This window comes from Elgaria multicarinata, chromosome 15, assembly GCF_023053635.1.
Source record: "Elgaria multicarinata webbii isolate HBS135686 ecotype San Diego chromosome 15, rElgMul1.1.pri, whole genome shotgun sequence".
NCBI lineage: Eukaryota > Metazoa > Chordata > Lepidosauria > Squamata > Anguidae > Elgaria > Elgaria multicarinata.
Window position 1 is genome coordinate 5,524,394 of NC_086185.1, and position 288,358 is coordinate 5,812,751.

At 45.0% G+C, this 288,358-nt stretch overlaps 1 protein-coding gene across 3 annotated transcripts; it reads left to right on the forward strand.

The window, feature by feature from the left end:
- Window positions 1-3,156: 3,156 nt before the first annotated feature.
- On the forward strand, window positions 3,157-218,965 carry FGF13 (fibroblast growth factor 13). Of its 3 annotated transcripts, XM_063141912.1 has the most exons (6): window positions 3,157-3,273; window positions 120,014-120,181; window positions 184,358-184,468; window positions 188,417-188,520; window positions 214,972-215,170; window positions 217,705-218,965. In XM_063141912.1, the coding sequence occupies exons 1-6, from the start codon at window positions 3,225-3,227 to the stop codon at window positions 217,839-217,841; spliced, it is 768 nt and encodes a 255-aa protein (XP_062997982.1). In that variant the 5' UTR covers window positions 3,157-3,224; the 3' UTR covers window positions 217,842-218,965. The 3 variants fall into 3 exon arrangements, with proteins under 3 accessions (XP_062997982.1, XP_062997983.1, XP_062997985.1); XM_063141913.1 differs by lacking the exon at window positions 120,014-120,181; XM_063141915.1 differs by lacking the exons at window positions 3,157-3,273; window positions 120,014-120,181 and adding an exon at window positions 178,223-178,465.
- Window positions 218,966-288,358: the final 69,393 nt, after the last annotated feature.

The window sequence follows — 288,358 nt, forward strand, 5'->3', positions numbered from 1 at the left end:
CCAATTTGGATGGCTTTAAAAGGGGGTTGGATAAATTCCTGGAGGAGAAGGCTACCAAGGGCTACTAGCCCTGATGGTTATTTGCTACCTCCAGTATCCAAGGCAGTAAGGCTGTGTGCACCAGTTGCTGGGGAACATGGGTGGGAAGGTGCTATTGCACCATGTCCCGTTTTGTTGGTCCCTGGTTGAGAGCTGCTTGGCCACTGTGTGAACAGAGTGCTGGACTAGATGGACCCTTGGCCTGATCCACCGTGGCATTTCTTATGTTCTTATATTGACCAGATGTGGAATGGCAGCAAAAAGAAATTTGTCCCGATATTCGAATTCAGTCATTGCTGACGTTTTGGATATTAAGATCCAAAATGAGAGACTTTAGAGACAGAATTTTCTGAAATGCTTATCTGGTAACAATAGCATTCATCAGCTTTTTGTGAACTGTCCAGAGAGCTGTTGAGAAGTATTGGGCAGTAGAGAAATGTAATAAATAAATAAAATAATAAATTAAAACAACAATAGCAGCAACCACCACCATCTCTTATATTACTCTTTAGGAAAAATGCCTCAATGTACTTCTTGGGAACTTGTTTGACATTTAAGGTTTGGAAACCATTAATTTTGGCTGAATGTCAAGCTCCATGTCCAGGATTAGAGAATTTACTCAGCTCTCAAAGATTAAAAAAGAAAGAAAAGGCAATGTAAAAAGCAAATACAGAATGTTTAAAGCAAATACTAGAGCTTTCAAAACAAATTAAGAATGAAGGCTCAGGCAATGGATAAGCACTAGTCTGTACCCTCCTCCACCTCCCAACAGATAGATGTAAAGTTCCAGCATTCGAGGGTGGGGTTCAGATGTAACTCTAACTTACCATGGGTTGTGTTTGAGAGCTACCCATGGTGGGTTAGAGTGTTATGTGTGGGTGTTTCTCTCTCTCTCTCCACCCCCATTGCCTATCCAGTGCAATGGGGAGTGAAGTACCCTGTGGTGGATTCCCATGTCATCTGTCAGGTGCATCATAGGTAAATCAGTGAAAAATGTGGCAACCATGGAGATGGCTGCCTAGAGTGCCTGGAACTTCTGGCAATGCTCTAGGCACTGTGGCTGGACTTTATGGTCGACGTCAGTTGACGGTTGCTGAGGCTGCTGCAACTTCTTTCCCGCTGCGGATAAGCAGTGGCAGGAGCTGGGAGGCTGGGGATTTACCCATGGGTTGGTCAACCATGTCATGGGATTCCTAGTCATAGAATAGCAGAGTTGGAAGGGGCCTACAAGGCCATCAAGTCCAACCCCCTGCTCAATGCAGTAATCTACCCTAAAGCATCCCTGACAGATGGTTGTCCAGCTGCCTCTTGAAGGACTCTGGTGTGGGAGAGCCCACCACCTCCCTAGGTAACTGATTCCATTGTTGTACTGCTCTAACAGTCAGGAAGTTTTTTCTGATGTCCAGCTGGAATCTGGCTTCCTTTAACTTGAGCCCTATTCCGTGTCCTGCACTCTGGGAGGATCGAGAAGAGATCCTGGCCCTCCTCTGTGTGACAACCTTTTAAGTGCATCATGGCTTTCCTATTCCTCCCCACCCCATGGTTCCTCTACCCCTCCACCCCAAACCCACTCTACCCCTGGTAATCATCTGAATAGAGCCTATTTTGGGGAAACTCACCTGTGGGCCAGTTTTTCTGGGGGAAGGAGTGGGGAAAAACGGTTATTTGAGGGGATGAATCCACCCTCTCAGTCTCCCAATCCCTAGGAAAGCAATGATAGTAATGGTTATCAAGGTGTCAGAGAACTTGTCCTGGTGGATTCTTCCAGTTGCCCCTGAATCCTTTGGAGGCACCTGCCCAACACGGCTTACATTTTCTCTGCACCTGTAAAATAAAGTTAAATCAACTAGAACGTAAATTCTCTTTTAAAACGGTTCTCTTCCACTTTCTATCCACCACCACCCCAACACACACACCTGGAATTCCAACCTCCAGATTTCTTAACACTAAAATTTTGGTGGCTGGGTAATAACCAAAGCCATCCATCTTTTTCAAGCTCTTTAGCTGATATTTTGGCTTTTTCTTTCCCCCTCCGATTGATTTGTGCATTGGGAGGCGGTCTACTTGGGGAGCAAAAGCGTGGCACCTCCTCGCTCTACCACCGGCCGCTGCTTGGATGCCACAGTAGCCCATCCTTCACCCTCCTCTTTCCTCCAGTCTCCCAACAGGTAGCTCTTCTCACCTCACCTCACCTGGGGAACCGTGGCTTTGCGCAACGCCTGGCCCCCACCCACCTGGCCCCAATGCTGGGCGCTCCTCCTACAATTTAAAAGCTAAGAACCCTCTACGCCCCCCTTCTCTGCAGTGTAAAAAATTACCCCTCCCTTTCTTGTGGTATTCAACACCTCCCTAGACTTTGCCAGGAGGTGGGGGCCAAGCAGGGAGAGAGAAAGAGAGACGAGCCAGCACCCTTCATCCCCCCCCCCTACACATCCACACACACCTTGTCTTGCCTGAGTGGAGGGGGGGGGAGGGAGAGGGGCGTGCGCCGTGCCTGTATGGAACTGTGCCCTCCATTAGCATTGGGGAGTGGGTGGGCTAAAGCGCTCTGGAGTGGTGGTCTTCTTCTCCCCGCTCCTGCTTCTTCGGAAAGGTGGACGGAGAGGAGCGGGGCTTCCTGGCAGGAGCGAAGAGCCGCCTTGATTTTGTCTCTCGCCAGCCGCCCAGGAAGGGAAGGGAGAATCCTGCGGATGTCCAGGGAAGCCCCCCCTCTCCCTACAGCCCCCTATCTCATGTCCTAGGCAGAGTTGGGGGGGGGATAGAGAGAGAAAGGAGAAAGCACCCCAGGAGAAGCAGTTCACTACAGCCTCCATGCGGCTGTGGAAGGGGGCATAGGACACCCTTCTGCACCAGGAGGAGCCAGAAGGAGCCAGCCTTCGAAATCCCCCTTTGATTGTTTATTTCTTCCCTCTCCCCTTCTTTTCTTCCTTCCCTTCCCCCTAGGGTTTCTTCCTCCCCTCCATCCCCCCTCCCCGTTACCCACAAAAGAAGGAAAGAAAGAACGAAAGAAAGAAAGGAAGAAAGAAAGGAAGAAAGAAAGAGGAAGCCCGCCAGCCAGCCCGTCTCTCTCACTGCCTGGGTTTTGTGGTGTGTGCGTGGTTTTTGTTTTTTCCCCCCTCCCTGGAAGTCCAGCCGGATTGTCCGCGAGATCTGTTGGGGGGATTTTTACAACCAAACTGGGATCTATGAGTGGGAAGGTGATCAAGTCAAAGGAAGAAAAAGATGCTTCTAAAGGTAAGAAGCCAGCCGCCAGCTCGGTTACTCTCAGCGCCCCCCTCCTCCTCCTCCTCCTGCAACCCTCCCTCCGCAACGGTCCTTTTGTCTGTACACCCACCAGAATCGCCTTTGTCTGTCTTTCTGCCCTTCCTTCGCTTGCTGACCAATTTTTTATTTTTTTTATTTTTTGTGGGTGGGTGGGGGACGTTGGAAGAAGGGGAAGAATATATGGAGGCAATTGAAGCAGCCCTCTTTATTCCCCCCTCCTTCCACCTGCTTTAAATTTAAAATAACAACGGGGGTGTCTTTTGAAGGCTTGCGAGAGATCCCACCTTGCAGGAATGCCAGCCCCCGACTTGTGCCTCGATACATCTATATAGCTCGAGACCTTCTAGCCTGCTGCAGTGTCTTCCCTGGCACCGACAGTCCGGGGTTCTTTTCCTTTGTGTGCACCGAGCGAGTGTGTGCACGCTTGCTGTCCTGTGCTGTCACCGATTCGGGTATCTCAAGCCAGCGTGGAGGTGTGGGGGATGCATCAACCATGTTGGTACATCTCCTTTTCCCAGTTTCTCGGGAGTCATTGGAGCTGGGTTTGCAGCCTGGTATACCTGTGTGCCTGTGTGTGTGTGTGTATGTGTGTGTGCTGTGTGTGTGTGTGTTTCTGTGTTTCTTCTGGGTGGAGGTAGCAGCCAAGCATCGCTGGAACTGCTCACCATGTGTTGTTTGGCCAAAGTCCGAAGCACCCCTGCTTCGGTCTCACCCTGGTCCTTCCACCGGCCAGATGCCCAAGAGATCAGAGGTGCTACAGATGGAGGGTGGGGTCAAGGGACCCCCACACACCTCTACCCATTTCCTTTTGGGGATACCTGGCCTCCATGGCAACCCTACACAAACGTGCCCCTTACCTGCCTGGCTTCGGAGTCGCTTCCATGTCGCATCTACCTGCCCCTGGGTTGCACCAGTCACTTTGGGGAGAGACAGTGGCTAAGGAGTGCTTTTAAGTTGGATGGGCCTGGGTCTTGCCCTTTTGCCCCACCTGCCAAGGAGAAGGAACAGGTGTGGGAGGGTGGTGGTGATGCACGCGAAGGAGGGGGCAGGCCTCTTGGAAGTTGCACCCCCGAGGCTGCGTGGGGAAGAGAGGGCTTCACTCCGCAGTGACCCCCCTCCCACCCTCACACGCATCGAGCTCTTCCCATGCAGCAGCCCGGCTTGCTTCTGAATGTATAAACTGGGTAACAATTGCCATGGAGACGAAATAGGGCGGGGGGGAGGAGGAGGAGGAGGGAAGGGGAGGGCCCGTTGAGGGAATTGCCAGTGGATGACTTCCATAGACAGCCCCGTAGCCCCATGGAAGAGGCAACATCCAGACAATAAGGAATTATGTTTGGGATGGCTGGGTGTGGGTGGTGGGTGTGTGGGGAGGAGGAGGCAGATGAAGGCAAGCGCTGAAGGATAGATGCTTCCCAAATGATCCTCCCATGTTTGCAAGGTTGGCGCAAGGTTTCCGTTGTCATCACCTTCCTAAATTTCACAGGTGCACATGTTTTTTGAACCAGCCCCCCAACATCTCCTGTGATACTGCAGAGGATTTCATGTACACACACACACACACACACACACACACACATACACTCACTCACTGAGCACTGTTTCATTTTTTTATTTTGAAAGTAAAAGCCACTACGCCTCTGAGGATGGTTTTAGCTGGGGCTACTACCAAGCGTGATTACGTAGCTGCCAGTAGATGCAGGACCCTGCCCCATGAACCCATAGTACACCCACCCACCACCTCCCACCATTGCCCCACAAAACCAAAACAAGTCAAGGCCTAACAGAATCACTTTCATCTCGATTCACAACACGCCCAGGCCAAAAACCTGTATTTGAAGCTACGCTATTCCCACTAGACTTTGACTGGCCTCCAAAATCCACGTCTGTCCCTCTACATACCAGTTGTTAAAGCAACTGTGAGCAAGTCTATTGAGCACCATAACATTTATTACTATCATTATAATAAAGTTACTACTCAGACACGTGCCATTTTTAATCAAAGACAACCACAGAACTGCACGTTTAGCCTACATCCTTGGGGTCACAATGAACTGAGAGTCTCTCCCCTGCCCGTGTCCAAACAGTTTGGACAAGTTGTATGGGTGGGTGAGAACCAGTCTTAGATGCATCTTGCCTTGTGACCTTATTTGGGATGGAACATTATGTTCCAATAGTACAATTTGATTAGTCTTTGTTAATTCAGTTTCAGCGGATGTCAGCCTTTGATGGCCACTTCTTGCTCTAACTTCTTTCGCTCCTGAGATGACTAGCCTGTATTTTAAAACCCTTGTTTGTGGAGATGGGTCGTTGGTATCCTTGTGTCTTGGCAATGTTCTCTAACCAACCCTTTCCCCCATACCTGGTTGTCTGGTATTTCCCTTTCTTGTATCAATCTCAAAAAGAAAAGAAAAAAAATGTTTCAGTTGAATGAATTTTTCCAATAGTTTTCCTGGGTCAAACAAACCCCTTTTTGTCCAATCATCTTTTTTGGACTTGAATTATTTCGACTTGCCATTTGATATAACATTCACTGCGTAAAAACTGCAGTGGCTGTTTTTGGTGATCTGCATTTAAATAATGTAACAAGTAATGCAGGGAGCTGGGAGCCTGCTGAGGGGTTGGGTTATTATTGGGTTTGTTTGTTTATTTGTTTGTTTTTGCCTTTTGCAAGAATTTGGGTTGCTCTGTGGTCTCAGATAAGTAGAATCTCTCTATCGCTCTCACTAGTACTTGGCTTTTTGTGTTATATGTTTGCAACTTAACCATTGCTTGTATGAAATCTAGGAAACATTATTTGGGGGACAATCCTATGCATATTTAGACAGCAAAAATGTCTGACAATTCCCAGCATGCCTCAGCCAGCCATATTAGCTGGTGCATGCTGGGAGTTAAGAACCTAAGAAGTGCCCTGATGTTGGATCAGACCAAGGGTCCATCTAGTCCAGCACTCTGTTCACACATGGGCCAACCAGCCCTCGGCCAGGGATGAACAAGCAGGACATGGTGCAACAGCGCCCTATGGCCCAAAAGTTGAAAGACTTTTTGCTGTCTAAACCTGCACAGGATTGCAGCCTTAGTGACTTTCAGCACTCCTATATAGACAGCTCCTTGCATGACCAGTTAAAAGACATTGTGCAACTATTCTATCTTTTCCTTCTTAATGGGTTTAATTGCAAAATGGGGAAAAAAAGATGGCTAAAGCAGTGGGAAAATGTGGCAGGCAGGGTTAGTATCTCAGTTAGGCATGGTTGGGCCCTTGCCAGGGGCCCACTGATAAGACCCCGCTGGAGTTCTGCCACCTCGTCACTGTTGCAACCTGCGTGTTCACCTGCTTCTCGCTCTGGCCCAGAGCATGGAGACCGTGAGAAGGAGGAGCAGGAGAGGTTGCTGTATCCTTGCTCCCTGGCTCCGTGCCAGCCAAGCAAGAAAGTGGTAGAAATGAGAAGAAAGAGGATGAGGAGCAATGGAGGGGTGGGTGGGTTAGAAGGTATCCTCACTATGGGAGGGGCCCCATGGAGGATGTCTTGCCCATGGACCCTCCAAAACCTGGAGCTGGCACTGGTGCAAGGCATGCAAGTGGAGTATATCATTATCTGGGAGCACTTTAAATGTAAGCTGCACCATCATATTCATTGGAATAACCCTTTTAACTTGAAAGGTCTGGTGGCACATGACACGATTTCCAGATGGGCAACACCCAGAGACCTCTCTATTTCTCTTTTAGTCTTTTATTATCTGGTGTTGTTGTTGTTTTTCTCCTCAAAGCTCGTATGGGTTTAAATGGGTCTCCTGGGGGCTCCACCATGCAAATATTGATCAGGTCTCTCTGTGACAGCATCTGGTACTTTTGTACTGTTCACTGAACTTTCAGTCTTTCCAATGTGAAAATTACACTTAAAAGTGAGAGTTGAAGCTGAGAGATGAACTTCTATGCCCCTTACTCAGACAGGGATTCAATGATCTGAGCTTTGAGCAAGCCACTCTGGGCTGATATATAATCCTCCTCCTCAGTAGCACCATTGTTTAATTGTACCTGGCTTTCCTTTCCCAAAGGAATCCCAAAGCACCTAGGGACATCGTACAAAAACGAATGCAATTATACTGAATCATAGCCACACTCTGAAAAGTTGCTATAATAAATGCATGTATGTGTGCATCATGTACTGCACTTGGTTCTACTAGACTTGAGTGCTAGACACTTCCGGATGGGCAGCAGTTTGTATGAACTGCTTTTCCACTGAAAACACACACACACACACACACACACACACACACACACACACACACATCTTGCAGTGCGATATCTCCAGTGATCCATTAACACAAGCCATTCATTCATTGACATTCGTGTTAGGGATCTACAGTTTTTGTTAAAACCATTCATTCTGCATTTCAGTGATTGTTAGGGGTCTTTCATTCTGTCGTTTTTTCATTGAAGGAATAGGATTTCTCCCCCCAGAATTTTGTTGTACTTACACTAATTCGCATTAGCTATAATTCACATTAGCACTAATGCAAATGAGCACAAATCTCCCACCTCTCATACATGCGCACAAAAGTGAAAACTGATCCACAAGACCAAAGGAGCCACATCATTGACCTGGGAGTAATCCCCATTGAACTCAGTGGGATTTATTTATTTATTTATTTATTTATTTATTTATTACCCTTTCTATACCTTTCTATACTTCCAAATCAGCATGTAAAGAATGGTATTGCTAGTTTCTCATCTTCACTATTCATGTTTGTCAAATGGAAACCATTGGAACTGACCCTCGTGTCTTCATGCCCAACATATGACCCTCAGTCACTAGCAACTTCTCAGGTGGGGAAGGACGGCCGATGGCTGGTTGGCCACTGTGTGAACAGAGTGCTGGACTAGATGAACCCTTGGTCTGATCCAGCATCAGGGTTCTTCTGATGTTCTTATGAAGGAGTGTTGAATGTGAGATGGTGGGAAACGGCCACAGAATGGTCCCATGCTCACTGTTCAACAGGCAATAAAGTAAGTAGACTTCTAGTAACTTCACCATGCTCTGAACAAGGTGGAAATGAGTGCTCTCTCATTTGTCAAATGCTAATGGTTGATGGCTGAAAATCATTCTGATCATGTAAATCAGCCCATTTTTGTGCCCCCTTGGGGGATATGAGGTCATTATTCAACATCCTACATCTGGACATGACATCCTGCCTCTTGTAAATTGGGAGAGTAAGAAGCACATGGTTATGGTGTATATGAGGGATATGGAACCTACAGCCCAGATTCTCAATCTAGCCCTGTTGGTTTCTCCACATGGCTATACACTCTTCCTAATTGTTGTAGATTGCAAGCTGAATACAAGCCAACAGTGTGATATGGCTGCAAGAAAGGCAAATGATATTTTGGGCTGCATTAATAGAAGTATAGCTTCCAAATCACGTGAGGTACTGGTTCCTCTCTATTCGGCCCTGGTTAGGCCTCATCTAGAGTATTGCGTCCAGTTCTGGGCTCCACAATTCAAGAAGGACGCAGACAAGCTCGAGCATGTTCAGAGGAGGGCAACCAGGATGATCAGGGGTCTGGAAACAAAGCCCTATGAAGAGAGACTGAAAGAACTGGGCATGTTTAGCCTGGAGAAGAGAAGATTGAGGGGAGACATGATAGCACTATTCAAATACCTAAAAGGTCACACAGAGGAGGGCCAAGATCTCTTCTCGATCATTCTACAGTGCAGGACACGGAATAATGGACTCAAGTTAAAGGAAACCAGATTTCAGCTGGACATCAGGAAAAACTTCCTGACTGTTAGAGCAGTGCGACAATGGAATCAGTTACTTAGGGAGGTTGTGGGCTCTCCCACACTAGAGGCCTTCAAGAGGCAGCTGGACAACCACCTGTCAGGGATGCTTTAGGGTGGATTCCTGCATTGAGCAGGGGGTTGGACTCGATGGCCTTGCAGGCCCCTTCCAACTCTGCTATTCTATGATTCTATGAATAAAAATAGCTCTGTACCTCTAAACCAGTGATATTCACTGCTTTCCTTTTAACACCCCCATCACACATACATGTGTGCGCGCACACACACGCATGTGCATCCATCCATCCATTCATGTGCACACACACACAACTTGAAAACAAAATTAGTGCAATCCACTTTACCCAAACTTCTGCCTCAACGTAAGGCTTTGGGAGGTTCTGTAGACTATTTAGGATGTCTTAATGCCTGCTGGTTGCATCACTGCTCCTGACATAATCAGCATTTGTACAACTTCATTATACAGCCTCATTTGGTAAAACAAAGAGACAGAAGTGTGTGTGTGTGTGTGTGCGTGTGTGTGTGCGTGCGGGTGCCTAGCCTGCATGGCTAAGGCGATCCAGCAGCGTATCACCTTCAGCACAGGGAGTTGAAGAAGAGATGGCGGATATTTTAAAGAGCATCACAACTGAGGCTGTGTTCTTTGAACTTCAGACATCACAGGCAGGCTCGGACTGTGTTGATAAGCCCACATTATCAATTTATGGGATGGACATAACCTTCAAAGGAGCAGGCAACCTGGTCTCCATTTTGATCAGGTTCTCTCTCTCCCTCTTCTCCCCCCACCATAAAAGTATTACAAGTTTTTCAATGCTGATAGAAAGATAGGGTGGCCACATCTCATACTTTACAGAGGACAATCCTCTATTTGGATGGCTGTCAGAGGACAGTCCTCTGCTTGAAAGACTCTCCAACTCCAGTTTAAAAACACAGAGGCGTAGGAAGATGCAGGAGGTGGAGGCTGTCCCATCAATGGTTGGCTCCCAGACCGAGTGGGCACACAGCCGTTCCACAACGATGCATCTATATCTATAAATTAGCATATGCAAATTATATGCAAAGCTCTGACCTCTTTTGTCCTCTATTTTTGGTGATGAATTGCCACTTTGGGGCCAATGGGCCAATGGACACCCTATAGAAAAGTTATTCAAAGTGGCTGGCAAAATCCATTTTGCCTCCTACATATTAGGAGACAAAAGTGGGTGTGCAGATTTCTGTGCTGGGTGTGTGCATGTGGGTTCTGTGACGGGTGTAAATTATTGTGGCAACTGGACATAGTCTGTCAGTGTGATTTATTGATGGAGGTGTACAACATTATGCATGGTGTAGAGGAAGTGGATAGGGAGACCTTTTTCTCTCGTAATACTAGAACATGGGGTCATCCTATGAAGGTGGTTGGTGGGAGGTTCAGGACAGATCAAAAGAAGGACTTCTTCACAAACGGCATAATTAAACTGCGGCATTCACAAGATGGCCACCAATTTGGATGGCTCTAAAAGAGGATTGGACACACTCATGGAGGAGAAGGCCGCCAATGGCTACTAGTCCTGGTGGCAATATGCTGTCAGTATCAGAGACAGAATGTCTGTGTACATCAGTTGTTGGGGAACATAGGCAGGAGGGTGCTGTTGCACTCAGGACCTGCTTGTTGGCTTCCCGTCAGCAGCTAGTTGGTGATTGTGTGAACAGAATGCTGGACTAGATGGACCTTAGTCTGATCCAGCATCAGGGCTCTTCTTATTTTTTTAATGTTCTTGTTTAGCACACCCATGTTGACTTCTAAGGTGTTCAGTGTCGTTCCCTGTCCTGTCTTTTTTTCTCTCCAGCAAGCACCTTTCTCAAGTACCTTTAACCCATATTATCCCTCTATCTGTCCTCTGAGACTAGAATCAATCCCAACTGATGGAGAATTCGACCAAATGGAGGAAGGGGACATTGATAGGGAAGAATCGCCAGATGGGAAGAGATGAGCCAATTAACTTTCCCCTATAAATGCATTTATAGTTACCTGGACAAATACATCTTCCCCAAGGCAATACATTCTGCTCTGGGAGGGTCACATTCCCCCACTACTTCTGGTTTCAACTATCATGTGGTGCCAGAGAGGCAATCTCATGCTATTCATAGAATCATAGAGTTGGAAGGGACCTATAAGGCATCAAGTCCAACCCCCTGTTCAATGCAGGAATCCACCCTAAAGCATCCCTGACAGAGTTGGAAGGGGCCTATAAGGCCATTAAGTTTAACCCTCTGCTCAATGCTTGGCTGATTATATGTAGTTCCAAGGTCTGTTGTGTTCCATAAGTTTGAGGAGGAAGGCATTGTTCCTTCCTGCCTCTTTAGCTCTCAGACAGTGCTTGGACCTGAGCCCTTGACAGTTCTGGAACCTTCTCCTTTTGCATTTTCTTTGCACAGAGATATTTTGCAATAAGGACGCACCCTTTGTCCATGAAGAAGAATGCATATTTTCTGACTCCTAAAATATTGTCCATCAGCAAGCACATTAGCGTAGACTTCTGAAATAGGGCAGCATCACCTGACCATTACTTAACAGTTAATGAAATGGACAGGAACAGGGGTGTGACCCTACACATCTTTAGACAACAATAAGTCCTACTCCTAGGATTTTCAGCCAGCTTGCCTTGGCTGGCTGGAGAACATTGGGAGTTTTAGGACTTAATTCTGCCTAAACGTCAGTGAGTTACCAGAATAATCACTGGACTGGAATTTACCACACAATTCATGGAAGATGAGAGCATGCCCTGTTTTTTGGCTTGGTGTTTAGCATCAGTGCCAGATTGACAGTATGAGGAGAGAACACACCTTAGGCAGCTTTGAGTCCTCTATATTTATATGTGTCCAAGCTGCATCATCAGTACCACTCTAGGTCATGAATCTGTCAGAAACTAAATGTTTTATACATTCTAAATTAAACTCTAGGCTTTGAATGCCATTCCCCCCCTCCAAACTGTCTCCCATAATACACCTGAACTTTGCTCACAGATTATATTCCCTGTTCCCCCTGCAATACAATGAAAAACTTAACATTTGGCCTCAGAAGTATTTTATTTATTTATTTATTTATTTTTATTGTATTTCTATACCGCCCAATAGCTGGAGCTCTCTGGGCAGTTCACAAAAATTAAAACCATTCAAAGTATAAAACAACAGTGTAAAACCATAATATAAAATACAATATAAAAGCTCAACCAGATAAAAACTGCAGTAATGCAACAGTACAAATTTAAAACACCAAGTTAAAATTTATTTATAAACTGTTAAAATGCTGGGAGAATAAAAGGGTCTTCACCTGGCATCTAAAAGCATATAATGTAGGTGCCAAGCGAACCTCCTTAGGGAGCTCATTCCACATTGGTAAATCAACGACATGCAGTGACTGATATGTGCGTATTCATAATGATTATCTATATGCAATGCCTTTCTCTTGATCAAGGAGTTCTGCATAAATCTGTCCAAAAGGACTGGGTTTGTCAGCTCTGAACATCCTGTTCAGCGAAGATTACTTGTACTGAATGTCCAAGAAGAGGGGAAATGCAATGTTTTCAATAAACTCAACATTAAAGCTACACACTTAATTGTTCACAGTGATTAGTTGTAGAGAACAGAAATCCAACAGCAAAGTTCCCGTTAACTTTAATCATGCAGTACTATAGATGATTACTCAGAAATGGAGATCTGGTTAGCCACTGTGAGAACAACAGGCCGGATATTTATTTATTTATTTAGTGGAGTCGTCCTCGTCCTCGTCCTCCTCCTCCTCCTCCTCCTCCTCCTCCTCCTCCTCCTCCTCCTCCTTCTTCTTCTTCTTCTTCTTCTTCTTCTTCTTCTTCTTCTATCCTTTGCTCCATATTCCCCTTTCCTGCTCCTGTCTCCCTCACTTTTTCTTTCCCATGCATTAGTTCATGTCCCTTAGCCTCAACTGGAGTACGAACTGATGACACAGAAGCCTTTGGTCTGATCCAGCATGGGTCTTACACCGTTAAGGAAATCCCAATGGCGTTCACTCCCAATTCAGTGCACCTAAGATTGCAGCCTTAGGAATGCAGAGAAGTTAACATACAGAAAGTTAATGTAGGAATTAATTGTTGGGTATAAGAAGTAATTATAAAGTTTTAACTATCATGGGACAAACATGGAATATGCGACTAGAAGTATGGCATATGCAGGGATGGCTCCAACAATTGTTGTCTGGCAAATTTTGTTTTTCTTTAATTATACGACATCAGTTAAAATACCACTGGAACTGGATTTTGAAATATTTTGAATACATATTAGTTCTTTAGGTTAATTAACTCACAGTGGCTTGTCATGACATGCAAAGAGGCCCAATATGTTCAAATGGACTTACTCTGAAGTAAGTGTGCCAAGGATTTCAGCCCTATTGACTAGGGCTGTGCACGGACCCCCCAATCTGCTTCTCTTCCAGATTCACAACTTCTGGATTGGGTCCGCTCCGCCTATGGTCTGCTTCGCTGCGCTGCGGAGCTCCGGATCCGAATCGGAGCTCCGTTTCCCCCCACCCCCATAGACTTGCATTGAAATCCAAATGCCTATAACTTTTTTTCTGTTAGTGTTAGAAACCTCAAAATTGGCACCATGAGACCTTATCCATGTATCCAAGCATCCCCTGATTTGGGGGGAATTTTTGAAAATCTGGCACCCCATTTTCAGAAATAGGATTTAGTCTGACATTTTTACAGATACAAACTTGAAAGTGGGCACCCTCACAGACGCCATCTAGATCCACATTCATGGCAAGCTTCAAGCAAATCCTATCATCCCCTGAATTTTGGCCATTTTTTAACCTTTAAAGCATCACCCCTAACCCCAATTCACACCCCTTTTGATATCTCCGTCACTTTAAACGTTAGAAACCTCAAAATTGGCACCATGACAGCTTATCGATGTATCCACATTTCTGCCAAGTTGGAAGCAAATCCAAGCATCCTCTGATTTGGGGGGGATTTTTGAAAATCCGACACCCCATTTTCAGACATAGGATTTACTCTGACATTTTTACAGATACAAACTTGCAAGTGAGCACCCTCACAGATGCCATCTAGATCCACATTCATGGCAAGCTTCAAGCAAATCCCTTCATCCCCTGATTTTTGGCAATTTTTTCCCCTTTTAACTCACCCCAATTCAAATCCCATGCTAGAACTCCATCAGTTTTCATGTTAGAAACCTCAAATTAGGCACCATGACAGCTTATGCATGTATACACATGCATGCCAAGCCTCAAGCAAATCCAAGCATCCCCTGATTTTGGGGGGATTTTTGAAAATCTGTCGCCCCAGTATCTCAGGGATTTAAAGCTGCAGACAGCTCAATGGGGCCATTTCAAAGGAAATCCCAACATGCTATGAATTGGGGAGTAGATAAACCTAAATATGAATCTTCTTCCACACTTGAAAAAATTGATTTGGAACTTCAAGAAGTCTTAGTGAGTGCAGGAAGGACTTATCCCCTGAGTCAAAGCAAGACATGCACAAACCATCCCTGTGAGGCGGGCACAGAGGAGGCGAGTCAGCAGGCAGCTGTGCACCTGTAGCACTGGGAGCAAGCATGCCAGAGGCTGGTGGGGTTGATCCACACAAAAAGCCCATCATCTGGTACATCTCCTAGGCACCAGGAGGGCAGAGAGGCACGCACACAATGTACGACTAACCCGTAGATCTATGGAGAAGCGGGCACAGGTGGGCATTGGCAGGCAGGCAGAGAGGCAGGCATTGGCAGGCATTCATAGGCACAGAGGAGTTGGTACCTTGCACAGGTAAGCCATAGTTCTCTGGGGAAGTCAATTACAGAAGATCCAGCTACCTCTCAAGGACGGCTCCCAGGCAGGCAGGCAGAGAGGCAGGCGGTCACAGACAGGCATTGGAAGGCAGGCAGAGAGGCAGGCACAGAAGGGTGCCTGCTGCCTTCTTTCATGAATAAATAATAATAATAATAATAATAATAATAATAATAATAAATGTATTTATTATTTGGGGAAGTGGGACAAGTGTGTATGCTTTGCCCAAACTTGATTTGAATGGTCAAACTTCGTTTGCTTTTTTGCACTTAACAAGCAGTGCATGCCCGGCAAACACACTCACACAATAACACACAGTCCAAAGAAACACACACAGAGAGTAAGAGACAGAAGAAAGAGAGGATGAATAATTTTTTTTTGGTATTTTTTGTAAAGTTTTTTTATATGGAAGAAAGAAGGAAGATGAAACACAGTCACAGAACAGGGGTTTCAAAGAGGGGGAAGGGGGTGGGGGTGGGGTGGGAAACCAAACAAACAAACACTCCAAAAATGAAAAATTTAAAGTTTATATAAATCAAAGTAAGGGAAAAACACAGAGCAAACTAAGCAAACAGTCAGAAATAACAAACACACAAGACACAACCCAAGCTAAATCCTAATATCTCCTCCAAAACACAGCTGCGGCACACAGAACTACATCCTCTCTCCACTAAGACCAACCCCACAAAGAGACAGAAAGGAAAAGGGTCTCAGGGTGGCTCTGCCTTAGTCTCCCCCCTCCAACATTGGGATTGGAGGATGCTTCACATGTGGTGATCACTTCTCATCATAACTGGGAGTTGAATCTGCCTGTCATCACTTAAAAAACCCTTACCCCCTCCCGCTTTTAATTAATAGCAAGCAAACTGCACAATGAAAGAGTCTGAACATCTCCACAAATGACCTCCAACCACAACAGCAAGTTTCAGGGATGTAGGTTTCAAAACAAAAAATGTTATTCGCTAATCTTTTCCACAATGCAATCCTATGAGAAAAATATCCAAAATGGCGTGCGGAGCGCTTCGCAAAAAGAGGATCGATTTGCTTGTGGCTGCTTCTCTTCGCCATGCTTCTCTAGCCACCTGATCCACTTCTCCTCCGCTTGTAATGGAGGCGAAGCACCCTGATCTGCTTCTGCTTCTCCGAACCGAAGAGAAGCGGATCACAGCCCTACTATTGACTTTGAATATGTACTAGTTCTTTAGAAAATTAATGAATGGTTATGCTGGTTGAGTGCTCAGCTTTCTCATGGGGCAGGGAACCAGACACGAAAACTCAGGCTGCAATGTTTGATTAATCAATTGGTTAGTCTATTCCACCCGCAATGATTCATTAAAAAAGTGCTCAAAAATGTCTAATGGTGCAAGCCTATATGTGGTCATGAGAAGTAAGCCCCATTGAATTCAATGGAACATAGTCCCTGGTAGGTGTGTACGGGATTATAGCCAGGGAGAACAATCCTTTGGCTCCTAGACCACATCATTTCCTAAAATGATGCTTGCTGAGACAAATCATACATCATTTACCAACAAAGTGTGATCTTTCCTCTTCAGAACGATTGCTTTTGTTTTTCTCATATACAAACATGCCAGATCTTACCAACTGGGTGAACTGATTAATCAACCCTAACTCATATGATTAATTGGCTTAAGATTTCATTAACTAGATGACAGGTAGCTCTAGAAATTAAACACACGATGGGCAGAAATACAATAGACAAATTAGAGCTGAGTTAGACAGGGAAAAAAAAGAAGAGCTTCAAGGATGAAGTCAGAGGATTAAACCCTTCTGTTGATCCTGGGGACTGGTGTTTTGTTCTGACACAGATGCAAGAGTTTTCTTGACTTTCCCTCTATTGATGGGTTTGCTGCTTGTTCGTTTTGAAACCTGTGGAGGGACAGGAGAATCAAAAAGCAAAGAGTAGGCAGATTTCATCAACCACAACAATTTGACATCTAAACTAACTCTTGAGTTGTGATGGATCACCGCCGATGTTGACGTAGGACACGTGGCTCTGAGGAATCATCGCCCATGTCGGCAACTGTTTAATATTAAACACTGAAAACAATGAGAACAGATGTTCACCTCCACGACTGAAATTTGGAGCCATCGAAAATTCCCTTTGAAGTTGGTGGGAGTTCTGGGTGTCAGTCCTACTAAGATCCCCCCTTAATTAGTGATATATTGTCGACAGACTGATGCTTGCAGTATTTACAGGGACGGCTTGTTATGATTCATCATCCATAATTACATTTGATGCTGCTGCCAATATTGTATCACTTACAGCTTTGGAAGAGGGAGCTGCGTTGGCAACTTGAAGTCTCAAGTGGGGAGTTTGCTACATTGGCACACCCATGTAGAAGTTGGGTGGCCAACTTTTGATTTCCAAGGCTGAGATACATCAGTGGAGCTTGGCAGGTGTCCAGCCTCATCAAGGGTCAGGCTCTAGGAAGTCAGGTGCTAGAACCCTATCAGTCCAATTGGGACAGAAGATCGTGCATGTAGTCAAAAGCAGATCTAGATCTAAGGCAGCAATTCAGGATTGGGAACTGATGTATATCAAAAGCCAGGGAGATCCAGGGGAGCAGGGGCTCCTCACAAAACAGAAGAGTTGTTCAGACTGAGGAGCAAACTCTGAAGCTAAAGCTTTATAGGGCTTGGTGGACAGGGATTGGCCCTTGTGGGAGTCAGCTGACGGAATGCTCAGGCAGGCTGGTAGTGCAGCCTAGGTGGCCCCCTAGAGGCATTGAGGTCCACCTGCCAGGCTTCCAGTAAAGCCAGCGTGCTGATGGCACAGGCCATAAGCTAAGGTGTCGAGTCCTAACTAATGGGAGCACTGGTATGAGAGGCTCCCCAGCGCACTTCCAACCAGGGAAGGAGTACAGCCAGAGATGGTACCAGAGGGAAGCAAGAGGGGATGGGTGAAGATGCTCCCTGACAGGTAACTTATGCTGGATTCCTCTGGTTACTTGTAAAGAAAACAAAAACAAACAAAAAACTAGGGGTGTGCACGGACCCCCCGCTCCGCTTCACTTGCAGATCCACCATTTTCCGGATCGGGCCACTCCGCCCCGCCCCCACTCCGCCCACTTCCGCTCCGCTCCGCTCGGAGCTCCGGATCCGGATCGGAGCTCCGTTTCCCCCCCATAGGCTTGCATTGAAAGCTAAAAAATTATACAACTTTTTTTCTGTTCAAGTTAGAAACCTCACGTTTGGCACCATGACACCTCATGGGGGTATACACACGCACGCCAAGTTTCAAAGCAATCCCATCATCCCCTGATTTTTGGGGAATTTTTGGAAATCGGGCACCCCATTCACACCCCTTTCCATAGCTCCGTCAATTTGCACGTTAGAAACCTCAAACACGCCACCATGAAAGCTTATCCAGGGATACATACGCATGCCAAGACTCAAGGCAGTCCCATCATCCCCTGATTTTTGGGGAATTTATGAAAATTCAACACCCCTTTCCATAGCTCCGTCAATTTTGCACGCCGAGACTCAAGGCAGTCCCATCATCCCCTGTTTTTTGGTGGGGCTTAAACCTGCAAAATTTGGAACTTCCAAAACTCCAAGTGAGCGCAGGAAGGACTTCTCCCCTGAGTCAAAGCCACACACACACAACATCCCTGCAAGGTGGGCAGGGGAGGAGGGAGGGAAGGCAGGCAGGCATGCAGCTGGCATTTCTGGGGGCATAAGGAAGTGAGCCAAGGATAAGCCAGTAATGCATATAAAATGGAATAAATAAATAAATAAACGAAGGAGGGGTGGAATTAAAAGCAGCAGTGTTGCTCAATAAACAGCAAGAAGATTTTTTTTAAAAAGGCTATATCTGTCTTTTACCAGCAATAGGGGGACGTGCCCGGGGGAGGGGGAAGCAGCTGCCAGTTCAACTCAAGACAGCCACCAACAGCTCTGAGATTAAGAAGTAAACGCTCACTTCAACTCATAACAGGCATCGCTCCACCACTAAGAAGTAAACGCTCACTTCGACTCATAATAGGCATTGCTCCACCGTTTTACTCTCTTTGGAAGGCTCTAATGGCCTTCCAGTGCAGGAGAGAGTGGGGGCACGTCCACGATGAGATGCCCTAGGGGAGCTCATCCCCTTGCACCACATCTTTTCAGTTGTTCCCCAAAGTTAGGGTGGGTAGCAGTGCTGTGTTTCTATCTCTTATTCTTGGCTTAGTATATGATTTCAGGTTGTGTTTGTGCATTTGGTGGGGCTACTGTTTTAAAAAACACTGGGAAAAGCCCGTTCAGATGAAGAAAGAGAAGTTTCCCAGAATCCCAAGTTACCCGTTTTGCCTATGCCCTCCTCTAACTTTGGGATCATGTGATCATGACCGGGAGATGACTCTGCCCCTCAGCCCTTTGAAAAAGGTATTTTTCCCGCCGATTTTTAAAAAACTTCTAGCGCGCGACCCGCACGACACAGAAAGTTGAGAGTAGTCTCAAAATGACCCCCATCCACGACTCTCTGTGCACAAGAATTTTCAGAACGATAGCTTAAAAACCAACCCAGTTATGCCCGAGTCTTTCCCTCAATGCAATCCTATGGGTGAAAAGCCGAAAACGCCGTTTGAGCCGCGCAGTTGACCCGATTTTCAAAAAAATATAGCACGTGACCCGCATGATGCAGAGAGGTGAGAGTAGTCTCAAAATGACCCCCATTCATGACTCTCTGAGCACAAGAATTTCCAGAACGATAGCTTCAAAAAGAATGTAGTTATCCGCGATTATTTGCCGCAATGCAATCCTATGGCGAAATGTTTTCAAGATGGCGACCGGAGCGCTCCGCCTGAACTAGGAGCTCCAAAAAATGGTCGCTTCTCTTCGCCTTGCTTCTAGGGGTCCGCGGTCCGCTCCTACTCCGCCTCTGGGTAAGGCGGAGCAGGCCAATCCGCTACTGCTTCTATGCTCCTAATCGGAGCGGATCACACCCCTACAAAAAACCACTCCCTACATACACATCACAACGGATTCAAATATGTGAAATATGCCGTCGTGGTGTAGTGTTTAGAGTGTTGAACCAGGACTAGGGGATCTGGGTTCTAGTCCCCATTTGGCCATGAAGCTCAGAGGATGACTTTGGGTGGTTTGTGGCCACACTGACTCTTAGCCTAACCTAACTCACACTTTTTTTAGGGCGGGGGGGAGGAGGAGGATGACGACCATGGGAGCCACGCTGGGTTCCTTACAAGAGGGAAAAGGTGGGATATAAATGTAATAATAAATAAATAAATAAATAAATAAATAAATAAGGCTGCAAGGCAATCCTAAGCATGTTTATTTGGAAGTTAACTTTCAGACCTTTATGAACTATATCTTGGGACTGGGGCCGGGAAAGTCAATTTGTTCTGCCAAAGTCACAAATGCAGAACCATTTTCATGCAGGAGGCTACATTCTCTCTCTCTCTCTCTCTCTCTCTAGCTGCCAGTCACTTTTCTCTCTCTTTCTGCCACCTCCTTTCTCTCTCTTTTTCTCTTTCTGCCACTCTTCCTCTCTCTCTCTGTTCCTGTCACCCCTTCCTCTCTTTCTGCCACCCCCCTCTCTCGACACCCTAACTCTTTCTCTCTTTCTGGCATCTCAGTCCTCTCTTTCCGCTGAGTTCCTTTTCTCCCTCTTTCTGCCATCCCCTTCTCTCTCTCTCTTCCTGCCATCCCCCTTTTCTCTCTGCTGGCCCCCTTTTCTCCCTCTTCCTCTGCACCCAGCAGGCCACCGAGGGAAGGACAGACAGCTTTTGCAGAGTCCTGTTGAAATTAGCCAGGGACAACATGTGGCTTGGGAAATTATTTAGTTAAAGACTGTTACATGCACTCCAATCCTGCCCGGCTTTTCTCAGAATCAATGGGGCTTGCTCCCAATGGATATAAAAGTTCAGTCTTGGAATATTTTCCTTTGACTATCCCCCATTATTATTATTATTATTATTATTGTTGTTGTTGTTGTTATTATTATTATTATTATTATTATTATTTTAAAAAACCCAATAATTCCCATTCTCTCTTTTTAATAGTTTAATAGGGATGGGGACAAAAGACCTTAACATGAATATTTGGCTTTAGAAAATGTGTCACCTGGTGAAGGGATAGTTTTTTAAGGCAGTTTGAAAGAGGAATAACTGATTGGATCGCAAACACTCATCCCAGTATTGTCCCAGGTTAAGTAGGATTTGTAGGCTTTATATGGTTTCAAAAACCTGCCAGACCTCTTTGTCCTTGGTTAGCTGTAGGGCGAAACATATGCCTGCTGTACACCACGGGAATTGTTGTTTGCCCCAAACCAATTTCAGTTTTCTCTCTCTCTCTTTAAAAAGAAAAGAAAAGAAAAGAAAAGAAAAGACCTGTCTGCAGACAGTTTGTAACAATTTGTGGTTACTTTTGTCCTTTGCCATGTGTAGACTTGAAGCTGGCATCGTTAATTGTACTGTTAATTAAGGACTTTAAGCAATAAGCTTGTTAAAACTGCTCTGCCATTTATTTCTCTTAGATGCATTTGATGCTGTCAAGTTATGTATGCTAATTGGATTTCTGAGTCATTGTGTGTGTGTGTAAAAGGGATAACTCTATTCTCACATGAAAACTCTTGCAGTTCCTTCCTAGGAGAATATTATTCATCTATGAATCACCTGCCTTCCCCCCACCCCTTTTCCATTATTTACCCAGGATCATGTAGTGCACTTTCCACCCAACCTGGTGCCCTTCAGCTATGTTTGAATGCAACTGGCCATGTGGGCTGGGGATAATGGGATTTGCAGTCCAATCCATCCAGAGCACACCAGGTTGGGGGGTAGGCTTCTGTATCTTTAGATCAGGGGTCTTGAACCTCAGGCCTGCATGCCAAAACTGGCCCACTTAGGGACCCAATCCACCCCAATTCTAAGTTCTGCAAAAGGCCACCCTCACTTTTCCCAGACTGCCAATCATTTGCGGTTTCTTGGCTTTTGCATGATCCTTTCTCCATTCTAAAAAAAACAAAACAAAACTTAGAATGCCTCTTCTAAGGCTTACAGATTCAACGGAACAAATATAGACTTAAATGTTCTATTGTTCTGATAGTTTCCTAGAATCATAGAATAGTAGAGTTGGAAGGGGCCTACAAGGCCATCGAGTCCAACCCCCTGCTCAATGCAGGAATCCACCCTAAAGCATCCCTGACAGATGGTTGTCCAGTTGCCTCTTGAAGGCCTCTAGTGTGGGAGAGCCCACCACCTCCCTAGGTCATTGGTTCCATTGTCATACTGCTCTAACAGTCAGGAAGTTTTTTCCTGATGTCTAGCTGGAATCTGGTTTCTTGTAACTTCAGCCCATTATTCCGTGTCCTGCACTCTGGGATGATCGAGAAGAGATCCTGGCCCTCCTCTGTGTGACAACATTTTAAGTATTTGAAGAGTGCTTACACTCTTATTATTTACTCAGATTATTACAATGTCTGTGCACCAAGGACAAGCAAGTCCTAGTTTGCAAACTGAAACTACAACTCTCAAATGCAAGAGCAAGATGCATTTCTGCCTCTAGGGAGCACTTCCATGGAAGCAGAGACTGAAACTAATACTGATAGCTATAGGTCAGAAAATGACTCTGATTAAATTTCATGCATATTCATTGAATCTTGGTCCCCGCCCCCATTTTCTCAGTTCTTTTTATGGGAATGGGGGCTTTATGTCTTGACACTGGAGGACTAGCGGAGACATAATTTTCTTTGTTACTAATGTTGGTGGCTTCTTCAGTTGTTGTTTTTTAAAATTGTTTTTTACCTGCTCCTCATAAACTGGCAGAACCAAAGAGGTTCCTTACAGTCCAGGTATTCCTAACAGTTCAGGAGCTTGTAGCTCCATTTGTTACCAAAATAAGTTTAAAAAAATAAATTAAATTGGTAATAATTGTTTGAATACACTACAATGTAATAATTTTATGCCAAACCAACTTGGACATAATTACATTTTATGTTCCTAAAGTAGCAAAGTGACTTTCAATCTGTAAAATGTGCTAATATTGCATTATTTCAATTTTTCTGAAAATTTCCATTTCCCCCCCCCCCCCAAAAAAAACGAGGAAAAACCGGGTTTTTTCCACGGTTTCAAAATTTCTGGAAATTTTACATCTCTAGCAGGAGGTCAAATATGCAACATCTGATGATGATTTGATTGTTAATGGTTCCACTGATGTCTATTAAGCCACAATATGCTAATGTTTGGGGGTATTTCCCCTCCCCTCCACCCACACCTTTTGCCTTCAGACCCATCCATCCCCTGGAATGCAGCCCCCGAGGTCTCCTCTGAAATTAAATCCACTCCTTCACACCTTAGATAGCACCTTTAGCGTTCTGACTGTTTTGATTCAAATCTAGAGCAGATTTACTTCCCAACTGACATTGCAGCTACCAGACTGCACTGCTCAGTACGCGTTGGCTTCATGAGTAACTTCTGGAGCTATTCCTGGCCCCACTGGCTCTGCTGTTTTGAGAGACCCTGTGAGGTTGCCATGACCAGGTTTTGATCGTCTGTGGCGGGAGAGATCTCCACAGCAAAGTGCAGCCAGAAAGTTGGAAGCGGAAGCCAGTGTTTTTCTAGACTACTCAAAACACTGTTGCCATCTCAGAAAGCAGTAATTCTATCTGGGTATGATTCGTGGAAGGTGGAATAAACATGCCTTGGACAAAGTAGAAAATGTTAATATTTCATGCATCTGGGGAGGCATTCTCCACTCAATGCTTCAGGATGGAATGTTCTGTGCTAGGAACACATTCTCTCCCCCCCTCCCCCACCCCCGGTAAGGTTTTCTCTGATTATTTTGAGCATGGAGCAATACAATCACTGATTATTATCTGTAAAGATGGTCAATAAAGATGTCTAAGCCTCTGTCTGGAATAAGTTAGACACAGTGGAGGCTGATGACTCCAATGTCACAGAGAAGTGAATCCACCTGGGTTTCAGTCAGGAGCTCTCCAAGGTGCTGAACCTGATTTCCAAAATAGATTCAGCACAATGGATCGTTCCTTTAGAGTTCTTACTGCTTCTGACTAAATCCCAGAGTGGATTCATTGCTCCACTGACATCGGACCTTCCACTGGTCAGACACACTGAAAACTGTCCAGGCTGGATTTTTGTGGGGTGGGAGGGCTGGTTGGACCAGAATGTGGTGGCTGTATTTAGGTGCCTGCACGATTACATCTAAACAATATAATCAAAGAATAGTAGAGTTGGAAGGGTCCTATAAGGCCATCAAGCCCAACCCCTGCTCAATGCAGGAATCCAGGAATGATCATAACTCTTCTGCAGGGTGGGTGATCCGTATGTTGGCAGAGGTTTGTGATTCCCAATTGTTTAATATCCATGAGAAAAAGAAAGCTTCTCTTGCCTCAATTATCCTGTATGTGTGCATGCATAGGTGTGTATATATGCAATGATGAGAGACAGTGTGGTGTAGCGGCTAAAGTGTTGGACTGGGAGTCAGGAGATCCAGGTTCTAGTCCCCACTCAGCCATGGGTGCTCACTGGGTGACTTTGAGCCAGTCACAGACTTTCAGCTCGACCTACATCACAGGATTGTCGTTGTGAGGATAAAATAGAGAGGAGGAGGATTATATACACCACCTTGGGTTCCTTGAGGAGGAAAACAGGTGGATAGAATTGCAATAAATACAGAAATGAATAAAATGATGTACGCTAGAGTATCACTCTATTCCATCGTGGGTTGTGTCTTGAGGCACGCTTTGCACATAAGAGCAGCCACTATTGCATTGCTATGCAGGAGATGTCTTGAATCCCCCTTAAAACTCAGTCGTGTTATTTCTAGTCAATGCAAACTGCTAGGGTGATGCACGATTCTCAGATTCCATGGCCCCGCAACAAAGGGAAATTGCATTGGTTGATTTAATGTGTTTCCTTCTTTGCTTTTATCCACCCCATGTAACACTTGACTTCTTGTCATCAGCCTCTTGATGCTCCCTGCAATGGATTCTTGGAGAGGAAGACATAGCCATTTTCTTCGTTGAGAGTTTTTGGAAATGACCGTGCTCCGAAGGCAGGCTGCTTGCTGCCCTGCAGTTTAGGTTTCATGGGTGAAAGGCTTTTAAGTTGGGCTGAAGGACCTCTTTTGGGCTGAAGGCTGGTTTCAATTTGGGAGGCACTTTCCAGTGGTGGTTGGGGCCAAAAACACAAAAAGGACCAGCACTGCTACCTCCAGTATCAGAGTCATTAAGCCCAGGTACACCAGGAGGGTGCTGTTGCACTCAGGTCCTGCTTGCAGGTTCCTGATCGACAGGTGGTCAGCCACTGTTTTTGATCCATCTTCCCTTATTCCCTCTCCTTCCCTAGACCTGCCAGTTTGCCACGCCTTCCCTCTAAGATCTGCGCATATCAGCCAATGAGGCCCTCTGCCCATCCTCCCGCTCTGTGACATCAGGGCAGCTTAGCCAATTATTGCAGGGATCCCACTGCCACCCCCAAATCTCTTCACACATCACAATATGACGTGGTCCTGTAATTAATAGCCCAGACACTGGAAATCATCTTCTAAGGATGCATCTAGCAACAAAATGAGCTTGTTTTAAAGACAAAGAATGGATGCAGGTAAATTGGACTGCAGGCAGGAGCCTGCTCATTACCTTTTGGGTGCTTTGCTCATTACCCTACTGTGAGGGCAACCACTGATTTCCCTGTTGGGATGTAGCCCTTATCAACCTCAGCTTGAAATGGCAAAGTCACGGATGTGCTCATCAAGTTCCCTGATGAAGAATCCTTTGCTGGGTTCCTCTTACAATGGGAGCAATTAATGAAGGCGGCATGGCAGGGCTGGATCAGGTCGCTGTTCCTGGTATAAATGCAGCATTAAGGACTAAGGGGGGAAGTCATGGTTTACTACCTGTAACAACAATACAGTTCATTGGTTCTTAAATATCTTAATTACAGGGACCCATTAGGGGAGATAATTAGGGATTACTCTTTCCAGGTAAGAACAATTACATACATTCACCTCCCTAATGGAAGTGGGCACATGGTTCTGCAATATTACACACATTTACATGGGGGTAAGTCCCAATGAATTCTATAGGGCTGATGCCTGAGTAGATATGTATCGGACAGTACTATAAGTGATGATACAGGTTGCAGGGATCATAAGCCCCGGTATATTCAGTGGTGCTAACTGTAAACTTCATTGTTTCCTTGTTTATTTGTTTCATGCATTTACGATCCGCCTTCCCAAAGTTGTTTCAGCTGTGAGGCAGATCTGATAGTGAAAAAAAAATGGGGGAATGTAGCTCTTCAGAATGTAGGTGTGTCAGTGGTTACCCTGCCAATGGAAAGCTAGCCTCTCAAGGGAAGGGTTTTAGTGCCTCTCTCTGATCTTCACCCTGAGGTGCTAGTTTTCTACCTTGTGGAATTCTCTTTTTCTTTCTTTTATTGTTTTCATTTCTTAGTCACCCAGCAATAAGCAGAATTCCCAGGTTGTTGAACTGATTAAAACAGATTAAAATCCCGATTCTAATAAAACATTGATAACAGCACAGAAATTACTCTAAAACCAACAACCATTTCAAAGGAGAGTAAATTAACTCATTTTCAGTAACCATCACATAATACACAGAGCCATTAAAAAAAATCCTCAAAGAGCTAAATATCCCCCCCATCCTAAAATCACAGTGGAATGCAGGAATTAAAACATTAACACAAATCATTCTAACAGTTATTTTAAAAAGGTCTTTAAAGGTCTTTGCCTGGTGCCAAAAAGACGTGAATGTAGATGCAGCTTGGAAAAATAGTCTGTGCTGCAGCCAGTTGGGGCAGGTGGCTCCGATGTTGGTGGGGTGGTGAATCCATTCTGGGTTTCAGTAAGAACCAGTCAGAACTCTAACAGAGTGATCCAGCCTACCTCCACTGGTTGCAGCCCATCTCCATATCGAACATTGCATGGACACCTGGGGAAGGACTTCAATCGCTGATCACAGCTTTGTATGTGAAGGGCATTTAAGTAGGTGGTGTTTTTTTTAAAAGTGGTACAGTCCTAGTGGAACTATATCATATTCTTTCTCTGACCATTAATTTCCAAAGAGGGATGCTAGAGAAATTTGAGATGGACTGAAATGAATGTGGATTTCTAAGAAGCCCACCTGCGGAATTCGGAGTTTTTTTGTTTGTTTTGTTTTTAACTTTCCCGAAATTTGCACAAATCCATCCGTAGGAAAATAGCCAGGTTTCTGCAAAGACATATGCCATACTGGAAAATATACATGTGGAAAAGTCAAAGGGAATAGGGGACAATGCACTAAATGTTATGCACTAACATAAATGATGTAAATTGTCTTGAACTTCGTTACAGAATTATTTGCATATTTTTTTCCGCATACCGGGAAACAAAAATTTGAATCCGTCTGTGCACGGATGCCGGAATGAACGAGACTGCACAATACAGTAAATACATGCAGGACGGGTTTCAGGAAATCCAGACATCCGTAGTTCCAAGTGAGCATTCTCTAGGTGGAAATAAAATATGCAAAGGAGGCTTAAAAGAATCTCCGGGCCCATGTCTGATATACCAGAACATGGGAAATAGCTACTGTCACTGGGGCTTTGCTCTCTCAGGATCCCCCCTTCTTTCTTCATTAAAAACACGAAGGCATCAGAAATACGTGCAATTGTCTGCAGTCGTTATTGTCAAACAATGAGTGAGCAATGGGGATTTGAGGCTTGGTATGTTTGCATGTCTTTCCTTACCCAGAATTTTACTGATTTCCCATTGCACAGCATGATAATTTTCCAGCTCAGCAAACACTGCTTTTCAGTGCTGTTTTGACAAGATTCTGGACTTTAGTCTTTGGGGGATGATTTGTGTGGCAGACAGTGTGTAAATGAAAATATGTTTGCCCCTGCTGTGGCGTTGAGCCATTTGAAGTATGGATTTGGAGCTCATTTGGCTTTGAAAACAGAGTTTTTATGGATAGCTAAAAACAATCCAACACAGCTCTTGGCTACCTTTGCAGTCTCTAAGGCTATCAAGATCTGCGTACTTGCTTGAGAATGAGCCCCATTGAACATAGTGGAACTTACTTCTGAGTAAACCTGTCCAAAGTTGTGTTATAAATGCGAGACTGCATATGTAAACAGGTGATGGACTGTGCTGGCTCTGTGGTTGTGGCAAGCTATGTTTTACAGCCTTTTTAGTATCTTGATGCAGCTTTTCATGGGCAGGATCCAAGCAAGGTCTTCCAAATTTCCACCATTCATTGATCAATATAACCAATTGAAAGATGAGAAAAAGTAGGACAATTGACCAGTGGATTTCTTTGGGATTTGTTTCTAAGTAGGTATGTTCAGTTCAGTCTTATCTTCTGGCAAACTGACCAGTTCTTTATTTTTTTTAGCAAGATAGTTTTGCAAGATATTTAAATAAGTATGTGTAGATTGTTGCTAATTGTTAGTGTTTCCTTCTTTGTCACAATGCCCTTTCCTTGGTCTCTGGTGTTCCCACAAAACCTTCACAAACTACCCAAAGAGTATCCAGAATCTTGTCAAAACAATATTCAAAAGCAGGGTTTGCTGAACTTGAAAACTATCGTGCTGTACAACAGGAAATCAGTAAAATTCTAGGAAAGGGAAAGTATGCAAACACACCAAGCCTCAAATCCCCATTGCTCACTCATTGTTTGACAATAACGACTGCAGACAATTGCACGTATATCTGATACTCTAGTGTTGAAATAATTCTTGGCTCTCGCAGTCTCTTTTACAATCAGTTTCTAGCTGTCGCTCCAAGTAAGGAGAGGAGACTTGGTCTCTGTTGGATTTTCTTTTTAAAGAGAGAGTCTCTTGGTGATTAATTTTATTTCTGGAAAGCCCCTGAGGGGGTAGCAATGGCATGCCATTTCTTTGGGCAAAACTCCAGGTTTTGATCGAGCAGCCAATGGAAATATCATGAGGAGAAGAAGAAAAATACATTTCCAAATAACTGAGTTGGATAGCCAGTGATTATTACTAAATAGCGTCTACATTTTGTAGAATACTACATAGGAATGGACTTCTAGAAGGGGGCGTATTGCACCCCAGGTGACTTCTTCTTTCTAAGAGCTACATCAAAGGACACGTTATCTGCTTAGCCAAGAATCCAGTATCAAACGGGCCTTTCACAAGCCTATGGCAGGGCTATATTTGGGATTGAGCTTCGGCTATTATGCGGTATGGAAATGCAATAAATAAATAAATAAATTGTGTACAGTTGGGGGGAAAGGGGACCTAGCAGAGATGTAAAGGGCACAGGAAAGGCCAAACTGAAAAGGCTGGATCTGTTGGGTATTTTGCCTCCATCCCATTTGGCCCCTTTCCACCATAGGAATGCGGCTTCCAAGAGCTTCCCTCAGATTGAATTTGGCCCTCAGGCTGAGAAAGGCTCGATGCCTCTGGTTTAGACCCTGTTTTTCTGTCATGTCTGAACACAGCCAATAGTTATCATGCCGCGATCTCTATATTTAGAGGCAGCCGCTTAGCAGACCTCTGAAAGCTGATGGGGAGAAACAGCAGTTGCCTTCCCAACCTGGTTGCGGAACATCCCATGGGGATTTGTTTTGGCACTGTGGGAAACGGGAGGCTGCACCGGGTGGACCTCGGTCTGATCCAACAGGGCAATTCTTGTGTTTTGAATTGGCTCACTGCAAATGGTCAGGACAGCTGTTGAAACGAAATAGAATTCACCACTACGGGGAGAGTGTGAGTTTTTAGTTCCAAGGGTTGCATGAGAACTTAATGGCAGTTTGGTTGCAGCTGAAAGAAGCAATGTTCATTGCACAAACACGGTGGGCTCAAGAGTGAAAGGTATCGGTGTGCCCTAGGTACTGAACTTCTGCCATCCAGTGCAGTACAGCGGGGAAATCATCTCAGTTCATTCTAGAGACATTGGAGAAATTTGCAACGGATTCAAATGTGTTCATACTAGGGGTGTGCACGGACCCCCCGCTCCGCTTCACTTCCAGATCCGCAATTTGCGGATCGGGCCACTTCACCCCGCCCCCACTCCGCCTATGTCCGCTCCGCTCCGCTCGGAGCTCCGGATCCGGATCGGAGCTCCGTTTCCCCCCCCCCCATAGGGTTGCATTGAAAGCTAATAAACGAAGGAGGGGTGGAATTAAAAGCAGCAGTGTTGTTCAATAAACAGCAAGAAGAATTTTTTAAAAAAGGCTATATCTGTCTTTTACCAGCAATAGGGGGACGTGCCCGGGGGAGGGGGAAGTAGCTGCCAGTTCAACTCAAGACAGCCATTGCTTCACCAACAGCTCTGAGATTGAGAAGTAAACGCTCACTTCAACTCATAATAGGCATCGCTCCACCACTAAGAAGTAAACGCTCACTTCGACTCATAATAGGCATTGCTCCACCGTTTTACTCTCTTTGGAAGGCTCTAATGGCCTTCCAGTGCAGGAGAGAGTGGGGGCACGTCCACAATGAGATGCCCTAGGGGAGCTCATCCCCTTGCACCACATCTTTTCAGTTGTTCCCCAAAGTTAGGGTGGGTAGCAGTGCTGTGTTTCTATCTCTTATTCTTGGCTTAGTATATGATTTCAGGTTGTGCATTTGGTGGGGCTACTGTTTTAAAAAACACTGGGAAAAGCCCGTTCAGATGAAGAAAGAGAAGTTTCCCAGAATCCCAAGTTACCCATTTTGCCTATGCCCTCCTCTAACTTTGGGATCATGTGATCATGACCGGGAGCTGACTCTGCCCCTCAGCCCTTTGAAAAAGGTATTTTTCCCGCCGATTTTTAAAAAACTTCTAGCGCGCGACCCGCACGACACAGAGAGGTGAGAGTAGTCTCAAAATGACCCCCATCCACGACTCTCTGTGCACAAGAATTTTCAGAACGATAGCTTAAAAATCAACCCAGTTATCCCCGAATCTTTCCCACAATGCAATCCTATGGGCGAAAACCTCCGTTTGACCCGCGCTGTCCCTGTTTGTAATGTTTGTTTACCCGATTTTTTAAAAAATATAGCACGCGAACCACATGACACAGAGAGGTGAGAGTAGTCTCAAAATGACCCCCATCCATGACTGTCTAAGCACAAGAATTTTCAGAACGATAGCTTAAACCCCCCCAGTTATCCCCGATTCTTTCCCGCAATGCAATCCTATGGGCGAAAAGCCGAAAATCACCGTTTGAGCCGCGCTGTTGACCCGATTTTTAAAAAATTCTAGCGCGCGACCCACACGACGCAGAGAGGTGAGAGTAGTCTCAAAATGACCCCCATCCACGACTCTCTGTGCACAAGAATTTCCAGAATGATAGCTTCAAAAACAACGTAGTTATCCATGATTATTTGCCGCAATGCAATCCTATGGGCGAAATGTTTTCAAGATGGCGACCGGAGCGCTCCGCCTGAACTAGGAGCTCCGAAAAATGGTCGCTTCTCTTCGCCTTGCTTCTAGGGGTCCACGGTCTGCTCCTACTCCACCTCTGGGTAAGGCGGAGCAGGCCAATCCGCTACTGCTTCTACGCTCCTAATCGGAGCGGAGCACATGCCTAGTAAGCACCAAATGCCACACTCACACCAGAATGCAGAGTGCAATGCAAACATGCTGTCGGTGGTACCAGAGCCTTTCAAATTCTCTTTGTGAGAAGCGAAGGACACACAGCACAAAACAGCTACATTCCCACTTCTGTAGTAGTCTCACCTGCTTATTTAATCAGAAATGTGTGGCTCCTAAGAGAGTATTGATTTCTTCCAGCTTCACTCCCTGAAAAAAAAAAATGAAATTAGACCTTCAAGGCATATTGGGATGAAATATTGTATGAAGAAATTAAGATGTGCAATAAAAGTCAGCATCCATTATGCTGCAACAATAGGTGTCCTGGCTTTCTTTTTGGTAGATTCACATGGCGGCTTACCCTTCCCTTTTGTGCATGCTGGGATTTGTAGGACTTCTTTTCTCTCTGCGCACACATGGGGTTCCACCCTACATGAGTTTTGAGATTTGAAGGAAGGAATATTCACTTGCTGCACAAAACAAAAGGGTTGATCTTTGTATTTCAGTTGTTGACTTTTGCTCTCTGTGTGCGTTTGTGTGTGTGTGTGTTTGCACACCGAACAAACTGTTTCTATTGCAGCTGTTCTTGTTTTGTCGTCTTTATCTTTCTCGCCCCTCCCCCCCCCCCCCGGGCCAATCTTCACGGAGAAGAGTCCCCGGGATTATGGCACTTTGTATCTTGCCATACAAGACAGTGCGAGCATGAATTATGCAGCTTCAGTGGGTGTTAAGAGACTTCGCCATCAGCTGTGTTCTGAATATAGAAATTGAGAGGCTTATTCAGCACAGAGGAAAGAAAGAAAGAAAACCAGATTTCAAACAACTTTTGGCAAGTATGAAAGAAAAGGCGCTGTCTTTTTTTAATAGCTGAAAGATGACTAGACAAAAATAGAACGGCTTGAGCATCTGTAACTGGTTATTATTAAGAACTAGTTAACAGCCTGTCATGGTGACGTGTGTGGGGTGTATTGAAAGAGTTTGCATCGTGGACTGATGCTGTTCGCAACACCCGTTGCACCCCTGCAGGATTCACTGAACAGCCAGACCACCCAGTGCCAGTAATAAAGGGGAGGGATTTGACCCCACCTGCCATGTGATCCCCCCCCAAGTATGCTGCTCTACATTTTTTCTATTGGAGTCATCGATCCAATGCCAGCATCAAAGGTAGGCGTTGTTGGGCACCTGCCCAGGGAACACATCCCAGCATGGGCCCACTGACAAGAGCCTTCTGGACTTGCTTCCTCTCTTTTCCGTTTCAACATGAAGGACATAAGACCATAAGAAGTGCCCTGAGGCTGGATCAGACCGCGGGTCCATCTAGCCCAGCACTCTGTTCACACAGTGGCCAACCAGCTGTCGGCCAGGGACCAACAAAACAGGACATGGTGCAACAGCACCCTCCCACCCATGTTTCACAGCAACTGTTGCACACAAGCTTACTGCCTCAGATACTGGAGGTGGCACACAACCATCAGGGCTAGTAGCCATGGATAGCCTTCTCCTCCAGGAATTTCTCCAACCCCCTTTTAAAGCCGTCCAAACTGGTGGCCATCACTACATCTTGTGGTAGTAAGTTCCAGAGTTTAACTATGTGCTGTGTGAAGAAGTCCTTCCTTTTATTTGTCCTGGATCTCCCACCAATCAGCTTCATGGGATGCCTATTTATTTATTTATTTATTTACTTATTTATTTATTTATTTCATTTTTATACCACCCAATAGCTGAAGCTCTCTGGGCGGTTCACAAGCTGTTTTGCTCAGCTCCCTGGCTTCTATTTCTTGTCCATCTTTCGAGAGCTAAGAGTCAGGTTTAACATGCAAGCGAGTGGTAGCAATGATGAGAAAGAGTTTTTACTGCCTTTCTAAAATGCAGTAGAGATGGAGCCAGTCTTCCCTCTTCTGAGAGGGAGACCCAGATTTGTGGTGCTACTGCAAAGAACGGCCCGTTTCTTGTACCTGCTTGCTTATCCACCCTTGGTGGAGATACATGCCACCCACATGCCCTCCAGTGAAGGCTCCCTTGTCCCGTGACTCCAGCCACTGAGAACCAAACTTTCTCCTGTCTGCGTAGTCTCATCCAATCCCTTCTCTGCTTTGCTCCCCTCCCTGGCTTCTATTTCTGTCTTTCAAGAGCTAAGAGAGCTAAGAGTCAGGTTTATCTTCCCAGCTCCTCAAAGCTTACAAAACCCTCAATTATTATGCATCTAGGAAGGATCATTAGAAAACCTGAGATTAAGAAGCAAGATTGCACTTCCCTGGGAATTGGAGCTTGAAGTGGCCACTGTGACTTAGAACACTTTCAGGTCTTTTAAGTCTCTCGCTTAATTCTACGAGACTTGAACAGGCTTACGGGATTGTGGCTGCCATTTGCACTTTCTGAAGTGCAGCAGGATCTTAAGGTGTGCTACTAAAGTTAGGAGGGGGGGAGTAGCACTTTGACACACGCCATGCCAGCCGCAGGAGGCGGCAGATGCTTAATTTCGCAACGTGATAGAAATGACAGCCCGGGGCATCCTTCCCTTCCGTTCCCAATAAATGGTGTCTGAAGAATTCCAATATCCATATTGGTGTGAAGCAATCAGCTGTGGCAGGGCCTAGCACAAGAGGACCCTTCACGAGGTCAACTCTTTAGGTCAATTCCCCTAAGACTAAAGATTCAGCTCCCAGCCAGACAAGAGTTGATGTGAACAGGGTCCTGACTTCTCCTCTTCTGGTTTAGAAACAGCTGAAGGGCTGATCTGGATTGGGGCCATGGTGCTGGAGAAGGCAGGATTAACTCTTTCTTCCTTGCAGGATGTTTAGGGTTTAAACAGTTCCCTGAATTTGATCTCATCTGTCCGGTGAGGTGATGTTTGCCCTGTCCTGGATGGGGTTGCACTCTCCCTAAAGGATCGGGTGCGTAGTTTGGGGGCGCTCTTGGATCCAGAACTGTCACTTGAGGCACAGGTGAACTCAGTGGCAAAGAGCACCTTTTATCAGCTTAGGTTGATGTACCAACTACGCCCTTATCTGGACAGAGATAGCCTTGCTACAGTTATCCATGCTCTGATAACCTCTCGTTTGGATTACTGCAATGCGTTATACGTGGGGCTGCCTTTGAAAATGGTCTGGAAGCTTCAGCTGGTACAAAACAGGGCAGCCCGTTTACTAACAGGGACTGGCCGGCGAGATCACATTACGCCAGTCCTTTTCCAGCTTCATTGGCTGCCAGTCCAGGTCCGGGCCCGATTCAAAGTGCTGGTATTAACATTTAAAGCCCTAAACGGTTTGGGGCCAGGTTATTTGAAGGAACGCCTCCTCCCATATATACCTGCCCGGACATTAAGATCATCTACAGGGGCCCTTCTCCGTGAGCCCCTGCCAAAGGAAGTGAGGCAGGTGGCTACTAGGAGGAGGGCTTTCTCCGCTGTGGCACCCCAGTTGTGGAATGAGCTCCCCAGAGAGGTCCGCCTGGCGCCTACACTGTACTGCTTTCGTCGCCAGCTGAAGTCCTTTTTATTCACTCAGTATTTTAACTAGGGGTGTGCACGGACCCCCCGCTCCGCTTCACTTGCAGATCCGCCATTTTCCGGATCGGGCTGCTCCGCCCCGCCCCCGCTCCACCCACTTCCGCTCCGCTCCGCCCGGAGCTCCGGATCCGGATCCGGAGCTCCGTTTCCCCCCCCCATAGGCTTGCATTGAAAGCTAAAAAATTATACAACTTTTTTTCTGTTCAAGTTAGAAACCTCATGTTTGGCACCATGACACCTCATGGGGATATACACACGCACGCCAAGTTTCAAAGCAATCCCATCATCCCCTGATTTTTGGCAAATTTTTGAAAATCGGGCACTCCACACACAACATCCCTGCGAGGTGGGCAGGGGAGGAGGGAGGAAAGGCAGGCAGGCATGCAGCTGGCATTTCTGGGGGCATAAGGAAGTGAGCCAAGGATAAGCCAGTAATGCATATAAAATGGAATAAATCAATAAATAAACAAAGGAGGGGTGGAATTAAAAGCAGCAGTGTTGCTCTATAAACAGCAAGAAGAATTTTTTTAAAAAGGCTGTATCTGTCTTTTACCAGCAATAGGGGGACGTGCCCGGGGGAGGGGGAAGTAGCTGCCAGTTCAAGACAGCCACCAACAGCTCTGAGAAGAAGTAAAACGCTCACTTCAACTCATAACAGGCATTGCTCCACCACTGAAAAGTGACCTTTCACTTCAACTCATGATAGGCATTGTTCCACCGTTTTACTCTCTTTGGAAGGCTCTAATGGCCTTCCAGTGCAGGAGAGAGTGGGGGCACGTCCACGATGAGATGCCCTAGGGGAGCTCATCCCCTTGCACCACATCTATTCAGTTGTTCACCAAGGTTAGGGTGGGGAGCAGTGCTGTGTTTCTATCTCTTATTCTTGGCTTAGTATATGATTTCAGGTTGTGTTTGTGCATTTGGTGGGGCTACTGTGTTAAAAAACATGGGGAAAAGCCCGTTCAGATGAAGAAAGAGAAGTTTCCCAGAATCCCAAGTTACCTGTTTTGCCTATGCCCTCCTCCAACTTTGGGATCATCATGACCGGGAGCTGACTCTGCTCCTCAGCCCTTTGAAAAAGGTATTTTTCCCGCCGATTTTTTAAAAACTTCTAGCGCGCGACCCGTACGATGCAGAAAGTTGAGAGTAGTCTCAAAATGACCCCCATCCACAACTCTCTGTGCACAAGAATTTTCAGAATGATAGCTTAAACCCCCCCCCAGTTATCCCCGATTCTTTCCCTCAATGCAATCCTATGGGCGAAAAGCCGAAAACGCCGTTTGAGCCGCGCGGTTGACCCGATTTTCACAAAAATATAGCACGCGACCCAGACAACGCAGAGAGGTGAGAGTGGTCTCAAAATGACCCCCATCCACGACTCTCTGAGCACAAGAATTTCTAGAACGATAGCTTCAAAAACAACCTAGTTATGCGCGATTATTTGCCGCAATGCAATCCTATGGCGAAATGTTTTCAAGATGGCGACCGGAGCGCTCCGCCTGAACTAGGAGCTCCGAAAAATGGCCGCTTCTCTTCGCCTTGCTTCTAGGGGGTCCGCGGTCCGCTCCTACTCCGCCTCTGGGTAAGGCGGAGCAGGCCAATCCGCTACTGCTTCTACGCTCCTAATCGGAGCGGATCACACCCCTAATTTTAACACTTAATTTTAACTTAAATTTAAATTTTACTGTTTTAACTCTGTATTTTAATCTTATATCAATTTTGCTGCATGGTTTTATCCTGGTTGTGCTTTTTATACTGTATTTTGTAATTGTGCTTTTAACCTGTTGGTTGTTTTATTGTGGTTTTAATTTTGGGGAACCGCCCAGAGAGCTTCGGCTATTGGGCGGTATAAAAATGTAATAAATAAATAAATAAATGAATAAATGTTAGACATGAAGGGTGGAAGAATGCAGGTCCCTGTTCCCCCGCCCCCACCACACACACCACACAGATTCCAAAGCTTTCTGGACAGATTTGGGGTGTGTGAGCAGGGGGAAAGGTTTCCCCCCCTCTCTCTCCCAGCACCATGGTCCAAATCTAATTCTGTGGCTTCTCTTAGCCAAAAAAGAGAGAGATATGTCAATACATCCAATCACAGATATTCCATGTTACCTCTGAAATGCCTTCAAAAATGTATTGCTTTCTGCAAGCAATAGCTCAGACCTCCTAGGGTTATATAAATGGGAGTTAGTGCAACTTCATCAGGAGGGCTTTAAACTGAATCTTACGGGGGTGGGAGACGTAAATTTTGAGGCAACAATGGATGAAGGCCAATGCACCACAGTACAGAGAACAGCTCCAACAGTGTCCCAAAATAGTGTCTGCAACAAGGTAGGAACAAAGCCAGACTATAAAACACATGGTCTTCGATGTCTATATACTAATGCCCAGAGCATGGGAAACAAACAGAATGAACTTGAACTCTTATTACATGAAGGCAAATACGACTTGATAGGTATAACTGAAACTTGGTGGGATGACTCCCATGACTGGAATATAGCAATTGAAGGATATAACTTGTTCAAAAAGAACAGAAGAAATAGAAAGGGAGGTGGAGTTGCACTATATGTTAAAAATACCTATCCCTGCACAGAAATACAGGCGGATGAGATTGGGAGCTCCGTCGAGAGCGTCTGGATTAAAATAAATGGGGCTAGGAATAAAAAGAATATGATAATCGGAGTCTACTACCGACCACCCAATCAAGGAGAAGACGAGGACGAAACTTTTGAGAAACAAATTACCAGTGTTTCAAGGAAGTGTGATGTAGTAGTGATGGGGGACTTCAATTACCCTGATATCTGTTGGGAGACCATTACTGCCAAAAGCGGCCCTTCCAAGAAATCCCTGACATGTATGGGTGATAACTTTCTCCTACAGAAAGTGGTGGAAGGAACTAGAGGATCGGCAATCCTTGACTTGTTATTGACCAATAGGGATGACTTAGTGGATAAAGTGGCAGTTACAGGAACTCTGGGGGAAAGTGACCACGTCATACTTGAATTCTTGATTATGAAGGAGACAAAAGTCGAGCGTAGCCATACACGTACTCTGGATTTTAGGAAAGCTGATTTTAATAAACTCAGAACTATAATAAGTAAGGTCCCGTGGCAAGGGAGCCTAAAGAGAAAAGGAGTGCAGGATGGGTGGGAGTATCTAAAAAATGAAATTTTAAAGGCACAGTTACAAACAATTCCAACAAGGAGAAAAGATAGAAGACAACAGAGGAAACCAATGTGGCTCCACAAAAAGCTTATTTTTTTTTTTTTTTTTTTAAATAATTTTTATTCATTTTCAACACTATATAAACATAAATGAACATTTCCAAAATATAATTGAAACAAACACAATAAGAAAAAGAAATACATCAAATATCTGCTTCATACATATTGAATAATTGTTGAGTACAAATATCAAAAACTATTACATATGCCTTATCACACTACAACATTTTCATTCTTAACATAAAAGTGCACCCCCCACCTCGGGATCATTCTTGAGTCCAAAATCTAATCGTTTCTTCTGATGGTGGTTTCCCATTTCCCTTAGTAAACACGAACACTAGGAACTGTTTCCAAATTCCTTCGAACTCATTTATTTTAGTTACGCCTTTTCTCCACTTAATATTACATGTCAGTTTATCATTAATGGCTATATCCCATACTACTTTATACCACTCCTCAATAGAATATTCCCCTTGGATCTTCCAGTTCCTAGCTATCATCAATCGTGCTGCAACCAACAAACTCGATATCAGCTCTATAGTTCCTTTTCCACACTTTATATCTTCAAATAGTGACAGCAATGCTATTTTTGGTGTTTGTTCTATTTTCATTCCCACTATTTCTTCAATTTCTGAGAACACCATCTTCCATAATCTTTGTACATATTTGCATTGCCACCACATATGTAAATACGTTCCTTTTTCCCCACATCCTCTCCAACAATTTGCTGAATGTTGATCACTTATCTTGTTCAATCTAACCGGGGTTAGGTACCACCTCCATAAAATTTTAAAATAATTCTCCTTTATTCTTACTGATAAACTTCTCAACACTCTTTGTTTCCATAGTCCCTCCCAGCTCTGTCGCCCTATTTGTATCTTCAAATCTGATTCCCAAATCACTTTCTCTGTATTCTCTCTAAACTCCTTCTCTAACAATATTTTATATATTTCACTCATTAATCCTTTTGAAACTATACTACCTCCTTTTCCTTTCTCCTTACTTACTACTAATTCTTCAAACCTCGTCATCTTTCTGCACATTCTATTATCTTTAATCCACTTTTTATTCCATTGTTCTAATTGACCATATTCTAGCCAAGATAGCTTCTTCTCCTTTAACAAATTTTCCATATCTTCTCTTGTTTTAATATCTCTTACCCAATCCTTTAATTTTATTTTATTTTTCTCTTTTAATATTTTACATAATCTACCCTTTAGATCCTCTGGGAAATTCTTTAACATTATTATCGGTGCTAAGGGAGAGTTGCTCGGAAGCAGCTTCCCTTTAAATTTGCTCCAAATTTCCCATTGAGTCCTCAGGAGTGGATTATCTATACTTCCAACCCATTTTCTTCCTCCATCTTTAAAAAAAACATTCTCCAGATTCATCTCTACCTTACTTATGATTTTTTCTTCCATCCAGTATAAATCTCCTACTCCCATAATTGCTTCTACTACATGTCTTAATCTATTTGCTACGTAGTATAATTTTATGTTTGGGAGACCCATTCCCCCTTTTTTTGGGCTTAGGTACCAATTATTTTTATTCACTCTTGCTCTCTTTTCTCCATTACAATATTTATTAATAATATTTTGCCAACTTTTTATCTCGGTTTCTGATATTTTTATAGGTAGCATCCTAAATACGAAATTAATTTTAGCTAGTATCTTCATTTTTATCAAAGCTATTCTCCCAAACCAAGATAAATTTAATCTTTTATATTTCTCCAATTTCTCTAATACCTCCTTCTTTAACCTCGTTAAATTTTCCCTTTCTAAATTCTCTAGATTTTTTGTAATTTTAATTCCCAAGTATTTAATCTCATTCTTAACTTTCAATTCCATCCCCTTAAATTCCCAATCCTTTTCTTCCTTCTTAGTATAGTTAAACAACATCATCTCTGATTTAGACCAATTTATTTTTAACCCTGTAATTTCCTCAAATTCCCTCAACTGATATTTAATTCTTTCTAATTTTCTTAATGGATTCTTAATGGTCAATAAAGTATCATCCGCAAACATGTTTAGCTTTATCTCCCTTACCTCTCCAATTCCTTCTAATTCTTTATCCTCCCTTAGTGCCTTCGCCAAAACTTCCATAACCATTACAAAAAGGACCGGCGAGAGCGGACATCCTTGTCTTGTTCCTCTGGCTAGTCGTATCTTTTCAGTAAGTCCGTCATTTACCACCACTACCGCCGTATTTTGGGAATATAACTGTTCTATTACATTTTTAAATTTATTTCCAAATCCCAATTTATCTATAATACTCTTTAGTGCCTGCCAGCTCACACAATCAAAAGCTTTAAAAATATCTAATGCCATAATACCTGCCTTAATATTTGCTTTTTTTATTACATTTATTACATTTAAAACTCTACCCACTAAATTATGCATATGTCTTCCTACCACAAACCCACATTGATCTGCTCCTATATATTCTGCCAAAAATTTATTTAATCGTTTGGCCATAATAGATGTAAAAATTTTAGCATCCTGATTTATTAAAGAAATAGGTCTATGAGAATCAGGATTAGTCAAATCTTTATCTGGTTTTGGGATCAGAATTATCACTGAATGTTCCCATGATTCAGGTATCTTCTCTCCTGATAATATCCTATTATAAAGTTCCATTAATTTTGGAACTAAACAATCTTTGAAGACCTTATAATATTCTGGACCCAAACCATCTGCTCCTGGTGATTTACCCACTTTTAACTTATCAATAACTTCTTCAACTTCTCTTTGAGTTATTACTGACTCCATTAACTCCTTATATTCTGATTTTATTTCCTTCTTTATAAACCTTCCAATATACTCCTCCACCTTTTCTTGTTGAATTTCTTTACCCTTGTACAATTCCTGATAAAATTCCTGAAAAATTTTTATTTTAGCTTTCATTGCATGACAATAATTCCCTCGACTATCTTTCAACGTTTCTATCCCATTCCTCCCTTTTTCTTTTTGTGTGAGCTTGGCAAGCAACCTCGAGTTCTTATCACTGTTTTCAAAATATTCCCTTTTCATATACATTAAATTCTTTTGAATCTCTTCTATATTTAAGTTTTCTAATTGTTTCTTCTTAGCTTGTATTTCCACTAATTTATATTTATCTTTACTTCGCCAATATCTTTCCTCCAAGTTTTTAATTTCTATCTCTAACTTTTCCTGTTCTGCACGTTGTTGTCTTTTTAAACTACATGTTTCTCTAATACAGATTCCTCTTGCTACAGCCTTCATGGTGTCCCAAATGACTGACCCAGCTGTTCCTCCTTTTTCATTAATTTCCCATGCCTCCGACAGTTCCTTCCGAATTTTATCTACTATTTTATTGTATTTCAATATCTTTGTGTTCAACTTCCATCTATATGCCTCTTTATAATCTTTCTTAACTGTAAATTCTAAACTTAACAAGGCATGATCGGTTACTTTTATTACCCCCATTTCCATTTTACAAATCCTCGTTGCAAAGTCTTTTGAAACAAATATATAATCTATCCTGGAGTATGTATGATGAACTGGGGAAAAGTATGAAAATCCAGGCCTATTCCCGTAAAGTAAGCGCCACGAATCTAAATAATCATTTTCTTTTACTAATTTATTCAATATAGTCATATTGTTCCTCTTTTCAGCATTAGTGGGATTTGACCTGTCCCTTTTATTATCCATAACCATATTAAAATCCCCAGCTAATAATGCATACCCCTCCTTAAATTCTTCTATTTCTTTGAACAGCTTTATAAAAAATTCTCTATGCCTCTCATTTGGGGCATAAACATTAATCAAAGTATAAACCTTTCCCTCAATTTTACCTTTTAACATAAGATATCTACCCTTATCATCCTTTTTTACCTCTTCTAATATAAACCCACTTTTTTTTGAAATCAAAGTGGCCACTCCATTTTTTTTTGATGTCCCTAATGATTTTTCATAATAGGCTAACCACTTTAATTTTATCATATTCGAATTCTCGGAGCCTTGGTGTGTCTCTTGGATCATTATAATATCTGATCCCTCTTTATTTAGCATTTGTTCTATTCTCTTCCTTTTCACGACTGCCCCTAAACCTTTAACATTGAGTGTTGATACCTTTATCTTTTTATCCATAATCACCCTTTTGGAATCTCTTCCGATCCCTTGTGCTCAGCAATTCAAACTTGCTTACATAAAAACACAAACTCCATACATAAAACCCACACCCTCCTACCCCGATCCCTCCTCCCCTACCTTCCCCCCCTCCCCACCCCCCCACTCTAATCCCCCCCCCATATCCCCGTGAGTCTAATACTCCAGCCATCTACTTTAAAGGGGGAGGGGGGAGGCAGTGCTGTGCCTGGCCGGCAGGTCTCTATATTAGCATTTTTATTTGCAATTATCTCCAACATAATTAACAATTCTCTTACTCTCCAGATGTCCCAGCCTCATTCCCTCCCCCACCCACTCCAGCCCCATCTGCTTCCCCATCCAGACCCAGCCTCTTCAGCAAATCTTTACCTTGATCCAATGAGGTTACTCTGTATTCCCTCCTCCCATATGTAAATCTTAAGAAAACCGGGTAACCCCATGCATAAGGAATTTTATTCTTCATTAATGTTTCCGTTATTGGTTTAAGACTACGTCTCCAATTTAATGTGCGTTGAGAGAGATCATTGTAAATTTGCACTGGTTTGCCTTTACACTGTATCTGAACCTTAGATCTCAATTCTTTCATAATTTGCTCTTTTTTGTAATAGTTGCCAAATTTCACCAATATGTCTCTAGTCCCTTTGTAGTTTTTCCCCCCCACACGGTGGACTCGGTCCAGATCCGATCCATCTATTGGAATGTCAGGCGTCAGCTCCTTGAACCAGTTCACGATAATTTCTCTAAGATCTTCTCCTTGCGTCTCCTTCAACTGCTTTATTCGAAGCGAAGATCTACGAGATTGATCTTCCAAGGCGATCAAACGCAATTCCCATTCTTTAAATTGTATATTAGTTGATTTTTCGAAAGCCTCTTGTTTCTTCTGGTCCAGATCCACTTTAGCCTCTATCTTTTTGATCTTATCCGAATTTTCCATCGTTTTATCCATAATAGTACGCATTTGTTTTCTGAATTCACTCATTTGCTGATCCATTTTTTTAAAAATAATCATGTTATTTTCTGCTATAATAGCCTTGATTTCCATTAAAGAGGGAGGGTTACTACCACTTTCTTTCCCCCCTTCTGCCATGTTTCCTTCTTTATTTGGTATTGTATCCAAAGAGACTGGGTCTATATCTTCCTCTTCCTGTTCAACTCCAGGGGCTGTACTTCCCAGGAAGGAGAGGTAAGCCAAATTATGATTTGAAGGTTTCTTTTTTTGTTTATTAAGCTTTTCCCAACTTTTGATCTTTTTTTTAACGTTGGGCATGGGTCCCTTCTGGGTAGGGCATAAATCTTAGAGTCCAACTCTCTTCCTTAGCAACTTATGCTGGCTTCTCTATTATATAGCACTCACAGCTCCTTCTTCACGAGGAGGGGGGAAAAATCCAGTTCACAACAGCATTCACTAGAGGGGATCAGATTTAATCCCTCAAAGTCTCTCACATCCCACATCTCCCTCACCGAATGCCAAATGCAGCTTTTTTCACCCCTTCACCCCCCTTCTCGCCACGCCAATAAATCCAGTCAACCACTTTAACCTTAGAAAGCCAGCATTCCAATCGTTCCCATGTGAGATAAAGATGAGAGGTTATATCACAGATCAATGTCCAGCAAACATAAATTCCTTCTTTTTAAACTGCGTCAGTCAATCAGTCAGCGTTTACTTTCACTTTTCATAGAGTTGCCGTTTAGACAGACATTGCATTAATCATAGTTCATCTCACCTCCCTTCTCCAAATCTCTCCACTTTCCCGGCTCCTGTTGGTTTTATAATCATTTTCTGTCAGTTGCTCAAAGATTCATGCCCATTAAAAGAGAGATAATTGCCTTTTCCGGCAAGCGCCGTTCAGAGCCTCAGAAGAAACCCGCCATCGCTCAGGCTGCCAAGCTCCGCCCCCCCCACAAAAAGCTTATTGATGAACTGAAAACAAAAAGGGATACATATAGGAAGTGGAAGGAAGGCCAGGCTACAAAAGAAGAGTACAGACAAGTGGCGCAGAAGTGCCGAAATGGCGTCAGGAAGGCTAAAGCTGTGAATGAGCTGAGATTAGCGAGGGATGCTAAAAGCAATAAAAAGGCTTTCTTCAGATACGTGAGTAGTAAAAGACAGAGGAAAGAAATGGTGGTTCAGCTGCTTAATGAGGATGGCAAATTGATAACAGATGACAAAGAAAAGGCTGAAGTGCTCAATTCCTACTTTGCCTCGGTCTTCTCCCAAAAGCGGGTCTATGACCCCCCTGGAAAAAGTGAAGCAGAAGTTGAGGGGGCAGGATTGCAGTTTGAGATTGATAAACAAATGGTCAAAGAACACCTAATTTCCTTGAATGAGTTCAAATCTCCAGGGCCCGATGAACTGCATCCAAGAGTAATGAAGGAGCTAGCGGAAGAACTCTCAGAACCTTTGTCTATTATCTTTGCAAAATCATGGAAGACGGGTGAGGTGCCGGACGACTGGAGGAGGGCTAACGTTGTCCCTATCTTCAAAAAGGGCAAAAAGGAGGAACCTGGGAACTACAGACCAGTCAGTCTGACATCCATCCCTGGGAAAATTCTGGAGCAGATTATAAAGAAGTCAATCTGTAAACACCTTGAAACCAATGCAGTGATTACTAGAAGCCAACATGGATTTGTCAGGAACAAATCCTGTCAGACTAATTTGATCTCATTTTTTGATAGGATAACCTCCCTTGTGGACTGTGGGAATGCTGTGGACATCATATATCTTGACTTCAGCAAAGCTTTTGACAAAGTACCACATGACATTCTGATTAACAAACTAGCTAAAAGTGGGCTAGATGGAACAACTATCAGGTGGATCCACAGTTGGCTACAGAATCGGACTCAAAGAGTACTTATCAATGGAACCTTCTCAAACTGGGGAGAGGCAACGAGTGGGGTGCCGCAGGGCTCAGTCCTGGGCCCAGTGCTCTTCAACATTTTTATTAATGATTTGGACGAGGAGGTGCAGGGAACGCTGATCAAATTTGCAGATGACACAAAATTGGGTGGGATAGCTAATACCCTGGAAGACAGAAACAAACTTCAAAGTGATCTTGATAGGCTGGAGTGCTGGGCTGAAAACAACAGAATGAAATTTAATAGGGATAAATGCCAAGTTCTACATTTAGGGAATAGAAACCAATTGCACAGTTACAAGATGGGGGACACTTGGCTCAGCAATACTACAAACGAGAAAGATCTTGGAATTGTTGTAGATCACAAGCTGAATATGAGCCAACAGTGCGATATGGCTGCAAGAAAGGCAAATGCTATTTTGGGCTGCATTAATAGAAGTATAGCTTCCAAATCACGTGAGGTACTGGTTCCTCTCTATTCGGCCCTGGTTAGGCCTCATCTAGAGTATTGCGTCCAGTTCTGGGCTCCACAATTCAAGAAGGATACAGACAAGCTGGAGCGTGTTCAGAAGAGGGCAACCAGGATGATCAGAGGTCTAGAAACAAAGCCCTATGAAGAGAGACTGAAAGAACTGGGCATGTTTAGCCTGGAGAAGAGAAGATTGAGGGGAGACATGATAGCACTCTTCAAATACTTAAAAGGTTGTCCCACAGAGGAGGGCCAGGATCTCTTCTCGATCCTCCCAGAGTGCAGGACACGGAATAACGGGCTCAAGTTAAAGGAAGCCAGATTCCGGCTGGACATCAGGAAAAACTTCCTGACTGTTAGAGCAGTGCGACAATGGAATCAGCTACCTAGGGAGGTTGTGGGCTCTCCCACACTAGAGGCATTCAAGAGGCAGCTGGACAACCATCTGTCAGGGATGCTTTAGGGTGGATTCCTGCATTGAGCAGGGGGTTGGACTCGATGGCCTTGTAGGCCCCTTCCAACTCTGCTATTCTATGATTCTATGATTCAAGATCCTACCCTTTTTAGCCAGGGTGAAACAAGAATGCTGTTGGTCTCTTCTCTGTGTCACCCCTTCGGCCCTCTGTGCCCTGTGCCTCAGTCTTCTCCTCTGTAGGTGAAAAATACCCATTCCATTCTACTTTTGCTCATAGGACTTGTTTTCCATACTGATAAACCTTCAGAGCAAGGCCCAGTGACCCCTGTGCTGGGCATCTTTTTGACTGCCAGGACTGGGCATCTTTTTGACTGCCAGGACTATGTGCGATGATGGATATTGGATCGGCAGCTATGTGCCAGATTCTGGCCCATGATGGTGTCCCTTCCCTGGTCCCAGTTCACCCGATTGTCCATCCCTTCTCAAAGCACTTGTGCAGATGGCTCTCCTCGCTTTTTGCAAGAGGCCCAGTGCCACCTTTCGCTGCTGAGATATAAATACGGAGGGGTCGTCATCTCTCCCTCCCCTCCCCATGACTTAAGCCTTTCTTGTAGCCAACGTCATGCAAGATGGCTATATTTATATGCCAGCACTGCTTTTTGCCTGTTGAGCTGTTTATAATGAGAAAGTTCAGCTCTGCAGGCGTCTGCTCGGCTGGTTCACAATGAATATCTGCTTACAAGCAAGAGGGATGTTGATTTGGTTGAGTGGCAGTTTTGAAACGTAGAGAAACCACATGTCCAAATCAAGTACACATTTAAATATATGTTTGTTTTTAAAAGTAGAGGGAGAACATCAGGATCTCACTCTCCTTTGATGCTCCTTGGGGTTAGTTTTTTTGGGGGGCTTGTCCTTCCTTCATTTGTCTTTTCAAATCTGTCCTCAAAATCTCTGTTTTCTTGGTCTTCATTATTGGTTGCCGCTGTTTTCAATTTGCTGCCTTATTTATTGGGGCCACCTTTTCAATCGATTAAAAGTTTTTAATCGAGCATTCTCTTGCAGTTCTTAATTAACTAATCTGGCTATTATTAAAGCTGAGGAAAGCAAGGTCCCAAAGAGGAATAGATCTCAAGGGCATTCTAATTTAAGAAATAATTAACAGCAGAAAGCTATTCAAGCAGATTTCCTCAATTTTCACCTTCTGCAAATGACATCTGGTCAAAATGTGCCACATAGCTGCAAATCAAACTGAGCGGTGCGTGTCTGGGGGCTCAGCCGGTACTTCTGTTGCATCTCATGAGCGGAATAAACGTCCCTCATGCCAGTTATGCCTTCCAAAGCATATGCAAAAGTATGCTTTAAAAAAGGAAGAAACTCAGAAATACTGTTTTACTCTTAGGTAAATATAATCCAACTATTCAATTAAAACTCATATGATCAATAACTTGAATCTTTTTAGAGGGATGTTATCGATAGAAGTTGAAATAATGTGTAGTATAGGGAAAGTGGATAAAGATAAGGCCTTAGCTAGACCTAAGGTTTATCCCGGGATCATCCCAGGGTCATCCCTGTTCATATAAATGACACACAGGATATCCCGGGAGCAGGCAGGGACGACCCCAGGACGATTCCGAGATAAACCATAGGTCTAGCTAAGACCCAAGTCTCTCTTTCCTTCTCTCTCTCTTTCAACACTTGATCTTGAGTCCATCCAAGCAACGTGATGGGTAGATTCATGACAAAAAAAGAACTTCACACAAGCCATGGTTAATTTATGGAATTCACTGCCACAAGATTGGATGAGTATATCTTTAGAAGGGACTTAGATACATTCTTGAAATAAGAGCAATCTATAGCAATAACTTTCAAGTTAAGAAGATGCCTGCTTCTAAAACCAGTTGTGAGGGCAGCAGAAAGAGAGGATTATTGCTTTTAAGGCAGTTGTAGGCAACATGGTGCCTGTAGGCACCAATGCATTCCCAGACACATTTCTTTGCACCTGCCAAGGTGTCCTGGCCCTCTCTCACTATTTTTTTTTAATTAACACATTTTCTCAATGGCAGCTGGGATTGCTGTTCAATAGGGAATCTGTTGTTGCTGAAAACTGGGTTCAAAGGAATGTGTGTTGGCTCAGAACCCAACTCTGCCTTGTACTCAGTCTTTGAGGCAGGTCACTTGTCCTTTGCCATCCCTCCCATGGCAGCCATTTTGTGCTGGTGCCCATGACAGTTTCTCAAATTGCCAACTATGCCCATGGCCCCCAAAGGTTGCCTGCCTTTAGGCAAGAAGGGGAAAACTGTTGCCCTCCAGATGTTGTTGGACTCCAGTTACCCCTGGCCATTGGTCATGTTGGTTGGGGCTGATAGGATTTGTAGTCTGACAGTTTCTCCGATGCTTCTGGTCAGCTGTTGTTTGGACAGCATTATCGTGCTTGCGAGCAGTGGCTGTTTAGAATACCGTCTATGGGCTTTCTTTGAATATTTGGAATTATACCGTATATTGTGGGAAGTGACATCTGATTATTTATATTGTTTGGAACTTTTAAGTCAGACCCGAGAAAAATTAGCCCACGGTACTAATCATCTTGGCACACTGGCCATTGAGGAAGACCAAGAGTCGAAACGCGTCTGGCCAAATTGATTTAATCTACTGAGCATTATTTGTCTAGCAGTTTGATTGTTTTCTTGTATTATTGTACATGTGAAATGCTCTGTGTATGTTACTTTTAACTAGGGGTGTGATCCGCTCCGATTAGGAGCGTAGAAGCAGTAGCGGATTGGCCTGCTCCGCCTTACCCAGAGGCGGAGTAGGAGCGGACCGCGGACCCCTAGAAGCAAGGCGAAGAGAAGCGACCATTTTTCGGAGCTCCTAGTTCAGGCGGAGCACTCCGGTCGCCATCTTGAAAACATTTCGCCATAGGATTGCATTGCGGCAAATAATCGCGGATAACTACGTTCTTTTTGAAGCTATCATTCTGGAAATTCTTGTGCTCAGAGAGTCGTGGATGGGGGTCATTTTGAGACCACTCTCACCTCTCTGCATCGTGCGGGTCGTGTGCTATATTTTTGTGAAAATCGGGTCAACCGCGCAGCTCAAACTGCGTTTTCGGCTTTTCGCCCATAGGATTGCATTGAGGGAAAGACTCGGGCATAACTGGGTTGGTTTTTAAGCTATCATTCTGAAAATTCTTGTGCACAGAGAGTCGTGGATGGGGGTCATTTTGAGACTACTCTCAACTTTCTGCGTGGTGTGGGTCGCGCGCTAGAAGTTTTTAAAAAATCGGCGGGAAAAATACCTTTTTCAAAGGGCTGAGGGGCAGAGTCAGCTCCCGGTCATGATCACATGATCCCAAAGTTAGAGGAGGGCATAGGCAAAACGGGTAACTTGGGATTCTGGGAAACTTCTCTTTCTTCATCTGAACGGGCTTTTCCCAGTGTTTTTTAAAACAGTAGCCCCACCAAATGCACAAACACAACCTGAAATCATATACTAAGCCAAGAATAAGAGATAGAAACACAGCACTGCTACCCACCCTAACTTTGGGGAACAACTGAAAAGATGTGGTGCAAGGGGATGAGCTCCCCTAGGGCATCTCATCGTGGACGTGCCCCCACTCTCTCCTGCACTGGAAGGCCATTAGAGCCTTCCAAAGAGAGTAAAACGGTGGAGCAATGCCTATTATGTCGAAGTGAGCGTTTACTTCTTAGTGGTGGAGCGATGCCTGTTATGAGTTGAAGTGAGCATTTACTTCTTAATCTCAGAGCTGTTGGTGGCTGTCTTGAGTTGAACTGGCAGCTGCTTCCCCCTCCCCCGGGCACGTCCCCCTATTGCTGGTAAAAGACAGATATAGCCTTTTTTAAAAAAATCTTCTTGCTGTTTATTGAGCAACACTGTTGCTTTTAATTCCACCCCTCCTTCGTTTATTTATTGATTTATTCCATTTTATATGCATTACTGGCTTATCCTTGGCTCACTTCCTTATGCCCCCAGAAATGCCAGCTGCATGCCTGCCTGCCTTCCCTCCCTCCTCCCCTGCCCACCTCGCAGGGATGTTGTGTGTGTGTGGCTTTGACTCAGGGGAGAAGTCCTTCCTGCGCTCACTTGGAGTTTTGGAAGTTCCAAATTTTGCAGGTTTAAGCCCCGCCAAAAAGCAGGGGATGATGGGACTGCCTTGAGTCTCGGCGTGCATATGTATCCCTGGATAAGCTGTCATGGTGGTGAGTTGAGGTTTTTTTTTAACGTGCAAAATTGACGGAGCTATGGAAAGGGGTGTTGAATTTTCATAAATTCCCCAAAAATCAGGGGATGATGGGACTGCCTTGAATCTTGGCGTGCGTATGTATCCCTGGATAAGCTTTCATGGTGGCATGTTTGAGGTTTCTAACGTGCAAATTGACGGAGCTATGGAAAGGGGTGTGAATGGGGTGCCCGATTTTCAAAAATTCCCCCAAAATCAGGGGATGATGGGATTGCTTTGAAACTTGGCGTGCGTGTGTATACCCCCATGAGGTGTCATGGTGCCAAACGTAAGGTTTCTAACTTGAACAGAAAAAAGTTGTATAATTTTTTAGCTTTCAATGCAAGCCTATGGGGGGGAAAAAACGGAGCTCTGGATCCGGATCCGGAGCTCCGAGCGGAGCGGAGTGGAAGTGGGCGGAGCGGGGGTGGGGCGGAGCGGCCCGATCCGGAAAATGGCGGATCTGCAAGTGAAGCGGAGCGGGGGGTCCGTGCACACCCCTACTTTTAACATTATATTTTAGTTGATAAAATTGCATTTTTAACTTGTTTCCTTAACTTCCTTGCTTTCATTTATATTGTGTTAGGTGAAGGTTATCACCTTTTTGTTGCGTTTGTACAGATGGACCTTTGGTCTGATCCAGAAGGGATCCTATGATGTTTTTCTCATCTCCCCAACTGTTGTTGAACAGACCCAGGCCTCTTTAGCTTCAGCTAAGATTGCTGCATCATGTGTCTATGCTCTGGGTCTCTATAAATAGCAACTCTATAAAAGCCCATAGTAAACAAATAGACATAAGGGGGAACTATCGCTTCGGATAGGTTGGTCTCAAACGGATGTGGAGTTGTTTCAAAGGTCAAAAAGTAGACAGGTGAATTGCACCTGAAGGACACTGGGGAGTGATTATGGATCCGAGAGCACCCAGAGGAGAGTCTTACTAACACCATTCTCACCTTGCTCTGATTTGCCAAGTACCATCCACATTTACCAAGTACCATTGATTCTCTCTGATAGGCTAACCTGTTGACCTCCCAGCTCTCACCTTGCCTTTCTGATATCTTCACATTTCTTTTATTTCCGCCCTTACTGCTGCAGCTTTGACAGATTTCAAACTAACTTGTCTCCACAGCTTGGCAGTCCTGGAATCGGGGTTTCATACCTTTCAAGAACAATTCTTTTCCTCTCTCCAAGGCCCTCTTTCCGCCCCCACCCCTGAATCATCTTCAAACCCTTGACATCCCTCTCTCCTTTCATTTCAAAGCCCAGGAAACACATTTCTGGCTTCCTGAAATCTCTCTTTGTGAAGAATTGTGTCTTAGAATCATAGAATCATAGAATAGCAGAGTTGGAAGGGGCCTACAAGGCCATCGAGTCCAACCCCCTGCTCAATGCAGGAATCCACCCTAAAGCATCCCTGACAGATGGTTGTCCAGCTGCCTCTTGAAGGCCTCTAGTGTGAGAGAGCCCACAACCTCCCTAGCGATCTCTTGTCAATCCTCCCAGAGTGCAGGACACGGAATAACGGGATCAAGTTAAAGGAAGCCAGAGCCGGAATCTGGCTTCCTTTAACTTGATCCCGTTATTCCGTGTCCTGCACTCTGGGAGGATTGAGAAGAGATCCTGGCCCTCCTCTGTGGGACAACCTGTCAAGTATTTGAAGAGTGCTATCATGTCTCCCCTCAATCTTCTCTTCTCCAGGCTAAACAGGCCCAGTTCTTTCAGTCTCTCTTCACAGGACTGTTTAGCATAATTAGCTATGCCTCAGTGTTATGTTCTGATTGGTTAATACTGCTACTGGGCCCTGCCCCTTGAAGGCTCAAATACTGTACCGTATTCCCTATGTCTTTTGTCTGATTGCTCCCTTTGAAGAGACCAGGCCTTGATTACTAATCAATAAAGCGCTTTTGAACCCTCTGTTGCTGGAATGGTGGAGTCGTGCTTAAGGGCTGTTTGGATCTTGTCCTTGGGTGAAAAGAACATTGATCTAACAATAGGGCTTTGTTTCCAGACCTCTGATCATCCTGGTTGCCCTCCTCTAAACACACTCCAGCTTGTCTGCGCCCTTCTTGAATTGTGGAGCCCAGAACTGGACGCAATACTCTAGATGAGGCCTAACCAGGGCCGAGTAGAGAGGAACCAGTACCTCATGTGATTTGGAAGCTATACTTCTATTAATGCAGCCCCAAATAGCATTTGCCTTTCTTGCAGCCATATCGCACTGTTGGCTCATATTCAGCTTGTGATCTACAACAATTCCAAGATCCTTCTCGTTTGTAGTATTGCTGAGCAAAGTATCTCCCATCTTGTAACTGTGCATTTGGTTTCTATTTCCTAGATGTAGAACTTGGCATTTATCCCCATTGAATTTCATTCTGCTGTTTTCAGCCCAGCACTCCAGCCTATCAAGATCATCTTGCATATCTCCTAACAGGTCTTCATTTCTGAATGGTGTCAGACCAACCTGTACAGCTCCCTGACTTTGCTTAGCCAGCAACCTTGCTTAATCAGGGATGACCTCCACCTATCCCTGTCCCCAGGTGTCTTCTGATAAGGAGCTGCGAACGAGGGCTTCCTGAAAATTTCTTCCATGTCTTTTCCAACCATTCTCATTCCATTTCATAGAGAAGAAATGGCGTTTGAAAAGCAATGCAGAGGAGAAGACATTTGGGGGAAATTCTTATGGGTGGTGTTCAGAGTCCTTGTGCTTACCTGACTTATGAGATGGCTGAGGAGTGCAAACAAGTGTCCTGCCTTTCATTGTACAGTTATCTCTCTGCAGCTGCAAGTAGAGCTGTCATTTTGCTCAGGAATGTCCTGAGATTTTTCTTTTCTTACCCCTCTAGAAATAAAAGGGCACTTTGCAGAATTTCCTCAGATGTTAAAAATAACTGTTTATTTTTAGCAAAATCAGCTGCTTTAATGGTATTTCTGATTACTAGAGTTCTGTCATCTGGCAGGTGATAAGATAGCTTTTTAGGTATTAAACTCAGCTGAGATCTGGATTAACTTTGAAGTTCAAACAGCTAACGTTCCACGTCTGCGGAGTGGTGCATAATTTTTAGCTTGATGCAGAAGCTGCAGAGGCAAAGCGTAGAACTCTTCAGGGCGCAGAAACGATTCCGCCCATGAATTTGAAATGTACATGTCACCCTAGAACAGATGAATAGATAGGCTCATCCCAACCTAAAATATACCTAAGGCTGTTTATGGTTTAGAAGTGGCTATAGGCAGGTACATTTCAAGATAGTTTAAAAACACACACAATGTTATTGGCCTTTATTTCTTACAAAAATATTATACAGTCCATAAGGCTTAGCTCACTGAAATGGCATAAAATTTGGGAGACTATGATTATGTATGAAATTACTCAGGCAATGCAGCAGTTTATTTCTTCAGTGGTCTTGTTGTATTATTCTGTATGTTGTTGTTGTTTTGTTAATGTTGCCCAATTAACTATTTCAAGAGAAAAAAGAAAAGAAGGAAAACCGATAAATAAACTGCAGATGAGTTAGTCAGCTTGTTTCTGGACTGGTAGGACAGCTGCTTTGCATGCAGAGGGTCCAGGGTTCGATTCCTGCCATCTCTAAGTAGGACTGGGAAAGATTTCTGGCTGATGCCCTGGACAGCTGCAGCCTCCCAGTGTAGTGAATCCTAGAGGTTGTGTGAACTGCCAAAACTGGAGCTCGTTGAAGTCCCCCAAATTCCATCTCAAATTTCGTTCCGACTCACGTCTGTATCAGATTGCAAACTGGGTTTTTTGTTTTCTTTTTTGCACAAAAATCCATGCATATTTCCCCAAATCTATGCACTGATGGTGCACATCTTTGAAATGCATGCGAGTAGGCAAAGTGTGCAGGCAAACCATCCTGGTGGCCCATTCAGTTTGTCTGACCTGGCTAGGCTCTATCCATGCCAGATTGAAATTGAGCCCCCCCACACACACACTGTCCAGTTTAACCAACCAACTCCACACACCCCCCCCCCCAAGGTAAGATTTCTGCATTGAGTGGGGGGTTGGACTCGATGGCCTTGTAGGCTCCTTTCAACTCTGCTATTCTATTAAGGTGACCATATGAAAAGGAGGACAGGGCTCCTGTATCTTTAACAGTTTAATTTTTGTGAACCGCCCAGAGAGCTCCGGCTATTGGGCGGTATAGAAATGTAATAAATAAATAAATAAATAAATAAATAGTTGTATTGAAAAGGGAATTTCAGCAGGTGTCATTTGTATATATGGAGAACCTGGTGAAATTCCCTCTTCATCACAACAGTTAAAGCTGCAGGAGCCCTGCCCTCTTTTAAATCTGGTCACTCTAGTATAGCTCCTGCAGCTTTAACTGTGGTGATGAAGAGGGAATTTCACCAGGTGCGACATGCATACAAATGACACCTGCTGAAATTCCCTTTTCTATGCAACTGTTAAAGATACAGGAGCCCTGTCCTCCTTTTCATATGGTCACGCTAATTCTATGATTCTATGATTCTATGACCCTGGAGAGCTAATTAGAATAGACAATACTGGACTAAGTTTTCAAATAATCTGTTCTGTTGTAAGGCAGCATAAACCGTTTCCCACACTCTTCACATGCCCCATTGCCAAGTTTCCATTTGGGCCCACGCGGTTATGATGTCAACTTTATTCTATTTCCCTCCCATTACTTCTTAGATGACGCCATTAATTGCCTTGCTTGAGATCAGATTGCCACTGGCCTATTTAGATTGACTTAATGATCAGGATGTCATCTTCAGCCTGCCTTTTATCTGAAGATCACTCAGATACAACTGCCACCGGATTGAAATTTGAAATCCTGTCTGGTGGCAAACTGCACTGTCAATGTCGAAACGGTGGACTTCCTCTGAAGCAGTGCACACACTTTATTAGTGTGGTTTATTTAATTTGTTGCTGCTAATAATAACGTGGAGCATTTATAGAGCATAGTTCAAGTGGTCATCGTGCTTTGCATGTGTGATCTCAGAAATCCTTAGAGCAGTGCTGTAGCTCAGTGGTAGAGAGGCAGTGTGGTGTAGTGGCTAAAGTGTTGGACTGGGAGTTGGGAGATCTGGGTTCAAGTCCCCATTCGGTCATGGAAGCCCACTGGGTGACTTTGGGCCAGTCACAGATTCTCAGCCCAACCTACCTCACAGGGTTGTTGTTGTGAGGATAACATGGAGAGGAGGATTATTACATACACCATCTTGGGTTCCTTGGATGGGGGGAAGGCAGGATATAAATGCAATAAATAAATAAACTCCAACCTCCATGGTTGGCTGGGAGCTTCTGGCTTGGCCCTAAGAAGCAGCATAATATTATGGCCATTTTGCAGAAGGAGGACTGAGAATGTCAAGGTAATGACTTGCCTTAAGCCGTGCCTAGCAGCTTATGCCCATGGGGAGGTCTGAACCCAGTTGTCCTCAGCTCATGCTCTTACGCACTGCGCTAAAGCACTTCCGAAACGCCCGGGTTTTTGACACTGTATTTCGTAAAAAGGAGAACAGTGATCAAGGGACATGTGATTTGCTGACGTCGCTGCGAGGAAGTCGATTTGCGGAAGAGATTTGGCTTTGGAGTGTCACCGTGGTTCATTTCGCATCCTTTCCAGCAAACGGAGGACATGTGAATTAGAGTCGAGGGTAGAAAGGGCTATAAAAAGAATCCATTGTTAATGAGCCAATAAAATCATGTTAAAAGACAGATTGGCCAAACCGTTCTGGCCTCAGCATTTGCTGTCTATAGAAAGAAAATATTTAATGCAGAGAGCGCCAAATATGGAATGGCCCTTTCCAAGTGCTCCCTGCGATGTGAACAATAACAGCTTGAATAATAAAACCGGGTATTCCCTCCTCATTTCTTAACCAATCATTAAAACCTACTTTTCTCTATTTTATGTGCCAAAAGAAAAGAGACGGTAACTCTCCGCTGCTGACCTGGCCCAGTCTAACTTATATTTGCCCACTTGTTTTAAGGCCTTTCTGCATCAGGACTTTATCTGACTCTGTCTCAAATTGCAGTGTGTGTGTGTGTGTGTGTGTAGGTTTGCTGGCATACCTGGAATCCATGCAGTTGGGCCTAGCACCTGCTATTCCACCATAACCATTCTGAATTTACTCCCTGCTATGGTGCATTTGCCGGCACTTACAGTGCTTCCTGCTGACAGGATTTGGCCTTAAAGTCATTGTTTCTTCTTTTTGCTAAGGCTACTGAAAAAGAGAGGACCATTTCCAAAGCAATCCTTTACTCCAGAGAGAGAGAGTGAGAGAGAGAGAGAGAGAGAGAGAGAGAGAGGGTGGGGGAGGCAGGTCATTTTTACACCTGCCTTTCCCCCCGGGATCATCCTGGGATCATCCCTGTTCATCCAAATGACACACAGGGGATCCCAGGAGCAGGCAGGGACAATCCCTCCATTTTCCTGGGATAATAGAAAGGGAGAGAGAGAGAGAGAGAGAGAGAGAGAGAGAGAGAGAGAGAGAGAGAGAGAGATGCACAGGGACCAAGATGCGTAGAAAATGCACGGGGCAATCCTATGCACTCAGAAGGAACTCACATAGTAAGGAAGGGCTGGAGCAATATATCAGAGCACATGCTTTGCACGATTAGTTTGCTGTGCCACCAGCAGGGGCAGTGCCAAGGATCGATATGGGCGAGCACCTGCCAAGGTCCCACACCACTGCAGGGGCCCATTGACAAGAGCCCTGTGGAGATCCTCCTCTTCACCGAACTGTTTGTTCACCAATCCGCTTGTTCTCTGGCCCAGATAATGCTGGTGGTGAAAAGGAGGAGCAGGAGATGCCACGGCCTTCTTGCTCGCTGGCTCTTTGCCTGTCAACCAAGCAAGGATGGCATTGATGAGAAAGAGGAGGTGGAGCAAGAGCAGCTGGTGGTCATGGGGGTGAGAAGGTGGACTCATTAAGGGAGGGGGCATGAAGGACATCTCACCTAAGAGGGCCCTCAAGAAACCTGGAGTTGGCCATCAGTAGATGGCCCTGGCCCTTAGCATGGTGATGATAATGTCAGCGATGGGGAGGGTCTCTCATCCTTGCCCATCTGCTCCCTGGTGTATTGCTGGCTGTTGCACTGACTGTGTTCCAGGTGCCAGAAGCACTAGTGCATGTGGGTTTCCAGGCGCCTGACATTCACAGTAAGATGCCCTGCAGTTCTACATTTCACAGAGGGTTTGCCTTTGGGACAATGATAAATATGAATGTGTGTAAAACCAGCTTTCTTTGGGCTGCAGCACTGATATGCATTAGCTAGATGTAAGGTTTATCCCAGGGTCATCCCAGGGTCATCCCTGTTCATGTAAATGACATATAGGGGATCCTGGGAGCAGGCAGGGACGACCTTGGGACGATCCCGGGATAAACCTTAGGTCTAGCTAGGGCCTCAGATGGATGCATTTGACATGTTTTATTTTCAGCCCATGAAGACTTGAAACTTCCACCAAGATCCGTCTCCCCAACAGAATTCTCTCTCTCCACCCCCCCACCCCCCCATAAGTTTGGAAAGTTGTTGTGCAAGAAGCCAGTTTCAATTGCATGAAAGAAAGGCCTTCAGAAGCTTATTCTAAACAGCAAAAAAATCTCAGGCTTTGAGCATCGTTTTCATTATTTATGGGGATGGAAGTTTCTTCTTTGCTGGCTCTGCATGAAAGAGAGACTGAGGTTTTGTTCTCAAGAGGAACTTTTTAAAAATTGTGTTGTCGAGGATCAGGTACAGATACAAGGCCCATCGCTACAGGGAAGGGTCAAACTTTTGTGGAAGGATGTACTTCCAGCTGTTTTGGAGGAGAATGGTTTTGATGGAACTTTGATGTTGGCTTCAGGAAAAATATAATTCTTTTGTAAGTCTCTAAGAAGTCAGGGCATTGCAGTACTTGCTTTACTGAGCCTCTAAGAACACAGAAATTAATATAACCATAAAGCAGCTGGTGCTGAAATGCAAAATAAAAATCATCCTGAATATTCTAGGGATAAATGAAAAGAGTAGAATTTATATTAATTTGAAGAGAGGTGTTTGTGCGGGTGCACATGTATGTGCATACAATTAATGCACATCCATTTATGCATGCCAAATTGTAGAGGAAATCAATAATTCCATTGCATTTCATGATGTGAGCCATATCAGTCAATTATGAAAGAAGTCAATTATTCCAATATAATGCATGTCAGTCATCCCAGTCAAGGGAATCCATTTCACCTAGAAATAGTCTTCCTTAGGAACTACTGTATATAGATCAATGAAATACATCCACTTTGTGGATGTTGTAAATTTTCAAACAGGTACTGTTCAATTAAAGAATGCCAAATAACCAGCCATATTTTAAATTGTGAGCTGTTTAAGTCTCAACATAGAATCGTAGAATCATAGAATAGCAGAGTTGGAAGGGGCCTACAAGGCCATCAAGTCCAACCCCCTGCTCAATGCAGGAATCCACCCTAAAGCATCCCTGACGGATGGTTGTCCAGCTGCCTCTTGAGGGCCTCTAGTGTGGGAGAGCCCACAACTTCCCTAGGTAACTGATTCCACTGTCGCACTGCTCTAACAGCCAGGAAGTTTTTCCTGATGTCCAGCCGGAATCTGGCTTCCTGTAACTTGAGCCCATTATTCCGTGTCCTGCACTCTGGGAGGCTCGAGAAGAGATCCTGGCCCTCCTCTGTGTGACAACCTTTTAAGTATTTGAAGAGTGCTATCATGCCTCCCCTCAATCTTCTCTTCTCCAGGCTAAACAGGCCCAGTTCTTTTAGTCTCTCTTCATAGGGCTTTGTTTCCAGACCCCGATCATCCTGGTTGCCCTCCTCTGAACCCGCTCCAGCTTGTCTGCGTCCTTCTTGAATTGTGGGGCCCAAAACTGGATGCAATACTCTAGATGAGGCCTAACCAGGGTCGAATAGAGAGGAACCAGTACCTCACAAGATTTGGAAGCTATACTTCTATTAATGCAGCCCAAAATAGCATTCGTCTTTCTTGCAGCCATATCACACTGTTGGCTCATATTCAACTTGTGATCTACAACAATCTACAACATACACCCAGTATCTGCCATCTGAGGTGGTCACCTCATCCTGGAAGAGCTCTTCCACATGGAAGAGCTGGCTTTACCTCCACAGTCCCCAGCTAACTGACTTGGCTCAGTCCCAGGCTCAGGCAATATGATGTTTTGTTCAAACTCTGGTGTCCCTGAAAACAGCAATAAACCGGGTTGGCTTTTGAAATCACATAACATTTAGCTTAGCAGACACTGTGCCATTCATTACTGCTGTTTTGTGCACAGCTTTGTGCAGGATGAATCCAGCCATGTTAGAAAACCGCATGAGGTCCATGCCCTCCCAAACATGAATTCATCTTCTCCTGTCTGGTTTACCAAGGACCCTTTGCTGCCTCCCTGTTCAGTTTCGTCCAGTGAGCCCCATCACAGAGAGAGGGTCTGGCATGGTTGGTGTTGTGTTTCCCAGAAAACTCCTGCTTTCGCTGGGAGGCAAATGACGAGGCTTGCTAAGCAATACACAAAGCTTTTATTAAGCAACAAACGTCTCTTCTACCTGAAGAGAGTCTAACCTCTTGGAAACGTCCCCCTAGGCAAAACTACGCAAACCAAGCAAGACAATTTTTCGCTCAAGAAGAATAGGAAGCCACTTCCCAAACTCCTGTAACTTCAGAGAGCCTGGTGCGGAGGCTGGTTCTGGTGTAATCGAACTGACTTTCTCACACTTTCCTTCTGCCCCATGCATTTGAGCTTCCAGCAGACCCTAGCATCAGCTAGCTTGTCAGGACGCTGTCCTTTGGAAGAAACCTCACTTCCCACTGAGTGTGTAGGATTTGGCTTTGAGGAGGTAAGCTCTGGAGAGGGCTGACTCCCAGCTGGGGAATCACCCATGAGAGCTTCCTCCGCCACTGGTACAGGCTGGCTGGTGTCTGGCACCGCCTCCCCTATTTCCGAATCTGAGTTTGATTGATTACCTGAAACACCTTCTCCCAAAACAGGAGCAGTAGGGTTAGCCATGACACCTGGTCATTGTGAATTCCAGTTCACAATTAGAACACCTCAGCTTCAGTGGATTCCAACCAAGCAGGGACGGGGTTTCCCAGAGAGACAGGAACTAAAGCAGGACCATGGAGCACTCCGAGGGATTCTGGGGCTGGATGTTGCTCCAACAAGCAGCAGATTGGGACTGAACTTAAAGCCAATATACCACATGGACAGGTAAAATACTTGATGGTTCCTTCCTATATGGTTCCTTCCTAAGCAGAGATTTGTTCTATGATGCTTTTTCCTATGGTGACAATGAGAAGAGTCTGTGGTGAAACTTTTTCCCATGGCCACCAAATCCTGAGGCAACTACTTAAGGAATTCCTTGGTGGGACTTCCTGTGATCTGTCTTGGCATTGTTAAAGCAGAGATTTGTTCTTTGCCTCTAAAGATAAAGGTTTCTTCTTGTCTCTTTCAGCAGAGAGGAACGTTTTATCATTTCATTTTTCTGTGTGTGTGCGTGTAGTAAGCCCATGATAGGTGATTGATTTCATTAACAGTGCAATTCCTCTCTGCTGAGTTATGTGTAATTGTGTATTCATGGTCCTTTTTTTAAAAAAAATGTATGGGCTTGTACAATGTTTCACGGGATGTGGCATGTACAGTCACCAAAAAGTATTACTTTACACTATAATTGTCTTTCAGCAACTCAATAATTCATTTTAACAGAATGATGAACACCAGCCTGAGAGTTTAACATTCGCCACTTTGGAGAGTGAGACTGTTTTCTGCAAAAAAAACGTGAAAGTGAAGAGATCTTCGGAATACATGCCTGTCTACTACCAGTTATAGTCCTTTTTTAGTAAATATAACTTGCATTCTGCAAGCATCAACACCTTCCTGACTGCTGTTGCAAATCCTCGTGTCCCAATCCTTGGGTAATCTTATTCAATCTCATGGCCTCCAATATCATCTGTATGCCGATGATACACAATTATATCTTTCATCTCCGGATCTTTCTCCAGATGTTCACGATCGTATCTTGGCATGTCTTTCAGATATCTCAGCTTGGTTGCTTCATCGTCGTTTGAAACTTAATATGGCAAAGACTGAATTGCTTGTTTTTCCTCCTAAACCTTCTCCTCATCTCTCATTCTCTCCTACTGTCAATGGGCTCCTAGGCCAGTTCCAAGATGTGGGATGAGCAGAAGAGGCCTTGGATTGATAGGAACCAAAGTCCTCTTGTTCCCTGACCACACCTCAACATAGGAGGAACATTTAGGCCAGCCCTGGTGCTGGACTGATAGTAAAACACACAAACACAACCCAGGAGCCTGTAGGACTTTGGATATGCCAGAGCACTCTGATTTCAGTGTGCTCTGTAACAGCAGAAGTGCCTTGCCCATAACTATACAAGAGAACAATATAAGGATCTTAGAGAAATCTTTTTTGGGGTGGAATTGCTCAGACCCCCACTTCACTTTGGTTCCCACTCTGACACCTGACTCATTCTGCAGCAAGTTGGGACAGTTCACAGATTTTCTGGGAATTTTGCATATTTTGGGGGGAAAGTTCTGCAATTTGCACAAATTGCTCAGAGGTTTGTGGAAATGGCAGAACCTTCCTGGAAAAAAATGGGCAAAAAAGTTACCGGGCTTTGAGGAGCAGCCCACAGCTGGCTTTCCAACACAGAGCTAGTCATACATGCTACAGAACTCCATCAAGCCAAAACCAGAACTGAATTTCCCAGAGATGGACATCCCTCCAACCATATAATTTAAAACTTGAACCAAGAAGGATTAAAAGGAATCTGTTAAAAGAGCTTCAAAAAGCATCTCCAATTGCTTAAGCAAAGAAAAGGGACTCCACCTGGTGCTTAAAAAAATATTCCAAGATTAACACCAGGCAAGTCTCTCCAGGAAGGATATTTGAAAGAAGGGGGCACTACCACTGAAAAGGCCCTGTTTTGGGTCATCACCCACCTCACCTCCAATGGTAGGGGGACCTATAGAAGGGCATCAGAGGAAGAGCTACATCTGTGCAGGTGTTTGCAGGAGCAAGTAGTCGATGAGGTCCCCTGATCCACCATTAAACATCGTTTCCCCCAAAGTACCCTGGGAACTGTAATTTGAGGGTGTTAAAGATCCCTGTAAGAGAACTACAGTTACTAGGGTGCCATGAGGAAAATCCATTATTGTTAAACCAAGCTCAGTAGGGGATTTGACTCTGCCCTTCATGTGTAACGAGATGGAAAGATGTGTTGCTGCTTCCCTGTCAATAACAGAAGCCACATTGGGAGAATTTGTGTTTATTGATGATTAAAGGTCTTCAGAAGGATCTTAGGGAGCACATGAGTTGCAAGTGCACCCATCATCCACTTGAAGTTCAAGGCAAATGGAGTTATATCACTGAAGTCAAGGGGGTTTAGAGAGCCCATCAGATGGGAAAACCACGTGTCGGACCCAGAGGCAACTTTGCTGAAGAGCAACATTCCCGGCTGAGGGAGAAAAGAACAGAGAGCAGATCTGCTAGGGCAGTGGTTCTCAACCTTCCTAATGCCGCGACCCTTTAATACAGTTCCTCATGTTGTGGTGACCCCCAACCGTAAAATTATTTTCGTTCTTCTCTACACGATCCATTGTCATGGGATGGTTTGCTAATGAAAATAATACATAACAATAGCTTTAATAATACAAAAGATGATACATGACATAGTTCAGTCAATACAGTTTCCTAAGACCATCGGAAATATGTGTTTTCCGATGGTCTTAGGAGACCCCTGTGAAAGGGTCATTCGACCTCCAAAGGGGTCCCGACCCACAGGTTGAGAACCGCTGTGCTAGAGTGTTTTTCAGCCTAGTTGGGAATGAAGCCAGGTATTCCAAGTCCTGGGCACAAATGCCCTCTAACATTTTGAAGGTAAAAAGAGGGATGGGTGTATCCAGAAAGCCAAAGCTCACACCAAGAGCCACGACGTGCATTTCTCCACTTGCTGTAAGTCATCTTCGCTCACTCTGCAATCACCAGGGCAGGTTTTCCAAAGCATGGGATGGCGTTGATCCTTTGCCTTGAATCTTAAGAATGTTTAACAAAATGTTTGATCCCACAAGGGATGTGTCTCGACTTAGCATAGAATAGCTGTAAAGCCAACAGCGCTTGGTATCTTGAAAGGCATTTACAGGGAGGGAAAGGAAATGTAAGCAACAGGTGTACTTGCATCAGAGCTGAGTTTAGGGATGTGTGAGTCAGCAAAACGTGAGCGGCGCCAGATCCTTCAAGTTCCACCTCAAAGCTCATTCTGATTTGTGTCCAGATCAGAGACCAGGCTTTGGGTTTCTTTTCTCAGTTTTCATCAAAATGTGTGTGTGTTTCAGTGGACATTTCCCCCAAAGTACACATCAATTGTGTGATCTTTGGGGGGGGGGGGAATGTACACTTTTCCAATTAATTAAAGTGTGCTTGCATGCATTTTTCAGGCACATTTTTTCAAATGTTGCCAAGCGATAAATAGATTGTATAGATATAGATATATAGATGTCTGTTCCACTAATCACATTGCAACTTCAGAAATGAATGGACTTAAACCGCAGATCATTTCCAAGTATGCATTTGGGTCCAGGAGATGCAAACCAAGTAATTTCTAGTCAAAACAGAACTGAAATTAATTTCTCATGCATCCATCCTTCCCTGCTTCCCACCATATCACAGGCCTTAGCTACACCTACCTGTTAGCCCACGACGAAGGAGGGAAGATCTTGTGTTGTGTTTAATGCGAGATCCTTCCTCTGTTTACACGCAACGCGCGACAACCTCAAAAGGAGAGGCGTTGCGCCTGCCATTTTCTTTAACTTAAAGGGGCAGCAGCTCACGTACGTTTGTGTGCTAAAGGTAAGTAATTTTTAAAATTTAAATTACTTATCCTGCTCCCCCCACCCTACCCCCGATGGGCACAGTGCTCCTGAGGAGCGCTGCATCCTGTGCGCAGCTGCTGGCTCCTCGCGAGGAATTGCACGGAGCCGGGTCAACCTGCAGCACACGGCCACACATTCAGCCAGGGACCACGGAAAAACCGTGGCCAAAGGGGAGGGTGAGATCCCGGGACAAGGGAGGGAACATCCCTCCCTGATCCCAGGATCCCCTGTGTGTCATGTGGACACACAGGGACAATCCCAGGGATCACCCAGGGATAAAGCCCCATCTAGTTATGGCCACAGAGCACTTGCTTTGCATGGAAAAGGTACAAAGGACTGGGGGAAATGGGCCATGTTCTGTTTGTTCCAACAAGGCAAATAAAGCTCAGCACTCATCCCCCCACCCCGGTTCTCTTTTACTGAATTAAAAACCCATTTAATGAGATCTTTATTTCCAGGCCGACATTCACAAATTATCTAATGATCTCATAATGGGAGCTGAGGGCACATGTGTGCCTTTTGTAATGTCATAGGCTCCAGAATTTCACAACGGTCAGGCCCTGACATTCAGATTATAACTAATTGGACTTGTAAAATTCATCATCTTCTTGCAAAATGAATGTCTCCGCCTGGAAACATCTCAACTTGCTTTGGTTGTACTGTCAGATCTCAGAAGCCAGACTGGGCAGGGCTGGGTCAGATAGGAGTTCTTATTTGCCAACATGTCCTGGCCAGGATCTACACTAGTGGTTTAAAATGGTTTATAGTTACAACTGTTGAGGCCCAGGACACATTCCATATACAGTTTTCAAACCGTTTTCAAAGTGTCATATCCTGCTTGGGGTAGATCTAGCCCTGCTTTATTCAAGGCATGAGATGGTTTAGCAATTGAGTATACTACCCCCTCAACCTCATTTAGGAGAGAAGCTTACACGAAAGAAAGAAAGAAAGAAAGAAAGAAAGAAAGAAAGAAAGAAAGAGGGAAAATCAAGACACCAGCCCTCATTCTTATGCAAAGAAACTTAGAAATGTACAGGCTACATCTCATTTAATCTATAGATGGGTGAATCCGTAGTATATTTATTCAGAATGGAATTGTGCTTTCTGAGCGTTAGGGTTTAGTTTTGTTTTTCCAACGTTCTCAGAAGAAACAAACAGCTGATGCTTTTTCCAAATGTTTTCTGGAATAACAGAAAGACCTGGTCCACTCAATACACTTTCTTCAAAGTTTCCAGCAAAACTGGGGGAGTGTAAAGAGAGGATTGGACCTCAGGTAGGGATGTACACTTGCACTAATGCAGAAACACACTCATGTGCGCTTGTATAAGTGGGATGACATTCTCGTATGTCCCTAAAACAATATCCAATTCCATCAACGACTGGACGATGCAATGAAAGATGCTGGACGATCTGCAAAACACAGATGGAGCGGATTTAACAAACCCTGTACATCCTTAACCTCAGGGTCTAATTAGGCTTGGAAGTTCTCATTGTAAAGCTCTCTGGGAATTGTAGTTTATCAGAGCTTCTGGGTCCCAGCTCTTTCGAATTCAGAAACCATGCCTGAACGTAGTGTGTGAGGCTGCAATCTTGCATAAACTTGCTTAGGGGGAAAATCCTGCTGTATTTACCAAAGAATGATAGAACTGAGCCAATATTTCTCAGAAAACATTTTTCTGCGAGCGTTTCTGAAGATTTTCTTTCTTGTTCCTTCCTGAAAAATGGGGCCATTTTGTAGACAATTCTCTAGTTTTTCTCCAGCATTTTGTGGTGATGGCTGCCATTCCTCAATGTCCCAGAATGATACTTCGGGGGGGGGGCAGGGGGCAGGAAACAAACCCATCTAGTTGATGCTGTTTTGTTTATTGTTCCCCCCCTCCAGAAGTCTTAATCAGAATAATGTTTTGACATCATGTAGGGTCCCATGGGGGACCATTATGAGGGGCAAAGGAATTGCAGTCACTAGGCACTAATAGGAGTTTCAGGTCAGCAGTGAATTTTGCCCCCTGAATTTTGCACACATTATAGCCATTTCTCTCTCTCTCTCTCTCTCTCTCTCTCTCTCTCTCTCTCTCTCTCAAAATACTAGAACCTGGGGTCATCCCATGAATATGATTGGTGGGATATTCAGGACAGATAAAAGGAAGGACTTCTTCACACAACACATAGTTAAATTATGCAACTCACTACCACAAGATGTAGTGATGGCCACCAATTTGGATTACTTTAAAAGGTGGTTGGATAAATTCCTGGAAGAGAAGGCTATCCTTGGCTACTAGCCCTGATGACTATGTGCTACCTCCAGTATCCAAGGCAGTAAGCCTATTTACACCAGTTGCTGGGGAACGTGGGTGGGAGGGTGCTGTAGCACCATGCCCTGCTGGTTGGTCCCTGGCCGACGGCTGCTTGGCCACTGTGTGAACAGAGTGCTGGACTAGATGGACCCTCAGTCTGAACCAGCAGGCCACTTCTTATGTTCTTATGAATTTGCTCAAATTACAACCAGATTTGCGTAATTTGCACAAACCTGGTTGTAATTAGCACACGTTGCTCAGAAATGTGCACAAATTGCAGAACCTTCCAAAAATGCACAATTTTTTTTGCGGGGGGGGGGGAGTTTAGGAACACCCTACAGCTCAGCTCCCAGATGCAAAGTAAGTCATAATTGCCACAGAACGCCACTGAGCCAGAAAAGAACTGGATTTTCTCACGATGGGCATCCTTGGAATGCATGTTACTTTAGGTTCCTTCTGTTGGGCAATCAAACCCGGCTAGGCCACAGGCTGTTCTCTGTCGGGTGTGGTTTGTGGTGCAGACTGGGAATTAATTTTATTTATTTATTTATTTATTACATTTATATACCGCCCCACAGCCGAAGCTCTCTGGGCAGTTTACAACAGTTAAAAATAGTAAACATTAAAAAGTATACAAGATTTAAAAAACCATCAGAAACATATGACAGAGCTGCATGAAATGTCCCTTGAGTTCTGCTTCCAGCAGTGTCATTCTCCCACTAATTCAGCTCTTGATTGAAAGCCTCCTGCCATCATCTTGCACAAGGGCGGTGGAGGAGTTGGTCTTGTTGGATTCATTGATTGATCCCCCCCTTTAAATCTCTTTTTACATCTGCACCGTGTAATTCAGAAAGCAGTTTATTCTGAGCAAAGTCCAATTTAGACTCTGGCATGTCAAATTCCGTTTGGGAAGGATTTCATTTTTTAATGCACGCGGAAGAAAATTATCTCCTCTGGGACCTGATTGGAGGGTGGGGAGGTGGAAAATGGCAATACGGCTGGAAGAAGACGTCTGTTCTGCTAATTTTCAGAGCAAGCCTAGCCGCCTGGGTGATGAGGACTCTGTAGTGTCAGCTTCCATTGAAACCAAAGCCCCACCAGGCTCACCCCAGCAAGGTGGATGGATGGATGGTGGGCTGGCAACACTTCCCTGGTTCATTCCCCCTTGTTTTTCACTGGGGTTTAGTTTCTTCTGATAAATTGTGAGAAGAAATAACTATGGGCATGAGTACTCCAGCCCTATATCCCGGGATCGTCCCTGGGCATCCAAATGCCACCCAGGGGATCCCAGGAGCAGGCAAGGATGATCCTTAGGTAGTAGTAGTAATTTATTAATGCTTAGGCCATAGGCCATTCGCATACCAAATAAATACAGTATGAAGGGACAGCAATATTAAAATACTACATATAACCACATATAGGTCTTACATAATAAAAGGATAAAATTCAATACAATTAAAAACATATATTACAATTAAAAAAAACTGTAGTTAAACAAGAGCATCTCCAGAACAGTCAACTGCGATCTCAGATATAAGTCTTGCCCGAATTTTCATTGCTGCCAGGGCAAAAAGAGATACCTTGTGGGTTACCCTAGAGTCAGTGTCAGACAGGAGATAGAAAATCTTTTCTGAAATGGTATTGGGATTATTATTATTATTAGTATTTATTTATTTATATAGCACCATCAATGTACATGGTGCTGTACAGAGTAAAACAGTAAATAGCAAGACCCTGCCGCATAGGCTTACAATCTAATAAAAACATAGTAGAACAATAAGGAGGGGAAGAGAATGCAAACAGGCACAGGGTAGGGTAAACAGGCACAGGGTAGGGTAAAACTAACAGTATAAAGTCCGAACAACATCAAGTTTTAAAAGCTTTAGGAAAAAGAAAAGTTTTTAGCTGAGCTTTAAAAGCTGCGATTGAACTTGTAGTTCTCAAATGTTCTGGAAGAGCGTTCCAGGCATAAGGGGCAGCAGAAGAAAATGGACGAAGCCGAGCAAGGGAAGTAGAGACCCTTGGGCAGGCGAGAAACATGGCATTAGAGGAGCGAAGAGCACGAGTGGGGCAGTAGTGTGAGATGAGAGAGGAGAGATAGGAAGGAGCTAGACCGTGAAAAGCTTTGTAGGTCAACAGGAGAAGTTTATATTGGATTCTGAAGTGAATTGGAAGCCAATGAAGAGATTTCAGAAGTGGAGTAACATGGTCAGAGTGGCAAGCCAAGAAGATGATCTTCGCGGCAGAGTGGTGAACAGAAACCAATGGACTGATGTGAGAAGAAGGAAGGCCAGAGAGAAGAAGGTTGCAATAGTCCAACTGAGAAATAACCAGTGCATGAACAAGAGTCTTGGCAGAAGAGACAGACAAAAATGATCGAATCCTGGCAATATTATACAGGAAAAAATGACAGGATTTAGCTACTGCCTCAATATGAGGAATAAAGGAGAGCGAGGAATCAAATATAAAGCCAAGACTACGAGCTTCCTTGACTGGAGTAAGCGTGACATCATTGACAGTAAGAGAGAATGAGAGATGAGGAGAAGGTTTAGGAAGAAAAACAAGCAATTCAGTCTTTGCCATATTAAGTTTCAGACGACGATGAAGCAGCCAAGCTGAGATATCTGAAAGACATGCCGAGATACGATTGTGAACATCAGGGGAAAGTTCCGGAGATGAAAGATATAATTGAGTTTCATCGGCATACAGGTGATATTGGAGGCCATGAGATTGAATGAGATTACCCAAGGGCAACATGTATAAAGAAAACAACAACAGGCCAAGCACCGAGCCTTGCGGAACCCCTACTGAAAGGGGAAAAGAGGAAGACGAGCTGCCATTAGCCAAAACGCTGAAAGAGCGACCCGCTAGATAGGAGGCAAACCAGTTATAGACAGAGCCACAAAGTCCAAGATCATGAAGGGAATCTAAGGGCTTTGCTAGACCTACCGGGTGTTCCGTCATTGAGGAGCAGTGAAAGCGGATTTTCCCGTTCAGTCGTGACGCCTCATAATCCACACCTTCCTTAGATTTGTGGCGGAAGTTTGCGCCGGTTGTGCTGCTGCCGCCTCGAGCACGGTTGCGCAGCCACACTGGCCTGATTTCCGCGGGGGGGGGGGGGGTTCGCTCGCCGCACAGTTTGCGCAAGTCCGAAAGACCGCAAACAGCGTAGATCGCTTGCGCAGCCATCAGCGATGCCGCCGCGGCACCGGCGGCGGCACCCGCAGTGGCAGTGCCAGCTGAAGTGCTGCTGCTGCTGCTGCTGCTGCGCACCAGCCCCCTCAGGCACCAGCGAGTGCTGGTGTTGAGGGTCAACATTGATGCGGTCACTTCCTGATGGGGGTCGTGGCGGGTGTAATATGACCCGAGGTCAGTCGTCTGCATGGGCACTCTGTGCCTACATCTCCCATCATGCCTCTGAAGTGTCAGTGGTGATGACCGCCTCTGTGCTCTCCCCCCCATCCCACGGAGCCAACCCACATCTGGGCGTAGGCATGGCAGCAGCCCTCGCTTGTTGCCCTCTTCCAGCCGCGTACCCACACCAACAGGCACACAGCCCTTCATGCCTGGACCGTCCCCCTCAGTCCCCGCTCACCTTTACATCTTCGGCGCAGCGTACAGCACCGCCATTATGCGGCCGCTGTGGCTGCCCACCCGAGGAGTCACCAACTTCCCATGACTGTGGGATGCCCGCCTTTCTGAAAAGTGACCCACGCAGAGGTTGAAGTAGAAAAAACAGGCGCACATCCCCCACCCATCCCCAGCAGCACACCAGCCACTTTTCCGGTCCTCCGTTCCTGCGCAAACTGTCACTGTGGGAATAAAAAAAAACCCGCTCCGCTGCACTGCCCCAGCTGTGGGCTGGGCGCCAATGGCAGAGGCGGCTTGACTGAAGCTGCTGGCCACTCCCCTTAGCACGCCTTTTCCTGCCCAGTGCAGACTGCAGTGACCTCACATCCTCCCACACCTGCTCCGAATTAGCACGGGCCGGCAGGAAAAGGCACACTAGAACTCACTTTTTTAAAGACGGGATAAAGAGGCTTCACCGCAGGATAACGACGGATGCTGGTGAACGTCATCTGGAAGCCTCGACACGACTGTGGAAGGTAACGCATGCTACACCCTCATCTAGTAACACCCTAAGAGAAGATCATGATCAACCGTGTCAAAGGCTGCAGTTAGATCAAGGAGAATAAGAACGGAATAAAGGCCCTTAGACTTGGCAGTAAGAAGATCATTGGTGATCTTAGTAAGGGCTGTTTCAGTGGAATGCAAAGGACGGAATCCAGATTGAAAAGGATCCAGAGCAGAGTTACTAGAAAGAAAATCAAGACAACGAGAGTAGACCACATGCTCCAGGATCTTTGAAACAAAAGGCAACAAAGAGACAGGTCGGTAGTTAGACAGAGATAGCCTATCAAGAGTAGGTTTCTTGAGAATAGGAGAGACTGTAGCATGTTTAAAAGCAGAAGGAAATGAACCAGAAGACAGAGAAAAATTAATAATATGAAGCAAGGAAGGGAGGATAGCGGGAATAAGATTAATAAAGACTCGAGAAGGAATCGGATCACGAGAACAAGTGGAAGGCTTCAAAGAGCGCAGTAATGTAGACAGTTCATCAGCTGAGACCGAAGGAAACGCAGAGAAATTTGCAGGAGGAACTGACAGATGAGGAACAGGAACTGGAAGAGGAGCAGAGCTGGCCAGATCAGAGCGAATAGTTTGGATTTTAGCATTGAAAAAAGAGGCAAAGTCATTAGCAGACAGAGAGGCGGGAAGAGATGGTGGATTAGGCTTCAGAAGAGAGTTGAAGGATGCAAAGAGCCACTGAGGATGCATAGCATTTGACTGGATCAACGTTGAGTAATACTGCTGTTTGGCCAGTGAAATGGCAGAAGAGAAAGAGGAGAGTACAAATTTGTAATGGACAAAGTCCGCCCAGTCCCTGGTCTTACGCCAAAGGCGTTCAGTTGCCCGGGAACAAGAGCGAAGGTAGCAGAGGAAAGAGGTGAGCCACGGTTGGGGTTGAGAAGGGCGAACTATTCGAGTTGTAGATGGAGCAAGATTATCAAGAGTTGAAGATAAGGAGGAATTAAAGAAGGAGACAGCTGAGTCCAAGGAGACAGCTGAAAAGACAGAAGGAAGAGAGGAGGCTTTTTCTCAGTCTGAGACTCAGACTGAGACTGAGTTTCTCAGACTGAGAAAAAGCCTCATAATTGATAGATTGCAAGTCACGACAAGCGCGAGAAGCAGGACGTGAAGGAGGAGGAATATGAGTAATATTGAAAGAAACTAGATGATGATCTGACAAGGGAAAGTCAGCAGTAGAAAAGTCCAAAACAGAGCAATTCCGAGTGAGAACAAGATCCAGACAGTGTCCAAGGGAATGTGTGGGTATATCAGACCAAAGCTTAAGATCATAAGAGGAAGATAAAGAGCAAAATCGTAGATGTAATTGATATAAGATAGATTCCAAGAATTTGGTTCTTGGTTCAGAATATAAAGAAAAAACAAAAATAATAATGAGGCAAATCTTCAATTTCTGGGGCCCCACAAATACACAAGCGGAAGGCCAACAGGATATGATGGTATCTGCCATCAGTCACAGCTGTAGGCATAGTTTGAAAGTAGAGAGCTGTAAATGCCTGTCTAAGCTTTTGGGGATGTGAGCTTTACCAGGTAAACAGCCCTTTGATGGTCAAATTTATCTAGCCTATACCATTTTGAAAATTTAGAATTGTTAATAGCCTGTCTGTCCAGATGAACACCATGGTCAAAAATATATTCCCGAAGTTTCTCTTTGGAGGTCAAGGCTGAACAATTGTCATGAAGAGCGGGGTATGATTCAAGCCACTTGTGATATCTCACACTCCAGCTTTTGGAGTTTGATAACTGTTCAAAACATAACTTGGGGAATATCCTAACTGAAGAATCTTGTACAATTCTCTGCTAGTTAAATAAAATAAAATGAATGCGAGATCTAGTGGAGGGGAGATCTACTTCTGTCCGGAGCAAAGCTGTGGGAGTGCCAGGTGGAAGTCTTAACAGTTTTTGAGAAATGTGTTCTGAAGTGCCTCCAGTTTAGCCATCTGAGAGTCATCCCAGCCCCAGACAGCAGCACCATACAGAATCTGGGCAATAACTTTGCTTTGAAATGTTTTCAGGGCTGGGACAACCAGGTGTCCTCCTACAGTGTTATAAAATCTGAGGATTGCTCCAATAGATTTCAGGGCCACTGCTCTAATAGCTTCTATATGGGGCTTCCAGGGTAGATTTTCCGCAAAATGAATGCCAAGGTACTTAAATTACTGGCATTGTTCAATCTGATGACCATTAATAGACCATTGAAAATGCAAATGTCTTTTCCCAAACACCATCACCTTTGTTTTAGTATAGTTAATGCTTTGTTTTTCTTTAGTGCAAAATACACTGAGCTTAGAGAGCAACCTTCTCAAACCTATGCAGGTAAGTGAACTTAGAACCATATCATCCGCATATAAAAGAATCGAAATCTTCTTTGACCGAACTGAAGGTGGAAAAAATTCTGGGCCGGACAATGCTGGAATTACGTCATTCAAGTATAAATTAAAGAGTGATGGTGCTAATAGACATCCTTGTTTTACTCCTTTGTTTGTGGGGGTAGAATCAGTCAATGAGCCAGAAATACCAACTCTTACTCTAGCTGTTGTCATAGAATCATAGAATAGCAGAGTTGGAAAGGGCCTACAAGGCCATCGAGTCCAACCACCTGCTCAATGCAGGAATCCATCCTAAAGCATCCCCGACAGATGGCTGTCCAGCTGCCTCTTGAAGGCCTCTAGTGTGGGAGAGCCCACAACCTCCCTAGGTAACTGGTTCCATTGTCATACTGCTCTAACAGTCAGGACGTTTTTCCTGATGTCCAGCCGGAATCTGGCTTCCTGTCACTTGAGCCCATTATTCTGTGTCCTGCACTCTGGGAGGATCGAGAAGAGATCCTGGCCTTCCTCTGTGTGACAACCTTTCAAGTATTTGAAGAGTGCTGTCATGTCTCCCCTCAATCTTATCTTCTCCAGGCTCAACATGCCCAGTTCTTTCAGTCTCTCTTCATAGGGCTTTGTTTCCAGACCCCTGATCATCCTGGTTGCCCTCCTCTGAACACCCTCCAGCTTGTCTGCATCCTTCTTGAATTGTGGAGCCCAGAACTGGATGCAATACTCTGGATGAGGCCTGTATTAGAATAGAGTTCCTTAATTAAAAACAATAAGCATTTATCTATATTAGTGTTGGCCAATTTATTCCACAACAGGTTTCTATCGATCAAATCAAAAGCTGTTGCTAAGTCGACAAAGGCAACAAATAAATGTTTGGTAGCCTTGTTAGGCTAGAAAATAAAGAGTCGAACAATGGTCAATAGTGCTCTGCCCTTCCCTAAAGCCAGCCTGTTCAGGGTGTATAATATGGTTGGTAAATTACCAGTCCTCCATTTTTTTTAACAGATGTTTACTATATAGTTTAGAGTCAATATCTAGTAGACTAATAATTGTTGGGATCTTGCTTATCACCTTTCTTGTAAATAGGAACAACAACACTCTGTTTCCAGCCCATTGGGATTATACCTGTATTATTAATATGAGTGAACACTTTGGCACGTTTTCTTGGCAGGCCTTATAGCGGGGTGGTTTGCAGTTGCCTTCCCCAGTCGTGATTACCTTTCCCCCAGCTAACTGGGTACTCATTTTACTGACCTCGGGAGGATGGAAGGCTGAGTTGACCCGAGCCGGCTGCCTGAAACCAGCTTCTGCTGGGATCGAACTCAGGCCGTGGGGAGAGTTTCAGCTGCAGAAACTGCTGCTTTACCGCTCTGCGCCACATGAGGCGCTTAGGTGTAGAAAGACCCTATGTAATCTCCAGGGCTGATGTTCTCTCCCCACACCATTGGAGCATATTAGGAGAATGAGGCCACTTTGGATCCAGTGTATCAAATCGTCCTCTGCCCTCTTTTTGCTGTCATGGCCATCAGAGCAAAATGGCCATCAGAGTTTTCCACACACGCAGTTGGGACGCTGGCCAGGTGCTTTCCTACCCGTGTGCCTCCCTCACAGTGGTTGGAGACAGGAGTCCTGTGGAACCTTGGAAACTCTTCTGGGGATCATAGGATTGCAGATGTAATTGGTTCTGAAATGGATGAGGCTGAATGTGGTTACAAGTCAAGGATGGAATAGGGGGATGTGGAAATCAACAAAACCCAAGCTTGCTCCTAGTTCCATATCAAAGCTCATTCCATCTCATGTCCATATCAGATGGAAGGATTTGGTGTTTTGTTTTGTTTTCCCTTGAGAATCTGTCTGCATTTTCATGCATATTTTTCCCCAAATGTATTCCTCAGTTGTGCACATCTTTGAAATGTACACATTCTTCTCCATTGATTCAAGCATATCTGTGTGCATTTCTCAAAAGTACACATTTTTTCATGCACATTTTCCAAATGTATGCATGTGGTTGAACACATCTGGGGGGGGGGGGTGTCCGTGAATCACATTGCAAGTTCAGAAATGTATGGATTTTGACTACAAATTGCATCTGAGTCTCTGTTTGGTCTGGAAGGTGTGAACTGGGTAAGTCCTGATCAAAAAGGAATGGAAGACATTTCTCATACATGCCTAGGATGGGGTAGACAACCTTTTCCACACCACACCCTCCTCTCAAATTGGGGCTTTAAAAATTATCATTCTCAGCTGCTCACTGAAAACTCACTTCATTTAAACAACAACCACCGAAACCGTTTAATAATCTTATGTCAGAAAGAAGGTGTGACTTTGTTCTGGTGATGCGGAGTGTGTGATTAAAATAAAATAAAAAACCTTGAGTTTTCTCTCTGTCCTTTTTTAATTAATGTTTAAATGCATGTCTTCAGACTTTGTTCTGTGCTAAGTTGATCTCATTTTTTAAAACAAAAACCAGCATCCTCAGCTATTGCAGATGGCAACGCTCTACCAGAGTTTCTAAATTATTAATACTTTGGGGGCTTTAAAATATCACATCATCCGATTTTTCAACTTCAGTTGTTAATTTATTTTAATGGCCCTCTTTATTTTCTTTTTTTCCTTTGTAAAAAAATAATAATCAGGTTTAATTGTTCATTTATACAGTGGAAGTAAAAGAGGGAGAAGGAGAAAGCAAGGAAGGAACACCTTGAGCATGTCAAAAAGGAAGAATTCCAAAGTGTTCTGTCTATCAGCCTGGCAATCTGTCATTGGCCTGCCATTGACTTGACTGGACCTCCATCACAAAAGCATAGCTCTTGACACAACTCTTGCAGCGAGACTTGAAAAGAAAAAAAGAAGAAGCCTTTCTTTAAATTTAGGATAGGTGGCCTAGCTCCCTTCAGATATTTTAAGACCACAATTCCCACATCCCTTACCATTGGTCATGCCCACTGTGGCTGATGGACATTGTAGGACAAAATGTCTGGAATGCATGAGGTTGCCTGCTCCTGTTTTCAGTAAGAACAGGTCCCTTCTGGGGCATTTAAATGTCCTCATGCTGCTGGCTAGCTGTTCTTTTCTGGGGCAAATTGTGGGTCAGTAGCCCAGGGTGGTTGATTGAGGCAAATGAAAGGTTAGGAAATAGCTGGAGAACTCTCTTCACTTGTGGATTTTGAAGAAAGTAGCCATCAGATCTTGGAGAAAATGGTACTTTCTACCTCTTCCAGTCAACAACTACAAAGGGCAGGGCCCCAGGTGTGTGTTAAGGGGCAGTAGTTTGGAACAGAGGTGGACACACACAGAGAGAAGCTATGGGTTTACTGAAGGGTGGAAGAAATCTCAGGGACAGGGGTTATATGGCTCTCTCTTGGTGTCCTCGTGTGGCTCAGAGCAGTAAAGCAGCAGTTTCTGCAGCTGAAACTCTCTCCACAGCCTGAGTTCAATCCCAGCGGAAGCTGGTTTCAGGCAGCTGGCTCAGGTCGACTCAGCCTTCCATCCTCCCGAGGTCGGTAAAATGAGTACCCAGTTAGCTGGGGGAAAGGTAATCACGACTGGGGAAGGCAACTGCAAACCACCCCGCTATAAGGCCTTCCAAGAAAACGTCAGCGAAAGCTGGCGTCCCTCCAAGAGTCAGTAATACTCAGTGCTTGCACAAGAGGTTCCTTTCCTTTCCTCCTTGGTTTCTGACAGGAGATAGCAAATCCAAAGCCAGCTCTATCATTAGTGAGGTGGCAAATTGAAAAGAGAGCACACTGATAGTTATTTAATTTATTATTCTAGTTGTATTTTTTCAGCCAGGCAGAGGGAGAGATTCTTGTAGAGTTTTCTACCCCAAGTGCCAAAATAAATTGGCTGTACTTTGACTTTGTTGGGGGGGGGGTGTCATTTGCAGGAAATTTGCTGCCTTAGAGGAGTGCTCATACGGTTTGCCCCCCTTTGTGCTCTGCCTGTATATTTCTAAATCAAACAAATATTGCAAAATCACTAGAAGATCCCAGTGAGCTCTGTCCTCCAAAGGGAACCAAAGTGGGAGGGGAATGTACCTTGCTGACTCTGGGCCTTGCCACACTTCAGGGAAGTGGAAAGCACACTACGATATGATGACGCTCTTAGGGTTTTCTCAGGGAAACGAGGGCTTCATAACTGTGTTGTTGTTCTTGCTGTTGTTGTTTTTAACAAATCCCGATTAGAGGTTTAAGTGGGTGTCATGTTCTATTATCTGTGCAAATTGGCAGCAACCCAAATTAATAAATCAAATGAGTATGACTTGAAAGAACCAATGCAATTGTGCTGATGAGGAATTGATTTCTCATGTGTATCATCCCAAGATGCTTTATTCCATTGATTTTAAATATTGTTGTTGTTGTTTTAAAAAATGTTGTAGCACGATCATTTGGCATGATCATTTCCAGGTATCTCTATAGATGAGCAGGAATAGGTTTCTCTTTTAACATCGTAGTCGTGTCCGTGGCTTTGATGAACGATGTATGGTAACTTGGAATTTCACAATATACAGTTGCTTTTTCTCATGCTCTCTTGCTTCTTTGCACCCAGGGAATGCTAGAGTAAGCTCTTCACTTTTTCTTCTGCTAACTCTTAGCAGGCTAGTAAAAATAATTGCTGCCAGTCTGTGTTAACAATATTGGGCTAGATGAAGCAATGGTCTGACAGACCTGGTTTTCATATAATGACAACCCATAGTATGGGTTGACATTAAATCATGGGTTGTTGTTATATGTGAACCCTGCACTATGGTTTAACTATGGCTTGTTAGCCATGAGCAACCCAGAGTTTACAACCCAATAACAAACCATGGATTCTCTTTCTGGGTTGTTCATTGTTAAAAAGACATAGTTAAATCATACTAAAAGTTTAACACCTATCAACAATGATTTAAAGACAACCTGTTCTCAACCCATACCCTGGGTTGTCATTACATGTGAACCACGCTACTCATTATAAGACAGCTTCCTATGTTCCTATGGAAGCTTTCCTCCTACAACAAACAGTACGTACGGAATGGACTCTGGTTCAGACTGGGACTGTGGCAGATGCAAAGGCTAAAAGTCTCCGCTTCCCCTAAATTGTGGTCTGAATCCAGTTTTCTGCCCATTGTGGCTTCTATGTATTGAAATACCCACAGGCACAACTCACAATCATGTAAGAGCGTATGACGTGATTAAGGTCTACTTTGTCTCCTAGTGTTGATTGCTCTAGGGAAGATCCTTTATGTTTAAGAACCCTTGCAATGTAACAAACAAGCCAATAAATGCATCTAATGACTGATTTGCAAGCAGATTAAAACCAGATGGTTGGAGGAGCTTGAAAGCAAAGCAAACTACTTCCCCCACCCCGCTCCACCCGCTGTGGGATAATAGAAGTACTGCAATAATGTCACTACTGTTTTCATTTTCTCTCTTCTCCCACCCACTCCCCCCACCCAAAGCTCATTTTAGAATCATTAGTTTGACTATAGAATGGGATGGAAGGATTTTGCAGTGTGTCAGCAAAAGCCCCTGTTGTAATTTAATGGCATTCAACGCAAGATTCAGGGTCTTGATGTTCAGGGCCTCCATTGACGTCAGTCGGCACGCAGAGCAAATGGCTTTGGTAGGAATGTAGTCGAAATCTGTATGGCAATTTGAAGCCTTTGTCATCTTCAGCTAGAAATAAATCCAGCTGCCAATAAATTCATGTGAGTGGACTTGGGGAACACAGCAAGGGGTGGTAATTATTAGCTTACCAAAAACAAAACAAAAAACAACACCCCCCAAAACTCACCCTAAACTAAACAAAACTCTCTTCTATTTCATTTTTTAAAGACTCTCATGATTTCTTGGTTTGTAAATCAAGAGTTTTCAGTAGTCGGCTCAAGTTCTGCACATGACAGGCAAATGACGTCTGAAAATGAAGATGAATGAAAACATATGGGCACATTATTATTATTATTATTATTATTATTATTATCATCATCATCATCATCATCATCATCATCATCATCATTTATATACCACCCCATAGCCGAAGATCTCTGGGCGGTTTACAAAAGTTAAAAACAGTGAACATTAAAAAGAAATATACAAAATTTAAAACCTTAAAAAGCATAAAATACAAACAAAAACAAACAATATCCATACAGGTTGTATTCATGGATAGAATACAAATAAATCTGACATTCCTGGTAGTCACTGGAAACCCTGCCTTTGCCCAGCTGGGGTGAGCAAGCACACACACACACACACACACACACACACACACCCCTTGCTGTTTGTTCGATTGCTGGTTGCAATAGGAAGGTCTATTTCATGTCCTGGGATTTGACTGAAGAGTTGCCATCATGGGTCAATGTTAGTGGGTACCTGCCAAAGCCCCTCATCACTGCAGAGGGGGGGGGATACAGCTGGCCACTGGTCTCCCCACCTTGTTCCTCTTCCTCCTCCTTTCGCTTGCTATCCATTCACCAGCCCTCTCTGAATATACACAGAGTGATGACAAGAATGAGCAGAAGGAGGCACCCACTCTATTGGCCATGTGCAGAGTAGGCCCAGAAGAGGAGGACAGATGAATGTGCAGCAGGGACCATGGTGAGAAGGAGGTGGACCCACTCAGAGAGGAGCCCTGAATAAGCACATTTTGGCCTTGATTCCCATAACCTCTGGAGCTGTCACTTAAAAATAAATAAACCATGTCTAGTGAAATGGCTAAAAAAAAAGGCCTTTAAGGTGTCACGGATTGCACGCCTACCAAATTTGGGTTTTCTCTCTGTTGCAGAAGTAACTCAACAATATTGATATGCGAGTGACATGAGCCCTATTCAGGCATTTTAGGAAGTGTGTAGGCTAAAAGTACAAGGAGGGGTAGCACACTAGTCCGCCCCCCCTTTGCGTGTTTCTGCCGTCCTCTACAGCTAGAGGCAACATTCTATTCCCTGCATTACCTAGAATGCTGACTTTTCATCATTTCAGATTGCGTGGGGAGAGTTCACGGACAGAGGAGGTTCTCCTATTTAGAACGTCACCCTCTGTGAGTGGAGAGTGATGAAATACGTGAAAGGGGAAAGAGCTTGCCCCCCCCCCCAATCCTCACGTGTTTAGACGACACACTTTATGAAATGCTGAATGAGGCTATAATGGGTGAAACATTCAGATATGTATATATATAACAGGGAATTTCCATCTGCCCTTGCTTGCTTTCTTGTTCTGGAGTACCTGATATTTATCCAGTGATTGAACAATGTGGTAAATTGATCCAAACCCATCAAAGAGTCCTTCAGGTTCCTGTTTGCTGGAACTGAACAAGGCCGTGTTGCTCCTACCACAAGTGAAAGGAGCTGCTGCAGGGAGAGAAAAATAATGGGTACAAAAAGAGAATAAGAGGTGGGAAAGGCTGTGAATACAGCAAGAGAAGGGCTTGCGGCTTAAATTCCTATGGCGTAAAATCTCACCCTTTTCTTGAAGCTTCCTGTGTATATTGTCTCTCCTTGATTCTCTTAATATTGACATCCACATTTTAGCCAGATGCTGTGTTTGGCAGGAGGTTTTATTTAGCCTTCTGGGTTTCTCTCTCTCTCTGTGTGTGTGTGTGTTTTCTGTAAATTTGCCGTAGGCACATGAAACGTGTTTAGGGTCTGCTGACAAATGCAAGTGCTGTAGCAGACGCCCAGGAGGTCAGGGTCATCAGCTAAAAACAGAAGACGGGTGTTTGGCGAAGGATCCAGCAGAGCTCACAGGGAAGAGGGAGCGTGAGAGCTATTGTGTTGAAAGCTCTGAATGGAATGCAAGGAAGGATTAGCACTCACTGGAGAAACAGGACAATGTGTGCTCTCCTCTGCTCTCTCTCTCTCTCTCTCTCTCTCTCTCTCAAAAATGTGTGAAATTCTACACCAAGAAAAGGTAAATTCTGCCACCTGTATAGATTATGCAAATCGAGCCTGTTTGCTTGTGTTCTTTTTGCATAATTTATTTATTTATTTATTTTATTACATTTATGTACCGCCCCCCAGCCGAAGCTCTCTGGGCGGTTTACAACAATTAAAAATAGTAATCATTAAAAGTATGCAATTTTTTTAAAAAACATAAAAACAGTATAAAAACAACAACAGTATCCATTTAAAACAACAATTCTGGGGTCCATTAAAACAAACTTAACGTTATTAAATGCTATTAAAATTTAATTAAATTTAAATTTTAAATTTAAATTTTAAATTTAAATTTTAAATTTAAATTTTAAATTTAAATTTAATTTTAAATTAAATTTAATTTTAACACTCCAAAACTCCGGATGACCGCACCCAACGGTTTCATGTACATGTTAAACAGCATGGGGGACAAGACCGACCCCTGTGGAACCCCATACCGAAGAGTCCACGGGGCCGAGCAATAAATGATTCTTCCACTTCTTTGTTTAAAAAATAGGTTTTGCATAATTTATTTTGCAAAATCAATTTATGCAGGCATTGAAAACCCCTCTCCCATATTTAACCCTTGGTAAATCATGTCAAGCCACCTCTTTGGATTCTGAGATTTTTCTAGCTGTGGCTCTCACACACTAGCAAACAGATCCTTGCAGCAAACAGTGATGAGAAATTTGCTCAAGAAAAAGAAGAAGATTCCTGCACTGAGCAGAGGGTTGGACTCGATGGCCTTATAGGCCCCTTCTAACTCTAATATTCTATGATTCGGAGGAGGAGGAGGAGGAGGAGGGCAGGAAGCCAAATTCTATGCCCAGTACTACATCTTGCAGGCTTTCAGTACTTGTACAGTATCACAGCAAATAGACATCTCTGCATAAAACCACTAATAAAAAGTGAAACATTCAGACTGCACAACTGGACATTGCCATTGGGATCCCTGTTCAGGACATGGATGGATTTCACTTGCCGGCAAACACACCTATTGCACGCAGGCAGACACACTTCCATATTGGCCTTCACTTTAATTAATTAATTATTTAAATTGTTTCTACTCTTCTTTCCAAATGACTTTTCCAAAGTAGCTTACGAAGGAGACATATAAAAGAATTACAATGAAGCACAAATGAAAATCAAATAAGACACTAAAAAACACATTGCAGTACTAGGGGGGAGGGAACCAGCAAGGGGGGGGGGGGAAACATGAGAAAATTCTGCAGCAGTGGCACCCAAAAGGTCCTCTCCTTGGCTCCTTGGCTCCTCCCCAATCAGAGATGGAATATAGTGAAGGCTCTCTGAGGCAAAATTTGAGACCAACTACTGAGGCAAAGTGCTGATTGAAGCAGGGCAATTCATGTGTGTGTGGATGTATGACTGTGTGAATGGAGCCTGGGCAATCACAGGGCCACATGCCTGCCCACTTTGGGATGTAGCTGTGCTCACTGCTGGCATCATAGGTGTGCACAAGGGGTGTTTTGGGTGTGCCCAGGCACACCCTAATGTCTCAAGCAATAAGTGCCAAACTGAGGGGGCCATTGAGCAGTGGGCTAGAGAATACAGGACCATCATGTAGAAACTCTTCCCAAAAATCCAGCAGCAAAGCAGAACCTTCTATCTCCTTCACCAAATAATGTCACCCCCACTTTTTTTCAGCACCACAATCCAAGCAGGTGGCATATATTTTCTTCCCTCAGTAGCCAGTAGCCACCAGCCATCAAAGGCCATTAAGAAAATAACCTCCAGCTAGTAACTGTACCTCTTTCTTAATAGAAGGTCATAACTTGGGATCTCCAAAGAGGACACTTGCAATGATAATGACACCCTTTGAATTCATGGGGCCAGTCATGCACAAAGACCATAGCCATTCACCCCACATTAATCAGATATTCCCATTTTAAAAAATCAGTGAGGAAGTCTGGCTGAAGATGAATATCTGCTGCAGAGTGGAAACAGAAAAAGGTTTAGAAGTTTGGCTTTCATTAAGGTTTCTTCAAAGGATACGATATATTATGGACGTTGGGAAGGTCACCTTTGGATAAAAATGTGCAGCTCTCATTCTGAATCATCAGAGCTTTTGGTGCTTGAACCCTGCAGAAAGTTATGGGCAATCTTTGCTGAATCATAGTAGTTGATTCATCGCTTTGACATCAGGCAGTTCAGGAGAGGCAGTTTTGGAGACTTTCTTTGTTTAAAGCCTGCTTTTATCTTTAAAGGCATCAGAATTGCCCCCTGACCAAATTGTCCTTGACTGTTGCCTTCTTTTTGCTTTCCTTCTTTTCTTCTTTTTAAGGCTAGCTGTTGAAACTTTTTCTCACAGTAGGGGCAATATTATTGTTCATTATACCTTCTAAGAAGTACTTTTTATCCTTCAGAGTTGACTCAAAAAATCCTTCCCCACCTTGCTGCCTTCCAGACATGTTGGACACAACTCTCATCATTGGTGCGGCTGCCTGGGGATAATGGGAGTTGAAATCCAACACACCTGAAGGGTGCCCTTTTGGGGAACACTGGCATAAAATATATGCACATATGAGTGTACTTTCCCCTTTATTCTGTGCATCTTTTGAGTAGAAAATTCCATTGCAAAATTCTTAAAAGTGCAGATTTGTACCACTGCACACCCCAATAAATTATTATTATGATGATGATGATGATGATGATGATGATGATGATTTATATAGCACCATCAATGTACATGGTGATGTACATAGTACTTTAGTGCAAGCATTCATGTGGACTAACAGACACGAAAAGAGTGAAGGCATGCAAAAGTGAGGCAGATTGGAAATCCATCCCTCGTCACTTGTCTGTCATTGGTTGTGCCACATGTTGCAATGTGGCATGGGGGGGAGGACTAGTTTGTGTGTGTGCATTGCAAATGTGTCAAGAGCACATAGGAATAAGCACTGGGGAAGAGACAGCAAGGGGCAAATTAAAAGAAAGCAGAAAGCAATGGGGTGTCCATGCAGATGCTATGGGAAAAGTCATCCATACCCTTGAGATCTTGTTCCCTTGGGCTCTTCTTGTAGCGGCTGCTGAGAAACAAATTACAGAGAACAGTAATAAGTCTGGGAGATATAAAACATGCTACTTACTGAAGGGCAGCGCTCCAGGCAAGGATCCGAAACAATTACTTGTGTCATACATTGTGGAAAGGAGAGTCCGAGGGAGTCTGGCTATAAACAGCAAAGGTTGGCTGCATCTTCAACCTGACTTGAGCTATGATTGAGAGGCACATGGAAGATTTGAACTGTTTGTGGTCTGTTATCATATGTCTGGATTTGTTCACAGTATATTATCATGGGAACATGAGAGGAGCCCTGTAGATCAGGCCAAAGGTTCAACTGGTCTAGCGTCCAGCTTGCTGCTTCATCCATACAGGTAGCCTTAGCAAGGAACACAACAAAAACACTGTACTGGGGGGGATTCAGAGGAGGGCAACGAGGATGATCAGGGGTCTGGAAACAAAGCCCTATGAGGAGAGACTGAAAGAACTGGGCATGTTTAGCCTGGAGAAGAGAAGACTGAGGGGAGCCATGAGAGCACTCTTCAAATACTTAAAAGGTTGTCACATAGAGGAGGGCCAGGAGCTCTTCTCGATCCTCCCAGAGTGCAGGACATGGAATAACGGGCTCAAGTTACAGGAAGCCAGATTCCAGCTGGACATCAGGAAAAACTTCCTGACTGTTAGAGCAGTGCGACGGTGGAATCAGTTACCTAGGGAGGTTGTGGGCTCTCCCACACTAGAGGCCTTCAAGAGGCAGCTGGACAACCATCTGTCAGGGATGCTTTAGGGTGGATTCCTGCATTGAGCAGGGGGTTGGACTTGATGGCCTTATAGGACCCTTCCAACTCTACTATTCTATGATTCTATGAAATACTGGTGCATATGCAATAACACATGTGTCTGTGGACTCGGGCCTACTTCATCAGATGTCTACAAAGCTTACAGCATAATACAAGTGTTCGTCTTTATGATGCTACGAAGATTTGTGTTGTTTTCTTGCAACAAATTAACATGATTACCCCTCTGGAAATAAGGGGTGAGAGAATTTTGCTCAGTGTCTCCATCCCATTTACTCCATCCCATTTCTGTTTGAGGTTTCAAATTATTATTAATTTTTGGTTGATTTTTTTGGTTTGAGTACGCTTGAATATTCGTACTTATTCACTTGTAACTGTTTCCAAATGTGCGGGTTTTCATATGCATTTTTCAAAATGGATGCACTTTGGTGTGCACTGTTTGAAATATACACATTTTTGTGAGCAGTTTTTTTTAAAAAAAAAATATGCACACAACGTTGCAAACTTTGGAAAAGTTCAGATTCTGATGTTTGGGTTGCAACGACAAGTTATACAAATGTTTTTTGGCCAGTTGGAATTTTCTGGACTTGGGTGAAAGAGAATGGGAAAATGCATGTCCTGCAGAAATTTTGTAGAAGCCAAAATGAATATATTTGCATTTTGATAAAGATAATGTCTTTCCATAACAACATGTCAGGCAGCCTGATAGCTGCTCTCTTTGGTGTTCACCCAGGCAGTGCAATTAATAATCTCCTTGAACAAACCACAGGGCTGGAGTTGATTCCCTTTCAGACCTTGCAGTTTTTGAAGGAGGTTACAAATGAATTCTTCAAAATCTTATGCACTTCAACACTGGCACAGAGAGGACTGAAGCTCTTTCCCCCAGCTGCACTAAGAGATTCCAAACATTATAATTAAACTTCTCTTTCTGCTCTCAAGAGTATTGCAGGTTAGAAGGGAAAAAAATGCCCCAGCTACAATCTCAGTAGCTCTTTCCATTCTGCATTAGAACCGGCTCATCTGTAAATGATTGACGTTCTTTATTAGTATTTATTGCCTGTATAGACCACCTGATAGCCAGAGCTCTATGAAAGGCACACAGGTAAATGATAAGTATAAAATACAAAGCAATGGGCAATGATAAAAACGACACATAATAAAATCGAGATAACATGAACAGCAAAGCATTAAAAACAGCACAGCACAAAACAACAACAACAAACAAATTTCAAAACCACCAGCACAATAAGGGTGGTAAAATATAAAGCCACTAAAAAGAGTTCTTAAAATGCCTAGGAGCACAAAAAGGTCTTTAATTGGCACTGAAAACACCATAAACAGATGATCCTCTCTGGAAATGGCATTGTACAGATGGTTTGGGGGGGGCACCACTGAAAAGGGCCTGTGTCTTGTCCTCACCTGCCTCATTTGGGAGGTGATGATTCTAAAGTTTGGGTAGGCATGATTTAGCTTAGTTTACCTTAGAAACAAAGGTTGATGAGAGAAGACATGATTCCAAGTGATGCATGAGAGCCAATGTGGTGTAGTGGCGAAGGTGTTGGGTTGGGAGTCAGGCGGTCTGGGTTCTAGTCCCCACTCGGCCATGGAAACCCACTGGGTGACTTTGGGCCAGTCACAGACTCTCTGCCCAACCTACTTCGCAGGGTGGTTGTTGTGAGGATGAAATGGAGAGGAAGAGGATTATGTACGCCACCTTGGGTTCCTTGGAAGAAAAAAGGCGGGATATGGATGTAATAAATAAATAAACAATGTGGAGACAATGGACAAGGAGACATTTTTCTCCTGCACTTTGTTTCTTTTAAAATGTACTTTTAATATGTTTTTATATTATTTTATTTTGTCTACCACTCCAGAATTCTCAATGGGGAAAGGTACAGTATATATAAACATTGTAAATAAATAAATAAATAAATAAATAAAACTAGAACCCAATGGGGTCACCCCATGAAGCTGATTGGTGGGAGAATCAGGACAGATAAAAGAAAGGACTTCTTCACACAGCGCAGAGTTAAACTATGGAACTCACTACCACAAGATGTAGTGACGGACACCAGTTTGGATGGCTTTAGAAGGGGTTGGGAACATTCATGGAGGTTTGCCTAAAAGGATGCCTACTGAGTTCATGTCACAGGCAAAATCCAAACCTCATTAATTGTTCAGACACTTAGCCACTGAGCAGAACCAGCTCTCTAGGACAACCATGGTGTTCTCAAGCCTATAGTGTCACCAGGTGGCTTCCCAGATTCCTGCACCAGCGTGCAGGCACTGAAGCTATTGGTAGGGACAGCGAGGGTCACCCTACCATTATACAAAATGAGGGAGCTTCCGCCTGAGTCCCTGCAACATGGATAGGATCATGTTGTGTCAGTAACTCCTCAGGGGTAAACGCAGCAAAATCATGCATCAGTCCACACAATAAACTGTACCTTTGAGTAAATTATTATTATTTATTTATTTATTTATTTATTTATTTATTTATTTATTTATTTATATAGCACCATCAATGTACATGGTGCTGTACAGAGTAAAACAGTAAATAGCAAGACCCTGCCGCATAGGCTTACAATCTAATAAAATCATAGTAAAACAATAAGGAGGGGAAGAGAATGCAAACAGGCACAGGGTAGGGTAAGCAGGCACAGGGTAGGGTAAAACTAACAGTATAAAGTCCGCACAACATCAAGTTTTAAAAGCTTTAGGAAAAAGAAAAGTTTTTAGTTGAGCTTTAAAAGCTGCGATTGAACTTGTAGTTCTCAAATGTTCTGGAAGAGCGTTCCAGGCGTAAGGGGCAGCAGAAGAAAATGGACGAAGCCGAGCAAGGGAAGTAGAGGCCCTTGGGCAGGCGAGAAACATGGCATCAGAGGAGCGAAGAGCACGAGCGGGGCAATAGTGTGAGATGAGAGAGGAGAGATAGGAAGGAGCTAGACCGTGAAAAGCTTTGAAGGTTAACAGGAGAAGTTTATATTGGATTCTGAAGTGAATTGGAAGCCAATGAAGAGATTTCAGAAGCGGAGTAACATGGTCAGAGCAGCGAGCCAAGAAGATGATCTTTGCGGCAGAGTGGTGAACAGAAACCAACGGACTGATGTGAGAAGAAGGAAGGCCAGAGAGAAGAAGGTTGCAGTAGTCCAACCGAGAAATAACCAGTGCATGAACAAGCGTCTTGGCAGACAAGACAGACAAAAATGATCGAATCCTGGCAATATTATACAGGAAAAAATGACAAGATTTAGCTACTGCCTCAATATGAGGAATAAAGGAGAGCGAGGAGTCAAATATAAAGCCAAGGCTACGGGCTTCCTTGACCGGAGTAAGCGTAACATCATTGACAGTGAGAGAGAATGAGAGATGAGGAGAAGGTTTAGGAGGAAAAACAAGCAATTCAGTCTTTGCCATATTAAGTTTCAAACAACGATGAAGCAGCCAAGCTGAGATATCTGAAAGACATGCCGAGATACGATCGTGAACATCAGGAGAAAGTTCCGGAGATGACAGATATAGTTGTGTATCATTGGCGTACAGATGATATTGGAGGCCATGAGATTGAATAAGCTTGCCCAAGGGCAACATTTGCCCTCTGGTCCCACCTCAGTGCTTTGCATTTGGGGCACCCATATCTTTGGCTCTATGGGAAGAGGAGGTAGTAGTCAGCATAGCGGGGTGGATTATGTTTGCTGTATCTACTGAACTAGGCTTAAATGTAACCCGTTGGGGGGCAGGCACCATTTGCTGCTCTGCCTCAGGCAGCAAAATATCTTGGGCCAGCCTTGGAAGATCAGTGCTTACAGTAGTTGCTGGGTAACATGGGTGGGAGGGTGATGTTGCTCTGTGTCCTGCTTGTGAGTTCCCTGTCAACAGCTGGTGGGCCCCTGTTTGAACAGAGTGCTGGTCTAGATGGACCCTTGGTCTGATCCAGCAGGTCTCTTCTGAAGTTCTTAAAAAGAGAGACACCCTCCATCAAACCCGAGGAGGAATTGCTCCTAAGGCTATGCTATCAAGCCCACCCACCCCGTTCAGCAACATTGGCACTGTCCCAAGACCTTATCCTTGTCCTCTCGGCTTTTTAATTAAGTATTTAAGTAGCCCGTGAACTACGTAGGACTATGAATCTTTTCGATCCGTTGCCAAACAAATAGTCAGGCATCAGGAGGGAAGGGCTGTCGTTGCTAATAAATCCTTGTTCCGGCTTTCGGCTTGGCCTGAACCGGCCTCAGCCCAGCTGCAGCTGACGCTTTTTGTAGGGTGTTATCGCTCAAGGCCAGCCAGCGAATTGGCAGCCTGCCTTGATGTTTGGATGGTGATTTTGTTTTAAATCATGTGGTACATTGAATGAGCCTGAGGAACAGAGATGAATGCAGACGGAGTCCATTGCAAACGCTTTGATAATGAAAGGTGGGTGTCTCACTCCCATTTAAGTGGGTATCTCACTTCATCATTTTTTCTGTGTGTGGGGTTGGAGACTAAGGCCTTAGCTAGACCTAAGATTTATCCCGGGATTGTCCCGGGGTCATCCCTGTTCATGTAAATGATACACAGGGGATCCCGGGAGCGGGCAGGGATGACCCCGGGACGATCCTGGGATAAACCTTAGGTCTAGCTAAGGCCTATGTGAAGATAACAGGGCTATGTGTGAGTGCTGATGAAGTCTCCTTTTTGTGTGTGTGTCGCACTTACCTTATCAGGTGGCTAAGGAGTGTGTACAAGTGTCCTGTCTTTCATTGTGTCATCATCTCTCTGCACATGCATTGGAGACCAGATGTATCTACATCCAACCCTCAGAAATTGTATTCATTTGGAAGATCCTGGGGAAGGTACTAGACCCTAAAGAATGACAACTAGAGCTGAGTTTTTCTAAGAAGACATTTTTCTTAGAAATGTCCACAGATTTCTCTCCTCCTACCCCACCAGAAATAAAAGGCCACTTTGCAGAATGTCCCCACATTTTCTTCCTAATTTTGGGGTGGGGTTTTGCCTTCCCCACCCAATTCCCCAGGACAATACTAGGTATGGGGTATTGTGGAGAATGCAAAATAGGGATGAGGCATTTCCATTTGCAGTTCCGGTGGGGGTGGGAGAACAAAATAAAAATCCCTTACAAAAAAAGAAAGAAGCTGTACTACAGTCTTGCCAATGGTGAGCCCTACCGGTGAGAAATTGTTGGAGAATTTCTCCTCCCACTGGAGACATTTTTCTGCCAACAAGCAGGGTGAAGAATTTCAAGAAGTCCTTTGCGCACAGCTCCACTTTGCATGCCGAAAATCCCAGGTTTATCTCTAGCTAGATGGATCTGAGGACCAGAGGACCAGAGCTGTTTTAGAATCATAGGATCATAGAACAGTAGAGTTGGAAGAAGGCTATAAGGCCATCAACCCCCTGCTGAATGCAGGACTCCACAGATGGCTGTCCAGCTGCCTCTTGAAGGCCTCTAATGTGAAGGAGCCCAAGACCTCCCTAGGTCATTGGTTCCATTGCTGTACTGCTCTACCAGTCTGGAAGTTTTTCCTGATGTCCAGCCGGAATCTGGCTTCCTTTAACTTGAGCCCGTTATTCCGTGTCCTGCACTCGGAGGATAGAGAAGAGATCCTGGCCCTCCTCTGTGTGACAACCTTTCAAGAATTTGAAGAGTGCTATCACGTCTCCCCCCATTCTACTCTTCTTCAGGTTAAACATGCCCAGTTCTTTCAGTCTCTCCTCATAGGGCTTTGTTTCCAGACCCCTGATCATCCTTGTTGCCCTCCTCTGAACCCCCTCCAGCTTGTCTGCATCATTCTCGAAATGTGGTGCCCAGAACTGGGCGCAAAACTCAAGATGAGGCCTAACCAGTGATGAATAGAGGGGAACCAGTACCTCGTGCAATTTGGAATCTATATTTCTATTAATGCATCCCGAAATAGCATTTGCTTTTTTTGCAGCCACATCACCCTGTTGGCTCATATTCAGCTTCTTCTGGAGAAGCCCTTCTTTCAGTCCAACCATCTTCACAGGCGCGCTTGGTGGGAACATGGGAGAGGGCCTTCTCGGTGGCTGCTCCAGTGCTCTGGAACTCTCTTCCCAGGGAAGCTAGGCTGGCTCCCTCCTTGAAGGGCTTTCAGAATTTATTTTATTTATTTATTTAATTACATTTATATACCGCCCCACAGCCGAAGCTCTCTGGGCGGTTTACAACATTTAAAAATAGTAAACATTAAAAGTATACAATTTAAACACACACACATACACGCACACACACACACACACACATAAAAACAGTATAAAAACAACAGTATCCATTTAAAAACAACAATTGTGGGGTCCATTAAAAACAAACTTAACGTTGTTAAATGCTGTTAAAATGCTGTTAAAAATGCCTGGGAGAAGAGAAAAGTCTTGACCTGGCGCCGAAAAGATAACAATGTTGGCGCCAGGCGAGCCTCATCGGGGAGATCATTCCACAGTCGGGGGGCCACCACTGAAAAGGCCCTCTCCCTTGTTGCCATCCTCCGAGCTTCCCTTGGAGTAGGCACTTGGAGGAGGACCTTAGATGTTGAGCGCAGTGTACGGGTAGGTTCATGTCGGGAGAGGCGTTCCATCAGGTATTGTGGTCCCAAGCCATGTAGGACTTTATAGGTTAAGACCAGCACCTTGAATTGGGCTCGGAAACATATAGGCAGCCAATGCAAGCGGGCCAGAATCGGTGTTACATGCTCAAACCTCCCTGTTCCAGCTATCAATCTGGCCGCCGCATTTTGCACAAGCTGCAGCTTCCGGACTGTCTTCAAAGGCAGCCCCATGTAGAGGGCATTGCAGTAAGCAGGCTAAAACTTATTTGTTCCAGCAGGCCTTTGGAGAGTAATTTGGTCCTCCATCTATGTTAATGACTTATAATTTTGTTGAGTATTTTAACCCCCCTTTTTTTTTTACATTTCTTTTCCTATGTTTTAAAATGTATGTTTTAAACTTTGTAATACCGCCTTGAGGCCCAGTATTGGGCAAAAGGCGGGATACTACTACTACTACTACTACTACTACTAATAATAATAATAATAATAATGTTCTACAACAGCTCCAAGATCCTTCTTGCTTGTAGTATTGCAACCCTATCTTGTAACTGTGCATTTGGTCAAATGGAGGGTACTTTCAAAGGGAGGACTGCCCTCTGTAAAGTAGGACACATGGCCATCACAGTTGTCAGTCCTTCCACTGTTGCAGGACATATATTCTCTGACAGGTTCACACTTCTCCCATGAGAAATGGGGAACTGAAAACCAACCGCTGTAATGGCCTTCAGGCTTCTCGCGGCCCGGGGGCAGCATGTCGCTGCTGGCATTTAAATGTTGAGTAGTCTTAGCACTCTTCCAAGACTGAACCATGGGTTTGCAGAGAAAAATCAGGCAGCTGTTTTTAGCATCAGGCCAGAGGCTAGTTCTGCCCACATGTCCGTGCAACTTATTTAGCTCTACCTAATCGGAAGCAGACTGGCTTGCAGATGGACGAGTTTTATGCCCTGTTTAAGTTTACTGTTCCGTTCTTGCTGCCTGTTATGAAGTAGGAGAGGATGAACAGAAGAAATTATCTCCTCTACCAACCCAGCCCAGCCCCAAATTGCCTATCTGTTGTAGAAGCTCCACACATCAACATTTGGATTCTCTGAATTGCAAACTTCATTTCCCCGCCCCCACCCCCCTACAAATGTTATTCTGTTTTTCGTTAGGCTGGTCTGTTATCCAACTTGGCAGTGGTGTAGCGTAGCCAGGGCATTCAGGGATGCAGCACTGACACTGTTTTTTTTATTAGCAGGGATGTTGATGTCCGAACCTCGCACCTTGGTCTTGAATAGGCAATTGGCCATGAATTAAGAACCATTCGCTTTACAAAAGACCCTCTTCCAGCTGATGAAAACTCCTAAAACTGGTGTGTTGATATGGATCAACACAGCTGCAGTTGTGGACCCTCCTTGGGGGCATATGGCTATGGGGAAGGTCATGATGACTGCCTGCACTTCCACACTTGCCACTGCACATGGGTAGGGATGGTGGCATTAAACCTCCCTCTCAGCCTCCATGCTCCTTCTCTCTGGCTCGATGGGGAGGCACACAGCTGAAATGGAGAGAGAGCCAATAGGGATGACTCTGTTCGCACACCATCTTCCCCATTCAAATTTGGCTTGCGCCAGTCTGCCCAACAGCCCTGTCGTGATCTGGGAGATGTGTGGTTCTGTGGAAGAAGATACACACTGGGTTGACTTTCCCCCTGCGGTCTTCCTCAGAACAGTTGTGCTCCTGGAAGCCCATGAAAGAGATGAATGGTGGCCTTGGGGGAGTGTGGCCATGGCAGGGAATGGTGGATTTGATGGCAGGCACTTAGAATCATAGAATCATAGAATAGCAGAGTTGGAAGGGGCCTACAAGGCCATCGAGTCCAACCCCCTGCTCAATGCAGGAATCCACCCTAAAGCATCCCTGACAGATGGTTGTCCAGCTGCCTCTTGAAGGCCTCTAATGTGGGAGAGCCCACAACCTCCCTAGGTAACTGATTCCATTGTCATACTGCTCTAACAGTCAGGAAGATTTTCCTGATGTCCAGCTGGAATCTGGCTTCCTGTAACTTGAGCCCGTTATTCCGTGTCCTGCACTCTGGGAGGATCGAGAAGAGATCCTGGCCCTCTTCTGTGTGACAACCTTTCAAGTATTTGAAGAGTGCTATCATGTCTCCCCTCAATCTTCTCTTCTCCAGGCTAAACAGGCCCAGTTCTTTCAGTCTCTCTTCATAGGGCTTTGTTTCCAGACCCCTGATCACCCTGGTTGCCCTCCTCTGAACATGCTCCAGCTTGTCTGCGTCCATCCTGAATTGTGGAGCCCAGAACTGGATGCAATGCTCTAGATGAGGCCTAACAAGGGCCAAATAGAGAGGAACCAGTACCTCACGTGATTTGGAAGCTATACTTCTATTAATGCAGCCCAAAATAGCATTGGCCTTTCTTGCATTTGGGCATAGGCGCCCCGTGTGGGCCAAATGGAAGGCCTCTAAAGGCAGCAGGTTACATAAACATGCTTTAAATCTCTCTCTCTCTCTCTCTCTCTCTCTCTCTCTCTCTCTCTCTCTCTGAAACCATATCGGTGTGTGCACATGCCTCTGTGTGTTGTGGATTGGGGCCCAGAAGACACATGCCACAAGATATGTATCCTAAGAGGCTAATCTTACACACACACACACACACACACACACACACACACACACACGTGTAAATGGATGAGTGCCTGGACTTCAACATTAATTGCTACACCACTGGAGCCAGGTGGGCAGGGATTGGTACTTGAGAGTCAGCTGACTGCAGCTCAGGTGGCAAATTTGCACCATCAAACGCGGTGTGCAATGTTTGTGGGTGAACAGAGTGCTGGGTTGCACAGGAAGAAGCCTGGCTTGAGAAACAGACTACCTCGCAGGGCTCCATAGTGCGTTCAGTTGTTCTCTGACAACGCCTTTTCTGCAGCACACCTGTGGATACTGTCTTACATCAGTGTGTGTCTGTGGCCATAGCTAGACCTAAGGTTTATCCCTGGATTGTCCAGGGGTCAAACCTGTTCATCTAGGTGACACACAGGGGTTCCAGTGCTCAGGCAGGGGTGAACCCTGGATGATCCCAGGATAAACCTTAGGTCTAGCTGTGGCCATAGTGTGTGTGTGTGTTCTTTTTGAAGAGCTCTGGAAAGCTCCCAAGTTTACAGTTGCTCCCCAAACAGAACAGGATTCTCTCCTTTATCCACAACTCCCTCCTCCACGCCACAAAGAATTTAACAGGCAGAATTTCCAACTCACTCTTTGAGCTCACAACTTCTGTTCTACAAGGGATTGCAGTGTCGTACCGATGACTTTGAAACAAGAACATCTTAGAAACTGTGATACGACAGCCAGGTGGTTAATTATATATGAAAAGGCATTCTTTTAAAAAAACAAAAAAAAAACCCTTTAAACTGTGCCGGTTGCTTCCCGTACGTCAGGTATGTCCAGCAGCCTTCGCAATCATGCTTCAGTTAATTCTGTCAGTATGTATTATCCCTGCCTTTGCAACGTCTTCCGTGTGCAGCTCCTTCTTCATTGTTCCTGACAACACACGGTTATTGTAAAGCCTGCATAGTGGTCAGAGGTGATAGGAGGAAACGTAACCTGCCTCTCGCTTTTCCTTTTCTTTCTTCCCTTCCTCTTCTTTTTACTCACCATGAGGGTTCCCAAATGTGGATGATGTTAGATGGAGAAATACTTTCCAGGCATTGAAAGGAGGGTAATTGATTGTCACGTCTGGCCTTGTTCTTGCCTGCACTCCTGGTAAACAGAAAGGCAATTTGTACACAGAGTTAAAGCAAAACAAGCAAACAACAAAAAAAGCAGAGCCCGTGTTTTCTAGGGCCCTTGCTACACCTACGGGTGTAGAGCAGCCTTCCTCAACCTGGGGCGCTCCAGACGTGTTGGACTACAACTCCCAGAATGCCCCAGCTTCCAGGTTGAGGAAGGCTGGTGTAGAGGGACGCAGGGGAGAATTTCTGGCTTCCGGGATTGTCGTCCTGCATCCAAACGGTCGCTTGATGTCCCGGAAGTGAAGAGGGATGTCGTGCCCATCACAGCCGCCATTTTTAGCTGGAACACACTTGTGTTCTGAGCTGAGCGAATTTCCTGGACCTCTTTCTCTGCACCAGTGCAAGCCAAGTGTTAGGCCAAAGATCTGTGACTGGATCTCTCTTACATCCATTTAGAGGCAGCCAACAGGGAAGGACTGGAACTGAAGAGCTATGGGCAGGGCCAGTCCTATCATTAGGGAGAGTGAAGCGCTCACCTCAAGCACCAGATCCTGAGGAGCAACTAAGATTTTGGAGCTCTGCATGGTACTCAGCCTGCCTGTCCTCAGCTAGCTGTCCTCAGGTGCCCTGAAATACACTATTGATTGCCAGTGTTGAAGTAAAGATTCAACTGCAAGTCCAGTCAGCTCTTGAACATGGAAATGGGAGGTGCCATCTTGTTATTACTTCAGGCAGCAAAATATCTTGGATATGGGAGGGAGTGGAAACAAAGCCCTATAAAGAGAGACTGAAAGAACTGGGCATGTTTAGCCTGGAGAAGAGAAGATTGAGGGGAGACATGATAGCACTCTTCAAATACTTAAAAAGTTGTCACACAGAGGAGGGCCAGGGTCTCTTCTCGATCCTCCGAGTGCAGGACACAGAATAACGGGCTCAAGTTAGAGGAAGCCAGATTCTGGCTGGACATCAGGAAAAACTTCCAGACTGGTAGAGCAGTACAGCAATGGAACCAATGACCTAGGGAGGTCTTGGGCTCCTTCACATTAGAGGCCTTCAAGAGGCAGCTGGACAACCATCTGTCAGGGATGCTTTAGGGTGGATTCCTGCATTGAGCAGGGTGTTGCACTCAATGGCCTTATAAGCCCCTTCCAACTCTACTATTCTATGATTCTATGAGTGTGAACCCTTGAGTGGTGACTGGAGCAGGAAGGAGTCCTTCTGAGGTCTCCCGCAAACCTGGAGCCAGCCTTCTTGGCTCTTCTGGACGAAATGGCAAGCTGTGGTTTGCCTCCAGCGGGAGAAGAAATGACCTTACATGTTGGGAGGAGGGAGCGGACAGCGCTGAAGGACCTTCAAATCCTCATCCTTGTCATTTAATTTATATGCTGATTGATTTCCCACAAAAAGGGCCCAAAGCGGCTAACAAAACAGCAGCCCCAAACAAAAAAGCACACCAGTGCATCATGGCAGTAGCACATCATTACAATAATAAGCAACTCACTTCGCTAATACTAAAATTGTAACATTTCAAATTAACCACAAGGTACAAGCTGGGTTTAGAAAAGGCAGAGGAACTAGAGACCAAATTGCCAATATCCGCTGGATAATGGAGAAAGCCAAAGAGATCCAGAAAAACATCTATTTCTGTTTTATCGACTATTCTAAAGCCTTTGACTGTGTGGATCATAACAAACTGTGGCAAGTTCTTGGTGGTATGGGGATACCAAGTCATCTTGTCTGCCTCCAAAGGAATCTGTATAACGAACAAGTAGCAACGGTAAGAACAGACCACGGAACAACGGACTGGTTTAAGATTGGGAAAGGAGTACGGCAGGGTTGTATACTCTCACCTTACCTATTCAACTTGTATGCAGAACACATCATGCGACGTGCTGGGCTTGACGAATCCAAGGCTGGAGTTAAAATCGCAGGAAGAAACATTAACAACCTCAGATATGCAGATGACACCACTTTGATGGCTGAAAGCGAGGAGGAGCTGAGGAGCCTTGTGACAAAGGTGAAAGAAGAAAGTGCAAAAGCTGGGTTGCAGTTAAACCTCAAAAAAACCAAGATTATGGCAACTAGCTTGATTGATAACTGGCAAATAGAGGGAGAAAACGTGGAGGCAGTGACAGACTTTGTATTTCTGGGCACAAAGATTACTGCAGACGCTGACTGCAGCCAGGAAATCAGAAGACGTTTACTTCTTGGGAGGAGAGCAATGACAAATCTCGATAAAATAGTTAAGAGCAGAGACACCACACTGACAACAAAGGTCCGCATAGTTAAAGCAATGGTGTTCCCCGTAGTAACCTATGGCTGCGAGAGCTGTACCATAAGGAAGGCTGAGCGAAGGAAGTGTGGTGAACTGTGGTGAACTTTTGAACTGTGGTGTTGGAGGAAAATTCTGAGAGTGCCGTGGACTGCAAGAAGATCAAACCAGTCCATACTCCAGGAAATAAAGCCAGACTGCTCACTTGAGGGAATGGTATTAAAGGCAAAACTGAAGTACTTTGGCCACATAATGAGAAGACAGGATACCCTGGAGAAGAGGCTGATGCTAGGGAAAGTGGAAGGCAAAAGGAAGAGGGGCCGACCAAGGGCAAGATGGAGGGATGATATTCTGGAGGTGACAGACTTGACCTTGGGGAAGCTGGGGGTGGCAACGGCCGACAGAAAGCTCTGGCGTGGGCTGGTCCATGAAGTCATGAAGAGTCGGAAACGACTGAACGAATAAACAACAAAAGGCAAAATCAAACATGACAACACAGTATCAATTATTATTCATCTGTACTGTGCAAACCAGAGCCAACTAAACAAAACCTTTCCTATACATTAATGCTTTGATAGACACTACAAACAGCTACCCCAGAAATACAGAGTTCAGAAAATAGTATCATATTTCTTGTGGCCTGCTACAGCTCCCATGCTCCCCTCTCTCATGCTGGTGCAGGTATCAATGCTCCAGAAGAGTCAAGGAGCATGTCTACACTGGGCGATATCCCAGGGATCATCCCAGAATTGTTCCTGTGCGTCCACATGATGCACAGGGGATCCTGGGGTCAGGGAAGGATGATCCCTGCATTCCCCCGGGGTATCACCATACCCTTTTTTCTCAGTTTTTCCTGTGGTCCCGGGATGATATGGGTGTGTCCGGCTATCCCGGCTTCTTCCTTTTTCCCTGTGAGTAGCGGGGGGGGGGGGGTCATCTGAGGGAAGGACCCGGGACAGGAAAAGTCCAGGGCCATTGGGGGTGTGGTGGGGAGCAGGATCGGGGATTCATCTTCTTTTTAACTTACTTTTTCACTGGAGTGCTCCTGTATTCTTTTTAAAAAATGGAAGGTGCGATGTCCTCCTTCCTCCCTGGACGTTGCACACTGTGTGTGAATGCAGGAGGAGGATCTCATGATCAGCATCTTGCGAGATCTTCCCCCCTCCCTCGTGGACTGCTGGGAGGTGTAGACATGCCCCAGGGTGGTGTTGGTTCAGTCTCTTTCCCTGGCTAGATCTACACTGCTCCTTTATAGCGGTATTGAAATGCGCTGATAACTGTTGGGGCACATTACATGTCCCATATACTACTTCCATAGTGTTGTATCTCGCCTTTTATTCCACATTCTTAATGATTTGACACATGGTGTAGATCTCGCCCCTGTCCTCTGGATGTTTCTGTTGCTTCTGTTCATGTCCATATTGGGAACATGGACAGAATTGTGAACATGAACAGTCAAGTTTACATTGGGCCAAACCATGATTTGGCTTCACTCCTGAACCAGCCCACAATGTCCTATTCTTGATATCTATACGTCTGAGTTTCCAAAATCTTCCTTGGTTTGTTGCTGTTATTGTTTTGGATTGCATAGCTTCTCCTTTGAGTTATTCACCAGAGCAATATTTTACTGGCTAGCCTTTTGAAAGCCAATTACTTTTTATTACTGTCATCTTTAACAGCTTATCGGAAATGTTATAAACTGATTTTCAACAACAACAACAACAACAACAACAACAACACAGGAAACAGAGCACACCAGAGCCCTGTTCAGGGCCATGGCACACGGTCCAATCTTCAGGAAGTGCTTCTTCTCCCCTCTCTTGCAGGCAGGGCAACTTACACTGAATGCCGCTCAGAAATTACTATAATTGGGATGGAATGAATGATGGGTCTTCAGTGCATGATTTCATTGCTGGCTCATTACTGCGTTGGCTTCTTGTCATAAAGCCGGAGACGAGGAGGCTGGCACCCTTAAGGGAGGCATGGAGGGAGGAGGCCTTTGGGGGTCATTTTTGATGAGGCCAGATTTTTAAAATTTAGTTCATAATATTCATGGTCTGCTATCCAAGGTGCTGAGCCCCCTCCCCCAAACAGGTTCAATTGAATGTCTCCTTTAGAGTTCTGGCTGGTTCTGACTGAAACCCAGAATGGATTCGCAGCTCCACCAAATTTAGATCCACCAGCCTCCACTGGGACCATCTATGTATCTTAATTATTCATTCATTATTACATTTATATCTTCCCTTTTTTCTCTAGCAAGGAACGCAAGATAGCCTACATGTTCCTTCCCTGCCCCATTTTATCCTCACAACAACCCTGTGAGGCAGGTGATGCCAAGTGTTAGTGTTTGGCCCAAAGTCATAGAATCATAGAATAGTAGAGTTGGAAAGGGCCTACAAGGTCATCGAGTCCAATCCTCTGCTCGGTGCAAGAATCCACCCTAAAGCATCCCTGACAGATGGCTGTCCAGTTGCCTCTTGAAGTCCTCTAGTATGGGAGCGCCCACAACCTCCCTAGGAAACTGGTTCCACTGGCATACTGCTCTAACAGTCAGGAAGTTTTTCCTGATGTCCAGCCAGAATCTTGCTTCCTGTCACTTGAGCCCATTATTCTGTGTCCCGCACTCTGGGAGGATCGAGAAGAGATCCTGGCCCTCCTCTGTGTGACAACCTTTTAAGTATTTGAAGAGTGCTATCATGTCTCCCTTCAATCTTCTCTTCTCCAGGCTAAACATGCCCAGTTCTTTCAGTCTCTCTTCATAGGGCTTTGTTTCCAGACCCCTGATCATCCTGGCTGTCCTCTTCTGAACATGCTCCAGCTTGTCTGTGTCCTTCTTGAAGTGTGGTGCCCAGAACTGGACACACTACTCAAGATGACGCCTAACCAGGTCCAGTGAGTCACCCAGTGAACTTCATGGCTGAGTGGGAACTAGAATCTGAATCTCCTGAATTGTACTCCAACAGCCACAACACCGCACTGGCTCCCATGTACATAAAGAGTTCAGTATCATCTACTTTGACTGGCAACTGGTCTTTTCCACCTCCTGTTACTTAAAAGTTTTAACCAGAGATGCTGTAGCCTGAACTAAAGATCTTGCACTTTATTGTTGATCTTTTGTCCCTTCCCCATCTGGGGGGTGGGGAAGGAGAAGAGGGAGGGGAGAGGAAAAATGAAGGTAGCACATACAATTGCATGTGTTTGGAAATGAGTGTTACTGAGCTACACAGTGCTGAGATATTTCTCTTGGTCCAGCACAAATGTTAGTACGGGCCTTTCCCCCTGCTGTGCCATCCTTTCTCTGCTATGAAAAGTTAAGTGGATTGATTGAGATCCTTTATCTTCTCTTAATTCCTTTTGTTTAAGCTGCTTATATTTCTTAGTGCCTCATTTGTATCTCTAGCCAGAGATGGGAAAGCGGCATGTCTGTGCATTAATTATGCGTTATTTGACAAATGCCCTTTACACACTGTTTCCTGCAGGAGACGCCCTTCTCAGCAGGGCTGGCCCTACTGTTAGAGAGGGTGCGGTGGTTGTCTCAGGCAGCAGTTTCTGGGAGGTGGCAGCAAGATGTTGGAGGTCAAGAGTTGTGTGCCATTTGCCCCATCCTGCGCCTCCTAAGCTAGTCTGCTGCCCTCAGGTATAGTGGAAGATGTCGTCCCATCCCCAGTGTGGAAGACAGATCCAGCTGCCTCAGTAGTCAGCTTTTGTACATAGAATGGGTGGGGCACCATCTTGTCCTTTGCCACAGGCAGCTAAATATCTTGGGGCAGCCCTGCTTCTCAATGGAGAACCTCCTCCCACCCACCATGATCCTCCTGGACAGAAAAGAGTTTTTTTAAAAAAATGTCCCATTCCAGTTGAGCTTTGTTTGAGGACCGAGGTCTCCCTGAGCTCTGACATCATCTTGCATCTGTCCAGGTTCTGCAAACAGTTGATGTGCAACTTCAAGCAACTTCTTATGGCTCATCATCTTTAAACTGACAAGACAACCCTTCAAACAGAGGACTGTCCTCCATGAAGCAGGACACATGGGCACCAAAATGTTTGATTCCCTGTGGTCATACTACTATTATTTGAGATGGACCATACTTTGGTGGTAGAGCATGTGTTTTGCATGGAATACATCCCCAGATTTAATCTCCAGTTCAAGGAGCTGTGGGGAACTTTTTTTTTCTGTTGAAGCCCCCCCTCTCCCTCTCTCTCTTTCTGTCTCTCTCTCTCATATCAAGCTGTCAGGAGGGGACAGAAAGCTCTTGGCAGAGATCTGAACTGATCACATGCAAAGGGCTTGAATTAAAGGATGTCTGCTTGCAAGTGATGTGAAAGACTCTCTCCTCCTGAGATCCTGGATTGTTTTTCCCCAGCCTAAGTAGACAGCACTAGCTTTGATAGACCAATGGACTAACAAGGTATAAGACACCTTCATACGTCCGTATGTTTCATGTATGTCAATGTCCCTCAGCTCACTGCTCGGTGGTTGGTTCGCTTGCAGCCATCCTAGGAACTCGCTCGCTGATGACGCCGGCAGACCGAATGTCCGGACTGGTTGATCTTTAGCCAGTCGGCTATAAATAGCCTCTTTCTGACATTAGCTGTATTGACAGCAGGTGGGGCAAAGCAATAGGCCTCAATTGCCTCTTGGCGTTTTGCTCGGTGAAGCAGAAACGTAACCCCGAAATGATTTCCAAATGCGTTGTGCAGCAAGGCTTTGCACCGGCTGCTACAAAAGGCTTCAAACTTCTCCTGAGTTTTGACCCTCTAACCTTTTTGTGGGAGAGAAGCTTGCATGTTTAAATTGGAGAGTGTAGTCATGAAATAAGGCATCCATTCTTTGCAAAGCCATGGAATTTAGAGGGCGATAGAAACAGCAGCTCTTAATTTTGAAGGTATTGGTTTATGTTGGATTAACCTCATCTAACCAGAGGGGTTCTGAGTAATACTTTTCTAAACAGGAGCGGTGTGTGTGTGTGTGTAGAGCAGAAGCGTTTTTATAAGATGTGATGTTTACTTATGAAATTTGCTTTTAATCCTCTTGACTCTTCCAACTCTGCTCAATGTTTAACCACTTCTTGCGTGTTTTGTTTCCCTTTCAATCTGCATGTAATTAGTTTCTGTGCTAATAGTGTCTTCTGAAAGTTTACCTGCTATGGGAGGAGCATAACTGGTCCCAGTGCCTCTTTAGAAATCAAGCCCCAGTTTGTCAAACTTGAGAAATGAGATCGCATGAGTTCTGCTCATGTTTTGAAAATGTGGATATTTCAGTGACTTTAGTAATGACAAAAAAGACTGCTGAATGTGAATTCTGGGTGTGTAGTTGCAGTCTATCTGCCTGTCTTTCAGGAATGCTGCATAGTTAAAGCTGCAGGTGCTATACTAGAGTGACCAGATACAAAAGAGGGCAGGGTTCCTGCAGCTTTAACTGTGATGAAGAGGGAATTTCAACAGTTCTCCATATGACACCTGCTGAAATTCCCTTTTCTAGGCAACTGTTAAAGATACAGAGCCCGGTCCTCCTTTCCATATGGTCACCCTAGCACCTGGCAGCTCACTGGTATTTCCCTCTCACTTAGGCCAGATCTACACCAAGCTAGATATGACACTTTGAAAACGATTTGAAAACTGTACGTGGAGGGTGTTCTGGGCTGCAACAGTTGTCACTACTGTTACAAGCTGTTTTAAATTAGTACTGTAGATCCTGCCTCAGTGTATAAGAGTTATTATTTATTTATTTATTTATTTATTACATTTATATACCACCCCATAGCCAAAGTCCTCTGGGCAGTTTTCAAAGTTAATAAACAATGAACATTAAAAACAAACATACAAAAATTTAAAAGCGTAAAAACAGCAATATCCATTTAAAACAGCTATTCTGGGGGCAGTTTAAAAACTCAGCATATGGTGTTAACTGCCTGGGAGAAGAGAAAAGTCTTAACCTGGCGCCGAGAAGATAACAATGTTGGCGCCAGGCGAGCCTCCTCTGGGAAATCATTCCATGATTGGGGGGCCATGCCACGACACAGGCTCTGAACAACAGACCCGGCCGCAGCTACTCCCTGCTCAAGCCAAGCACCACCACTTGATACACCTGAGACAAGGGACAAAAACCACCTTCCTCCTAACTATGTGGAGAAAGGGGTTTAAATGGAGAAGGATTTCAATATATAAAATGAAACACTGTGAGTTTTATGTGCTGAGGTGAATTATTGTCAGAGTGGGTGTTAAATGAGTAAACTTCAGATGATAAATGCCAAACAGACATGTGGGATTTTTGTGGTAGTTAAAAACAAAATAATTAAAATTTATTTTTAAAAGTTCACAAGCTTTGTTTCAAATAAAACATTTGAAAACCTTTTTGAAACCTTTCATCCAATCCTTTCACTCATTCACATACACACTTTCCTTTCTCTCACACAATCAATCTTGAACTTTCTTTATTATTAGTATTGTTTAATATACATCCACTACATGCACACCACACTCTAAAGACACCACTCTTTACAATGACTCTCAAATTTCCCAGAACTTAAGTACCCTAAACACAGAGAGCACTAAAGACCCTAAGAGTACCTAACAAGTCCCCCACAATCCCCTCAGTCATTCCCTTATATATCACTCCTCCCCCTCCCAAGACCTTCTAACTCCGCCCACTCAGGCCAACATTCTAAAACCCACAGACTTACAAACTGCAGACATACATTTGGGAACTGACTGGTGGGGTGTAACACCACAGGCCACCACCGAAAAGGCCCTCTTCCTTGTTGCCATCCTCCAAGCTTCCCTCGGAGTAGGCACCTGGAGGACGGCCTTAGATGTTGAGCACAGTGTACACGGAGAGGTGTTCCGTCAGGTATTGTGGTCCCAAGCCGTGATTCAGTGAGATGCATCAACAAAGACAAAGGGCTCTAGCCAAAGCCTTTGCTGCTGTTTATACTGGCAGAGAGGGGGTTACGGAGTGCTTGGCCTTCATCTCATCTTGGGAGAAAACAATTAAGTTGCATACATGTGTGGGGAAATGTCCTCATGCTTGGAGAAGGCAGAATCAGCCCCTTGATCCCTGCACTCCACAACCTTTAGAGATGAAATTATCTAGGATCAAAAAGGATCATGGAGAGTTCCATTCCAACTTGGGATGGAATTGCTCAAAATCCAGCCTAGATCAGCACTGGATTTTCCTCTTTCCTAACATCAAATGTGTCGTAGTGGACAAAAACGGATGCTGAGCTTAGTTCCAGGAACCGACAGCCAGCATCTATCTTTAGAGCAGTGATTCCCAACTGGCGTGCCACAGTAGAATGGCATGATATGGAAAAAAGAAGAAATGGTACTAATTAAGATGGATGACAGCCGCAGAGGAAACTTCTTCATCTCTGTATGAGTTGCTGCTCTAGCCTTCCCCATCAACTGGGATAATTTACTGCATTGATTTGTATTTTATCATAAAATCACACCGCCTTTTCATTAAAATCTCCAGAACTACTTACAACATAGTGGAGAGTAAATTAATGCAATAAATTATATATTTATAGCATTTTTATTCTGTGGCATGTCTGGACTGGGTTTGATTGGATCATGCAACTGCTCCTGAAGCAGAGACTCGGCTGCCACTGATGTTTGAAGGAGTCTGGCCATTGTACCTCTGGCTGACTTGTTCTTGCCTCTTTCCAATCCGCTTTATCTGGGATGAGTCATTCCACATGTGCTCCGACTTGGGTCATTCAGAGATATGACAGAATGACCTAACCTCCCCCACCCTCCAAGGAGTTTGCAGCCTGTTTTTAAGCTTGGTTTCTTGCAAGCAAGATGCTCACTCAGAACTGCAACTCATGCAGGATTGGGGGGGGGGGGCGCGGGGGAACTTGGCCATTTTTTACACTCTAAATAAAACCGTTCTGTACATAAGAGTGAAAATGGGCGTCTAATTTTAATTCAGGGTGGGTAACATTACTTTACAGCACTTGAGAAGAATAAGCACAATACTAGGGTTGTGCTTCACTCCGTTTTGGGTCATAGAAGTGAGAGCGGAGCAGCCCGATTCGTCTCCACCAAAGGTGGATCCAAATGGGGTCGGGGGAGCTGAGGATCGAGGTGAAGCAGTTCACCTCCATCTGGAGCTCTGAACACAGGTAAGGGGGTGGGAGGGGGCTCACCTGGCACTGCCACCACAGTCCATGTGGTGATGGCGGCAGAGCCAGGTCAGGGGGGAGGGGGGCTTACCTGTGTCCGTCGTCCGGCGCAGGCTTCAACTGAGGCCCAGGCCTCAGTTGAAGCCTGTGCTGGACCATGACAAAGGCAAGTAAGTGGGGGTAGGGGGCTTACCTGGCTCCGCCACTGCTGCCACAGTCCATGCAATGACGGTGGTGGAGCCAGGTGAGAGGGCAGGGGTTTAAAACTTGGTGTTTTAAATTTGTAATTTTGCATTGCTGCTGTTTTTATCTGGTTGAGCTTTTATATTGTATTTTATATTATGGTTTTATACTGTTGTTTTATACTTTGAATGGTTTTAATTTTTGTGAACCGCCCAGAGAGCTCTGGCTATTGGGCAGTATAGAAATGTAATAAATAAATAAATAAATAAATAAATAAATAAATAAATAAATATACCAGCAGTTGGCAGGGCCATTGCCCCAAAGCAGGAAGAGCCAATGGTCCTGCTGGCCAAGGACAGTGAGGTTTGCAATCCAACACGTCTGGAAAACAACAGGTTGGGGAAAGCTGTGCAAAAGGAGCATTCAAAAGCTCTGAAATAATGGGCAACACCACTTGCTCCATTGATCTTCACCTGGGTTTCTTCTCTTCTCTTCATTGTGGCATTGTCGCCCAGGAGTGTTTGAATGATGACTTGGCATCCTCCACTCTGGATTTAATTTAGAGAAATTTGCTGGCAAGGGCGAATGGTTCTTTTAAACACTAGCATGGCTACCCGAATCTCTAAGTATAGATTTTACTATTTGCTGTCAGTTGGGGGACTTTAATAAGTGGGAATGAGATGAATATGTCACAACGTTGAGCCAGAGAGATGTTTGGCTACCAGCTAGTTAAAAAGCAAAATAGCTTTGTTAGAGAAAAGGGTGGCTGGTGGGGGTTATATAATAAAAGCCTTTGTATTAGTTGAAGAAGAGCAAGCTGTGAAGATTCTGCTAGGCCTAAAGAAAAAGCAGCTATTCCACATTGGGTATAATAATGCGGTCTTTGAAATTTAAAAACTTGCAATTTGAGGTGAGGTTTTAATGGGTTTTGAATGATCCAGATACGTCAGATGTTGGCGACAGAGTGATGTTAAATTAATGCATTTAGGAAGATCGGATTAAGAAGGTTGAATTGTTATTTTGCAAACAACAAAGCCCTATGAAGAGAGACTGAAAGAACTGGGCATGTTTAGCCTGGAGAAGAGAAGATTGAGGGGAGACATGATAGCACTCTTCAAAGACTTAAAAGGTTGTCAAACAGAGGAGGGCCAGGATCTCTTCTCGATCCTCCCAGAGTGCAGGACACGGAATAACGGGCTCAAGTTAAAGGAAGCCAGATTCCGGCTGGACATCAGGAAAAACATCCTCACTGTAAGAGCAGTATGACAATGGAACCAGTTACCTAGGGAGGTTGTGGGCTCTCCCACACTAGAGGCCTTCAAGAGGCAGCTGGACAGCCATCTGTCAGGTATGTTTTAAGGTGGTTTTCTGCATTGAGCGGGGGGCTGGACTTGATGGCCTTATAGGTCCCTTCCAACTCTACTGCTCTATGATTCTGTGAAATTGGATAAAGGCGGAAGTGAACACCAATTGTATCATCATCATCCTCGACTAATAGTTACATTAGATCTTTGACTTCATGAGCTTAAAGGCATCTCGTTCCTCCAAGAACATCAACATCTTTTGTGGGTCCTGCAGGATGTAAAATTTCCTAACAGATACCAGGGTTTGCAGTGGCTGGTTTGACGACGCTGGATCACACAGCTTTCCCCAACCAGGTGTCCTTCAGATGGGTTTGGACTACAGTTCCCATCAGCCCTATCTAGCATTGGCCAGGCTGGCTGGGGATGATGGGAGCTGTACTTCAACATTCGCTGAGTGCATCAGGTTAGGGAAGGAGCATCTTTATGAGCAGGGGGGTCTTGCTTGGTTGGTCGGTTGTGGCCTAAAGCTTTTAAAACTTGATTTTGTTCTGACTTTATACTGTTAGTTTTACCCTACCCAGTGCCTGTTTACCCTACCCTGTGCCTGTTTGCTTTCTCTTCCCCTCCTTATTGTTTTATTATAGTTTTATTAGAATGTAAGCCTATGCGGCAGGGTCTTGCTATTTACTGTTTTACTCTGTACAGCACCATGTACATTGATGGTGCTATATAAATAAATAATTAATAATAATAATAATAATAATAATAATAATAATAATAATAATAATAATAGTTCAAAATGTCTGTTTGCCTAACGGAGGGGTGAATGGAATTGAACATACTCTTTAAACTTCAGTGCCTGATGCTGTTGTCTCCAGTGGAGGCTGGTAGCTCTGATGTTAGTGAAGCTCTATCCAGTCCAGGTCCAGATTATCTGAAAGTCTGTATTCTCCCTTATGAGCCTGCCCGTCCTCTGAGATCTTCTCTCGGTCCCACCACCATCAGAGGCATGCCTGGTGGGAAAGCAGGAGAGGGTCTTCTTGGTGGCTGCCCCAGGGCTTTGGAACTCCCTTCCCAGGGAAGCTAGACTGGCTTCCCCGCCCCCCTGTTGTGCTTCCGGAGGCAGGCAAAACTGTTTTTGTTCCAGCTGGCCTTCGGGGAGTAGTCTAGACCTCTGATTAAGTGTTGCTGATATATTGGGTTCCCCCCCTTAAATTATTCATCTTTTATATGTTTTTAAATATTTTAAAAGTTTTAATATTGTAGCATGTTTATTTATATTTTTAATTTTTGTATATTTCTATTTGTTTTAACTGTACATGCTTTAATTTGTAACGCCGCCTTGAGTCCCAGTATTGGGGAAAAGGTGAGATATTAATAATGATGGTGATGCAGTGAATCCACTCCACACCTTAGATAGCATCTTTAGAGTTCTGGATGGTTCTGACTGAAACCCCGAGCAGATTCACTGCCTCCACTGGCTGTCTCTCTTTAGAGATCACTTTCTTTCAAAGCCTTCTCCAGTTTCTCAGCAATCCCACCACCTTTCCCCATTTACTGGACTTCACCTTGGTAAAAGGTGACAAAGTTGAGCATAATCATCCTGACAACTCCCCCCCTAAATGCCATGGTAACGGATTGTGATGTCAGAAGTAAAGACGGGAGGAGAAAACGGTTACAGGGAGGAAATAGACTATGAAGAAGGAACATTTTCATTTCCACACTGGATTTTTCTGACATCTTTCTTCTATAGCCTTCCTGCTTTCTAGAGTTGGTCATTGAATTAAGAAGAGAGATGCAACAGAAGCAGGGAAAGGTGTGTGTGTGTGTGGGTGGAATCTGTCGGATGCTGACCCAAAATTCCTTCTAGGTTTTCTGAGAATTTCATTTATTCTGAAGCTGGTCAACTATGAAGAGATGGGAGTATTTTAGATTAGAATGAATGAAATCTTACTGGCAGCAATATAAAGAGAGTCCAGAGGATGAAGGCAGAATTAGTCCCTGAGGATCCATAAGATTTCATCCATTCCTAGAACTAGGAACCTCCCTGGGTTTTGGGGAATTATTCTCTGGACACTGGCCTAAAAGGGAAAGTCATAGGTCCATTTCTCACATGCAGAAGCAAAACCAGGTTTATTTGTGTATTTCCACTTTACATTCATTTCTTTGAACATTGAAGAGGACTTTCACCACACTCTACAGCTGAATATTAAACAATCCAAAGACCAATAAATTGCAAACATTTTGTCAAAGTTTAGCTAATGGAATAATTTATCCCTAAGCTCTATATATCAGGATATACAGAACAATGCAGTAAACAATTCATAATACGAAGGTAAATATACATAATAGATAAGCATACAATTATCCAGCACCATGTACATTGATGGTGCTATATAAATAAATAAATAAATAAATAAATAATAATAATAATAATAATAATAATAATAATATACATAAACAACAATGCATTACAAATAACATCCTCTATAAATATTTCATCAACTACATTGTGTTTGTATTGCCAGCTAATAATCGAATTGCCAACTTTTTGACCAGTTCCTGCTCCTGTGCTTTTAACAGCAACATAATACACTGATATTAGCTGGTGATTATTCTTAGCTCCAGGATATGACAAGCTTCAGCTGCTGCTTGCTGAAAACCAAGCTACTGTTGATAGCAGAAGAGCAGGCCAAGCCAGCTTTTTCCAAGTCAGTTGGCAATAAATGAATTTATTTTTTTAAAAAAAACTATTAGGAAACCTGATTGCTTCTGCAGTGGGAAGGACTAAAACAAACAAACAAGACCAACCATTCTCCTCCTTGTTTATTGGTATAAGATACCAAGGGGAGCAGAAAGCTGCAGTTGGTGTGGATCTGTATTCCAGGCACACAAGCTAAACTCATAAAAATCTAAGATATGATGGATGCTGATCTCCAAAGGATAACCGGCTGCAGGTTTTCTTTGACTCAAATTGGGTTGAGGTTCTACTCAGATGATACATGACCCCTGCCTTTTCCCCCATTTAATCCTTAATGCATCAGCGTATAAATGCTAGGGATGTGCATGGACCCACCGATCCTCTTGATGCCCGATCCACAAATTGCGGATTGGGCCCGCTCCGCCTCGATCTGCCTAGGGTCTGCTCTGCTCCGCTGCGGAGCTCCGGCTCCGAATCGGAGCTCCGCAGCGGCGGGGAGTGGCGCCAGGAAAGGCCCCCTCCCTCCTCCCCCTTACCTGTGTCCGTCCCAGCCCAGCCCAGCTTCACTAGAGCCCGCGGCTCAACCAGGAACTGTAGGCCCCGATTGCGAACTACACTTCCTGGTTGAGCCGCGGGCTCTAGTGAAGGTGGTGACAGGCCGCGACGGACGCAGGTAAGACCCCCTCCCCCTTACCTGGCTCTGCCACCATCACCGCACGGGTGGCAGTGGCAGCAGGGCCAGGTAAACCCCCCTTCCTCCTCCCCCTTACCTGTGTCCGTCCGCGGACCCGTGGCTGCTTCAACTGAGCCCGAGGACTTAAACAGGAAGACCAGGCCGCAGTTGTGGCCTAATCTTCCTGTTTGAGTCCTCAGGCTCAGTTGAAGCAGCCGCAGGACCACAAACAGATGCAGGTAAGACCCCCCTCCCCCTTACCTGGCTCTGCTGCCATTGCCGCATGGGCGGCAGTGACAGCGGCAGGGCCAAGTAAACCCCCCTTGCCTTTTTTGCGGAGCTCCGGATCAAGGCGAAGGATCTGCCTTCACCTCGATCTGCTCCGCAATGCTCCCCTGCTCCCCCGATCCTCTTTGCCTCCGCCTTAAGGGGAGGCGAAGCCCCCTGATCTGCTTCTGCTTGTCCAGTCCGAGGAGAAGCGGAGCACATCCCTAATAAATGCAAAGCAAAATAAATGAACAAAAGAAAAGTAATGCAGAGTCTTGTTGAACCTGCTGGAGTCCTTGGGCCACTGTAGAGATACAAGCAATGCCATATACTGGACTCTGCCTGCTCAGTTGTATGTGGTTTGCCCCTAAAGCCATCAAGATACTAAGACAGAAATGCTACGGTGTCCCAGAAGTAAGGTCCATTACTTATCTTTCTACTTTTCCCTATGAGACTGATCTCTTTCATAGGAAGAGCTCTTTGATGATAAGAAAATGTGAATGAACACTTATTATTATTATTATTATTATTATTATTATTATTATTATTCGTTGTTGTCATCGTCGTCGTTTTGCTTGGGGTGGGGATCTTGTTTAGCCTTTAAGTCACCCTGGTTATGGCAGTATTCTTTCTGGGTCAATGTCAGCACACAGAGACAGGAGACAGACAGATGGTGATAGTCAGACACACATTCACACACAGAGGAATATGGGGTATTATAATTTTGGTATGCCGATGTAGGGGGAAAAACGCACCAATAAGCGTAGATAACTGTGGCCGTAACTGCGGCCATAACTCACAACGCGGTAACTGCAGGTGAGAAAACCAGTGAGACACAGTAGCTCCTGCTGACACAGCAACTGTTTCCAGCTCCTGACGAAGGATGATACGTCCAAAACGTTGAGCAGAGCATTTTTGGATTTTAAGAATAAAATAGTTTTTAATATGTTTATCAAGCACCAGAGTTGATTTCTCTTTTTAGCATCTAGTATTATAATTTTGACCTACTTTGCAGGGTTGTTGTAAAGATTCCTGTGATGATGTTGGCAAAGTGCCTGAACACTTGACATATGTAAGAGCACAGCGCTAAGATTCATAGGTACTTGGAACCGACGATTCTCCACCAGGCTCCTCTGTGTCTTGAGGGGGTGATAGATAATATCTCTGGCTTCTACTCACAGCATGCGGTTTAGTTATGTGAGCCCTGGGAGTAGGCAGAGGGGAAAAAATACATCTCGACGCTGCATCATTTCGTTCCTCGGGAATGATCTTTCAATTAACACAGAGGCGAAGCTGCTAAGTGCCGGGGCATGGTGGTGCCGTATGGCAGAGCAGCCGGGTATAATTAGAGCACGTGTGTGGGCATGCCAAAGGCTGCCAGAGACACGAGCTGAAAAGTTTGCAAACAGTTCGCTCTCTCTCTTTCTCTCTCTCTCTCTCTCTCTCTCTCTCTCTCTCTCTCTCTCTCTCTCTCTCAAACTGGTGCCACCCCAGCAATTGGCATGCAAGCACCCCATTCACTCCACTCTTTCCATGCCTCCATTTTTTAAACAAAAAATTTATACCATTTTTACCAAGCATTGTGGCATCACTGAGAAACACCAAAAGTAACCTGGCTGAATGATATAAAATGGTTTGTCTCTCCCAGTTGCCTGACACCAGTGATGGCCTTTACAAAAACCTTCTGAGACACTGTGCAAGAGACTATTTTTTCCTACCTTCCAAAGGGGATGATAGCATTTTCCTAAAAAGCATACGTGTGTGTGTGTGTGTGTGTGTGTGTGTGTGTGCAGGCACCCACCCCCACTAGTCATGAAAGGTGGCCAAACCCTAACCCTGGCCGACCAAGGAAGTGACAAAGAGGCCAGACAGCACGGAGGAGCACGGGCAACGATGGCAGAGCTTCCACCACCCAAAATGGCAGGCCGTCCTCCTGGCAGACACAGGGCAAGGAGAGCGGGGCAATTTGCCACCCTTTCCTGCTCTGCCGCCTGATGCGGGTGCTTGACCCCACATAAGGGTGTGTCCGGCTCCGACCAGTGGTGCCAGGTGCTCTGACATGGCTTTTGGAATATAGCAATGCATCACTTTTTCTATTTCTTCTACAGTGCACAAAACCACCATGCTGTACCTTTAGCCTCAGAGTTGTGCAACATACTCATTCATTTCTTTCACCATTCACTTCTGAGTGAAGGTCCCTGAGAAATGATATTCATGGAACATTTTGTTCCCAAAGCAGACTTCCTCTTGTTACCTAGCCTAATCTACACCAAGCAGGATATTCCACTATGAAAGCAGTATATAAAAGGCAGGAGCCACACTACTGCTTTATAGCGGTATTGAAGTGCACTGACAACTGTTGGGGCTCATTGACACATACCATGTACTGCTTTCATACCGCTTTCATAGTGCTATATCCTGCTTGGTGTAGATGTGTCCTGGGCCCCAACAGTTGTCAGTGCACTTCAGTACCACTATAAAGTAGTAGTGTAGCTCCTGCAGTGCACTTCAGTACCGCTGTAAAGCAGTAGTGTGGCTCCTGCATTTTACTTACCGCTTTTATAATGGAATATGCTGCTTGGTGTAGATGAGCCTACAGTCAGGTTATAGATCTGTAAGCACGATTGTGGAGTACACACTTGTTCTGTCTCAGCCTTGAGGAGGAGGAGGAGGAGGAGGAGGAGGAGGAGGAGGAGGAGGAGGAGGAAGAAGAAGAAGAAGAAGAAGAAGAAGAAGAAGAAGAAGAAGAAGAAGAAGAAGAAGAAGAAGAAGAAGAAGAACATAGGAATGGGTTCAACAGGTCAGACCAAAGGTTTCTAGAGAGACTGTGCTTAGCGATAGAACACACAGTCTGTATGCAGAAGGTCCCAAGGTGTCTCAGGAGAAGTTTCAGCTCTAAATTTGTGCACTGGCGGGTGGTTGGAAAGAGGGCCAGCCCCACGCCCCACACAGCAAAATTTGGGAGGCAGGGAATGGAATCACGTTGGTCATGTGTCCTCTTTTACAGAGGACAGGGCTCTGTTTGAAAGCCTATTAGGAGACCCTCCTCTCTTTGGAATGCTGCACAGTCTAAGTCTAGTTTATGGATAAAGATCACTATAAACTGGACTTGGAAGAAGAGCTAAAGGGCTTTGGAGTTCCTCACCAACAGCACCATGGACAGCAGTCTGACCAAGGCACACAATTCACAAGATCACAGTCTTCCTTAGTATGGCAAGATATACTGTATTTTAAATTATCACTGTTTCTACATTTGCATCTGTACATACTAATTACCACATGCAGATTTCATGCAAATCTCTGTCCTCTTTTTGGGGACACACTGTGTTTCCTCTTTTGTTTTGGCAATTCATACGTGGTCTGGTCACCCTAGGGGGAAGTTGGAGGGGGCAAAATTCATTGCCCTCTATGGCAGAAATTAGCAACCTGCTGACCTCCAGAAGTTTTCATCTACAGCTCTCCTAAGCCCCAGCCACCATGACCAATGGTGAGGAATTATGGGAGTTGTAGTTCTCAATGACTGGACATCACTAGGATAACTACCCCAGGCTGTATGGGGTGTCTCCCAGCTGACTGCCCTCCAAGGTCCTTGGAGATGAGGGGAGGGGGTCTTTTTAGTAGGCAGGAAGGGGAGGAGCTTGGAGAGGCCAGGATACAAGCTATCCTGAAGTCTCAACAGCCTCCTTCCTTCCCCTCAAAAATGCCCTGGCAGGATGGGCAAAAAAGCCCATCTAGCAAAAAATGCAGGGTGTGAGGATGGAGAAGCAAAGATTGCCTCTTCTACTCCCCCTGCTCTGCACAGGATATGATTTCAGGGGCTTAAGATCAAAGAGGGCACAAACCACAAGACTGCACCATCAATCAATAAATATAAAATGAATGGCAGGGAATAATAAATGAAATAAATGGATAATTAAAAACAACAACAACGTCTTTTCACTTAGCAATTGTAAACCAATGAACATTTTACTAGAGTATTGTCCACAGAGAATCTGCTGGACAGAAATAATCCCGACACATCTACGCCAGGGCCTTCCAAGCTGACATATTGCAGTGCTTTGCACCCTCAAAAGGACTGTATCAAAACCAGCTGTAAAGCCTTGATCTGCCTAAATTGCAAAATGTCATTGGATCCACAAGCGTTGCTTCTTTGATCCATAATTTAAAAGGCAGCCCTTAATCAGCATGTTAAAAGGGGAAGTGTTTTTGGCTTATGAGCTGCAGAAAGAATCACATTGCTTGTAGTTAATTTTGCTGCTTGTGTCAAAAAGCGAAGCCGTTTGAAGAAAGGAGTTGTGATGTATTCGGCTGGTTGGACCACCTATCCCCATGAGACATGCTGATGTGTTTGGGGGTTCTTTATTTTTATTTTTCATTGAGGAAATAGAAACAACTATAAAGAGAGAGATTAGTGATGGACAGATAAGTCTATTTCCTTTGGCACCTATTCAGTCTTAAGTCTGTTCCATGCAATTTCTGCATCCATCGGCTATTTATTTTTATTTTATTTAAATGCACACACACACACACACACACACACAATGTGCATTGATTTTCATATTCAGTTTCCCCTAACATGCATTTCGCATGTAACTTTCCATAATATTCACATTTTTTCTACACAATGATTGACGGTGGCAATGCAAAATTTGGATAAGGACACAGTCTGAAGATATAGTTTCTCTTGGACCAGAAACTAAAAATTAGGTTGGTTTGCCTTAGGAGATATGTGACAGAGGTTTATGAAATGATGCATGGTGTGGAGAATGTGGATACACTGGGTTTTTTTTATCCTTCTCTGAAGATCCTAGAACTTAGGCTCATATCCGAGCAAGGTAACTTCAGTACAGAGAGCTGTACAGGCATGCTGAAGCACTCCATCCTGGCCACAGGGCAGGTCAAGGATTGGCAGAGTTGGCTGAGGTGATTGCCTATCACGTACTTTTAGCTCTGCCCGTTTGAACTTACAGTGGGATCGGTCAGCTTTGAAGTCCCCTCCCCCTCTGAAGATTCCTGAGTTCCCACAGACTGTGAGTTGTTAATGTTTTCACGGATAAGGTCTGGTGACGATTCCTCCCTGGTGGGTGAAGAGCTTGGGAGAGCTCTTGTAAGCTGGGACGTTTCTAGTCTTGTTTCTTCAGCTTCAGAATCAGATTCTGATTGATAGCCTGAAGCTTCTTTCCCCCACACCAAGGGGAACAGGCCTGATCATGTCCCACTTAATGCCAAGGGATACTTCATCTTCCTTCTTTCTTTCCTTCCTTCCATCTTTCCTATAAAGTTCGCTGTAGATGTGTTTTGATGTTTCTCCCAAAACCTCCTTTTTTAAAAGAATGAAAGCTTAAAAGGGCATAATTTTGGAAGAGGAAACTTTACCAAAAGGAAAGTGGAGCCCTTACATAAAGCAAGAAAAGAGTAAAAGGGTGGGGGATAAGGATAGTGCTGGCTGAGGTTTCTGAGGGCTCTTTGGCAAGACACCCTCCACTCCCCCTTCCCTCTGTGAGCCGACCTTCTCACCCCCATGGTCACCAGCTCCTCTTCCTCCTCCTCCTCTTTCTCATCATGGCTACCATTTGTTTGCTTGACTGGCAGAGAGTCGGGGAACAAGTAGATAGTGGCATCTACAACTCCTCTTTCTACTGGACAGAGCAAGAGGCTGATAAACGACAGTGTTGCAATGGTGAGAAGGAGGAGTAACTCCAGGAGGATCTTGTTGGGGGGGTGTCTGCTGAGGTATGGGGCCTTGAGAGGTGCCCAACCGTGCCTGCCCTTGAGGCTAGACCTGAATCAGGAGCTGACCTTATGTCCTTTGTGTTCTTACGTTTGAACCCTTCCTGCTGCCCAGCTGTGGCCAAAGACGGATGGCGGACATCAACATTCAGGCCACGCTCAGGCAACCAGGAACAGCCATGCATGACAGGGCTGTGCCCATGTACTATATGGCTTAGACCCAACAGCTACATAGCTTGAGAAGTCCAATGCAATCTGACCCCCCCCCCTTTCCCTTCGCGGTTGTGAAATCATTGCCAAATCATTGTTGTGCAAACTGGGCATTAGTCCTGGCATATTTAATCCAATTACGCCACTCCTCGTTTGGATGACATTTCCCAGTCCTTCCTTCATTGAGTTAATGAATCCGGGCTTTTGTCTTTCCGTTGCTTGGCTTTTATTTTATTATACACAAACAAATGTCGGTCTGTATTTCTCAGCTGCTCAGCTGCGATCAGGCCAATCGCTAAGTTCAGTGGATGAATTCTTCCAGTCAGCTGCCCCTTTGCCGCAAACATGAACGTCTCTTCCTAGATCACTGCCCTTTACTCATGCCTGCAAATGCCTTCCTTTGACGGAAAGCTGTAACACATTTTGCACTAATTGGAGTGCTAGAATGCTAATTAAAGCCCTGGTCTTGTCGCTGCCTGTAGATGTCCTTACATTGGTTCCATTAAGTTGTCCATTAAGTTGTCTGTCTCTGACACCCCATCAAGGAATGGGAGACTTTCATGGGTGCATGATTTCTCTCCCTCCCCCTTTCTTTTCCATTTTCTTTTTCAAACCTAATTGTGATTCTGGGTTCTTTAATAAATTCCGTTCCTGTCCTTAGGCAATTAATCATGTTAAGAAATGGTTTTAGTGTTCTTTCCACAATGATGACATCCATCATGCCACAGAGGTAGCTCCATCCGCATTCAAATAAGGATTTATCGGAATTTTGAATTGCAGGAATGACTTCTGAAAAGTGAGAATACAAAGCCTGTTTGGAAGGCTTGTGTGGTACAGTCCTCTGGGAACTGTACCACTTTGGAATGTAGGTGTACTAGAGACGTTTGTTTCTTCTACAATATTTATACCCCAATCTCTGGCATCACCAGTGAAAAGGATCTGAGGAAGTACTGCTCAGAATTACTCTCACCTGTCACCATCACAATAGACAACAGTGGACCAGTCAGACCTAATAAAAGGCAGCTTGATATATTGCAGTAGTAGCTCCTTGGATGGGTACTTTAGGGTTCTCAATGGCTCTGACTGAAACCCAGAGTTGATTCACTATCCCACTGACATTGGAGCCACCAGCCTCCACTGGGACAGATCGATCAATCAATTGATATATCATCTATCTATCTATCTATCTATCTATCTATCTATCTATCTATCTATCTATCATGTCACACTGCCTGATTAGGGGAGCCTAAATTGAACTACTGCCTCAGGTGTTGTGGAGTTTTGAAGTAAGATACAGGTGAGAGTGCTGTATAAACCCCCTGATATATTAGCCTTGAATCTGAGTCAGGCCTAGGTGGCCATGAGTCCTATTTTTCACTGTCCCCTAAATAGATTAAGCACCTGGGATAGCTTCTGCCAAGTTCTGGCTCTTCCTGACTGAAACAGAACCGATGCACAGCCCCAGAGAAACTGGAGACACCAGCCTCCACTGAGACCAGCCTTCCTTAACCAGGGCCGTGTCTACAACAGCTGTTTATTCCAGGATAATATCGAAGTCGTCCCTACCGGGCCACATAACGCACAGCTGATCCCGCTGTGATCTCGGGTCAACCCCTCAGTTACTCAGGAATACCGCTGACTGCTTTTGTCATGTTTTTTCCAGCTCTCTCGCTACAATCCTGAAGTCCGTGGGCCCCCTTTTGCCAAGCTGTTGCTGTTCAGTGCAAGCTCCCAGCTTGTCAAACAGCCAATCCACTGTCAGGGGCGTGTGCATGGGCATCAGTGTCTCTGCACAGGAGCGCTTTTTCGACACAGTACTGATCCCGCCCTTGTGTTGCCTTTTGGCTAAGATCAAGTGGAGAGCTGGTGCGCAGCTCTCAGGAGCGATTAAAGAAAAATTTGGTGCCCTGTACCCATCTGTCCAGTCCTTCCCATTTCTGCTGATACACATTAGGAACCGCCATCATGGGGCACACATTGTCCTGCAACGGCCCTCCTTTAATTGCGGGAAACATCGATGGCATGTACCCTGTGGACAGTGATTGAGGAAGCAGGAAAACTCGCCACCACCCCTCCTCCCTTGAGAAAGGGCAGAAGGTGTAGATTAGGCCCTGGTTTCACACCCCAATGAGTTAGGCTACAACTTCATCATGGTCTAGCTGGATTCACATATTGCTTTTCAGACTGGGGGAGACTGGGGTTCCTTGTGAGCTTAGCTGGTGTGTGTGTGTGTGTGTGTGTGTGTGTGTGTGTGTGTATGTGTGTGTCTCAACGAGTTGTAGCGGATGTCTTGTTCACTGTGACTGATCTCCTCTGTGCAATGCAGGGGAGCATTTGGGCACCTTCTGAAGGGTGCCCAAATGCATGAATGGTGAAGTCCCAAAAGCCAAGCTTACACATCCAAAAACAAACAGAATCCTCTGTCTTATTGTATGGTTTCATGGCAGAAATGGAGAAAGCAGTGGTTGATTCATGGGGGAGGGGGAACTGGGAGATCTTGCACACACCCCATTTTACCCTGACTGTGGCCAGGTCTGCACTAAGCACTATGAAAGTGGTATGAAGACAGTATATGGAGGCAGGATCTACACTACTTCTTTATAGCGGTATTGAAGTGCACTGACAACTGCTGGGAGCCATGACACAGGGCGTATACTGCTTTCATACTGCTTTCATAGTGCTATATCCTGCTTGGTGTAGATGTGTCATGGGACCCAACAATTGTTGGTGCGCTTCAGTACCACTATAAAGCAATAGTGTGGATACTGCCTATGGCTTCCTTCCCACCTCTCCATGGTCTTCAATAAACTGTAACTAATATAGCGCTGACATATGGTAGCAACTGGAACCTTCCCCCATGATGTGACCACCAATAGAAAACTTCAAAACCATCCAACTATCAAAATGAATAAAGCTACTCTTTTGCTACCTTTTATGCCAGGACAGTTTTTAAGCTGTGTTTGTACCCATCTGGGATGGACAGTAAAGGTGAACCTTCTTGCAAAAACGAATCTAGGACTATAGATCTGCGTACCTTTGTGACCGTGATGTCAGGGAGGGGCTGGGGGGCTCCATACAAATTGCTTCTTGCTGTGCTTTATAACAAACTTGCAAATCTGGCAATTAAAGAGAAGTGCATGAAATCGTACCTATTACTGTGTGTGATCCGCATGCAAGCCGTAATACCCACAAGTTTCACAAAACAGTAGCAAAAAGAAAAGGAAGGAAGAAATTACATGTGATGTAGATAGCTTGTGTTCAGTCTTTTCCAGAATAAATGTTTTTCTTAAAATAAATCAATCATGTAATCTCCCCTTCTTAACGTAATAACCCATCATAGACCATTGCTAGGAAGACTGATGTAAGCATTGCTTCTAGGAGTAAACTATTCCCACCCTGTCTTCTCCTCTTCCTCTACCACCAGAGTACATTGATTCACTTGGTTTTTTCGCTTCCTCTCTACCACCGTTTCCCCTTCTTTTCTCTCTCCCCTCCCACGCCTTCCCCAATATCATTATGAAGTTGATTTACTTCTCTAGACTTTTTTTTGTTTTCCTTTTCTCTTTCTTTCTTTCCTTTTTTGCTTTCCCTTTCATTCTAACTTAAGTTCATTTTGTTATGTGGTGACCGCAGTTATGGATGACGCGCCCCCGGGCACACAGGAGTATATTATGTTACGGCAAGATTCCATCCAATCTACGGAATTAAAGAAAAAAGAATCCCCCTTTCGGGCAAAGTGCCATGAAATCTTCTGTTGCCCTCTGAAGCAAGTCCACCTCAAAGAGAACGCAGAACCCGAAGGTTTGTGCTCCTCCCAATCCATGTTTGTTTTCCTGTTTTGTTTTTTCCTCTCCCCCCCTCCTTTATTTATTTATTTGTTCATTTTTCAGAGAGTGCGTGCCTGCCCTTCGGACTGTGTCTTGTGCGTTCTTTGGCCTGTCTTTAATATAATGCAACGGGATGCAAGGAGCTGCCTGAAGTTCATACCCACCCTCTGTCCATTTGCTTGCTTGTTAATGTCTGATCGAGTTGGCCATGGGCCACGGTACGAAATAAAGCCTTTGATATAGGGAACGCTTTTAACATTATGAACATAACAGTGCTTCCCCCCCCAGAGGATTCCACCCCCCCTTTATTTCTGTCCATTCATGCCATTACACTTGCCTCTTGGCTGCCCAAATTTGCTTGCTTTTCTCAAATGCCACCTTAAGACCTCCCCATTCTTTCCCATCATCACTATTTCCCTTTCTTGGTCCATCCATCCATCCATCCATCTGTCCAAGAAATTGTCTTTCATCTAAGGTTGCACACCTATCCATGCTTACATAGAAAAAGTCCTACAACTCCCAGCGGCTGGCTGGGAAATGCTGGGATTTGTAGGATTTTTTTTTTTTTTAAATCGGTCTAAACACGCATAGGATTGCACCCTTAATCTTTTAAAAGTTGGAAATAAACATGATCTTGCACTTAAAACTAGAGTCTCTGACACTTTTACACTTCATAAAGGCTTTTGCACATTGCTATAAGCAAAACCAAAAAAACAAACGCTCATAAAAGCTGTAGTCCATCAAAGCAGGGCAAGTCGTACGTAATGCACGCCCGGTTGCATTTTGGAGAAGTTCTGTGCATGCCATAGATCAAAGTGGAATGTCCAGTAGAATGTTGCCTTTTTTTCTTTTCCAGAGACAGTATCAAGGTATGGGTGACCACTTGCTTGCTTATTCCTTAGAAACTGTTAATGAGGAAATTTACATTGTTGGCCTGTTGGTTTGGTATATGAGATTAAACCATCTTTTCTTCCAGACAGCTTAATTTTTGATATTCTATAATGCTTTTGTCTTATATATTTCTTACTTCTGCCTCAATTCCTATCTGGTAAGAACTTTGCACGTTTTACCTGAGCTTTCATATATGGTACAATAGCAGATTATTTTTTTAAATTATTTTTAAAGTGCACATCAGAGGTTATACAAATTTAGGGTTGGATCCTGTTCTGTCTTGGTTTGGCTGGTGATGCTGGCATGCAGAAATGTGGGTTTAAAAAAATATCACCGTGATCAATTACGTAGATCCATAGTATATCTGTGTCCCTCCAAATAAACTTACAGGGCTCCAGACTAAGTTAGCTGCACTTATGTGCCATTGGAACCAATGTGAAAAGTTAGTCATGGCTAACTTAAGTTCCATTGATTTTAATGGGACTGAAGTACAACTAACTAAGCCTGGGTCCAACCTGTTGAGTGTTCGTTTATGCATACTGGCACCATTAGTGTACAATACATGCTGTGTTAGAATTCCATTAGACAATTAAACAGTCTCTGTCCTCAAGATGCTAACATTTTACATATCCTTTGCCTTATTCCATTTTATAGCCAGCAACTATCTTATAGCCAAATAGGTCTTTGACGATTGCATGAGTAATGTAATGGTGGTGTTTCTTGTTTTGAATGGAAGCAGCTTGCCAATTTTGACATTTTACAGGAACGTTATCTGCAGGTTTGGGAAAGGAACTGAAATGAATGGTTTTCTCTTTTTTTCCCCTTTCTTTTTTGGAGATCATAGCTAAATGCACTATTTTCAGGGGCACAGACATGTAAGGTAAATGGGCAGCTTCATTGAGATTTGAGACAAGCAGCTAAATGTGGAGTCAAAGTGAAACAGTTCCTCAGTCACTGAACTGTGTCTTTTATGTACAAGCGGTGGTTTTTCATTTTGGATTTACAAGTTCAATACAGTTATTGCTGTGCCATCTGAGGTCATGTGAGTATGTGTTCAGTCAAATTGACCAGTAGCTACAAAGTCCTGCAGGTTGTAGCTGCAACATTTGGCTTCAAACAAAGTTTGCATTCATTTATTAGAAATATTTCTAGACTGCTTTTCAAGGGGCAGAAACATATTATTCATTTACGTTATATTCAGAAAGCTTAGTACACTGGAAGAAACTTGGAACTTCTAGAAAATTGCTCATTTTTTACTCTTGTCTTTCTCCATTTTATTTGTTTATTTTTTATTAAAATCGCAGTCATGTGTTTTGTTTTGGAAACAACAGACTGGTTCATTAAACAGACCTTTAAACAACAGTTCATCATTTTCTTCATGAGCATTATATTGGGCATGACCTCTGCCTCCTGGTTTTGGCTCCCCCCACCCCCCAATGTGCAGAGCAAAACTCATATGTGTTGCATACTGTTGTTATAAGTGAGAAATGTCTTTGTATAGGAGGCAGTCATAGGGCCCACCTACACCAAGCAGGATATTCCACTATGAAAGTGGTATGAAAGCAGTATATAAAAGGCAGGAGCCACACGACTGCACTGCAGGATCTACGCTACTGCTTTATAGTGGTACTGAAGTGCACTGACAACTGTTGGGGCCCAGGACACATCTACACCAAGCAGGATATAACACTATGAAAGTGGTATGAATGTGGTATATGATATGCATCAATGGGCCCCAACAGTTGTCAGAGTACTTCAATACCTCTATAAAGCAGTAGTGTGGCTCCTGCCTTTTATATACCACTTTCATAGTGGAATATCCTGCTTGGTGTAGATGAGCCCATAGTGTGATTTACAGTGGGTCAGATCGTACCAAATTTCTTCACTGCTTCAATCCATTGCCTGGAGGAGATGTCATCCCTACCTCTACCATTTCCATATGTAGACACAGGAAGGTAATTTCTGATTGTGACCTAAGTACAAAAGATCCAACATGCATTGGTCAAAATCTGGAGCCCTGTAAGATGGTGGAAGAGGAGGGCAGCCGTGGTTCCTCCTCCCAGAGCAGGTGGTAAGATTTGCTGTGCTGCCTCTGCCTGAATTATGTAGTCAATCTCCTGGTTCGGGGAATGTCCTGCACGCACATAAGCATGTAGGCTGCATTCAGATGCTTTCTCTCTCTGGATTGATATGCAGGGATGATGGAGCAGGGCTAGAACACGCTCGTGCCCTCTCCCCTCTGCCAAAACTGCACTCCTGTTTTATAAACTTGGCACATTTCACATTGGTTGTTTTGATCATCCTTTGAAAGGATCAACCCAGCCACCCTTGCGGAAGAGTCATTCGACTTCAGACACCCTGGGCAAATACATGATTCTCACTGCACTTTTGATGCCTCCTTCCTCTTTGCTTTTGTATCCATGCCTCCCCTTCATTCCCCACCCAGGAAAGGGGACCATCGTATTGCTCCCTTCCATGTTCACCCTGTATTTAGACACCTAAATCTGCAATGGAGTTTTGATTTCTATGAATCTAACCTGCAGCTTCCGCTGCAGCCTGAGTTTTTCTGAGTCACACAGAACCTATGGACTTGCAGACCAGTTCTTTTAAACTTTGGGGGGCATATGATGGTAATGATGATGATGATGATGATGATGATGATGATGATGAATTTATTTACAATATTTATATACTGCTCAATTATCTAACACAGGTTCTAGAGTGGTGAACGTAGGTATAAATAGTAAAAAAAAGAAAAAAAGAGAAGAAGATTAAAAAAGCAAATTAAAATTATTCAGTTTAAAAACAAAGGAGCCAGAAAAACAGTGGCTTGTCAGTTGAGGAAGGCTTCCCAAAACAGAGTTGATTTCAGGAGGTGCTGGAAGCATAAGAACGTAAGAAGTGCCCTGATGCTGGATCAGACCAAGGGTCCATCTAGTCCAGGACTCTGTTCACACAGTGGCCAACCAGCCTAGTGCTGGTACCTTCCTGATCTTCAGGGGCAGGGAGTTCCACAGGGAAGGGCCCACTACACTAAAGGCTCTTCATTTTGTGGATTCCAACTGGGCCACAGGTCCACATGGAACCACCAGGAGCATGCCCTCCAACGACCTCAGTGATCAGGCAGGTTGGTAAGGGAGAAGGCTCTCTCTCAGGTATCCTGGTCCTACGTTGTTTAGGACTTTGTACACTAGTACCAAAACCTTAAACCTGGCCCTGTAGCTAATAGGCAGCCAGTGCAATTCCCTCAGCAAAGGAGTCCCATGCCGAAAAGAGGCAGCTCCCAACAACAGCTGAGCTGCTGCGTTCTGCACTAGCTCCAGCTTCCAGAGAAGCTTTAAAGGCAGCCCCACATATGTGCAAATTTGTATTAGTGCTAAGTGGAACAAAATCCTTGTATATTCCTTATGCAAAGAAGAAACAAATAAATAAATCCAATTTCTTCATTGAGTGGACGATGGAATGAAAGATGGCTTGCAGTCCATGAAACACAAACAGAATGGGCTTAACAAAACCCGCACATCCCCGGAGTGAAGCAGCTCCGACATTGCTACCGGTGAGTACAGAAGGATTCATCCATCGTTTGACTTCATTGTGGCCAACCTTAGCTGTCTCCGAAGACCTCCTCCCCCGCCCACCCCCACCCTGCTGCTGCCAGTCTAGAAAGGCTGTTAAGTGGAGGGAGCCATATGGCCGTGTGAGAACGGCATTCCCCAGAGGTTGCTTCACATTCTTCTCCATTTCATCCAGGCAAAAGCACAGAACGAACATATGTGTCGCTCCACTCAAGCAGGGAATCCGGCTCTCGTGGCAGAAAGGGCATCTGAGCTATATCTTGCAGCAGTTTGTTCTCCTAAATAGTTTAAGGATAAGTTTCTACCATCTTTCAAAAAGCAGCCTTACATAAACAGAAGTGCTTTTTGGAAAACCTAGCTTGTGTCGCGACGTGCAGAGCAGAGAGGTTGTGCATGGAAGAGAGTTTGTCCCAGACAACAAAACAACACAAAACCCTGCCCATTCCTTAGTTGCAGTCACATAATTTTGAGTTTGGCACAAAGCTCATAGTTTGGTTTTTGATGTGATTCCCCACTCCCCAACCACTTCAGTCTCCCTCAAGGCAGGCATAACCTTTTTACACAGAAAGGCAGAAGAGTATGGTGCAGCCAGGGGGTTGTGTGACAGCAGTTGGTAATGAGGGAATGCAGCCTTCAATGATAGAGGGTGGAATATGTGAAGGGGACTAGGGAGTGAAGAAGTAATACGTTTGCCTTTGATGATCCTGGCTTCCATCCAGTGGCCAGGCAGGGCCAGCATCAAGGGTTGGCTTAGTCAGGCATCTGCCGAGTGCCCACACCCTGGCAGGGCCCCACTGACAGTAGCATATTTATTTATTACATTTATAACCTGCCTTTATTCCTCTAAGGAACCCAAGGCAATGCACATAATCCTCCTCTCCATTTTATCCTCACAACAACAACCCTTTGAGGTAGGTTGGGCTGAGAGTCTGTACCTGACCCAAAGTCACCCAGTGTGCTTCTATGGCTGAGTGGGGACTAGAACCCGGATCTCCCAGCTCCCAGTCCAACACTCTAACCACTAACCACTACACCACACTGGAGTGCAGCTGATAGTCAGTTTAAGGAACATTGGACTCGATGGACCAATGGTCTGACTTGGTAGAAGTCAGCTCCATATGGACCTTGTCTCTGATCCAATAGGGCTGTGCACTCCACTCCACAAATCCAAAGGTTTGATGGAAATCTGGCAAAGACCTGAACTTGCTGAGCACAGCAGGGACCATCAGATACCTCTGGAGTGGAGAGAACCTCGCTCGGCGCTCCAAAGATATCCAACAGTTCTTTAAAGTTTCATCTTAGGCTTGTTTTTGACTCACCGTGCTTTTCATGGTGACCACCATCTCCCACTCCAGCCCAGCGTGGCATGTGACTTCTGACTCTGCCCCTCCCATGTGTTCTCAACTAGACACAAAGTAACTTTCCTGCTGCCTTTGGCCTGGGCAGGTGTGGATCCGAGGTGCTTGGCGATACGCATGGTCCTCCTCCTCATGCATGGTGCCGGTTCCTCAGTTGACCCGGAGGTGTGAGGGGCGGAGGAAGAAGGGGAACAACACCCCAGGATACTGCTGAGCAAGCCATGCCACAGTCTGGCTGGCTGCACTTAGGAGCAGCCTGAGGCATTATGGGTACTGTAGTCCCGTCATGCTCCATAGCTCTTTCAGCAGCTGGGCACAGGGTGGCAAACTGGTATTGTGCTTCCCAGAGGGCAATGAACAGCACCAGTGTTTTGCTCCATGAAACATTGTGGAAGATGAAGATGTTGTTCAGCAGAAGGATGTCTTGATGCTTCATTACTGAAGGAAGGGCTACAAGCCCCAAAGAAACCCTCTGAACACCATATATCTATATCTATATCTATATCTATCTATCTATATATATATATGATGCAACATCTATTCACATCAAACACAACACAGTGATCAAACATGGGATCCACTTGATGTACGCACTCTCCAGCGGTTTAGGACCGAGTCATCTGTGGATAATTTTTATGGAGTCTAGGAGATATTTATGAATGGTGCTAATAGCAATAAAGACATTTCTGCACCTCCATCAACTCATAGATCATGCTGGAGAGACCTGCTAGGATCTTATGTTTTTATGGCTATTGTACATGATACAGCTGCCACATAGAAGCCCCACTTTGGATCACACCGGTTAGTAGCTGTGCCCATGCACTATGCCATGTGGCATCCATATTACTTGCCCAGGGCTGTTCCCTGAATGGTGCAATCTGATAGCCATCCTTTACCCCCCATCGCTTCAGCTCCTAAATGCTAGTAGCAATCCCATTTCCTTCTCTGTAAGACATACAATTCCCACTCCATCAACCACAAGCTATATAAATAAACAAGTTACATAACTCTCCCCCCACCACCAAAAGTGTACAGATTTCTGAATAGCAAATGACAAATTCATGAATGCCAAATGGCCCATTACACTTGCAAGAGCAAACAGCGCGACAAATTAAATATCCAGTGTCAAATGCTCAAATGCACCCAAGAGTTTCTGATTCAGAAGACTGTCTGGTGATATATATATATATATATATATATATATATATATATATATCCTCCCAAGTTAAATCACAGCTTCTTATCCAGTATCAGTGTGTTGTCAAGCAAAGCTTCCTAGCTCAGGGAAATTCTCGATGTTGCAAATGTGTGCAAAGTGCAAAACGTCCTTGTTGGGCCTTGGCTTTTCCTGGAGTGTGAAAACAAGGAGCAGAGGGACAAAACACACACACACACAGAGAGAGAGAGAGAGAGGGGAGGGAGGGAGAGGGAGAGAGAGAGGCCCAACCTACACCAAGCAGGATATTGCACTATGAAAGTGATATATGGTATGTGCCAATAGGCCCCAACAGTTGCCAATGCACTTCAATACCGCTATAAAGTAGTTATTGTGGCTCCTGCCTTTTATATACTGCTTTCATACTGCTTCCATGCTGCAATATCCTGCTTGGTGTAGATTACACACACACACACACACACACACACACACACACACACACACACACACACCTCCAATCTCAACCAAGTTATCAAGGCAGATTTATTCAACTTTGGTACTTAGATCTTGGCCAACAGCAGCATACATGAGAACACATCTGAAGATATTAGCTGGACCAGAATAGGGGTCTCATCTGATAGCAGTGTCTATGTTGAGCCTTTTGCTGTGGTTGAGTAGGGCTTAGTTAGAATAACCTGTAGCCAGCAAAGAAGTCCATCATCCCAGTTAGTCAAGCCAGTAGAGGTCAAAGTGAGTTGGGACAGGTATCAAAAGGCAGGAGACAGTATCCAATTCTGGCGGGAGGGGCATACTTAAGGGAGAGGGCCTTCTCAGTGGTGGCCCCCCCAATTATGGAATGATCTCCCCAACTAGGCTCACCTGGTGCCAATGTTGTTAACTTTTCAGCGCCAGGTTAAGACTTTTCTCTTCTCTCAGGCAGTTAACAACATATGATGAATTTTTAATTGACCCCAGAATAGTTGTTTTAAATCAATATTGTTTTTAAATTGACATTGTTTTTATGCTTTTGATGGTTTAATTTTTATATATATCTGTTTTTAATGTTCATTGTTTTTAACTTTTGTAAACTGCCCAGAGAGCTTTGGCTATGGGGCAGTATATAAATGTAATAAATAAATAAATAAATAAATAATAAGAAGGATGTCAACAAATGGCCATGACAGCTGGGGCATTGTGGGAGTTGCAGTGCAATATATCCGGAGGGTTCCACCAGGTTGAGGTGTGGATGTGTTTTTTCTTCATCTTCTATCTATCTATCTATCTATCTATCTATCTATCTATCTATTTATTGCATTTCTATACTGCCCAATATCCGAAGCTCTCTGGGCAGTTTACACATTGCTCTGCAGCCTCTCTGAGCTGCCTGATCTGAAAAAAAAGTCCCATAGGAAGTATGACGTCAGGACGTCTTGCCCTGGGATTTAAGTGAAGGGTGAGAAGCGGAGGAGGCTACAAGCTCCTGGAGCGACTGGTGGTATCATGAAAGGCAGGACGCTTGCACACACCCCTTGGACACCTCCTAGGTGAGACCACCACAAGAAATCCAAAACCCAGCCCATGAGAATGTCTCCAGAAGTTCCTTCTCTTTTGAATTCCGTTTTGAAAGCAATTTCTTTTCTACCAAACTGAATGAGAGCAGTCAAAAAAACGTGGGAGAAATTTACACATCATGGAGAGAAAAGTCTTCATTGAGAGGAAACTGAACAATTAAAAACTTGCATTATGTTATTATGAAAGGGAGGGATGATGGAACAGAGATGACAGTGATGATGATGACTCTGTTCCATATCGAGTGACACCAGCAAAATTTATCCCATCCCAGGAGGTTCAGAGAAAGACGAGGCAGAAAATTCAGGTCAGGTTTGCTTGTGGCAGCCAAAGCCATGTCTTTCAGGATGAGACTGGAGGAACGCTGTCACTGTGAATCATGTGCTCCAGGGTGTTGTCTCTACAAAGGATATCTTTTCCGGGCCTTTGTTGATTGGTAAGAGTGAGCAAGGACAAAAAGAGGCATGGAGTCTGGCGTGTGCAATGAACAGCAGAATCATGAGTCACGTTTGAAGAGAGCAATTAACGTTTCGTGACTGTGCTTCTGATAAACAGGCTTAGAAAAGATTGATAACAATTCTGGGTGTCGATCCCCAAATTGGCCTTTTGGAATGTTTGCCTCCAGTACTTCCTTGAACAAAACTAGTATTTCATACAGGGGGGGCGGGGCTTTCTCTCTCTCTCTCTCTCTCTTCCTTACAACCCGATACTTGGGACATTGGAAGACTACTAAAACTGAGCCAGGACTTTGGTCCATCCAGCATAGTATTGTCGGCACTGATTGGCTGCAACTCTCCAGGGTTTCAGACAGGACTTTTCCCCCCTAGTCCTGCCTAGAGATGCCAGGGTTTGAACCTAGGACCTTTGGCATGCACGGTAAGTGTTCTACCACTAGCTCTTCCCTAAAAATAAATTCTGGTCCTCGTGATTCTAAATGAAGGGTTGATTTAAACAGGAACAAAGGAAGCTGTTGCCTTAAAAAAAGACCTTCCGTCCAATAGGAGATGGAAGCACAACACCTCTTTTAGGTCGGTGATTGCCAATCACAGTTACCATTTGTAACAACACCAATAATAATAATAATAATAATAATAATAATAATAATAATAATAATAATACAACATTTACTGCCCATGGACACCATTTCATTAGATTAAAAGCTTTTACAATTTATTAATCTAAGCAATTACATCAATCAATTCAATGTTGCATCCCAAATTAAAAGAGGAATGACTAAAAGTGTTTCTCTATGGTTTGATAGCCTCAATAGCTATCTTGGTTGCCACAAGCTCATCCATAATTGTCTTCACAAGAGACACACAGATCCCTGCCCTCTCCTTGAGCATATCTGCATTCTTCTAATGCACGGCCAACCGGCTACTAGTTTCCTTTCCCTCCATCTATATTAAGCAAGACAGACACAGGCATTTAGTGAAAGAAGTTGGAGCTTGAATCAGCCCTATTTATGCAGATCAACAAGAATTTACATATAATTCATCCTATTTATTGTTGTACTTATATCCCATCTTTCTTTTGTGACAGGACTCAAGGTGGCATGCACAGGTTTTCCAGGTGGTTCCCCATCTGGGCTCTGACCAGACCTAGAATTGCTTAACTTCAGAAGGTTGTTCCAGCATGGGCCTTTGGACTATGCCCTGGGAGTGTTGTGTAGCACATGCATAGATGTATATATACCCCACATGTGCAATGAGTTAGAATCATAGAATCATAGAATCGTAGAGTTGGAAGGGTCCTATAAGGCCATCGAGTCCAACCCCCTGCTCAATGCAGGAATCCACCCTAAAGCATCCCTGACAGATGGTTGTCCAGGTGCCTCTTGAATGCCTCTAGTGTGGGAGGGCCCACAACCTCCCTAGGTTCCATTGTCGTACTGCTCTAACAGTCAGGAAGTTTTTTCCTGATGTCCAGCCGGAACATCAGAGAAAGCACTTTGCTTGTGCCTGAGGATGGTGGACTTGGGTGATCTACTTTTGTTTCCTATTAGAATGCTAAGGTCCACTAAGTGGAACCTGATGCAAAATGGTGGGTCATGGGGTGAAGCCAAATATCTACAGCACCCCATGAGCCATACACTGGAATATCTTGTGTACATACATCTATTGAATACTGCACATCATAGATTCTAACTACTTTAGACCTAAACCTCATCTCTCATTCTCTCTTACTGTCAATGATGTTACGCTTACTCCGGTCAAGGAAGCTCGTAGCCTTGGCTTTATCTTCGACTCCTCGCTCTCCTTTATTCCTCATATTGAGGCAGTAGCTAAATCTTGTCGATTTTTCCTGTATAATATTGCCAGGATTCGATCATTTTTGTCTGTCTCTTCTGCCAAGACGCTTGTTCATGCACTGGTTATTTCACGGTTGGACTACTGCAACCTTCTTCTCTCTGGCCTTCCTTCTTCTCACATCAGTCCGTTGGTTTCTGTTCACCACTCTGCCGCAAAGATCATCTTCTTAGCTCGCCGCTCCGACCATGTTACTCCGCTTCTGAAATCTCTTCATTGGCTTCCAATTCACTTCAGAATCCAATATAAACTTCTCCTGTTAACCTTCAAAGCTTTTCACGGTCTAGCCCCTTCCTATCTCTCCTCTCTCATCTCACACTATTGCCCCGCTCGTGCTCTTCGCTCCTCTGATGCCATGTTTCTCACCTGCCCAAGGGCCTCTACTTCCCTTGCTCGGCTTCGTCCATTTTCGTCTGCTGCCCCTTACGCCTGGAAAACTCTTCCAGAACATTTGAGAACTACAAGTTCAACCACAGCTTTTAAAGCTCAACTAAAAACTTTTCTTTTTCCTAAAGCTTTTAAAACTTGATGTTGTGCAGACTTCTACTGTTACTTTCTACTGTTAGTTTTTCCCTACCCTGTGCCTGCTTACCCTACCCTGTACCTGTTTGCATTCTCTTCCCCTCCTTATTGTTTTACTATGATTTTATTAGATTGTAAGCCTATGCGGCAGGGTCTTGCTATTTACTGTTTTACTCTGTACAGCACCATGTACATTGATGGTGCTATATAAATAAATAAATAATAATAATAATAATAATAATAATAATAATAATAATAATAAACATGCCTATTGTTCAATAATTGGAAGTTGCAGACCATTGGTGTCCTGCTACTAATTTTTATTTATTTATTTATTACATATTATACTGCCCAACAGCCTAACCCTCTGGTCAGTTCACAGCTACAATGATAAAATCCAGATTAAAACTTAAAATCACATAAACCCAGAATAAATTACTCAGAGATCTACCAGTAAAACTCAATCTACCTTCTCTCTGCTCCTGGCTTATAGTGGCCTCATTATTTATTTATTCATTACATTTATATCCCACCTTTTTTCCTCCAAGGAATCCAAGGTGGCATACATAATCCTCCTCCCCTCCATGTTATCCTCACTACAACAACCCTGTAAGGTTGGTTGGGCTGAGAGTATGTGACTGGCCCAAAGTCACCAAGTGGGTTTCCATGGCCGAGTGGGGACTAAAACCCAGATCTCCTGAGTCCCAGTCCAACACCTTAGCTACTACACCACACTGGCTCTCATCTTGGGAACTAAGGAAGATGGCCTCCAGGAATGGGAAAATCAATTTACCTTGCAGAATGGAAATCAATTTACCTTCTTCTAAATCAGAGGCAGAAACTTTTCTTTTTCTGTTGAGCTATAGACTGCAGAGTCTGCATCTGTGTCATAACCCCTGGTACTTCCAGCATGCAGCACAGTACTCTGATGTGGACAAAGCCCAAAGCCCTGGTTGCTTCCTCAGGGGAAGGATGACCACTACCTTCTTCAGGGCCTTCCCAGCTAGAGGACACAGCCCTGTCATCATCTTCTATCCCAGAGGATGAGTCTCTGGGAAGAAATTCCACCACCACCCCCAGCCTCGCAGATGTATTAGCCTGCAAAATCAGGTGAGCCCCCCCCCTTAATAGTTCAGTCAACTCCTTCAGGAGAAGTAGAGCTGACCACCACACTGCAGATTTTGTCAGCCTACCTAAGGCTTCAGTTGACTCTGGTTCCCTCCTCAGACAACATCCTACTAGAATTCTAATAGAAGAGAGTCCAGCTAGTATGATCTACTTGAAAACAGGACCCTGGATAGCTCCCTCTGCCCTCTGCTTAGGAGAGTTTCTACCTTGATGTTGCTGGTCATGCCTTGAGTTATCCACCTTGCCTAGACTATTTCTGCAACTTGAGCTGCTGAACTTTGGGCCCCTGACATATATGGCCTATAAAACATAAAACACACCCTCCTGAATCAAACCAAATGGCTGTCTAGCCCAGCATTCTGTTCCCATGGTGGCCAATTAGATGCTTACAGGTCTACAGGAGTAGACAGGACCCCAATAGCACCATCACACTCATGTTCTCCAGCAACTGCCTCAGAATCTAGAAGCAGCATATCATTATCATGACTAGTAGCTGGCAATAGCCTTATCTTCCCAGAACATGTCAAATCTCCATCCCAAGCCATCCAAGTTGGTGGCCATCACTACATCCTGTGAAACCAAATCCCATAGTTTCAGTATGGAAGACACAAACATGTGCAGACAGAACAGCCTTGAGGCTAACAGTTTGGGGCATCTGGCCATTAAAAACCAGACATTTACTTATTAGCTCCAATTGTGTTTACACAGACAGCCAACTTATTGTTCTTGAAGGATTTACTTTCAAAGATGTTTGCGTAGGATCACAGGCTTAACAGGACACAGTTCATGTGGAGAGCATTTCATCAGCTGTGACCATCAACTCTACTTGTTAACTCACAATCTATGTTAACATTACATTATTGGATCCTGTGTTTCCTCGGGCCAAAGTCCCTTGAAATCTGACATCTTTTTTCTCTTTTTCCCCTGATTGAAATCATCCCCAAGTCAAAGGTGTGTTCTCTCTCTCTCTCTCTCTCAGTCTTTGATAGAAACAGTTTAATCATACACACATTTCTTTTAAAGTGCAAAACCCTACTGTGAGCACTGAAGTTGTTAAAATGAAGTGTTGGGTACCCCACACACACTTCCCCATCCCACCCCAGCTGAATACTTTCTCATAAAAAATATTCCTCCACACCCTACCACAACGAAAGATTTAGGTCAATGAAAAAGATAGGAAGACTACCTCAGATGCTGGAGGTAGCATAGAGCCATCAGGATTAGTAGCCGTTGATAGCCTTCTCTTCCAGGAATTTGTCCAAGCCTCTTTTAAAGCCATCCGAATTGGTGGCCATCACTATGTCTTATGGTAGTGTATTCCATAGTGATGTGTGAAGTAGTGAACACTCATTGGCAACTATTTCTAGGGTGGGGAAGAGGAATGATGGGCATAGAAAGGGAGGTGAGGTGGCAGAAGGTCAGATACATAAAATGGGCTGGGGAAGCATGAAGGGGGAGAGGCAAGGAAAATCAGCAGGACCCTCATCTGAGCTCCCTTCACCAATACTCACCTTTGGAAGCTTACATACACATGGTACACCTCACTCAGTCTTGCCTACCCCAGAGGTGTTCAATCTCTTCCAACCCAAGAGCTAGATGAAATTTCAGAGAAAGTCTTGGGTGGCCAAAAGCCAAGTGGGCAGTAAGTTTATGCATACCTGCATATTTTAACTTAAAGCTCTTACTGCCAGTAACGGTGTCTTAAGTCAGATTTGACAGCCGTGGTCTACTCTAACTTGCAGCAACTCTCCCAGGTATCAGACATGGTCTCCAGACCTATCTGGAGATGCTAGGGATCAAAGATGAGACCTTCTTCCAATAAAGCATGTGCTCTACCACGGAGCTATGGCTCTTCCTCATGGGACGGTAGGAGGTGACAGATGGTCCTCTTCTCTGATGCCCATTTCACACCCACCGAGTGCCAGAAGCTCGTTTCATGGACTCTGGTCAGAAGTGTAGAGGCACCAAAGAATGTCCAACTATGCCAGCCTCTGACACCAGTTGTGCACCTTTGCTCCACTTTGCCTATGGAAGCAAAAAAGCAATAATCCTTGAGCTGGCCCCATGAAGTTCTTCTCAGGACTTTCTGAATTAGTTTTTACTTTGCAGAAGGACCCAAACAGCAATGTCACAGAGCTGCTCCTGAAGAATATCATGCCAACAAGCTCCTTGGCCAGGTTCGTATCTGCAGTGCGTGCCGGACGAATGTTAGCTCAGAACACCTCATCCTCAGTCAGCAAATAGCTGGATTATTTTCAACTGAGAAGTCATTTGTATTTGCAGGGTACGTGTCCTGCACTGTTCTTTTGCTTTTTCCAAAGCATGCTACATATATCTGCCAGGAAAGATGAGCATGCCATGGTTGTCCCACAATACTGGAGACCGCGTTTGATGTTGGATTAATTATAAGCCCAGACTAAGGTTGCCAAATCATATTCTTGGATCGTGCACCAGTGCCTTGAAGTGTTAAGCCAAGTAGCAAGTCTCCCTTCCATGGTAGCCAGAGTGCCAGCAGCCTCAATCATGTGCTTCTTGTATTATACACATTAGATAGAATTTTGTTATGGGGAGATTATTTGCTTGCCTGTTTGAAAGATGGCATGTCTTGTGCTGACTTCAGAATTTAAAGTCTGACTTCTTTTTTTCTGTTTTTCAAACTATTGCATTAATGGGAGGGCATGACAGAGGTTTCTTCAATTAGGAACAGTTTGGAGAAAGTGGATAGAGAGGATCTCTCTCTCTCTCTCTCTCTCTCTCTCTCTCTCTCTCTCTCACACACACACACACACACACACACACACACACACACTGGTTAATGCAATGGTTAATGCAATGCAATGGTTAATGCAACGAAATTGGTCAGCAGTAGATTAAAATAGAAGTGCTCAGTCCACAATTAACTTACAGAATTTTCTGCCACAAGATGTGGTGGCGGCCCTTTGCATAGTAGGTAGCGTTAAAAGAGGAATAGACAAATGCATGACAAATGCACTTCAAGTGGCATGCAGACAAGCTGGAGGGGGTTCAGAGGAGGGCAACTAGGATGATCAGGGGTCTGGAAACAAAGCCCTTTGAGGAGAGACTGAAAGAACTGGGCATGTTTGGCCTGGAGAAGAGAAGGCTCAGGACATCTGATAGTCCAGCATGAGAAACAAGATTCTGGACTAAATTAATCCTTTGGCCCGAGGCATGATAGTTCAGAATAGAACCTCCAAGTGAAGAGGCACCTTTATCTTTGAATACTGGTTCTTGGGGGGTGGGAGCAAAAGCAGGGAAGGGTTATTCCCTTCCTGCCCAATTTCTGGGGCCCCTGGGGGCATCTGGTTGGTCACTGGGTTAGATGGACTTACAGTCTCATCCAGCAGGCCTATTTTTTATTATTATTTATTACATTCTTATTGAGTGCTCCAATTTACAGTAGCTATTACTCTCTGGGTATTTATGCCAGTGGAAAAGGGGTATAAACCCATGCTAGTTGGGAATGATGAGAACAGTACTCTAACAATTCGGAAGGTGCCAAGTGGTGGAGGTCTGAGCAGCAGGCTGATGGAGAGGAGTGAAGCATTTTTTCAATGCTCCGCCCTTGCTTTAACTTTTGCCATTCCGAGGCAATCTGCCCAAACTTGGCATGACTGTTAAAGGTGCCATTTTTAAAGATACAACTTCTGATTGTGAAATGTTTAGATGTGTCCCAGGTCAACATTTTCAAATCCACCCCCCACACCCATCCTCTATCCTTCATAGAATCATAAAATAGTAGAATTGGAAGGGGCCTATAAGGCCATCGGGTCCAACCCCCCACTCAGTGCAGGAATCCACCCTAAAGTATCCCTGACAGATGGCTGTCCAGCTGCCTCTTGAAGGCCTCTAGTGTGGGAGAGCCCACAACATCCTTGTTTAAGGTCAGCTTGTTTCCAGTTGCAGCACTTAGAGATGGTGACCTGTCCACCTTTGCAAAACTTTGGCTAGGATGTCATTTCTGGATCAAACTGGAGCTCCCTCACCCAAAAATGTGGCTGTACTGAGAATTGGCAGAGTTTCCACGGAACCTTCCAAGTTCTTTAACACAGCTTCGGAGTCCATTACTGGCTTTTGAAAGGCACTCACAACTTGACTTTTGTATTGCCAACAATTTCTAAATTTAGCCCTATTTGTTTGCAAGAGCTATTTCCTGTCCAGGTGCCAAGATTTCCATCTTCATTCTTTGTCTTGCATCCAACAATCTTTCCACGTTTGTGTCCTTTGTTCCAAGGGGTCTGATTCCTCTCCAAGCGATTCCATAAAGGGCTTGAAGCTTTTACTGCTTTAAAGAGATCCATCATGACTTCACTCAGGTGCTCTGTAGCTTACTCTTGATTCATCTTTCAGGATGTATTAGTATTGAGAAGCTTTGAAGCTAAAAAATATGAGGGAGTCCATGTCTGTGGGGACTTAGAAGGGGAGAGGAGGAAATGGGCTGTGATTAAGAATGTCTAGGAAGTCCAGTTGGATCAGTCCAGTAATGGCTCAACAGATGCTTCTGGGCAATGCACAGTCAAGGTATAAAGGTGAGAGCCAGCAAAGGTTAAAGTGTTGGACTTGGAGTTGGGAGATCCAGGTTCTAGTCTCCACTCAACCATGGAAGCTCACTGGGTGACTTCAGGCCAGTCACTCACTCTCAGCTTAACCCACCTTAAAGGATTGTTGTTTTGAGGATAAAATGGAGAGGAGGAGAATTACATACACCACTTTGGGTTCCTTGAAGTGGAACCCTTAATGTGGGAGATAAAGGTAATAAATAAATAAAAATAAATTTATTTGCATTTAATTTATTTAAAACATTTCTCATCTGTGGTGGGGGTGAACAACACCTGTTCTTTGACCTTCACCAACTGGCATTTGGTGGGATATTGGTGTCACCCTCATTTTTCCTTCTCCACTAGCCTACTCTTCATTCAGCCATGTTTAGATGTCTCCAAAGACTTTGGTTCATAAGAACATAAGAAGAGCCCTGATGCTGGATCAGACTGAGGGTCCATCTATTCCAGCACTCTGTTCACACAGTGGCCAACCAGCTGTCGGCCAGGGACCAACAAGGCAGGACATGGTGCAACAGCACCCTCCCACCCATGTTCCCCAGCAACTAGTGCACCCAGGCTTACTGCTTCAAATACTGGAGATAGCACACAACCATTATGGCCTTCACCTCCAGGAATTTATCCAACCCCCTTTTAAAGCCATCCAAATAGGCAGGACGCTCACCCACACTCCTTGTCCACCTCAACTAAGGTAAGAACCAGAAGTGTCAATCCAACCTATGAGAATTTCTCCCCCCAAAAATCTTCTCTTTAGAATTTATTTTTGAAAGCAATTTCTTTTGTTTTCTATCAAGCTGAATGAGAATGGCTGAAAAAAAAATGTCTTAACACACACCATTGTTTGTGTATGTATCTACCTCCATAAGGGGGGGGGGAACAAAGGGGATTTTTTAAATTATAATTGTATTAAGACTCAGGCAATATTAGCCCTTCTATAAAATTCAATAATAATAATAATAATAATAATAATAATAATAATAATAATAATTTTATTTATCTGTTACCCGCCTCTCCCTCTGGATCGAGGTGGGGTACAACACAAATACAAACACCATAAAATACATATAACTAATTAAAACGTTTATTTAAAACTAATGCATTATTAAAAACAGCACATTATTAAAAAGGCATCTTAAAATACCATTATTTGCACTTTTTGTGGGAAAATATATCACAATTCTTCTTGTTTTTAGGGTTTCCATATTCTTTCTTTTTTTTCAAAACAGAGAATAATTTCCAAGCAGAAACAACAATCCAACTCAGCCCTAGGACCAAAACCTACCACATGAAAGCTCTCAAATGAACTCCTGTGGCTCAATGCCTGTGCTGAGCACCATGTAATCATGTCTTGTTGAGAAAGCCATCTTGGATGCAGCCCTCAGAAGCTGAATTCCCAGTTGCGCTGACCATTGGCTTGGCAAAGTGAAAAGCATTGAGCACATGTGAGATGCACAGTTCGATATTTGCAGGCCTCCTTTTGTGTGTGATACTGAATCCCTCAGCTCTAAACATGAAGTCTGGCTCATGCAATTGAACTACCAGCCAGCTCATTAAATGTCTTTTGATGCTTTTGCTAAGCGATGCACACATTCTATTTATTTATTTACAATTTTTATATACTGCTCCCTACCTAAAATAGATTCCAGAATGGTGAACTTATTAAAATTGTTCATGTTAAAACAGAATACCAGTTTATTTATTTATTTATTTATTTATTTATTTATTTATTTATTTAATATTTATACTGCCCAACAGCCAAGGCCCTCTGGCCCACAGTTAAAACCATAATATATAAAAGTCAAGATTTAAAATGGTTGGGTTTTTTTTAAATAAAAAGTTAAAATGTCATATAAAACAGAATAAGTTATAGTCCAGGGAAATACGTTTTCAGAAGATGTTTGAAGGATGTTACATTTTGTTGCGATTGTACACAGGCATTAACCCACTGATTATGCCATGAAACATAAGCAGGTAGCATTCTGTCCAGTGCCTGGATGTGTGAGCACCTAGGAATCCCATATATAACTTCCTGAGTTTGACAAAACAACAATACGATATCAATCAATCAATCAATGAATCAATGAATCAATCAATGTGTATAGCTAGATAAACCTGAGTTCAATAAGCACAGAACATTCAGTTGCAAAGAACCACTTCTCTCCAAGGCAGAGGAGTAGGAACAAGGGTTAGTATGTATTTAGAGTTGTTGTTGTTTATTCGTTCAGTCGTTTCTGACTCTTCATGACTTCATGGACCAGCCCACGCCAGAGCTTTCTGTTGGCCGTTGCCACCCACAGCTCCCCCAAGGTCGAGTCCGTCACCTCCAGAATATCATCCATCCATCTTGCCCTTGGTCGGCCCCTCTTCCTTTTGCCTTCCACTTTCCCTAGCATCAGCCTCTTCTCCAGGTCTCCTGTCTTCTCATTATGTGGCCAAAGTACTTCAGTTTTGCCTTTAATACCATTCCCTCAAGTGAGTAGAGTAGACCCATTGAAATAGGCATGATATTGGCCCCCAGTTATGGAACAATGTGCCACTGGAGATTAGACAGGCTCCCACTCTCAATTCTTTCAAACACCTTTGTAAGGCATTTTTATTTTCACAGGAGTTTGGGGAGGGGTGGTTTAAACTGTGTTAAGGGCTTTAAATGGATTGAGGATGAGGGTTTTTAATGGAATTGTCGTAATGTGGGTTGAGGATTTTTAATGGAATTGTTTTATATGTGATTGTAAAGCGCCACGACACCAGAAATGGTGAGGTGGCCCTATAAAAATGCTTTAAATAAATAAATAAATAAAATACCACCCAATAAGCACATGACAAAGAGCAGGGCTATTGTGGCAATTGCAAGGTCAAATGTAGAAACCTAAGAACCAGATTTTATTCTACGCTTGGAAGGGGAAAAAATGTATACAGCATTAATTGACTGAAATCTGCTGTGATTTTTCTATTTGCACTCATGAAAGCAGTCGTATGCTAAGAGAATCACTCTTGAACAAATTGTTTCCATTTCGTTACTTCCTGTTCAGGCATCAACAGAGATGGATTTTGGAAAAAATATATTATCATTAAACTCCTCGTCAACAGTCTCTTTTGACTCACGAAACCAATGAGTTGTCACAACAGCCTGACTGCCAAGGAGAGAGAAAATACAGGCATGTGCAAGCCAGGGCATTATGAGTGGCACGGGAGAACCAACACCTAGGTTGACTTCACTTGTGCCTTCAACCTGTGGCACACACAAAAGGTCTTGATTTATGGTACGGCAAAGCAGAATTTAGTATTACAAATGGTGCTGAATGGAGAGCGGAGCGGATAATGAGAAACAATTTAATATGATCCGTGAGGAGGATTTATCTGAGTACCTGGCTTGTGGCTCAACGCTGATAAATGGGAGAGAATCTACTGAGGAGTAAGGAACTCCTGAATAAGGACGCGGAGGGGGAGACAGTAAAGAAGGCTGCAGGGAGCAGAGTGAGATCGTTTATTTGGTTTGAGCAGGAAGCGTTGGAAAGAGGGAGGTGGGGAAACACCTATTAGGTCAGGGCCAGGGGCCAAATCCTGACCTCATGAGGCCTTACTCAAGACCTCTGGGATTCCCAAGACAGCTCCAACCCTTTCCCCCCCCCCTCCTACCAATTGTTTGAAGGCTTTTGTATAGTTTTAATCTCCTTTATGAAATGTTGCAATCCCTCTAATAAGGCTTAATGACTGGATGTTAGAGCTTGAAGCTAGAAGACGATGGTATTTTTGGAACTTCGAGCTGCCGCCTTTGTTTTGGGCCCTGACTTCGAAGAGCTTCTCTGGAATGGAATCTGGCCCTCGGGTCGAAAGAATCCCCCCCACACACACCAGCTCTGGACTAGATAACAACTCTGGTTCCTTCCAAATCTATGACTCCATGAAGTTCTTTTAGACGTCTCTGTTTGGGGGCATTGGAGCCTCATTGCAGCACGGGCGGGGGGGGGGGCAATGGAGAGGACATGGATGGGGAGGAAGGGGTTAAAAACCCCTTCCCCAATGCCCCTCCCCAAGCTGCAATGAGGCTCCACTGCGCCCTCAAGTTCATCATATGTAGATGGGAGTGTCCTGCCTTGCAGGGCTGATGGAAGCATTGCTGAGATGACGTGTGTGGAGGAGTTTGCAGAGCATTGTTTCAGGTAGAAAAGGTGGAGGTAGAGGCCTAATCCACACCAGCCATTTATTCTTCAATGATATCAAGGTCATCCCTACCTAGCCACATGACGTTCACTTACTCCTTTTTTTAAAAAAATAATAATAATAATTTTTATTTTTAAAACATCCAAACAATACAACAATACAATATAAAACAATGCCCCATAATACACAATAATATAAAGTAATCAATTTAATAAACATATGTTCTAACTTAATTCCATTTAACATAACATAATTAACATAAGTGTGCTCCCTCCAACCGCAGGATCTTATTCATATTTCCAAAATTGCATTACTTCCTCTGGAGGTGTTTTCTCTCTCCCCTTTAGTAATACAAATTCTAAAAACTGTTTCCATATTCCTTCAAAATCATTCGTTTTTATCATTCCTCTTCTAACTTTCATGTTACATGTTAATTTATCATTAATAGCAATATCCCATATTTCTTTATACCAGTCTTCTATATGATAATCCCCTTGAACCTTCCAGTTCCTAGATATCATTAGTCTTGCTGCTGTTAACAAATTCATTATCAATTCTTTTGTCTCTTGATTACAATTCAGTTCTCCATAAACTGATAATAATGCCACAGTAGGTCATTCACTTACTCCTGAGGTGATCTCGGGTCGACCCCCACCCCACCCCCCAGTGATTCAGAAATAACACTGATTGCTTTTGCCATGGTTTTTCTGGCTCTCTTGCTATGATCCCGAAGTCCACAGCTGGTGGCCCCCCCTTCTCGAAGCTGTCACTGTTCGGAGTAAGCTCCCGGCTCAGTGAACAGCCAACCCACTGTCAGGGGCATGACCAGTGGTTTCGGACGTGTGTGGGAGTGGGCAGACACCATTTGCAGCACATTTTTTAATTGGTTTTTGGCATGTTTTGGCCCTGACTGTGTGTTGTTGATTTTAACACAAACATATTGCTTTGCACACAGTACCTATCCCCCACCCTGCGTTTCTATGTATTTGCACTGGTGCACATGTCAGAGGAGGTATTTTAAAAAATCCTCACCGCTGTACCCATCTGTCTAGTCCAGCCCACTCTCCCGATACACCTTCGGAAGTGCCATCTTGGGGTGCATGTCCTCCCGCAGTGGCTGTCCTTTACTCCCAGGAAACTTCCCTCTCATGTGCCCCAGGAGGGACAAACTCAGAAGCTAGAAACCCTGTGATCATCCCTCCTCACTCATGAAAGGGCTTTAGGTATAGATGAGCCCAGAGACAAAAAGGAAAAGAAAAGAACCTCTCGTGCAAGCACTGAGTCATTACTGACTCTTGGAGGGATGCCAGCTTTCGCTGATGTTTTCTTGGCAGGCCTTATAGCGGGCTGGTTTGCCGTTGCCTTCCCTGGCCATTATTACCTTTCCCCCAGCTAATTGGGTACTCATTTTACCAACGTCAGGAGGATGGAAGGCTGAGTTGACCCGAGCCAGCTGCCTGAAACCAGGTTCCGCTGGGATCGAACTCAGGCCGTGGGGAGAGTTTCAGCTGCAGAAACTGCTGCTTTACCGCTCTGCGGCACACGAGGCTGCCCGGAGACAAAACACAGGCCTTAGCTCAACCTACCTGAAAGTCTGTGATGGAGGAGTGAAGATCTTGCGTTGTGATTAACACGAGATCCCTCCTCCATTTACACATAAGGCACGACGACCTCAGGAAGAGAGGCGTCGCACCCACCATTTTTAATTTTCTTAAAGGACCGGCAGCACATGAATGCTTGTGTGCTGAAGGTAAGGTTTTTTTAAAAAAATAATTTGGTTTTCCCACTCCCCGCACCCTAACCCTGATGGGCGCAGTGCTCCCGGCTCTGCATGAGTAATCACGCGGAGCGGGGTCATGCCGCGGAAACGGGCCACATGTTCCATGGTCTCAGGCTCAGCCCGAGATCGCGGAAACAGCAGTCCCAAAGGGGAGGTCTATATCCTGGGAAACGGAGGGATGAGCCCTCCCTGATCCCGGGATCCCCGGTGCATCATGTGGACACACAGGGATGATCCCAGGGTTCACCCTGGGATATAGCCTGGTCTAGCTAAGGCCACAGAGATGGCTTTATAAATGTCCAAAACTACAAGGTGCTTCTTCTTGCCTGTTCTGAGAGAAAGAGAGAGAGAGAAAGGGGGGAGGGAGGGAGGGAGAGCTCATTCTGAAATGAATACACCATCTAGAGCAGCCTTCCTCAACCTGGGGCGCTCCAGATGTGTTGGACTACAACTCCCAGAATGCCCCAGCCAGGCTGGGGCATTCTGAGAGATGCAGTCCAACATATCTGGAGCGCCCCAGGTTGAGGAAGGCTGATCTAGAGTGAAGTTTTAACAACAGAACACTCCATGTTTGCAGCCCTCGCTTTCACTGTTGGGAGTGCAAGACTGCCAAAGAGCTGCGAGATTATCTGTGAGAGTTACAGTCTTGAAGATTTGAATTGCAAAATGGAAATGGAGGCTTTATAAATAGCTTGTGCCTGTTGTTCAAGCAGACTGAATCAAGCTGACGGAGCAGGAGAGGACATAAAAGCGATGGCACGCACGTGTGGTGTATCATGGCAATTATGCCGATTTTTAAAAAATTCAAGGATGTCCCAAAACCAAGTGCCGTTTCCAAAGAAATGTATATTTCATGTTAAAATAAATGAAAATAAAGGGAGGAATCAAAGTTCAGGGAAACAGCCAGTGTAGTGTAGTGGCTAAAGTGTTAGACTGGGATCTGGGGGATCTAAGTTCTAGTCCCCACTCAGCCATGGAAACTCACTGGGTGACTTTGGGCCAGTCACAGACTCTCAGCCCAGCCTACCTCACAGGGTTGTTGTTGTGAGGATAAAATGTAGAGGAAGGAGGATTGCATACACCACCTTGGTTTCCTTAGAGGGAAAAAGATGGGATATAAATGCAATAATACAAATTGGGGAAGGACCATGTGTGTTTTATATCAGGAGAGCAGTACCTCAGGTTCGGGGTCTAATTCCAGGCCCACCTGGAGTCACAATCCAGGTTTCTGTGGTTCTCCAGAGGGCCAAAACCCCTTCCCATGACCACCATCCCTTCCCCCTGGATACATTTTTTTCAGGTCTGCCATGACTGATTTTCCCACCAGAAGACATCAGTTTCCAAAGAGCCCTGGATTTTGCAGGCTGATAGCCACTGCTCTAGAGAACAATGAGAGGAAATGAAGAGGTTAAAACCACTGTCTTTTGCTCTGTGTGTGTGTGTGTGTGTGTATGGTGCTTCACATTTGAAGGCCCAAGAGCCCACAGTGGTCTCCAAGAATATTATTTTGCCTCCAGGAAAGTCGAGAGGTTGTTGCTCCCGTAGAAACCATCTCAGCAGCCAGAATGGATTAGCAACAGCTAGAAATGTACGAGGTGCATTCTCTCTCTCCATATATTTGTGTGTGTGTGTGTGTGTGTGTGTAAGAAAGAGAGAAAAACAGACGGATATGCATATGTGAAGGGAAGACGAGATGCAGGCTGGCATCTTGGTGACATTCTCATTCTCCACATCTGTGCCAGCTTTTCCCTCTAATGTCCCTGCAAGGCTGACATGCCCGGAGATAGTCCTTCAGGCTAATCTATCATCTTTCCCTTGACAGCTGTTAAACACAAAGTTATCAACATGTTTCAGAGGTACTCTTATTTATTTATTTATTATTTTTTCTGGCATGTTTGAGAGGGGAGGGGATTTGTTCTCCGTAGCCACTGATGTGAGCCATCACAACAGAAGCCGATAAACTAAACGGACGTGGAGGAGCTAACAGCTCCCTCCTGCAAGCCTAATGCAGATGGTGCTTTATGCATTGGAACTTTACATTATTTCTACATTAGGGAATGAGTGAGGGTGCGAACTTTGTGGGAGGGTGTGTGTGTGTGTGTGTGTGTGTGTGTGTGTGTGTGTGTGTTGCTGTAAAATTAACATTAACTATTTTGCAGGAAGCTGTTTGCGACTAGTGCTGCACTGGAAATTCCTCCCACATCTTTTCTGACCATTTTCATTCAATTCATAGAATCATGACAGAACCATAGAATATTTGAGTTGGAAGGGGGCTATAAGGCCATCAAGTCCAACTCCCTGTTGAATGCAGCAATCCATCTCAAAGCATTCCTGACAGATGCCTGTCCAGCTGCCTCTTGAAGGCCTCTCATGTGGGAGAACCTATGACCTCCCTAGGTCATTGGCTCCATTGTCATACTGCTCTAACAGTCTGGATGTTTTTCCTGATGTCCAGATGAAATCTGGCTTCTTGTAACTTGAGCCCGTTATTCCATGTCCTGCACTCTGGGGGGATTGAGAAAAGATCCTGGCCCTCTGCTGTGTGACAACCTTTCAAGTATTTGAAGAGTGCTATCATGTCTCCCTTCAATCTGCTCTTCTCAAGGCTAAACACGCCCAGCTCGTTCAGTCTCTCCTCATTGGTTTCCAGTTCCCTGATCATCATTGTTGCTCTCCTCTGAACACCCTCCAGCTTGTCTTGATAGCAAAGAAATGGCTCTCAAAAAGAAATTGAAAAGAGAAGAGATTTTGGAGAAATTCTCATGAGTTAGGCTCTGGGTTCTTGTGTTTGCCTGTGTGAAATCCACAAGTGTGTGCAATAGCATCCCCCTGCTTTTGTACTCCTTAGGAGAGACATCTCGACCATTTAGAATGGGGAAGAAGATGGGAAATGAACCTAACAAACAGTGGTTGGGATGAAAGGGGAGGGACCAAAGGAAGGGCAGGGCCATCTGGAAAGCTCCAGAGGGCCATATTGGTACTGTGTGGGCTGGATTTGACTCCTTGGCTTAAGCTTCTTAACCTGTGGTATGTTTTATGCACCCCTGGTTTAGAGGAAGTGAGGCCTACCAATGACTTGATGACTACTTGAAATGTGGACACTGAGAGGTGATTTTCCTCTGAATACTGGTAGCTGAGAGAGGTCAAAGAGGTTGCAAGAGCTGTTGTCTTGGTACCTTGATGGAAACAGGACATTGGACTAGATGGACTCTTAGTCTAACCCAGAAGGGCTCTTCTTATGTTTCCCTCTACTGTGGAGTCTTGCTGTTGTCTCTAGGAAGGTGTTGAGTGAAATGGGGCTGCTGTTTGCTAAGCAGCCAACTTAAACCATTCCTAGTCACACACACACACACACACACACACACACACACCCCGATTTCAATTGTCTTTGATTATTATTATTATTATTATTATTATTATTATTATTATTATTATTATTAATTTATATAGCACCATCAATGTACATGGTGCTGTACAGAGTAAAACAGTAAATAGCAAGACCCTGCCGCATAGGCTTACATTCTAAGTTTAAGTCAGAGCTGTGCATATTCCGCTTTATTTAAAAATTATCATCATCATCAAGCAATCAAAGTTTTGCATAATCCTATATAAGATATTTATGTTTGCCAAAAAGTGCACTATCTTCATAGAAGGAAGGGATGGAGGGATCTCAAAGTTTTTGGGAAAGTACAAAAAAAAATCTTTTGGGGGTGAATGAAGGGAGGGAAACATCCACCTCTGTTAAGAGGGGTGGGTGGGCAAGCAATATTTGAGATCCCCCAGGATTCTCCAAGCGTCGTCACACTGCTCGTCTTGTGCCGGACTCCTGTCCAGCCTTCCGATTGCTGTTCACTCTATGAGAATGGGGAACTTGGGTAAATCGAGGAGCAATCCAATGAGAGATTTGCCCAAATCCTTTCCATATTTGCAGAAATTTTCTCTATAGACAAAAGTGGGTTGATCCAGTCTGCTGAGAAAATTTGAGCAAATCGGTTAATTTGCGTGAATTGAACTGGGAATTGGGAAGGAGGCAAATGCAAACATTTGTCAATATTTTTGGCTTGTGCATATGTTCGGAGTTTTGAACAGGGCATGCTAGCATGTTTGGTGAGCAAAAAAAAATTTTCTCATACATCCATATACTCAGTGGGCTGGCAGACTGTTGGATGGGTGTGGAAACAGAAAACCAGGGTGGAGGGGGAAACGTCGTGAAGCCTCCTGGAAGAAAGTCTGTGTTTCCTGGAAGAAGCCAGAGTCTCCTGGAAGAAAGTCGGTTTAGGCTTATAGGCCTGAACAGGGCCACTCCACACTGTAACACTGGTGTATGCTATTTTGCAAGATGGATTCTACTTCATGTTGTGGTGAAGATCAGAACTGGAACCCCTTCTTCTGTCCCCTTGAAATAACTTATTCAGCACCTCTCCAAGTTTCTGAGATTTCACTGCACATATTTCTAATCATATCTTTGCCACAGTAAGGACTAGGAGCTTGTGTTTCCCCCCCACTTGTTTTTTTTCTAATGAACATCGCAGTTTCTAGGAAGGTGGAACATTTGCCACAACTGGTGCTTTGCAACTTTTGTGCACTCCTATTCAATTGCAGCATGCATGTGCACAACTTCAGTTTAAATCAGTCCACCCTGGAGCTCTTTTGTGAGAGGTTGGTTCCTTATATCTCCCAGATATGCATTTCTCCTTCTGCAGGCAAATAAATTTGGCTCCCAGCCTAGAAAGTAGGGATGTGCTCCGCTCCGATTAGGAGCGTAGAAGCAGTAGCGGATTGGCCTGCTCCGCCTTACCCAGAGGCGGAGTAGGAGCGGACCGTGGACCCCCTAGAAGCAAGGCGAAGAGAAGCGACCATTTTTCGGAGCTCCAAGTTCAGGCGGAGCGCTCCGGTCGCCATCTTGAAAACATTTCGCCATAGGATTGCATTGCGGCAAATAATCGCGCATAACTACGTTGTTTTTGAAGCTATCGCTCTGGAAATTCTTGTGCTCAGAGAGTCGTGGATGGGGGTCATTTTGAGACCACTCTCACCTCTCTGCGTTGTCCGTGTCGCGTGCTATATTTTTTTGAAAATCGGGTCAACCGCGCGGCTCAAACTGCGTTTCGGCTTTTCGCCCATAGGATTGCATTGAGGGAAAGAATCGGGGATAACTGGGGGGGGTTAAGCTATCATTCTGAAAATTCTTGTGCACAGAGAGTCGTGGATGGGGGTCATTTTGAGACTACTCTCAACTTTCTGCGTGCTGTGGTTCACGTGCAATGTTTTTGTGAAAATCGGGTCAACCGCACGGCTCAAACTGCGTTTTCGGCTTTTCGCCCATAGGATTGCATTGAGGGAAAGAATCGGGGATAACTGGGGGGGGGGTTTAAGCTATCGTTCTGAAAATTCTTGTGCACAGAGAGTCGTGGATGGGGGTCATTTTGAGACCACTCTCAACTTTCTGCATCGTACGGGTCGCGGGCTAGAAGTTTTTAAAAAATCGGCGGGAAAAATACCTTTTTCAAAGGGCTGAGGGGCAGAGTCAGCTCCCGGTCATGATGATCCCAAAGTTGGAGGAGGGCATAGGCAAAACAGGTAACTTGGGATTCTGGGAAACTTCTCTTTCTTCATCTGAACGGGCTTTTCCCCGTGTTTTTTAACACAGTAGCCCCACCAAATGCACAAACACAACCTGAAATCATATACTAAGCCAAGAATAAGAGATAGAAACACAGCACTGCTCCCCACCCTAACCTTGGTGAACAACTGAATCGATGTGGTGCAAGGGGATGAGCTCCCCTAGGGCATCTCATCGTGGACGTGCCCCCACTCTCTCCTGCACTGGAAGGCCATAGAGCCTTCCAAAGAGAGTAAAACGGTGGAGCAATGCCTCTCATGAGTTGAAGTGAATGGTCACTTTTCAGTGGTGGAGCAATGCCTGTTCTGAGTCGAAGTGAGCGTTTTACTTCTTCTCGGAGCTGTGGCTGTCAGTGTCTTGAACTGGCAGCTACTTCCCCCTCCCCCGGGCACGTCCCCCTATTGCTGGTAAAAGACAGATATAGCCTTTTAAAAAAAGTTCTTCTTGTTATTTATTGAGCAACACTGCTGCTTTTAATTCCACCCCTCCTTTGTTTATTGATTGATTTATTCCATTTTATATGCATTACTGGCTTATCCTTGGCTCACTTCCTTATGCCCCCAGAAATGCCAGCTGCATGCCTGCCTGCCTTCCCTCCCTCCTCCCCTGCCCACCTCGCAGGGATGTTGTGTGTGGGGTGCCCGATTTTCAAAAATTCGCCAAAAATCAGGGGATGATGGGATTGCTTTGAAACTTGGCATGCGTGTGTATATCCCCATGAGGTGTCATGGTGCCAAACATGAGGTTTCTAACTTGAACAGAAAAAAAGTTGTATAATTTTTTAGCTTTCAATGCAAGCCTATGGGGGGGGGGAAACGGAGCTCCGGATCCGGATCCGGAGCTCCGGGCGGAGCGGAGCGGAAGTGGGCGGAGCGGGGGCGGGGCGGAGCGGCCCGATCCGGAAAATGGCGGATCTGCAAGTGAAGCGGAGCGGGGGGTCCGTGCACACCCCTACTAGAAAGTTATGTGAATGTTTGTATTCGCTCTCTGCAGGGCAATAGGTGTGACACGCTTTAAGGTAAGCTGAGAAGTAATTCTAGGAGATGTTCAAATCTCAATTGTTCTGGAGAGTCCTTGCAGTTGGGTTCCATGTTTATGTGTTTCCCCCCAGTGACTTTATATTGAGACATCCCAAATGTCAAGGAAAAATATTTGGAAAGAACAACATATCAATATAATGTTGCTCCTGGCAGGAGTTATTTATGAGTCAGCTTTCTTTTCATTTGTTTGTTTGTTGAAAATGAAGACAGAAAACAGACCAAAGGTTTGTCACTTGTCAGAGGCACAAATGTAGTCCAATTTCATCATTTTTAATTGTTTAATGACAGGAAAAATAAGACATTAGAATTACAATAGAATAGATTCCTTAAATTACTGTCCTCCTCTCCAAACAATTGGAATAGCTGGCTGTCACAGTCTGAGAGTAAAATGCAACATTCAACATGTCCCTAATTCTCACTGAGGATATAAAGTTGTGTCTGTTTTGTACCTCTTCATGCTGCTCACATGATTGCATGGCTCCTCCAGACCAAAGAATCTCTGTACATTGAAAATTAGCAGATGCCCTGTCTCATCTCCAGACCTGGGAAAACATGGAGCAAGAAGCCGTTGCGTTCCTGCGCTGATCGCTATTTTCCCTGTCCGTGTATCTTCCTCCTCATTTGTAGCCCCAAAGTCGTTGCTTAGCAGCTGAGATGCCTTTTGATGTACTGTAGGGATTCAAAGGCAATGCACAGAAGGGGCACAGAAGCTTTGCCTGTCATTTTGATAAATCTTATTGGTAACGCTCATGTAAAGGTTTTGACAGATGGGCTGGAAGGAGCGGCCTGGGGACATTCGTCCGCTTAAGAAATCTAATTCTGAATGATGCGATGTTGAGATGCAAAGGGTGCATGATGGAGCATGGCGTCGTCATTCCATAGAGTTCTGCTCATCACTAGTGGTTATTGACTGAAACTGTGCTGATGACTATGGAGGAAGCATCATTTTTCTCTGGTTTTCTCTGAGCCTCTTATTGATTTTGGTCCTCCTGTTCAAACCGGCAGTTCTTTTCTTCTTTGAGAAATAAGTTCATGGTCAATGTTTCATGTTCAATTGCAGCTTGGACAGAGAAGCCAAAAAAACCAGTTCCTTCTTCAGACTAGCAGCAAGGATAGCTACTAGCACGTCTTACTTTTGACTGCTGATCATCCTGGCATTTTACAGGCTAAAACAAGGACATGTCTGTGACATTTCTTAATGGTCTGGGATTGGGCCACTTGAAGGATCGCCTGAGCCCATATGAAGCCACCTGAGGCCTTCTGTTGGCTTCATAAACTGTGGTCTTAGATTTGCTACATTGGCTATATTAGGGTGACCCAATGAAAAGGAGGACAGGGCTCCTGTATCTTTAACAGTTGTATTGAAAAGGAAATTTCAGCAGGTGTCATTTGTATATATGGTAGGGGTGTGCACGGACCCCCCGCTCCGCTTCACTTGCAGATCCGCCATTTTTCGGAGCGGGTCGCTCCGCCCCGCCCCCGCTCCGCCCACTTCCGCTCCGCTCCGCTCGGAGCTCCGGATCCGGATCCGGAGCTCCGTTTTTGCCCCCCCATAGGCTTGCATTGAAAGCTAAAAAAGTAAACAACTTTTTTTCCGTTGAAGTTAGAAACCTCACGTTTGGCACCATGACACCTCATGGGCGTATACACACACACGCCAAGTTTCAAAGCAATCCCATCATCCCCTGATTTTTGGCGAATTTTTGAAAATCGGGCACCCCATTCACACCCCTTGGGATAGCTCCGTCAATTTGCATGTTAGAAACCTCAAACTCGGCACCAGGGCAGCTTATCCATGTGTCCACATGCACGCCAAGTTGCAAGCAAATCCCATCATCCCCTGATTTTTGGCGCGGCTCTACCCTCTAACGCACCTCCCATAACCCTAATTCACACCCCTTTAGATAGCTCCGTCAATTTGCACGTTAGAAACCTCAAACTCAGCACCATGATAGCTTATCCACGTGTCCACATGCACGCCAAGTTTCAAGGCAATCCCATCATCCCCTGATTTTTGGGGAATTTATGAAAATCGGGCACCCCATTCACACCCCTTGGGATAGCTCCGTCAATTTGCATGTTAGAAACCTCAAACTCGGCACCATGAGAGCTTATCCATGTGTCCACATGCACGCCAAGTTGCAAGCAAATCCCATCATCCCCTGATTTTTGGCATGGCTTAACTCACCCCAAATTGTCCCATTCTACAACTACGTCAATTTGCACGTTAGAAACCTCAAACTCAGCACCATGATAGCTTATCCACGTGTTCACATGCACGCCAAGTTTCAAGGCAATCCCATCATCCCCTGATTTTTGGGGAATTTATGAAAATCGGGCACCCCATTCACACCCCTTGGGATAGCTCCGTCAATTTGCATGTTAGAAACCTCAAACTCGGCACCATGAGAGCTTATCCATGTGTCCACATGCACGCCAAGTTGCAAGCAAATCCCATCATCCCCTGATTTTTGGCGCGGCTTAAACTTTTTAACTCACCCCAAATCAAGTCCCATTCTACAACTACGTCAATTTGCACGTTAGAAACCTATCCTTTGGTCCCATGACAGCTTACCCATGTGTCCCCATGGACACCAAGTTTCAAGGCAATCCCATCATCCCCTGATGTTAGGGGAACTTTTGAAATTTGAACACTCCAGTACGTCAGGGATTTAAAGTTGCAATTGCAGACAGCTCAATGGGGCCAGTTCCAAGGCAATCCCAACATGCCACGAGATAACCCTAAATCTTCTGGCACATTTGAAAAAGGGATTATTGAATTTGATAAAGTCTAAGTGAGCGCAGGAAGGACTTCTCCCCTTAGTCAAAGCAAGACACATACACCATCGCTGCAAGGCGGGAAGGGGAGAAGGGAGGGAAAGCAGGCAGGCAGCATGCATTGTAGTGCCGCAAGGATGGCTTGAGCACTAACGCATAGCAAACCAACCCATAAGTGGGCGCAAAGTGAGGCAAAGATGGCTGGTTGTTTCTTTCTAAGCCAGCAGTTACGCCTTGAGGGGCACAGAGGAGGACGATTGGGAGCAAACCAGGCACCAGGCGGGCAGAGAGGCAGGCAGAGTAGGCGAGGAGTCAGTCCTGGCAGATGCCCCACCACAGCAGCACCCCGGGGGAGGCGGGCAGGCAGGCAGGCAGGCTGCGGGCATTTCTGGGGGCACAAGGAAGTGATGGCTGGTTTCTAAGCCAGCATTGCAGTTAGTCACGCATTGCAAACGCAAACCATCCCAGCGAGTCGGTCACCGAGGAGGACAGGCTAGCAGAGGGGCAGGCAGAGTGACATGTCATAGATCTAGTATTGGGGAGGAGTCAGTCCCGGCAGATGCCCCAACACAGTAGCACCCTGGGTGGGCATTGGAAAACGCCATCTTGTGGGTCAATACTTCCCCCACCCCATGTCCTGCAGGGTTGCCTGCCTAACCCTTGTGGGGATGGGAGATGGAGAGCTTAGAGTGGCAGTGCCAGCAGCAGCCTTCGGCTTTCCCCTGGAACCAGTCGCCTTGCCCGCCTCTTTCCCCAGCAAGATCGCCTGGTGCTGCCTATGAAGATGCATCTTCATGCTGCTGGTTCCATAATGCCCTGTCGATGAACCCCTGCTTAGGCTGAGTTTGCAGTGGCGACAGACAGCAAAGCGGGGATCCGCTCCCAACTCAAAGTGGTCCCACACGATGCTTGTCTTTCGTTTCCGTGGTGACACCACCAATTGCCCGCCTGAGCTCTCTGGTGTTGCCACAGAAACAGGGGTGTGGGATGAGACTGGGGAGAGAGCCTCGGCCTGCTGCTGCTCCTCCTCAGCCCCCACATCCTGGAGGCCCACCGCCTCCTCCTCCTCCCCCCCCTCCACTGTGCTGAGGACCTCGTCTAGGTCCATCAGCGGGCTCGTGGGCTGAAAGGAGAATGAAGGAGTTGGGGATACTCCTCCTCCTCTAATGGCACTGCTGCCACGTGCCTCTTGCAAACGGGCACTTTTCCCATTCCCACCCTCAAAAAGAGAACGCCGGGCACAAGTTGCAGAAGAGAGTGGCTCTGCCTGCTGCTTGTCCTGCTTCTGTTTTGGAGCAGTCAGCCAAGGAGTTGCCCGTTTGAGTTTCACAGGAGGAGAGGAAGCCCTGCTGGCAGACTGAGCCTTGCTGCTTTCAGCACGCCTGCTTCCTCTTTTCATGATGACTAACAAAATATTAATACTACTAATACTATGTATAAGGTACTACTAAGAATATGTATAAGAAGAATATAATATGTTTAAATGTAGGGAAATGGGACAAGAACAATAAAATATACTACTACTAATATGTATGAGAATATACTAATATATATATATATATATATATATATATATATACTACTAAGAATATCTACAAGAATATAATAATATGTTTTAGAATATTACTAATAAATGTAGGGAAATGGGACAAGAAATGGGACAACCACTACTATAAGAAGAACAAAATATGAATACTACTACTAATATGTATGAGAATGTATACTAATAGACTACTAAGACTATGTCAAAGAATATAATAATAATATGTTTAAGAATAGGGAAATGGTGTGCGTATGCTTTCCCCAAAATGCTCAATCTGTGGCTGCCTGTTGAACTTGACAAAAGCAGCCCACTCCGTCGAAGTTACACAGAGAAGAAAAAGAGAATCCAATTTTTTTGGTATATTTGGTATATAGAAGATAGAAGGAAACACAATCAGGATTTAAGAGAGGGGAGGGGGAAAAAGAACCAACCACTACTATAAGAAGAACAAAATATGAATACTAATATAATATGTATGAGAATATATACTAATGGACTATGTGAAAGAATATAATAAAATATGTTTAAGAATATAAATGTAGGGCAACCAACCCAACCACACACTCCAAAATTCAAAAATAAAGTTTATATTAAATCAAAGTAAGGGGAAAACACAGGGCAAACTAAGCTACAAGTCAGAAAGAAGCAAACAAACACACACACGCGCCAAACTAAACCTATCCTAATCTATCTCCAAAGTCCAAAGCAGGAGCACTAACTAACTAAGTGTTCCCTCCACGAACGCCAACCCACAAAGAGACACAAAACAGAAAGTTCTCAGGGTGGGTCTGCCTTAGTCCCCCCTCCAACGCTGGGATTGGAGGAGGATGCTTTCTGAGGAGATCAATTCTCATCAGGATTGGGAGTTGAATGTGCCTGTCATCGCTTCCAAAAAAAAAAAATAAATAAATAAAAAAAACCCAAACCCCGATTTTTAAAAAAATATTGCACGTGAACCACAGCACGCAGAAAGTTGAGAGTGGTCTCAAAATGACCCCCATCCACGACTCTCTGTGCACAAGAATTTTCAGAACGATAGCTTAAACCCCCCCCCCCAGTTATCCCCGATTCTTTCCCTCAATGCAATCCTATGGGCGAAAAGCCGAAACGCAGTTTGAGCCCCGCGGTTGACCCGATTTTTAAAAAAATATTGCACGTGAACCACAGCACGCAGAGAGGTGAGAGTGGTCTCAAAATGACCCCCATCCACGACTCTCTGTGCACAAGAATTTCCAGAACGATAGCTTCAAAAACAACGTAGTTATGCGCGATTATTTGCCGCAATGCAATCCTATGGCGAAATGTTTTCAAGATGGCGACCGGAGCGCTCCGACTGAACTCGGAGCTCCGAAAAATGGTCGCTTCTCTTCGCCTTGCTTCTAGGGGGTCCGCGGTCCGCTCCTACTCCGCCTCTGGGTAAGGCGGAGCAGGCCAATCCGCTACTGCTTCTACGCTCCTAATCGGAGCGGAGCACATCCCTAATATATGGAGAACCTGGTGAAATTCCCTCTTCATCACACCAGTTAACGCTGCAGGTGCCCTGCCCTCTTTTAAATCTGGTTACTCTAGTGTAGCTCCTGCACTTTAACTGTTGTGATAAAGAGGGGATTTCACCAGGTTCTCCATATATACAAATAACAGCTGCTGAAATTCCCTTTTCTATGCAACTGTTAAAGATACAGGAGCCCTGTCCTCCTTTTCATAGGGTCACCCTAGCTATATGATCTGCAGGAACCAGGTGTAGGAGCATTTGGTTGGGATACCACAGTTATGGGAGTCCCTCACTGGCACACCTGTTAGCCCCTTTCTTTTATTTAACACAGGCATTTAGAATTGCTGTTTTTATTTGACTTGCCATATGGGGCTGTTTGCTGCCTTGTAGTGTGAGTGCGATGGACGAGTTACTGGTGTTTTATTATATTTACTTTAATAAGCTTAATTGTGCAGTGCTTTGAAAGCATGCATGCAGAAAAGTGGTCTAATTAAACAATATGAAATAAATACATTTCAGGTCTCACTAGCACCACCATGGGATTCTCACCCACCCTCCCAACACACACACAGGGTAGACATTTATTTTCTTCCTATCTCATAAAACTAGAATCAAATGGGGTCATCCCAAGCAGCTGATTGGCGGGAGATTCGTGACAGATAAAAAGAAGGACTTCTTCATACAGTCCAGAGTTCAACTATGAAATTTACTATCGTGAGATGTAGAGATGGCCGCCCATTTGGATGGCTTTAAACAGGGCTTGGACAAATTCCTGAAGGAGAAGACTATCAGTGGCTACTAGTCCTGATGGTGATATGCTACCTCCAGTATTAGAGACAGTACTCCTATGTACATCAGTTGCTGGGGAACATGGGCAGGAGGGTGGTATTGCACTCACTTGTCCTACTTGTGGGTTCTCCACAGGAGCTGATCAGCCACTGTGTGAACAGAATGTTGGACAAGATAGACCCTTTGTCTGATCCAGCAGGGCTCTTCTTATGGACTTATGTTCAAATAACAGCTTCAGAAGAATTTTTTCCCCATAGGAACACAGCTCGGGTGGAAATTGTTAAATTCCCCTGCCATGCCTGCCATAGCTCCAATAATGATCACCCACCCAATGCTAGGATCTCTTCTCGATCATCCCAGAGTGCAGGACACGGAATCATGGGCTCAAGTTACAGTAAGCCAGATTCCAGCTGGACATCAGGAAAAACTTCCTGACTGTTAGAGCAGTACGACAATGGAAACAGTTACCTAGGGAGGTTGTGGCCTCTCACACACTAGAGGCCTTCAAGAGGCAGCTGGACAACCATCTTTCAGGGATGCTTTAGGGTGGATTCCTGCATTGAGCAGGGGGTTGGACTCGATGGCCTTATAGGCCCCTTCCAACTCTGCTATTCCATGATTCTATGACACTGAATTCTTTGGAGAGAGGTCACAGTTCAAAATATGGTCAGTACTACACCATGCCAGGCAAATATGCACTACCAGGGCTTGTATCTTGCCATTAAATCTTATTCCACTTACGCATGGCAGATTCTCTATGTTCAGAAAGTAAAACTGATTGCAGCATACAAATGATCTCATTAGGGAGTCACTCCTGATCATTTTCTCTCCCAGTTCGTTCTGAGAGAGAGAGAGAGAGAGAGAGATGCTTCCACCGTGCTTAAGATATCCAGTGCTCTCTAAATTAAGCATATTTTTCTGTAAAGCACAGCGGGAGGGGTGTATGATGGTGGCGGTTCTCTCTTGTTATGATGCGTCATTTTCAATGCTTTGGATTTTTAAGATTTATGTCCTGTGGCAAAGCTGGAGTAACCACTGGCAACTGACGACTGTGACCTCTTAATTACATCCCGCTCTTTGAACATGACTGATCTTAACTTCCTTATCAAACTTGCTTGGTATTCTTCATCTTGGTGTATGTAATGTGGGAGGGGGGATTGTACCCCACTGCCAGCACATCACAATTAATATCATTAACTGTGACAGAAGCAACGGAGGAGTTATTTTTTGCGTTCGGTGAAAAATTGAGACGGGTGTCGTTGAGCTGTTATGGCGTGTACTTAGTCAGTGGCTTGCCAAGTTGAATTCCCTGTGGGAAGCTTACATTTCTCCCTTTCCTGTAGTTTTAATTGGAGGGAGAGAGAGAGAGAGAGAGAGAGAGAGAGAGAGAGAGAGAATGAAAACAAAGGGTTTTGCGGGTAGTTAGAAGCCCGTGGCAAAAAGCAGAATGGAACATGAGACGTAGCCAGGCATTTGACGGGCATTTGCACTTTGGATCCCTTTGGGAAACAAGTGCTCTGAGAGGTACAGGCTGTCAATGGCTACTAGTCCTGATGGCTCTGTGCTACCTCCAGTATCTGAGGCTAAAAGCCTGTATACACCACCCGCTGGGGAACATGGGTGGGAGGGTGCTGTTGCAGCATGTCCTGCTTTGTTGGTCCCTGGTCGACAGCTGGTGGGCCACTGTGTGAACAGAGCGCTGAACTAGATGGACCCTCGGTCTGAACCAGCACGGATCTTCTGATGTCCTTATGTTCAGGAGTCAACGGGATGCAGTGCAGCCCTTTTTCATTAACAGGGACCCTAATAGCATCTGCCACCACCCCCCATCAGAATTCTCTTTTCCTGTAGCTGGTGGAAGGGTCAATTTCCCAAGTAACAATATATTGTTCCCTGTTGTAAAATAGTTAAACTATGGAACTCACTACCACCAGATGTAGTGATGGCCACTATTTGGATGGCTTTAAAAGGAGGTTGGAGACATTCCTGGAGGAGAAGGCCACCAAGGGCTACTAGTCCTGATGAGTATGTGCTACCTCCAGGATCAGAGGTAGTACACCAGTTTCTGGGGAACATGGGTGGGTGGGTGCTGTTGCACTCGTGTCCTGCTTGTGGGTTCCCCATTGGGGTATCTGGCTGGCCACTTTGGGGACTGGATGCTGGACTAGATGGACCAACCAAGGCCATGCCAATTCACCTCCTCCGTGGGCTTCCCGGAACTGTGCAGATCCCTGGGGGAGATCCATCCAACCCACAATTGCTGAGCCCCCACCCACTTTTCATAGAATCATAGCATAGCAGAGTTGGAAGGGGCCTACAAGGCCATCGAGTCCAACCCCCTGCTCAATGCAGGAATCCGCCCTAAAGCACCCCTGACAGGTGGCTGTCCAGCTGCCTCTTGAATGCCTCTAGAGTGGGAGAGCCCACAACCTCTCTGAGGCCCTGGCCACCATCACTGGCAGGTGGGCCCTATCCCCAAGGGATTGTGGCCTTCAGGTTTGCCCACCGCTGATTTAATGGATCGTGGTGATGCAGCAGCAGTGGGCGAGGAGACCAAGCACAAGGCATGCTCACCCATTGATCCTTTTCCCTGGGGGATTTTCATGGGTCAACATGTACATTTCTGAGCTTCAAAACCCTCTGTTTTCTCTCTGACAGCCACACCTACCTTTTTTTGATGTATGTGCAATCCATTGATAAACAGCTACTTTTTCTTTCCTTGCAGTATCAGAGAGAGAGAGAGAGAGAGAGAGAGAGAGAGAGAGAGAGAGAGAGAGAGATCAAGAGAGAGAGAGAGAGAGAGATCAGGGGAGCGTTTTTCTTCCGAAATTGTATGTGCCTGATGTTCTTTGACGTATGCTTGGCAAAACGAAAACATGCTTGAGCGACTTCAAAATGTCACCTGAATTAAAGTGTTTTCCCCTAATGAGTGGCTGTAAATTCTGCTGTCTGCTAAATGACAGCTGAGAAACAAGCCCATAAAAAGTTAATGGCTACAGCACAAGGACAATCACGCTTAGAACATGAATGCATCAACGGCGAGAACTATAAACAAGAAGACACCTGAAGGCATGAACCATAAGGTTTCTGATTGAAAGACCCAACCCATTGCATTTTGCCTACATCCCAGATCCAGCTGGCAGTGAGATCCAATGTCGGAAAATCATTTTACTCCTCGGTTAGGATCTAAGTAATCATTTGGTGGCAAATCTGGGACCACCAAACAGCTGGAAATGAGAAAGAGAAGAGTGAAATAGGAAAGGAAGAAGCAATGAGTGCCACAGAGTGGAGGCTGGTGGCTCTGAATTTGGGGGGTGGGCTGTGAAGTCCATTCAGCACCACCCTTCAGTTGATTCTTTCAATTTTGCCACAACAGCAACAAAAGAGAGAGCATCACAACTAGGGTGACCCTATGGAAAGGAGGACAGGGCTCCAGTATCTTTAACAGTTGTATGGAAAAGGAAATTTCAGCAGGTGTCACTTGTAGGCATGCAGCACCTGATGAAATCCCCTCTTCATCACAAGAGTTAAAGCTGCAGGAGCCCTGCCAAGTTTTGTATCTGATCACACTAGTGTAGCTGCTGCAGCTTGAACTGTTGTGATGAGGAGGGGATTTCACCAGGTGCTGCATGCCTACAAATGACACCTGCTGAAATTTTCCTTTTCTGTACAACTGTTAAAGATACAGGAGCCCTGTCCTCCTTTTCATAGGGTCACCCAAAGTTCGACGAGGCCACTCAAATATTTTTAGCAGCCACTAGGTGTGGTTTTTGGAAGGTGGAGGGAGGGGGTCTGGAGACCCGATAGGAAGCTGTGTAAAGCAGCTCCCATAGTCTCTTCCACCCCCACCTCAAGGACCTACTGCTTTTTACCCTCTTCATGATCCATTTCCAAGTGTGGAGATGTAGCTGGCATGGCAAGAACCACGTTGGGAATGAGAAGGAGAGGGAGGGGGAATGGATTCTGGGCTGCGAGGAAGGAGCCGTGGGTCTGACCTCAGTTCCCAGAAAGCAAAGAACCACAGTGGCCTTCTAGACAGTGGCTATTTACCATAGAATGGCTTCCTCCTTTCCTTTAATATCAGCAAGGGCATGAAATGAAAGACTCCTTTGGTTTCCATCAAGTGTTACTCACGTGAACAGGTTTTCACAATATGCAGCAGCATATATGTGTATGTACATGCGCCCTGGGGTTCTGCAACATGGAATCTTTCTGTAAACCATCCAGAGAGCTTCAGCTATGGGGCGGTATATAAATGTAATCAACAACCACCACCACAACAATAAAAAAATCTGCTTACTTCCACCTCCTATGAAATGTGGCGGACTGGACTGGACTGGCTGGCTGGAATACAGGAGAAGAGTATGTCACACTGCAACATTTTGTTGCAGTCCCACTTGCATTTATTTTATTTTTTAAGAAGGAAATATTTTGTTAAGCTAATAGTGGGGGCAAAGCATTAGTGAGAAAACATTTTGTTCTGACCCTGCTCCTGTGCCTTTAACATCGCCTGGTCATGCAGAAATATAGCAGATAAAATGCTTTCCTGTCATTCTTTTTCTCCATCCTGGAAAATACCTGCAAAATTTCTCCCAGTTTGGCTGCTGTTACAGGAATAGGTTGATTAAAAGAAAAAAGAAAAAGTCCAATTTATGATTTTGAATAAAAGACTTATATTAACTGGGTTAAGAGTTTGGCACCTTAATATTTAAGAGAGAGAGAACAGAATAGAATGTAGAATAAAGGTGATGGCCCAGACAATAGATTTGGGTTAGAAGGCAAATACTATGACAGAAAAGTGTTGGAAAATGTGTAACTTCTCTGTGCCATGAAAAGTAGTTACCTGTTAGGATTTGCTGCCACCTCGTGGTATTTAGCTGCAATGTGTCATGCTGTGGCGCTGGACTGAGTTATGTTTCTTAGTGTTTCAACATGGTGGTGATATTAGTTCGATATTCCAGTAATTAAAATAGAAGCCATATTAATATATAAGCAATAACATTATTTATTCATCTGGTTTTAGTACTTTATCACTCATCTCAAGCGAAGCAGAGGAAAGAAAATGGGTATTTAATTAGGTTTGTCATAAGAATCAACAGGTCAAGAGCAGGAACAAAACACACGTGCTTCTCTGATACACAAAACACATGACCAAGAGGTCTCATACTTGGACATCTACTCCTCACTTAGGATCCAATCTGGTGTGTTTTGCCCTTGCTGGATGGATGCTTCCAATCTCAGAGGCTTCTGGGTATCCAGTTTCCTGCCAGCTGCCAATTGCGAAGCAGGGCAGGTGTGATAACGGTGATTGTCATCACTCCATCGTCCTTTGTTGTTCCTTCTAGATGGGCCTCTGAGCCTGTATGATGAAGGTGCACTTTTGGGGGCAGAGGTGATGCTGGAAGGGCAGCTCGATGCTTTGTAACTTGGCCTCCCCTTTCTCCTGGGGATGCATCTGGATTTTGTTTTATTTATTTTATTTACTTAAGCATTTTTATGCCGCCATTCAGCCAAAAAAGGCTCTCACGGTGGCTTACAAAAGTATTTCTAGACAGTCCCTGCCCACAGGCTTACAATCTAAAAGATATGACACAAAAGGAAAGGGGATTGGGAGGGAGGAGGAGGGGGGAAGGAAAGCAAATTCAGGCACTTAAATCTTAGTTGCAAAGCTCAGCAGTGACAGTTGACAGTTGGCAGCAGGAGGGAGGGGGCTCTCAGCTGGAGCTGGACCCAGGCACGATGGAGAGGTGCCTGGCTGCTGCTTCCTCCCTCACTGGTGGCCTCTAAAGAGACAGTTGGCAGCAGGAGGAAGGGGGTCTCTCAGCTGGAGCTGGACCCAGGCACGATGGAGAGGTGCCTGGCGGCTGCTTCCTCCCTCAGTGGTGGCCTCTGTACAGACAGTTGGTAGGAGGAGGGAGGGGGTCTCTCAGCTGGAGCTGGACCCAGGCATGATGGAGAGGTGCCTGGCGGCTGCTTCCTCCCTCACTGGTGGCATCTGTAGAGACAGTTGGTAGCAGGAGGGAGGGGGCTCTCAGCTGGAGCTGGACCCAGGCACGATGGAGAGATGCCTGTCTGCTGCTTCCTCCCTCACTGGTGGCCTCATACACACATGCCCCTTTCAAAGGTCAGAATCTGAGCACAAGTACGTGTCTGCCAGAAAATATTTGTAAATTGGCGAACACATCCTTGCATTCATCTGATTCCCAACTCCCAGTTCGATTTGCATGTATTTCCCAATTTGTGAAAATTCTGTCTATGGACTGAGTCAGGCCCACTTTAGCCTGTGGATGAAATCCCACAGATTTCCTAATTTGGGGGAATTTGCACAAATCTCCCCTTCCCGCAATGCAAACAGTGATTGCAAATGTGAATGGAAATCAGGCCCAAGACGGCAAGTTGACGTTCAGAGAATCCTGGTGATCCCAAACGTCTTGTTCACCGATTCCTACTCTCTCCCACCACAACACTCGCTTTAAAACCTCTCCAAGGACTTCCAAGGCTGCTTTTTGCGTCCTCATAATGTAGCTGGTGTAGTTCTTTCCATGACAGCTTTGAGGGAGGGGTGGTGGTGGTGGTGGGAATTGGATTTTAGAGTCCCCTTCTGAGGTCATAAAATGGACTGGATGAGGGCTAATAAACTGAAACTCAATCCAGACAAGACTGAGATGCTGCTGGTGGGTGGTTCCTCTGATCGGATGGGGGGCGTTCAACCAGTTCTGGATGGGGTTGCACTCCCCCTGAAGGAGCAGGTTCGTAGCTTGGGGGTTCTCCTAGAACCATCTCTGTCCCTTGAGGCTTAGGTGGCCTCGGTGGCATGGAGTACTTTCTAACAACTCTGGTTGGTGGCCCAGCTATGCCCCTATCTGGACAGGGACAACCTAGCTTCAGTTGTCCATAATCTGGTAACTTCCAAATTGGATTACTGTAATGCCCTCCTCATGGGGCAGCCTTTGAAGATGGTTTGGAAGCTGCAGCTTGTGCAGAATGCAGCGGCCAGATTGATAGCTGGAACAGGGAGGTTTGAGCATATAACACCGATTCTGGCCCGCTTGCATTGGCTGCCTATACATTTCCGAGCCCAATTCAAGGTGCTGGTCTTAACCTATAAAGCCCTACATGGCTTGGGACCACAATACCTGATGGAACGCCTCTCCCGACATGAACCTACCCATACACTGTGCTCAACATCTAAGGTCCTCCTCCAAGTGCCTACTCCGATGGAAGCTTGGAGGATGGCAACAAGGGAGAGGGCCTTTTCAGTGGTGGCCCCCCGACTGTGTAATGATCTCCCTGATGAGGCTCACCTGTCACCAACACTGTTATCTTTCAGGCACCAGGTCAAGACTTTTCTCTTCTCCCAGGCATTTAAAGGCATTTAACAACGCTAAGTTTGTTTTTTTAATGGACCCCAGAACTGTTGTTTTTAAATGGATACTCTTGTTTTTATACTGTTGTTTTTGTATTTCTGATGGTTTTTAAATTTTCTATACTTTCTAATGTTTACTGTTTTAACTTTTGTGAACTGCCCAGAGAGCTTTGGCTGAGGGGTGGTATATATTAATGTAATAAATAAATAAATAAATAAATAAATAAATAAATAAATAAATAAATGTGTTTATAGCCTTAGAGGGGGGACTCTAAATAACCCTATGGTCCCTGGGACATTTCCAAGGACCATAGGGCAGACTAAGCCCATTCAGAAGACACCTTAAACCATGGCTTTAACTGTGGTAAATAAGGCTTTTTGCCATGGATTAAAGTCATGCTTTAAGGTGTCTTCTGAACACAGCCCGGTTTTCTGGATTAACCACTGTGGTTAAAGCCACTGTGGACCATCAGCTACATTCTTGATTTCCAAATTCCTTGTGTTAAAGTCCTCAAAACAACCGGAAACCCTCATCCTTACGTCCAGCAACGTTACCTCTCAAATTGTGATCATGAAAACATTGCTGAGCCAGGCTAGGAAAAAGAAATCTTTTGACTTCTTTTTAAAAATGTTTTTGTCTCTCTCTTTTATTTTTAATAATCTATTGTATTTTTTATTATCATCGTTGTTAGCCCCTTGGGTGGGATATGTAGAAAGGTGGAATATATATATATATATTTTAAAAAAATGCACAAAGAAAAACACAACAAGGAAAAAATGGATTTTAAACAATCACAGGTAATGTGTTTACTGCTCCATGAGCAATAGCAACAGTAATAATAATAATAATAATAATAATAAGAAGAAGAAGAAGAAGAAGAAGAAGAAGAAGAAGAAGAAGAAATAGTATGGGGTGTTGTCAGCGCCCTGATCCTTAGATTTCTATTTTGAGCAGAAATAGAGTTCCAAGGTCTGTTCTAACTGAAATCCTATGCTTCTATTGTTCTTGTCAAAATAAGCATTAGTTGAGGAGTTATTGAAATGTTTGATCAAAAATACAGAAAATGCACAGTGTTGCACGCATGCCATTTTACCACCAGGGGGCAGAGTGTGATAAGCAGATGAGCAGCCCATTGGATCATGTTTAGGGATTAAAAGTAGAAAATGATCAGCTCTGATTCACCTTTTACCCAGCAGGTGAGTGAGTTTGAGACTCATTCCAGGTTTCCCAGAGGTGTGGCAAGGTGGGAGACGATGTCATGGAGAAAAATGCTAGCTGCACAACATTGTTTTGCAGTGTAAAGGGAGAGACGATGGTTCTTTTGATAATTATTCATATCAACAGAAATGTGCATGAGGTAGGGGTGGGCAAATCAGCAAAATGTGAACTCACCAAAGTTCACCAAACGTATGCATTCCTGTCCCATTGATTTAAGTGCATTTGTGCACATTTTTCCCCTCAAAAGTACACACTTCCTCATGGACATTTTTCAAATATGCATGTGCTGTGAAATGCATTTTTGCGGTGGGTGGGTGGGTCAAAGAATCACATTGCAAACTTGGAAATGTACAGGCTTTGGCTGCAGATTGCATCAAAAATTATGTTTGGTCCGGAAGGTATGAACTGGGTAAATCCTGATCAAAAATGAACTGAAACAAATTTCTCACTTTGTTGGGCGATTCACATCAGATAAAAGGAAAGACTTCTTCACACAGCACATAGTTAAATTATGGGATTCACCTCCACAAGATGTAGTGGTGGCCACCAATTTGGATGGCTTTAACAGGGGGATCTCCACTTGCCTCAAAAGGCACCGAGCACCGATTTACACCGGCTGACGCTCTGCCTCTTTGCTTTCTGGGTGGTGCCCGTCCCGTCCAGTCAGTAAAAGGGCAGTGGTTAAAATGAACGGATAAATAGTGGTTGCATAAGTGATTTGCCTTATTAATAAAACAGCCTGTGGAAGTGAAATGAAGTGAGATGGGTTACGTTTGGAGGCTAGCCGAGCCAAGATTACATTGCTAGCCATGCCAGGGTACATGGAAGATGCTGAGACACAGGGGAGCAAGGTGTGACTCGTCCAGGGCATGATGCTCCACACAGCCGGCACAGGCAAGGCGGGCTCATCAAGGCATTTTTGTGCTCAAGGCGGAACCACAAATGGAAATCTTGCTGTCCCACTGGATTATCTTCAGACTTTGCTTTTAGAATTGATCCAGCCTGGTCTCTGCCTTAGATCCTGCCTGCTCAGGCCTTGACCTGCCCTCTGACCTCTTCTTGGAACTGAACCTTTGCTGAGGGCTTCTCCCTTGCCTTGGCTCCACCTGAAACGGGACACCATCATCCTCTTCTGAACAACGGGCAGACATAGAATCATAGAATCATAGAATAGCAGAGTTGGAAGGGGCCTACAAGGCCATCGAGTCCAACCCCCTGCTCAATGCAGGAATTCACCCTAAAGCATCTCTGACAGATGGTTGTCCAGCTGCCTCTTGAAGGCCTCTAGTGTGGGAGAGCCCACAACCTCCCTAGGTAGCTGATTCCATTGTCGCACTGCTCTAACAGTCAGGAAGTTTTTCCTGATGTCCAGCCGGAATCTGGCTTCCTTTAACTTGAGCCCGTTATTCCGTGTCCTGCACTCTGGGAGGATCGAGAAGAGATCCTGGCCCTCCTCTGTGTGACAACCTTTTAAGTATTTGAAGACTGCTATCATGTCTCCCCTCAATCTTCTCTTCTCCAGGCTAAACATGCCCAGTTCTTTCAGTCTCTCTTCATAGGGCTTTGTTTCTAGACCTCTGATCATCCTGGTTGCCCTCTTCTGAACACACTCCAGCTTGTCTGCGTCCTTCTTGAATTGTGGAGCCCAGAACTGGACGCAATACTCTAGATGAGGCCTAACCAGGGCCGAATAGAGAGGAACCAGTACCTCACGTGATTTGGAAGCTATACTTCTATTAATGCAGCCCAAAATAGCATTTGCCTTTCTTGCAGCCATATCGCACTGTTGGCTCATATTCAGCTTGTGATCTACAACAATTCCAAGATCTTTCTCGTTTGTAGTATTGCTGAGCCAAGTGTCCCCCATCTTGTAACTGTGCATTTGGTTTCTATTCCCTAAATGTAGAACTTGGCATTTATCCCTATTAAATTTCATTCTGTTGTTTTCAGCCCAGCACTCCAGCCTATCAAGATCACTTTGAAGTTTGTTTCTGTCTTCCAGGGTATTAGCTATCCCACCCAATTTTGTGTCATCTGCAAATTTGATCAGCATTCCCTGCACCTCCTCGTCCAAATCATTAATAAAAATGTTGAAGAGCACTGGGCCCAGGACTGAGCCCTGCGGCACCCCACTTGTTGCCTCTCCCCAGTTTGAGAAGGTTCCATTGATAAGTACTCTTTGAGTCCGATTCTGTAGCCAACTGTGGATCCACCTAATAGTTGTTCCATCTAGCCCACTTTTAGCTAGTTTGTTAATCAGAATGTCATGTGGTACTTTGTCAAAAGCTTTGCTGAAGTCAAGATATATGACGTCCACAGCATTCCCACAGTCCACAAGGGAGGTTATCCTATCAAAAAATGAGATCAAATTAGTCTGACAGGATTTGTTCCTGACAAATCCATGTTGGCTTCTAGTAATCACTGCATTGATTTCAAGGTGTTTACAGATTGACTTCTTTATAATCTGCTCCAGAATTTTCCCAGGGATGGATGTCAGACTGACTGGTCTGTAGTTCCCAGGTTCCTCCTTTTTGCCCTTTTTGAAGATAGGGACAACGTTAGCCCTCCTCCAGTCATCCGGCACCTCACCCGTCTTCCATGATTTTGCAAAGATAATAGACAAAGGTTCTGAGAGTTCTTCCGCTAGCTCCTTCATTACTCTTGGATGCAGTTCATCGGGCCCTGGAGATTTGAACTCATTCAAGGAAATTAGGTGTTCTTTGACCATTTGTTTATCAATCTCAAACTGCAATCCTGCCCCCTCAACTTCTGCTTCACTTTTTCCAGGGGGGTCATAGACCCGCTTTTGGGAGAAGACCGAGGCAAAGTAGGAATTGAGCACTTCAGCCTTTTCTTTGTCATCTGTTATCAATTTGCCATCCTCATTAAGCAGTTGAACCACCATTTCTTTCCTCTGTCTTTTACTACTCACGTATCTGAAGAAAGCCTTTTTATTGCTTTTAGCATCCCTCGCTAATCTCAGCTCATTCACAGCTTTAGCCTTCCTGACGCCATTTCAGCACTTCTGCGCCACTTGTCTGTACTCTTCTTTTGTAGCCTGGCCTTCCTTCCACTTCCTATATGTATCCCTTTTTGTTTTCAGTTCATCAATAAGCTTTTTGTGGAGCCACATTGGTTTCCTCTGTTGTCTTCTATCTTTTCTCCTTGTTGGAATTGTTTGTAACTGTGCCTTTAAAATTTCATTTTTTAGATACTCCCACCCATCCTGCACTCCTTTTCTCTTTAGGCTCCCTTGCCACGGGACCTTACTTATTATAGTTCTGAGTTTATTAAAATCAGCTTTCCTAAAATCCAGAGTACGTGTATGGCTACGCTCGACTTTTGTCTCCTTCATAATCAAGAATTCAAGTATGACGTGATCACTTTCCCCCAGAGTTCCCGTAACTGCCACTTTATCCACTAAGTCATCCCTATTGGTCAATAACAAGTCAAGGATTGCCAATCCTCTAGTTCCTTCCACCACTTTCTGTAGGAGAAAGTTATCACCCATACATGTCAGGAATTTCTTGGAAGGGCCACTTTTATGAATAGGGCATGAAGGCTTTAGCTAGACACAAGGTTTATCCTGGGATTGTCCACCCAATATCACCAGACCTTGCAGCACTTGACCTGATGGATCCAGACTTTTGCGAGAACTTCTGTTGCCCTTGGAAGCTGTGGGATTTGCTAGGTTTACAAAATATCCCTTTGTCTTATGATTTTCTCTAAGAACAGCCTTTGACAACCAATGCAAAGAAGTCTCTATGTGGACATTATGCCCAAACACACAGCAAACATGATTCTGGTAAATGTTCACAGCAAGCCCCATAGCATTCATTGGTCATCAATAACTCAGTTTAAACAAAACCAATGGAATATGCTCTTTTGCCTCTTAAAAAAAAAAGATAAAAGAAGAAGCTATTTGGGCTGTAAAAACGGCAAGAGACATCAGACATGCCTAATGTAATGTGGGATCCAGTTACAGTCAATAGGTATTTTCCGCCTGCCCATCTCATTACTCTAGAAAACAAGAAAATAAAACCTGGCATTTGCAAAATAACACATTTCAGCAAAAGATCACCAAGAAGCGGCACCAGCCAACATCCAAGAAATGGTTCCAAATTTGCCAGAAGACGACTCTTTGAGGCTATGCATTTTTAATGATTGCTGAAAGTCGTAATGGTCTACTGCTCCTAATGCCCATTAATGATCTCTGTACACCACAAAGATGTTTCTGGTCGGTACCTTAGAGAATACTTTAAATATGCCTTTAAACTTTCGCTCGCTCTCAAATGCAGGCTGGGATTGAAGCGGGCAGCATCAGCTCCTAAGGCAAGATGAGAAAGTCCTATTCAGGTAAGAAGGGTAGAAGGCAAGAAGCACTTGGAGTGGGCAGGGGACTTACCCATGTTGGGTGGCTACCATATCTTCTAAAAAGTGCAGAGGGAAAAATATAGATGGTCAAAATTACCATCTACCCTAACTACTTTGTAGCGTGTTTGTGTGTGTGCGTGTGTGTGTTTGTTTCAATGTCACTGTTTTAACACGTCCCTTTATCAGTGAATTCTAAAAAGAAAAGAAAAAAGCAGCTGATGTTATGTGCTGTAGAAAGTATCTCTATCTACTGATGAGATGGCAAATTTGTTTCCTTCTTTTGACAAGATGGGATTCCAGCTTTGCTTTGCAGCTAGGTTGGTCCATCAGCAGTACCCATGAAGTTTGTGGGCAGGTGAATAGTTGTTTCAAACAGAGGGGGTTAAAGACTAATCGAAAGAAGTCTTTTCTCAGATATTAATTCTTGTGGCACCTGATTGCTACAAATTATATTAACAGCCCGATAACATGCAAGTTTATTCAGATTTCCATGAGTTTAGCATGACTTCCTCCCAAGTAACTGTGGATTAAGATTGTGACCTTCGAATGACATTGCAACTATGTTTAGATCTGCAATACCGTTTTGCTTTGTTGTTTTAAATATTAATTTAAATACCTTTATATATAAACTAAGTAAAATGTTTCCCAGAAAAATGTTCCTTTACATTTTGATTTACCGGCAACAACACCACAACAATACATTTTAGATTCCCTTAATATGAAAGATACCGATTTGGCATTGTGAAATGATCAAATTACTGAACCAACGCCCTACAGCAGAATGAGAGGGGAAAACGCCCGACAGTTCCTAGAACAGTTAGCTTCCTCCAGACAACTGCTGGAATAACTTCGCTCAAGAAAAGAAAAATATGTGGTGTTTTCTTGGCTTTTTCTAAATTCTGTGGCTGAAGAAAAAGCCATTTTTTCTCTATTATGGAAATATCAAATAGAAAATAGTTTGAAATTGGTAACAAAAAAAGGTAGTGGGTGTTTAGTGCAACCATCATTATGTTTAAAATGCAGTTGAAGAAATGGTGCATTCTCTTAACTGGAATATTTGTTTGCAAGAAACAGTTATTTTACAAAAATAACTGTTCCTTGCCCAGCTTTGTCTCTACTATCAACTGGGCTTATAGTGTTGCAATTCTATGCATGTCTGTTCAGAACTAAGTTCCACCAAGTTCAGTTGGTGTTACTTCCAGGCAAAGTGTGCACAGAATTGCAGCCTCAAACACATGTATTAAAGTGGCTTCGGAGTAAAGCTGTGTAGGGTTGTTGCAGCCTTTTTGAACACAGTGGGTTCTATGTCCAAGCAAAGGCACAAAGGATCAGGTTTCATGCAGGGCTAGTTTACATCCATCCATTCAGCTACAAAGTTATAGGGCGGCTTCTCCGGTTCTGTGGTGGATTTGCGTGTCGCCCTGTTCAAGTCACTGCAGCGATGTCTGTGTAAGTCAGCTGTGGATGGCGGCCTCCAGGCTAGTTTATATGGTTGGTAGAATCCAAGCAGGAAAGATGTTGTGAGGTGATGTGGAAGTGAGGGAGTTCCAGATGGAGGAAATCAGGTGCGTAACTATAACGCCCTGCACCGCTTGTTACTGGTGGCTTTGATTTCGTTGTGGTTGTGATTCCATTCTGGGCTTCAATCAGAACGAGACAGAAGTCTAAAGGAGCTCTCCAAGGAGATGAGCCTAGCCCCCAAATAGGTTCAGCATCTTGGCTAGCTCCTTGAGAAGACAAGGACTGCGGGCCCCTTGCTGAAGCTAAGCCTGAAGGGGGACTTGCCTGGCAACCCCTTGAGTTCCAGTAGGGAAAGAAAGTGGGACAGAAATGTACTAAATAAACGAAGTACCGTCTTTCTTCAATTCTAAGATTTATTTATTTATTTATTTATTTATTAAATTTCTATACCGCCCAATAGCCGGAGCTCTCTGGGCGGTTCACAAAAATTAAAAACATTCAAAGTATAAAACAACAGTATAAAACCATAATATAAAATACAATATAAAAGCTCAACCAGATAAAAACAGTATTTTTATCCGTTTTTATCAACCAGATAAAAACAGACGCCATCGATTGTAAGACACACACTAAAAAAGCTTTGATTCTAAGAAATAATAAATGCACCCGCGATTCTAAGACGCACCCCGTTTTTAGAGATGTTTATATGGGGGGAAAGTGTGTTTTAGAATTGAAGAAATATGGTAGTCATGTGCTCTAGCAGCAGTGACAAAATGTGGGCAAACTTCTCCTAAGCCATTTCTTTGGAAATGTTATAATTTGAGCTGACATTCAGGCTATTACATTACACTTGGCTATGATTCCTGTGATAACAAGTGGCAGGACCAGAAAAGAACAGCAAAGGATGGCAGGGACTGGACTATGACCTTCCCAGAAAGCATCTAAATTCAGGGATGAGGAACCCGTGGCCCAAGAGTCACAGGCAGCCCTCAGGTGGAGGAGCCCGGAGGAGAGGAGGAGGCAGGAAGGCAGGGAATGGAGATGGGGGAAGGCAAAATGGATGGATGGATGGAGAGAATGATCAGTTCAAACCAGGGGGAGAGACAGAAAGGTAGAAGGGGGTGTCAGAGAGCGAGAGAGAAAATATTAGAAAGAGAGAGAAAGAGAGAGAGAGAGATGGAATGGCCTCACCCCATTGACTTTAACCCCACCCACCACTGGCATGCAAATCCCAACAGGTTACACTTCAAGAAAGAGAGGAAGAAGGGGTGTCAGAAAGAGAGAGAGAGGAAGAAGGGGTGATGGACAGCGAGAGAGACAGGGGGAGAGAGAGAGAGAGAGAGAGAGAGGCGGCTATCAGGGAGCAAAAGAGAGAGAAGGGTGATAAAGAGAAAGAGAATAGGTAGCACAGAGGGGTGGCAGCAGCCCTGCCCTCCTTTGGGTCTGATTCCCCACCACCACTGGCCTGCAGCCCCCAACAAATTCATCCACAATAAAATGTGGCCCTCAGCAGCCAAAGAACGGTTTCACCCCCTTGTCTAATTGCCTGTTCTTTTCATCAGCAAAAGATGCTTTGTTGTAGTTGTGGGTTTCAGGTTAGCAGCTTGTAAGGAATGCAGCAAAGGGGAGGTATTGCAATCTGGTGTGTGTGTGTGTGTGTGTGTGTGTGTGTGTGTGTGTGCGTGCATGCGTGTGCTTGTGTAAGAGCGATGGTGTGCATTACATTCCCATATGATATTACAGTGAGTCCATTTTCATGGTGAAGTTTAATGCGCCGGAATGAGTCTAATCTTTCTCCCCCTTCCATTATATTCCAGTGCTTAAAACCTAACAATTTCTCACATTATTTGAAAACAACTATTCTGATCTATTTCTCAGAGAAAGATGAATGAAACGTTGTTGTTGTTGTTGTTGTTGTTGTTGTTGTTAATGGTCTGAAATGCTCATCATAATTGTTGACATACTTCTAAGGAGCTTCTGGTTTGACAAGGAATGTAATTGGAAGTCAACCAAGAGACATTTCCTACCTAGGATAACCCGACTTACAAATACTCTAACATCCATCTTCAAATTTTGACATGTAGAGAACAGCCTGCAAATTACACAGTCATGAGCACAGTCATGTATGACAAAGAGCTGAGTTTGGCTGCATTACACTCTGCAAAACAGATGTGCACGTTTCTTTACATGACAGGTTGTATAGCAAGGCTGTTGAACCTCAGGTCTGTGAGCTGAATCTGGCTTGCTTGGGGTCCCAGTCCCTTGCTGTGGGGTCCCCCAAAGGGCCACACTTCCTTCCTCTGTCTGCTAATTGTGTTTTCCCAGATATTGCACTTTTTCCCCCTTTGAAAAAGCTGAAATATCTCTCCTAAGGTGCAGTTCCTGGCAGTAAGAGCTTGAATCCCCAAAAGGCAAATGTCCCTAACCTAACAACCTCCAGAGGTGTTGGACTACAAACCCCATCACCCCCAACCAGTGTGCCCATTGACAGTGGCTGGCATGTGAAGTTGGATCTGCAGAGAAGGGTTTTGATGGGGTGGGGTGGGGTGGGGAATCCAAAAGTGAAAAGAAAATCTCTCCAGGCCTAGAAAAAGGCACATCCCCTAGATTGCATCCAGCGTAATTTAGACTGGGCTGTGATTTAGTGAAACAGCCACAGCCACGTCTGGAATGAGAGACTGAATTAACTTTGTTTGATTTTACCATGCCAAACACACACACACACACACACCAACCTCCCCCCCCACACACACACACCAACACACACACACACACACACCAGGTTTGGCATTCTTGCCTTACATTGCATTTGGTAACCTCAGAAATGTAGCACTGATGACCCTGGGCTTTTGTCAGTGGGAAGGGAAACAGTAGTGTCTTAAAGATGAGGCTCTTTAAATTGCAGAGAGTGGTGGCCTGGGGCACATCTGCACCACCATGGAGCTACAGGGTGCTAATTTGAGCAGTCTATCTCCACCTTTAACATTCAGATGTTAAGGGACCCCTCCTTTATCAGGGAACAAATCAATCATCGTCCCCCTGGAAGCTGTGGGCTTGTCGACATTACATTAGGTTCTTCCAATGAAGGGCTCAGGATGGCCTCAGTTTAGCCCCGCAACAACCCTGTGTGTTAGGTTAAGCTAGAAGGTAGCCCAAGAGAAACCAGAGAACTTCTTCTGAGCTGGCTTCAGGTTTTTGAGGTGGCCTTGGGTAAGACACCCCATAGGTCCCCTCACTCAGTGGGATGGCCTCCTTACCACCATTGTCACCAACTGCTCTGGCCTTCATTTTCTTTCTCAGAATTGCTACCACTTGCTTGCTTGACCAACCATGAGCAGGTAGGCTGTGGTGTTCTTCTGCTCCTCCTTTCCACCATGACCATTGCTTGGGCCAGAGTGAGAGGCAGGTGAACATGCTACAATGGTGAAGAAGGGAGGCAACTCCAGTGGAGGCTGTTATCATCAGTGAGCCCACCTGACCTTGCCTACCCCTGACACGAGTCCTGAACTTCTTGTTTCAGCAGAGATCAGAATCCAGGCCTTCTCCGTCCAAAACTCAACCCACTACTGGCTCTCTGCATGCCTATATGAGATGCTGATTTTACAAATGTGCATCTGACATGGCAAGAAGTATCTATGCCTTGTTTCCATTACGTTTAGACTATTGCAATGCACTCTTTGTGAGAAGCTACCCCTGAAGAGTGTCTGGAACCTTCAATTAGTCCAAAATGCAGCAGCTAATGCTATCTGGACCATAATATACTGGTTTTGAAAGGCCTGCACTGCATGCCAACAGCTTTCTAGATGCAATTCACAGTGTTGATGGTTATAACCTTCAAAACTCAAGGTGGCTTAGGAACCACCTGTCTTGTTTTGAAGCTACAGGTATTTAGATTTGCAAGAGAAGCCCTTTTGAGGGCTCCATTATTTGTAAAGCCCATTTATTGGGCCAGTGTGAAAGGGCTTTTTCCTGTGTTGGCCATGAACTATGGGATGCCCTCCTTCCAGGATAATCATTGGCCTTTAGAAAGGGCGTGAAGATACATCATTTCAGTCTAGCCTTTCGAAACGTGTAGTTTTCATGTCTAACCATTTTTAATGGTCTTGGTTTCCTTATTAGTATTATTGTTTTAAGGTTTTACTGTTTTAAATTGTTGTAGAATGCCTTGATGTTCCTTTACAAGATAAGGTGGTATATAAATGCTGAGAATAAATACATAAATAATGGATATGATAGCACAGGTGTCTCTATATGGACAGCAGTTAGGTGTTATGATGTGACTTGCAACTGCTTGATGGCCCACAAGGAACATCTGGAAGTCAAGTGCTCAGACCCTGGACAGTGACTACTGGGTTGGGATTCCTTCTTAATAACACCATTGAACACCATACATCCCCTCTCCCCACTGCCTAATTGCCACAAGTGTGAGCCATAACGTAGCCAACCTTGTAGCAAGTATGGCATCAGAAGTGAGATCTCTGAGAACAGTCTAGATGAGTCAACCAGTTCTTGACTTATGTTCAAAATCTGCAGGAATCCATTGCCAGCTTCATCTTCAGGGCTCCAGGCAACAGAATTCAACTGGAAATTTCTTAGTGGAATTGAAATCCACCCAGTTCAATTTGCACTGCCTTCATTTTACCACTTTCCCAATTACACAAAATAATTTGGACCCTGATTATCATTGTATACGAGTTTCTGCTTGGTTTTACAGGGTGATCAGTAATGAGTAGTTTTAGTGAGTCATGTAGTTTTAGCTTGCACATAAGCATTTGAGATAGCCCTGGTGCATAACATGCCTTATCCAATGTTGCTCTGCATTGCGTGATGATTACTACTAGTCTTAAAGCCATACAGCCAATGATCTGTGCACGTGAAAAGGATCTAGGAGTTTTAGTAGACTGCTAAACATGAGTTAGCAATGGTGGTTGTCAGACAGATGAAGGGACAATTTTGTATACTGATGCTCCAGTGAGTAGGACCCAAACCAATGGGATCAAATGACAAGAAAAATGAATTGTTTGAAGTATATCCTACTATTCCTTATGAAGAGTTCATACAGACTAACTGGTAGGAAGAAATTCTTGGAGGTACAAGTCTTTTGAGAGTAGCACATCTTACCTTGGAAGATAGAGAACTTTCCTTCACTGGTGGGTTTTTTTTAGCAGTGGCTGGATGGCCACCTAGTAGATTTACTGTTTTTAACTTTTGTAAACTGCGCAGGGAGCTTCAGCTATGGGGAGGTATATAAATGCAATAAATAAATACATTTCCTGCATTGGCAGGTGGTTCGATGAGATGACCATAGATTCTATGGTCTATGATTCTATGATCAATTCCTGTGCCTGTGTGTTTGGCTTTGGTGACATATATTACAGGAGATGTTTTGCATGAAGTGGGTTAGATATTTATGAGAATGCAATAATAGCAAGTGAGCATACTATTTACTAATGCAGTAAGAGAACTCTCTGGTTCTGAGGAAACATCTGTCAAAAATGGCACATGTTGGCAAGAACAGCAGACTCTTGGATCAGGATTCTGATTGATCATGACTGCAATATCCAGTCCAAATTCTGTTGTTGGGACATTTTGATGGAAATTCTATCCGGCATCTCCACGCGCTGCAAGCAACGTGTCATCAACACTTTTTCCCCAAGTGCCTCTGCTATACATTTCATATTTGGGAGTGGAAAACAAGACAACTTGCAAAAGCAAAATAATAAGAACAAAAGGCCCTTGCTACTAGGAGCTTACAATCACGCCTTCACACGAAAAATTACAGCATTGCCTCCCTGGGAACCAACTCCTCGCCACATCTTAAAACCCTCAAGGAACAAGATCACCTGCACCCACACCCTTCCTGGGCAAGGAGCTCCTTCAACTTTTTGTGGTGATGCCTACAGAGCCAGTGAACACGGATGTGTCATGGGAGTCTTCAAGCGGCATTGCAACATCCAACCAGCAACATTCTTCTCGCTTGCATTTTCCGTCAGGTTTGTGTGAGCTACTCAAAGGCACCTGACCTGCTTGGCCACGGTGGGCAAAGGATGAGCTCCTAAAGTGGACCTTTGCTCGGATCTGGCTGGGCTCTTCCGATGTGCTTATTTTCCTGGCCACCTAACATGCCCTACACGTGTCCGCCTGTTGGTTTCCCACGAAGAGCATGCCCCTTCCCCCTCCCCTCGCCAACTGCGAGCTCAAGGAACTCTTTCCAACCCAAGTCACGTTTGTTTGGGTGTCTGCTGCCTTTCCCCCAAGAGGCGTCTCTGATTTGCCTCCTCCCCCTTCCCCCCTCCTCTCTCGCCTCTACCTACCCGGGGAGAGTGCTTCCTCCTGGCCACAGCTGCGCCCTACCTCCAGGCAGCTCTCTCTCTCTCCCCGCCCCCCCTCCCGCGCAAGGCGGCCCCGCTCCTCCTCCTCCTCCTCCTCCTCGGCTCCCTGCGCACTGAGTCCGATTTCTGCATTTGTATAAAAGGAGGAGGGGGGGAGGAGGAGGAGGGGGCCCTGGTGCTCAGGGGTTTTGCCGCGGCGTCTCTCTTCGCCGTGCACCTCGTAGCGGAGAGCGCAGCCTCTGTTGCTCGCTGCTGCTTTTGCTGCTGCTGCTGCTGTCGAAGGAAAACCCAGCCTGCCAGCCTGCCTCTTCGCAGAGTGCTCGCCATACGACAAAAAAAGAAATAATACTAATAAGCACCACGCCAAAGCCTCGCTCCGGGAGGCAAGGAGATGCTGCGGCGAAAGGCTCCCCGCTGAGGAACCGTGCCAAGCGGGCGCTCCCCGAGGGACCCGAGCGGCCACGGTGCAGCAACAGCAGCGAGAAGGGGAGGGGGGATTGGTGACAACCTTCCGAAGAAAGAAGAGGGCAGCAGGAGCCCTGCCCCGCCCTGCCCCTCGGGGCCCCCGAGGGTCTAACAGGTTGACTGTTGGCAGAGCCGCCAACGGGAGAGGGGGGGGCCTTTTGGCGAGGCGCCGCTGCGCCGGGAAGCGCCAATGCTGCGCCAGAACGCGCGGGCGCATTTGGAGACGTCGCCGAGGGACCTGTTGGTTGCGCCTCTCCTCCGGCGCTGTTGAGCGGACAGGCAACTTTCCAGCCCGGGACCAAGTTCGAGAAGGATCGCGAGCGGGGCCCGGCGGCGGCATCCTGCCCCCGGGAGAGGGGCGCCCTCCTCCCGCAGCCCAAGGGCGCGCGCCCTCCGGGGCTTCTGGCGACCGGCCCCTCGCGGGCTCCGGGAGCGGCAGGAGGTCGCCAGGCCTCCCGCCGCGTCTGCTCATTTCGAGGGGAGGCGAGAGCAGCATGCTGGGGGCTCCCCCCGCAGGCAGCCCCCGCAGCCCCGCCGTGTGACCCTCCAGGGTGGCGGCCATGGCAGCAGCCATCGCCAGCTCCCTGATCCGCCAGAAGCGGCAAGCGCGGGAGAGGGAGAAGTCCAACGCCTGCAAATGTGTCAGCAGCCCCAGCAAGACCAAGACCAGCTGCGCCGACAAGAAGAAGCTCAGCGTCTTCTCCAGGGTCAAGCTCTTCGGCTCCAAAAAAAGGAGGAGAAGGAAACCAGGTGGGGTCTGGAGGCGAGGGTTGCGGAGGCCGGGGACGGGGGCAGTTACCTTGGTGCCCTGGCTGGGTGCACGGCGGGGAGATTGGGTTGGCCGCTGCCGAGCAGAAGGTGCCGGGCGAAGTCAGCTTTCCCCTTCACCTGGGGCCCTCCGGGTGTGTTAGACTGCAACTCCCATCTGCCCCAGTGAACCAACACTGCGGGACCCCAGGTTGGGGGAAGCCAGACTAGATGGACCTCTGGATTGTGCCAGAAGGGCTCTTAGGTGCATCCCAGACACCATCATTGGAAATGGAACCTCCCTGTGCAGAGGCAGTGTACCTGTCTTAGTAGGAACATTCAAACAGGGAGGCCTCTTGCCTTTGTGCCTTGCGCATGGGCTTCCCATCGCCATCTGGTTGGCCACTGTGCAGAAACCAGGTGCCAGATCTTTCCCTCTGACCCTTATGCTCTTAGAGGAGAGAGGCTGCCCGTCCTTAATCCCTTGCCGAAAAGGATGAGAGCAAACTCTCTCTCTGCCTTGTACTGAGTCAGACCACAGCTCCGTCCAGCCCAGCTCTGGCTCCTCTGCTCTGGGGCTGGAAATGTCGGGCTGAACCTGGGACATGCATGCTCTGCGCTGCTGAGCTGTGGCCGTTCCCCGTGATCAGTTGGGACTGCTTTGTATGTTACAGTTGAGGCATGTAACTGCACATGCTAAAAGGAGGTTAACATGTGATGCTTTTTTAAAAGAGAGAGAGATTTGTCACAATTTGCTGGTTGGCTGCAGCTCTTTCTGACATGGGTCTCTGTTGGTTTCTGTAGGTGTCACATGACGTATGCTAGTTGGGTGTGTAGGGTCCCTCTTGCGCACTGTGTGGCCCTTGTAAGGGTTGGTGGCAACCAGCAGATTTGATGGTCCTGTAGGAGGATGAGAGAGATTGATAGGAGACAGGTCTAATCATTGGACTGGATGGGTTACAATACTTATTGATCTTCCATGTACAAGAGCAGTGAACCTCTGAGTATTAGCCAGGGATGAACAACAGGCTGTTGTCTTTATATTCTGTTTATGAACCCCAGATGTGTTTAGTTGGTTTGCTGTTGGATCAAATGAACTTCAAGGGAATTCTTATTTCTTTATATGTTTCCTACATGCTGTAAGGTGTTCCCATGAGGGACCTGGCATGAAATCTCCATGCCTAGATCCCCACAGGTTCCAGTCATGGAGCGTCATGCACAATCATCAGACGTGGTGATCTGCGCACAGGTTCCAAGCTCAGAAGTGCTGTAGGAAGTCCATAGCATGTGAAGCACCCAGCCTGGCACCCTCTTCCATATGTGTCAGACTATGATGCCATCCTAGCTGGGGGACAATGGGAGTTGTAGTCCTCCACATCTAGAGAAGGGCACCAGGTTGGGGAAGGTTGCAGGACCTGTTCTTGCAGGTGTGTGGATGGACGTCTTGGCTTCCTGGCCCCAGTGGAGACCTGGTGACTCAGATGTCAGTTGGGTGGTGCATCTGCTGTGGGTTTCAGTCAGAACCTTTCAGGACTTTAAGAAGCTCTCCAAGGTGAGGAATATTACAGGCCTGGGATTCAGCGCTTTGGACATCTCCTTTAGAGTTCTGTCTTGTTCTCATAGAAACCCAGAGTGGATTCACACACCCCACTGACATCAGAGCCACCAGCATCCACTGCCTGGCCCACATATGTGGTCAAAACGTGGCAGTCTACACATGGTCCCAAAAATGCATGTGGTGTTTTTGCTTGAATATGAACATCCATGTAGGATAACCTTTATCCGTCGGATATGTAGGATGACAACTCTCCTTCTTCCATGCTGGCTGTGTATGATGGGAATTGTAGTCCAACATATCTGTAGGGTTCTGGGTTGAGGAAAGTTTATCCTTACAATAACCCTGTGAGGTAGGTTAGACTGAGAGAACCACCATTTCATATCACCCAGTGGCCTCCGTGGCTGAACATGGATCTGAACTTGGATCTCTTACTTCCTAGCCTGGGACCCTAACATAGCCTTCCCCCATCTCGCATCCTCCAGAGTTAATGGGAATTGTAGTCCAACACATCTGGAGGTGCCAAGTTGAGGAATGACTACCCCACCTTGGCTTCTCTTTCCATTTTTGTGGTTCTCTTCATATTGATCTGTTGCTGATCTTCTGCCTCTTTCTTCCCTCTCGCTGCGCTCACAAAAGGGATTTTTTTGTGTTCCTGTTTTTAGGGATCTCTACTTCTTACACACTCACTTACACAGGCACAGGCTAGTTTTCTTTCCTCTTGGGGAATCTTGTGATTTCCTACATGTAGCTCTTCTTTCTCTGTTCCTGCTTGTTATTAGCAGTGGTTCATTTCCCTGTCTTACATGGGCATTTTTTATTTATTAATTTTGCTTTCCTCCTGCGCATGCAAAGACACTATCCTGCGAGCAACTTATTAGCCTCCTGATGTGCCCAACACCATCGCTACAATGGCAAACAGTGTCTTCCATTTCCCCTCGTGCTCGCTCTTCCACAAACTGTGGATTTGTCTGGCATTCTGGTTTTGCATCCATTTGCGACAGGTGCTTGCACATGTGTGCGTGCGTGAGTGGCTCATTAATCCCTCTCGATTTGCGCCCGCACATAGCCAGAGAGGATTTGGCTGAGAGGCACCATTTTTTCCACACACGCATCCCTGTTTTGGACGCCATCAATATATGTGAATGATCTCTCTGTCTCACATTCACCCCCCATGTTCCCACTCAGTTAATGTAGGCGAGTATGAAATCTAGGGGGAAATCCGAACTCTGATTGTGTCTATGCATCATCTTTGCACCTCATGCCTTCCTACCTTATTCCGAGTCAGACAAGTCATGAATCTAGCGCAGCGTTCCCCACTCTCTCTGGAGCGAGGTCCAGGGGCCTGGCAAATCACATGTTACCCATTTTTTCCTTCCCCCCCCTTTTTTTAAGCTAGAAAACTTTCTCCATGCAAAGCATGTGTTCCACCTACTGAGCTATGACACAGTAGAACCAACTAGGACTTTACTCAGTACCTCAGAGCTCCTGACATAGTACTTCCTCATCTTGTCCTTCCAGTGGGTTTGGCTTAGAGAATTGGTGGAGAAGGATCTCTAATGAGATTCCTCTTTTCCCAGATTCGGTCTAGAATCATAGAATCATAGAATTGTGGTGTTGGAAGGGACTACAAGGACCATTTAGTCCAACTCTCTGCAACATGCAGGAAAGCCAGTTCAACCATCCATGAGAGGTGGGTGTCCAGCCTCTTCTTTAAAACCTCCAGAGATGGAGAACCCACAACCTCTACTCTATCACTATTCTTTCTCTACAAATCTGTGTGTTTGTTACACTTGATTGATGTCACCAAGGCTTTGCAATCATGCTTCTGTAAGAATGGACTTCTAAGTACAAACAACAAAATGTCTTGTAGCAATTTGAAGACCTTATTATAGTGTAGGCTTTCATGGACTACAGACTGTTTCCTGAAATTCCCTGAATTCTAAGTGTGTGTACAAGAGAGAGAGAGAGAGAAGGAGAGGGAGTGAACATGCTATCAAGGAACCATGTGGGTGGAAAGGGGATGACCAAGCACCAAATGTTCTACAATATTTTGGAAATGGAACTGGGCAAAATCCTTTCCCCCTTGTTTTACTTTGCAAAAAAATAAAATAAAATAAAATCTCCAAGCCTGTAACCATTGAATATCCCCATTGTTGTTAAGTAGCTAAAGAACTGAGAGCTGTTTATTTTGAATTTATCTATTACATTTGTTTATGACATAGTGTTTCACATGACATGATTGTGATCCCAGGTTTGCCAAGTGTTCCCTCAACTGAGAACTATGGCAGTCTCTGGTGAACACACTTGTATGGTACATGGAGTTACAAACACATCTCTCATGTGCACATTGCATTTTTAGGCATATAGATGGGGGGGGAATATATGTGTATGCTAAAAACAACAACAGCAACAGCTTATGAAAGGACTTGAAATGACCAAATGTCAAAGAATGGATGAGGTCATGCTTGCCCATAGCCCTTTGGGCTTAGGATCAGCAAATTGTGGATGGTTTGATGGCAACTGTGGTCCATTTCACATGGCCATTGAGTGGATGTTTGACTGGGAGCAGCAGCTAAGGCAGGCTCTCTACTGAGCACTCCTGTGTGACGCGTGTGAACTTTCAAGCCCCCCTTTTTTGTGCTATTAACATCCCACAGTTTTAGTTGCACACTTAAAAAACAACAACAAAACAGAAAACAAAAGCGTACATCTAAAAATGATGTGTCATGTGGATATACCCTAAATAAGACTCTCGGCATCACTTGATCGCTATGTGTTGCTTACAAGACAGAAAGTGGTGCTCAGGCATTCAGATCTTGTTTCAATGAGACGTGAAATGCTGCTTTTCTGTGGCTCTAGCAGGTGTGGGGAGCCAGGCTCCTTGATCCCTCTCGGAGGCTCGTGTCAGTGGTCACAAAGTAATTAAGGCTTTTGAAGCTGGTCAGAGCCTCATCCCAAGCTAGCCATGTGTCCGGTGTGTGTTGGCATTTGCTGGAAGGAGTTGTGCATTGGTGCCATTCCTGAGGTTACAGGTCTTTGTTATTCTTTGTGCAATCCAGCTGTGTACTGGAAGCCCTGAGCATAAATGGCAGATTTACTAAACTTTGCGATGGAAAGATAGCTTCTACTCATTCGTTTCAAAAAGTACGAGTGTCTTATAAACAGCTGGCTCTGGAGGGCAGCAAGGTTGTGGGTTTGCTGCTGGCCCCCACCCCCATGATTCAGGCAAAAGGGAACATTAAGATGCTCCAGCAGGGCTAACTTCCATCATTGGCCAAGGGCACCAGAGAAGGTTGGAAAACACATCAACAGCTCTTGGTTTCCAGGCCCGTAGAAGGTACCAAAGAATTTAACAATGTGTATGTGATTCAGTTAATGTCCGCACAAGAATATTATTGCATGTTGACATTTGCATGGAAATGTGGAGAATCCTAGATGGATTTGGTCACTGTCCAAAAAGTGAACATATTTTCTCACTCTTTGCATACGCTCAAGTGAATATTGCAGACCCTAACATTTCAGGACTATCAGAATGTTTCTCTTTATTACATTCACCACTGTATCCTTTCAGTTTCTGGATATTCCCAACATTTGTTTAAGATCATCAATATTCACCACATTTCAAACGTTTACTTTGAAATGTGGGTGGGTGCCTGCATGCATGCAATTGCATCTCTCTCTGTCTCTCTGTGTCTCTCTGTCTCTCTCTCTCTCTCTCTCTCTCTCTCACACACACACACACACACACACACACTCATACACACACACCATTTAAAACCAACCAAGTCTCTAATTTTGCAGTTATGTTAAACCTTACTGTCTCGTGTGTTACCTGACATATATTTTATTGCATCTGTCTCTTGGTGTTGAATGGCCTGTTGAACCTGCAGTTTGCTATGCTTATCCCCTAAGTTGTTGATTGGTACACGGGTCCAATTTTTATTCTTGTCATTTTAGCAAGTGTCCTCGTCCCACTCTTCCTCTCAGCTCATTAAAAATCAGGGACGTTCCTCCTGCCAGTTCATTTCTAATCTTAATGGAGATCAGATCTCGCTCTTTCAGCCATGGAACACACCGTTGGAATTTTGATTCGCTGGCACAACGTCGGTGTTTTCAAATCACCTGCATTTCTCATACCCAGTGAAACATAATCAGTTGTGGCAAGCAATGTTCTACTTGCTGATTTGATCCCTCGTCTCGTGAACAGCTGCAAACCTTCTAACATTGGGTGTTTTCTCGAGGAAAACAAAGCAAGTCATTTATTTTATTTTAAGCAGAGGTCTATGCGAGATCAGGTTCAGAATTCTAACCTTTTCGATTTGTTTGTTTTCTTACAGAACCACAGCTTAAAGGCATAGTAACGAAACTGTACAGCCGGCAAGGGTATCACTTGCAGCTGCAGGCAGATGGAACTATCGATGGAACCAAAGAAGAAGAGAGTACCTATAGTGAGTAGGAACAAGAGGGTTTGGCTTGTTTGTGCAGTCTACTAGTCCACATGAATGGCCTCCTGAAATCAATGCCTGCTTGGGGAAGCTAAGGCAACAGAATCATTGTGTGTGTATTTGCCATTAACCCTGAAGTAGAGAAACACTTGAACACTAAACTGGTGGAGGTAGCTGAGCCTTTGTGGGGGGGGGGGGGAAACCTGTCCAAATGTTATCTCCATGGAAATCTGGAGGGCTTCTTCGCTTTGCTTTGGATTAAGCTTTTTAATCTTCAGCTGGGAAAAGTTCCTCATCCCCATCCTTCACTTTGCCTGTTTTGTAAATCCATGCCATCCCTGTTGCAGAACCATCGGAAACCAATGTTTTGGCAGAAGTGGGGATAAGGATTAGCTCTGTATTGGGAAACTGGCCTTTTCCACACCCTGTGCTGATAGAGGTCTGATTAAATATGCATTCATCTCTCCAGCTTCCCCCTTCCCTCTGATTTGGAAGTTCGACTTGTTTTAATTTAGCAGAATAAAATATCCAGTAGGGCAAAACGTTCTTTTTTGTTGTTGTTGCAATCTATACTTTTATTTATTTGCCACAAAACAACCAAAACACGGACAAAAACAGATACATAAGGAAAAGGAAAAAGAAAAAAACATTCTTCTTAAAAATATACCCATAAAATCAAGTAGCCCGTTTGTGGTGTAAAAGAAAAAAAATAACTGCCAACAAATAGGAAGCTAACATATGGGATGCTATTTGAAAGTGAGTCTTTCCTGCTTACTCCTGAGTACACATGTGGTGGGTTGTCCTCCTTATCTGTGAGTAGACCTGCTATTCGTGCTTGATTCTGAGTAAGATATGCTGTTCATGCTGTTCACTGTTATTGTAAGGTTGATAGTTTGATATATATTGCTGTTCTTGTTTTGTGAGCTGCCTGGGACACATTCATGTGGAAAGTTGCATACAAATTATTTATCTATTTACTTTATTTTACTTTACTTTACTTACTTATTTTGGGTGACCCTATGAAAGTCGGAAACGACTGAACGAATAAACAACAACAAAATGAAAAGGAGGACAGAGCTCCTGTATCTTTAACAGTTGTATTGAAAAGGGAATTTCAGCAGGTGTCATTTGTATATATGGGGAACCTGGTGAAATTTCCTCTTATCACAACAGTTAAAGCTGCAGGAGACCTGCCCTCTTTTGTATCTGGCCACTCTAGTATAGCTCCTGCACCTTTAACTGTTGTGACGAAGAGGGAATTTCACCAGGTTCTCCATATATACAAATGACACCTGCTGAAATCCCCTTTTCTATGCAACTGTTAAAGATACAGGAGCCCTGTCCTCCTTTTCATATGGTCACCCTAACTTATTGAATGTGTAAACTGCCCTCCCAAAGTAACTTACAGAAATCTTTAAAAACCAGAATAATGCAGTAAATATAAAATATATAAACCACTCACTCACGCAACAACAGAAATCTCTTTAAAATACAAAACAAAAAGCAACCAGAATAACATGGTAAATATGCAATACATAAAACTCCCCTAAATCAAGTAAAAACTGCAAACACATTAATCAAATGCAGACAAAAGGTCTTCAGTAGATTCAGATGGACCTGTTTGTTAGGGTGACCCTATGGAAAGGAGGACGGGGCTCCTGTATCTTTAACTATTGTATAGAAAAGGGAATTTCAGCAGATGTCATTTGTATTTATGCAGCACCTGGTGAGATTATCTCTTCATCACAACAGTTAAAGTTGCAGGAGCCCTGCCCTCTTGACCAGATACAAAAGTGGGCAGAGCTCCTGCAGCTTTCACTGTTGTGATGAAGAGGGAATTGCACCAGGAGCTGCATGCCTACAGACGACACCTGCTGAAATTCCCTTTTCTATGCAACTGTTAAAGGTACAGGAGCCCTGTCCTCCTTTCCATAGGGTCACACTACTGTTTGTGACTGATCTGGGTGAGAATTCCCAGAGATGCAGGGCCACCACTATAAAACCCCTGTTTCTTGTCAGATGGCTTGCCAGTCAGATGGCTCATGACAGCGGTTGCCGGTCCAGCAAGTAGGGCCTCTGAAGCTGACCTTCATTTTTTCCTGAAACTTCTCTAGCTGATGGAGGAGGGCAACCAGGATGATCAGGGGTCTGGAAACAAAGCCCTATGAAGAGAGACTGAAAGAACTGGGCATGTTTAGCCTGGAGAAGAGAAGATGGAGGAGAGACATGATAGCACTCTTCAAATACTTAAAAGGTTGTCACACAGAGGAGGGCCAGGATCTCTTCTCGATCCTCCCAGAGTGCAGGACATGGAATAACGGGCTCAAGTTAAAGGAAGCCAGATTCCAGCTGGACATCAGGAAAAACTTCCTGACTGTTAGAGCAGTACGACAATGGAATCAGTTACCTAGGGAGGTTGTGGGCTCTCCCACACTAGAGGCCTTCAAGAGGCAGCTTGACAGCCACCTGTCAGGGATGCTTTAGGGTGGATTCCTGCATTGAGCAGGGGGTTGAACTTGATGGCCTTGTAGGCCTCTTCCAACTCTGCTATTCTATGATTCTATGATTCTATGATTGCCTGGGAGGGATTCTTAACTCCCCACCAGGCAAGGGAATATCTGTAACATCATGCCTATGTAAAAGGTTGTGGGTGGCATAATCAAACTTCAGCGGGACGGCGTTACTGCATTTTTAATAGTGCAATTTAATGTGTTGGCAGTGGAGGAAGGCACTGAACACTTTCCCAACCAAATATGCAGGCCGTTACGGTGGCCACTAACATGTCACCCAAAATGCAGACAAGAGAAGTTACAGATTTGCACATACTGACCTGGTTCACCCGACACGGCAACCCATGGTGGGATGTCAGCCTTGTTTGTTTCAGGGTGGCTTGTCATGACATCCAACCCTGGCACGATGGCTGAAGTGCGGGTTGTAAACCACACACAAGCCACCCTGGGAACCCATGGCTTCTTGTATGGTTGTCGTTGGTGGCTTGTTTACAGAGTGGCTTGTTGTGACATGTGAACCTGGCAAGATGGCTTGCGCATGGCTTGTGCCAAAAGGCAACAGAGTTGCTTGGCAAGAGTGGCAAAAAACAACAACAACCCACCAATCACTTTGCTTGCTGCCTCACAATCTCATGGCACGAAGGATACTTGTGGGCAGAAGGACCAAGGGAAAAATGAGCCATGACAAACTCAGGACAGTGGCATGGCTTAGCAATGGATTAAACAAACCACCGTGCTATGTTTCTAGGGTGGGTTACTGCGACGTGCAAAGTCGCCCGCTAATTTTCATGTACAGATGCAAATTTAGAAATCTTCACTATAACTTAAACAGAAATACAGTGCCTCTCGCCATGGTGTGGAAGACAGTGACCAGGTGAGCTGAATGCCTGCTCGGTCACTGCCCAGGTGCTAACTCTTGATGGGCAGCTTCAAGTCTCCTGGTCTTCCTTCTTACAGTTTAGGGATGGGGAACGTGTGGCCCTCCAGACGTTGTTGGGCTGCAAGTCCAATCACCCCTGACTAAGTCTATACTGGCTTCCGTTGATGGAAGTTGCAATCCAACAACACGTTATCTACCCTGTTATAGTCCATTATCTTTAAACCTTTAAATAGAGAACACCTTCAAATAGAGGACTGTCCTCTGTAAAATAGGACACATGCCACTTTAATCCTTCCTTGTGGGCTTCCAGGACGCATCTAGTGGAAGATGGGATGTTGGACTAGATAGAACATTGGTTTGAACCAACAAGGGACTTCTTTCATCCTTACAGAATTGATTTGCTTATATTTTTTTCATTTCATGGGGCTGCATGTGAACATCCCGGTCCTCCACTTAAGAATTTTTTTAAAACACACACACACACACTCAAAAACTAGGCTTAAAAATTCACAAAATGGTTCTTATGAGAATATTAACTTTCTCCCTTCCTTTCCCTCCTAGCTTTGTTTAACCTCATACCTGTGGGTTTACGAGTGGTGGCGATCCAAGGCGTTCAAACAAAATTGTACTTAGCAATGAACAGTGAAGGATATTTGTACACATCGGTAAGTCTTCTGCTTTCTATGTTTTGGCTTGTTTCTCTCTCTTGTGGGTGCTGGAATGCTAGATCCCGAAATGCGGCAATTGTGTTTCTTTTGCTAAACTGTGGAGGAGGCAAACTGCTTTTCAGAATTTTTATTTTATTTTATTGCAGCATATTCCTTTGGTCAATGCAACATGTGGAATTACAGCTGTTTCTCTTACCAGGAGGCTTATGTAAACCCTCTTACCTGGTTGCCTGTGGCAGGGATACCTCATAAATGGGAAGGTGGTTTTAAAGCTGTTGTTTTTGTTTTTAAGGCTATTGTTATGACTAATGTTGCTATGAGGGGTAATCAAATATTTGTATTAGCTTATGAACTTTCGTGGACTTCTTTCGCCCTAGCAGGGACACTGTTTTTTGCTTTTTCTTCCATCAGTGTCAAGCTGAAAGCCATTTCTGGAATGGCTATCTTTGGTAGTCAATGGAAGGCAAGTTAACAGGATTTGACTGGTGCAGTCATATGTGAAATCAAGAGTGTGAAACTAGGGACAAATAAGAAGGACAACAGGGAGGGAGGCACCTTAGCCTCCCTCAGCAGGGAATTCCATAGCCTGAGAGCAGCCACCAAGAACTCTCCTGTGTCCCCATGAAAAGTGCTTCTGACAATCGTGGTACAGAGGGAAGAGCCTCCCCTGAAGCTCTTAAAACCTGGGACTCTCATATGGGAGAAGGTGGTCTTTCAGGTCCCAAGTTGTATGGGGCTTTCCAGGTCATAAGCAGCACTTTGAGTTTAGCCTGGAAGCAGACCAGTAGCCAGTGAAACTGTTGTAACAAGGGAGTTGCATGATCCCTGTAACCAGCTGTGGAAGGACTGTTGATTTTATTGTTTTGTTTAGAAGACTTTTATCTTGCCGTTCAGGGTGCATTGCCATCTCAAAGTGGCTTAGAAGACTCTAAAACCCATGCAAAATATGAAGATTTCGTTTGATTTGTATAGTTCTATTTTTATGTTGGTGTGATTTGCTTTCATTCATGGCTGGACAACCATCTGGCAGGTATGCCTTGAGGTGGATTCCTGTGTTGGATTCGATGGCCCCTTCCAACTCTACTATTCTATGATCCTATGGCCATCGTATCCCACCCTAGAACCTGTCAGAATGAAGCGTAGTTTAAAATATATAGTTTAATAACTAATGCCTGCCGTTTTTCTCCGTTTTGATCCCTGTTCAAGTAACATTTTATAAGATGCCATGGGCTCCAGATGTGTGTGGTAGGAGAACAGTCATCCATATCTTCTTCAGGGAGTAACAGCTATTTGGGGCAAATGACTACCGGTCCACCATGACATGGGGCCATGATTTGGATAGACTGAAACTGGAAAATGCTAAGGGACAGGTCAGGGGGGCATGTGCAGCAATGCCCTTTAGACAACAAGGACAGTTTCTTCATGCAAAGAACTGCCTTGTTCATCTCGCACATCATTAGCTAAAGCTCTGAACAACTTGGGACCACCGTAAAGACCTGTTTGATTGCTATGATAATTGGAAGGAGGCCTCACTGGTCTCCCTGAAACCTGCAGAATGGCATCTAGCAGCAACCTGGAAATGGGCCTTCTCCATGGTAGAACCCATTTTTTTGTTTATAATTCTAAAACCTTCTCTCTGTAGTCATCAGGGCTAGAAACTTTTTATTATTATTATTATTTTAACAGAAGTAGCAACCGCTGCAAACCCCACAAAGTGAACATTCTTTAAATTCCAATTTCTGATCTAAGCATATATGCATGTGTGTGTGTGGCCCCACTCAGCACTGGAATGTGACTCCCGAGGGCTTCTCCCAAACTGAATTTGGCCCTTGGACTGAAAGTGTTCCCCCCCACCCCAACTCCCGCATTATGCAATTGCCTCGTAAGTCGCTGTCTTAAAAGAAAGGCGCCTGATAAATAATGATCTCGCGCTTCATCTGGCTTTCAGACAGTTCTAATTGGAAGGTTATTTCTCTTTCCGTTCCAGCGGTTTGCTTTGCTCACACCGTGCCCCGATGCATAGCAATTACCGAGCTGGGCTCCAGCGAGGAGCCTTCAAGCCGGAGCACAAGCGGCCGCCGCGATGGCTAGCGGTGGAGCTGCTGATCCGTAATCAGGAACAGGGTGGATTAAGGCAGCAACGCGTGATGGGTGCGTGGGATGCCAGCGCTTGCACCGAACAGCTAGCTGTGTGTGTTTTTCTAGAGAGTTCTCACATCTGCAAATCACAGCCCCCCAAATGCCTCTGGTGGAATCGCAAAAGCTCCATGGTGGAGAAGATGCCGCTACTGCACTGTGGCTGATTCTTCTTCTTCTTTTTGGGGGAGTGTGTGTGTGTGTTGTTTTGTTTTTCAGTGCTTCTCCATATAAAAACACACTTTGCTTTTATAAGTTACCCGGCACACGAAGGAGAGAGATTTAGTACTGCCATCTCCCTGTTGTGCTGCTTTTCAACCTGCAGGGAGATTTTTTACACCAGGAAAGCCGTATGTGTGTGTGTGTGTGTTGGCATTTCTCCTCAAACGCCATGGGGCACATCATTGCAGCAACTCCCGTTGGATTCAAATCCAAAGGAACTCCCTGCTTGTAGCACACTAGCTCATCAGGGAGAGAAGTTTAGCATGGATTTCTCCCATCTCAGGAAGCCATTCAGATAGTGTTTTGTTTTTACTGTCAGGGCTGAGCTGTGGTCACAGGAGAGCCAGGAGCCCTGATAGCCAGGACCAGCCAGAGTGATGGGGAAAAGCAGGAGGCAGGTTTGAGAAGCAATCCAGAAGGCACGGCCAAGGATACAAGGACACACCAAGGAGCAAGGGGAACAGGAAGCATTCTTAGACTCCTTCCTGCCCAGGAGGATCCAGTGGCCACCATGAGTGGGTGGCTGGCATCAGTCCAGGGCATGGAGGTACTACACTGAGAAGCAGCCACCTACAGTTCAGTGGTTCACCACAGGGAGCGCTGCATCCAGACCCAGCGGTTTCTGGCATCTACACGCATAACAGCTAGGTTTTCTTTCTTTCTTTTACATAAGGAAAGTTGCGTTTTTGACCCTGCCCCCAATAGCATGTGGTCAAATGCTTTCGAATCTTGAGTGGAGATTCCCTGCTTGTAGATAACTAGCACACAAGGGAGCTAGGTTTCTCATAACGGTCTCTCACATCACCTATCCTTTTATGTATTTATGCATTTATTTTTACATACATACCCAGCAGCTACTTTTCTATATCCAGGGACCTTTGTGTGTGGGGGGGGAGGGGGACAGTTGTGTGCCTCAATACGGGGGGGGGGGGGGGGCTCAATGCCATGATGTGCATTACTTGTGAATCTGAGGAGGTGCAGTGTGAAGGTGGAGGTGGGAAGATTTATGTCCAGAAGAAGAGTAGTGGCTGATCTGCCTCTTTATCTCCCGTGGGGGAAAGCACAAGACCTTGGGTTCCCCAGAGATCTCTTTGGCTCCCTGACAGTGTTTGTGGGGTGGCTACAGTGGAGGCTGGTGATTATGATCTCAGTGGGGCTGTGAATCCATTCCAAGCTTCAATCAGAGCAAGCCAGAACGCTGGTCCAATGTGCTGAACGTGTTTTGGGGAAAGGGTTCAGCACGTTGGGTAATCCCTTTAGAGTCCTGGCTGATTCTGACTGATTCACAGCCCTACCAAAATCTGAGCCACCAGACTTCACTGGGTGGCCACTGACAATAACCATTCTGTGCCATTCTATTAAATAGGCAGCTCCCCTTAAGATCGCCAGTCGGTTGATATACAGAGCAGTGTTGTGCTTCACGCCGTTCCCTTGAGGAGAATGTTTTTCATTTTTTTACACACAGCAAGTAGCATCCTTGCCAAGACTTCAAATCCCACTTGGCCCTCTTTCGCTGATGGGTAATGAGAGTAAGTCCCAGGGGGTGACGGCATTGGAGGCTCTCATCGCATCAGGAGATTGGAGCAGCCATCTCCGACATGGTGTTCTCCCAACGTGATGGACTACAATTCCCATCATCCCAAAGGCAGAATAAAAATCTCAAAGTCTGGGTTGTGGATGCCAGCCAGACTCTTTTTAAACACCCTTGGCATGGGTCATTCCATTGCCCCTGCATATCTTTACATGGTTTCACTCCTAATCAGTCACAAAATGCTTTCGAATCTTGAGTGGAGTTTCCCTGCCTGTAGATAACTAATATTTATTTATTTATTACATTTCTATACCGCCCAATAGCCGGAGTAACTAGCACACAAGGGAGCTAGTTTGAATGCCGCACCAGACACTCAGATTTGCCTGAGTAAAAAAAAAAAAACTTGGAAGGTTGTCACACAGAGGAGGGCCAGGATCTCTTCTCAATCATCTCAGAGTTCAGGACACGGAATCATGGGCTCAAGCGACAGGAAGCCAGATTCCGTCTGGACATCTGGAAAAACTTCCTGACTGTTAGAGCAGCACAACAATGGAACCATTTACTTAAGGAGGTGGTGGGCTCTCCCACACTAGAGGCCTTCAAGAGGCAGCTGGACAGCCATCTGTCAGGGATGGTTTAAGGTGGATTCCTGCATTGAGCAGGGGGTGGACTCGATGGCCTTAGAGGTCCCTCCACTTTCATTTCCATGTTCATTTTCAGACGTAGATTTGCTATGTAATGTGGCTAGACGGTGGGGTATTCTAAAGCAGTTTAAGAAAACTCCCCTGGGTTCATGGAGCAGTTTTTGGTGTATTTTTTTAAATGCCAGCCTAAATACGACTTGACCCATTTTGTTGTGCATTGGGCTTTTTAAAAAAGTACTTTTGATCCTGCCTTTCTATATAAAAAGTACCCAAGGCAGCTACCAAAGTCAAGATGGGGGGGGGACCCACCACCATGTCTTTAAATACATACAGAGAGAAACCAAACACAGAGCAATAATACATTTAAAATGGTATTAAAACACAAGAAAGCAGGATTTTAAAACCTGAGATAAGGAGCGGCAATCACATCACAAGTATTGCTGGAAGATACTAAGTGATTAGAGGGTCATATCACACACAAAAGAAATAGAAGGGTTATACTGTATAAGTGCACCTTAAGCTACAAAACAAATGCAAAAGAAAAGTTCTGCTGGAGCCAGACCAAAGGACCATCTAATCCAGCATCCTAATTTCCCCATAATGGCCAATCATAGAATCACAGAATCGTAGAGTTGGAAGGGGCCTATAAGGCCAGCAAATCCAATGCCCTGCTCAATGAAGGAATATACATTAAAGCATCCCTGACAGATGGCTGTCCAGCTGCCTCCTGAAGGCCTCTAGTGTGGGAGAGCCCGCAACCTCCCTAGGTCATGGGTTCGATTGTCATACTGCTCTAACACTCAGGAAGTTTTTCCTGATGTCCAGCTGGAATCTGGCTTCCTGTAATTTGAGCCCATTATTCCGTGTCCAGCACTCTGGGATCAGTTGCCTATGGGAAGCCCACAAGTAGGACATGTGTGCAATAGCACCCTCCCCTCATGTTCCCCAGCAAATGGTGTTCAGAGGCCTCTGATTCAGAAAGAAGATGTAACCATCATGTCTAGTAGTGATTGATAGCCTTATCGTCCAGGAATCTGTAAGGAGACAAGGGGATCATCTAAGGGGACATGAGTAAGGGTGTATGAGAACTTCATGACAGTTCATTTTTTATCAGGATTTACCCAATTTGCACCTCCCAGACTGAACTGAGTCTCCGTTGCCATCTGCAGTCGAAGTCTGCACATTTCTGTACTTGCAACGTGACTCGTGGACCCAAAACGATGCGCTTATTATTATTATTATTATTATTATTATTATTATTATTATTATTATTATTATTATTTATATAGCACCATCAATGTACATGGTGCTGTACAGATTATACACGGTAAATAGCAAGACCCTGCCGCATAGGCTTACAATCTAATGCATGCGAACGTTTGAAAAATTCGCTTTAAAAATGTGTATTTATTTTTTTAAAAAAAAAATGCACATAAATCCACTTTAATCCATGGGAGAAGAATGTCTACATTTCAAAGATGTGTGCAATTGATGTGTACATCTGGAAAAATGTGGATGAAAGTACACAAGGATTTTCACGTGAAAAGAAAACCCCAACAATAAAGTTTGCAATGTGATACGAACTTGAGTTGGAACAAACTTTGAGATGGAATTCGGAGGACTTTGTGGAGAGATAAGGTTTTGTTGATTTGCACATACCTAGGCATGGATGGAGGAAAAGCAGCACCCGGTTTCTGTATGTGAAATATGTAAGTAAAGAAGCAACTGTCAAAGTGAGTTCCAGTCTTCAAAAACATCTGCTAAACCAAATACTGTAAATGAGTTCTTTTTGCTCCGTTTCATATTCTGTATAACAGTTCTTTTAAACAGCCTTACTAGCCCGTTTGCCCACATGTGTTCATCATGCTGGGTGGGGATGATGGGTCTGGAAGGCACCAGGTTGGGGGAGGCTGTTTTTAAGCCATAGGCCTATGGAAACATGACTCATTGTGTTGTTGTCATGGTTTGACTTACCTAGACATGTCAGGGATGAGAAGAAAATATTAGCAGCAGTGTTCAAGGCTCAGGGATGAACCAGGAATTTGATGCTTTGTTTTGCTTTTTCTCTGCTTTTATGGCCAGGCAGTAAACATCTGAAAATAGGTCTTTGCAGCAGAAATGTGGATTGTCAAAAATTCAGCAGCCTCTATCTCAGAGGTGGGCAACTTGTGGCTCGACAGATGTTTTGGCCCACCGCAGCAGCCCTGGCTGGCATATCTAACAGTGATGGATGAATGGAGTTGTAGGCCAAAATCCCTGGAGGTCCACCAGATGTCCACCCCTGGGTAATTTTAAAACCACAGCTGGGAAAGAAGCAGAAACACCACTCCTTCCTCCCTTGTGCGCTAATGACAGGGCACTGGGTATCTCAAAGGCCCCAATGTTGAAGCCCTCTGAGATAAATTTTAGGTTGTTTCAGAATATCTTGTCATGAGGATTCTTTGTTCCTGATGCTCTCATTTCCGCTGTAGCCAGCACAGTTAAAAGCAGTGTGCAGAAGAGAGGACACTGCTATGTTTGGGAATCGCTTGCGCTTTATCAACCATGACACATCATAAAGAATAGTTTATAGAGGTGTGATGTTATCAGTGGTTTTAGAAAACATTCTGGAACAATTTGAACCCATGATATGTACACAGAGAGAGAGTATTTATTTAGTTTTCAGATTTATTAGTCGCCCTACAGTAAATAGCTCTCAGGGTGAGGTACAATAAAAATACAAATAACCATATGAATAAAACTAGAGGGTTATATCCAATGTTAGTCCTGTCCCATAATACTAGGACCCAATGGGGTCATCCCATGAAGTTGATTGGTGGAAATTCAGGACAGATAAAAGGAAGGACTTCTTCACATAGCGCTTAGTTAAACTATGGAATTCACTTCCACAAGATGTGGTGACGGCCACCCATTTGGATGGCTTTAAAAGGGGGTTGGATAATTCCTGGAGGAGAAGGCTTTCAAGGGCTACTAGGCCTGATGGCTAGGTGCTACCTCTGGTATCAGAGTTTATCTTGGAATCCCTTCTCCGTGGTCCTCCTCATTCTGAGGCTCAGAAGATGTCAACAAGAGAGAGGGCTCTTTTTTCTTGGTGGTGATCCCCTCCCCACAGCTCTGAAATGGCCTCCCGAGAGAGATCGCCTCATGCCCACATTGCTATCCTTTCTGTGAGAGGCTAAGATTTCTGTAGCTCTTGTTCTCCTTAGCTTTTACATCATCTCGATGTGTATTAATAATGCTAGTGTTTATGTTTTATTATCATTTAAGTCCCTGTGGGGTAGTTTTAACTTTTATATTTGACGGCCATTGCAGTTGTGTTCACATGTTTAGTTGTTTGTACCGCTGGCTGTTGCTATCGGGATTTTATTTCTCTTTTGGTGTTACATTTCGTACAACGCCTGGAGAAATAGGTTTACAAAAAATGGATTAAATATATAAACTAATGACAAAGATTGATCAGCAAGAGCCCCTAAGCGAAGAACATGTTTTTTGTATTCCCCACCCCTCCATTTTTAAAATGTGTGAATGCCTCTCCTGAAGCTCAGTTACTGGCCAGACCAGCTTGGAAGTGAGGCAAATGTCTCCTTGCCCTTTTCTCCTTGGCCTTTTGGGCCGCCTCCTCAGAAGGCCCAAAAAGAATAGGGTGGATTGCTTGCCTCAGCTCTGCTTTTTAGTTTTAAAAAATAAAATGACCTCAGAAGCAGGACGAATGCTAGAGGATTACAAAATCCGGCCTGATGTGGAGTAAGTTGATAGAGATATTCTCTCTCTCTCTCTCTCTCTCTCTCTCTCTCTCTCTCTCTCTCTCTCTCTTTCTCTTTCTCTCTCCCACTCTCATAATGCTAGGAACATTCCCTTCCCCCATTCCCCCAGAAACATATTGGCAGGAGATTAAGGACAAAGGAGAGAAAGTACCTCTTGATGTATCAGATAACTCATTTCTGGAATCTGGTGCCACAAAATGAGATGCCTTCCAGCCAGGGGTGTAATGGAGGGGAGGTAAAGGCAGACACAGTGCCAGGGTTTTCCTCAGAACTGGAGTCCCAACTTGAACATCTGGAAGACCCTGGATAAGATGCTGGACCCAAAATAATGAGAACTAGAGCTGAGCCTAAATTTCTCAGATGACTTATTTTTTTCCCCCACCCCTCAGAAATGTCCTGAATTTTTCTTTTCTTTTCTTAGCCCCTAGAAATAAAAGACCACTTTGCAGAATTCCCCCCACATTTTCTTCCTCATATTTGGGTGGGTTTCATCTCCACCCCCACCTCCACAATGCCCTGGGATGATGCTAGGTAGATGGGGAATTGTGGAGAATGCAAAATGGGCAGTGGCAGTGCAGGAAATGAAACAAGAAAGGGCTTTGAATAGGGTGACCATACAAAAAGGAGAACTGGGATCCTGTATCTTTAACAGTTGCATAGAAAAGGGGATTTCAGCAGGTGTCATTTGTATATATATGGGGAACCTGGTGAAATTCCCTCTTCATCACAATGGTTAAAGCTGCAGGAGCTATACTAGAGTGACCAGATTTAAAAGAGGGCAGGGCTCCTGCAGCTATAACTGTTGTGATGAAGAGGGAATTTCACCAGGTTCCCCATATATACAAATGACACCCGCTGTAATTTCCTTTTCAATACAACTGTTAAAGATAGGAGCCCTGTCCTCTTTTTCATATGGTCACCCTAGCTTGGAAGAAAGTGGGGAAAGCTGTGCTATAACTCTTGCCTTACCTGTGAGGAATTGTTGGAGAAATTTTCAGGGAAATTTGGGGAAATTGTCACTGCAATTTCTCTGCCCACAAATAGCATGGGGGATTACAAGAGGTTTCATTGGCTCAGTCCACAGTCTTCATCACACTCCCCCAAGGGAAGGCCCAAGTGAGTTCAGTGTGACTTCCTCCCATGTAAACATGAACGGGATTTTGCTATTGTTAAAGGAAGCAAGTCTTGCTACAGGTAGCACTACTGCAATTTCTTGCCAGACCAATTCCTGAAAATTAACGCTACAAGACATGTTCGGAATTGCACAGAGGGGAAGGGAGACTTTGGTGAGGGGCTTTGTGAAAATCCTTTTGAAAGTCCCATTAAAGTATGTCTACCAGATCATCTTGTTTACGTGGCCATTGGCACGCTTCAACAACTCCCAAAAGTTAGGGAGACAGTACCCTATTTCTTCGATTCTAAGACACAATTTTTTCCCCATATAAACATCTCTAAAAATGGGGTGCGTCTTAGAATCGCAGGTGTGTCTTAGGTTGTTTTTTTTTCTGTTGGTGGTACTGAAATTAGTGTGCATCTTAGAATCGATGGCATCTTACAATCGAAGAAATACAGTACTTATTTTTGCAGAAGCCATGTTGATTCTTCATCAGCAAGACTTGTCCTTCTATATGCTTGTGAATTTTATTCTTCGTTATGCTTTCAACTAATTTATGCAGAACAGATGTTAAACTAACAAGTCTGTGATTTCTTTTTTTAAGTATTAGTGTGGGATTGATCACTTTCCAGTTCTCTGATACAGAGCCCAGGGTTAGGGACATGTTGCATATTTTTTTATTAGAAAATCAGCAATTCCACATCTGAGAGTTTTAAGAATCCTTAGGTGGGTACCATCTAGACCTAGTGATTTGTTTGCTTTTGATTTGCAAATAAGGTCTAGGATTTATTGTCATCACCATTATATAGCTTCTTTTGAACAGACACAGGCCATAGCTAGACCTAAGGTTTATCCCAGGATTGTCCTGGGGTCAAACCTGTTCATCTAAGTGCCACACAGGGCATCCAGCGCTCAGGCAGGGATGAACCCAGGATGATCCTGGGATAAACCTTAGGTCTAGCTCTGGCAACAGTCTATCTGAGTAGTGAGAACTAGGAATTTTCAGTAAAGGTCCACAGCAACTCTTAACTCAAACTGCTACCAATTCCTGGGAGCTGGAAGATGTAGAAACTAGTAGTTAATGCAGTGAGTTCTTGGGTAGTTTTCATACCTTCAGTTGAGGAGAAGCTCCAGCTGAAAACGCTGCCTGCCCCTCTTCATTTTCCTTCCGTTGGCATTTTCTTTTTTGAGAAATTCATGCACACTTCAGTTCACACACACACACACACACACACACACACACACACCTGAAAAACAGATTCAGGGTAGTAAATGAAAAGCAAGTGACAGTCGGATTGATCAACCGCACGCCCACGCACTCCTTTTTGTCATTCCGAGGCTGGCGCTTGCTGCCTTTGAAATGATTCCCAAAACTGGAGCTTGCATAAAGCTGAAGAAGATCTAACATAGGAGGGAGAGAACAAAACCTTGTTCTGCCACTGCCTTGTGATGGCAGCCTGGACTGGCCTCGAAGGAGGGATCCGATCTGAGATTAATCAGGCAGGCAGGGGCGTATAATCAGAGACATGGAGCGGCTGTATTCCGAGCCGAGTTCTAGTTCTGCTCTGCCTTAAATCTCTCTAGCTCTGTTTCTTGTGGGCATGTTTAGAATTTGCGCCTTCTCTTTTGAACACGATGAAACCATGGTATCATGGGGGGGCCCTCTGGCTTTTGGGGAGGGGGGCATAGCTCAGTGGTGGAGCATCAGCAGAAGGTCCCAGGTTCAATCTCCGGCGGCATCTCCAGGTAGGGCTGGAAAAACTCCTACCTGAAATCCTGGAGAGCTGCTGCTGCCAGTCAGTGGGCTAGATGTACCCAGGGTCCGACTCAGTATAAGGCAGCTTCCTATGTTCCTGTGTTTTACAGTACTTACTGTACTTCCTTGTGGGGGAGTTCTAGACTAGGGGTACAGAACCCCGGACCTGGGAACCAAATTATGGAATTTGCTACCACAAGATGTAGTGATGGCCACCAAATGGGATGGCTTTAAAAGGGGGTTGGATCAATTCCTGGAGGAGAAGCCTATCCATGGCTACTAGCCCTGATGGCTATGTGCTATCTCCAGTATCCAAGGCAGTAAGCCTGTGTGTACTAGTTGCTGGGGAAGATGGGTGGGAGGGTGCCATTGCACCATGTCCTGCTTTGTTGGCCCTTGGTCGACAGCTGGTTGGCCACTGTGTGAACAGAGTGTTGGACTAGATGGACCCTCGGTCTGATCCAGCACCAGGGCACTTCTTATGTTCTTAAATCCTGTAGCCTGATCCATCCCACTGGCATTCTCCAGGTGGCCACACCCCTTCCCCTAGCTCCACCCAATTTCCTCCAAGCACTTATCATTAGTTTCCTGTTTTTTGTCCAGTTTTCCCACCTTCTAAAAGGGTGGCCTTAGGGCTTAGTTCCTAGCAGTAACAGCTTTAAGCTAGATGATGATGATGTGGTGTGTGGTCTGGGCCCCATTTAACCTCACCTACTTCTGCCTTCAACTGCACCCATCACTGGAATGCAGCCCCCAAAAAAGTTCCCTGAAATAGAATACAGCTCTGACACTGAAAATGCCTCCCCATTTGTCAACTGTGGGAACAAGTGTTATCCTAGGGTGTGTGTGTGTGTGTGTGTGTGTGTGTGTGTGTGAGAGAGAGAGAGAGAGAGAGAGAGAGAGAGAGTTTCCTTGCATATTTCTCTGCCCTTAAAGCTGATCCGGAAGCTGGATGCAGAATGCTGCAGCTCGGCTGTTGTCTGGAGCTGCCCCTTTCCAGCATGTAACTCCTCTGCTGAGGGAACTGCACTGGCTGCCTATTCGCTACCGGGCCAAGTTTAAGGTTCTTGTACTTGTGTACAAAGCCCTAAACAACTTGGGACCAGGATACCCGAGAGAGCTCCTTCTCCCCTACCAACCTGCCCAGTCACTCAGGTCATCTGAGGGCCTGCTCCTGGTGGTTCCACGTAGAGCTATCGTCTGATTGGAGTCCACGAGGGGAAGAGCCTTCAGTGTGGTGGCCCCCCTCCTGTGGAATTCCCTGCCTCTGGAGGTCAATCCTTCCTCCTAAAAATAATGTTGTTCCAGGAAGCCTTCCCTTAATGACCAGCTGCAGTTTATTTTGCACTCTGTTTCTGTTTCTTTTAAAAATGTACTTTTAAATGTGTTTTTATTCTGGACAACCATCTGTCAGGTATGCTTTAGGGTGGATTCCTGCATTGAGCAGGGGGTTGGACTCAATGGCCTTATAGGCCACTTCCAACTCTACTATTTTATGGTTCTACGATTCTGTTTTTATTCTATTTTATTTTGTCCACCGCTTGAAAATTCTGAATGGGGAGCGGTATATAAATATTTTAAATAAATGAATGAATATCTGCAGAATCTAAGAGACAGCAACATGAAGCAAGTACGTTTCTGTCCATTTCATTTAACCCCTGCACCTCAACCACGTGACATCCCTCTGTCCCCCAGAAATCTTAGCATTACCCCCTCACAGGATTTCAACCTTTGTACGTGGATAAACATTGCATCTTGCGAATGCCTCGAAGCTCTGAGCCAAGGGCAGGGATTGCATTTGAGCTCTGGCTGATATTTCGTGAGGCGCTGGTGTTATGATTCGTCACGCCTCGCTCTCGAGAGAACGTGTCAGTTAACCAGGGAATTCTCATGCTGCGGCAATAGAATAGATCTCAGCGCCTTCACCAAATGGATCATGCTTGCTGTGAATACATCCAAGGCAATTAGGCAGCCGGAGTTTTGAAGCACTGAGCTCAGGCAAACAATTGTTTTCGCTGCCTGCATATTTACACATTCATTTGGGCTGTTGCGTTGGGGAGGTGGCATTCATAAAAGGCCTTGAATTTCTGAGGGATAAGAATGAAACACAGAAGCAACCTTGTGGATTCCTGCAAGTTGTGTGTGCAACAGGGTTCATACTCTCTGCCACCCAAATACGCAAATTCTGCATCAATGAAAGCCTGAGTCTAGAAATGCTAACTCTGCATACTAGATAATTAAGCCAATCTATAACATTTATTACAAATGCTGTGTTTGGGTCTTAGGGAAAAAATGGCCAAATTGGTCTTTGGTGTATTTTTAGGTTTTCATGCTAGTTACTATTAGTGTTTTGTTCTTGTTTTGTTTGTGTGTGTATGTGTGTTTTAAAAAAACGTCTTGAATGTGAAGTCTTTGTGTAAATAACAAGAACAGCCAAACATAAGAAACAAATTCAATTGAGTACAAATTTAAATTTTAGTGGGAAGACCCCACATTAAAATGTTTTCATGGAAAATTAATTGAGGTGCATGTAATCAATATATCTCAACAGGACCGTGCTGCCACAACACAGGCTCTGAACAACAGGCCTGGACGCAGACACTCCCTGCTCAAGCTAAGCCTCACCACTTATTTATTTATTTATTTTATTGCATTTTTATACCGCCCAATAGCCAAAGCTCTCTGGGCGGTTCACAAAAATTAAGTAGAAAAGAACTCAGGGGTAGCAAGTGTCATTTCACACTTAATCCTCAAACGGCAATTTTTTGTGGGGGGAGGGGGGAATACCAAGAACACAGGGGGACTCAGGATGGGGGAGCTGTTCCTTCTGAAAAGGAAACCCTGAGATTGAGAAGTGAGTGCAAGGAGCTAGTTTTTTGCATGGCGCAGGCCACAACACGGAGAACCTCTTGAGCTATGGACAAAACCGGGCATCTTGGTTCTTCTTTGACACCAGCTTCTCAATGACAACGCAAAGCCACTGAGGAGCCTGAGGCGAGGGACAACCACCGCCTTTCTTCAAACTACGTGGAGAAAGGGGTTGAATTGGAAGGATTTCAGTAATAAATTAAAGTGCTGTGAATTATGTGTACTGAGGTGAATTATTGTCAGAGTGGGTGTTAAATGTAAATAACTGCAGATGATAATTGCCAAACAGACACGTGGGATTTTTCTGGTAGTTAAAACAAATTGATTAAAATTTTATTTTAAACGTTCACATGCTTTGTTTCATAATAAAACAGTTTTTAAAAACCCCTTTTTAAAACCTCTCATCCAATCCTTTCACTCTTCTCATACATGCTTTCCTTTCTCTCACACATTCACTCTTGAACTTTCTTTTTTATCAGTATTGATTAATATACACCAACTATCAGCACACTACCCTCAAAAGACACCACTCTTTACACTGAATCTCAAATTCTCCAGAACCCAAGTACTCTACACACCAAGAGCGAACATACAGAGCTAACAGAGAGAGAGCTAAAGCACCAAAGGCTAAAGACTCAAAGGCCATAGCTAGACCTAAGGTGTATCCCTGGATCGTCCAGGGGTCAAACCTGTTCATCTAGGTGACACACAGGGGATCCAGTGCTCAGGCAGGGGCAAACCCTCGATGATCCCAGGATAAACCTTAGGTCTAGCTGTGGCCTAAGAGTACCTAAAAGTCTCTCTCAATCTCCCCAGTCATTCCCTTATATATCCTCCTCCACCGTCTTAAGACATTATAACTCCACCCACTCAGGTCAACATTCTAAGCACCACAGACTAACCAATTCCAGACATGCATTAGGCAACTGACTTGTGGGGTGTAACGCCACACATGCCTTTTGGAGGAGACTTTTATAGTAGACCTGAGCATCTACGTATTCTAGAAACTGGCTCAGTAGGGACTAACTGTATCTATTGGCTACTTCAATTTCAATAGAATTACATACATACATACATACATACCCAGTGGCCAGAGATATTTCAAATTCCCATCTCACTCCCCACACCCACCAGAACAATGTTGTCAAGGCGGGTTAGATGTCATAGTGGTGATTCTACCCAAGAACAGGAGAAAGTGACCCTACCACAGAACCCCAACTATGGCTGGCCTGTGATGTGAACCTGGGTCTCCTCAATCCCCACATTCATGAGCAAGGTGCTGCTGCACCGTCCTTTCCTGTAACGTTCAAATCAGGGTACATCTTTTTCAGCCACAGGCCAAGTCTATGTTGGGTTGTGGCCCTTGTCATCTATGCCTTGATAGAAACCAGTTTTTCTTTCTCTTGCTTTGTGCTTGCAGGGGGTGACTTTCAGAAGAGGGGCAGTAGGAAGCCATTGCTGCTTTTTTTATACCCCTACCCCATTCCAAAAATCTTTGCTTAAAAACGACAACATATATTTTTCATTTAATATGTGTTCCTCCCCGTCAACGGCTTATTCAAGAACTAAGTTAGTTCCTTCCTTTTATAGGGAAATTGACTAGACCAGCACTTCTTCCACCTGGTCTAATCAATGTCATCACTCTGCTGACTGGAGCTGGCCAGTGCAATTTGGAATAATAACGTTAATCTCCTTCCTTCCTGTCCTTGACCATTATTACAATGCTGGGTGGTGGAATACCCTTCCTAGGGAAGCAGGCCCTGCTCCCCTCTCCGACGGCCTTTCATTACAGCAGGAAGACTTTTCCAGCAATCATTTGGTCTGCTGAGCTGTTACATTCTTCTGGTGTTTTAATCTGCTGTGGGGTGTGTGTGTGTGTGTGCTTAATCTGCTGTGTGTTTTATCAGCCCTTCTGTTTTATTGTTATTTTATTCCTATTTTCAGTATGTTTATCTTATCGTAAGCCGCCTTGGGCATTGCTGCGAATGGAAAGGCAGGGTGGGAATGATTATTTAGTTATTACAATGCATAGAATTGTCAACCTACCATTGCTTGATAAGGGTATTTAACTTTTCTCATCATCATTTATTATTTCATGAGCACATCACGTGTAGGAAAGTCCTCACTTGCAGGCTTTGAATCTGATAAGATGGACACAAAAGGAATTGGAAATGTTAGGAAGAGGCTGTATCAGTACTGGGCAAAGAAAAGCAAGATGGATGTATTTGCAGACATATGGTCAACCCTATCCAAGTGCAAGGTGTCAAAGCATAACACTCAAAACAATACAGCAGTACAATTAGATCATAGGCTGGGGAAGGAAATGAAATTACGTCCACTTGGTCTATAAAGAGTAATTGATTGCAATCCTGCACACACGTTTTATTTATTTATTTATTTATTTATTTATTTATTTATTTATATGGATGCTCAAATCTCATTGAAGTCCATGAAGTTTAAACCACTCAGCTGTGTACAGGATTTTTGCTACTCTCTGTACAGAGACTTTGCAATTCCTCCCTCTCAAGTGTTCCTTAGTTACAGTCTTTTAGAAACAACTCCTGAGTGTATTTGCAGCAACTGTAGGTTGGCCAAAAAAGACATAGAATCATAGAATAGCAGAGTTGGAAGGGGCCTACAAGGCTGTCGAGTCCAACCCCCTGCTCAATGCAGGAATCCACCCTAGAGCTTCCCTGACAGATGGTTGTCCAGCTGCCTCTTGAAGGCCTCTAGTGTGGGAGAGGCCACAACCTCCCTAGGTAACTGATTCCACCGTTGCACTGCTCTAACAGTCAGGAAGTTTTTCCTGATGTCCAGCATAATGCATCACCAAACACCAGGGCAAAAGAGGTATCTGATTTGCACAGTATGTGCATATGCTAAGTTATATGCATAGATGCAAATTTTGAAATCATCACTATAATGTAAATAGAAATAAAATGCATCTCAAGCTAAGACTGCTTTTATTTTTTTACTGTTCTCGTTTCTCTTCTAAAATTTTGGATAAACTTTAAGCTTGTTTAAGGTTTGCTGTTTTGCTGCTATCTTAATCTTTAGTGATGCGTTCGTTTTGTTTTGCTTTGCTTTTGCTATTGAATTGGCAACTTCCAGATATTTTGCAGTTTGTTTTCATAATCGCATACATTTTGCAAGCCTTTTGGAGCTATAATGGTAGAAAAGCTGGATATAAAGTATTGGAAATAACTTTTTTAGAACCATGAGAATGTGCTTTCGATTTCCACTGTTCTTCAAAGAATCGTTGCTCACCCGTAGTATTTATTACATTTCTATACTACCCAAAAGTCAAAGCTCTCTGGACAGTTCACAACAAATAAAGCCATAAAATACTACATAAGATACATGATAAAAGTTTACAATGACAGTATAAAATAAGAGTAAAAACCAAGATGAAACCTAGCAGCAATGCAGACATTTAAAATGCAGTAACAGATTTTAAACAGGAGGAAAAGACTAAAATGCCATGGAAAATAAATTCTTCACCAGGTGCCGGAAAGAGCACAGTGTGGACGCCAGGCAAGCCTCTCTGAGAAGCTCATTCCACAAGCGAGGTGCCACAGCAGAGAAGGCCCTCTTCTTGGTAGCCACCCACCTCACTTCCTTTGGAAGGGGGTCCTGGAGAAGGACTGCTGAGGATGGTCTTAGGTTCTGGGCAGGTTCTGGTTTTGTTTTCTGGTTTTTGTGCAGTTTTTTCCTCCAAGTGGTTGAAATGCCTCTACTAAGGCTCAGTTACCAGTAAGAGGGTTAAGCTAAAATATCTTGGCATACTTGACATTTTGGTTCCAGTCCTTTTGCCTTCAGCCCTGCCCACCACTGGAATGCAAGATCCCGAGAGTTTTCCCAAGATGGAATCTGGCCTATGAGCTAAAAAAACGTTCAACACCTGCAGTGTAGCCCGTTCTGAGCTATCTGGACCAATGGTCCAAGGCAGAATCCTATGTGCAGTAGTGCAGTCCTAACCACACTTACCTGTGAATAAGCGTTATTAAACACAGCAAGGCAAACCCATATATCTGAGTAAGCATACATAGAACAGGGTTGCATGTTGCCTTTCTACAGGCATTGTTTTTGATAGGAGATGTATTTTCTACCGCCAATCTGGAAAGTTTATCCCCTCTTGTAATTTTATCTGCACAGCTTTCAGCTTAAGAAAGGATTCATTTAATAATGTCGACTTGCTCAATTGAGGGGGGGGGGGAACCACGTATTTTTTATATTTGCAAATGCCATCCTGTTGATTTTGTTTTTCCATTGTTGGCATGTATGCACACCCTGCTTCACATTTAATCTTGTTTGCCTGGAAATTAAGTTTTGCTGCAGCAGCCTCCAATTTAAATAACAAATTCCAGTTTTTCTGGGAGCTTTATTTTATTTTATTTTGCTTTTTTGACCGTGACATTTCTGACAGCCGCAACCCTCCAAAATTAATATTTATTTTTTGGGGTGGAAATTAAATGTGCAAATGAGTTTGATGGTGATTAAGGAAGAGGCATACTACGGTGCATAGTCACAGTTTTTACTGGGAAACCGGTTAACAGATTTGCTAGATATGAGTTCTGAGCCTGTGGTTTGGATGGCTTCAAAACTCATATTGCTTTGCTGGTGTGCTGAGTGGTCTAGGGCAGAGAAATCCCTTTGCCATAGTATTATTATAATTAAACCCTCTATAGTATTAAAAGATTATAAAGATTAAAAAGCAAATGCCAGAAGAAAAATCCAGCGCATAAGCAAAGACTATTCCCAAAGTCCTGCCAGAACAAGAAAGTTTTTGCCTGCCTCCAGAAATAGGAGCCAGAGGGAGCCAGCCTAGCCGCCCTGGGAAGGGAGTTCCAGAGCCTTGGAGCAGCCACTGAGAAGGCCCTCTCCCGCGTCCCTACGAGGCATGCCTGTGATGGTGGTGGGACCGAGAGACGGGCCTGCCCTGAAGATCTCGTTGGGACTTTATGTCTATGTATGGGGAAATATATATGAAGTAGTCATCCATGGGGGTTACATAAGATGCACACTTTATTGTTGTTGTCATTTTAATATTTAGTTTGGCTTATTTCAGAGGTGGGGAATTTCAGAGGACCTCTGGAAGCCAATTTCCAGTCCTTGAGAGCTACACACACACACACACACACACACACTCCTGAAATCACATGCGCTGAATTATCACTGAATATCGGCAGGAAGGCAGCAGCAGCAAAAAAAAAAAAAAAAAAAAAAGTTGCAATTTCATTTTGTATATTGCTGGATTATTCAGTTATTACATTTCATTTCTTACTTTCTATACAGCCCTATAATCAGAGCTCTCTGGGTGAGTGACAAAAATTCAAAGCCTAGAAATACAACGTAATAATGTAATATGGAACCATTTGCTTACAAAAGTATACAATAACCAACAATTAAAAAAAAAATCCCAGGACCTGTTAAAAACCTCATATACTGTCAGTCGGCTGGGATTTTTGTCTCTGTGTTGCTGTAGTGCAAGGAGTAATCATACTGGTTGTTAACCTTCTAGTATCATTACTGGTACGTAGAAGCAGCTGTAAATGTTGTGACATCCTAAATGAATTGTCTTGGTCTGATTTCTGAGTAATAAAGGGTAGGGAAATGGGGTTTAAGGGCTGTGTTTGAGCTATGTTTGTGCCTTACAGAGGCCCAAAACAGCCACACAGTAGATGTCATGTGTTCCATTTTGAAAAGCGGTAGAAAACGCAGCCACCTTTCTAGAGAAAAGTGAAATTGTCCAGGACCTTTCTCAATTAATCCTTAAGGAGATTTCTGCAGGCCTAGAGATGAGGGTAAACAAGCCGTACGTTATTTAGATTGGTATCTCTTGCAAGTTCGCAAGCCACTGTGACTTTCTCCCTTTTTGAAGGCTTAATTACCTGTTGGCCCATTTTTCAAAGGCATCCCACATCAACACTGCTATCTTTCATCTCCTTCCCCTTCTTCTCATAAATATTCTCCCGTGGATGTCAACGGAGGATTTTGCCACAACAAACTGTTCTCTTTTCTAATATTGGACTTCTCTTGATCGCTCCGATGCCACAGGGCCGGGCGGAGGGAAGTGCGTGGTGCTGGGATTCTTCTGGCAGCAGCTGGATCACCCTCGTTGCGATAGTGCCTTCCATTTGCCTTGCCTGCTGTGAAATATGTGTTGCCACTTAGCAATTCGGGCTAGGGTCTGAGGGGGAAATGAGGCAGACTATGGTCTCCTCTTCGTTCCCCCTACCCCCAACCCTCAGCTTTGTATCTTTGGGAAATGGTTTTCATGTGGACTCTTTTGACCACAGAATGCATTGCAGATAGTTCAGGGGAATGCTTAAAAAAGCACTTCTTAGGAAACAGTTACCCCCGCCTTCTAAGAACGTAAGAACACAAGAACAACCACATCGGATCAGACCAAAGGTCAACATTCAGTTCACACAGTGGCCAGTCAGCATCCTGTGGGAAAGGCACAAGCAGGACATGGGTGCAATAGCACCTTCCAGTCCATGTTCCCCAGTAACTGTCATACCTAGGCATGCTGCCTTTTGATAATGCCCACTTGCATTGGATGCCTATACGTTTCTGAGCCCAATTCAAGGTGCTGGTTTTGACCTATAAAGCCTTACACGGCTTGGTACCACAATACCTGACGGAACGCCTCTCCCGTCATGAACCTACCCGTACACTGCGCTCAACATCTAAGGTCCTCCTCCGAGGGCCTACTCCGAGGGAAGCTTGGAGGATGGAAACAAGGAAGAGGGCCTTTTCAGTGGTGGCCCCCCAATTATGGAATGATCTCCCCGACGAGGCTCGCCTGGCGCCAACATTGTTATCTTTTCAGTGCCAGGTTAAGTCCTTTCTCTTCTCCCAGGCATTTAACAGCGATTTAACAACATGAGCCAAGTTTTTTTTGTTTTTGTTTTAACAGACCCCAGAATAGCTGTTTTTATAAGGATACTGTTGTTTTTATACTTTTTATGTTTTTAAAGTTTGTATATTTGTTTTTAATGTTTACTGTTTTAAACTTTTGTAAACCGCCCAGAGAGCTTTGGCTATGGGGCAGTATATAAATGCAATAAATAAAAAAATAAATAAATGGGGGAGCAAAGCGACATGGGGACCGGGGATTCTGGAGAAATTTGAGATGGGCTAAAATGAGTTGTGATTTCTAAGAATCTGACCCACAGAATGTGATGAAGACCGTCCCCACCACAGACCGGGTGGAATTCGCTGAGTTTCCGATATATATTTTTACATCCCTGAAATTTATGCAAATTCATTTGCAGCAAAATATGCACAGTCTCCTGAGATATATGCAATGATGAAAAATATATGCAGGGAAAAGTCGAATGGAATGGGGGACAGTGTGTTAAATGTTACATACTAGTATCAATTATGTATATTGTTGCCAACTTTCTTACGGAATTATTGGCGCATCTTTCCGTGTGATGGAAAAAAAGAAATTTGAATCCGTCTGTTAACGGATGCCGGAACGAATGACACTGCACAATTCATGAAACACCTGTGGGACGGATTTCACAAAATCCAGACACCTCTGAAGATCTAGTGGTCTGAGGACCTGAGGCAAACAGCGGTAACAAATGATGAAGTTCTCAGCCTTATTGAGAAATTGAAAGCGTAGAAGTCACCAGGCCTGGACGGTATCCATCCTAGAGTTCTCAAAGATTGAAATTGTAGTCTCAAAACATCTGGAGGGCACCAGGTTGGGGAAGGCCAAAACTGATACTGCTCTCCCAATAAGCTTTATATAGTACATGTATTGATTGTTTATAGAGTTGAATGGGAGCATTTAGGCCATCAAGTCCATCTCCCAGGTCAGTGCAGGAATCCCCCACCCCACTACTTGATCAGTCCAGAGAGAAACAGTATCCTTTCCACCCACTACATCCCTGTTTCGGCAGGACCATCCAGTACCTGAAGAGAACATCTGAAGTTGCTTCATGCAGAGTTCGACTCTCGACTCGTCCAATCCAATATTACATTTCCAGAAATAAAATCATTAATAACTCCTACATCAGGCACCACTTTTGTACTAGAGAGGGGAGAAAGGGTCTCCTTACCCATAATGCTTTGCCTTGCCTAATGTTTCGAACGGGCAATCAGCCAGACCTAAGCAGTTCCTTTGTTCAAAAGGAGCAACCCCCCTCTGTTATTTTAAGCTTTGTGATTGTTCACAGCAGCGCTCTGAGTCATAACTCCCTAGTCAGCTTTGCAATCTGGTCTACCCAAAAGAGCTTTCACACACCAGGGAAAGAAGAGAGGGAACTTCCCATTTGCAAAAGCTCAAAGGTGAGTCGTAAGGCTTTCCCCAAAGACCTCACAGTCGCGATGGACAATGATAGTTCTCCAGTGTTGCTTGAAACTGGGAGCCAACATCATTGCCTTCCCTGGGGGCAATTCTGATGTCACGAAGCCCTAGGAAATATGTCCTTGCATGGAAGGACAAGGAACAGTAGGCTTCTCACAGAAATGCCTAGTCGCCCGCCTCACCAATGCAGGTTGGGTGGGCAAACCCAAAGAAGGGCCTCCAAAGGTGTCCTTGGATGTCAAGCTTGATTTTGATCTGGTTCTCCCTCCCCCCCCCTTTTAAATTCCTTCCATTCCACTTTCATATCAAATCTTTTGGTCTGTATGAAAATCCAGAGATATTTCCAACATCAACGTGTTTTCTACACCCTTTCCCAAACATACGCCTTTTGTGCGTATGGCACTTTCCCCATTTGCTAACTGCATCACAAACTTTGGGGGAAGTGTGAATTTCGATGACTGAGTGCATTTCACTTGGTGTTAGGTTCAGGAGGCGTGAAGTTGGTAAACCCACATTGAAATGCGGACCAGACAAATTCCTGACCCATCTCTGCAGAGGAACCAACCACACGTCATGCTGAGCCGCTCTAAGACTTGGGTTGGTTGTTCACTTGCCAACCTGACACGTAATCAGGCATTCCACGGCTTGTTTCCCCCCCTCAGTCCTCCAGCCAGCTCCAGCATATATCCCAGGAGCCTTTGCAGCAGAACTCCTCAATTCCTCAGTCCCTATCTCCATTTTTGCCCCCCTGGCTGGCTCTGTAGCCATTCCTAATAACCCACAAAGAAATAACCCTGCCAGGTTCAGACAACACAACAAGCCACTGTGGGTATCAACAACCCTAAAACAAGCCATGGGTTCTCAGGGTGGCTTGTTCATGAACAGTAAGCCACCCTGCAGAAATCGGGCTGGGTTTGCACAATGTGACAACCCACCATGTAGTGTGAATTGGGTCATGCACTGCCTTAGAGGCTAAATAATGGCACCCTGCATTGTGCCTGAAGAGAGGTGGCATGTCCTCTTGGGAGTTGGCTTGTGGCACTACTGAACATGATGTGCAATAAATAAATAAATACCAACCTTTGTCCTCTGGGACTCTTTTAATCAAAGGAGTAATGCCTGAATGGCTTTCAGGTTTTAAATCTATTGGATTTTAATTGCCTTTCGTCTGAAGGGAGCTGGATCAGTAGAATACAATGCACAGCTGCAGGTAATGCAAAATTGAGTTCTTCAGCTAATAGGGCTTGAGAGGCCTGGGGAAATGACACAGGAACGTATACAGAGTCAGGCCACCGGTCTGTCTTTCCGAGAGTTGCTGACACTGACTGGCAGTAGTGATTCCCGAGCGTTTCCGGCAGGATTCTCTCTTAGCCCATCCTATTTATTTATTTATTTATTTTATTTAATTTATTTATTTATTACATTTCTATACCGCCCAACAGCCGGAGCTCTCTGGGCAGTTAACAAAAATTAAAACCATCCAAAGTATAAAACCTATACCTGATGTTCTCTATAAATCCTAGAGAACACCAGGATTGAATCTGGAATCTTCTGTGTGCAAAGCAGGTGTTCTGAGCCACAGCCCCTCCTGAGATACCCATCTCTCATCGTAGCCCACCTCGCAGGGTTCTTGTGAGGATAAAATTGGGGCAAGCAGAAGAACCTTGCACGATGCCTGGAAGCAGGGTGGGATATAAATGAAAGTAACTGTGAGCATTTGACGATCAAGGAAAAGTTATTTATTTATTGCATTTTTTATACTGCCCAATAGCTGAAGCTCACTGGGCAGTTTACAAAAATTAAAACCATGGAAACCATTCAAAATATAAAACAAAGTATAAAAGCATAATATAAAATACAATATAAAAACACAGTCAGGATAAAATCGAGCAACAATGCAGAATTTAATACAGATTTAAAATACAAACTTAAAACAGCAAAGTTAAAATTAATTGCTAGACTGTTAAAATGCTGAGAAAATAAAAAGGTCTTCACCTGGCAGTGAAAAGAGTATACTGTGAGTGCCAGGCGAACCTCCTTAGGGAGCTCATTCCACAGCCGGGGTGCCACAGCAGAGAAGGCCCTCCTCCTGGTAGCCACCTGCCTCACTTCTTTTGGCAGGGGCTCATGGAGAAGGACCCCTGAGGATGACCTTAGGGTCCGGGCAGGTACATATGGAAGGAGGCATTTCTTCAGATAGCCTGGCCCCAAGCCGTTTAGGGCTTTGAATGTTAATACCAGCACTTTGAATCAGGCCTGGACCTGGACTGGCAGCCAATGAAGCTGGAAAAGAACTGGCGTGATGTGGTCTCGTTGGCCAGTTAGAACTGGTCCTCACAACGACCACAAGTTGCATGAACTGATTTGCAGGAGAGGGCATATGCCTGCCTGTCACTGTAAACTTGAGCGTATGCTCCACAAGCACATGGCGCATGACTGTATGTGTGCCTGAACACCGTTCGGAAATGCCACTGCCTATATGGTGTAGCATATTCTGTGGGCCTTCCACAGAAATCTCAAGATGACGATGGTGTGGCTTGGCTCCTAATTTGCTCATTCATCTCTGAATGGAGCACATTTTGCACTCCTAAACAGCCACAAATTACTGTACATAAGCTATAATCAGCCAGTGCACACTCTGGAGTTCTCTTTTTACTGTTCTTAATTGGATGACACACACCGCGGTAGTTGCCTTTCTCCACGCCAAGCAGCAAGCAAAAGAAGTCTTTTGTCTGGAAGCTTGCAGAATGCTGTGATCACTGTTCACATTTTTAATTGTCATGTTTTTACATACACAAACATGTGTGCATGTAGATATTTATATGCACTACACAGTCACACTCAAGCATCCATACAAGTCATATATGGCAATATTCGTTTACACTATCTGGCTCCAACAGAATAACCATTGACAGATCCATTTTGATCACGTGACACCAATATAATCTATAATGATTGCATATTGTTTACAACATTTTTTAAAACTTCATAAGAGCCTTGGCTATGGGACAGTATAGAAATATAATAACTAGTGATCATAATTGACCATGCTGGGAGTGGCTTCTGGGAGTTGAATCCTAAACCTATTAGAGATCTGCCTTCTCTCCACCCCTAAATCCTTCCATTTATCCCTACCCAGTTCCTACAGTGCTTGAAGACCTCACTGGAGGCCTTCAAACAGAGGCTGAACAATCATCTGCTGAGATTGCTCTTGATTTCCTATATCACGCAAAGGCCTACATGGTCTTCCAGATGCCCCTCCAGCTCTGCGATTCTATTGCCAAGGCAAGTCCAGCCTGGAGCACATTTCTCAAAGAAACCAGTGCCTTACCTCCCATTTGCTCTTCACTTTTGATGGCCCTCCATCGTTCTTCCATTGGCTCTGCAAAGGCCGAGCTTTCTGCTCTTCAGCCTCGTCCCCCTTTCTCCTAAAACTCTCAACGGAGCTCAGAGGCTTTTGCCAACAGCAGGACACTCCTAGAGACACGAAGAGCACTTGAGATGCATGGTGTAAATGATCGCCATTGGGCCCATTCCACCGCTCGCTTTGCACAGTGTGGGTTTCCAGGAGCTATAATGGGCTTTCAAGGTCATCCGGCCTGCAGGATGCTGATAAAAGGGTATAAATAAATAATTGCAATGTAATGAGGTAGCCAGTAGATGTTGTTTTAACATCACTCAGTTGGTAAAAGACCATTTTGCTCTCTGCATTCTTGCTTTGAAGGTTCCCTGTTGTAAGCATCCCCCCCCCCCGATGGCCACACACGGCTGCTCGTCCCCATTCTCTTCTTCGCACTCATGATCTGATAACAAGAGTCTCCCTTTCTGATCAATATTTCTTCGCTTCAGATTTTATTATGGCGCTGCCCTCAGGCTGCTCCCACAGCCAGCCCATGTGCTGAGAATTGTGTTATTTCTTGCACTAATTCTTTTTAAGGCCGCCGTTCCTTCCACAGAGAGGAGAGCGCAGAACATCGGAGGCCCTTCGGCCCGGTGGAAGCTGGCAAAAGATCAAATGATTTTTGCATTAGCAGCTGGGATGTTTGGCATGTCTTGACCCTTTCCTCCCCCGACCCCTCTTTCATTGCAGGAACATTTCACGCCAGAATGCAAGTTCAAAGAATCGGTTTTTGAAAACTACTACGTGACTTACTCATCCATGATCTACAGACAACAGCAGTCAGGAAGAGGCTGGTACTTGGGTCTTAACAAAGAAGGGGAAATCATGAAAGGGAACCACGTCAAGAAAAACAAGCCCGCTGCACACTTCCTTCCAAAACCATTAAAAGGTAATGTCATTGGAGCATCCTCAGCTTCTCACAAAGGGGTTGGGATACCACGGCACCACTATGCTTTCTAGTGGTATGTCCTTATCGCCTTCTTCAACATTAGCTGGATATGAATAGTTTTTATAGTGCCCAGACAAAACTGATGTTTGCAGACCATTTTCAAAGGCAGCCTGTGTAGAGAGTATGGCAGTAGTCCAAACAGTAGGTTGCCAGGAAGAGTCCATCCCAGCTTATCTTTTGTGGTAGATGCCATAATTCTTCCAGGAGTCTTAATTTCCCTGCAGCTTCAATAGTATTCCAGAGGTAGAAGAGGCAGAGACGGTTGTTATAAGAAAGCTTGTGAATAATTATGGAAGACCTGAATGGTGAACAGGTACTCTGTGACTGATCGATAAAATCCATAAACTGTATCATGTTCTAGTAACCTTACTCACAGTCAATTCTTAGACTATTAAACGTATTAGCAGCCTCATCACTTTAATAGTATCTTCCTCTGCTCTCAAAGAACCCCTTCTCTATGGCCCCAGAAAATGACATCCCCTCCCTTCGAAGGCGGAATATTGTCAATTCCCAGTTCGAATTGCAGATCCCAGCTTGATTCATGGCAGGAATGGAGAATCTTCACCCCATGGGTTGGATTGGGTTCATGGAATGAAGGCTCCACATCTGACCCATGGAGTTTCTTTGGATTCCTCCAGGGGACCAGGGGTTGCCCTCCAAATCCCACTCCCTAAAGGATCCCCTGTTATCTCTGATCTTTGTGTGATGTTCAGGGGAATCCCTGTATAGTAGTGGGGATGCAGGGGAGTGCAGGACACAGAATAACGGGCTCAAGTTACAGGAAGTCAGATTCCAGCTGGACATCAGGGAAAAACTTCCTGTCTGTTAGAGCAGTACGACAATGGAATCAGTTACCTAGGGAGGTGGTGAGCTCTCCCACACTAGAGGCATTCAAGAGGCAGCTGGACTACCATCTGTCAGGGATGCTTTAGGGTGGATTCCTGCATTGAGCAGGGGGTTGGACTTGATGGCCTTTTAGGTCTCTTCCAACTCTCCTATGATTCTATGAGGACCAGTTGACTCCAGCATGCTATGCACAGGGATGTTATAAGAATTTGGCTTTTGTCAGAAAACATGTGAGCACGCCCCATTTGAAGCTCCAAACGGGAGGGCGAGCACCTCTCCGCTGAAAATATCTCATTCCCGCTTCCCAGTTTGAGTCGTGCAAATTTCTGAATTTGCACAAATCTCCTCCATAGACTGGATCAGCCCTGCTCTAGCCTATGTAGGAAAGTTGCACAAAGGAGGAAAATTTCACACATTTGGGGAAATGTGCACAGACCTCCTGTTTGATTGCTGCTGTGGTTCCTCTTAGCACAGAGCGAGCAACAAGTGAAAATGGAAATGGGAAACAGGCACAAGATGAGCAGCGAGAAGATGTTCAGAGAAGCCTGGAAGTCTCAAACATTGCTCGTGCGCTCATACATCGTGTGCCCAGCCATGTGCTACCACCACGGGGATAAGTGCAAGAAACTAAGGGCTTGACTTAGGTGTGGCTTCCCCCCACCCCACGGTGGGTGCAGCATGAGTAAAGTAGCCCTAAGTGTGCAGGTGACTGGAATGCTTCTCCAGCTGCCACTACATTTGGGGTGGCTTAGCTGTGCATGAGCTTTTTCCCCACCTGGGGAAAGTCCCCATGAAGTGCTGTCCAGGGTTCCAGACATCACTTCATGCAGAGAACTGAGAGGATGGAAAAGGAAAGGGGCAGCTCTAAACCATGGTTTACGTTTTGTGTGTTTAGCACAAACCACAGTTTCCCATGGTGTCTGAAACCAAGCTGGAGTTGGGAAAGATTCTTATTAGTTTAGAAAGAGAGCCCATCAAAATTATAGTGATGTCTTCTAAAAGTGTGTTGCTAGACATTCAGTATGTAATGCATACAGCCACTGCTTTGTGTGACATCATCTGGACTTTGAGGGGCCCAGTGCAGGGTCACTCACACCCCCCCACACCCCCACTGGTTTATAGCACGTGAGGCACTTAAGTGGGTTGATACAGGATTCTTTACTGATGGGAAGCACATCTGCTGCTGGAGGCCCTGGGACACTTGTGGAAATTCTCTGCAGGTGAAGCAGGAGGCACAGGTAGCATTTCTACCTGCATTAGGGGGGCTTCTCACACAGTCCAAAGGCAGGTCATGGCCAGATCAGCCTGGCCCTGAATCCACTGGATCCAAAGTTCTCAAAGATTTCAAGGTTGTGTATCCGGTTCCCCCTTTTATTGTCACAACAGCCCCGTGAGGTAAGTTAAGCCAGGAGAACATGCCTGGCCCAAGGTCACCCAGAAAGCTTTGTGGTCCAGCAAGAAAATGGCATCAGACTGGTTCTTCAATGAATAATGCTGCCTCTTCTTCTTCTTCTTCTTCTTCTTCTTCTTCTTCTTCTTCTTCTTCTTCTTCTTCTTCTTCTTCTTCTCCTCCTCCTCCTCCTCCTCCTCCCCCCTCCCTCATTTTTTATCTTTCTCCACCCCTCCAGTGGCTATGTACAAAGAGCCCTCACTCCACGATCTCACAGAATTTTCCCGGTCTGGCAGCGGAACTCCCACGAAAAGCAGAAGCGTCTCAGGAGTGCTAAATGGCGGGAAATCCATGAGTCAAAACGAATCGACGTAGCCAGGTTTGGGGAGCTAGTGGAAGCGATGTTTGATGGAACCTTACCTCTGGAACTGCTGTTGAGAAACCTTCGTTAGCCACCTACCATCCAACCGTTCCGGACAAACCAATGGACTGCCATAGGTCACATTTGTCTTATCAGCCATTTTAGACCTTCTGGTTGTTCAAAACTACCGCCACTAATAATAATGCTAATAAAAAATGGGGAGAGCTCTCAATAAAGTAGAGTGTGCTTGTGCAATCTCACAAGGGTAACCAGACAAACGTAAGTCAAGGCATAGAAACACGGAGAAGAAATACCCATCTCTCTCGCTCTCCTTTTATCTCTTTAATCTCACCTGTGCTTTGTGAAAAGAAAAGGGGGGGGGGCATTAAGAAGCAGAAAACATTTTCACAGCACATAACTGCTGACCTGAATTTGCTTTCCCACCAAGAGAGAAATCCAATCGACGACCACTTTTTTTGCTCTTTGAGGGAAGTTTTAATGCTTAATGTTTTATATATACTAGCATTAGAGGGGCAAATACCAGGAATATGTACACTCTGTGGGTTTTTTTTTTCTCAGCTTACCATTTTATATCTCTTGTGGCTTGGTAAGGAAAACAAACCCAAGTATATTCTTTTAATTTGGAATAGTGCAACTTTTTTGCTTTCTTAATTCCAGGGGTCTTCTTTGGAGCTGTGCCTCTACAAGAAAAAATGAAGCTAATAGTAGTATAATATTGTGGGGGTGGGGGTGAGATTAGATTTGATGCTGAATCTCAGCAAAAAAAAGTGTTCTTGTGGTTTTAAAACACACTGAAATATATACTTTTTTTTATAGATTTGTAGTATTCCGTTTAAAGTCCTTGTGCTGACCCCAGTCTGTAGGAACCGAGGTGTTACGTTAACCCCCCAGTCAGTGAAAGATGTTTTATATTTAAAAAAGGGGATCAAGTTATCCCTGCTATGTAGATTTTATTTTTCTCCTCTCTCCCTTTCTCTCTCTCTCTCTCTCTCTTAATTACATTTTATGTATCATATTAAAAAAGAAAATTTAGCATCGTGGCTTCTTTTTTCTAAAGACAGAAACTGTGGAACTAAGGTGACTTAACAGTTTTTTTTATATAAGAAAAAACATCTTATTTGTAAAAAAAAATATCTTTCTTTCACGTACATGAAATTTGAGTGGAAGGGAAGCATTACAACACTCAACCCCCCCCCCAAAAAAAAAGAATACATACATGTCAGTAGAGAGGGGACATGATCCAACCTCTTCTGCCCATAGAGAGTCACGTGCAGAGGGATGTCAGACAGATGTATCGTTGTGCATCATGTGATGAGTGTTTTATTGCACGCTCGTTACTGGACACTCACAGATTTTTGCAGGTCCTGTTCACGAAGTTGTCTGCCTCCTGTGCATCTCCTGCCCCTTCTGGCCTTTTTCCCATGACAAAAAAAAAAAAGACCCTGGTAAGTCCGATTTATTTTTAGAGGCGGAACTTGCTGCTATCTCCTGCTGTGTGCAGGAGAAGCGGCGTGATAAAAACAGCCCACTGAATAGGCCATGTGGATGTTGTTTACTTCCACTTTCTTCTCCGTGAGAAAGAGGAAGTGTTGAGCAACAAAAGTAGGGGCGGAGAAGCGATGGCAGGGAGCTGTGATTTTACCCCATCTGATGGAGCTCATTGTTCACGAACAGGAGCAACTTGGCTTACAGACATTGAATGGCCCTGGCATGTGGCTGGCTAGGCTGAAGGAGGAGAGGGAGATAGGGTACATTCCTCCGTGGAGCCCCTCTGCACCCCACTCCTTCCTTGCAGGAGGGCTTTGACTGTGCCCCCGTTTTCCTTTTTTAAAGCAAAAATAACAAGGAAGAAAACACAAATTGAAACTTCTGTTTGGTTTCCATTTAGTTCATCACATCCATTGCATGGGAGAAAGTTGGGATCTTGGCTTAGGAGTTGCATGACATGTTACGATTTTGTGCATTGCTCACTGTCAGCAATAGTTACAGATTATGTGCAAAGCTGACAAGGTTCAGTGCAAGCTGCTTCCTGCTGCTTTGTATGAAGGAGATGTTTATTATTTGTTGTATACAACCATGCACTGAATAAACTACTTTATATTAAGATGTACTTTTTAAAAACAACAACAGCCTGTGGATTTGTTCAGAAATTGATCCTTTTGCTGCCATGGCTGGAGAAATGGCAGGCTCACAACGACCCTGCGAGGTGGACCCCAGTTGGGACAGGGGTGGAGCCAAGGCAAGCCTAGGAGCTCCATAAAAGGCACGATCCCGAAAATGTTCAGAGAGAACAAATTCCAACAACTCCCAGCATTACATAGCCAGTCATGCTGGCTGGGGGATTCTGGGAGTTGTAGGACTTCGTTCTGTCTAAATATGCATTTGATTGTACCCTAAAGGGTTAAAAACACTCCCTCTCTCCCTCTGACCTGAGTTGTCCTACAGAGGAAGTCCCACCAAATGTTATAGGACTTACATTTTGGGAAACATACACCGGATTGGGATGTTATGAACTCAGAAAGCCTTTTTAATGAATGACTGAGCATGGTGATATTGCAATGGAAGAGAGTGCTTAATTCCCACCCACGCCATTTCAAATTGCCCCCACTGGCATTCTTCCCACCCACAGGATTTTAAACACATCTTTCCCCACATTTAAGACCCCATGATCAGGGTTGAAGCGGCCAAAGGGAGGTGATTTGGAATGGGGAGAGGGTTAAGTGCTGCCTGCCCACCTCCACCCCATTCTTGCTCCTGATCACATCCACAGGAAGCAGCGTTGTCTAGAAATGAGCTACAGCCTTTGACGACGCAAGTGAAACGGTGCCTCCTAGAGCCGAGAAGTCGTGCGTCACATTTTTTTTGGCTGACAAGGATTAATCACACACACCCTTCTTTCTTTTATTTTTTTTAAAAACAATCCCTCCACCGGTCAAGGCCAATCAATATCTCATTGTCAGCACAGCCTAGAAAGCCATGAGAGAACCATCTCTTGGCAAAAGGGGGGGGGGCGATGGATCTTTCAGCAAATGGTGGCCCCAGTCTTTTCCATTCACATGGCGACCCCATCGCAGATGGGACTCTACCGCTTTTGGCCTCCATGTGTCCCTGATAAAACATTGGGGAGCTAAATTCAGGACCATAGGAGGAGGACACTCACATGCACACACACGGGTGGGGGGGGAGAGAGAGAGAACCTTCCTGAATACTGGAATGTTTGGAAAGGGAGATTTTCCATCAAAACAAGACTCGGGGGGCGGGGGAAGTGGCAGCATCCCGACCTGATCAGACAGATTTTAAGGAACCAGGCTGTGGGTATTTATTTATTCTTCCATTGATATCCCACCTTTTCCCTTCTTGAAAGGAACCTCAGATGCCTTACATGGCCCTTGTCCTGTCTATTTTCCCTCACAACAACCCTGCAAAGTACATTAGGCTGAGAGCCAGTCACCCAGGGAGTGTCATGGCTGAGTGAGGACTGCTTATCCTCACCAACATCCCTGTCAGGTAGGTTAGGCAGAGAGGGCAGTGGTTGGGCCCAAAATCACCCATTGAGCCTCAACCAGTGGGCGTTGTGACCTGCACCTGGGTCTCCTCAGTCCCCATACAACTCTCTTACCCCTACACCACACTGTTTAGTTGCAGATGAGGGTGGAGTAGAGTCCTTCTCTAAGAAGCTGATGCAGGCCCCTGGGGTTCGTTCCCTCTCTCTCTCTCTCTCTCTCTCTCTCTCTCTCTCTCTCTCTCTCTCTCTCTCTGCCTCCATTCATGGTTTGTTTGTGAAGCAAATATTTAGTGACGCTGAGCAAATTTGCACAATCAGGCACATTGTATGCATTTGCACCGCTTGACGTATGCAGGCCACCTTTTGGGTGTGGTGGAAATGAGACATAACTCAGGGATGCAGCACATCCCCAGTTAGAAAAGAATTCTATGATGGATAACAGCAAAAAGTGGTGGCTCTGATTTCGGTGGGGCAGTGAAGCCATTCCTGGTTTCAGGCAGAACCAGCTTTAAGGGAGCTCTCCAATGTCCTGAACCTAATTTGGGGCTAGGTTTCAGCACCTTGGATAGTTCTGTGAAAGTCTGAGGCCTACTGAGGCAAACTAATAAAGTCAGGCCTTAAAGGCCTGGGGGTTTTCTGTTGGGAGAGGTATCTCCAGTTAAGATTCATTCCTTAGTTAAGTTTCATTTCTCCAGTTAAGTTTCATTTCTTCAATATCCTCCTTCAGTTGCCTCTGAGTACATGCAGAGTTCTTGGTCCTCACAATTGTGTCATTGCATGATACTGCATATGGACTAAATGCTCTCAAGCTGTATTTAGGAGACCAGCCATTTCTCTTCCCAGCGGTCCTGATGTCTGGGTGGGTTGCCTAGTGGTTGGAGAAAGAAAACTTGGGTGGCGGAAGCTCTGATTTTCTACAGCTATCAAGACAGAGAATAACAGCGATGTTTAAGGTCACTTTACCATAGATGTGGGGTGTGCAAGACAAGATATGGAGAATCAGCAAATCCATCCTTGCTGTTGCTTAGAGACACAGCTAAATCCCAGGGCAGATTAAAGTGGGTCTCCTGTTGAAAAGGATTGTGCTTAGACGCCGGAACGGCAATGTTGTTGGTTGCTCCTTCTGGCCGAGCAGAAGCATCAGATACAGGCTGCAAAATACATCAAGAGATGCATGTCCGTGGCAGCACAGTCATCCACAATTGTGGTTTGTTAACACTCCCCCCACCATACCCCTTTAGAAAAACAGACAAGAGGTGAAGGCACAGAAGTGTCTCTGAAACAGCCCTGATCTCTTGGGAGGGATTGATCCATTCTTGTGTGTGTCAACCCCTGGGGAGTGGTCCGTCTTTGTCCCCTTGGAACTCCAACCATGAAAAAAAGAAGAGGGAAGTGCCCTTGAGCATGTACAAACTGCCTCACCCTGCATGACTGCAAAGACTCAAAGCAACTGAGATTAAAGAGGAGGGCAGAGGAGCCAGGAGAAACTCATCTGCCACCTTCCCAGGCCAACAACCAAAACCATCAATGCAACAACGAAAACATCAAAATATTAATGCAAAAAAGTTAAAGAGCCAGTTTAGTAATCAGAGCACAGGTTTAATAACTAAATGCCTGATGGAAAGGGACAGACTGGTATCTAAATATATAAGTGAAGATGCCAAGTGGATCTCCCTGGGAAGAACATTTCACAGACGGGAGGAATGCTGTGAATACATGAGTCCGTTCCTCCTCTGCACCCAGCATAAGAAACCAAGTGGGCTACTGGCAGAAGAAAACCCTATCCTCCACACTGGGTGGCCATATGTCCTACTTTACAGGCAGTCCTCTATTTGAAGGAAAAGCAGAGGCCTTGAATTTCCCCATCCACAGTTAGCAGCAGACGCATCAGAACATAAGAAGAGCCGTGCTGGATCAGGCCAAGGGTCCATCTAGTCCAACACTCTGTTCACACAGTGGCCAACCAGCTGCCCACAGGAAAGCCACAAGCAGGACATCAGTGCAACAACACACTCCGTCCCATGTTCCCCAGCAACTGGTACACATAGGCATACTGCCTCTGCTACTGGAAGTAGCATATCACTGTTAGGACTAGTAGCCATTGGTAGCTTTCTCCTCCACAAATTTGTCTAACTCCCTTTAAAGCCATCCAGATTGGTGGCCTTCACTACCAGCCATTCAGCCAAATGTATCTTCTTTTTTATTATTTAAATTATAGCCATGGTTTCTCAATGTGCATCCATGCATATAAATTAGCACAGTCCCATTTAATGCAAGCATGTTTTCCCTCCTTTTTGCTGATGCATTCTCTGTCTCTGTCTCTCTCTCTCTCTCTCTGATTTGGCCCTGGTTAGGCCTCATCTTGAGTATTGCATCCAGTTCTGGGCTCCACACTTCAAGAAGGATGCAGACAAGCTTCCAGAGGAGGGCAACCAGGATGATCAGGGGTCTGGAAACAAAGCCCCAAGATGAGAGATTGAAAGAACTGGGCATGTTTGGCCTGGAGAAGAGAAGATTGAGGGGAGACAAGAAAGCACTCTTCAAATACTTAAAAGGTTGTCACACAACGGAGGGCCAGGATCTCTTCTCGATCATCCTAGAGTGCAGGACATGAAATAATGGGCTCAAGTTACAGGAAGCTAGATTCTGGCTGGACATCAGGAAAAATGTCCTGAGTGTTAGAGCAGTACGACAATGGAACCAGTTACCTAGGGAGGTGGTGGACTCTCCCACACTAGAGGCCTTCAAGAGGCAGCTGGGCAACCATCTGTCAGGGATGCTTTAGGGTGGATTCCTGCATTGAGTAGGGGGTTGGACTCAATGGCCTTATAGGCGTCTTCCAACTCTACTATTCTATGATTCTATGATTCTATGCGTAAGTGGACATCATACATCCATGTTCTGTTGCAAGAGAAATAGATCTTCCTCTCCCTCGTCTGTCAGCCCACAGTCGGGCTACTAAACATTTCTTGCAGGCTTTGTGGGCTTATTTGTGAGTCTGTGTTTAAATCAAAAGGAAAAGAACAGGCAGTTATTTCTTTTCAAAAATGTTAAACCCAGCTCCTTGGCTAGCGTACCTCTGTACCCAGGACACAGGACTACCAAAGTGAAAACACACACATCCTTTTGTGGAATTAATTCTTAAAACAGACAGCACAACCTTAGTCCATAATTGCTTCCATGTCTGGAACAATGAGACGGCAGAATCCGTGTGAATTGTCGGAGAAAAGGTGTGGGGGGGAGGAGAAGTGGGGGAACAGACTCTCTTTAACAGCCTTATTCAAATCTTGCCAAAGTAAAATAAAACAAAACATTCCTTGATCTAGAAGTGCCAGTCGCTTCATTAGGTGATGTATTTTGCAGCAGCCGTGCAGATCAGCCTAAATGGCAAATCGTTGACACCCAACATCAAAGCAACGAAAATGGCTGGGCTCTTACCAAGATCTGTCGCATTCCCTCCCCCCCCCCCAAATCAAGAGCAGAGAGCCATCCGTGGCCTAGTTAGTGAACCTGAAAGTTGGTGGGAAGGGGAAAGGATCCCCAAACTTCTGACTGCAGAGTAGAGCCTGCGACAAGTCAGAGATAAGAGTAGCCTGGTGCCCTCTTTTAGAGAAGGTAGTCCTCTCTTTGAGGGCAGTTCCCTATTTTGAAGGTGGCCTCTGTCTGTCCAGTCCAAGTCTGGTAAAAAGCTGAAGAACCACCAGAAGGAAGATGTAAAGGGTCTTGAAGTTGTCCATCAGCAGGACCTGAACAGCAGAGTGAGCAAGGCCCACATGCCACCTGATCCACAACCCTCCAAACAATGGTGAGATGAAAAATTTAAATTATAATTGAAGAGATCGGTTGGCTAAGGAAGAACCATTGCAACATCCACAACTAGACGTGCATTAAAGAAGCAGTGTACTCTTTTATTTCAGCAGAACACAAACACATGCACCTCACCAGAGGCCATGAATCAGAGTCTTCGTGTGCCCAAGTTCAATAAATCCGGCTAATCCAAACAGGAGCCAGAGGAAGGATCTTAAAGCCCTGTTGTATAATCCAAAACAGGGTCCCAAAGCATTGGATGCAAGGCATGCCGTAGTTCAGGATCCAAGCAAAGAAGCGTCTAGTACCATCAATGTTGTACTCACAAATATGTTTTGCCTCTCTGCTAGCTTTTATGCAGGGGCGGAGGGGCTAGGGATCCTCACTTGTCAGTCTAGCCCTACAAGGGAACATAGCCGGGATACAAGAACTTTGCTTAACTGGCAACCTTTCCCCTAGCCTCTTCAGTTGGCCCCATTGACTAGAAGACAGCCTTGGGCACCCATGTTCTTCCCCCTTATCAAGGACTGTTCTTCAGGCTGGGGCCCATCGAGCCCCTTTATCATGGCTAAGTCTGGTGGCATTTGAGATGGAGTACTTCCCTCTGCCTCCTTGCCCTCTACTGTGAAACTAGGCAGAAACAAATTCCCAGCCCCCTGCCAACCCATATCTTGACTAGGCCCTAAATCATATTCTCCTATTGCTGAATGAGACTCCTCATCTGAGACTGTAGCATGAGGGATAGGCATGATGGCAGCCATGTATTTCACTCTGTGAATGTATGAGGCTGTGGCTGAGGCTGAGGCAGCCCATGGGTCTATCTAGGGCAGCCTTCTCCAACCTGGCACCCTCCAGATGTGTTGGAAGGCAGGATGAGAGTTTATTTATTTATTTATTACATTTATATACCACCCCATAGCCGAAGCTCTCTGGGTGGTTTACAAAAGTTAAAAATAGTAAACATTAAAAATATACAAAATTTAAAACCATCAAAAACAACAGTATAAAACCAACAGTATCCATTTAAACAACAGTTCTGGAGGTTCGTTAAAAAACAAACTTAGCATTGTTAAATGCTGTTAAATGCCTGGGAGAAGAGAAAAGTCTTGACCTGGTGCCTGAAAGATAACAGTGTTGGCACCAGGCGAGCCTCATCGGGGAGATCATTCCACAGTCGGGGGGCCACCACCGAAAAAGCCCTCTCCCTTGTTGCCATCCTCCGAGCATCCCTCGGAGTAGGCACTCAGAGGAGGACCTTAGATGTTGAGCGCAGTGTGCGGGTAAGTTGAACACACACCCCTCCCAATCTGGTCAGAAGAACCACCCACCAGCAGCATCTCAGTCTTGTCTGGATTGAGCTTCAGTTTATTAGCCCTCATCCAGTCCATTGTCGCAGCCAAGCACCAGTTCAGCACATCCACAGCCACACCTGATGAGGATGAAAAGGAGCAGTAGAGCTGCGTGTCGTCAGCGTACTGATGACAGCGCACTCCAAAACTCCGGATGACCGCACCCAAAGGTTTCATGTACATGTTAAACAGCATGGGGGACAAGACCGACCCCTGCGGAACCCCATACTGGAGAGTCCACGGGGCCGAGCAATGTCCCCCAAGCACCACCTTGTGGAGCTGACCCACCAAGTAGGAGCGGAACCACTGCAATGCAGTGCCCCCCACTCAGTCAGACATTCCAGAAGGATACCATGGTCGATGGTATCGAAAGCTGCTTAGAGATCAAGGAGAATCAACAGAGTCACACTCTCCCTGTCTTTCTCCTGACATAGGTCATCATACAGGGTGACCAAGGCTGTTTCTGTGCCAAAACCAGGCCTGAAACCCGACTGAAATGGGTTTCAGGCCTGGTATCCTTCAACACACCTGGAGGATACCAGCTTGGCAGAGGCTGATCTAAGAGACCCTATGCAGCCTTACTTTATACATCGGAAATGTCATTGCATACCTGCGCAAGGAACTTGGCTGTTTGAAATGCAGTCCAGAGTGATGTTCCTCCCTCTTCCTATGGCCAACACCATTCAGACCCTGCCATTCATTGTCTATCCCCTTCTCACAGTGTTGCCTGAAGCAGGTTGTTTCACCCAGTCCCTGGCACAAATGGTGGACAATGAGAACTCAGGATGGAAGGACACAAAATGGAAGTCAGTGGATTGTTTTCACCCTCAGGATGAAACATACAGACAAGACTTAAAAAATGTGATGTGACATACAGTGACACACCAAGCCTCAGATACTCTGTGTTTGCCATCCATCAGTGGTACAGGTTGTGGTGGTGCAGGACAGGGTCTTCCTGGTGGTGGCACTGAGGTTATGGAATTCACATCCACCCAGCTAGGGAGACCCTCTTCTCTAGATGTTGGGTAAAGTCATTTTTGTTTCAAGTTAGGGATCAGAGAAAGAACAAGTCACGTTTTTCCTTCTGCTTCTTCGGGGCCATGCGTGACATTCTCACATCCTAACTTTTTGGCATTGTGTGAGCCAACAATTTTATGTTTTAACTGCTGGTTGCTTTTGCTGGATTTTTGGAGTTCTTACGCGTGTGTTTGTAAAATTGCATTTTTATTATTGATATGCTCAGAGTGTCCAGGTGTTCTACTTTACAAAGTACTATCCTCTCTTATATTCGCTTTGGATTGGTTTTATTTGGGGCATGGGGATGGGTTCTATGCTGAGCCCTTGGTGGCAGTTGAATTGGTAACTCTGAAAGGGCGCCAGGGAAGTGGTTTCCGTAGAAACAGAAGTGTGAGTTAAAAAAAGAAGAGAAAAATCTTTCTGAGCATCTTCCTCCCTCAATAAGTAAGTTTCTCCTTGCTTTAGCTGACTGCCTGGAAAGAGTGGGGGTGAGGAAGCCACACCAACGTGCATTTAGAAAACCTACTAAGAACTTAAGATAAACCCTATTATAAAAGGGCATTTCTTAGTGAAGTAGGTGACAAAAGATTTGATTTTTAAAGGAGTAAGGATTACATTTTTTTTCAATAAGGGAATTTGTATTTGTATGCCAGCTTCATTAAGTCTGAGGACAAAAAAGGAAGCTGGAAAGAAATGGAGACTGGGAAAAGTAGAGCATTAAAAATAATTAGACATAATCAATTTTAAAAAGTAAAGGGTCTGTTGCAGTTTATTAATTTAATTGGCATTTCTGAACAAAGCAGGCTTTTAATTCACTCTTCCATTCATTCCCACAGCCCTTCTGTAATGCTATTCCAATTCTATGGATGGGGAAACTGAGCCGGTGAGCCGGTGTGGCTACAGAGACAGATTCTTGAGCAAGCTATTTGCCTATTAGTGTTCAGGTTTGCCTTTTGGGAAATGAATGTTTTCTGGCTGTCCATGCCCACTGTCACAACCATTTTATGTCCCCCATGGCAGCTTACAACACTCCCTCAAAATTCTAAATGTACCCACTGAAGGGTAGATTTGGAAGGTTCAGGACTCCTCGCCTAAGGTAGGAACTACTCAGGAAAGACACAGGTACAAACAGCCAAATGCTGATCTTTCATATGCTGGTTGATGCCTGGATCACAAAATGCTCCAGCCAATGTGGAGTTGTGTGGCTGTCATGGGTGATAACACAGGCATTGTCCAATCAGTACCTACGGCATTTATCAACACTGAAAGTCAGAAAAAATATTACAAGTACTGTATATTTTTACTTGGGAATAAGGAAGCCTTTCAACCTTAGAGATAGGAAAGTCACACATCTCTCCCACCAGGATCACAGAGTACATGGGACTTCTCTTATTCATCTTCTCTAACTCTATGAGATGCATTTGCTTGGAACACGTGGCTGTGTTCAATTGCTGACCAGCATGTAGTGTTGGAATTGCATTGATGGATTGCTCTTCTTTTTCTTTTCTCTACGTTTTCAAGCTCCTCTTTTTTTCAAGTTATTTCTGCATTTCTTAAAGTAAGAAAGAGGCTATAGTGTTCTATAGTGTTCAAAGCAGCCCTGGAAGGGAAGGGAAATTTCACATTTCTCAAGGAAAATTATGAAACAATATTTCATTTCTGTGAGCAGCTGTCTATCTAGATATGAGGCTGGGCTGGATTGCAACAAAAATATAACAACAACAACAACAACAACAACAACAACAACAATAATTTATTTGTTACACGCCTCTGCCTCTGGATCAAGGTGAGGTACAACACAAATGCAAACACCATAAAATACATACAACCAATTAAAACATTTAAAACTAATACATTATTAAAAGCAGCACATTATTAAAAGGCATCTTAAAATTCAACTGAGTAGGCCTGCCAGAAGAGATCAGCCTTTATGGCTTTCTTAACTTCGGGAAGACTGTTAAGTTGATGAATATTGGGTGTCCCCGCATTTCCAGGGCTTCAAAAGCCTTTGCATTTGCTCTCTGTTCATTAAATAAGCATTCCAAAAAACCCTTTGATTTAGTTTGGCATTTTGTGGGAGAGATAACGCAGACAGCCATGCTAATTATGTAAGAAGTTGGGTTTTGGTCGGAGGTTTTATTTTTAGACCAATTTAATTGACAGCAGAGTAGTGTGTGAATTTGAGGGGTGGGGGAGATAATTAGAAAATGGTTTCTGGATTGTTAAGAACATAAGAACATCAGAAGAGCCCTGATGCTGGATCAGACCAAGGGTCCATCTAGTCCAGCACTCTGTTCACAGAGTGGCCAACCAGCTGTCAACCAGGGACCAGCAAAGCAGGACATGGTGCAACAGCACCCTCCCACCCATGTTCCCCAGCAACTGTTGCACACAGCCTCACTGCCTCGAATACTGGAGACAGCACACAACTATCAGGACTAGTAGCTACTGAAAGCCTTTCCCTCCAGGAATTTATCCAACCCCCTTTTAAAGCCATCCAAATCGGTGGCCATCACTACATCTTCCATAATTTAACTAGAGGGAGCAATTGCAATTTGTGGATATGGAAATGGAGGCGTGTGATTTGTAAAGCCAAACGGGGGGGGGGGAAGAGTACTTTAAATAAAGAATCAAGTCAAATTCCCTGCAAACAGACAACAAACATGTGAAGGAGAGGAGTTCTAGCACTGCCTACATGCAGAGGTTTTAATTTTTATTTTTGTTATGGGGAGCACTCAGTCATGAGAGCCCCCACCTCCTGAAAAGGTACAGTCATAAAACAGGCTTGCTACCACCTCTGCTGTTTATAAAGCTTGACCTACACATACAGTGAGATGAAACTGAGAGCAAAAACCCAGTGGTCTTTGCAACATGTGTCTGTTTCTTTGCAGTAACCATGTGTGTTAAGAAAGGGTGTTATTTTCTACAAAATTATCAGAATATCCAGGGTTGGACATCCTCTTTAACTGAGGTGAAGGTCTTGTCCAGTGGGGGTTTATGCTTTTATGAACCACCTTCTTACTGCAGGGTTTTAAAGGTGTTTGGCCAGAATAAAACAACATAGAATTGAGCTTCTCTAAATACTACCCCTGTTTTTGAAACAATTTTATTTTCTTTTAAAATAAATACTTAGGCATTGGTTTTAACTCCCACTGGAGCTAGGGGTGACCACATTATGCCAGTTTTTAAATCTCTTCACTGGCTGCCAATTAGTTTCTGGGTGAAGTATAAAGTGTTGGTTATCACCTTTAAAGCCCAACATGGTTTGGGTCCAGGCTACCTGCGGGGTCGCCTTCTCCCGTACAATCCGCCCCGCACACTCAGGTCCTCCGGGAAGAATCTACTTCAATCAGCAGAAACTAGATTGACAACTGTTTCCCAGAGGACCTTCTCTTCTGCTGCTCCCAGACTGTGAAATGCCCTGTCGGAGGAGACTCGTCAACTTAACCGTCTTTTAGCATTTAAGAAAGCTATTAAGACTGATCTTTTCCGGCAGGCCTATCCAGTGGAATTTTAGGATGTTTTTTAAATGTTTTTAGGATGTTTTAACAATGTGTATTATGTTTTAATTCAGTTTTATGTATTTTGTATTTATTGTTGTTCCCTGCCTTGATCAGAATGGAAAGGCGGGTAAGAAATAAAATGATGATGATGATGATGATGATGATGATGATGATGATGAATCCTAAATCTTAGATGGTTCAGAACATTTTCTCACCCTAAAAAAAAAAAAAAAGTGTGAGCAGCAGCAATGCAGGTCTCTTAATAGGGAACTGAGAGACAATTCAGGGAAAGTAACCTGATGAAAATGAAAGCGGTGAAACAAACCCTTATGGCAAAGCAGCAGTTTCTACCCACACACTTCTGCTGGTGTACTGGCAAGTGTGTGTGAGTGTGAGTGTGTGTGTGTGTGTGTGTGTGTGTGTGTGTGGATCTAGCTTGTTTTGCCAGCATCTTCGTTTTATTGCTATCATTTATTAAAGTCCCTTTTATAAATAGAGGTGATAAAGGCCCAGGGTGTGTGGGGGGGGGGAATCAATGTTTTTCGACAGTCAACTGTATTCATATTAAGCAAGAGTGGCATCAAATTTGCTTTTGATAATTACCTACCTGCATATTAATCTCAGTTTTCCCCCAACATGCACACACTTACTGTGCATAAATAAAGTGGAAACTAGGGGTGTGCACGGACCCCCCGCTCCGCTTCACTTGCAGATCCGCCATTTTCCGGATCGGGCCGCTCCGCCCCGCCCCCGCTCCGCCCACTTCCGCTCCGCTCCGCTCGGAGCTCCAGATCCGGATCCGGAGCTCCGTTTCCCCCCCCCCCAGGCTTGCATTGAAAGCTAAAAAATTATACAACTTTTTTTCTGTTCAAGTTAGAAACCTCACGTTTGGCACCATGACACCTCATGGGGGTATACACACGCACGCCAAGTTTCAAAGCAATCCCATCATCCCCTGATTTTTGGGGAATTTTTGAAAATCGGGCACCCCATTCACACCCCTTTCCATAGCTCCGTCAATTTGCACGTTAGAAACCTCAAACTCGCCACCATGAAAGCTTATCCAGGGATACATACGCACGCCGAGACTCAAGGCAGTCCCATCATCCCCTGATTTTTGGGGAATTTATGAAAATCCAACACCCCTTTCCATAGCTCCGTCAATTTTGCACGTTAAAAAAAAACCTCAAACTCACCACCATGAAAGCTTATCCAGGGATACATACGCACGCCGAGACTCAAGGCAGTCCCATCATCCCCTGTTTTTTGGCAGGGCTTAAAACTGCAAAATTTGGAACTTCCAAAACTCCAAGTGAGCGCAGGAAGGACTTCTCCCCTGAGTCAAAGCCACACACACACAACATCCCTGCGAGGTGGGCAGGGGAGGAGGGAGGGAAGGCAGGCAGGCATGCAGCTGGCATTTCAGGGGGCATAAGGAAGTGAGCCAAGGATAAGCCAGTAATGCATATAAAATGGAATAAATCAATAAATAAACAAAGGAGGGGTGGAATTAAAAGCAGCAGTGTTGCTCAATAAACAGCAAGAAGATTTTTTAAAAAAAGGCTATATCTGTCTTTTACCAGCAATAGGGGGACGTGCCCGGGGGAGGGGGAAGCAGCTGCCAGTTCAACTCAAGACAGCCACCAACAGCTCTGAGATTAAGAAGTAAACGCTCACTTCAACTCATAACAGGCATCGCTCCACCACTAAAAAGTGAACATTCACTTCAACTCATGATAGGCATTGCTCCACCGTTTTACTCTCTTTGGAAGGCTCTAATGGCCTTCCAGTGCAGGAGAGAGTGGGGGCACGTCCACAATGAGATGCCCTAGGGGAGCTCATCCCCTTGCACCACATCTTTTCAGTTGTTCCCCAAAGTTAGGGTGGGGAGCAGTGCTGTGTTTCTATCTCTTATTCTTGGCTTAGTATATGATTTCAGGTTGTGTTTGTGCATTTGGTGGGGCTACTGTTTTAAAAAAACACTGGGAAAAGCCCGTTCAGATGAAGAAAGAGAAGTTTCCCAGAATCCCAAGTTACCCGTTTTGCCTATGCCCTCCTCTAACTTTGGGATCATGTGATCATGACCGGGAGCTGACTCTGCCCCTCAGCCCTTTGAAAAAGGTATTTTTCCCGCCGATTTTTTAAAAACTTCTAGCGCGCGACCCGTACGACGCAGAAAGTTGAGAGTAGTCTCAAAATGACCCCCATCCACGACTCTCTGTGCACAAGAATTTTCAGAACGATAGCTTAAACCCCCCCAGTTATCCCCGATTCTTTCCCTCAATGCAATCCTATGGGCGAAAAGCCGAAAACGCCGTTTGAGCCGCGCAGTTGACCCGATTTTCAAAAAAATATAGCACGCGACCCACACGACGCAGAGAGGTGAGAGTGGTCTCAAAATGACCCCCATCCACGACTCTCTGAGCACAAGAATTTCCAGAATGATAGCTTCAAAAACAACCTAGTTATGCGCGATTATTTGCTGCAATGCAATCCTATGGCGAAATGTTTTCAAGATGGCGACCGGAGCGCTCTGCCTGAACTAGGAGCTCCGAAAAATGGTCGCTTCTCTTCGCCTTGCTTCTAGGGGTCCGCGGTCCGCTCCTACTCCGCCTCTGGGTAAGGCGGAGCAGGCCAATCCGCTACTGCTTCTACGCTCCTAATCGGAGCGGATCACACCCCTAGTGGAAACCAGTTTTCAGACAGGGGAGTGTTCAAGCTAAATGATGGCGCTGAAGTAGAGGATGCTGACATGCACATTAACTGGAATGTGAGTCTCATGGTGTGCGTTGGTGTGTTGAACCTCTAGCAGCCCAACGGCCAAATTCCATTTTGGAAATGTGCTCAGAGGGACACATTGCATTGAGCAAGGCCAAAGGTAAAAGGGATAGGATTGGAGTGACCCTATGAAAAGGAGAACGGAGCTCCTGCATCTTTAACAGTTGTATTGAAAAGGGAATTTCAGCAGGTGTTGTTTGCATGCACGCAGCACCTGGTGAAATCCCCTCTTTATCACAACAGTTAAAGCTGCAGGACCCCTGCCCTCTTGACCAGATACTAGCCCCCAAGCTCAATCTGGTATGCCTGGGGGACCACACCATCTTCTGATGGTCCCACCCCTTTTCCTCTATACTATAGGACAGGGTAGACTTAGCACTTTGCTCCCTCTGTGGTTCCAATTGGTTGTGACTGCTATCCATAATGAGGAGAGATTTCTCACTGGGTCCAATAGGAACTTTCCTCCCATTGAGAATTGCATATGGTGGTGGTGGTGGGTCCAATTGGGACCATGGGGGGGGGGGGGAAGGGTGATATCCTTCTCCTTTTAAAGCACAGTCCAAACCTGGCTTGCAATTCCCACCCCTGTGCTGGATTTTTGTTAATGGAAAATCAATGATGCCAGAGCAAACTAGATGGCAAATTCCATGTCTCCTTTGGCCCCAGGTCCTGCATACCAGGGTTTCATTGGATCTAGCTATACAGACCGTTAGGGATGTAAACTGCCCTAGTAATTGGAAATATGCATGTTGCATTCTCACCCACTCCCAAGTATTAAAATTAATGGATCAATAAATTAACAAGTACTACTTTGGCCCGACATGAGCGTCCCAGTGCCAAAGAGCCTTTGCGTTTGGCATCGCTCACATCCTGTAATTAAACCAAGTTCCACTGGTGAACCTGAGCTGTCTGGGAAGGAGCCACTGCATAATAGATCATGGGAGCAAAGTTGTCGCATTTAAGAGAGATCAGTAATCCATTATGGGCCACAGCCAAGCCAGTGATGCAGAGCTGAGAGCGCCCTTTCAATATTACATGAAGGGAGTCGGCCAAGCACGCCATATTAAAAACTGGTTGCCTGCTCTCCTGGTAAGGCTGGCTGGAGTTCCATCACCCGGCACTTTTCCAGCCAGGACGTTGCCCAGTACACAGAAATCAATAGGGTTTCTCCTCCTAATACAGCGGACAGCTCAGGTTGTCAGAGGCAGCACGTAGACTTCACTCCAGGTTCTTTTAAGGAGGATGGGGGTATTCCCTCATCCAGGGTGCTTCCAAACCTAGGCCATAGCTAGATGAGGCTTTATCCCGGGGGGAACCCCAGGATTGCCCCTGTGCATCCACATGAAGCACAGGGGATCCCGGGATCTCACCCTCCCCTTTGGCCCCAGTTTTTCCGTGGTCCCAGACTGAGCCTGAGACTGCGGAATGTGTGGCCGGGTGCCGTGGGTTGACCAGATCTGTGCGATTCCTCACAAGGAGCCGGAAGCTGCGCATGGGGCCCAGTGCTCCTCAGGAGTACTGTGTCCATCGGGGGTAGGGGGGAGCAGGGAAAGTAACTTAAATTTGAAAAATAACTTACCTTTTGTGCACGAGCGTTCATGCGCTGCTGGACCTTTAATAAAAAAATGGCAGCATGACACCTCTCCTTCTGAGGTCATCACACGTTGTGTGCAAACAGAGGAGGGATCTTGCATTAAACACAATGCGAGATCTTCCCTCCTCTGTCACGGGATAACAGGTAGCTCTAGCTAATGCCCCAGTCATTGCTCATCCACTATAAACAGCATTTGGACTTGTTCTAGTAAATGCTCATCACACTTAGAGTAGACCCATTGTAATCAAAGGAACTTAAGTTGGTCATGAGTATTTTAAGTCCCATTGATTTTAATGGGTCTTGCTATGATGCCACCGCACTCACCAGGCTTTCAGGCACACACCTCCCTCAGGCTAAGCACCACCACTTAAATACCTGAGGAAGGGGTAAAAAGAAACCAAAAACCTTTCCCTTATAGCAGAGGGGAAAGGTAAGGAGGTTTGGACGAGGCTTTTCTGTGAATATAGCGTAGCGTGACCATATTTTGGAACCCAAAAAGGAGGACAACAGGGCTCAAGGAGGCGTGCCCAACCCAACCTGCTCAGCCCCCAAGGCGGGCCCATCCTGATATGACCGGCCCCAAGGGGGCGTGGCCTTCGTCACATGTCTGATTTTACAGCTCACAATTAAGACAAACGTGTTCTACAAAACAGGTTAATGTTAAAACCACTGAAATAAAGTGAGCCATTCAATGTATCTGAAATTAACATGAATTTTTAGTTGCTGTAAAAATTTCTTTGTGGAGGTTCTTTTTGCTGTCCTCATACCAGATCAATGCAAAAGAAAATCTATAATTTTCCATTTTTCTAAAGAAAACAGGTCCTGGATTAGAAAAAACAAAGGCTAAAGAGCACTGGGGGGGTTAGGACCTGGTACACAACTGCTAGACTAAACAGAAAATGGGGAACTGACAGTAAGGAAAGAAATGTCCTACAACTCCCAGCACTGCACAGACAGCATGCAAAGGATTGTGCCCTAACCAAAAGCGAGCCTCACTGAGATTAATAGGACTTATTCCCAGACAAGGGTGGAGAAAGAAAAGAGGAAGAAGGATTGGGTCACTGCAGCAATCTTTTCTCAGGCCCATTCAACGTGATTTAATAGTGAGCAAGAAAGAGCGTCTCTCTTTAAAACATCGTAACACTTGAGATGTAATATAAACTAGATTTTCACAATTTCTATTAAAGGTCTTGCTCCAGGCATAGCCTTTTGCAGATTTTCATCTGTACAATAGTGGGAGAACTGGTGAGAAACACCCACCATAAGGCCTCAGTGTTGCGTTTCTACCAAACTCTGTTACTACCACTATCAAAACATCTGACTACAAGTTACAAGAGTTAGGATTTATTTATTTATTTATTTATTTATTTATTTATTCCATTTATATCCCACCATTTTCCCTCTAAGGAACCCAAAGCAGTGTACATAATCCTCCTCTCCATTTTATCCTCACAACAACAAGCCTGTGAGGTAGGATGGGCTGAGAGTCTGTGACTGGCCCAAAAACACCCAGTGAGCTTCCATGGCTGAGTGTAGACTAGAACCCAGATCTTCCGACTCTCAGTCCGACACTCTAGCCACTACACCACAAACCACAAGTCAGACATTTAATATGCTAGCACTATTAAAGGGATAGTCAGTGTGAAGTTCAGGTTAATTCTGGTTCACTTTGTGTGAATGACTAGGCAGTGTAGCCGAATCCTACTCAGAAGTAAGTTCAATGTAGTTTAGTGAACACAAAAGAAGACGAAGCGCTCCATCTGCTTTTCTTCACCTCTGCTCCCCTTTCTCCAGCAAGTGCAACCCCCTCCTGTCAAGGGAGGTTTGCCATAGGATTACATTGGCCTAAAGAAATGTCTATAACTTTTTTATTTTTAATGATATAAAAATGAAATTTGGTGAGCTTACAGATACCTTGGAGATGCTTAAGCATTTCCAATTTTAGACAGATATGTCCATCAGTTTTCTTGCAATGAATGTTTTAAAAATGTGAGTTCCAGTCACTTCAAAGTGCTATACCTTCCTCATTTTTCAAGAAACACACATGTAACTTTGCATTGTGATAGAACCTAAGCGAGGCTTGATGCATGGAAATTTTGAAGCACAGACATTCATCCACTGACTTTTAGAATTATTTTAAAGATTTTACCCTCAAACCATCCCCCCATTTACAAAAATGCATTGATCACCATCATTTTTTAAGGTAAACACACATAACTTGGCAACCGGATAGCTTCTAAATATATCCTTACGAATGGCAATTTTGAAGCACATGGCTTCATCTGCTACTTTTTAGGGTTTTTTCTAAAGTTTGAGTTTTTAAAATTATTGTTTAACAATACGCTGTCATTTTTCAAGATACACACCTGCAATATTGCAGCATGATAGAACCTAAGTAGGGCTAGATTCATGGCAATTTTGAAGCAAATAGGTTCATCCGCTGATTTTTAGTAGTTTTTAAAAAAGTTTTACCATTCTCCTTTTACAAAAATGCATTCATCTCTGTCATTTTTAAAGGTAAAGCCATGTAACTAGGCACCATGATAGCCTCTAAATATGGTAGGTCTTTATAAGGGCTTGATGCATGGCAATTTTGAAGCATATAGGTCCATCCGCTGATTTTTAGTGATTTTTTAAAAGTTTTAGCCAAGTTCAGAAAGCTCTGTGTGTATTGGCAGCCGACAAGTTCTTAAATAAATTAGAAACTTCCTCTCAGCAGGAGTGTTAACCACTTCAAAGGAACACAGGCAATACTAAGACAGGGAGGCCCAGTGGTTTGGCCCAGTATTAGGGGATTTCCAACACATTCACCTGCAGCAGCAAGTGGGCTATCACCTTTCTTGCAGGGGGAGGGGTACTACCGAACAGAAGATGCAGCAGAGACAACCAGCTCAATAATATGTATTGATTTATTAGTATTTATAGAAGTTTTAAATCAACAGATTTCAGTGTAATGAACCAAAAACATAAAAACATAAACATATAAAAACTACGTTGGGAATACAATGCTGACATCAACTGATGTGTCTTCTTCCCAGCAGAACCCAGAGAGGATTAGAGAATGTCCCGGATCCCTCTGGAGAGTGGCGTGTACATAGTGGATGAAACAAGACCTCTGCCTAGGCCACGTCGCGAACCATGCACACTCCCCAAATTCGTCAAGGTGCCATGCCAACTCCTCAGCTGAAACAAGTGCCGACCAGCCTGCCGAAGGTGGTGGAGGCCTCCTTCCAAGGCCCGTGATTGAAAGAGAGACCCCTTGGCCGAAGCCAGTACAGGGCCCTTGGCAAATGCCAGTAGAGAAGCCTGTGCCGCCTCCAACAACGGTACAGAAGCAGTTGCCGCCTCCTGTGCGGAGCCCAGATATCACCAGGTGGCCAGAGCCACCCCACATGTCTACCCCGAAGCCAGTGCCTCCCCGTCTGCAGAGCCTAGTGACAACTTCACCGCCGAAGCCACGCCTGACATCTCTCCCGACATCGATGGCAGCCTGCATGGAAAAGGCTGTGGCAAAGCCAGGGCTGACCGATGGAGCCAAGCTGGATGTAATCAATCCTATGGCACTCTGGAAAAATGAAGGCATAACATGTTAGTCTTCCATTCAGACAAAAGGGTTTTCAAGTGATTCTGTGGAAGAAACTTAAATTATCTTGACTAAGGAGGAATACGGCCCTGAAATGGACTTTGTTGCCTAAACCGTCTTCTCTGATTCATACCTTGCCAGTAGAGATTCCTGGAAATGACTTCAAACGTTGGCAACAAGCTCTAGCCACGTTCAGTGGAGGGGGCAAGCGCATCCGTGTCAATCAAGCGACTCTCTTCCGGCCAACTAACCTAGGGAGGTTGGGTGTCCCAAATCTTAGGCTGTACCATGATGCCTTTCAATTGAGGCAACTACTCAAAATAATTAGGAACAAGACCGCAATCCCGTGGGTGTCAATTGAAAGCGCCCCCTGCATCCCTACGGTCAGGGCGATCCCCTTTCTTCCAACACTGAAAAAACATGTACAAACAATTAAAAACCCGTTTTTGAAAGCAAATGTAAAAGTATGAGCAAAATGAGCAAAATGGTTTGCAATGACCCCTTCCCCCTAACCCTGATTTATCAATAGGAATCCTGGCGAATCCTTACAAATGTCGTAGTCTCGTCACGGACCTGTGCGGCGGCTTTGGATAATAAAGCCGCATTGGCCTGGACGAATTGGAAGGTGGTGGGTTGGGTCCATCGGTCTTTTGCCAAGGCGTCTCTCCCAGTTTTGCCGGAGCGGCCTTTTCGACGCAGGTCGCCATCGACTTTCGGAGAGATGCCCGGTGTGGCTTCTTCGGCAAAGTTGTTCCTAGGCTCTGCATTGGGGGTGTCACCGGCTTCAGAGTAGATATGTATTGTGGGTTGGCCCACAAGGTGGTGATTTCTGGGGTCCGCACATGAGGCGGCACCGGCTTCTGTACCGTTGTTGGCGGCGGCACAGTTGTTGGCTTCTCTACTGGCATTGCCCTAAGGAACGAAGAGATATCACTTTCGTTCAGGGGCCTCGGCAAGGAGGCCTCCACCAACTTCGGCAGTCTGGACGGCACTTTTCTCGGCTGATAAATTGGCCATGGTTTCGCTGGAAATAGACTGGTTTTGCGGTACGACCACTCATCACGCCGTGGCCTTGGCAGAGGTGTTTCTCCCATGGTCATTCCTCTCTCCTGAGGGATCCGGGGCAGTCTAAAATCCTCTCTGGATTCTGCTGGGAAGAAGACACATCAGTTTATGCAAGCGTTCTGTGTGTAATTCATCCTACACTATACATACAATCTATAGCCGGTGCCAGACTACTTTGCACCCTAGGCAAGGTGAGCTACTTGCACTCCCCCCCCAAATGGCCAACTTTGATTTTTAAGAACAGATGTTTTGTAGAAAAAATAAAAAGCACAAAACTTGAACTTATTCTGTTTTTTCTTAAAACAGCTAATTTGTATAAAATGGTGACCCTTAAAGGGCAGTACGGCGCCCCTCTGAGGTCTGCGCCCTAGGCGGCTGCCTGGTGGGCCTAATGGGAGCACCGGCCCTGCTTCTCCCAATACGTTGACCATTTCTTGCACCCCTTCGTGGCTCAAATGCCTTCATATTTAAAGGAGACCTCTGATTTCATCTCTAAAATAGAGGGGAAATATATTCCGCCCGACGCCATTATGGGAATTTTGGACGTCAACTCCCTCGATACTACCCCCCATATTGAGGCACGCAATACTGTTGAATGGGATCTCAAGAAACGGGATAATCTTTCTCCACCTACCTATGTCCTATTAGAACTTACTGAGATCATATTAGAAAAAAACTATTGTAGGTGTGATGAAAAACAATCCCTGCAGATTTGAGGCGTTGCCATGGGAAGCCCTTTTGCCCCGAGTGTGGCCCATTTAATCATGGCTTTTTATCTCTCATTCAGCTCAAAACCCCTTCTGTAAGGAAATACTATTCTAGAAACGATACCTAGATGATATATTTTTTTTAATTTTTGCAAATCCACATAGTTTCATTGACTTTTTAACCTGGATCAATACTATAGCAACATCAAATTTTCCTCTCATCAAGATAGAAATGAGACTGCATTTTTGGATATGTGGGTTTACTGCCATTCTGATCACTTATATCTAAAAAAGTTTTATAAAACCAACAGACAGAAATTCTTTCTTACATTATTCCTCATTCCATCTTCCACATCTAAGAAAAAATTTCTTACCTGCCATGATGCTGAAAAGGCCACGACTCTGGAAATTTCCCAAATGCTGGAGAGTCACGCAGCTGCAGTCCTTACCGTCCCAAAATCCGGTAAGGAATAGGCCACACACTTGCAATAATGTAAAACTGTTTATGGCTGTTCCCATGGTAACCTGGGATTTGTGAGGTGGGCTCAAGGAAAATATTCAGTGGGATATGGTGATGAAAGACGGTGTCATAGCAGAAGGTAGGGAGGCCATATGGAAAGGAGGCCAGGGCTCCTGTATCTTCAACAGTTTTAGAGAAAAGGGAATTTCCCTTTTTATCTCAACAGTGAAAGCTGCAGGAGCTATACTAGAGTGACCAGATACAAAACAGGGCAGAGCTCCTGCAGGTTGAACTGTTTGATGACAAGGGAATTCCATCAGGTACTCCATGCATACAAATGACACCTGCTGAAATTCCTTTTCCTCTACAATTTTTACAGAAGCCCTGTCCTTCCTTTTCATAGAGTCACCCTACAGAAGGCAGAAGAGCAGACCAAGGGCTAAGAATTCAGCTAGGCAGGGAAGAGAGTTAGTGGTTCACAGACTCCCTGTATCTGTCTGTCGAAGAGTCAGTGATCTCCATCTTGACCTCTAGAGAGCAAGGCCTAGTCTGAGATGGTTGAGATATTTCAAACAGAATCACTTGAAACCCCTCTTGTTTGAATGGAAGACTAACATGTTATGCCTTCAGGTTTCCAGAGTGCCATAGTAGTGAAGGGTCCTTTTAGTTACCCTGGCACTAATAGGGTAACCATATTTTGGAAACCAAAAAGGAGGACAACATGGCCGCCCCATGGGGGTGTGCCCACCAACATGTCCAGCCCCCAAGGGGGTGTGCTCACCAGCATGTAAAGCCCCCAAAGGGGCGTGACCACCCAAACATGGCCTTGGTCACAGGTCTGATTTCACAGCACACAATTAAGACAGACCTGTTCTACATTACATCTTAATGTTAAAATCATAGAATCATAGAATAGCAGAGTTGGAAGGGGCCTACAAGGCCATCGAGTCCAACGCCCTGCTCAATGCAGGAATCCACCCTAAAGTATCCCTGACAGATGGTTGTCCAGCTGCCTCTTGAAGGCCTCTAGTGTGAGAGAGCCCACAACTTCACCAGGCAAATGATTCCATTGTCGTACTGCTCTAACAGTCAGGAAGTTTTTCCTGATGTCCAGATGGAATCTAGCTTCCTTTAACTTGAGCCCGTTATTCTGTGTCCTGCACTCTGGGAGGATCGAGAAGAGATCCTGGCCCTCCTCTGTGTGACAACCTTTTAAATATTTGAAGAGTGCTATCATGTCTCCCCTCAATCTTATCTTCTCCAGGCTAAACATGCCCAGTTCTTTCAGTCTCTCTTCATAGGGCTTTGTTTCCAGACCCCTGATCATCCTAGTTGCCCTTCTCTGAACACGCTCCAGCTTGTCTGCATCCTTCTTGAATTGTGGAGCCCAGAACTGGACGCAATACTCTAGATGAGGCCTAACCAGGGCCGAATGGAGAGGAACCAGTACCTCACATGATTTGGAAGCTATACTTCTATTAATGCAGCCCAAAATAGTATTTGCCTTTCTTGCAGCCATATCACACTGTTGGCTCATATTCAGCTTGCGAGCTACAACAATTCCAAGATCCTTCTCATTTGTAGTATTGCTGAGCCAAGTATCCCCCATTTTGTAACTGTGCCTGGAATAAATCACTGGAATAAAGTATAAGTGAGACATTCAATGTATCTGAAATTAAGTTCACTCATTCCTATTTCTGTAGCTTTTGCTGTACGTTGAAGCTTTTGCTATACTGTGTGCTCAGCTACACCAAGAAGTGTATTCCACTATGAAAGCGGTATATAAAAGTCAGGAGCCACACTATTACTTTATAGAGGTATTCAACTGCACTGCAGGAGCTACACTACTGCTTTATAGTGGTACTGAAGAGCACTGACAACAGTTGGGGCCCATGACACATCTACACCAAGCAGGATATAACACTATGGAAGTGTTATGAAAGTGGTATATGGTATGTGTCATGGGCCCCAACAGTTGTCAGTACACTTCAATACTGCTATAAAGCAGTAGTGTGGCGCCTGGATTTTCTATACCGCTTTCAGAGTGGAATATCCTGCTTGGGGTAGATGAGCCCTGTGTGTGATACAGTCTTCCCTTCCCTCAAATATCTTTTCTGACTGCAAATCCTTCACTGGATGACCATAGTCTAACCTTTCCTAACATTTAACACTGTTTCCCCATCACCTTACTGCATACTGCTACCACTGAACAAATGAAGCAGTTGACAAGTATACAACAACCAAACATTCAGAAAGAGCATAAACTACTATTAGCCTTGTTACAACGTAGCTTCTGTGAGCAGTACTGACTCCATTTTGAAGTGACCCAAAACCCCACCTATAGACTGCGAGCATTCACAGAAGGCCTAGGTCGAGTAACTATTTCCTGATAGACGTCTTCAAATGCCTTCCCCAGAGACAAAGGTAGGGGTAAAACTAAGCAGAATATGAATGCTGGATGGCAAGAGTTTTACCTGGTCATACACATGCTAATATAGCCCTGTTGCTGAACTCCAAGCTGCATCAAGTACAGCCATCATCCCCAAATCACCCTCTTTTGTTCCCATAGCAAGTAGACCTTTAAACAAGATCATACCAAGACCCCCTAAAGGGGGAGGGGAAAGAGAGGCTAGCTTCTTCTTTTTGAGCTTACTACAGATTCCAGCTTGCGAGAGCAAGCTGCCATGCTTTGCCTCGCTGCTTTCCTTTCCTCTTCACCTAAGACCAAGAGTTGCAATGCTCCACAGTTCTGCTTTACAAGAAAGGGCTGCAGCCCAAGGAGAGGTATATTGCCATTAAAGATTCCATCTACTCTTTCCCCTGCTGTCTCTGTGTGTATGCTCTTAAGTCTCAAAAGGTCTATTTTTCAATCTTGAAACTGCTTCTAAGCCTTTACTTGCTCAGCTAATTTCCCCAAAACTAGCTTGTGCCTTTGTATTTGTTTCAACCTCAATAAATGTGCCATTGTGGCGTTATCCCCTTCAGTGCTGTAAGTTTCTTGAGTTAGAATCGCCTTACTTCGCCACAGACGCTCTATTGCCAATGTCTCGGCATGTCTTTCAGATATCTCAGCTTGGTTGCTTCATCGTCATTTGAAACTTAATATGGCAAAGACTGAATTGCTTGTTTTTCCTCCTAAACCTTCTCCTCATCTCTCTTTCTCTCTTACTGTCAATAATGTTACACTTACTCCAGTCAAGGAAGCTCGTAGTCTTGGCTTTATATTTGATTCCTCGCTCTCCTTTATTCCTCATATTGACACAGTAGCTAAATCCTGTCGTTTTTTCCTGTATAATATTGCCAGGATTCGATCATTTTTGTCTGTCTCTTCTGCCAAGACTCTTGTTGATGCATTGGTTATTTCTCGGTTGGACTACTGCAACCATCTTCTCACTGGCCTTCCTTCTTCTCACATCAGTCCGTTGGTTTCTGTTCACCACTCTGCTGCTAAGATCATCTTCTTGGCTCGCCGCTCTGACCATGTTACTCCACTTCTGAAATCTCTTCATTGGCTTCCAATTCACTTCAGAATCCAATATAAACTTCTCCTGTTGACCTACAAAGCTTTTCACTGTCTAGCTCCCTCCTATCTTTCCTCTCTCATCCCACACTATTGCCCTGCTCGTGCTCTTCGCTCCTCTGATGCCAGGTTTCTCACCTGCCCAAGGGTCTCTACTTCCCATGCTCGGCTTCGTCCATTTTCTTTGGCTGCCCCTTACGCCTGGAACGCTCTTCCAGAACATTTGAGAACTACAAGTTCAATCGCAGCTTTTAAAGCTCAGCTAAAAACTTTTCTTTTTCCTAAAGCTTTTAAAACTTGATTTTGTTCTGACTTTTACACTGCCTGTTTGGTGCATTCTCTTCCCCTCCTTATTGTTTTATTATGATTTTATTAGAATGTAAGCCTATGCTGCAGGGTCTTGCTATTTATTGTTTTACTCTGTACAGCACCATGTACATTGATGGTGCTATATAAATTAATAATAATAATAATAATAACAATGTCAAAAGATTCCTTAGAAGTGGGTGTAAGTCTCATTAGAACGTGTGCAAGTTTGTACACGGGTCTAATGAGAGCACATCACGTAACAGATCTGGTGTAGAATGTGGGCAGACACGTGTCTGTTCATACACACGTTATTATTATTATTATTATTATTATTATTATTATTATTATTATTATTATTATTTATATAGCAACATCAATGTACAGCATAGAGGTTCACTGTATGAATGCTTTCTTGTTTTCTGTTTCCAGCGCTGGGTAACACCAATGTGTTTGAAGTAATATTGCATGCAAAATGTTTTGCTTAGCCTAAATGTTTGCTAGAACTGTGATTTTAGAAACTGCTTTTTAGAACTGCAAAAATTAGAATTGCTAGAATTGTTTTGCAAGGCCTTGGTGTCTTGGTGTGTTGAAGGGGCTCTCCTTGTGCCTTACAAGGGACTACCCAATGCGTGTAATTTTTGTCTACTCTCTGGTGGCTGCACTTTGAGACTATTTAGAATCATAGAATAGCAGAGTTGGAAGGGGCCTACAAGGCCATCTAGTCCAACCCCCTGCTCAATGCAGGAATCCACCCTAAAGCATCCCTGACAGATGGCTGTCCAGCTGCCTCTTGAAGGCCTCTCTTAATAGATTAGAGAGAAAACTAGGTTAATTTTTAAATTTAATTCAGGTTTGAGGTAGACTCTTCTTGCCGTTGGAGGCTCTATTTTTGAAGTTTTTCTGTTATGAACAGGTTGCTTATCAGGAAGCAACAGCTGGTTTGCAAACACAATGTTTTCTTTACTAGACTTTGCTACTAGTTCAGAAGACAAAGCAAGTTTTGCTTCACGCTCTTGAGAACTTTCTTGTTGTTTTATGCAGCATTCTTTAACAAGCTTTATATTTTTAATTTCTATTTCTGAGCATGCCATAGGAGTTTCTTTACAACTTGGCATGGCAGAAACATTCAATTGGGTTTTCTCTTGAACTTGAGATTGAATTGGGGGAGCTTTTAAAACTGGTTGTTCTATGGGCTTACTTGGCTCTGTAAGTGAAGCTTCAGTTTCTCTAGCAGTGCACTAGACACAGCAAGAGATTGCTCAGGAGAGTTTTGGGGGGCAGTTACAGTATTGCTTCTCTCTGTAGCTAAGGTTTTAGGGAGAGTCTGCATTTCTGTTTGCTGCTTTGGGGAGTCTAGAAACTCCTATGGCATGCTCAGAAATAGAAATTAAAAATATAAAGCTTGTTAAAGAATGCTGCATAAAACAACAAGGAAGTTCTCAAGAGCGTGAAGCAAAACTTGCTTTGTCTTCTGAACTAGCAGCAAAGTCTAATAAAGAAAACATTGTGTTTGCAAACCAGCTGTTGCTTCCTGATAAGCAACCTGTTCATACCAGAAAAACTTCAAAAATAGAGCCTCCAATGGCAAGAAGAGTCTACCTCAAACCTGAATTAAATTTAAAAATTAACCTAGTTTTCTCTCTAATCTATTAAATAGTCTCAAAGTGCAGCCACCAGAGAGTAGACAAAAATTACACGCATTGGGTAGACCCTTGTAAGGCACAAGGAGAGCCCCTTCAAGACACCAAGACAGAGCATTGCATTTGCCTAACTAAAGCTGAGAGTGTCCTTAGCTTGCAGTCCAAAGAATGGAAAGTAAAGCCCCCTGACTATAAGCCTTTTCCCATTGCAATTACTCAGTCAAGCTTTGCACAAAGAGCACCAGTAACTTTCAGAGTAATTGCTTTAGTTTTCTTTATTCTGCTGGACTCTTCCCCCCCCCACAGGGCAAACTGCCATCTTGGCCCTGTGGGGAAGAAGAAGGACCGAGGGGACAGGAGCAGGCAGAAGTAACAACGGGACCTGCTCCTGCTGGACTCTCTCTCTCTCTCCTCCCTCCCTCCCTCCTTGACTCCTTTTCCTTGTGTGTCATGTCTTTATTAGATTGTAAGCCTGAGGGCAGGGACTGTCTTTTTTGCTAAGTGTAAGCCGCTCCGAGAGCCTTTTTTGGCTGAGGAGCGGGGTATAAGTATGATAAATAAATAAATAATAAATAAATAATAAATAAATAAATATTCTAGCCAGCCATGCAAGTATGTTTAAAGAACAAGAAATGCTGCCACCCCCAAAGCCCCCTGATTGAAAGTTTCACTCAGCTTTAACTAGCCCTTGGCAGCCTAGCCAAGAGCATGTGCAGAGTAAAAACTTAGCCTCTAAATCTTAAGGAGAAAAAAAAAGAGATGCACAGATTCATGTACATAGTTATTGTTTTGTTATTGCTCTTCATCCAACGATGAAGAAAGTCCACACCTCTTTGTAGTTAATTTCCTATGCAGGTTTTTGCCAACACCATCATAACCCTAAAGAGATGCAAGAAGTCTTCTCAGAAAAGTAATAATGAAAGAAAGATGGAACCCAGATGAACTGCAGTACAGAAGACCAGAGTCCAGATGACACCAGTTGCAGTAGTCTTCCAGCATCCAAAGACTACAAGAGCCCAAAAACAAGCAGCAGCTACCCAATAATTCCATATAGACTATTTGCTCGTCAGTGAGAAGACCTACAATAGACTGTATGCAGCGTTCCAGATAACTTAGGCCGTTGCTAGATGAGGCCTTAGCGCGCTGCGAGGCCCGGTTTCCCTGCTGTGCATGCAGATGACACACAGGGGAATCCGGGCCCAGGCCGCGCCAAGACCTGGTTAAAGGCGCCATAAGCAAAGTCGCTTATGGCGCGCCCTTTCTGCAGTCCCGGCCTGAGGCCAAGACTGCGGAAGGTCTAGCAGCATCCATGGCTTTTTGCAGCTACTCGCTTGCTCGCAAGTAGCCAGGAAAAGCCGCGGTGGGATCAGCGCGCCAGGAGGGGATCCAGGGCGGGGAGGCCAGACCGGCAGGAGAGGGGGACAGGGAGGGCAGGAGAGGGGGACAGGCGGCACAAACACACACACGGGAGGATGACTGGGAGGGCGGCGTGGACATCGGGGCTGGGGAGGGAGTGGGCACTGGGGCTGGTGGGGAATCAGGAGCGGGACGGGGGGTTAATTTTTTAAAAAAACCTTACCTGCTGCGGAGTCTTCGGGGCGCACGTGGCCCCTTTAAAACAAAACAAAAAATGGCAGACACTGCAGGGATAGCGTCTTCCCTGCGGCTTCCACGTCTGGAGCCGGGGTGACACAAGTTTCAAGAAAACTTGCTTATGAAGAAGCTCTAGAAATTTCAGTCCCATCAAGAACTGATATCTCAGCTGAATAAAAATAGAACTTTGAGTGAAATTGTTTTACTCCTGTATAAAGAAAGATGTGCTCTCTTCCCATTGTTGTTTTCCCAAAACATTTATAGTGTTAATATTGTGAAGTTTACCCCATGCTTCCCTCCTTAATAGCAAGTTTCTTTGTCTATCCTAGTACATTCAACTCTTCTTCCATTCCCTCCACCAGCTAATCACCATACATAGGCAGTCACACATAAGCAATAAGCAAGAATGAAAGAATCATATCAAATGTGTTCCCCCACCTCAGAAAGAATATGGTTAAGTGCCACAGTTTTTATACTGTCAGTAGTATTGTGTATTGCCAGATTATCACTTTTGTGTTTTCAGCATGAACATGTTTTTGCAATACTCTATCCTGTTTTAAGGATAAATTCTAATTGGCTATAAAGTCTAATTAGAAAGAGTAGTTACTATGATTCTAGACCAGTGAAATAAGTCTCCAGTTCCAACCTGTATAATTGTTGTGATGACGCCACCAATAAGATTGGTTTGTCATCAATAGGGGGAGTTGTTACAAGGTAGCTTCTGTGAGCAGTACTGACTTTTTTGTACACGGGTCTAATGAGAACACATCACGTAACAGCCTGCAAATGTTAGCCATGGAACAAAATGGATTAAAGCTCGTCTTAGCTTGTTTCAACTTCAACCAGACATAACAGTCAAAAACAACCAAGAAAAACACACCTATATTGAAATTGCAATACCTAATGACAAAAATGTTGCAGAAAAGAAAAATATACATCACTGGATATGGAAGTTAAAGAACTCTGGCACCAGGAAAAACTTACAATTATTTGTTAGTCACATCAGTCACCAGCATGACATTGTGGTTGTTTTTACAGAAAATCTTCAGAAATTAGGTCTACAAGAATACATGCATGCCAACATCCAGAAAGTAGTTATACTTAAAATATGTTCAATAGTCAGGACATTTCTGAATCAGTAAAAGACAACATGACTTGGCAAAGCCCATCATGTTCATCTAAAAAAACCACAAGCAAGAAAAGAGAGATGATGATAATGATAATAGCAACCCTGTTAATTTTTAAAAAAGTTTCTTTAAGAAGGATGAACAATTGTCAGCCACTCTTACAAAACATACATCATGCCAATTATAGTAAACAAATTGGAAAGGAAGGTCTATGGGTCTAAAATGCATTATTTAATAGGAACTTCACCTCCAAATCATCCCCCCAACTCACAGAAAACAACAGCCACCCCCACTGCAAACATGCACATGCATTCATTCAGTCAAACAACCAGGCATCCCATTCAGACATCAATACACTCACACTGCCAGCACACATGTGCATGCACACACACACTCAGCATCACTCACTCAAAAAACATGCATGCACACATGCATTCACTCAAAGACCCCATGCACCCACACATTCTCACACACAAACACACAAACTTCAGTCTTACCTCCTCCTGTTCTTGCTGCTCCTGCTGCTGCTGCTTCTGCACTGGGGGGGGGGGCTGGAGGCTGCGTTGCTGGAAGTTCCTGCACGCAGCCCCCAACCACTCACCCCACTCTCACTACCCACCCCTTGCAGTGTCCATCTTGAATCTCGCCCAAACTCACGCGAGATCTCGGCTGTTGGCTGGGTCTCGCAGAGTTCCCAGCCAGCTGCCGAGATCTCACGTGATTTCGGGTGAGATTCAAGATGGCTGCCACCACTCAATAGGGAAATTTAGGCCTGGTAAGTTGGGGTTTATTAAGGCTCTCCCGGCTTCCATTGGGGCCGGACAAAAGGGGGGGGGAAGGTATTTCCGGCTGGATGCAGATTTCCCCCCCATTTTCCGGGCGTGTCCGGACCAATCCGGACGTTTGGTCACCCTGATATAGCGGGCTGAAGGTTTAATGTAATGTGTTTATTTATGAACCAATAGAGTGGGAGACCCAGCCAAACTGACACGTGGTTTTACAGTAGAAAAATAAAGAAAATGTTTATTGTTGTTTACAGTTCTTAATTCCTTCAAATTCTATTCAAATCCTGCCTATTCTTTGTGAAGGACAGGGGTGCAAATCTGTACCTTTAACTTTGCTGTTGCTATAGGGTTGTAAGATCTGCCCCTAGGTATGATCTATGGTTGATTGTTCCAACTGGCTGGGCCAGGCCTTGGTGGCCGCCAGCCAAGGTCATCCCTGCCTCGAGCCAGTCCAATGCCCACCAGCACCTGGAGATTATCAGGGCGGTGGACAAACAAACGGGACTCAGCTGTGGGAAAAAGAGGGGGCCTGGCCCCTCTGTGAGGGGGGTGGGCTAGAGCCCCAGAAGGGCACGGGTTGGTCTACCCAAGCCATGGGACAGGGGGTCCCAAAAAGAGATAAAAAGCTCTATGAAGAAGATCCTCCCATCTTCCTTGGAGGTGCACGCATATGTCAAGTGGGAAGGTCTGGTCCGTGGCAGCCACGGAGGTTGCCTGGAGTTAGAAAGGTTTTTTTATGTTTTAACATGTGTTTTTTATGTTTTAACATGTGGAGAAGGCCAGCTGGACTTCGGCTGGGTGTGGGGTGATATGAATGCTTCTTGGGGTATGGCTAAGTATCAGAGTGTTCCCTCACCACCTTTCCTCACTCCCCCTTTTCCACATTCCCCTCCCCCCTTATTCTCTCCTTCCCCATTTTAAAAGGGGCTGTTTTACCAACCAAGGCCTTATGTGTTAGTTTTAATGATTGCAATAAAGTTGCTTTGGTCCCTAAATGTGTGTCTGTGGTTTATTCCCGTGAACATCTGGCTCATCCCAGTTGCGGACAAGGCAGGGAGGTGGGTTACTTGGGAGTTCAGGACGTTTGGTCCAGGAGCCTACCTTGCAGGGTTGTCAGATGGATCCTGACTTCCTTTACATTCTTAAAAATTCTAGTAATAACAATTCCAATAATAACAGTCCCTAGGATGTTATTTCCATTCACTCCTCACACAACTCCTGACAAGAACACACACAGCTAAATACATCAACATTCCAAACCCAACCACCAACTGAACCCCTCAGACCACTCAGCTCCCCCATATATAGACTCCTCCCCCTTTCCACAGCATCACCAGCCATGCCCATTCAGCCCAACATTCTGTACTCTCTAGATATACTCATGCAGACATACCTAAGGGAATAGAAATGTGGGTAATGCCACAGGTCTACTCTAAGTAAGCTTGGATCAAACTCATTGTCATCTTTTACCTATTGTGCAGTATGCAGGGGCATGATACAAACAGCCTGCAGTACTTGGTCAATTAATTAGTTTGACTCTAAAAGGTGCCCCTGATTAATCAGTCATCAGATTTTAATGTTTAATATATATATATATATATATATATATATATGTATAAAGTAGGGATGTGCTCCGCTTCTAATCGGACCGGAGAAGCAGGAGCGGAGTGGGGGGCTTCGCCTGCCCTTAAGGCCGAGGCGAAGAGGATTGGGGGGCCGGCGGAGCGTGGCGAAGAGGATCGAGGTGAAGGCGGATCCTTCGCCTCGATCCGGAGCTCCACCGGAAAGGTAAGTGGGGTTTACCGGGCCCTGCCGCTGTCGCCCATGCGGCGACGGCGGCAGGGGCCGGTAACCCCCTCCCTGCCCTCCTCTCCCTTACCTGCCTCCATCCGCGGTCCGTGGGCGTCTTCAATTGAGCCCGTGGTTCCACCAGGAAGCCTGGGCCGCTTCCTGTGGAACCGCGGGCTCAATTGAAGACGGCGATGGACCACGGACGGAGGCAAGTAAGGCCCCCCTCTCCCTTGGTCCCTTACCGGGCTCTGCCACTGTCGGCGCATGGGCGGCACCGTCAGCAGGGCCCGGTAAACTGCCCCCACCCTCCTCTCCCTTACCTGCCTCCGTCCGCAGTCCGTCAGCGTCTTCAATTGAGCCCGCGGTTCTACCAGGAAGTCTAGGCCGCTTGCGGCCCAGACTTCCTGGTGAAGCCGCGGGCTCAATTGAAGACAGCGACGGACCACGGACGGAGGCAGGTAAGGTCCCCCTCTCCCTTGGTCCTTTACCGGGCTCTGCTGCTGGGACTGCCTTGAGTCTTGGCGTGTGTATGTATCCCTGGACAAGCTATCATGGTGGCGAGTTTGAGGTTTCTAAAGTGCAAATTGACGGAGCTATGGAAAGGGGTGTGAATGGGGTGCCCGGTTTTCATAAATTCCCCAAAAATCAGGGGATGATGGGATTGCCTTGAAATTTGGCATCCATGTGGACACATGGATAAGCTATCATGGTGCTGAGATTGAGGTTTCTAACATGCAAATTGACGTAGTTGTAGAATGGGACAATTTAGGGTGAGTTAAGCCGTGCCAAAAATCAGGGGACGATGGGATTGCCTTGATTCTGGGCATCCATGTGGACACATGGATAACCTTTCATGGTGCCGAGTTTGAGGTTTCTAACATGCAAATTGACGGAGCTATCCCAAGGGGTCTGAATGGGGTGCCCGATTTTCAAAAATTCCCCAAAAATCAGGGGATGATGGGATTGCCTTGAAACTTGGCATCCATGTGGACACATGGATAAGCTATCATGGTGCCAAGTTTGAGGTTTCTAACATGCAAATTGACAGAGCTATCGAAAGGGGTGTGAATTAGGGTTATGGGTGGTGCGTTAGAGGTTAGAGCCGCGCCAAAAATCAGGGGATGATGGGACTGCCTTGAGTCTGGGCATACGTGTGTGTCCCTGGATAAGCTCTCATGGTGGCGAGTTTGAGATTTTTAGCGTGCAAATTGACGGAGCTATGGAAAGGGGTGTGAATGGGGTGCCTGATTTTCATAAATTCCCCAAAAATCAGGGGATGATGGGATTCCCTTGAAACTTGGTGTGCATGTGTATACCCCCATGAGGTGTCATGGTGCCAAATGTGAGGTTTCTAACTTGAGCAGAAAAAAAGTTGTTTACTTTTTTAGCTTTCAATGCAACCCTATGGGGGGGAAACGGAGCTCCGATCCGGATCCGGAGCTCCGAGCGGAGTGGAGCGGACATGGGCGGAGCGAGGGGCGGGGCGAAGCGGCGCGATCCAAAAATCGCGGATCTGGAATTGAAGCGGAGTGGGGGGTCCGTGCACACCCCTAATATAAAGACTGCAGGTGGCAAGTGCCATCTTCAGAAAGTTGATCCCCCTCTGCACAGGAGGGAAAAGTCAATGTTGTTTCTCAGACAATACATGTTGTTGTGACACATGGGTGCATCACAAATAATAGAGAAAATTTGCTTTTCTTATGGGGGCCATTGTCTCTGTCCCCACCCCATATGCAAATATAGACAAATATAATAAATTAACTGATTACTCAGAGTTGGGAAGATTTCAGGCTTGCAGGATCTATTTTGGCATTTATTTATTAATTAAAATATTTGCTTCCCACCCTATTTCACTGGGATCTCGGGGCAGTGTACAGCTAAAATCAGAACCATATAAACATAAATAATTTACACAGCTAAAATGTATTAAATCATTAAGAAATTAAAACTGGTAGGAAATTTTGAAAGCAATAAAACAATTAGAAACATTTAAAACTATGTGTAGCCATGAAGAAAATAATAATAATAATAATAATAATAATAATAATAATAATGGTATTTATTTATTTATTATCCACCTCTTCCTTTGCTAGAGCTTGATCCAAAAGATATGCACAAGTTAGAATTAAATAATTCTCAGCCCAGGAATTTGTTTTTGAGAATTGTCCTGAGCACACACTGCTTCCACAAACAAAATCTACTCCTAGTTATCACTAGGGGTGTGCAAGGACCCCCCCCCGATCCACTTCTCTTCCAGATCCACAATTTGCGGATCGGGCCGCTTCGCTCCCCCCTGCTCCGCCTATAGTCCACTCTGCTCTGCTGCGGAGCTCCGGATCTGGATCGGAGCTTCGCTTTTTCCCCCCATAGGCTTGCATTGAAATACAAAAAAGTATACAACTTTTTTCTGTTAAAGTTAGAAACCTCACATTTGGCACCATGACACCTCATGGTTGTATACACATGCATGCCGAGACTCAAGCCAATCCCATAATCCCCTGATTTTTGGGGAATTTATGAAAATCAGACACCCCATTTGCAGACATGGGCTGTTCTCTGACGTTTTGACAGATAAAAAAAATTGAAGTGGGCACCCCCACAGATGCCATCTAGAGCCACATTCATGGCAAAACTCAAGCCAATCCCATCATCCCCTGATTTTTGCCGGGGCTCTAACCTTTTAACTCACCCCAATTCACACCCCTTTTGATATCTCCGTCAATTTTCACGTTAGAAACCTCAAACTCACCACCATGATAGACTATCCAGGGATACACATGCATGCTGAGACTCAAGCCAATCCCATCATCCCCTGATTTTTGGGGAATTTATGAAAATCGGACACCCCAGTATCTCAGGGATTTAAAGCTGCAGACAGCTCAATGGGCCCATTTCAAAGGAAATCCCAACATGCCATGAATTGGGGAGTAGAGATAAACCTAAATATGAATCTTCTTCCACACTTGAAAAATTGATTTGGAACTTCCAAAAGTCTAAGTGAGCGCAGGAAGGACTACTCCCCTGAGTCAAAGCAAGACACACACAAACCATCCCTGCGAGGCGGGCAGGGGAAGAGGGAGGGAAGGCAGGCAGGCAGCAGACATTTCTGGGGGCATAAGGAAGTGAGCGAAGGATAGTTTCAAAGCTAGTAATGCATAAAAAATGGAATAAATAAATAAATAAATAAACAAAGGAGGGGTTGAATTAAAAGCAGCAGTGTTGCTGAATAAACAACAAGAAGAATTTGTTTAAAAAGGCTATATCTGTCTTTTACCAGTAAGAGGGGAGTGGATGTGCCCAAGGGGAGGGGGATTAAGAAGTAACCTTTCACTTCAACTCATGAAAGGCATTAGCTCAGCTGCTTCTATGCCAAGAAGCTACCTGTTACTTCAACTCATGACAGGCATTAGCTTCAGCACAGGGCATGTCCACATGCCCTAGGGGACCTCATCCCCTTGCACCACATCTATTCAGTTTTTCCCCATGGTTAGGGTGGGTAGCAGTGCTGTATTTCCTATCTGTTATTTATTTGCTTAGTATATGATTTCAGGTTGTGTTTATGCATTTGGTGGGGCTACTGTTTTAAAAAACACTGGGAAAAGTCCGTTCAGACTAAGAAAGAGAAGTTCCCAGAATCCCAAGTTACCCGTTTTGCCTATCCCCTCCTCCAACTTTGGGATCATGTGATCATGACCGGGAGTTGACTCTGCCCCTCAGCCCTTCGAAAAGGTACCTTTTCCTGCTGTTTTTAACCGGTTTTTTCAAAAAATCCTAGTAAGCGAACCGCAGCACACAGAGAGCTGAGAGTAGGCTCAAAATGACCCCCAGCCACGACTCTCTAAGCACACAAAGTTTCAGAAAGATAGCTTAAAAAAACAACACAGTTATCCCCTATTGTTTTCCACAATGCAATCCTATGGGTGAAATTTTTCAAAATGGCGATCGGATCGCGCCGCGAAAAGCGAAGCGCTCCGCGTATGGGTGCTTCTCTTCGCCGTGCTTCTACGGGTCCCTGGTCCACTTCTACTCCACCTCTGGGCAAGGCGGAGCAGGCCAATTCACTTTTGATTCTCTGATTCTAATCGGAGCGGAGCACATCCCTAGTTATCACTACTTCACCAGCTTTCTGCATTTGAACATTTGGGTGGCGGGGTGGCAGGGAGTCATTTTGTTGAAGTGGTTACAGTTGTTAAACAATTGGGTGTCAGAAATCCTTGCCAATCTACTGCAAATCACCCAGAGATCTACCTTCTGCCAACCCTTGTATCAGCTGACTATTTCTTTATTCAGGTAAAGATTTATTGCATCACATGACAGTGCTACCAATAATAAATTAATCATTATTATTACATAGACCTACAAGTTGCTCTAATTCTCAGCAATTTTACAGCCCTTCTTTAGGATCAGTGCAGGAGCTTTTAAGTTGCTCTTAACCAACTCCCATTCACTTCCATGGGGCTTGTGCAGGAGAATTTCCCAAAGCACTGTCTTCCTTGGTAATAGAAGCATCTGTGTCTCTCTCCATAGATGCTGGGGGATAATTGCTTTTTCTCTTTTCAGCTCAGACAGGATCCTCATTAACCATTCACTCACCTCACCTTTTGACAACCCCCTAATAAGACGCCTGGATGGGAAGCCAGCATAGAAATCTCAGTTTAAAATTGGCTGCAGACACCGGCAGTTCCTCTTAGTAGGTGTCAAAAGCGTATGTCCAATTATAAAACTACATCCATCGCAGATGGAGAAAGAAGCAGATGGCCATCAGAGGATTCGAATGCCGTTTTGCGAAGAGGAGGGGGGAGGGTGAAATACATTTGTTTTCCCTCCGTTGGAGTTAAATATTTTTCTGTTTGATTAGACATTCTAAGAAAGATGTAGGGGTATAAACTGGCCAATGAGATAGAAACAGTCTGCGATATCTTGGCACCATTACCAGAAGTGGGAAACGATGAAATAGGAATGTATGAGAAATTTGCTTCAGTTCATTTTTCATCAGTTTTTCCCAGTTTGTTCCTTCTAGACCGAATATGGACCAAGATACAATCTGCATATGAAATCTATATATTTCCAAGCTTGCAATGTGATTCACAGCTTCCGACCCCACCCAAAAAGTGTAACACCATACATGTGTTTCAAAATAATAATAATAATAATAATAATAATAATAATAATAATAATAATAAATAATAATAATAATTTATTTCTTACCCGCCTCTCCACTTGAAGCATATTTTTTAAAAATGTGCACAAATACACTTGAATCGCAGGACAAAAAATGTCTGCATTACAAAAAAGCATGCATTTCAAAATGAGTACGCTTCCAAATTTCATTGCAGAGATGTGCACAAATATGCTTTCATCCTGGGAAAAGATGTGTACATTTCAGAAATGTGCAAAATTTGAAGTGTAACTCTGGAAAAAATACATCTGGAAATACACATGGATTTTCATGCAAAAAGTTACAAAGCTGGTAATGTGTTACAGAAGTGAATCAGAATGAATTTTGGAGATGGGATTTGGAGAACATCGTCAAGAACAAGTTTTCCTGATTCACACATCCCTATAAAGAGAAGTCCACATCCCAGCCCCATCCTGAGCCTTGTGTCAATAATATAATACAAGGGAACCATATTTAGCATCCTTTTTGGAAGGGGTGTATTAGCATAAGGACAAGGAGAGCCAATGAAAGGTGGGAAGGTCATAGAATCATAGAGCTGGAAGGGGCCTAGAAAGCCATCGAGTCCAACCTCCTGCTCAGTACAGGAATCCACCTTAAAGCATCCCTGACAGGATGGTTGTCCAGCTCCCTCTTGAAGGCCTCTAGTGTAGGATGATGTAGCAAAGGAAGAGAGCATTGTAACCCGCAGGAGAATGAAGGTAACTGGTTTACTGAGAATGTATGGAGCTGCTCTACTGCAGGAGTGGGGGAACCATAGGTCCTCTGGATGTTGGACCCCAACCTCTCTTCATTCCTGGTCTGTGGTTAAAATCACAGTGTTACACCAGAGCTAAGAGAATTAGAAAGAGCAAGATACAGTGTTCTACAACAGCGGTGCAGAAGCTAAGACCAAATCCGCCCTACCTGGGGCATCAATGGGTTCATAGAATCATAGAATCATAGAATAGCAGAGTTGGAAGGGGCCTACAAGGCCATCAAGTCCAACCCCCTGCTCAATGCAGGAATCCACCCTAAAGCATCCCTGACAGATGGCTGTCCAGCTGCCTCTTGAATGCTTCTAGTGTGGGAGAGCCCACAACCTCCCTAGGTAGCTGATTCCATTGTCGCACTGCTCTAACAGTCAGGAAGTTTTTCCTGATGTCCAGCCGGAATCTGGCTTCCTTTAACTTGAGCCCGTTATTCCGTGTCCTGCACTCTGGGAGGATCGAGAAGAGATCCTGGCCCTCCTCTGTGTGACAACCTTTTAAGTATTTGAAGACTGCTATCATGTCTCCCCTCAATCTTCTCTTCTCCAGGCTAAACATGCCCAGTTCTTTCAGTCTCTCTTCATAGGGCTTTGTTTCTAGACCTCTGATCATCCTGGTTGCCCTCTTCTGAACACGCTCCAGCTTGTCTGCGTCCTTCTTGAATTGTGGAGCCCAGAACTGGACGCAATACTCTAGATGAGGCCTAACCAGGGCCGAATAGAGAGGAACCAGTACCTCACGTGATTTGGAAGCTATACTTCTATTAATGCAGCCCAAAATAGCATTTGCCTTTCTTGCAGCCATATCGCACTGTTGGCTCATATTCAGCTTGTGATCTACAACAATTCCAAGATCTTTCTCGTTTGTAGTATTGCTGAGCCAAGTGTCCCCCATCTTGTAACTGTGCATTTGGTTTCTATTCCCTAAATGTAGAACTTGGCATTTATCCCTATTAAATTTCATTCTGTTGTTTTCAGCCCAGCACTCCAGCCTATCAAGATCACTTTGAAGTTTGTTTCTGTCTTCCAGGGTATTAGCTATCCCACCCAATTTTGTGTCATCTGCAAATTTGATCAGCGTTCCCTGCACCTCCTCGTCCAAATCATTAATAAAAATGTTGAAGAGCACTGGGCCCAGGACTGAGCCCTGCGGCACCCCACTCGTTGCCTCTCCCCAGTTTGAGAAGGTTCCATTGATAAGTACTCTTTGAGTCCGATTCTGTAGCCAACTGTGGATCCACCTAATAGTTGTTCCATCTAGCCCACTTTTAGCTAGTTTGTTAATCAGAATGTCATGTGGTACTTTGTCAAAAGCTTTGCTGAAGTCAAGATATATGACGTCCACAGCATTCCCACAGTCCACAAGGGAGGTTATCCTATCAAAAAATGAGATCAAAAAAATGAGATTCCCCAGGCTCCGCCTCCTTTCCTTCAACCACCAATCAGGTGGCAGTTTCCCAGATTCCATGCCATCCTTTCCCCTTTCTAAAAAGTTGAGATGCCTGTCCCAGGACTTAGTGGCAGAAAGAACTTTAAACTACAATATGAGAGAGAGAGAGAGAGAGAGAGAGAGAGAGAGAGAGAGAGAGAGAGAGAGATCCAATCCTTTTGCCTTCAGCCCTGACCACCAGTCAAATATGGCTCCCAAGAGCCACTTTTCTCAACTGTAGGGTGACCATATGGAAAGGAGGACTGGGCTCCTGTATCCTTAACAGTTGTGTAGAAAAGGGAATTCCACCAGGTATCATTTGTATGCATGCAGCACCTGGTGAAATTCCCTCTTCATCACAACAGTTAAAGCTGCAGGAGCCCTGCCTAGCATGACCAGATACAAAAGAAGGCAGGGCTCCTGCAGCTTTAACTGTTGTGATGAAGAGGGAATTTCTCGAAGTGCTGCTGAAATTCCCTTTTCTATGCAACTGTTAAAGATGCAGGAGCCCTGTCCTCCTTTTCATATGGTCAGCCTTCTGAAATGGAATTCAGCCCTCAGGGTGCAGAAAGATCCTTCAGCCCTGTTCTACAAGTTTCTACACATGGCACAGAGGTTCTGGCTTTTACTCCATAAGACCTCTCTGCACAGCCTTTGAACCTGTGGCAGAGACTGCTCACAATTTGTAAAGGTCTCCTCTGGAATCACAAAGCTAGAAACTTTATTTTTTTTAAAAAAAAAAAAGGTAGCTATGATTACACAACCACTCCCCTGCCCCAAAGTAAACAAAATTCTTTGAATGCCAATTACTGTTCTAGCTTAGTTGCTAAACTCCATGCATGTCAATAGTAGCCACAGATGCACAGAACCACCTCATAGCCATGCAACCTGTCATTTTTGCCATTGAATCAAGATCACGTTAGGCACCGTATGTTAATATTGGGTCTCACAGTTTAATTGCTGCCAATACCAATGGTTTTGTGCTGAAATGTCTATGTGTTCTACCCTGGCCTGAAGCCTACTTGGCTCTTAAAAGAAAAAAGTCAGGTGTCAAGAAATGTGATCTAATAGGCAGACGTGTATGGAGTGTTTTAGCAGTTGTCTCATTACATGGGCGTCCTAATAAGAAACAAGTGTCTCCTCTTACCTTTTGTACATCTGTAAAATTGGCATAGCCAGCCAAGCAGAAGCCATTGTGCTCAGCTTTGGAGTTATCTAGGTTTTTAATGAGTCTCTGGAGGGGCACAGCGATGGATTTTGCTGCCAACTAATGCTCAAATGAATGCAGCAAAGGAAAACACAGAGAAAGAAAGAGAGATTTGATGCTGCAGATGGTATCCAAACTACACCATCTTTAAAATCCTACTAAAGGCCAGTGTCAAAAATAGGCATGGTTGGGTTTTGGGTGAGGGCCCACAGGCAGGCAGGAGCCCACTGGCAAGTCCTTTTGAGTTGCTTCTCTTCATTATTGGTGGGAGATTCAGGACAGCTAAAGAAAGTGCCTCTTCACACAGCGCTTAATTAAACTCTGGAATTCACTAACACAAGATGTAGTGATGGCTGACAATTTGGATGGCTTTGAAAGGGGGTTAGACAAATTCATGGAGGAGAAGGCTGTCAATGGCTACTAGCCCTGTTACCTCCAAGATCACAGGCAGCCTGCCTGTGTATGCTAGTTGCTAGGGAGTATGTGTGGGAGGGTGCTGTTGCACTCATGTCCTGCTTGTAGATTTTGCATGGGCAGCTGGTTGGCCATTGAGGAAACAGAATGTTGGACCACAGATGGACCATTGGTCAGATCCAGCATGGCTCTTCTTCTGTTCTTATCAGCAGAAGGTGCAGACTTAACTGGGTTAGGCTAGCCTCCCCCAAACTGGTGCCCTCCAAATGATTTGAACTCCTATCATTTCCAATCAGCATGGCCAGTGGTTAGGAGTTATGAGAGCTGTAGTCCAGAACATCTGGAAGGTACCAGATTAGGGAAGGCTGGGCAACTTGTGACCCTCCAGATGTTTTGGCTTCCATCTCCCATGAACCCAAGCCAGCATAACCAAAAGTGAGGGATCATGGGAGTTGTAGGCCAAAACATCCAGAGGGCCACATATTTCCCACTCCTGCTCTACTGTGTGTTGAATTCTCCTTCCTGCCACACTTGCCTCTTCCCCAAACACCCTTCACCTTTGTGTTTACAAACTACAGCAGTTGAGCAGAGGGAGGTCTGTTGCTTTGTCCCCTACTCCATCACAGGAGAGTTCCCCAATTTTGCTTCATTTAATATGCCACATCAAGACATTCCTTTTTTGCAAGAGTTTGTGTGGCTTCCTTTGAGGACAACTTTGGAAACTCCATTGAGTTTTCCTGACCTGATCTTTTGGGGGGATGTGATGGGGGTGGCTGAGCACTGTTGAATGCATTATTGCTGAACTTATTTTAATGTAACCATTGGATTTTTGTGTGATGCATTGTATTACTTCAGTGTGTGTGTGTGTTTAAGATGTGTTTGATTTGATGGTTTCTGGAGCTTTCTTCAGTTCAAAAAACAGTATGAAAAGATTTGAATTTATTTTATTTTTATTTTAAAAAAGACATTTGATCTTTGAAAACTTCACAAATGTGTGATGTACCCATTAAATATTTCCTCACATTCTGTTCTTAATCTGAGTTGGAATAAAGTCAATATATCTTTAAATGTCAAAGAGGGAATGTATTTTGACTGAAGGAAGATGAGACGATTATGAACATGTGGGAAGGACCACGTCCCTCTGCTAGAGTGCCTGATTTGCATGCAAAAGGTTGCAGACCCAATCCTCGCCAACTCCAGGCAGACCCCTGTTTGAAACTCTTGACAGGTGTTGCCATTTAGTGTTGACAATACTGAGCTAGATGGACCAGTGGACTAGCTCAATAGAAGACAACGTCCTATGTCTTAAAGGAAGGGTACTAATTCAATGGTAGAGGACATGATTTGTATGTAAAAGATCCCTGGTTCCATCTTCATCATCACATGGGAGGCTGGAGGCAGTCAGTGTAGAGGAGACTCCCCAACATGGTGGCCTCCAGATACATTGGTCTCCATCTAGGGATGTATGAATCAGCAAAATCCAAGCTCACCATAGTTTTGCCAGGGTTTTTTAATTATTATTTTATTAGCACTTTTATATTTGATTCCTGACATGGAATTTGCTTTTTTGACAGCAGCTACAAACTGGGTTGAAATTTTCATTTCATCCCCTCCATCTTAAGACTCTGACCATGTGGACTTCATAATTTCAACATCATCAGCTTCCCTCCCCCCCCCACACACACCCCTGTTCACCCTTTATAATACTTTGCCTGATGAAGAGATCTGGAAATTTCAAAAACTTTCTCACAATTTTATGCACATGTTGCATAAAGATTATTGCTTGACAGTAGATTTTGGATATATATTTTTTAATTTTATTTGCTCACAAACCTGCATGGCTTACTTAGTTTTAGGTATTTATGAACAAAGTAAGGAAGAAACTTCTGCTTGGATTCTAAGAAGGAATTAACAAACGTGACCTCTAGGAAGTAGTCCCACCTTCCGAGGACACAGAAGGTTACAGACTTCAAATGTTTCTCTTATCTGGACAACTGTGGATAAAAAGCATGGAGACTTCACCTGCTCCATGGGAGTCCACGATTTGTGAGCGTTGCTCGGGGTTATCATATAAATATAAGCAACATAATCTTTTCAGGCTGTTACTATTTTCATTTTGGAAGGGCTTTGGGTGTCGAAATGTTAACTTACTGAGATGAAAATGGCCTTTTGCAGCCTCAATCAAAGTCCTCTGAAATTGACGGAAGCTTTCCCATCATTTGAGGCAATGCTGCAAGTATTTATTTATTTAAAACAAGTACTCTTTTCAGACACTGGGTTTTGGTGGTAGATGAAGCCTATTTTAAAAGAAACAGATCTAAGATGCACAGAGTACCTTTCTTACACCACCTGAGAAATTGCAGCCAGTCCTACACAGAATTTAGGACCAATGTTTCATTCTACTGAACATGGTACTAAGGTTGGACCTAACTATCGAATGGTTTCAAATTTGGAGTGGGGGAGGAGAAGGTCATGTAGTGAAAATGGCTGCCTTCTTCTGTGATTTGGTCACAGGAAGTCCTTCATTCTGATTGGCTGGTAGCAGCTGTTTCCCCCATGACACCCTGTTTTAGGCAGCGTGGGGGCAGGAGAAGAGATGACAACCACTACAAAATTTTGGCAACTTCCCGTGAAAGCCATCATTTGTGCGTGTGTGTGCTTGGTAACCAATTTTCTCCCAGAATGCCCCATTCTCACAAAAAGAAAAAGTGGTGGCTGTCACTCAGACAATGGGAGCTCCATTTGGTTCCCCTCCTTCACCCAAAAGATTGCATGCCTCACACATGGACAGACAGACAGACAGACAGAAGAGAGAGAGAGAGAGAGAGAGAGGCCTGTGAATGGGGCTATGAAATAGGAGAACATTTTGCCAAATGCTATAGAAGACCTCTTTTTAAAAATTAAGCTCTACGCCACTTCCTTTGACAACATTCCGTGGGAATAGTCAAATCATTACAAAGCAAAAAAGAGGAGGCAAAGGGTTGGCTCCAGGATATATCTTCCATGAGAGGAAGAACTCCACCTGGTTTTGAGGTCTTCCACTCTCCACACACAGAGTATCTTGACTGTCTGTGTAGCGTTTTTTCAGGGGCATCTCTAGGAAAGAGGGAGCACCAAAGTCCACTTCTGCTAGCACAATTGATCCAGCTATAATCTAAATCCAACCAGAACAGTTAAAGAGGATTGTTTCTGGCAGTCCTTCCATATCAATCCTGGACGTCTGCAGAGAGGTGGCTGGAACTGTCCACTGTCCATACTGGGTTTTTTTTACTTTTCTTTCATTGGGTTCCCCACACTGGATCTCTGGTACATTGCCCATGCAATTCCAATACATGTCTAATCTGTAGTAAGCCCCACTGAGCTCAATAGGACACACTTCCACATGACTGTGTATGGAACTGCAGCCCACAAGTCAACGCAGTTCAACCAATGATCCACCCTGATTCATCAATGTGACATGCATTTCAAGAGCAAGGCAAAAGAAACTCCTTCCCTATGAGAGCAACTCCCTGGTTTTTCCCCCAACATATTTCCATTTCTCTGACACGTGGAAGAAATCAAGCATGCATCAAACCAAAGTCGGTCCATTCTAAAATAGAAGCAAATCAACCACAGATTTGATGCTGCCCATTCAAGCAAACCAATATATGCAGGAAAACCCTCAGGGTCTTTCCCCCCCTCTTTTTTAAGAGTATCTTTTGCTGCACAAAATGCCTTATGCAATTAAAGTTTAGCTTTAAAAGTGTGTGTGTGTGTGTGTGTGTGTGTGTGCGTGCGTGTGTGTGTGCATTTCAACTTCTAGCTAGGAATTTTGAAAGAGTCTTGTGGACGCTCTCACAAAATGGATGCTGTTTTGTTGGGGGCTTGCCCATTTATAAAATGGTGGCAATGGTGACAAACTGATAAGACTAATAAAAAATCCCTGATAAGACTTGCCCAAGAATCTAATGATAAGGCAGAGGTGAGGGTCTGTCTGACCTCATGGAAAGCAGCACTTCACTTTGCAGTATGGCAACCTCACAGGAGGCTGGCCATGGGCTCAACAGATGACCAAGGGCACCTAGTTGGAGACCCCAGGCCCAGAACTTTGAGGAGATAGAAATATTTATTTATTCCAGTACTAAACCCCCCAATAGCCAAAGCTCTCTGGGCAGCTCACAAAAACCTAAACCATAAATTTAAGCCCAAGGTAAAAAATATGGAAACTAGGGGTGTGCACGGACCCCCCGCTCCGCTTCACTTGCAGATCCGCCATTTTCCGGAGCGGGTCGCTCCGCTCCGCCCCCGCTCCGCCCACTTCCGCTCCGCTCCGCTCGGAGCTCCGGATCCGGATCGGAGCTCCGTTTTTGCCCCCCCCATAGGGTTGCATTGAAAGCTAAAAAAGTAAACAACTTTTTTTCTGTTGAAGTTAGAAACCTCACGTTTGGCACCATGACACCTCATGGGCGTATACACACACACGCCAAGTTTCAAGGCAATCCCATCATCCCCTGATTTTTGGGGAATTTTTGAAAATCGGGCACCCCATTCACACCCCTTGGGATAGCTCCGTCAATTTGCATGTTAGAAACCTCAAACTCGGCACCAGGGCAGCTTATCCATGTGTCCACATGCACGCCAAGTTGCAAGCAAATCCCATCATCCCCTGATTTTTGGCGCGGCTCTACCCTCTAACGCACCACCCATAACCCTAATTCACACCCCTTTAGATAGCTCCGTCAATTTGCACGTTAGAAACCTCAAACTCAGCACCATGATAGCTTATCCACGTGTCCACATGCACGCCAAGTTGCAAGGCAATCCCATCATCCCCTGATTTTTGGGGAATTTATGAAAATCGGGCACCCCATTCACACCCCTTGGGATAGCTCCGTCAATTTGCATGTTAGAAACCTCAAACTCGGCACCATGAGAGCTTATCCATGTGTCCACATGCACGCCAAGTTGCAAGCAAATCCCATCATCCCCTGATTTTTGGCATGGCTTAACTCACCCCAAATTGTCCCATTCTACAACTACGTCAATTTGCATGTTTGAAACCCCAAAGTCAGCACCATGATAGCTTATCCACGTGTCCACATGGACGCCAAGTTTCAAGGCAATCCCATCATCCCCTGATTTTTGGGGAATTTATGAAAATCGGGCACCCCATTCACACCCCTTGGGATAGCTCCGTCAATTTGCATGTTAGAAACCTCAAACTCGGCACCATGATAGCTTATCCATGTGTCCACATGCACGCCAAGTTGCAAGCAAATCCCATCATCCCCTGATTTTTGGCGCGGCTTAAACTTTTTAACTCACCCCAAATCAAGTCCCATTCTACAACTACGTCAATTTGCACGTTAGAAACCTATCCTTTGGTCCCATGACAGCTTACCCATGTGTCCCCATGGACACCAAGTTTCAAGGCAATCCCATCATCCCCTGATGTTAGGGGAACTTTTGAAATTTGAACACTCCAGTATGTCAGGGATTTAAAGTTGCAATTGCAGACAGCTCAATGGGGCCAGTTCCAAGGCAATCCCAACATGCCACGAGATAACCCTAAATCTTCTGGCACATTTGAAAAAGGGATTATTGAATTTGATAAAGTCTAAGTGAGCGCAGGAAGGACTTCTCCCCTTAGTCAAAGCAAGACACATACACCATCGTTGCAAGGTGGGAAGGGGAGAAGGGAGGGAAAGCAGGCAGGCAGCATGCATTGTAGTGCCGCAAGGATGGCTTGAGCACTAACGCATAGCAAACCAACCCATAAGCGGGCGCAAAGTGAGGCAAAGATGGCTGGTTCTTTCTTTCTAAGCCAGCAGTTACGCCTTGAGGGGCACAGAGGAGGACGACTGGGAGCAAGCGTGCCGGAGGGTGCTGGGCACGAACCGCAAAGCCCATCTCCCAGGCACCAGGCGGGCAGAGCAGGCGAGGAGTCAGTCCTGGCAGATGCCCCACCACAGCAGCACCCCGGGGGAGGCGGGCAGACAGGCAGGCAGGCATGGGTTGGTGGGCCCAGAAAAGCTGGTACCTTGCACAAGTAAGCCATAGATCTGCGGGGGAGTCAGTCCCAGCAGATCCAGCTACCTCACAAGGACGGCTCCCAGGCAGGCGGGCAGGCGCCTCCACTGTAGTGGCTGTGCTCAACTCGGCGGGCGCACTACAAGACGAGTTGAAGTGAGAGCTCACTTCTCAGGAAACGTAGTGGCTGTGCTACGGGAGATCGGTGGACTGCTGGAGCTTAGCTTTTTCTCTGAGGGGAAGTCCATGAGTTGAAGTGACAGCTTGCTTCTCAAAGACAGAGTTACAGCGGAAGAGGGGTGGGACGAGACCGGGGAGAGAAGCTGGACCAGCTTCTGCTACTAATCCTCACCCACATCCTGGAGGACCACAGCATCCCACACAAAGTGGCTGTGGTGAAGTCAATGGCTGTCATGAGTTGAAGTGAGTGCTGACTTCTCAGGAGGAAACTTAAACTGTCCCTATGCACTAAGTGGCTGTGCTATGGGCGATCGGTCGACTACTGGAGTACCACCCGCACATAGGGGAAGTCCATGAGTTGAAGTGACAGCTTGCTTCTCAAAGACAGGGTTACAGCGGAAGAGGGGTGGGACGAGACCGGGGAGAGAAGCTCGACCAGTGACTACTACTAATCCCCACATCCTGGAGGACCACAGCATCCCACACAAAGTGGCTGTGGTGAAGTCAATGGCTGTCATGAGTCGAAGTGAGTGCTCACTTCTCAGGAGGAAACTTAAACTGTCCCTATGCACTAAGTGGCTGTGCTATGGGAGTTCGGTGGACTGTTGGAGTACCAGCCGCAATTGGGGAAGTGAATGAGTTTCAGTGAAAGGTTGCTTCTCAAAATCAGCACACAGATCAAGGACTCCATTTGATCCCCGAGCTATCTAAAGGGTGACCCGTGGACTGCTGGAGTTTTCCTCCGGTTCCCGGTGGCTGGGATGGGTCTCGGCTTCTCAAAGCCATGGCACTGCTGCATATGCAGTGCAGCTTCTCGAAAGAGAGCTGTCCCACAGAAAAACGGTGCATTACTGGAGCTTAGCTTTTTCTCAAAGGGGAAGTCAATGAGTTGAAGTGAAAGGTTGCTTCGGAAGTCTATGGCTTTCATGAGTTTCAGTGACAGCTTGCTTCTCAAAGAGGGCGTTACAGCGGAAGAGGGGTGGGACGAGACCAGGGAGAGGAGCTGGACCAGCTGCTGCGACTAATCCTCACCCACATCCTGGAGGACCACAGCATCCGCAGTAGTGGCTGTGGTGAAGTCAATGGCTGTCATGAGTTGAAGTGAGTGCTCACTTCTCAGGAAAATTAAACTGTCCGTACACACTAAGTGGCTGTGGTATGGGCGATCGGTCGACTGCTGGAGTACCACCCGCACATAGGGGAAGTCCATGAGTTGAAGTGAAAGCTCACTTCTCAGATAACTTGAATTGCGAGACTGGGGAGAGACGCTCGACCAGCTGCTGCAACTAATCCTCCTCACCCACATCCTGGTGGAACAAAGCATCCACCGAGAAGTGGCTGTGGTGAAGTCAATGGCTGTCATGAGTCGAAGTGAGTGCTCACTTCTCAGGAGGAAACTTAAACTGTCCCTGTGCAGTCAGTGGTTGGGGAGAGAGGCACGGCCAGCTGCTGCAACTAATCCTCCTCACCCACATCCTGGTGGAACAAAGCATCCACCAGGAAGTGGCTGTGGTAAAGTCAACGGCTGTCATGAGTCGAAGTGAAAGCTCACTTCTCAGGAGGAAACTTAAACTGTCCCTATGCACTAAGTGGCTGTGCTATGGGAGTTCGGTGGACTACTGGAGTACCAGCCGCAATTGGGGAAGTCCATGAGTTGAAGTGAGTGCTCACTTCTCAGGAGGAAACTTAAACTGTCCCTATGCACTAAGTGGCTGTGCTATGGGAGTTCGGTGGACTACTGGAGTACCAGCCGCAATTGGGGAAGTCCATGAGTTGAAGTGAGTGCTCACTTCTCAGGAGGAAACGTAAACTGTCCCTATGCACTAAGTGGCTGTGCTATGGGCGTTCGGTGGACTGTTGGAGTACCAGCCGCAATTGGGGAAGTCCATGAGTTGAAGTGAGTGCTCACTTCTCAGGAGGAAACTTAAACTGTCCCTATGCAGTCAGTTGAAGTGACAGCTTGCTTCTCAAAGACGGGTTACAGCAGAAGGGGAAGAGGAAGAGGATGAGACTGAGGAGAGGGAGAGAAGAGAGCATCCACTGTAGTGGCTTTGCTAGTGGCTGTGCTACGGGCGATCGGTGGACTGCTGGAGTACCTCCCGCACATAGGGGAAGTGAATGAGTTTCAGTGAAAGGTTGCTTCTCAAAATCAGCACACAGATCAAGGACTCCATTTGATCCCCGAGCTATCTAAAGGGCGACCCGTGGACTGCTGGAGTTTTCCTCCGGTTCCCGGTGGCTGGGATGGGTCTCGGCTTCTCAAAGCCGTGGCACTGCTGCATATCCAGTGCAGCTTCTCATAAGAGAGCTGTCCCACGGAAAAACGGTGCATTACTGGAGCTTAGCTTTTTCTCAAAGGGGAAGTCAATGAGTTGAAGTGAAAGGTTGCTTCGGAAGTCTATGGCTTTCATGAGTTTCAGTGACAGCTTGCTTCTCAAAGAGGGCGTTACAGCGGAAGAGGGGTGGGACGAGACCAGGGAGAGGAGCTGGACCAGCTGCTGCGACTAATCCTCACCCACATCCTGGAGGACCACAGCATCCACAGAAGTGGCTGTGGTGAAGTCAATGGCTGTCATGAGTTGAAGTGAGTGCTCACTTCTCAGGAGGAAACTTAAACTGTCCCTGTGCAGTCAGTGGTTGGGGAGAGAGGCACGGCCAGCTGCTGCAACTAATCCTCCTCACCCACATCCTGGTGGAACAAAGCATCCACCAGGAAGTGGCTGTGGTAAAGTCAATGGCTGTCATGAGTCGAAGTGAGTGCTCACTTCTCAGGAGGAAACTTAAACTGTCCCTGTGCAGTCAGTGGTTGGGGAGAGAGGCACGGCCAGCTGTGCCTCCACCGTAGGGGCTGTGCTCAAGTGTCTGAACTTGGAGTCGAAGTGAGAGCTCAAAATTGCTCCATATGAGACTGGGGAGAGAAGCTCGACCAGCGACTGCTACTTATCCCCACATCCTGGAGGACCACAGCATCCCACACAAAGTGGCTGTGGTGAAGTCAATGGCTGTCATGAGTCGAAGTGAGTGCTCACTTCTCAGGAGGAAACTTAAACTGTCCCTGTGCAGTCAGTGGTTGGGGAGAGAGGCACGGCCAGCTGCTGCAACTAATCCTCCTCACCCACATCCTGGTGGAACAAAGCATCCACCAGGAAGTGGCTGTGGTAAAGTCAATGGCTGTCATGAGTCGAAGTGAGTGCTCACTTCTCAGGAGGAAACTTAAACTGTCCCTGTGCAGTCAGTGGTTGGGGAGAGAGGCACGGCCAGCTGTGCCTCCACCGTAGGGGCTGTGCTCAAGTGTCTGAACTTGGAGTCGAAGTGAGAGCTCAAAATTGCTCCATATGAGACTGGGGAGAGAAGCTCGACCAGCGACTGCTACTTATCCCCACATCCTGGAGGACCACAGCATCCCACACAAAGTGGCTGTGGTGAAGTCAATGGCTGTCATGAGTCGAAGTGAGTGCTCACTTCTCAGGAAAATTAAACTGTCCGTACACACTAAGTGGCTGTGGTATGGGCGATCGGTGGACACCTGGAGTACCACCCGCACATAGGGGAAGTCCATGAGTTGAAGTGACAGCTTGCTTCTCAGGAGGAAACTTAAACTGTCCCTATGCACTAAGTGGCTGTGCTATGGGCGTTCGGTGGACTGTTGGAGTACCAGCCGCAATTGGGGAAGTGAATGAGTTTCAGTGAAAGGTTGCTTCTCAAAATCAGCACACTGATCGGGTCACCCAGAGGACCACAGCCTGTACGTAGTGGCTGTGCTGAAGTCAATGACTTCCATGAGTTTAAGTGAAAGGTTGCTTCTCAAAGGCGAGGACTTGCCTGTTTCATTTTCGCAGCGAGACAGGCAGCTGCAGTAACACTCACAACCACACACACAAGGACAGCTTTTGCACAGAGGCTCATGAGTTCAAGTGACAGCTTACTTCTCAAAACCATACTTCTGGATCAGGGAGTACGTCTTCCACTCCCAGGGCACTCCAAAGGGCGACCCGTGGACTGCTGGACTTTACCTCCCTCAGTTGGGGAAGTGAATGATGAGTTTAAGTGAAAGCTTGCTTCTCAAAGACGGGTTACAGCAGAAGGGGAAGAGGAAGAGGATGAGACTGAGGAGAGAGAGAGAAGAGAGCATCCACTGTAGTGGCTTTGCTAGTGGCTGTGCTACGGGCGATCGGTGGACTGCTGGAGTACCTCCCGCACATAGGGGAAGTGAATGAGTTTCAGTGAAAGGTTGCTTCTCAAAATCAGCACACAGATCAAGGACTCCATTTGATCCCCGAGCTATCTAAAGGGCGACCCGTGGACTGCTGGAGTGTAACCTCCCTCACCCTCAATTGGGGAAGTGAATGAGTTTCAGTGAAAGGTTGCTTCTCAAAATCAGCACACTGATGGAGTCACCCAGAGGTCCACAGCCTCTATGTAGTGGCTGTGCTGAAGTCAATGACTTCCATGAGTTCAAGTGAAAGGTTGCTTCTCAAAGGCGAGGACTCGCCTGTTTGCTTCTCAAAAAACCATACTTCTGGATCAGGGAGTACGTCTTCCACTCCCAGGGCACTCCAAAGGGCGACCCGTGGACTGCTGGAGAGAGGCAGCCTGGCTAGTGGTGGTGGTGCCAGGCATTGCCTTGCCCCCTGCTTGCACCTCACCTAAACGTGCAGTCAATCATGGACAAACGGTTGTAAACCGCCCAGAGAGCTTCGGCTGTGGGGCGGTATATAAATGTAATTAAATAAATAAATAAATAAATAAATAAATAAATAAATAAATGGAGTCTTTTGGAACTGGGTGGAAAACTATCCGGATGAGTTGACTAAGCTGTACCGGACGCCACAGAAATGAAATGAACTCAAGTGCGGTGCTTTGCCCTCACAGTCAGTCACACACACGCACGGTGACAAACTCTGCCTAGTGCCTACAGAGAAAAAACCAGCCTGCCTGAACTGTAGTGTGCCTGCCAACCCAAGGAGGGGTGGAATTAAAGGGAGCCTGCCTGTCACTCCCACGAGGGCTTGAGGGTGGGGTATCCCAGCAGGGGGAGATTGCCCTTCAGAAAGACCAGCTGCTCCACCAAGTCCGGCTCCAAGCGAGAGCGGTGAGGGGTCACTATGTCGCCCGCCATAGAGAACACCCTCTCGCTTGGAACACTGGTGGGTGGGCAGCTGAGTCGATCCATGGCCACCCGCGCCAGGTCCGGCCAAATCTGAAAACGGGATGACCAGTAGGCCAGGGGGTCCATGGAGGAGTCCTCGATGGGCTCTGACAGGTAACGCTGCACGGTGGTTGCAGCGTCATCCTGGCTGGTGGCTGGGGAGGGTCTCTGCCCAAACACGGTGTGCAGAGCCTCTTCCCAATACCCCTCGCCTGTGCTGCTGCTGGGAGGGATGCAGGTGAGGCTGCTGCTGGTGCTGCTGGTGCTGCTGCGGGGAGGGGTGGCCTGCTCCTCTGCCTCGCTCTGCCCCACCCTCTTGGCCCATGCCGCCCGCACTTCGCCCACCAGCGTTTCCACCCAGTGCTGCCTGCTATTTGGCCCACAAAGCCCATCCTTCACACGAGGGTCGCACATGGCTGCCAACATGTGGACCCTGTCGGTTTGGATGGGCTCCAGCCTCCGCGTCACGCCGTCCCTCAGCCTAGTCACCGCTTCGCGGACCTCGGGCTCGAAGCGCCTGCCGGTGACGGGATCCCTGTACTCCAGAAAGTCGCCCATCTGTTTCTGGAGATGCCTGCATACAGGGATCACCTGGCTGAGGAGGGCAGAGCTTTTGCTCAGGGTCTCGGTGGCGTTCAGGAACGGCTTGAGGACCGCCACCAGCTGGGACATGGCGTCCCACTGCTGCTTGCCCAGGTGGTGGACGCCCATGTCCCTGACCCTGAACAAGTCGTGGATGGCACGCTGTTGCTCCACCATCCGCTCCAGCATCAGGTAGGTGGAGTTCCAGCGTGTCACCACATCCTGCACTAGCCTGTGCTGCGGGAGATTCAACTCCTCCTGCTTCTCCCGCAGCAAGCGACTGCCCTTGACGCTGTGGTGGAAATGGCCTGCCACCTTTCTGCAGCTCTCCAGGAGGTTACGGATCCCGGACAGGGGACCGAGGTTGGGCTTGCTGCTGCCCATCCCAAGGCCATCCCTCACCACCAGGTTCAAGACGTGCGCGATGCAGCGGACGCCCTCGAATCCGCCGTCGCGCACCGCCTTCACCATGTTGGCTCCCCCGTCCGTGACCATGTAACCGCGGGTGACCTTCTGCCCAGCTAGCCACCCATCCACCATGCGGTTCATGGCCTCCGTAATCTCCCCTGCCGTGTGGGACTGGTCCATCACTTGCGTGTGGAGGAGGGCCCAGCAGTAGCCCTCCTTGCCAGTCCCTGTAGTGCTGGATCCTTCCTGCCCCACGGCTGCCCACCAGTGTGCCGTCAGGGACAGGTAAGCGTGCACTCCGCCCTCGCTGGACCAAATGTCCGAGGTGAAGTGCACCATCCGTGCCTCTGCCTGGCACAGACGACCCAGCACTAACTCCCTGCAGGAACGGTACAGGGAAGGCACCACCCGCCTGCTCAGGGTGGTGCGACACGGCAGCTTATAGTATGGCACCACAAGCGCCATCAGCCTCTTGAAGCCTGCGTTGTCGACGAGGCTGAATGGCTGGTCGTCCAACGCCACCATCTCACCGATTGACGTGGTGATCTGGGAGGGCGTTGGAAAACGCCATCTTGTGGTTCCATACTTTCCCCACCCCATTTCCGGCAGGGTTGCCTGCCAAACCCTTGTGGGGATGGGAGATGGAGAGCTGAGACTGGAAGTGCCAGCAGCAGCAGCAGCAGCAGCAGCAGCAGCCGCCTTCGGCTTTCCCCTGGAACCAGTCGCCTTGCCCGCCTCTTTCCCCAGCAAGACCGACTGGTGCTGCCTATGAAGATGCATCTTCATGCTGCTGGTTCCATAATGCCCTGTCGATGAACCCCTGCTTAGGCTGAGTTTGCAGTGGCGACAGACAGCAAAGCGGGGATCCGCTCCCAACTCAAAGTGGTCCCACACGATGCTTGTCTTTCGTTTCCGTGGTGACACCACCAATTGCCCGCCTGAGCTCTCTGGTGTTGCCACAGAAACAGGGGTGTGGGATGAGACTGGGGAGAGAGCCTCGGCCTGCTGCTGCTCCTCCTCAGCCCCCACATCCTGGAGGCCCACCGCCTCCTCCTCCTCCTCCCCCCCCTCCACTGTGCTGAGGACCTCGTCTAGGTCCATCATCGGGCTCGTGGGCTGAAAGGAGAATGAAGGAGTTGGGGATACTCCTCCTCCTCTAATGGCACTGCTGCCACGTGCCTCTTGCAAACGGGCACTTTTCCCATTCCCACCCTCAAAAAGAGAACGCCGGGCACAAGTTGCAGAAGAGAGTGGCTCTGCCTGCTGCTTGTCCTGCTTCTGTTTTGGAGCAGTCAGCCAAGGAGTTGCCCGTTTGAGTTTCACAGGAGGAGAGGAAGCCTGCTTACTGCTGGCAGACTGAGCCTTGCTGCTTTCAGCACGCCTGCTTCCTCTTTTCATGATGACTAACAAAATATTAATACTACTAATACTATGTATAAGGTACTACTAAGAATATGTATAAGAAGAATATAATATGTTTAAATGTAGGGAAATGGGACAAGAACAATAAAATATACTACTACTAATATGTATGAGAATATACTAATATATATATATATATATATATATATATATATATACTACTAAGAATATCTACAAGAATATAATAATATGTTTAAGAATATTACTAATAAATGTAGGGAAATGGGACAAGAAATGGGACAACCACTACTATAACAAGAACAAAATATGAATACTACTACTAATATGTATGAGAATGTATACTAATAGACTACTAAGACTATGTCAAAGAATATAATATAATATGTTTAAGAATAGGGAAATGGTGTGCGTATGCTTTCCCCAAAATGCTCAATCTGTGGCTGCCTGTTGAACTTGACAAAAGCAGCCCACTCTGTCCAAGTTACACAGAGAAGAAAAAGAGAATCCAATTTTTTTGGTATATTTGGTATATAGAAGATAGAAGGAAACACAATCAGGATTTAAGAGAGGGGAGGGGGGAAAAGAACCAACCACTACTATAAGAAGAACAAAATATGAATACTACTAATATAATATCTATGAGAATGTATACTAATAGACTATGTGAAAGAATATAATAAAATATGTTTAAGAATATAAATGTAGGGAAATGGGACAAAAAGTGTGTGTATGCTTTCAAAAGAAAGCTTTCACAAAAGCAGAACAGTCAGGCTTTAATACAGGGAAGGGGGGGGCAACCAACCCAACCACACACTCCAAAATTCAAAAATAAAGTTTATATTAAATCAAAGTAAGGGGAAAACACAGGGCAAACTAAGCTACAAGTCAGAAAGAAGCAAACAAACACACACGCGCGCCAAACTAAACCTATCCTAATCTATCTCCAAAGTCCAAAGCAGGAGCACTAACTAACTAAGTGTTCCCTCCACGAACGCCAACCCACAAAGAGACACAAAACAGAAAGTTCGCAGGGTGGGTCTGCCTTAGTCCCCCCTCCAACGCTGGGATTGGAGGAGGATGCTTTCTTAGGAGATCAATTCTCATCAGGATTGGGAGTTGAATGTGCCTGTCATCGCTTCCAAAAAAATAAAAAATAAAAAAAAAACCCAAACCCCGATTTTTTAAAAAATATTGCACGTGAACCACAGCACGCAGAAAGTTGAGAGTGGTCTCAAAATGACCTCCATCCACGACTCTCTGTGCACAAGAATTTTCAGAACGATAGCTTAAACCCCCCCCCCCAGTTATCCCCGATTCTTTCCCTCAATGCAATCCTATGGGCGAAAAGCCGAAACGCAGTTTGAGCCGCGCGGTTGACCCGATTTTCAAAAAAATATAGCACGCGACACGGACAACGCAGAGAGGTGAGAGTGGTCTCAAAATGACCCCCATCCACGACTCTCTGTGCACAAGAATTTCCAGAATGATAGCTTCAAAAACAACGTAGTTATGCGCGATTATTTGCCGCAATGCAATCCTATGGCGAAATGTTTTCAAGATGGCGACCGGAGCGCTCCGCCTGAACTCGGAGCTCCGAAAAATGGTCGCTTCTCTTCGCCTTGCTTCTAGGGGGTCTGCGGTCCGCTCCTACTCCGCCTCTGGGTAAGGCGGAGCAGGCCAATCCGCTACTGCTTCTACGCTCCTAATCGGAGCGGAGCACATCCCTAATGGAAACTTAAACCGCAATAGAAACCCCACAGTGTAAAAGTACAACCAGAATAAAACTGAGCAGCAATGCAGAGATTTAAAATAAAAAATTGAAATACAGAGTTAAAACAGCAGAGTTAAAAGACTAGGATGATACAATGGTGATATACTGCGTCAATAAAAAAGGTCTTCACCTGGCACCTGAAAGACCTGCAACGTAGGTGCAAGGAAACATTTGGTAAAACAGAATAGTCAACAGTGAGGGATATTGAGAGTTTTTACTCCAACCGCTTATGGAAGGTGACACCTTCTCCATCCCTGCGTGTTCAGAGGAGGGCAACCAGAATGATCAGGGTTCTGGAAACAAAGCCCTGTGAAGAGAGACTGAAAGAACTGGGCATGTTTAGCCTGGAGAAGAGAAGATTGAGGGGAGACATGATAGCACTCTTCAAATACTTAAAAGATTGTCACACAAAGGAGGGCCAGGATCTCTTCTCGGTCCTCCCAGAGTGCAGGACACGGAATGACGGGCTCAAGTTAAAGGAAGCCAGATTCCAGCTGGACATCAGGAAAAAGTTCCTGAGTGTTAGAGCAGTACGACAATGGAACCAGTTACCTAGGGAGGTTGTGGGTTATCCCACACTAGAGGCATTCAAGAGGCAGCTGGACAACCATCTGTCAGGGATGCTTTAGGGTGGATTCCTGCATTGAGCAGGGGGTTGGACTCAATGGCCTTGTAGGCTCCCTCCAACTCTGCTATTCTATGATTCTATGATTCTATGATACCTAAACCTCTAGACAGCTTAGGACCCGGGATCCGCAAATCACCAAAATTTGAGCACTAAAATTCCATCTTGAGTCTGGGAGCATTTCCACGACCACCACCCCTTTTGCATGAAAATCTATGCATATTTTTGTTCATATTTTTCCAAATGTGTGCATGAATTTTGTGCATCTTTAAAATCTATGCATTCTTCACCCACATTGTTCAAGGGTATGCATGCCATCAAACGCATTTTAGCATGAACTAACTGGTTCATGACCCATCTGGGGACAAGGCAGACGAATTCCTGGACCTCCTTTGTGCTTCTGGGCAGCCGCTAGGGTTTCCTGCATGAATTTCCAAAACCATGAAACCTGCACACTTGAAACTCTGCATGTGTGCTGAAGGGATCCTAGGGGTGTGCACCTCAGGGTTATTTTGTTTTTAAAAATGCAGTAATCAATGTCAAATAAATTTAATATCTCCATATGGTTGAAGCCTTCCATAACATCTTCAGCCATTGGGAGCACACTTTCCTAACCAGCACATAGCTTTGCAATCCATACACTCTGAAGCCAGGGTGATTTGTAGGCCAAGGGGCAGAGTTATATGCCTCCCTCTCCCTCTGTTGTGGGAGAATGGTGTGAACAGAACCTTCCCCAAGGGGCAATAGAAGTGCATCGTGGCATGGGGCATGTCTAGGGTTTTCAGTGGGTGTGGCTTCACTCAGACACAGTGAGCATGATGTATCCAACTCTGAGGGTTGTGTATGTTTGCTTGAAGATTTTGCTGTATCAAACCAAGGTCTATTCCAACCTGTGCAAACCTGGTCCCATTTCTTAGGGCACGTATACATGAAAGCTTATCCAGGGGATCATCCTGGGATCATCTCTGTGCATCCACATGATGTGCAGGGATCCTGGGGGCAAGGAAGGATGATCCCTCCCTTTCCCCAGGATAACCAGGATGGCTTTAATCCCAACTTTCCCTGCAATCTTGGGATCATCCCAAGACCAAAGGACATGTGGGCAGCCATCCCAGTTTCATCCCAGCTCCTTGTGAGTAAATTTGAGGCACTGGGAACCAGGCATGGGGCACAGAGCTCTTGAGAGGTGGGAGGAGGGAACGGGATTTTTTTTAAAAAAAAACAACACTCACCTTTTCGATGAAGCACTCATGCGCCCATCTTCAATAGAAAAAACAAAACAAAATGGTGGGCGTGATGTCCTCCTTCCTCCCGGGACATCGTATGCCACATGTGGACTGAGGGGGAGAATCTCGTGATCACCTTATCACAAGATCCTTGTCCTCCCCTCCCTAGGTCTAGACATGCCCTTAGTTACTAACAGACGAGAAACATTTTGACTGTTTAGAAAGGGAAAGCACTAGTTAAATCCTATTGTTTGTCATCCTTTTCATCAAGAGTCCATCAGCCCAGTGAAGAATGGCAATATCTGAGCGGAGAGTTAAAGAATGCTACTTTCTTAATAAACATCTTCTTTCTTTCTTTCTTTTTCTTTTTTAGACTAGAGGAATGAATAGACATCACACATTTCATGCAGACACATCAATCTCTTTATCCCAAGACAAGCCTACTCTAGCTTTGTACTAGACCTAATTAGGTTTTAAATGAGATTCCAGCACCCATAATAACATATTCTGATTGTTTTTTTTATATCCCGCAAGTTCCAAACTCATTTTCGGAGTTTACGTTATTAAGCACCAACCTGCCGCTTGTTTGAATTCAGAAGTTGAGGTCATACCTTGAGGCACTGTGACCCCACAGCCTATCATCATCATCATCATTATCATCATCATCATCATCATCACCTTTTCTCATTCATGGCAGGCTTTGTGAGGTCATATTTACTGATTCAGGGATTTCCTGACAATTGAGCATGTTTTAAGTAAGACTGCTTTCTGGCTGTTGGTGTGGATTATTTTGGTAGGCCCAGTTTCTGAAGGTTTTCTGTATATTTTTTTGATGTGATGCCAGTGCTATTAGTCTTTGTTCTGTTACAGTGTCCATTAGATGGGGGTAGAACCGCCCAGAGAGCTTCAGCTATTGGGCGGTATAAAAATGTAATAATTCGACCAATAAATAAATAGATTTCCAGAAAAAGTCTATGAAGTTTATTTGGTATCCTGATGCTAATGTTGCAAGTTGTGTGTTTTTATATTAACGCATAACACTGTGGTTTATTTCATCTGACCAAGCTAAGCGTTGCCTTGGGTGTCTTGCCTTGGTGGTTGCCTGTGAAACAGGCAAAACACATCTGGGGGAGTTTGGGTGGTTAATCTATTATGTTCAGACCTACAAGTCTCCATAATTGATCTGCCTACCACATTTTGCACAAGCTGCAGCTTCTGAACCATCTTCAAAGACAGCCTGACATATAGCTCATTGCGGTAATCTATCTTGGAGGTTACCAGCGCATAGACAACTGAAGCCAGGTTATTCCTGTCCAGATAGGGGTGTAGCTGGACCACCAAATGAAGTTGGTAGAAGGCACTTCATGCCATTGGGGCCACCAGAGCCTCAAGTGACAAAGATGATTCCAGAAGAACCCCCAACTTACAAAGATGCTCTTTCAGGGGGAGTGCAACCCCATCCAGAACAGATTGAGCACCCTTCATCCAGTCAGAAAAACCACCCACTAACAGTATCTCAGGCCATAGCTAGACCTACTTGTGGTCCCACGATGGAGGAGGCAAGATCTCGCATTGTGTTTAATGCGAGATCCCTCATCTGTCTACACGTGACATGCAATGACCTCAGAAGGAGAGGCGTCGCGCCCACCATTTTTTAAAAGTTACAGCAGTACACGAATGCTCGTGCACAAAAGGTAAGTGGTTTTTTTTAATTTAAATTATTTTCCCTGCTCCCCCCACCCTACCCTCGATGGGCGCAACGCTCCTGAGGAGCACTGCACCCCATGCACGGCTCACAGCTCCTTGCGAGTAATTGTGCAGAACCGGGTCAACCCGCGGCACCTGGCCACATGTTACGTAGTCTCGGGCTCAGCCCAGGACCATGGAAAAACCGGGGCCAAAGGGGAGGGCTATATCCCGGAGCAAGGGAGGGATCATCCCTCCCTGATCCCGGGATTCGCCCTGGGATGAAGCCCCATCTAGCTATGGCCTCAGTCTTGTCTAGATTGAGCTTCAGTTTATTAGCTCTCATCCATTCCATTGTCATAGACAGATACTGATCTAGCACACGCACAGCCTCATCTGCTGAAGATGAAAAACAGAAGTAGAGCTCCGTGCCAGCAGCGTACCGAGGACAACACACTCCCAAACTTATGTAGATGTTGAGCAGCATGGGGAACAGAGTTCACCCCTGTGGAGCTCCATACTGCAGAATCCATAGGGCCAAGCAATGTTCCCCAAACACCACTTTCTAGAGCCGACCCTCTAAGTAGGTGTGTAACCACTGCAATGCAGTGCCTCCCACTCCCATCTCAGAAAATCATCCCAGAGGATATCATGGTCAATAACACTGAAAGCCACTTGAAAGGTCAAGGAGAACCAACGGAGACATACTCCCCCATCTTTCTTCCTACATAGATCATCATACAGGGTGATTAAAGCTGTTCCTGTGCCTAAATGAGGCCTGAACCCCAACTGAAATGGATCCAGATAATCAGAACCATGAATCCAAGTAGCCTCCAGATCAGGGTTTCACAGATGGCCTGCAAAGGAGTGTGGCAGCAAGGCCAGCTATACAACCTTTCACTTGCGGGCTGTTGCTCATGTAACATCTCTTTGGACAGGCTCCTTGGCACTAGAGCCCAGGGCCAGATCTACACTTCATTGTGAAGGCGCTTCCGTGTTCCTTTTTAAAAGACGTACCTAAAAGAAGCGCCTCTTTCTTTACTGTGTGTACTGTGAGCTAGGCAGAGCCGCCTGCAGAAGAATCTCTACCCCATTCAAAGATGCTGCTCTGCTCTGGCCGCTTCCCCTTCGCATGTTCTTCCATTCAAATAATCCCCCCTCCCGCCCGGCGGCTCTTCTGGCGCGTCCCGGTGGCGGCGGCTCCTCCTGCAAAACACTTTTCTCCCTCGGTGTGTTTGTATTTGCGTTTGCGTGCGCGCGGCGGACGAGTTCAGCTCCTGCCTCTCGCTCTCCCCCGTGGTGTCATCTCCCTGGGACTCTCTTCGGTGTGTGCTCACACACGCGCATGCAAACACAAATACAAACACACCAAGGGAGAAAAGTGTTTTGCAGGAGGAGCCGCCGCCGCCGGGACGTGCCAGAAGAGCTGCCGGGTGGGAGGGGGGATTATTCGAATGGAAGAACACATGAGGGGGAAGCGGCCAGAGCAGCATCTTTGAATGGGGTAGAGATTCTTCCACAGGCAGCGCTGCCTAGCTCACAGTACACACAGTAAAGAAAGAGGCGCGTCTTTTAGGTACGTCTTTTAAAAAGGCGCACGGAAGCGCCTTCGGAACGACGTGTAGATCTGGCCCTGCTCTCATTATGGGGTTGGACAGCTCCCTTGTCTCACCACTAAACTGAGAATCTAAGCCTGAGCTGTTTTGGTGGGAACCTGGTATTTCATGAGAAATTGCCACTGAACATGGGCGTTCCATTTCGGCAATATGGCTAAAAGCCATTGGCCAAGTTGATGAATCCACAAATTATTATCCTCCTTTAAAGCCATCTAAATGATTGGCTGTCACCACATCTCCTGGCAACAGAGACCATAAAATAATTATAGGTTGTGTGAAGAAGGACATCCCTTTGTCTGCCCTGAACCGACTGCCAATAACAGTTCAGTTTCTTGATATGAACTTTACAGGACTACACACACACATACACACTCAGCCAGAGAGAAAAACGCAATGTGTGTGAGAGAGAATATCATTACGTCTGGGGCCAGCCAGTTTTAAATGAGATACAAATGTTGTCTCCATGGTAATTATATTTCAAGCTGCCCCCATCACCGATTCCATTTCTACCTCAGAATTGATTTGCCCACTCAATCTGCCCAAAATAGATACTCTTCTCATCAGTGGGGGACCTTTGCCAATTTCATGTTATTAGAATTCAACTTCATTTACATTCACCATGATATGCAGCTTCAATTTCATAAGCAGACTATACACACAACAAAGGAACCCTAATAATAATAATAGTAATTGTTAATAATAATAACAGTACAGTTGTTGTTAATATTATTAATAATACATATCAATATAATGTAGTTGTTGTTGTTAAACATCATTGTGACCCTCTCAAACAGCAGCCCCCTTCTTCTCAGAATTCATAGAATACCATGCCTGACCCCAATGAACCTGACCAGGATGACTCTTTAGATGAGGATGCACCAACCATGAAGCCTGATAACTCTTTGGGTCCTGCTGTCCTTTTCAATAGCCCAGGTACCTCCAGAGAAGGTGCATCAGGTCCTCCAATGCTGGTAGACTCAGAGGAACCTGAGCTTCGGCTATGGGGCGGTATATAAGTGTAATAAATAAATAAACCTCTGAACCTCCCCCTGCCCTGGGCTGTACCTCTCCCATAGAGTCTAAGAAGGAGGCCAAGATTCCACCAAGCCCTAGAACATGTTGGTACCAAAAGGTGGAGACACAGATCACCAGTGGATGGTGAAGCGCACCCCTCAAGAACAGCAGCAACCAGGCTCCTTGAGAGTAAAAGCCTACTCTATAATAAAGGTTTACATAAGAGCCAGGGTTTCCTCAGAATTAAGGAAACTCTAGCACCAACATTAGTGTCTTGCAGGTGCACCTGCTTGTGGGCTGATAAACACTTGACTACATAAGCTTGCTTGGGAGCTACTAGGTGCTTGGACATCTTTATTGCAGCTCCTGGTACCTTGAAACTGTTTCTTCTTGGACCAATCACTCACACTGCTGACCTCTGAACCCCTGATAAGATGCTACTTTGAGATTTCCCTTTTGATGGACTGATGAAACCGTGCTTTGATCTTTTGTCTGCCTATTGACTTTGCTAAATGGATTCGCCCCATAGATGGCCCAAGGGCTGAGCCAGACCCAACGGTAGCAGAATAAGTAGCCAATCTGACCTACAGGAACTTCCCTTCCCAGCACCCCAAATTGCAGACCATTAGATGATGAGTCCTGCCAAATCTTCTCAAGGGGCAAAAGGGTAGAATATACCTTCATGCCACCCAACATCCCCTCCTCACAACGTATTTTAGAGCTGTGTGCAAATGAGCTCCTGGAACTCTGCAGCCTATTTGTGGACAGGGAAACTGAGGAGTAAGTTTCACTGAATTTCTCCAGTGGGAGACGGGGAAACTCATAAAATCATAGAATAGCAGAGTTGGAAGGGGCCTACAAGGCCATCAAGTCCAACCCCCTGCTCAATGCAGGAATCCACCCTAAAGCATCCCTGACAGATGGCTGTCCAGCTGCCTCTTGAAGGCCTCTAGTGTGGGAGAGCCCACAATCACCCTAGGTAACTGGTTCCATTGTCGTACTGCTCTAACAGTCAGGAAGTTTTTCCTGATGTCCAGCCAGAATTGGGCATCCTGTAACTTGAGCCCGTTATTCCGTGTCCTGCACTCTGGGAGGATCGAGAAGAGATCCTGGCCCTCCTCTGTGTGACAACCTTTGCTATCATGTCTCCCCTCAATCTTCTCTTCACCAACTCCAGCAATTTCTCACGGCCGGGGCAGGGGGGAGGGTGTCACCATTGGCAAGGGTTGTAGTATAGCTTTTCTTTCTTTCTTTCTTTCTTTCTTTCTTTCTTTCTTTCTTTCTTTCGGGGTGGGGTAACAGTTTTCTCTCACACACATGGCAGCAACTGTGTTGGCAGCCAGCTTCCACTTTAGGATATATATTTTTCATTTCATTTATTATTATTTCATTTATTATTCCCCCCCGCCTCTGCTAAAACTGCCCACCACCACTGGTTAAACTTTAGTTGGTTAATCTTCCAGTTATACCAGTTAGACCTTGCAGCCCTGTAGACAATCCAATCAATTAGATTTGATGCATTTAGCATTTAAGAAAGCTATAAAGACTGATCTCTTCCAGCAGGTCTATCCAGTGGAATTTTAGGATGCTTTTAGTATGTTTTTAGTTAGGGGTGTGCACGGACCCCCCGCTCCGCTTCACTTGCAGATCCGCCATTTTCCGGATCGGGCTGCTCCGCCCTGCCCCCGCTCCGCCCACTTCCGCTCCGCTCCGCTCGGAACTCCGGATCCGGATCCGGAGCTCCGTTTCCCCCCCCATAGGCTTGCATTGAAAGCTAAAAAATTATACAACTTTTTTTCTGTTCAAGTTAGAAACCTCACGTTTGGCACCATGACACCTCATGGGGGTACACACACGCACGCCAAGTTTCAAAGCAATCCCATCATCCCCTGATTTTTGGGGAATTTTTGAAAATCGGGCACCCCATTCACACCCCTTTCCATAGCTCCGTCAATTTGCACGTTAGAAACCTCAAACTCGCCACCATGAAAGCTTATCCAGGGATACATATGCACGCCAAGACTCAAGGCAGTCCCATCATCCCCTGATTTTTGGGGAATTTATGAAAATCCAACACCCCTTTCCATAGCTCCGTCAATTTTGCACGTTAAAAAAAAACCTCAAACTCACCACCATGAAAGCTTATCCAGGGATACATACGCACGCCGAGACTCAAGGCAGTCCCATCATCCCCTGTTTTTTGGCGGGGCTTAAAACTGCAAAATTTGGAACTTCCAAAACTCCAAGTGAGCGCAGGAAGGACTTCTCCCCTGAGTCAAAGCCACACACACACAACATCCCTGCGAGGTGGGCAGGGGAGGAGGGAGGGAAGGCAGGCAGGCATGCAGCTGGCATTTCTGGGGGCATAAGGAAGTGAGCCAAGGATAAGCCAGTAATGCATATAAAATGGAATAAATCAATAAATAAACAAAGGAGGGGTGGAATTAAAAGCAGCAGTGTTGCTCAATAAACAGCAAGAAGATTTTTTAAAAAAAGGCTATATCTGTCTTTTACCAGCAATAGGGGGACGTGCCCGGGGGAGGGGGAAGCAGCTGCCAGTTCAACTCAAGACAGCCACCAACAGCTCTGAGATTAAGAAGTAAATGCTCACTTCAACTCATAACAGGCATCGCTCCACCACTAAAAAGTGAACATTCATTTCAACTCATGATAGGCATTGCTCCACCGTTTTACTCTCTTTGGAAGGCTCTAATGGCCTTCCAGTGCAGGAGAGAGTGGGGGCACGTCCACAATGAGATGCCCTAGGGGAGCTCATCCCCTTGCACCACATCTTTTCAGTTGTTCCCCAAAGTTAGGGTGGGGAGCAGTGCTGTGTTTCTATCTCTTATTCTTGGCTTAGTATATGATTTCAGGTTGTGTTTGTGCATTTGGTGGGGCTACTGTGTTAAAAAACACGGGGAAAAGCCCGTTCAGATGAAGAAAGAGAAGTTTCCCAGAATCCCAAGTTACCTGTTTTGCCTATGCCCTCCTCTAGCTTTGGGATCATCATGACCGGGAGCTGACTCTGCCCCTCAGCCCTTTGAAAAAGGTATTTTTCCCGCCGATTTTTTAAAAACTTCTAGCGCGCGACCCGTACGACGCAGAAAGTTGAGAGTAGTCTCAAAATGACCCCCATCCACGACTCTCTGTGCACAAGAATTTTCAGAACGATAGCTTAACCCCCCCCAGTTATCCCCGATTCTTTCCCTCAATGCAATCCTATGGGCGAAAAGCCGAAAACGCCGTTTGAGCCGCGCGGTTGACCCGATTTTCAAAAATATATAGCACGCGACCCACACGACGCAGAGAGGTGAGAGTGGTCTCAAAATGACCCCCATCCACGACTCTCTGAGCACAAGAATTTCCAGAACGATAGCTTCAAAAACAACCTAGTTATGCGCGATTATTTGCCGCAATGCAATCCTATGGCGAAATGTTTTCAAGATGGCGACCGGAGCGCTCCGCCTGAACTAGGAGCTCCGAAAAATGGTCGCTTCTCTTCGCCTTGCTTCTAGGGGTCCGCGGTCCGCTCCTACTCCGCCTCTGGGTAAGGCGGAGCAGGCCAATCCGCTACTGCTTCTACGCTCCTAATCGGAGCGGATCACACCCCTATTTTTAGTATGTTTTTAGGAAGTTTTAATAATGTATGCTGTGTTTTGATTAATATTTTATGTATTTTATACTTGCTGTTGTTCCCCGCCTCGATCAGAATGGAGAGGCGGGTTATTTATTTATTTATCGCATTTCTATACTGCCTGATAGCCGGTGCTCTCTGGACGGTTCACAAAAATTAAAAACATTCAAAGTATAAAACAACAGTATAAAACCATAATATAAAATACAATATAAAAGCTCAACCAGATAAAAACAGCAGCAATGCAAAATTACAAATTTAAAACACCAGTTAAAATTTATTTATAGACTGTTAAAATGCTGGGAGAATAAAAAGGTCTTCAACTGGCATCTAAAGGCATATAATGTAGGTGCCAAGTGAACCTCCTTAGGGAGCTTATTCCACAGCCGGGGTGCCACAGCGGAGAAGGCCCTCCTCCTGGTAGCCACCTGCCTCACTTCCTCACTTCCGGAGAAGGCAGGGGCTCGCGGAGAAGGACCCCTGAGGATGACCTTAGGGTCTGGGCAGGTACATACGGGAGGAGGCATTCCTTCAGATAGCCTGGCCCCAAGCCATTTAGTGCTTTAAAAGTTAATACCAGCACTTTGAATAGGGCCCGGACCTGGACTGGCAGCCAATTAAGCTGGAAAAGGACTGGCGTAATGTGGTCCCGTCGGCCAGTCCCTGTTAGTAGGTGGGCTGCCCAGTTTTGAACCAGCTGAAGTTTCCAGACCGTTTTCAAAGGCAGCCCCAAGTATAACACATTGCAGTAATCCAAACGAGAGGTTATCAGAGCATGGATAACTGTAGCTAGGCTATCTCCGTCCAGATAAGGGCACAGTTGGTATATCAAATTTTATTTTTAGAAATAATTTTTATTATTATTATTATTATTATTATTATTATTATTATTATTATTACCTTTGTGAGACTCTTTCTGTATCAGCTTAACCGATTTTTTTTTTGTAATCATTTTACGTGAAACTTGGAGAATGTTGACATTTACCGGCACATCTTATGACTTGAGAAAGCCCAGAGCAAAATTGGCCATCAGCCATCATAGCTGACCGCATGCCTTCACAGAAAGTGACCACATGCTATTCACATTTCCATCATTTACAGGAAAGGGACATTAATCACACATGTCAACAATAACCAGTTTTCTGAGATTTGCCAAGATAGTAAATCTTCATCAAGCATTTTAACATTCTGTTGCAAATTCATGGAGTTAGCTTCCCCTCTGAGCTTACAGTATCCCTTTATAGTATTATTCATGGAAAGGACATTATCACTAAGAGATAGGGGGTATGAAAAAGTCCTATTTTGGGAAATCTGTTTGGGTCATTTCACTTCCTCATATATTTTATAGGATGAAAGCAATCTGGCCAGTGTTAAGAGCAAATCAGAATGCAGCACTGATGGATCAAAGCCAGCAATCAAATGAAACCTTCTATTGACTTTTGTTTACAAGCTTGCAGCTGTGCTGCCAGGATGGAAACGTTAGATTTCATTTCCTTTCTTTCCATGGGCAAATGGAGGTAAGAGCATTGGGGGCTTTCATTTCCCTTAGTTATCAGATGGAAATCATCTCTCCGCTCCCCGAATGATTTTTAAATTGCATTTTGGACACTGATGGTCAGAAGGGTGGGGAAGAATTGTATGTCATTTTGTTAAGCTGTTCACATCTTGCTTTCAGTGCTGATTTCCCACACACACACACACACACCGTTTTGTTAGGATCAAGCTATGGTTGAGCCCAAATAATGCACTCTTTTGGGAAACAATTTTGGCTGTGTCAAAAAGTCCCTCCTTTCAAAAATTGTTTAACAATGTCTCCTTTTTTTCTTTTGGGCATATTGTTCTCTCTCTCTCTATCTATCTATCTCTCCCCCCTGGTTGGCTACATAGTCTGGCAGCAGCATCCCATTCACCATGTAGTTCCTGATTGGTTGTGACCATGAAGGTGACTGATTCAACAGGTATTGCCTCCTTATTCACAATGGCTTTTCTTTGCCCCCCCCTCTCTACCGGCATTGTCACACAGCTGGGCCAGATTGGCCACACATTGTTGTGATGTCATCCCATTCATAGCATGGTCCCTGATTGGCTAGGAAGGCCCATGTAAATCCAGGAGGAAGAAA

Coding starts and splice junctions, on each gene's coding strand:
- FGF13 (XM_063141912.1), top strand. CDS start 3,225: ATGAGTGGGAAGGTGATCAAGTCAAAGGAAGAAAAAGATGCTTCTAAA. Junction 188,521..214,971: donor AAGGATATTTGTACACATCG/GTAAGTCTTCTG, acceptor CTTTCATTGCAG/GAACATTTCACGCCAGAATG. Junction 215,171..217,704: donor CCTTCCAAAACCATTAAAAG/GTAATGTCATTG, acceptor CCACCCCTCCAG/TGGCTATGTACAAAGAGCCC.